Here is a 202,810-nt window from a genome sequence, read left to right as displayed (position 1 = left end):
GGGGATAGATCACTATGAGAGCACTGCATGAGCTCTGCAGAGCACCCACTGAGGTGCGTGTGTCTACACAGTATTTGGCAGATAGCTAGCGATTAAAAGCACAACTACAGTAGTTTCGTAAATAGGTACTTCATAGACAGACCTGTTGGCTTTATATGTCTCCGTCTGATGCACAGCAGCTTTGTTGTTCAAATAAGCTGCAATCTTTAGGCAATGATGCAGTAACTGTCAGTCATACAAAAATGTCAATGTGGGTCACAACAATCCATGATTGTGTTCCCTGAAATTATTTGTTGGTATGGGTTATATTTACAGCTGTTGGTTTATTTTTATCCACAAACTATTATAGCTTAAGTACATTTTCTCTTCCATTACGGAACATGTCTTCAGGCCAACAAGTTAATGTTACTGCATGATGTTGCTATGATCACATTACAAGTTTATATTGTACCTTCAGTAAATCAAGAGTTTTTGACGGGTCTCAAAATTAACGTTCTGAACAGCTGCTATATGCTAGCCTCAGTAAATTAGCAATAACGTTTCTTGCATAGATGCTTGTTTATGATAAATATAGGTTTGTAAATTAAGCCTGTTCCCATACATTTTAACAAGTGCTTTCCCCCCCTGCTTCACCAGATATTAAATTCCTTCCAACCTCGGAGGCATGACAGAAATTTGGAGCCCATTGGCTCCTGAAAGTTGATGAGAAACACTTCTCATTCAGTGTCAATACAAAGTGGTTCCTGTGTATACAGAAAAGGACCAGTCCAACTGTTGGTGAGAGGCTGCCTCTCTGGTTCAATCATGTAGAGTTAATGCACTTAAAAGGTGCAATACCACATGTGAGAGTTTAAGGTTAATATGATCAGGTGTCTTCATTTTCCAATAGTATGGGAGATAGATCTAAAGAGAACTTAAGTGTTAGTGATGTACATTTGTACAAGTCACCCTAAAAGATCAGGTGGTTTTCTCAAATACACTAAAATAAGGCCTTTAAAGACATGTAACTAGTACCAAATCCATCACAATCATGGAAAAGCAATAACTGGAATTATACCTTCTGCATTATGCTGAAGTACCTCATATTTTATATGCATTATGTCATGATTTTAACAGCTGTGTCAAATTAGATTTAAACTACATTTGGGGTGAGCTTTGAGGGATTGGTTAATTGAGAGGATAAACATGTGTTGAGTCACTTCAAGGCAGCTGTGTTGTCATTTCACAAGAAACTGAATTTGAGCAGTAGTTTGGTATTGTGAAATATATTTGTATAGAACAGTTTAACATTAAATTCATGCAATGTCATGGCTGTGGTCTTTGTACGATGGGAGGGCTACAAACTCTTGAGTTATGTCTTGTACTGTAACTGACAGAATTTTAGAACGTTGATCAATTTGGAGAGCAGTCAGTTTCAACTAGCTCAAATCTCAAGTAGCAGGCCAAATTGGCCAGAGCCTCAAATTCATTCCCCCTGGTTCCTGAATAATTCAAGTCAGACAGGCAGTATCAGTTTTACATTTATTTGAACAAAAAATGGCATAGAGAACCCATTCAGCCAAAATGTCTACTTCAGCTTCTTCTTGGGGCGAAGATTGTTGGTGTGTCCACACTTCTTCTTGCGGCAGTTAACCGCACGGGGGTGCAGACGGGCATAGCACCTGCAAAACAAGAGGTCGAGGGACTCTAGATTAACCAACATCTAGTCATTGAAATAGAGCCTATGCTGAACTCAAGGCTGCCGTGTTCAGCTATTTCAGCCTTACATTATTTAATACATTTAACCAAGAACTAGTTAATCAGCACAATTCGATTTAACTTTATTAATAGCCATTTAATATCACTTTACCACCTTCTGGTTCCATTACTTCCCAGTTAAGCACAGCAGTAATGCACTTTTGAATGAGAGCACCCTGGGACTTAAGACTTACTTGCGACAGATCATCTTGTCACAGTTGTATTTCTGGGCCAGCTGTCTGAGGGAAGGCTCAATGATGCCACCACGCAGACGCAGAACCAGGTGCAGAGTAGATTCTGATTGGCAATTAAAACAATATGTTAATCTCAATTATTAATAAATTAATTGACACCTACAAAAAGGCAAGAACATACAAGATCATATGACATTAACCAGATGCATTGCAAAGTTTACTGTGACTAAGCAGCTTAAGCACAGCTGGCCTTGATTTAAATAAACTGGTACCTTTCTGGATGTTGTAGTCAGACAGTGTCCGTCCATCCTCAAGCTGTTTGCCAGCGAAGATCAGACGCTGCTGATCAGGGGGAATGCCTGCAAACACAACACGGATCAATCGAGCTACATGCAACACTTGGTCAACAGCATTTGACAAAGACTGACCAGCCCTCACACGGGTCAAACGGATCAAATACGTTTGTTTCTGAAATACAGCAACACCAAGTATACAGGCTTCGAATAAACCACTACTGTGGTTATATAAAAACTGTTCTACAATACGGTGTTAGCCAAAAGATCACCACGTCCGACACGGCAACTGACGTTGAATGTGACTGCTCACCTTCCTTGTCCTGGATCTTTGCCTTGACATTTTCGATCGTGTCGCTGGGCTCGACCTCAAGAGTGATGGTCTTCCCCGTCAACGTCTTCACGAAGATCTGCATGTTTGCTGGCTGGGAAGAGGACAAACTGTCGTTAGCTACGAGTTGGCACGTTGACTTAAACGTTAGCCAACTTGCGGACCACGAAACGGCCGGCATCATTCCCTACGAGTCAGCGACACGCAGACCGGGCATTCACATTCGGTACCCATCAAAATGGTTATACTACTTTCCATAACTATTTACGCTATAAGAATCGCGAGAGATTGCGCTAGCTTTAGATTAGCAGCTACCGCCGTGTTAGCAACGATTAGCAGCAGAAGGGATTCGGTGCGAGGCCTCGCCACATGCGGACAGTTAGCGTGGCGCTCACTTCGTTTTTACGTCTTTCTGACCTTCGAAGTCGGCCCACAATACAACACAACACATCCAATGTCAATACACGGCGAACAATGTGCGGTCCCAATCGCATAAAACCACTCAACTTTCACCATAAATTAATAAATATGTGCTGGACAAATCGTGTACCCACCCGGCCGCTAGCTGAGCCTCGACGAAAAGAGAGCGGATAAGGCTGACGCTGAAATACGTCACTTCCTCCAGAGTTTCCATGGGAATAAAATCCCAGGGTTGAATTTGAAAAATAGATTTTAAATATGTATATAAGTCACAACTCATGTAGACAAAATATGTAACATGGACAGCCATTATCAATTCAAACGAAATGTATGGAACAAACCGAACAGCAACCACATAGTTAAGCGTATGGTACATCATGTTTTTGTCATTTAGCTGCCAAAGCGACTTACAATAAGTGCATTTCGTTTCGTTTTAAAAATTATAGTAGTATTATTGTTGCTAGCATTATCATAACTATGTCATCACAAAACTATTGCATTTATATATTACACATTTGATTCTACAAAAATAGAGCGAGGACGGCGTAATTGAGAAATATTATTTCCTTTAAAAGCTGACTTGAAACAACATATTTGTGGATCTTTAAATAGCTTAACGATCCAAGTAGTTAAACGTTATTAAGTTGAGTTTTGAGGACGTAAACTCATTGCTATCTTGGTTTTTAAAAGCATTTTATTTTGTCGGGGATTCGCTACAGTGGGCCTATGTGTACCTGGCTGGACGCGACTGCTCAAAGGCTGAGTTTGACTGACACCTACTGTCGTGTTGTGAAAGTATATTGTGAATGGGAACGGACGTACAGCACGATGTGTGTTTTCCTATTATAAGGCACTGCTTTGAATCCATATGCGTTTTACACTCAAGTGCATGAATAATCATGCTGCAAATGGATATATTCAGTTTATACGAGGTAATGTAAAATCTTGACAATGGGAAGCTTGTATATACAAATACTTCTGTATTTATTTATATCAAACTGCTGTTAAGTAACAAAAGCCAAACCAGATGGTGTCATTATAAAGCCTCATTGGCCGTCTGCAAAACAGGAAAGCTGTTTTACTTTCTGGCAATTTATTACGTATGTCATAATACTTATGAGGATCTATTTTTGTGATCTTGTTGTGGAATAAAATGATCATTTTGAGTTCCCTGTCTATTCATTGGACCTGGGCAGGTAATAGGACACCATGGCACGCATTAATGTCTCTGCAGGAGCAGCAACAGTATCGACATCATCGGGTTCCACAGCATCGAGGTTGTTATGGTGAAGCATTGTAGCATTTTTCATCTGCTGCATCATTACTTGACCAAAGAGTTACAGTAATGTAATGTAGATGCTGGCGGTATCCAATATGTTTGCACTAGTAAACATTTTTTTATTGTAGCTCGTCTTGTAGGCAAAGAAGTCCTCCAGATGATTTTTTAACGTTACCAGGAGAACTTCCAGCCCTTGTCTTTCAAGAAGTCTTTTCGAGGGCTCAGAACTTGATACACACCAAGTACTTCACAGTTTTTTCTCCCACTACAACAACACCTACAGGGAGCCGGGAGACTAGCTACACCTGTGGAGAAGGTAAAACAGTAGTAGATGTTGGGTATGTGCTGTCATGATCAAAGTCTTTTATTTTATATCTAACAAACACGGCAATGCTTGATTGAAAATCAGCAGAATCTCAAGGGAATTGAAAATTCATAGTGAAAAAAACGAATTCTCACAATGTCCACTCCACGTAGCACTGGAAGCCATTTCAACCTCACCCCGAGATGAGATTTAACATAAAGAAGAATCCTGCCTTTTAACTTCATTCATCAAATGAGCCGCTGATCAATTAGCAAATCATTAACTAAAACTGTATCACCTTCAAAGTTAAAAAAAACAGGTCCAAAAGGTCTCGATTTACTCAAGCTCTGTATTTAACTATGTACTTGAGAACAATTCTACCATTAACTCTGCTTCTCTGCATTTACGGGTGGATGTTGTCTTTTATACTCTTCTAAAACTATAGTGATTTGTCATTCATATTAATCATATCAATTCATTTTGATAGCAGGACTTGAAATGATTGTTGTACTGCTTTCACTGGAGTGAAAGATGTGAGTTGGTCTTCAATTAAAGTGCTTTAATTGAACTACAGCATTTTTTCTCAGACAAAGCAAAGTTTCAACAGAAAATACAGAGTGGCCATCGTCTCTGACTTCAGAGACAGATTGAAGTCAAACCAAGGGTAGATACGCTATGACCCGGAGGACGAGCACTGTCAGCCTGGAGTCGACATTGATATGAACCTTCCATGTGGTTGTTATTTTAAACCATGACATTGTCGTTCTTCAGCACTCCTCGGTGGTTCTGTCGTATCCTGTGAGGATTGTAGAGTGAGAGACAACCTATGCTGCAACATTCAGCCGCCCCGATGCCTGCAGGTCTGCTTTTTTTCTGCGTCACGTAGCTCCGTTCACATCCTACATCCTATGCAAACGTCAAGCCGGAGAAGAAACAATGGCTATAGGGCCAGGTGTCATCTTTGTTCAGACCTCTCTTGGTTTCACTCCATGCTTTGATGTGTGCCAGCCAGAGATTTGAAGCCTCTTGCATGCTCAAATTGATATTTGATGGACTCAAAAGTTTTAAAAACCACATTTGAATTTACATTGTCACTCTTGGTGCTGACTGATTAATAGGATTTTTTCAAGTGTTTGATAGGTTGAAGGACTGTTTCAAGCTCAACTGTGAATTTTTTGTCCACATCCAGAAAAAACTTCTGCCACCAACAGCTTGGTGAGTGATTTCTGTCCAGACAGGTTTTTTTATTCCTGCAAACTGACAATTCCGATGTATTATTTTAATCTGCCCTGGTGAAGATGCCGTCATTGCCTTAAGTAACAACACATGCTGCATGGAAACTAAGCAGCAGCTTAGGGTCTTCAAATACTCCAAAAGTTTTGTGCTGTCTCTAATGAACATTGTGCATTAGGTGAAAAATGTGTGTGACTTTAGAAATACCTTTCATTTTTTATTGGAAAATTTTGTAAATGTGTCTTACATTACATTCATAACCAATCAAACTTAGATAACACAAAGTCAAAATACATTTGAAATGCTTCTCTAATGCTTCTCAGTGTTCCTGCTAGGATTTCAAATCCCGTCAGATTCGTTTGTTTTGTTAGGTGAACCAATATTCCAGGTCATTACCCAAGGGCAACAAAGAGGGAATGTCTGTCACCACCCCCAAAACCTCCTTCTCTGATGTGAGAATGCATAATTCGTTTTCTGTATTTCTATAATTTGCTTTATCAACATTGAACAGTTATAGTTTCAACTTGTGATCTTCCCTGTAGCTGAAGGCCAGGGCCGACCGGATAACCAAGAGCCATGTACAGTTCGGCCAACCCCGTCTGTCCAGCTTGTACTACACAACCACAGCCAAGGATCACTACAGGAACCCGGATGGTGAGCAGGCCACATGTCGTTCTACATACGGAGTAGACCAAGTGATGGATCGGTTGTGTTTGTGTGTTTAAAGCGAGGTACCTGTACACATTAACTACGTTTAGTCTGTTTTTTAGACTACAGGTTCAGCACCAGCACCACCAACACAGATGACCTACCTTTAACCCCCAGAGGAACACCTTATCTGTCCAGGCAGAAGGTGAGAGATAAATTAAGTCAAAAAGGCCCCCAGTCACTGGTGTCATTTGAATTTTAACAGTAGCAGCAGTAGTAGTCGTTGTCATAGTACTAGCCAAGTAGTAGTTGAAAATAATAATATGGTAGTGGCATAAGGTGCTCCAGAACTGACTGTTATTCTCATTGTCTTTCTGCAGGCCTCCTCTGTGGTTTTTGGTGATCCTTTGAATATCGTAGAGAGAGAATCGACCTACGCTGCGTCATTCAGATGGACCGATGATCACAAGTTGAGAGCTAGCAATACAAAGACTTACGATGTGCCTTTGAAGACACGATGATGTCCACCACAGCAGATGGTGAGAGATCTTAAAATAAATGTTGGTAATCAAGGGTTTAATTGCCATAGTAAAAGTAGTAACAGTTTTTTGATCATAATATGATCCAAATAGGAGTTGGAAATAAGAATCATCCCTCATCTCAAAAGGAATTGGTTTGGAAGTGGGGTTTTTTGTTCAATGCCTGAAATTTAATCTGTGGTTTACGCCAGTTTATTTAAACGTTTTTTATTACTATATGAAAGACAGCAATAATGATCCCACACACAATTTTGAAGCTTTTACAAAAAAATGTGGTTGCCTACAAGTAGCTATGAGACTTCAAAACATAATCACGCCAAACACTAGTCAACCTTCAGCTTCAGGAAGTAGATTGTTTTCACCCAACGATAGCTTTTTACTTCTGGCGAGTGCAGCAATTATAAAGATCTATAAATATCTTGTAAGAATCATACACTTGTGATTGCCACAGAGCTTATTTTTGTCTTGTTGTCATGGGAATGAGTGCGATGCTTGCTTCTGGTTGGGCAACCAAAAAAACGTAATCCCTGCAGCTCTATTGGAAGCACGTCAAAACAAGTATACTTGTGGTCAGTAGTTTAATAATGCTACTTATACATGTCTCTTTGCTTATGGGTTTCTATATTTATCATAACACAGCATTACCTTTATACGACATTGTCTGTCACTTTCTGTTGATCATGATAGAGCAACATCAGGTTTCCTCTGGCTCATCACTCCTTCAGCACCACCTACAGGGAAGAATACACACCCAAACCTTCCAACAATCAGCTGAGCTTTTTTATAAAGGGACTGTGAAAAAAAAACTTGTCCACTTGCTCTTGTGTTATTACTCCTAATAAAAAAACCCCCGTAAAATACTGTTTGAATATGCAATTTCCCCACATATTTCCCACATATTCTTTTCCTCTGAGTTTCTTGTTTCTGACTACGAAGTTAACTTTTGTCAATGAGTCGTAGTAAGCTCTTTGAAATGGGCACATATCTAAAAACGGCTGCTGTTGCTACAAACTATAACACACAAATAAATAATTTGCGATTTAACTTCAAATGTACTCTAACTCTACAAAACCAAGCATTTCTCTGCTCATATTCATGTGTACAAAATATACAGTTTTTTGTCAACAGGAAAGTTTAATAATAATGTTCAAATACATCATAGTAATGGTTACATTAGGCTTCATTATGTGAGTTGTGAGTGTTAAAGCAAATGATAAATTACAATGAAAAACAAGGAGTAACCGAGCTGTGACAATTAGTGAGCTTAAGTATTGTTTCTAAATTTCCCAAAACTCTTTTCAAGAACTTTAACCTTGACCTTAATCCAGATCATTAGAGCAATAACTCCTAATTCAAGCATGCATCAACTAAAGCATACTCTCTCATATCATCCCTCAGTTTCGTGTTTTTCCCTTAACTGCCTACGAATGACAATCTTAATGAGCTGATAAATGATTTAACGTTTACCAAGAACAGTTCAGGGGCCATCATAGTGTGAAATATTCAAGCAGTGTGCAAGTTCATGTCATCCCTCAGTTCTGTGTTTTTCACTTAACTGCATACGAATGACAATCTTAATGAGCTGATAAATTATTTACTGTTTACCAAGAACACTTCAGGGGCCATCATAGTGTGAAATATTCAAGCAGTGCGCAAGTTCAGCTTTGGCAGTTAGGTGGCTTAAACATAAACCTCAGCCTCGCCTGTCGTGTTAAGGTCAGGAAGTAGCCTCCAACTTGACTGTTCTGCTTCCACCATGTTTACACTGTCAATGCAAACCACTACAAAGGTTAGTGTCTGTGGCACAGAAAGATTCTCATTCCCTCCTTCAAGCATGGTTGATCACAAAAACTCTTTAAAAACAGTTGACACTGTTGTAGGAATAACACAGGCTTGATCCTAAGATGCAGGCTATGCAGATTTAAAAGAAAAGTTGGCAGGCAAACCAAATCTGGAGTTCATCAACCTGGTGAGACACAGCAGTCCGGTTATGGCCTGGGATGGGAACTGGACAACAAGCTCAGGTCCAACGGTTACAGCCCAAGGACATTAAACTCCAGAATAGACTGGATTGCTTGTTTGATTTGGCTTGTTCTACTAAGAATCATGCCAAATACAGATTCATTTACTGTCAGAAATGTTCATTTGACTCTGGTATGTATGAAAAAATGTTTAATAATTTACACATTTCATCACACATTGAGAGCACCTGGTTGTTTAAAAACGTATAGACATTAGACCATAATTTCTACAAATTTCTAATTATAATTATCAAGGTAGTATATTAGAGTGAGCCAATCAGACGAGAAGAGCCTCATAGTTACAATAACTGTCGTATAAGTGATACCATGTCATAAACATTTTTTGTATAGATCTGTGAAATTTTGTTCCACAGAGACATTATGCTAAAATCTTAACAAATACTTCTATTATGTGTTTTTTTACAAAAGAGAAGTTGCAAATATACGATTTGAACGGTTTCGTTGATACAATTTCTAAATAAAAGCCTTCATTCGACAACAAAAATCGAGTCAACAGTCGAATTCTACTTTAAGCGTATTTACATCGACACTTTTGATGAAACATTCCTTCAATGTTGCACTTTGATTGATTTTCTGTTCGGATCTTGAGCTGTCCAGAAGGGTACGGTAAACATGCTTTAAATGTGAAAGGTAGACCCGGAAAATATCCTTGTCCCCAGCCTTAAAGTGGGCGGACGTGTCTCCTTCCTGGGCGGTGAAACTTGTCTCGCTTATGGAGCCCGCGCATTAATTGCAGAGGCAGACGGAGTGAACCCTCGCAGGCGGCTGTCTTCCTCCGCGCACGTCCGTCTCTACAGAGGACCGCTACGTCCGTGCAGACCGGCCGGTGAGACATTCAAAACGACGTTCACGACTCTTTAAACGGAGACAATGACGTAAAATGTAGTTATAACGGATCTATATTATAATATTATTAGCATAACATTATTATTGTTAACAACGTATTGTTCAGTGAAAGTAGAATTGTCTCTATAGTTATTTGCCCTCATAGCGAGTGTATTGTATGTATCCATTTTACAAAGGTTATATAGAGCCGTTCTCTATTAACCATTTTGTTTAGTTAGTTAATGAATTTAGTTAGTTCATGATCACAAAAAATGGTTTAGTGGCACATATAAAATCAGTAACAAAATATTACAAACAATTCTTAGAAAAGTGAATACAGGACCGCACAGGTGTAATGTTCTGGGTCTGTGGTCCCCTGGTGTCCGAGCCTTAAAAGCTTAAATCACTGGTGTCTGTAGCTGGTTACGGTTATTTGCAGTGGGAGTTTTACAGCACCTGCACTAACATTTCTGCCCACCGTGAGTATTTGTTAGTGTAAACCTTCATTATGGTTGTAATTATTCCATTGCTACCCTGATTCATTTTCTGCTGCATTTTCCTGTCAAAACAATCACTTAATTGTAGATATCTGAAGTGGTCTTGGTTATTTAGTGTGCATTTATCTTCCTGGAAGCTTACCACACTTCCATCTTTGATAACTGTGCATATTGCTGTTATTCCATATGAGACCCATTGTTTAAACCTCTGATCAAGAATACCTGGAATAAAATGTGCATCATAGGCTATCCACCGTAGGGGCCCCAGCTCCTCCTCTAATCGTTTTTTCCTTGTTACTTTTAAACCACATCTTTAGTGTAAATCGGGTGACAACGTCCATCTTTTCGAGTAGATGTTTTGCCATAATTCTATCTCCAATAAGACTTTGTATTTCCCTTCCTTCTACATAAAGTTCTAGATTTTTCCACTTTGCTTGGTAATCGTTGGTCCACCTGTATATTATTGGTCTAATTTGAGCTGCCAGTAAGTATGCCCTGAGGTTTGGTGACATTCCCCCTTCGTTTTTTCCAATCTGTAATGTTTCATATTTGATTCTTGGTTTTTGGCCATTCCATATAAACTATTATAATAATAGAAAATTCCAGTTTACCCTGTTGAATGCCTACTCCGCATCAAGGCTTATTAAGGCTGCATTAATGTTTTTACTATTTATGTGTTCAATTATATGTAGTGTTCTCCATATGTTATCCTGGATTTGGCGCCCCTTGATGAAGCCTGTCTGGTCTTCATCTATAATGCCCTTCATAAAGTGCTCATATCTTTTTGCAATAATCGAGGTAAATCATTTATAGTCTATATTAAGTATTGATATAGGTCTGTATCCAGAGCAGCTATCACTGTTCTTTCCTTTAGGGATCACTGTTATTATGGCTTCCTTCCAGGATGGTGGCAGTTCACCATTGGTAAGCGTATATTAAAACGGTGCCTCGAGTATCGGTAGAAGTAATTCACTAAATGATTTGTTCCACTCTGCTGGGAAACCGTCAGTGCCGGGGGATCTATTTGTTTTTAATCTACCCACAGCTTTCTCTATTTCTATTTTTGTGATAGGGGAAGTCAAAAGGTCATTCCGATTACTGGTCTAGTGTCTCTAGAAAGGTTCTAATTTGGTCTTTATCAGCAGCTGGGGGTTGACTATACAAGTTTAGGTAATAGTTCCTAAGAGTGTTTTCAATCTCTTTGGGTTCATAAAATATTACATTTATTGCTGTATCCTTTATCTTATGAATTGTCCTATCTGCCTGTTGTTTATGCAATCTCTTCAACAACTGAAATATACTTAAGTATTCCAACATTTAACCTCCGTAACGTTTTTTTTCTCCTGTGTTTTTAACTTAACGTTGAGATGAACTGAGCAGTGGTCGTTTCTTCACTTTTAGAAATGGCGTTGAACTCCATTAAGTCCTTCAGGCTGGAGCTGGATGGACCAGCTGATGCAGCATTCACCGGAGGGGAGGTGGTGTCCGGCCTGGTGGTCGTTGAGCTCCGCAGGGACACCAGGGTGCAGTCGATGAAGGTGCAGGGGAGAGGGACGGCCACGGCCCAATGGCTTGAGAACCATGGAATGAACTCTGTCTACAACGACTACACCTCCAAGATCACATACTTCAGGAAGCGACAGCATCTGATCCGAGGTCAGTGGTTAATCTGCATATGGGGTAAATATTCTGTGGGTTTAGCTAAATTTCCCATGTGCTCATTCATCAGAATACAGCTGCTGCTGAGGTTACTTCTAACATGTTTTGCACTAAGTTGTTAATTCTTCAACACAAACCAAGTTAGTTAAACATACTTTAGCAGAATGGTTTGTGGAAGAGAGATAATCCAAAATGTCAGAAATGTTGTGGGTTAGCCAAACACAGATGCATCTTTTTAAGTATTTAAGCAGTTTGATTTATCATATGTATATAAAAAGCTAATAAACCATGCATGACATATAATAAAACCAGTGCATAAAATTGTATTTTTTGTGCTCTGTCGATGCTCATCCTGAATATCTGCCAAATCCATGCAAAAGATTCGTAAATGCTCCTCGCTCCTTCTGGATTGTGGACGTTTACCACCAGTAGAGAGGCTCTCTTTCAGGAATGTAATCTGTGTCAGCGACATTGGTGTGTTTGCATGTGCAAGCACATTGGGCAACAGAGCTGTGCTCGATACTGTTTACTTGAGACAAGAAGTGCGGAGAAGGTTAAAGACAGGGGAAGGAGGAAGGGGTGGGAGCTGTTCAGGATGCATCGTCATGGCAACCACGAAAACAACACGAGGCTCCCCTTGACCCCGTTCTCCTCCCGCACACAGCCTGCTGCTGTTCCCCATACATTTTACACTATGGTGTCATCAGCTCATTTATCTTTTTAGTTTTTTCATTTTTATGTTTCTGAGAGTTTAGTCGTCAGTGAAGAATCAAATATCCTCAAGCCCGTCTTTGCTCTTAAGTGCTCAATGTTGCTAGGTGCTACAAAGTTTATATTTGATTTACACTTTTGTGCGATCAGCAGCACTTTTGGTAACCAAAGAAACTCCTGGGGATGCGCATGTTTACTTTAGCCTGTAGCCATGGTAACCTGCTTACAGTGCGACTGTGGTGATCATATTGAGTGAACATTTAACAGGCTCATCATAATGTGCAAAAACCCAAATAATGCTTATTGACGGAGGCAGAGTTTGACTTCTGCTCCTAGTCACCAGCAGATGGCATGCTGGGATATATTTCACTCCAGGTCATAACATTGTGTACTTTTCACTTTTAAATGAACCACAAGGAGTAAATAAACAGTGAGGGGATATTCACTTTGTTAAGCTTCCAGAGGCTTAGCTTTTTGTGAGCTTTATCTGTAACTTTTCCCCAGATTGACACACATCTCTGGGACAGCTCAGGCGCTGTAGACACATGCCGGGCGCCGGCTTCCACTTCGCCGGTTGGTGGCACTGAGGAGCTAACCTCTTACTACCAGGAAACAAAGGAGTAAACAACTTTGTTTTTCTGAGACCAGACTTGATTCTTGTTCTGTTTTAAACTGAATCAAAGGAGTAACCCAGTCCAAAAAAGTGAAATCAAATTGACTGCAGCAGAATTTGAGGAAAAAGTGCATTCCGCTACAATTTGCATTTGTTTGCAAATTTTGGAAGTTCATTTGATCTGTTATGAAAAGGCTGCACGTATGATTCATGCAAGCAGCCTAGTTTTCTTTTTTGGGGACTTCTCTGTGTGGTGGTATACTATTATTATTACTAATATTGGAGCTAATATAACTGCAGTTGTTTTTCAAAAGGGGATTAGGTGGCATAAGTTGCATGCTTTCATAACTGTGGTTTCCACGTGTGCAGAAGCTGTGAAACAGTATGTTAAAAGCAACATGGGATAACTACAGTAAACAGTTTTGGGACAGAGTGTAACTATTCCCCTCTGAGCCGTGCCGGGCGGATCTCTGCTAGACGGAGGCATGTTCTGTAAGTTTGTTTTCTTCTTAGAACCTGTAACCATCAATCATCAGCAGGCCCTGTTTTCGTCTACTGCCTCCACACCCAGTCTACATGTTTATCATGCTGCATTCACTCTTAGTCCGGAAATATGAAGATCTGTTTTGATGAATTTCGGTCTGAGAAAGTAGAAACCTTACTTTACACCAGGTGTTGAGATTTGAGTCTCACGTGGCTATTTGTCATGCAACCCTGAGGCTTTAAGCATGTCTGTTCTGTCATTATAGTTGTCCTTTAGGTACTAATTGCTTCACAACATTGTTTAGTTTTTTGCCCATGTCTGATTTGATCTAATGCTTTGTTTCCTACACTATGTTTAAAAGGTAGTTTCACGATTGAAAACGCCTGCTGCAGTGTATGATCAAAAGTCTTCTTATTTCCTCGCGAGTTTTGGGGGGGATTTTGACCGAATAAAGTGGCTAAATGCAGCCAAATGTCTCGTTGAACACTGACAAGTCGGAGGAGCACTTGAAGGCAGCATCAGCAGTCAACCTTCTCGTTCGGCCTTACATAATGCGTTGTGAAACCCCGCCCACTTTCTTAGCCTGCAAATAAGGCTGCAGGCAGGAGTCGCTTCACAGTTTGAGTGAACGAGAGCGTCAGCAGTTTGCAGTTTCACTCTGATAAAGAAAGAAAAACGTTTTTGTCCAAGTGCAACACCTCGCGGAACGATACTAAAAGAACCCCTCACTTTCCGTCCGGAGACGACTAGCACGAGCCGCGAAAATGATCTTTGACAAGTTGAAAAACTTTGTCATTGTCTTCGACTCTGCGGAGGTGGACTGTCCTCCGGTGTTCAGTAGCGGGGACGTGGTGTCCGGCCGGGTGGTGGTGGACCTGTCCCAGGAGAGTCGGGTGGACTCCCTGAAGCTCCACGCCGAGGGGTTCGCTAAAGTGCACTGGACCGAGTCCCGGTCCGCCGGCTCCAGCACCGCGTACACCCAGAACTACAGCGACGAAGTGGAGTACTTGAACCGCAGAGAGGTGCTGCTGCAGGCAGGTCAGTCCGCTCTGCAGGCGCTGCGATGGGGGAGCATCCTGGCTGTAAACATGAGGCAGACTTATTGGGTCAGAACGGAGCGTCCTCCAGCCATAGGGACATTTTGGATGGGGACACTGGGGGGCTTGTTTGTCTGCAAACTGGGAATAGTATTCGAGACTCAAAGGCATCATGAGCAGAGTCCTTCCCTTGCTTGTTTTACAAAAAAAGAAAAAGGTCTTTTGTCTTGACTTTGTTCATTAAAAAAGGCTGGATCACCTAATACTCTTTGACTTAAGTCAAACTTCACTTGGAAAAACAGCATTTTATTAGCGGTGATTTAAATGAGAAATGTCTTTGTTTGCCACTTCCTTGAAGTAAAACTGCAAACGGATTCAGAAAATGCACCAAACAACAGCACTCGGACACACAGTTATTCATTGACAAAGGCAGTTTTTAGAGGACTTTTAGTTATTTCTTAATATCTAACGTTTTGAAACTGGGATATTAACTATGTGCACTATGGCACAATATTATTCAACAGCTGTCTTTGCACTCATTTGTGAAAACATCTGTTGAAAAAAGTTCTTCTGACATATGACTTTTCCTCATTCGAAGAAACTCCAGGGTTGTTTTTCTCTCCAGCAATGTGGGACAGCCTCATCTCTCTGCCTTCATTCATCAAGCACACAGTTGTTTTGCTCTGAAGTGAAGACCGAAAACTGCCAGACGTAGCTTTGTCAGTTTAACATTGTTTCATTTTTATAGGGTTTAGTTTCGCTGGTGATGTCTTGTTTATTTTATTTTTAAAAGCTCCTTACAAACAGGGGACATAAAATCCCAAAGTTTAGGATTTTGGTTAGGTTGATTTGAAGGTGTGTTTTTTTTGTGCACATAAAGTAACAAGAGAGAGCCCATAACCTTTGACTTGACTCTGGTTTACACAGGGACACTATTGTTATTTCTAATCAAGAGGGAGCTTCCAGCTAACAAAGGCCCACTGAACACGGAGAGTCTGTTAAACGCAAACACGTGTTGCTGGACCTGTGCAACAGGAGTGAGAGAAAAAAAAACTGAACAGTTGAGACAGGCTGTATAATACAGCTCGAGGAAAACATGTTCTCAGTCAGCACAGTGGAGGAGGAACCGCCCCTCTGAGCAAGCAAAGAAGCCATGTGATTATTTTTCAACCGGAGTCGTGCTTTAGATATATCTTTTCTCTTACAAAATCAACTCTATTTACGTGGATTTCTAGAGAAATGGATTTTTTTTTAAATGTCTTTTACTAGTTGTGGATCAGCACTTTTCTGTTATCAGATGAATTACGTTGCTGCCATGCATACGTGCAGAATGTGAATCAACTTCGCCCAAAATCTGATAAATGATCCCATGAAGATGCTTTTATTATTTAATGGCACTGTATTGGTTATTTATCAGTGTAGTGATACCGTATGTACACTTTATGACACAAACCAGGAGAAACAAGTTATCTTGTAATTAGAAGTTGCACTCACTGCTGTTTACTCTATCAAATGACAAACCACAGCCAAAAGAACAAGTCAACGAACTTTAACTATTTTTTATTTTTTTTCTCCTTCAGATAATGGTGAAGTAACCGTCCTCTCTGCGGGCAGACATGAATTTCCATTTAGCTTCCAGCTGCCTGAGGAGACCCTGGTCACCTCCTTCGAGGGAAAACACGGCAGCATCCGTTACTGGGTCAAGGTCAAGCTGCACAGGCCCTGGGCCACCGTCAGGAAGATCAAAAAGGAGTTTACAGTTATTGAGCCCATTGACATCAACACACCGACCTTACTGGTGAGCATCTCCGCCCTCGCGTCACAAAACACTCTTCTGGGTGTCTAGAAGCACTTGTTGAACTTGGTTTTGTCATTCCTAGGCACCACAGGCTGGAACCAAGGACAAGATGGCGCGGGCATGGTACCGCAACTTCGGACAGGTGTCTGTAACCGCAAAGATTGACCGCAAAGGCTACACACCAGGTGAGGCGCGAGCACCTAAAACAACCCTCTAAAATTGCGGATTTTTTTTTTTTTAAGTTCCATTTTCTAACGTACTTTCCTTCCCCCAAGGTGAGGTGATACCTGTCTTTGCGGAGTTCGACAACTCCACCTCCAGATCGGTTGTGCCCAAAGCCTACATCACTCAGACGCAGACGTTCATCGCCCGCGGCACCATGAAGCAGAAGCGCGCAGTGGTGGGCACCCTGAGCGGTGATATTGTAGGGGCCAGATGCAGGGAGACGTGGCACGGTCGCGCCATCAAGATCCCGCCCGTGGGTCCCTCCATTCTGCAGTGCCGCATCATCAAAGTGGAGTACATGCTCAAGGTGAGCTCAGTCAAAAGCTGCTTTTTGTTTCTTAGAAATTAAAATGCTACACCGCGTCCTTTCGTGCACTTTGCTCGGTTTTCACTGAATGTTTTTTGTGTTTTCCTTCAACCAGATTTGTGTTGATGTTCCTGGGACATCAAAGCTGTGTCTGGAGCTGCCACTGGTAATCGGCACAATCCCCCTCCATCCCTTTGGCAGCCGGACCTCCAGCGTCAGCAGCCAATACAGCGTTGAAATGGAATGGCTGCGCATGTCCATCCCTGAGCAGCCCGAGCGTAAGTGTCCTTTAATTCTGCAGTGATGCGATGAGTAGTTCACTATGTACGTAGGGACCCAGTTTTCAAACATGCATCCTTTTTTAATGACACAAGCAAATTGGGAGCCATAGTGTTTTTCAGATTCACACATGACCTTCAGAGGGAGCAAAGCAGTACAGACTCATTACTGTCTTTTTAGTCAGACCAGAGGACTCATCCTCCCTCTTTCCCCGCAGCTCCTCCAGATTACTGCTCCGTGGTGACCGAGGAGGAGGCCGAGCAGCGCAACAACACGGGTGTCCCGCAGCCCGCCGAAGATTTGAGTGGGATCCTGGAGCGCCCCCTCATGGAATTTGTTCAAGAATTTCGCTTCCGACCTCCGCCAGTGTACAGCGAGGTGAGTCACCAAGTGCTGAAAACACCACCTACCTTTTCTTTTTATTTATAGTTTTATGCAGATGAATAGAACATCCCGACTTCTGGTCTTTCATGGGCATTTGCGATCACAGCTAGATCGTATAAATGTACAAAGGCCGAATAACCCGCTTCCTTCATCTAATGTGACTTTTCTTTGCCTTACAGGTTGACCCCAACCCTCAGCCCTTAAACATGAGACGTCGCTGCATGACATGTTGAACCATGAGCCCGAGCCTGAGCGTCAAGCAACTTAACTTAAAGAAGCAAATCAAGAGATTTGTCTTCTCTTGGATTCCTTCTCTCCAACAAATGGCACCTGGTTCCACAGAGTGTCGCAGATAGGCACTGGGGCTCCACGGACAGATCAGGAGAAGGAGCCCACAGGAACTGGATGTCAGTGGAGAAGCCGCCATTTATTTCCCGTCCAAAAAAGAAAAGTGGACTGTTCTGTTAAGAGGAAAGTAGCTTCTCCCTATCAGTTCCTGTCCTCTACAAGTGATTTTTTTGTGCTTCTTCTGGAAGTACAAATGTCTTTCAATGACTGGATCCCTTATGTGAAATGAATATTGAGAGTTTAGGACACATTGGGGATGAAAGGTCACTTGATATTTGTTAGGTGGAGAGTTGGAGCAATAACTGGTGTTAAAAGCACTGTGGAGGAGTAAACATGTGTTTAGAAGCACGTTGCTATGAATGATTAGCGTAAAAAGGTGCAATCTTACTTTACAAGTCGTCTTGTCACGGCAACAGAGTAGATTCTAACAACCTACACCGCTAGGACTGCAATGTGAATGAGCAGCAGTGAGCCTGCAATGATGTCTACTGTTAGTTAAGAACATACCGTATCTGAAGGTGTGACGTTTGAGCAGACGAATCAAGTGAGGAGATGTAGATCTATTTTAGGCGTGCCGGTCACAATATCTGAAAGGGAAAAATACGTATGCCATAATTATCTGCAGTTAATGATTCCATGATAGTGTAATGGAGTCGTTCTCTCAGAGCGATTTAAATGGAGCCAAATTAATTCTACCAGAACAAAAATGGTGCCTTGTCTGTGGACAAATACAGTGAGGTCAAATGCAGTGAGGTATGTCAATGCAAGGCTTGAGGCACTGAAGCTGCACAGCAGATTGTTTGTCGGTCAGCTGGCTGTGATGGTTGGTTCCCGCACAGTGGGGAGACAGGATCAGCATTTTTGTGTGTAAAGCTGCACGTGGCTCTTGGATTAGGTCTCTCCGTTGCTAAACAAAAGGTGATGGAGACCTCTGAGCCTCGTGGTCTGGAGCTTTTGATGGGAGCCAGATGCCTCGGCGCTTTGCACCAGAACGCAGCGCTCCGTAGTCAAGATGCCACTGAAGTGTACGGACAAAGAACATTCCAAATACTTGAGCATTATGTTTTCTTTCTCCTCAACTTTTAAAAAGACTAAAGAGTGTGACAGAAGACTTCAGGGTCAGCTGTGCAACTCGAGTGGTGCGCACTGAAAAAGACAAATATATTTTTATACATTGTAGACTCACAATCTTGCCAAAGTTTTGTTATCTTTTTTTTGCAAATAAAATGAATTTGTCTTCAATGTTTCCCTCCAACGTTGACTTATTTTGCTCACTGTCGACTTTGTAAGGACCTCTGTTTATCGTGTTGGTACATCATGTCCGACAATGCGATATCAACACGATATCACTCACAAGAGCAGGGTGAGCAAGCTATGATTACCATGAACATAATTAATGGAGGACGTTTTGTACTCGACGGCTCTGAATATTGAGCAACTGCGCAACCTTGCTTGAACTCAACACTCAATATGTCAAAATAAGTTCACCGTGGTTCACAATTAGTGTACAATTTGTTTATAGGAATAGTCACCAAAGAAACCAGTTATTCTTGTAAACACGTAAAACATGACCAAACATGCAGCTGAGTAGAGTGTTACACAAAACTATAAACATGGCTGAAGGTCAAGCTAAAGAAATTCTCTGAGTTTTCTCGGAACCGTCTTAAAGTAGAAGGCCAGAGAGATGCTCCGTATTTGTGGAGAAGTTTCAGTCAAAAGGTTTTCAGCTTTGTATTTGACCAATTTTCCGTGTGTGTCATTGTAAACTAAACATCTTGATCCACAAACCGTTAATCAAGCCAAAACAAGAACTTTGGTAGATGAAATAATGAAGTGAAAAAATGCAGGATTTCTTCCTGACTCTCACCAAAGGCCTCGGAGCTCAGTCAGAGCAGCAGATGCAGTGCTGTTAATGTTTGTGTGTCGAGCCTCAGCTAACCTGCACATGCAGACACATTGAGCACCGACAGGAGTCTTTCACTTGGATCAAAGCAAGGACAAGAGAGATGAACTGATAACAATCCAGACCAACTGGTATATTTACATCTGTCATTTTGAATGGTACATGTAAACAGGTTGTATTTTCTAACAATTGGATTGTGCTGTGCTGTTAGCTTTCCTTTTAGATCTTTTAATCTTTTAGAACATTTGTCTATTTAAATGTACCCTGTATCTCTTAATCTGACGAAAGTGATAGTGAACACCCAGGAGCCTGAGGCCTTCCAGGTGTTCACAGCCTCGACCTTACAGCGACCCCTCATTTGGTTTATATAGAGAGACTTCTCCCCCGAAGTGACGACAGCAGTGTCCGGGAAGTTTCATTTGCAGGCCATCAAGTGATCCTCATGTGACGCTTTAATCAAAAATAAATAATGCTATAAACCTTTTAAAGTTCTTTGCAACTCTAACTGTTTTTTTAAGATCGGCTATTTTTTCTCTAGTCCAGTCCATCAGCTCCGCCCCCCTCTCTCCCTTCTTTTAATCTTTGTGTAATAATGTGCTGTATAGGTACATTGTTCTAAAACACTGGTTGATCAACAACTCTTCTACTTCTTCTAGCTGAGCTGTCTACCTGTGTAATCCTTCATATCATCAGTTAGCGTACATTTAGCCCCATTCTTACCATATTCCTTTGTCAATATAGCTGAAAAAATAATAATAATAAAAAATAAACCCAATTAGATCACTTCTAAGAAAGCAAAGACAGTCTGCCCTGAGGAGGTCAGACACTCAATTTTCTTTTTCGGCTCACATTCCTAACCGATCACAACAAGACCAGAAGGGAACGGAGGCAGACAAACCAAAACAAGCCAAAGCTTCTTTTCCCTCCAGGTTGGAAGGCATCTGCAAAGGAGGACATATCACTGGGTTGTCTTGGAGGACATGGCACGGCTTTGTTATGGTCTGGCTTGGAGGGGAGTGTAGGGAGTTTCGATGGCTGTTTTCGTTGTGCGGATTTGAGTGTGGTATATTATATATTTTGTCTGCAGATCCGAGGAGATGACTGCAGCCTCTGCTCTGTCTTTGCTTTCACTGCAAACACCTGTAAAGAATAAGCAGATTTTGCAGTCAAAGAGAGAGAGAGAAAATGTATTTCCTTTTTTATGCAATATCCAACATACATTTTCTCACTTATAAACACAAACCAACTGGAGTCTCTAATGGCCGTGTGGCACCAGCATGGCGCTAAGTCCTGCTTGTACGTACAGAGGCTGTGCCATCTTGTTGATGGTGGGGAGCGTAGATCGGCTTGCACCTCCCCTCCCTTTTCAAGGCTTCATGGAAACCAGTGTAACTTCAGAGGGGTCACAGAGCAGACAGCAGGGAACTGCACGCCATGCTACTCCCCAGAATATTCTGGAAGGGGAAAAATACCAAGTGGGAACAATCCACATCCCAAAACAACATGCAAAAAGAGCAGCTTTGTTTATATCCGCTGCTCGTACACTTGTAATTCAGGGTTCCACCAAATGTAGTTGTTGCTTTGTGTTATGATCTGTCTCTCTTTGTCTCTGGGCACTGAGCCCCTCTTTGTCTGTGATTCTTCCTCAATACAATGGAGGCGCCACAGAGAGCCCAAAATGCATCTGATGGATTCTTACAACCAAATCAATCTTATTGTATATCTGTCGTTGCCATCACCACACCTTGATTCATTAGGGCAGGAAGGGGACAATCTCTGTGCCTAAAATCTTCACCTGCAAAAAATCAGACACTTCAAAAATCAAAAATCAAACACTTTTTGTCATGATGTCATTTTGTGCCCATTTTGTTTCCCAGTTGAGCACCTGTTGAGCCAGATGCTATTTTAGAGTCTGTCAACGGGTTTTTGACAGTGACTCATTAGTATCTGTGCAATCCACTTTAGATATTTTAGTAGCAACAATCACTAGCAAAGTGCTTCAAGCCATCAAGAAGTAGGAACTTTTTATCAATCCACGAGGGAACGCATTATCATTCAGTTTGGCTACAGAATTCTAAATCGCCTACTTTGAATGCTGCCGAAGACCCTTGGTTTAAACTGGACAGCAATATAAACGGAAAAGTGTGACATAGGCAAAATCACGACACACTTGAAATACTTGGCTTTGTGTCTTGCTCTTGTCAGCAGTATCAACAACTCAACTCTGCTGACCCGCTCAAACACACAGTAAACCGGCCGGATGATTCAAGCGTGTTCCTTCTGTGATCAACTCGTAGAAGGAACGATATGTAAGTTATTTCCCTTCCAATGCGAAGCTGCACGTGGCTCGGCTATTTTGTTGGAGGAGCTGGCTGCCTGCCAGTGCTGCAGGGAGAAAGTCCTCCATAATGTGACAAACATGAAAGGAGCCTTCAGGAATGTATTTTTCTTGGAAGGTGTGCAAGATTAGCACATAGCTCTCTCTCAGGGCTGCAGAGCAGTAAAACAATAGCAGGGTAAGCTGATGAGACGAGTACGTTTTCACTTGAATGACTTGTTGCGCAATCGGCATGCTTCTGCAGAGCGAAAAGAACGCTATGTTCCATGGGCGCAAAACAAGTCAGATGTAAATACTGAAGCAGTATGAAGCAGTAGCCTCGTGTCAGGTTACCCAGATAATGTTGAAATATACATGAGAAATAGGAGACTTCAGATAAACTCAAGCCAAGCAGCGTCTTGTCCCAGTCAACACGTTTCACAGATATAAGAAAAAGTTAATTAGCTTTTAGCTATTTCTAATCCCATCAGAGCTGGTGATAGTCTTTTGATAGCAAACAGCTAAAAGACTATAAATAATCACATTTAAACTTCTGTTGCTGGCCTCCATCTTTTGGGTAGAGGTTATTATACACCCTGACAGTCATGTGGAGAAAGATAATTAACTGAAATCAGCCCGACTATTATATTGTCATCCTCTATGTTTCTGTGCCAGCTGCTGTTGTTGTTAAGACTTCTCTGGTTCTTTTGAATGTTACCTTTAAACTATCGTGCAGATCAAGCATTGGACATTGGATCTGCAGTGCAATGCAAAATACATTCAAAGATCACAAAGATAATGAGTAAAGTTGTGATGATGTTGGCCTCATGTTAACAGAAGCTGCTGGTTTTGGGAGTATTTATATTGTCCAGTATGGCTGCATTTATGTCAAGGTAGAGTAGGAGAAGTCCAGAGAAAGATGCTTGATATTTGAAATCAATACCCCCTCCATATATATAGTTCTGTCCCTCTCCCACTGCCTCTCTTTTTAAATGCATGGCCTTTTCCTTGACCTGGTGCAAATAGTGTTTGTGGGACTCGGTTTAGGGCACTTGGTTGTTTTTCATTTACAGAGCCATAAGCAATGCAGAACACAGGACCTTTTATTCAGAAGACCATAAACACAAATTCACAGAATTTGACAAAAGTGTCTTTTCTTGGGATTCCTGCTTGTCTTATTTTGGAAGGATGTCTTGCCTCAGGGTGCTTTGTGTCCCAGATGTTGACGGAAACATCTTCAACAGGTCAATAAGATAAGATTGTTTGACTTTATTGGCAGGGAAATTTGTCTTGAGCTCCAAGCCGCTGCGTAACACAACACACTCACCACCGATGATTAAACATATACTCATACTGATAAACATGGCTTTCATTTACTGATGATCTGAATACTTACTGATTCTTCACATATTTAATGACATTTTGTTTGTACTTAAAGTCATTTCATTTGTTTAAGGTATTTTCCCTTTGTTTTAGTCACTATGTCCTGTATAAAGCACGTTTACCCTGTGTATGAAAAGTCATCTACAAATGAAGCCTCTCTCTCTCCGACCTTTGACCCCCATACTTCTACTTTCCCGTAATTGTGATTTACTGTTGGAACTGAGGCTTTACTCCTGGACTCTTTGCCAACGGCTCTAGAGTAGAGTGTCAGCCGAAGGCCTGAAATGTAAATGTTATTATGAACGTAATGTGATTCGACGTGTGTAGGTCTGGTTGTTGCCCCACTATGAGAGGCTCCTTGTTTGGAGTGATCTGATCTAGTGAGGGGCGCTTTAACTGCCTGCAGGGAACGACAGTGGGCTTGGGTTGGTTGAGACATTGGGACTGACACTGGCCGGTGTGAAGACAACAAGCGCTGATGGAGAACAGCAGAAAGGAAATGTAAGCATTTTTAAGTTTACAAGTGGAAAAGACGGATTTGCTTTTGTTTGTTGTTAACTTTCTCAAATGTATAATGAGCAGCTACGGGTTTATTCTGATATTCTTGTTAACATGTCTTAGTAGGTCAGCAAGGGGAATCATTTTAGCTTTTTTTTGGTCCACAAAGCTTCTATTCATTCTTGAAGTTTGCACATTAGTTACAATACCTCTATATGACTGGAGGTTACATACTTTAAGATATTCATTTTATTTAATTTATTTAATCTCCCAAACTATATTTTGTCACAAGCACACTTGAAGAGGGTCATGGGCGTAGTCGTGCTTGTTGAGCTTGTTATTGGCATGTTCATACAATAGCCTGTTTTCACACCTCTTTACTATTTACCTTACATAAAGTCCCTTTGTTATGCGTCATGCAAATATCTAACACCCTAGATGCAGAAACAACAATAACAACAACAACTGGGAATGCAACAGTTTCCACGCGCAGGTAGAGGCCACAGGCCTCTCCTCAACATTTACCTTGTGCTCTCATTGGCTAAAGAGTCTAGATATTTAGCATCCTAAATGAAAAAGTACAAGCCTGAAATGAGCCCTTTAAATCCCCCTCATTATTAGTCTTCCATTTTAAATAAACATGTAAATAAACAGTTTAAAAGCCACAATTATGTAGTTGTTAGCAGATATGTTTATTTGCAGACAACTGTAAGTCTTCCTGTGGGCTCCCATTAATGCAGCCTAGTGTGTAAACTGATAATCAATGACAATGTTACATTCTCATTTTGAACTATTTAGTAATAATGTAATTATTGAATCATAGTGATATAAATATTCCCTCTATATAGGTGACGTTTTAGTTTCACTCTCAGCATTTACTACAAATCTTTTTTAGCTGGCAAACAGATCATTCTGTTCAATATGGCATCCCATAAACAATGTTCAACTTGATTTTGTTCTCATCCCAACTCTAAAGGCTACAAATCCAGTATTTCTCTGCCTTCCAGCTCTTTCACTTATTGTTGTCCGCCGGGAGGAACAGCTATCCTTGGTTCTGACGTCAAAGTGTATTGTTAAGTAAAACAACCCCCGTATAAACAAAGTTGTTGTTGCAGTCAAAAAGGTTTGGATAAAGAGAGTCACACATGGGATTAGATCCCGTTTGGAAGTTTTCTAAAAGAAAAAAGAGAGGGTTTGGTTTAGTTTTGCATTTATTTGTTTTCTGATAAAGTATAGAAAATAGAAACCTTTTTTTTAGTTTAAATGCTTAAGTCATTTTAAATGCATTTGTCATGTTATGATGGGGTAGTGGGATGAATTGTAAGAAGTTCTTTGTCTGACCCATTTTAGTTCCTGAAGCATCTAAAATAAACTCTAAAAATCAGGTCCCGGCCTGCATTTGGATTTCTACAGACTGCTCTTTTAAAGGACTAAAAGATGCTAGTTAATAGATAAATAAGGTAAATAAGCTTTTCAAAGATTGTCAATGTCATGCACGCCCAGTAATTAAGCTATCCATTGCTGATTACATGAACAAATTATAGAACCTAAATAACTACATACTAATAAATAATAACACAAACTGGAAATGTTAAAAAAAATGCAAGCAATTAAAGGTTTGTGATTGTGGTGACTGAACAGACCGACAGAAAAGAAGACAGTGTTGAAGATACATTGCTTGGAGACATGGTTGAAGTATCAAAACAAGGCATGAGAAATGTTGGTCCAAGAGTCATTCTGCAATTGACCTTCAAGTGAGGGGAGGTCCTGTAATGCAGGAGTGTGACTAATCATAGCACCAACATTTCCAGGGTGTAACAAAGGTTGCATACCCCGGACTCACTTTGGGATCATTTATGATTTAAATATTGCAGTGTTAGATGCTTTAAAATCCACTACTTTTCATAGAACCCATATATTTAACTGCAGTTTGATAATACAGTAATACAATGCTTTTCACGGTGGCTTGCCCTTTGCACTGTTTCAATGTTTGCTTAATGTTACTGTTGCGTAACTGTATTACTGTACGCTAACTAGAATCCATTAGGCCATTTTCACTCAATCTCAATCTGCCATCTCAATTGCGTTCTACTTTGTAGGAGGCATGCGGGTTATACACTCATCTTTGCAGAGCAATTAAATTTACTGGTGTGTGAAATTTAAACAGCCTGTGGAAGACAGAGATAAAGAAAGGGAAGATAAAGGATGATGGCGGCTGTATCACTGTTCCTGCCCTGAAGTAAAATATTACATTTGATTACATGTCATTTAGCTGACGCTTTGATCCAAAGCAACTTACATTGCTTTTATAATGCATGTTTTTTCACATTTTTCCCAGGGAGCAGTTATTTTTTAGTTTTTTTCCACTTCCAAACCTAAACTAATTACCACTTATGTAATCACTTACTAGGGGTGACTGTGGGTGAGTGGGGAGCCCGGTCGTCCACCAATCAGAAGGTTGGCAGTTCAATCCCAGGCCCGGATAGCCTGCATGTTGATGGGTCCTTGAGCAAGACCATTAACCGCAGTATACAGTTTGTGAAGCGCTCCGAGCGAAATGTGGAATTTGTGAATTTTGAGCGTTACTAAATAAATAGAAAAACCTGAAACACTTTTTCTATTCTTCGAGCAGAGAAGGCGCAGGCTGTGACCAGACTGTCATCAGCTGCTTCAAAGTGTGAGTCGAAGAGGATGAACCCCTTGTTTGCTGTACATGTTGTACTTTTCTGTAACCACAGGTTGTCTTGACAAGAGGAAGTTAACACCTGCTTTACAAACTTTCCCATATCCTCCTTAAATGACGGTGTCATGCGGGGGTTTGACAGACAGGAGTTAGCTCTTCTTAGTAGCAAATATTAGCCTGCAGATTAAACTAAGATGGACAGTATTTTACTAGCTAAACAGCAGCATCTTAACACACACATGCCATGGTAATAATCTTGGCTCCACCATACACTGAATTAATGAATATAAAAATACATATGATAAATCTACTTATTAATCTACTCCATGTCTCAATTTAAAGTGGGACTGTAGACACTTTGCTTTTACTCACTACCTCAGACATCTACTTCAAACTTTACTGCTGCTGTGTCTTCTATTTCTTCTCCCACATGAAGCCTCAGTACCGAGAAATAACAAGTGGCTGCAGTGAGTGAGTTGTTTTTGTTCTGCACACCCCCCTGGAGAGGATACAGTGACTGTGGTTTGTACAGGCAAACCGGATTGTTTTTGAAAAAACAGTGCAGCAACCTCTGCCTGGGAAAGAGTGCGTGAGGTTGTTTTGATCTCTGAACCAAAATGTTGTCTGATTCAAATCCCTGTTTGGACACGGGAGAAGTGGCTTGATTTCATCTGTATACAAAGCTTACATTAGTCAAAAAGAGAACTCACAGGAAACAAGCATTGCTGATTAAGGAAAGAGACAACACAGAAACAAATATATTTGTCTTAATGTTAAACAAATGGCTGTGTTTCATGTCAATATAAATAAGTTAAAACGCGTCACACTAATCATCTGTTGCGTCTTGCAAAATGCATGGAATACATATGTATTTATTATTGTTCTCCAGAAATCTCCGCTTGTCATGTCCAGAAAAAGATGTTAGTTAGGTTGTCTCGTGTCCGTCTCGTGAGTTCCTGTTTTATTTTGGAAAATGAACCTTCCCCTTGTTTCAGGCAACTTTCCCCTTCCTCTTGTGTCGGTGTGATTGCCGCCCCTCCCCTGATTGTCTCCACCTGTGCACTTCCCCTATGTGTGTGTATATATTGTCTGAGTCCCCCTCTGTCCTGTGCCAGTTCGTCTTGTCCCAAGCCACCGTGCCAGCGTTACGTATGTCCACAGTCTTGCCTCGTTTTTTGCCGACACCTTAATTGAGCCTGCTTTCAGTTTTTGTCTCTAGATCGGTTTTTCCTCGCCCACGAGTGATTTTTATTTCAGCGGCCATGCCCTGCCCTTTTGTTAATAAACTTTGATTCTTTTTCCGCACCACGTTGTGTGAGTCGTGCATTTGGGTTCCCGTCCACCGTCACCGTCACCGGTCGTGACAGAACGAACTGGCCAGCATGAACCCAGCAGACTCGGATAACCTAAAGGCAGCCATTGGCGCTCAAGGTAACCGCCTCAAGCAGCAGGAGGATCAATTGTCCGCCCTGCAACATGGAGTGGAAGGGCTGGCAAGCGGGCAGGAGGACTTCAAGGCCGCCATGACGACCCAGGTGAATCTCCTATCTAACCAGATTCATCAGACGCTCACCCATCTGAACCAAGCACCATCAGCCTCGCCCGTGCTGGCGGCTGCCGACGCACCACCAGCTCCAGCTCCCCACAGTCAGGCAATTCGCCTTGCCCCACCCGAGAAGTTCTCCGGTGAGTCTGGGGAATGCAAGTCCTTCATAGTTAACTGTGAAATGCACTATGAACAATTGCCCTCAGCCTTCCCCACAGAAAGGTCCAAGGTGGCATTTATGATTTCCCATCTCACGGGGAGAGCGAAAGTATGGGCAACCACGGAATGGTCCAGAGCTTCACCAAGCTGCCAATCACTCGCTCGGTTCACCGAGACATTGAGGAGGGTGTTTGACCCCACGACATCCGGCAGAGAGACAGCCCGGGAGCTGAACGCTATCCGCCAAGGTATGGACTCTGTCTCAGACTATGCCATCCGCTTCCGCACACTAGCAGCAGATAGCGGATGGAATGCCACGGCATTGTATGATGCATTCATCTCAGGACTCTCGGATCCCATCCAAGACCTGTTAGTTCCCCTTGATTTGCCTGAGGACCTCGACGCAGTCATCGCATTGGCTGTTAGGACAGACCATCGTTTGAAGACACGAATGCAGGACCGAGGTCTCCCTTCAACAAACTCAAGGGTCGTTTCCCCCCTACCGTCGCCGGTCCAGTGGAGAGCGGTCTCTTCGCGTGATCCAGAGGAGCCCATGCAGCTGGGACAGGCTCGTTTGTCCGCTGAGGAACGACGACGCCGCCTGCAGGAAGGCAGGTGTTTCTACTGCGGGGAACAAGGACATCTAGTGGTAGGGTGTCCGGCGAGGAGGACAACCCACCAGGGGAAGAAGAGTCCCCTGTCGAACCGCTTCGCCTCATCGGGCAGTTCCTCCCGCTCCCTGATGAAGATCCAGGTAAGCCACCATGACACCACAGTTTCAATGGGAGTACTGGTTGACTCTGGGGCTGATGAAAGCCTCATGGACTGGGGTTTTGCCAACCAAATGGGAGTTAGGTCAGCTCCCTTGAACCAGCCGTTGAAAGCCAGCGCCTTAGATGGCAGCTTTATTTTTAATGTAACACATGTGACTGAACCTGTGGCTATACGCATCGGGGACCACCACGAACTAGTGACGTTTCATCTGTTCCACTCGGCCCAACACCCCCTGATTTTGGGGTTCCCCTGGCTCAAAAAACACAACCCCCACATTGACTGGTGCTCTGGGAGGATCATAAGCTGGGGAGGGAAGCGGGGGGGGCTAGACAGGGTTCCTGGCCAAGAAGTGGAGATTGGAGTCATTGGGGACCTTGTATCGGCTTCAGCTCCGACCCACACACACAACTTGCGTGATGTGACCTCCGTTCCCAGTTGTTATCACGATCTTGAGGAGGTGTTCAGCAAGAGTAAGGCCACTTCCCTACCACCCCATCGTCCTTATGACTGTCCCATTGACCTTATCCCGGGTGCGCCCATTCCGAAGGGGAGACTTTATTCCATCTCCGGCCCTGAGAAAGTAGCCATGACTGAATACATCGAGGCTTCATTAAAAGCAGGACTCATACGTCCCTCTTCGTCTCCAGCAGGAGCAGGATTCTTTTTTGTGGGGAAGAAGGATGGTTCCCTGAGACCCTGCATTGACTATGGACCATTAAATGACATTACTATCAAGAATCGATACCCCCTGCCCCTCATGTCATCGGCCTTTGAACAATTGCAACAAGCCAGAATCTTCACCAAACTAGACTTGCGCAATGCTTATTATCTCGTCCGTATTAGAGAGGGCGATGAGTGGAAGACCGGCTTTAACACCCCCTCGGGCCATTACGAATACCTCGTGATGCCATTTGGCCTGACCAATGCCCCGGCCGTATTTCAGGCGTTGATAAACGATGTTCTTAGGGAGTTCCTTAATCAGTTTGTATTTGTCTACTTAGATGACATTTTGATTTTCTCCCCTGACCGAGACACTCATGTTCGCCATGTTCGGCAGGTTCTCCAGCGTCTGCTGGAGAACCATCTTTATGTCAAAGCAGAAAAGAGTGAATTCCATGCCAACGTTGTGTCCTTCCTGGGCTTTGTCATAGCCCCTGGAAAGATACAAATGGATCCGGCTAAAGTCAGCGCTGTGGCCCAGTGGCCTACACCTGATAACCGTAAGAAGGTTCAGCAATTCCTGGGTTTTGCGAACTTTTACAGACGGTTTATCAGAAACTTCAGCGCCATAGCATCTCCCCTCCATGTTCTCACCTCTCCCCAAGCCCCGTTTCTATGGTCTCCCCAAGCAGAGGTGGCTTTCACCCGACTCAAGGAGATGTTCACCACGGCCCCCATCCTCACGGTTCCAGATCCCAGCCGACAGTTTGTGGTGGAGGTGGATGCCTCCAACGACGGTGTGGGGGCGGTCCTATCTCAACGATCGACAGGAGACCACAAACTACATCCATGCGCCTTCCTGTCCAGAAAACTTTCACCGGCGGAGCGGAATTACGATGTTGGTAATCGTGAGTTGCTCGCGGTAAAGCTGGCATTAGAGGAGTGGAGACATTGGCTGGAGGGGGCCCAACACCCGTTTATTGTCTGGACTGACCATAAAAATCTTGAGTACATCCGCAAGGCTAAGCGTTTGAACTCTCGCCAAGCCAGATGGACTCTGTTCTTTAACCGCTTTAACTTTGTTTTATCCTACAGGCCGGGGTCCCAGAACACCAAGCCGGACGCCCTGTCTCGTCTGTTCAACCCCGAGCCCACTGCCAAGAAACCAGAACCAATGCTGCCACCGCACCGTGTGGTAGGAGCGGTAACATGGCAGATAGAATCAGAGGTGAAGCGGGCTAATGGTGAGAACCCTACACCTAGTGGTTGTCCAGTTAATCGCCTGTTTGTTCCGGCAACTATGCGCCCACAGGTGATTCATTGGGCTCACACCTCAAAGCTCACCTGCCATCCAGGGATCAGGAGAACCATATATGCCATCAGACAAAGGTTCTGGTGGCCCGCCATGGAACGCGAGGTCCGGGAGTATGTTGGTGCGTGCCCCGTCTGTGCTAGGAACAAGACCTCCTCCCAGGCACGCACAGGGCTGCTGCAACCACTCCCGGTGCCCAGTCGACCCTGGGCTGAGATTTCGCTGGACTTCGTCACTGGTCTCCCGCTCTCTCAAGGTAACACCACTGTCCTCACAGTGGTGGATCGATTCTCAAAGATGGTTCATTTCATAGCCCTACCTAAACTTCCGTCAGCCAAGGAGACTGCCGAAACCATGCTCAACCACGTTTTTCGCATTCATGGGTTTCCGAGGGACGTGGTGTCAGACCGGGGGCCCCAATTCGTATCCCGTTTTTGGACTGAATTCTGCAAACTGATCGGGGCCACGGTCAGTCTCACGTCCGGATACCACCCAGAGGCCAATGGACAGGCTGAGCGCCTTAACCAAGCATTGGAAACGAGTCTTCGTTGCCTGGTATCCCAGAAGCCGTCATCCTGGAGCAAACACCTAACCTGGGTTGAATACGCCCATAACACGCTCCCCACAGCAGCCACGGGGCTGACCCCCTTCCAGTGCGCCTTCGGCTACCAACCGCCTCTGTTTCTAGATACTGAGAAGGAGGTCGTCGTCCCTTCCGCCCATGCCATGGTCCGGCGTTGCCGCCGAATCTGGGCAGCTGCCCGCAGCATCCTCCTTCGCAGCGCGGCGCGCATGAAGAAGGTCGCTGATCGGAGGCGCCAGCCAGCTCCGACATACCAGCCGGGCCAGAAAGTCTGGCTCTCCACACGGGACCTGCCACTCCATGTTGCCTCCCGGAAGCTAGCTCCTAGGTTTGTGGGTCCGTTTCCCGTGTCAAAAGTGATTAACCCTGTCTCTGTTCGTCTGCGCCTTCCCAGATCCCTGAGGGTGCACCCTACTTTTCACGTGGGGAAGCTGAAACCAGTTAGAGAGAGCCCTATGGTGCCCGGAGCCGCAACTCCGCCACTTCCCCGGATGGTTGATGGGGGACCGGTCTACCCAGTGAAGCGACTCTTGGGCGTACGCAAACGCGGAAGGGGACACCAATACTTGGTGGACTGGAAGGGCTATGGTCCGGAGCACCGTTCCTGGGTCCGGTCCAGCTTTATCATGGATCCGGCACTCATCAGGGACTTCAACAACCGCAAAAGTCCGTCAGGAGCCGTCCCTAAAGGGGGGGGTACTGTCATGTCCAGAAAAAGATGTTAGTTAGGTTGTCTCGTGTCCGTCTCGTGAGTTCCTGTTTTATTTTGGAAAATGAACCTTCCCCTTGTTTCAGGCAACTTTCCCCTTCCTCTTGTGTCGGTGTGATTGCCGCCCCTCCCCTGATTGTCTCCACCTGTGCACTTTCCCTATGTGTGTGTATATATTGTCTGAGTCCCCCTCTGTCCTGTGCCAGTTCGTCTTGTCCCAAGCCACCGTGCCAGCGTTACGTATGTCCACAGTCTTGCCTCGTTTTTTGCCGACACCTTAATTGAGCCTGCTTTCAGTTTTTGTCTCTAGATCGGTTTTTCCTCGCCCACGAGTGATTTTTATTTCAGCGGCCATGCCCTGCCCTTTTGTTAATAAACTTTGATTCTTTTTCCGCACCACGTTGTGTGAGTCGTGCATTTGGGTTCCCGTCCACCGTCCGGTCGTGACACCGCTTCAGCATCACCTACATTCACCAAAACCTCCAGCTATATTCTTAAGTGTTATCAAAGTTTTATACCAAAGGGTTTGTTAATATTTTATTAATTCATAGAATAAATTTTTTTATGGCAGTATTCTCTGAAAAAAAATGAAGAAAAAAAATAGAAAGGGGTCTAAAAGGGAAAAACCTCTCTTCTCCCCTCCTGATGACAACACACTCTTCCATTTTGCACCCCCGCTCCCCCCCCACCACCCACTGACCAACAGCAAACGGCTACTTCAGAGGAGGCCCTGCGGTCCCGGGTCAAAGGGCACAACTCTCTGCTAGTGAGTGTGCCAAGAAGCTCTCTCCTCTGTCTCCTCTCTATATTCCTCCATCCCTCCTTCTCAACTCTCCCCGTTTTTGTTTTTCATTGAAGGGAAAGCCGAAACCTGTTGGCTTTGTTTTCTCCGTCTCTTGGCCAAGTATCTGCTTTTAAAGCCCAGCTGTTGGCGTACAAAGGCTTCATCTTTGAGAAAAACATGAGGTGGATTCCTGGCTCAGGTTTGTAGGAGGGGAGGATAGCACGGCTGGATTTTTATCTCTTTCATAATTGCACGTTTTTTGTCTTTCAAACTGGTTGGACAGTGTCTCAGCTGACTGTCAAAGCAGTCAATCTCGGCGGCTTGTTTGTCACAACTTAAATTATAAGACAGGAACATTTCTCGCCCACTGAGTCATCTGAAAGGAACACACGTAAGACACACTTTGCCATGGCTCAGACGTGGGGCGGGCTGTCTTATGATTGGAGGATCAGTGGCCTGATCCCCAGCTCCTCCAATCCTCATATTGAGGTGTGACTGAACCCCGAGTTGCTTCTGAAAGCTGTACCAGTAGTGTGTGAATGTGTGTCATTATTTTGGGTCCTACCTTGCATGGTAGCCCCTCCCACCCATATATGAACATGTTTGAATGGATGAAGTGTAGTGTATAGCGCTGTGAGGTATGGGCCAGAAACGTCTATTTCAACTATCTGAAATATGACAACTTTAGATATCATGGAAATCCTCACATCAGGGCAACTAGAACCGAAATGTTTGATATATTTTTTTAATTATTTCTTATTTCTTAACTATTGGCTATCATTAATCAACTCACCATATTGCTCAAAATGTGACACGGTTACTGTCTATCAAAATGTTATTTAACATTCATTCATGTCTGGTGACATTTTAAGTGGATCATACAACGGTCATTCCCTGTAGTAATAGCTCCAAAATGTAAAATTAAAAAAACACCTTTTTCAAAGTTTATGTACAGAAACAACAAAACATACTGTTCTTTCAGTTGAGGACTCACACTGCTGTCACGGCACATCTGCGGCAGCACATCTGTTTCCTTAGCAGTCTGGATTTTCTCCTTTTGGAAAGAAGAAAGTCACTAGGGAATATTTTGGGTAAATGGATCTGAGAAAAAAGATTCAACCCCTAAAGTCACCCCTGACACCCATCCGCCAGAACCCCATGGGAAACCCCAGAGCCCGCCTCCTCCCTGCTCCTCCAGCTGGAGGATGAAAAGGTCACTCAGCTGATTTAATCCCCGGACCAGGTCACGTAAACACACAACTCTGGGAAAGCCACCAAGTTGACGTACAGTAGGTGGTATGAGGGTTGTTATGAAGCTGAACTAACTACAGAGATGCTGGGTGTAAACTTTTGCTGCGACTGAGATTATCTGTAAAAGTGTGAAGCTCATACATTTTAATGAGTGTGTTTCTATGTTTGTCGCTACTGTTGTTTCTCTTCTGAGCACCAATAATCCCGCGACTTTACTTCGGTTAAATGCCTCGGTTTCATAGGGGTTTAGCATTGCATCTGTCCTGCATTAGACTGTGACGCACCCGCTTGTTATCTTTCCCGTCAAACGAACAGCAGCACTTACCATGCGCAGACCTCTGCAAAACAACTGCGAGGGATTATGTAAGACGTCTCTGGTCACGCAAGGCTATAACCCAAGACAGAAGGATGATTGACTAAAGGTTGAAGGTAAATCGAGGTAAAAGCAGAAGCAAGGACCAAAGAGAAACAAATTAATCAATTTATTATTCATTTTTTGAGAAAGGTTAGAGAAATAGAGCTATTACGAGTAAGAAAACTTTAAGTATTAATGAGGAGAAGAAAATAGAAAACGGAAACGGAAAGCTTGTTTTATACAAAGTTGATACAATTTTTTCTTCTTTCTTCTTGTCACATGTTCTGTCAATTTCATGACGTTGGTCATATTGAAGGCAAGACTAGGTGTTGCCATCCATGGCATTGAAACATGAGAGGACTCTCTGTACCTGGAACATGTAAAATCACATCTGGAAGAACTTCCTGTGAACAAAACCACTAAGCTATGGGTGATGAACACTTGAATCCTGCAGAGCAACATTATATAAAAAGAAACAGCAAAGGCTAAACACGATAAATGCATGACAAACACAACTCCAACAAACACACATCGTCAAAGCCAATAACAAAAACGCTACGTCGAATCCTTGGTGCTTTCCTCCCTGAATATGCCGATATCCATAATACTCCTCTCTGTTTTTCCTAAAGTTATGGAAAAACAAATATCATGCACTCGAATGATATTAATCAAAACTGTTCCTTACTTTTGCTGTATTCAAACAAAAATATTAATTTAATCTGGTGTTTTTTGACTGTAGAATTTTATACAGCCGTCATGTGCGTCTCCCAAACAATCTCACTGCCTTTCACGCGGTCCTGATTTGTGGTAAATCGACCAATCACGGCCCAGGCTTTCCTTATGACATAAATAAATGTATAAAAGTATATAGCCTCTTTAGTAGGTGCATACAAGTTTCGAGCAGAACCCGAAAAACAGGTCGCAGAACGTTGAATCACACGTCGTAAATTGTATGAACATTTTCTGTGCTGCAGGCACAGACCTGAACCCCCACAACAATTGAGATGAATCAAAACCTAAAACCTAGGTTGCAACAACGAAAAACATTCCACTGGAAACCGTATTACATTACATTAAATGACATGTCCAAAGCGACTTACAATGAGTGCATTTCAACCATAATGATACAAACTCAAAAGAACAAGAAACACAAGTGCAATTTCATTAAATAAGCAAATTTACAACTTGCTATAGATAAGATTATGAGTGCTACAATTTATTAGTGTTTTTAGTCAAGGTATAGTCTGCAGAGGTGTATCAGTATGAAGCACTTATGGTTCACACTGGTTCTCACCTCTGTCTTTCACTTTTTGCACCACTAATCTCAGTGGTAATTCCACAAAGTTTATGAGGAATTAATGAGGAAGTCACAGACAAAGATTTCATATTGAAGTCTGATTTGAACCTGCTGTAAGTCAATTTTGTATTATTCCACAATAAATACTACAAAAACAGAATCCTGCACACTGACACATGTAATGTGCAAAGGTTCTAGTGCTGAAATGCTTGCATGAACAGGCACCGTAAAACATGTACACATGGCAGCGTGTGTACAGTAGAACGAGAAGAAATGCAGCAGACAGAGTGCCAACTGCTCTTTAAAAACCAGGCATATATAGATCTACACACACACACACACACACACACAGACACAGACATCCTTTGTGCAGCACCAGCTGTGTTGAGGCTCTGAACAGGGAGAACATGTGGAGGATGTGTTTGCCTCGCTGTGTGCGTGTGTAGGCAACCTGCGTGCTTTTCTTGTTTGGACTAGTGGGTGTCTGTATTCATTTATGTGTCTGCTCGCTGTTTTTGGCCTGTATGCACACAAGCTATTGTTGTTCAGTCTGCTGGTCAGTGTGTGTGGAAAGGGGCCAGTTTGAATCCCAGGACAGTATGAGCAGTACACACGGATTGATTGTTGTTGTTAAAAGTGTGAGGGAGGAATGTATTAAAAAACGTATGAAACAATGTTAAACAGAAATGAGAAAATAAAATACATACAGCACATACTGTATATAAAAAGATTGCTTCACTCTCAAGCCCTCATAGTCACGTTCACTCTTTTTTTCATCTTATCGTATGAATTAGCTTACACTGCTCACGAGTTTGAGAACGAGTGTTTCCAAAAGTTGCAAAACTCTGCAAAGACTGGGCAGATGTGCTTTCAGCATTGTCTCAATAACAAATGAGGAAGTGAAACTAAAAACTGTGCTGGTGTGTTGTGTTGTGTGAAGACACCGACAGCTGGGAACATTGGGCCCCGCCCACCACTCTACCCTCATTGGCTGCGCTGTTGCCAAGCACATTTAATAAGAAAACAAGTTGCTTTTCGGCCAATCAAGACGAAGCTAGAATTCCCCTGACAAGCCACCGTGTGTCTTCTTATCTGTGGTGACATCACATGGCCCTTTAAAAGAAGGAGCAGAGTTTAAATGACTTGATGAGTCAGAACACACATAGAAAAGGTTTTTGTTTTGGTTGTACTTACAGGCTATTAGAACAGCTTATGAGACTGGAAACTGTTGCACTAATGTGAAGTTACTTAATATATTAGGACAACAATTTAATAATTTGGTTTTTGTTGTGCTTGTTGAATAGTTGTTTTGGAATCCATTGTAAAGAAACTTTGGTCAAACTATTTGTAGCATTTGGATAAGTTTAGCAAGTCCCTTTTTTGCCAACTTTTCTGTTAAGTCAAAATAAGACACAGCCTCTATTCCACTCTTTGTATTTTTTACCATAATAACAAAGCCGGCATCTTAACAATCCTAATTTATTTAGTGGCAGTTCGCGTTTGCGTTTTGCCATTGTGTAGTTTCTCAGGGACAAATAAAATGTTCCAAACGCCCAACATGCTTTTGGTGAAGATGCAGAGAACATGCAAAAGGGTGGAATCCAGGTTAGAGAGCAGACAGTTATTTTAAGGCCGTGCCCAGGGGAAACCCTGCCACTGGGTAAGCGGTAACAGGAGGGGGGTGACTGACCAGCAGGACAAGCTCTGCTTTTTATACATTTACATTATACATTTTCTATAAAAAGCTGATTAGTGGAATTCATTGGAATTCATTGATCTCTTTGTCAAAAGTATATGTCACTGTTTTAGGAAAGTTTGCATGATGTCTAAATTTAACGTTATAGTTATATTATATTATGTATTATATTAAATCAAGAAAATTAGGTCAAATCATGTTTGTTATGTGTGTTATCTTTTGTTATCCTTACATGTTAATGTCTGCCAAATACTCACACATGTTTTCAGCAATAATATAGTCTGCTTGAGTGAAAAAACACAGAGTAAAGCTTTTAGTGGCATTAAGAGTTATCAAAAAACGTGTTAATTAGAATTAACATGGCCTTGCGATTAAATCAATTCTGAAAATGTTGATCCAGCTAAATGCAAAATAAGTACAATGCAACACCCTGAACTGACCGTTGCACGTTATCTCGACAAACCACCCACCAACCCGCATGCTGCTGGCAGACACACACTCCAAGACAAACAAATCCACTGTGTTGTGATGCACATTGCACAGGCAGAGAGGAGAAGTGTTTCTTGTTTCCTGTGCAAGTGACTGATCACTCACCACCGCCTCCACACTGTAGACGTCTTTACTGTACCTGAAAGGTGCCGCCATCCGCACATTGTTTTTCTCTGTTACTTTGCACTTGACTGAGAGAGGTTTGATTACAGCATGATAGAAATGAATGGGAATTGGGAATGGGGAAAAACATAGTGAACCAAAAGCTAAAGTTACACATACAGGTCAGGAAACATGTCTTTGCTTTATTTGTATATGCTTTGCAAAAATGTTGCTTTGGGAAAATAAAATAAAAGCAGTCCTGCTGAAAATTTTATTGTTGTCCATTAAATTGAAATCTCAGGCAAAATCCCTTTGTATTTTGTACTGTGCAAATGCAAGCGAATCCACCAAATGTGGCCTTCTGCTTTCAATGACTTTCAATCAGTTTTCTCATAAAACAGACCAAAGCCTTGACTGTTAAGTAGCGACCAAACATACTGGCCAAATTATCACCGTGCAAAAGCAGATACCTAGTTTGGATAGTGCAACTTGGTATCCACATTTTTATTCTGAATGAAGAAGACTGCAGAGAAACATTTTAGTTTCAACATTGGTACTTTGGACGTTATAGAAATCTGCAGCAAACCTTTCAATACCACGTAAACATATGGCAACAATATCAATAGCAGCCAATTTGCTGACACTGTGAACTAAATATTTTCTTGAGTTCAAAAGAATTTGGTGATTACAAATATTCTTTTAGTACATCTCAATATAATTAGCTGAAAACAGGGGTGAAATTGACCTGCGGCATTCTCACTTACAGTCAAAGCTGCATTAACAAAAGGTAAAAGAGAAAAGTACACAAACATGTTGATTAACCTTGAATAAATAGAGTAGTTTACCTTCACAGTCAGGGAATACTGCGACACAATCTGTGCTCATTTGAGGAAGTTTCTTACTTTTCCCTTTTTAACTCCAGAAATGGAGTCTTGCTAAAAGAGGGTTCTTAAACAAGTGGGAACTTACTGGGAAGTTGTCAAACTGAAATACCTCGCAGCTCGCAAACAACAGGAAAAGGCCTTGTAAACTTCAACCAGTCGGGCCAAGCTTTGAATTTTGCTCCAGCGAAAAAACATGTGGGTTAAATCAGTTTGATAGATGTGGTTGCATTCAGTGTACTTATACCTAAAGGATTTTTGGTTCATTTAACAGTAGATAAATGATACCACTATAACTTTGTGGCAATGTTTGATTATTTTCTAGTCATAATCCATTTTCTGGGTCATAACAAAGAGAAATCCAATTTTCGTTTTCTTCTTCAAAACATATTGTACAACCTGTACAAACTGTATGCAGCTATCGATAGTCAGAAATATGAATGAATTTTTGAACCTCAAGACTGAAGATTGTGAACTGATCTTTATTTTTACTTTTCCCTTGACAAAGGTCAGTTATAACAACTTGGATCGCCTAAACATATGTTTAGAAATAGTTTACGAGATTAGAATGAGAATTAAAATAGGATTTAGGAGTGATTCCAAAATTCTGATATTTAGGTAAGTTGGAACCATTATTAAAAGCTATTTTTATAATGTTAAGTGCTTTAAAATAACAATGATCCATCAAAGCATCTGCCATGAATGAATCAAACTAAAATAAAAACTAACTCAAAAACAATCCGTAGTCCATCACATGTCAAGGAATGAGGTGAAGTTCAGGGTCAGATACAAGAGGCAAACGGACAATAGCAGGCCACCCTTACTAACGCCTCGGTGTGTGTGCGTTTGTGTGTGTGTGTGCACACAGAGGAAGAAGAAGGCAGAGGAAGGAGGAGGCGGGGGTCGATGGAGCTCTCAGCACCGGCTCACGCCGGTTTGCGCTGCCTCTCACTGGCCCTGCCCCGCGGCGAGGTTGGGAGGTTAGCTAAGAGGCGGTTGGCTTCATGGTGGGGAAGTAGTGCAGATAGGTGGGTCAGCTGACTCCTCGAATGGCTTTTAGAGCTTACATCTACATGGACAAGCATGCCGCTTTTGCATCAAACGTACAGACACACAAGCACTGCACGGTTATTTTCACCATGGGATCATTTTATATGGATTTCCCCTTTTTTGTTTATATTTGAACTTAGAAACAAAGAAGCAAAAGCTAATGGCTAATAAGTTAAATGATTGTGAGGTCTGATGAGTCAAAATGAGTAACAGCAAACATTTTCACAATACGACACATCTTCATAGATAAGATAAATTAAAATACTTTGTTCCTTTTTTTGGCACTTCTTTAAGAAAATTTAGATTTTCCCAAATTACTCAACTTACTCAAGAACAGACCTTTTCACACAGCAGCAGATCTAAAAGTATCTAATGAATAAACAATGGAACGAGACAGTGATTATTCCTTCCAGTAGAAGCTCTTAAAGTCTCATGCACACTTGTTGCAGTGAGACGGGTCATTTGCACAGCTGTTTAACTCAGACACCAGCCCCAGAGGTAATGCTGTGCTTAGAGGAATAAGCCCATGAGCTCTATGAGGGCTTTGCCATAACTTAACCATGTTTGTTTACACTGTTCTTTGGCACTGGAGAACTATATTGTGTTTTTCCGATTGTTTATTCACACCAGGGAAAATCAGGAGAGGTTCATTTAATGTCTGAGCTGTTGACTTGTTCAGGTCACTCGTCGTTCTGAGTCAGAGGAAGGATTTGAATTTTGTGTCTATGTAAATCACATTTTAAGTCCTTTTCTTTATATAAAGTGCACATAGATAACTTTCCTTATGATTTAATACAATAACACGAAGATGTGAAATCGTGCCGTCAGTTCCGCTGATTAACAGCATTTGTTTTTACTTCCTTCTCATGAATATTAGTCGCTTTCTTGGCGGGATGGTGGGATTTTTGTCTAACAAACAGGCTGCTTGTAAATTCTTTGGGGTTTGGTTTACAAGCTGTTTCACTTGTAATTCTGCAGGTAAAAAAATGAAAAAGAAAAAGATATTTGTACAATTGCTGAGGCCAAAAAAACCATCAGGAGGCATAGAACCTCAAAGCCTAATTTAAATCTGGTTGTAGGTCGTCCTCTTAGGCTCAGAAGACAAGACAATCGACTCTTTTGTACTTTTTACGACTGTTTTATAAGGAGATGTTTTTTTTGTCTCTTACTGTTAAAAACGTACTTACACATTCTATAAGCCTTCTTCCCGTAGCTTTTCATCGAAATAAACACACTCCGACCAACCGTTGTTGAAAACTTCATTTTAATGTCAAGGCAGCTGAAAATAGAGAAACTGGATTCTTGATTTCAACTGGCAGAATACAGCACGCAAGAAAATTGCTTTTAATTGGGAGATTTGTGTAGATATTAACCGTGAAGGGAATGGCTATTTCTCATGCCAGATGTTTTTACTTTCAGGAAAACAAAATAAATGCAGAGTTGTGTCATGGAAAAACTAAGTAGTAGCCCATTGACTCGCCCGGGTCCAGGTGGAATTGATTTTCAGCTGTGGCAGATGGAGGCATTTGCCCAACTAAGCTTCACTTGGGTCACAACGCATGTTCTTCCAATAAATTAGCAGGTGAGTGTTTCGACATTTTTCAGGATTCCTGCTGTTGTGTTTTTTTTAACCACTAGTTATCACCCACTGAAAGTTCCATTTTCCACTACTGAGCTTCACTCCAACAAACCTCAGTGTCTTCATCAAGGGCAGGTTGACTGTCATATCTCAGGAATGTGAGGCAGACTTCATTTTATTTTTCACCATTGCACTGTAAGCCTGTTAGTGAGTTTAAAACTAAGAACAACACAAACCTTTCAGGTTAGTCTGAGCTTTGTAATTATCTATTAAAGGAGCCATAATTCAATTAATCTTATTGAGACCTTTACCATGTACACCAAAAACATTGTAAAATGTTTTTATGCCATTCGTGTGTTTGGTGAGTCAGCAACCTGGCCAGAGAAGGCTTTAATATGCATGCCCAATATGGGCCCAAAAACGCAGAAGCTAAAGAAATCCCTAAAGACAACCTATTCTACATATGGAAACAGTAAGCATATTGTGCTGGAATGATCTCCGTGTCCATTCATCTTTACACAACCTTGAGGCTTGGGGTGATTGTAAATAGTGGAAATAGTAGAAGATTAATAATATAATGACCAGTGTTCCTTCTCTCCGAGAGGAACACAGTGTGACAAAGAAAATCACGGCTAATGGGAAATGTGCTTTTAAACTTGCAAAATATTAGAGTTATCGATATATGGGGTGATATAGAGGTGAACAGTGATTTGCAACTTTATCTTGTTTCTTTTTTCAATAAATGTAAAACAAGGACACGTTACCTTTTGCACAGCAGCTCCGGACTGCAGCAGTACAGCTGCATATGGTCAAGCTTTGCAAAACCTTTGAGTCAGCCCAGAGCAGGTGGTACCTCGCAGAGCAGTGGATTGATGAGTGCTCCGCATGTAGTGGGTCTCCTGGCAGAGTTATGGGATGAGGTCAGAGATCAGGAGTCTGACCTCTGGTCCCGCCTCCTTAAGGGCTTCCACCCCACTGGGCTGCCGATCCACTGGTTGGGGCCTCTTGTCACGCTCCGGGCCCATTGATGTAAAATCAAGCATCCCCCCAAACAGCAGATATTTTACCAAAGAGAAATAAAGGACATTGGGGTCGATTTTTGTCTTTCCCACTCAATCAATCATTTTAATACGGTAAATTCTGTTTTTCTTTGATGTTTTTCTTTGCTAAAAAAGCCTGTGAAGCATCACAAGACACTTTAACCATTTTTTTCAGCTTTTGAATGAATTCATTACATAACAGTTCTAAGAAAAGTCATCTATTAGTTTAGTGCCACAAAATTGTCTATTTTTTTATCTTTTTCTGTCAGTCGGAACAACATCATGCTACAAAAGATAGGATTAGGCAACAAATCCACTTTTTAAAAACCTTGAATGCGTGATCTTGGAACAACACTTTGTAACACGCAGTGGCCAACCCCACTCTCTCTGTTTTTTGCACAGTATCTGTCTGAAACAGAACAGGGTGAAAGTTTAGGACTTGGCAGCTGGCTGAGTCCTGGACTGGGATCAGTTCGGATGAGTCCTGTGATCGTAGTGAGTCTCATCCCAAAGATGAAGACGTCACTGCCTCTGACTTTGCTGCCACTCTCTTATCAAGGTTACCTTACAACTCTGAAATAAAAGAAACAACAATTGTGAGGTCACTCACACACGTCTAATATTTCTTTACAGCCATTTTTACATCCCTGACTTACTGGAGTTCCTGCAGGAACCATACATTTACTTCTAAACAAGCATGTTTTATCTATTTTTTCCTCCCAAAATAAATACCTGCCGCATACACACGTTATTTACAAAATGATCATTACCTTCATCAGATTCTTCAGATTCTTCTCAAAACATTCGATGTTATGAAAGTAGAATAAGTAGAGCCGTAAATCACTTATGTTACTGAAAGAAGACACATGTTCCACTAAGAGTCACCGCTCTATTTCACCTTTATAGATTCCACACACAGATCTTCAACTTGCAGACACAAATAGCTGGTGTTCATAACCACTGTGGCATGGAAACAAAGTGTTCCTCCAGAAGTGTGGGTGCATGTTTACTAACGTCAAGCATGTCCGCCTGACAATCAATACACAACCCGCCCGCCAAGTATTTCTGCCTCTTTCCGACCTTACTGCCTCGGCCCTTACTCCTGCCTGTGGGTCCTGTTACACTTCTGGCGAATGTCAATCCAAATTGTTCCTGTGGACAAGTGCATGACAGAGCGCTTAAAGTTCAGCCAGCCTGAGTCAGAGGAAAGACGAGGAGGGAGGCACGTCAGGAGTGGTATAAAAACCAGAGTCAGCCTACGCTGGTTCAGACCGGTTCCTCAACCCCTTCCCCTTCTTGTTTCTTGCTTCAACCCCCCCCCCCGCGCTTTCCTTTCGTCTAGTCTACTCATCTCATTGCCAGTCCCGTCTCTTTTCCTCTCCTATTTTAGTCTCATTCACTTTTCTCCTTCACTTATTCTCTTCTTTGCCCTTTCAATCCCGTCTTCTTCCCTCTATTGCTTTCTTCACTTGCAACGCATTTCCATTTTTACAGATTATGCTCGAGCAAAAGAATTGAAGAATTCATTCAAATGGTTTGAAATGAGTGACATCGACTTTTTTGTAAACACTTTTAGCAGCCCTGGCAGCCTATTTTTAAGATAACCTTCCGTCTTTACAGGAAATCAGGTTTAGGTGACAAAACTACTTTGTCAAGTTCAGCAAAAGAGAGAGCGTGTTGTAACCGACTGAGGACTCACAGGAAGTTAGGTCTAGGAAACAGCGACACAAACAACTTGACTGACTAATGACAGACGTACCAACTGTTGTTTAGTTTTGCGCAGGAAACTAAACTAAAATGCTGTTTTGTTTGCTTGTTGTTCAGAGAAACCCGCGCAGCATAAAGGGTGAGACAGTCCAGGTAAAACTAAAAGTGAACGTTGACATCTTTCACCAGAGCTTTTTGCCTGACGTCTTGTGAGGATAGAAGTTTATTTTGAAAATACATTATTTAGGGCTTCCTAGGGCGTCAGAGTTGGAAGTTTATGGCCACTGACCAAACAACGGTATTTGATTAGTTTGGAGTCAGAATGTGTAGCGAATTGAGGAAAAACAACTTTGTGTAGAACAGAAAGGAAACCGCAATGTCGGCCTATTCACGACGTGGTTTGGTACTCGCTTTTCCTTTGTTCAGCCTGAGCAAACTGGAGATGTAAACACAGGAGGTTTCCTCCTCTAGGATACCGGCCAGACGGATTAGAGGCTGTCAGCAGATATCTGACACAAAGCAAGAGCTCGGGCCGCTGAGATGAAAGAATGACGGGAGATTGTTGAACCAGATATGTACTTTGTATCTTCTGTTTTCAGTACAGCGAGTTCAAGTATCAAAACAAAGCGCACTATGACATCACAAGTCTATTCATTTCCTGAAAGCATGTTCACAAGTTCACTCATAATGTCAGCTACAGTCTGAAAACCTTTCATTCCAAAAGCGTTTTATAAAAGAATTGTTGTTTATGGAAGGATTCTTCAAATTGCTGAACACAAGGTGTCTGCTACTTGACTCAAGAAGAGCATTTTCCGTATATTCGTGCCAGAGGCTTCAAGTGTATGTTGGACCATGATCGGCTTCTAAAGTAGCTTTGACATCACAAGATTTTGCTTGTATACACACCACTAAAACTGGGATTTTAAGTGAGGCAAGAGAAACTTTCCTCTTCAGCAAATTCATGTGACCACAGCCCTCCAGTGTCAAGTGCATCATTCTGCCCAGTGGGAGGAAGGGGAGACATTAAGACCTGAGATATTTGCATGAATACGACACGCATTCAGGAGAAAATGTGATGGTGAGGTTGAGACATTTCAAAAACATGACCCAACTTAAAGATCTATTTGGGCCAAACAAGGTGATCGATTGAACACAGACACCAGATATTTCTTTGTTGATTTCTGTGTGACAAAGTGGGTGACAACTCCCCTTTGTCCCCATGTTAGTCTGTGTTTTACGTACTTAGCATTCTCAGCAGGTATGCTGGAGGCTAAATGCAGTGAGGCCTCGCGTTTATACAAGGGATGATGTCAGCAGTGACATCACCTGTGTCACCTGTACACATGTTGCTACCTGGAGCAGGTTGATTGACGGCGCAACAAAAGTTAGAGGACATTGACTGTTGGGGGGCGACATCTGTGTAGTTAAGTGCACGTAATTGATTAGCTTATGTTGAGTTTATTAATTTACATTAAAGTTTATTTGTCTTGTTTGTATGTTTGTTCAATGAAACGTATACCAGGAACCTTCTGATATAGGGACCAAGTGTTATTGTCTGCCTCTAGAAGTCACTCGGTCTTGGCTTATTTAAGGATGTAATGAGAATTTCAGCAAAAATGACAAAACGTTTTTGCAAAAAGATACCCAATCCTATATTTATTTATTCAAAAACTCTTCACATGGACTTCAAGATAGGGGGTTCAATATCTATTGTGGAAAGAATATCTGCATCACCAGAAATTGTCTTTGGTCCGAGGTGATCTCCAAACCTTCTTGTTTTATTGCAAACAAGACCTAAACGTGCTCACATCAAAAGTAGAAGGGATCGCTTGCTTTGCATTTCTACATTTTCTCCGTTACACAAGCTATTCTCAGCCACATAAACCCCAGTCAGCGTGACACGTTACTGTAATAGATGAATGCTTTGGTCCCGTTCAGCTCTACTAGACAAACAGTGATCTTCTTTGCCACAGCAATCTGTATATATCAGAATATATTTTTGTCCTTTGTGGGCGACATTAGGTATTGACTATAATGACACACTGCGTGTTTCAAGGTGAGTCACAGCCAAGCACATGCTCCTGATGTCTTAAACATCAATAACCGTCCCATCGTACCCATCATTATAGTTTTGTACTTACATTTGAATGATACTTTCTGAAATGAACCACGTAGTGTAAAAACGAAACAAACCTCCATCCATTATTAATCCATCGTCTTCCACCTACCGGGGCCCTGGGTCACAAGTACAGCAAGCTTAGCCGGGTATTGCAGACGTCCCTCTGCTCAGCGACCTTTTCACCTCTTCATGAGAAACCCCGAGGCGAAATAAAACATGCAGCAAGTCAAACACACGTTCACGCTTGTACATGCAGTGCCCCTCAGGGACAGTTTACCTCTTCGCCCATCATTCTTAGAAAGTGCCTTAAATAAACATGAAATATGGACAGCTTCACAGCGCACATGATGTTAGGAAATGCTGAATAAACCTTACCTCACAAAGTCATGAATGTACTTTTCTTTTGATTTGCCTCTAACATTACCTTACAAAGAGGTACATATATTTCATAGAAGCTTTGCTCAAAGGCATAGTGGTAGTTTAAAAAGAAGAACAAGAGATGATGCAGCTCTTTATTGCCCCCAGTTACCTTCCAACGTTCTTTTTGATTCAAAAAGAACATTCTCATCATATCACATGACTTCCACACAAAGCTCTAGCCACTCTCCATTCAAATGAACATATTGGACGGCTCACGTTACACTTGTGTGTAGTCCCTTTACATGGCTGCACTGTACACTGTGAATATGATCAGAGGCTGTCCTTACATCATGTCCTGTCCACCCTGTTGACAGTTTGAGTTTAGCAGAAAAAGAATAGAAAGACCAAAGTAGATGTATGAAACAAAAACAACGAAAAGACCATCCGTCATCTTTGATCATCTGCACGGGACAAGTAAACACGTATTTACTGTCGTGTATCACATCCAAATCCTTCTACCATGATCAATATGCCACAGTCATGCATATCCGATGCAAAAAATACTTTTTACGTTTTAATTTACATTGAAGCAATTCTAGTATTAAAAAAGTAAAAAAGGAGAAAATGTAGACATTATCATTTAAATATTATAACATACCTCTTAAAATATAGGCCTGTTGACTTGCCTCAATAGTTGCACTGGTTTGCTCAGTGGGACGGACAAAGTCCATATTTACAATTCACCAAGACGTTTCCTCATTTTGGTTCTTTGTTCACAACAGAGAGAAAATAAAAGTTTTCTTCACAAATTCATTGTAACATGGAATGAGTAATTGAAGTATTTCTTTAATTTATTCATTAAAGGGGAAAGGCATTAGTAAGCCAGACAATCATATTAAATAGGCATAAAATCGTCAAATAACATTAAACTTAAACATTCATTTCATCCTCCAGCACAGAGTTGTCGGAATTTCATCGATGCGAAAATCAATATCTGACTTTCACATCAACTGCAAAAGAAAACAGCATCCAATGTGTTTTTCCAGTTGGAGTTGTCCCTTGACCTCTCTTCAACTCGGACCTGCAGTGCTTTCATTTCAAGCCTGGGTGCCCGTCGCTAAAGGTTTGCCAGCTGAGAGGGGGGCAGACTTGGTGTGTCACACAGTGTGGATGCATGAGAGCGGTGGTAGTGGTGTGGGTGTTTTCTGTGAAGCGGATCGCTGTGTCACACGGCTGCATAACTCCATATTTAGACGGCGCATGTTTCTCCTCCAGTCTGCACCGCTCTGCTTCACTAACATCAGCTGGAGCTGCTGAGTCAGAGGGGGGTCTGTCTGAACCTTCTGAACTCACACACTCAGATTATGTTGACGGGGAGGAAGAGCTGTTGCAAAGGTGTTAACGATCAATTAATCATAACTTGTCTACATAACTTAAAGATCACCTCAGCTGAGGGGACAGTAAGCTTGTGCACATGCTGCTGCTTCTATTTTGAAATCAAAAACTGCAGCAAGATTCTGTGGTATATTTGACCCGATATGATTGTGTCTATTGTTGTCTAGTTTACGTAATTATTAAATAAAAGTGCCTGCTGTCTTCACTTCAATGCCTGAGTGTATGTTAGAATTAAGCATATGTCAGAGAATGATTGCATTGAATTACCATAATACACTGCACTGCAAAAAAAAGTGTCACTTGCAGGGCACATGACACAGCCACATAAAGGCTAGCTACAACCAGGATCATTCTGGAAAAGTAATTTTAGTACATTACACATATTTATAAATGCAATTTTCCAGTTTCTGGTCACAGAGCAGTTAAATCCCGATGTGTTTTGCACGCTGTGTTTTGTTTTTTGCAGGGCAGCATCTTCCATCTACAGATAACAGCCTCTAGATAGTGTTTACTGTGAAGCCACCAACACTACAATCACTTTTAATGACACCCGGTCATGACCTCGAGGCCGCAGGAAGTTTTATTTTTAAATTGGGTTTGTAGTAACAGATAACAAGAAGCCCCAAATGATCTGTCAGGCTTCTTGAACGGGGCATTTTTTCAATTTTAATGGTCAACTTAATCTGCTTCATCTTCATTGTTTTTTACAATGAAAAGGCCCAGTCGAGCATTAGCAAAACGTGACAGAAGTTATGGTGCTGAGGCCCAGAAGCCAAGCATTTAAAGCTGTTGACGGCAGACAAACATATTCTGACAAACTTTACATGGTATAACCTAAAAAGTGTACGCAATATTTAGAATATTTTTCACAGCTTTAGCTTAGCCAGCCTTTTCAGACAGGGAACTGAAGCCTTTTAGGCCACAGGACTCCTTTAGCAAAAACTCATTTTACTAATTTGATTAGTTAGCTTGTTTGTGTTATTGTGAGACTTTTGGAACGTGGTGTGCATCGATTAGCTTTATTGCCAGTATTCCCCACTGCTTCTCTAAACTGAGCGTGCAGACTGCCATGTAAGTTCGGCTATGGATTTGTACCCTGTTCAATTAGCGTAAAGGTAAATTCATCAATTAGAACTCTACGTCAGGTTGAGTGGAAATACTTTTTTTTAGAAGTGCTTCGGAAAATAGCCATTTGATGGTAAAATTAGATAAATATATTCCTTACTTAAATGCATTAGAAACACTACTGAGAAACCACAGAAAAATGTTAGAATCCCAAAACAAATGAATAATAATGGATCTACTTTGTTATTGCTTGTTTAGGATCTTCTAACTTAACCATCCCAGTCTTTCTAAATAGGGCTCCGGAAATAGAAAATATTTAGCTGTCGCAGCAAAAGCTTGGCATGGCCACGAGGTCATAACAGATAGCCGTGTCTTGTTGTGCGCTGCTATTACGCCTGATCAGTCGCGGGCTGCTAGCCAAAATATAAAGCTGAATGATAGACTATTCACCTGAAAGAGCCTGCTAACATTTATAGGTTTATTCATCCTCAAGGAGGGTTAGGGTTAGGGTCATCATATTTATGGTATTTTAACACATGAAGAGAGATGTGACCACTGGCAGGATTCCTGAAGGGATCGCTGGAGATGAATCACAAACTGAGGCTAATTTGAAGAACACTATGTCAAATAGCAACAATATGTTCAATTAAAGGAGAATAATACTGATTGAAGTGAAAACAACCAAAGTCTAGTGACAGTGCTGAAAACATTGTATTTATGCATGAATATAAAGAATTGTGTATGAAAGCTAGTCTTCCCAAGCGAACTTTGGATATGTTCCATTTTCTTTGTATTCAGAGTATACGCTGCAAAACAAATCCTCTCTAAAATAAGCCAAGAAACACACACACACACACACACACAGCACGTTTTCTTATCCAAGCAATACCATTCCCCACCATAAATTACAGAGTAATATTCCGATTAAAACATTCAGTTATGAAAAGCTCCTGAGTGATGCCTCTGACTTTGTGCAAGGACGTGTGTGGGTTCTCCCTGTGGAGGAAAGAGAATGAAGGGTGGCCTCAGGTGGACCCCTGCTGTCAGCTAGTGGGCCGCCATCAAGCTTCAAACACGAGACTAGAGCTCCCACTAGTGGATAAGACAAACCCACTCGGCCTCCCAGCTCATCAAGCCCAAAATAAGTTATAAGGTACGTCAGAAACATTGTGATGTCACTCTGTCACCTACTGTGCCTTTAAGATGAATCAACACCTGATATTTGCTCTTTCCCTTGGCAAGTTTAAATCCTCCCTTGCATGTCTCGGATGGGATGTCCTCATCCGATTGACCACCACCGTCAGTCCACCTTCACATGTTCCCTCTCCATGAGCAGCCTGTTGTCCTTCTATGAAGACTGCTCCATATCTGGCCATGTATAAACTCTCGTCTCCTCCTGAAGTGTAAATGTCTTATGAAAGGACATAATGTTGGTTTCATGTAATCTAACATTTCACAACATCTTTTTTTCCCAGAATGTGAGGATGTTACTTATTCCTTTGTTGAAACTGACCTTAATAGACAATAAGCAACCATTCTTAGAAAGGAAAGGTGCTTCCTGCTGAGGAATCTGCACAGTTAAAGATTCACGAGAACGAGTTGTTAATCATTTAATCAAGCACCCCATGTGTTAATTGTTACATAGCCTAAATGAATTTAGCTTAGTAGCACAAGTATCCCAGAACCACCTGTGAGGTGTTGGTGTTTGTTGTTTGGGGAGAGAGACGAGCCACTGCGCACACAACGTCCTGCAGTGCTCTTTGGAAGACGTGTCATGCGCCACGTTAGGTTTCACTTTCTTTTCCTCGGAAGAGGGAGTCGCTTCTCCCTCTTTGTGTGTCTGCTGTCCGCCGTGGGTCTGCGTGGAGCGGCATCATGACGAAACAACTCAAAAGGTACGTTACTGTACGTTTTGTGCATGCAAAATAACCCATCTTATATAAAGCAGCTACACGCAGAGTCTCCTCGGGGAAGAGGGCAGACTCGCAGCGTTACTGGAGCATTACTGGAGTAATGAAGCATAGCAAATGTTATGCTTCATTACTAGTGTCAAAAGCCGCGCACAGACAACCAATGCCCCTTCAAAGAAACGTGTTGCTCTCTTTCAAAATATAAAACTCTTAAATATTCAATTGGATGTGATACAGAAAAAAAAAGCTTTGTGTGTTATTGGTCTTTTTTTCCTTGACAAGGCACTCAAGAGTAAACTTAATAAGTAAACATTAAATATGTTCTCTCAGTTGACTTAATGGATAAATAAATAATAAATAAATAAAGGCAGTTTGAAGTAAAGTCAGTGGTGGAGAGACATCACATGACTTCCTGAACCATCATTCCCCCTAAAGGCAGTTGAATGAGGAGTTTTGTATTACAGGCACCAGAGAGCAAATGCAAAATAGATTTAGTATTAGTATTATCTCAGTTTGATTCTTATAAAAGTGCGTAAACTGACCTTTGTGATTTCAAATTTAAATGGTGTGACATAGTGATCTAGTAGAAGAGGGCAAAAGAGGGCAAATCACCTGTTTTGTAAATAGGTCATTTTGTAGAATTTTCGACATGTGAATGCATTTCTCAACATGGTTGTATCACTTATTCTACAATGTTGTTGTTGCTGACATGCCAGAATCCTTAAAATGTAATTCTTCTCATGGTTCATTTAGTAGTTCATGTAGTAGTAATTACAATAAAAGATGTAGAAATAGTTTGCGTACGGATGCTTAGTAATTGCAAAGCATTGGTTTACACACAGAACATTTCTGCCTCACAGATATTGCCGTGTATTTCCATCCTTAGTGCTCAACTCAAAGTCCCTCATAAAGCTTTTGGGGATTTCTCCGTCCATCCCAACAGCAGCTATTATATAAGGTCACATTTTAGGTCCCATAAATAGTATTTTAGGTGTAAGGCATTTAACCAAGAACATATACCTTCATTTCTGTTTTTTTGCATGTTGTCTGCTCTGAATCTGATGCATATTGTTGTTTCCTCAACAGCGGCTTTACATTTGAAACAACCCCTGTTAGGGTTGTCCCTATTTCCTCTGCTTCAGCTACATTTGCTAGCCCACAAGTAGCAAGTACCCAAGATTCTTCCAGCACTGTTACAGATGTCAGTTCAACAGAGAAGAGGGAGAACAATTTTCTGTTTACATTCCCAGGTAAGCTGCTTAACAGTTCCACACCAAGAAATCCTTCCCCCATTGGATATATAAACCACTCTTATCGTTCATTGTTTGGATGCATTTTTAATGAAAAAGACAAGAGAAACAGCCTGTTGGATTTAACCTCGTCATCTTCTCCGAAGGAGCTCGAACAAAATTGGAATCTCCATGGCGAGACATGGAGTGGACAGAAGAGTGAGTAAAAAGAAAATGACTGTCAGGTCATGTTTGCTACTATTTAAGTAGAAAACTTGATATTTTATATTTATTATTTATATTTATTGAAATTATACTGAGCAGCAAGATTCTTTTATTTGAATCTAGGCAAAAGCTGAGCTTGAAGGCGACCATCAGCTCCTACATTCCAAGCAGTGAGGATGTGTCTCATGCTAAGGTTCTCCTCCTGGGTCCCATGGGTTCTGGAAAGTCCAGCTTCATCAGCTCAGTCCAGTCAGTGTTTAAAGGAAGAGTCACCAACCGGGCCATGGTGGGCTCCTCCTCCACCAGCTTTACCAAGAAGGTACACGTCGAGCAGTAACCTATAACTGAGAGAATTCACCAAAATAAATGAGATTTATTTAGAGGGAGTAGGGAACCAAATGAGCTGAAAATCAATTTCAACAATGTGGAGATACTGAAAAGAAGTTGGGCCTCATTTAGGCTTTCAGTGAGACATTGAATCCTTACTGGACTCAAGATCCTATCTTAGTAATTGGCCCTTAAAAAGGAAAAACACGTCATGAATGCACTTTCTTGCTAAAATCAAAGTTAAATTAACAAAAACTACACTTTAAATATGTTAATATATGTGTACCGACTGACTAGACAAACACATAAAAAACAGCATTGAGGCAACGCTGAGCCTGAATGTAGCAGTGTAAACCTCCAATCAGCACGTCTGTTGCCATGGTTTTGCCATCTATCCTTTTAAATTTTGTGTGTGTGTGTGTGTCAGCTGCAGTCCTTCAACATCCATGCTGAGGATGGAAAGGCTCCTACTGGGCTGGTGCTGTGCGATATGGTGGGCCTGGGAGGTGGAGATATGACCGGACTGACCCTCCATGACATCCTGTCCGTCATTAAAGGTCATGTACCTGAAGGGCACAAGGTAAGCAGGGTGGGCGTTGCTAAAGACAGAACTACAGGTGTATTGGTTGGTTGTTTGGTTCAGACTGAACCTGTATACTGACTTTCTTTCTGGCTATGAGGTTAATATTTGTGGGTTTGGGTGAAATGCCTCGACCCTCATTGGATGGTTTGCCATGAAATGTGGTACATTCATTCATGTTCCCCTGGGGACATATTGACTTTTTTGATCCAGGTTCTTTTTTCTCGCACCGGCATTAGGTCAGAATTAAAATGTTGCTAATTGCTGAACACGCAACATGCGCTATGTTGCTCTTCTTTTCTCTCTCAGTTCAGCCCAGATCAGCCAGTGAGGTCGGAGACTTTGGGCTACGTGAAGAGGCCAAGCCTCAAAGACAAGATCCATTGTGTGGCCTTTGTGGTGGACGCCTCTAAAGTCCTGACCTACCCTAAAGGCCTCAGTAACACCTTCCAGAAGTTCCGGGAGCACATCAGTGAACTGGGTAAGAAAAGGAAAAGCAAACAGTTAAACATTAAGACATTTTCCCCAACAGATGTTGTCCCCTGTCAAACCAAATGGACTTTTGAAAACAAGGTGGTCAGTGTTTACCTTAATTCTGTTGTCATAGTTTAAAATGTGTCCATGAATCAAATATTTGCTCCATATTGCACAAAGATTCCACTGACCTGTTTAGTTGGTGGGATTTGGCGGGGGTCAGAACAGCACAGAGGCGTGACGACTTTGACTTTAAAACCTTTAAAATCAACTGAAGATCAACTCTGTTCAGATCTTAACTGTTGGTAATGTGTTCCTCTGGAATCTAACACTTAAAAGCTGTTTTATTGCAATGAAACCTTAATAGCAGCCATGTATTCTGTCTGTTAGGAGTTCACCAGGTGGCTCTGCTGACCCACATTGACAAAATTTGTGTTGAAACGGAAAAAGACGTCACAGAGGTTTACAAGAGCAACGCCATTCGGGACATGGTAGGCTGGAATAAATGCATAAATGATGACTGAATGGTAATTTTGTTATTATTTTTTTGTCAATGCTTACATTTTTGTGTATTTGCAGATGGGTAAAGCCGGAGCTCTGTTGGGTATGTCCACCTCCTACATCGTCCCAGTGAGGAACTACTCATCAGAGCTGGACCTGGATGTGCACACTGATGTGCTCCTTCTTAGTGCCGTCGACCACATCCTTCAATATGCTAACCTGTATTTCCAGGACAATTCAGCCCAACACACAGGGCCAAAAATGGAATAAAAAATGTACTTCTTTCAAAAATATTGAAAACGGTCATCCTTCGCATTCATATAATCTTTTGTACTTAAAGTTACAAAGCGGCTCAGGGATAAAGGTGTTTGTGTACAGGAATCAATCATTTTTAGATGTGAAAGCTACAGTACAATCAGGTAAAATCTTATTGGCCATGGCTTAAAACTACCATTTCAACCTTTCCTCTTGTTATGTTTTTTACTAAATTATAGTGAAAACATTGTCTGAATAAATCTGAACATTGTGATATCTTATTTGTAAGCATCAACTTTTCTCTTTGTCTCAAGGGCAATAAACCTCATTAACCATCCAGTCATACAGAGGGGTTTCTGAGTGCAACTTTTCTCACACTTTATTTTGCTTTATGCATAAATTAAATCTAGAGAATGTTTATACAAGTGGTCTGGACCTGTCACATCATGACAGTCTTAAAAAGCGAGGTTGCCTTAAAAAAATGTAATTTATTCAATATAATTTTGCAAATTTCATGTTTTTTCAAACATGTGGGTAGAGCCAAAGAGAACCAACGTCTTCTGAGCATGTCTCCTTAAGTTTGGAAAGTTCTCCTCCTTGAGAGAAGAGTAAAAATCCAGCAGTGATCCTGACTTGAAATGCTCTGCCAGTACTGCATTCAGACAGCAGGTCAATGAGTTCCAGCTGAACATCACTGAGTGCATTATTCCACACTACAGGTGAAGGGAGAGGAAATCATGTGCATTTCATCCTCGATCATTTTGACATCTTCTAATTGAAAACTCACTATGCAGTGCTCCTAGCATGGATGAGTACCTGCAGAGGTGATCAGCTGATGGTATGACTTCTTTCGGGGTTTGCATGTGAGTGAGATTGTTGCTCTCCAGTTGGCTTGAAAGAAACTGCAACATTCTCATTGAAAACCTTCAGCAGGCTGTGCATTTCATGAACAAAGAGGACCCTTTGCCTTGCAGTTTGGTGTTCAGTTCATTCATCAGTGCAGTCACATCAACAGAAAATGCAAGAACTGCCATCCAGTCCTCATCTGAGAGCTCTGGGATGTCCTTGCCTTTTTTTTTGCAGAACTCTTGAATCTCTGCTTTCAGCCCCCATTCTCTTTTTGACATTTTTCCCAGGATAAACCACCTGACAGCTGTGTGGTAGCCCATGTCACCATGTTCAGTCTCATGCTCCTACAAAAATGAAACAAACTGTCTACTCAATGCTTGTGCAATGATGAAGTTAACTATTTTAATGACAACATCAGTCATTTTTACATGGTTTGTTATGTAATGCAAAAATACCAATTTCTATGAGGGGCCGTTTAGGACTTAACTACTGAGACACTCTCACACACACTACTGAGACACTCTCACACACTCTACTGAGACACTCTCACACACTCTACTGAGACACTCAACACTCACACACACTACTGAGACACACTCACACACACTACTGAGACACTCTCACACACACTACTGAGACACTCTCACACACTCTACTGAGACACTCAACACTCACACACACTACTGAGACACACTCACACACACTACTGAGACACTCTCACACACACTATTGAGACACTCTCACACACACTATTGAGACACTCTCACACACACTATTGAGACACTCTCATACACACTATTGAGACACTCTCACACACACTATTGAGACACTCTCACACACACTACTGAGACACTCTCACACACACTATTGAGACACTCTCATACACACTATTGAGACACTCTCACACACACTACTGAGACACTCTCATACACACTATTGAGACACTCAGACAGCATCTCACTATACAACATGAGAGCATCTCACTATACAATGTGAGAGCATCTCAGTATACAGTGTGAGAGAATCTCAGTATACAATGTGAGAGCATCTCAGTATACAGTGTGAGAGAATCTCAGTATACAGTGTGAGAGAATCTCAGTTACACCGGAAGGCTGAAGCAAAGAGCGCTGGCCGGGAACAGGCTGCTGTCTGCGGCGTGAGATGAGGCTGACCGCCCGGTGCTGGGGGCATCAGATGGTCCCGTTAACTACGCCTCACGTCTCCGACATCCTCCATGGAATTTTTTACGATGGCTGAATGTTAACAAACCGACCGCAGAAATGTTGCTTAAACACCTAATTTCTCGCCTGAAAACGTCCTAAAATGACATTCCGTCCCTTGAATATGGTAGTATTTATAAACTTGGACGGGCGACCGCAGACTTCAAGGCATATGAAGGAAGGGCGTATGATTGGCGCATTGCGCTGTTCAAAATCAGCGCTCTTTGCTTCCGCCTTCCGGTGTAACTGAGATGAGATGAGAGGATGAAGTGCATTCCCTAGAGTCTAGGGAATGCACTTCATCCTATACAACACATTACTGCCACCTGCAGGCATATGTCAGGACGTCAGGTTCAGCAAGTCGTTTGCGCCAGAGACCCGCACCCCCCCCCCCCCCCTCCCCGTTCTCGCGCAGCAGAACAGAGAAAAAAAGCTCCGCCCAGCAGAGCTTGGCTAAGAGCAGCGCTGAGGTAGAGGACCATCGGAGAGACCCGTAATACTGTTCTGAAACATGCGGAGGAAGGGAAGCCAATGCGATCTAAATCCTCCCAGGTATGGGAATATTTCACACTGAAATGGGGGTGGTAGCGGATTTCTTTGCAGCGCCAGTCGTTCTAATCGCCGCGCTCGACTTCAAGGTGTAACCTTTATTATTGTTCGGTCTGAAACGGCGCGCCCAGTGACGGGTGGTGCAGCAATATTGTTGTTCGGGTGGAAATCGGGAGAAAGGTCGGTCCGGGAGATTTTCGGGAGGGGCTTTGAAACATCGGGAGGGTTGACATGTCTGGTCATGTCTGGTCATCGCAGCCCTGAACCATCAGGAGCACAAACTCACAGCAGAGTGGGATAAACTGCAGAGGCTCGAGACCCTTCTAGAGCCATGCAGGGAAATCAGTCTGTGACTTATCAAATAACATTGCTTTGATTATTTTCTGAAATGAATTTCTGAAAAATCAAATATCAATAACATGTATTTATGTAAAAAATAATAATGATGATAATAATGATAATTATGTATCTGTGTCCTGTTATTTATCTTTATTATGCATTTCAGAAAGAAAAAATGGTTAGGATTCAGGTGTGATTAATCATGATTAATCCACTGAAAATTCTGATTAATTTGATTAAAATTTTTAATCATTTGACAGCCCTAGTAAAAATACTATGAAACATAAATATAGTTAGAAGTGACTTACGATTGATACGTTTTAGAAGAAAAAGGCGATAGTGTGGTCAGGGTCTAAAATCCCCCCTGGTTAGATTTAAAAGATACCTAAATCTATGTTTAAAAATCAATTATGAAAGTTAAAATGAGATCAAATGCCGTAAAGTATTATGTACAATTTGTGATGTCCTGTTAAACATCTAAATTGCAACAAGATAAATCACACCAATTAAGATTCTTAAAAAAAAACTCTCTTATGTTGAAGGTAACAACTCAGAACTTCCGGTCTTTCTCATGCTGCGTGTGTCTGCTCCACTATTGACAGCTGCTTGGTAAAGCACATACGGGCTGAGTCCAGTGAGCCTTTTGTCTTCGTAGAAGGTAATGGTTTTTAATCTCTTACCTTGTCTTTGGTTCATTGTAAAACTAAAATATATTTTACCTTGTAAATACTGTAGATGACGATTGTCCATCTCTCAAGTTTTCTTGTTTAATCTTTAATTTGGGCGCTGTTTAACAAATGATTCAACTGAACATACTACCAAAAGAATAACCCTTCTCTAAAAAAACATTTTCATATCAACGACATGGGTTTTGTTAAGATGTTAAGGGTGAGAAGTCCTTTTGAATTAAAATTGTATTGACAATATGCCAAGTATTTCAGCAAGCTACATGCCCCAACACATCCTTAAACTATACTTATGAACCCAGAAGTGTACAAAAATGGTTTGCTATATTTCCACCACTCTAAGCTCAATAGGGTGTTCTTCTAAATCAATATAGAGTCAGTTATTTTACAGGATTTTGTATGTGTAGGTAAATTGAACTTTTTAAGCGTCTTGAATCATGCCAAATGAATCCAGTTTACCCCGGGGTTCATTTCCAATTAGATACATGCTTCAGACCTGCAGCTGTGCCACTGTTTCTGTTCTGTGTCTCTTTTTCTGATCATCAGCAGAAATAACGTCCAACATGAACTCCAAACTAACCAGCAGCCAGCAGAAAACTATCTGCTCACAGCTGGGAAGATTCAAACTGCGCCTGCTGTACAAGGCCAGCATCCATGGTTTCAACGGCACTGGCTTCCACCAGCAATGTGACAACCACAGTCCCACAGTGTCTGTGGGCTTTAATGCGTCCGGTTATGTGTTTGGAGGCTACACCAAACAACCCTTCAGTCAGACTGGGCAGTACTCGCCTGATGACCAGGCCTTTCTTTTCACCTTTAATGGAGAAAAGCTCCTCAAATATCCAGTCTCTAATCAAGTTTATGCATTAAAAATGAGTGGTAACTGTGGTCCATATTTTGGAGAAGATTTGGTTCTTGCCTACGGAGGCAGAGCACAAGTCCATTCCGCTCCAGGGAATTATTACAACTTCAATGCTGCAGAGATGCATGGAAACGACATCCAGCTGACTGAGTGTGAAGTCTATGAGGTGGAGAGTAAGTGAACTACAAACAACAATATATTGATGCTTACCATGTTTTAAGGAAACATTGAGTCTTACAGGAAAAGTGTGATTATATCACATATATCTCATATTTTTGTTGCATTTAAAATAACTCCATTCAAAACTTCTTATTTAGTCTAAATTCTGCCAGGATACACACCATCAATGTGGTTACCAGAAACCAAGCTTCCTTATAAAAGAACACCTGGACACATCTGCATATTTGTTGCTACAATACAGAAGGTTCGATCAGGCTAGTTTTTTAAGGTAGTTTTTCTTTTCACCAGTGACTCACAAATAATAACTAGCAGTGAAAAGTGATTCGATTCCAGTTCAGCGTGAATATTTATGTTTTGGGGAAAGGGAAAAAAAAATGGGAGTGGTTGTTATTTGATCACATTAATTCATGTTTCATAACTTCAAAAGACAGCTAATACATTTATTGTATCAGTGTTTAAATTAAAATCGAATGTCCGGATGATTGAAATCATATATATATATATTAAGCTGTTTTTTGCTTTTCAACAGCAATCTCAGAATTTGAGAAGCCGTGGAGGACGGTCATCTGGGAAAACGAGTAAGCTTGACGTGACAGCACTAACAAAATATATTACAATTACTATACTATTGTTTTTACATTGTCACAGGATACTGCACCATGTCATAAAGTGTTGAAGATGTTTAGAGCTGATCTTGTTTGGTCAGGAAGCGAGTCGAGATGATGGAGAGCATCAGGCTCTACTGCCCCCCGTCCAAGTCTGTGACGCGGGTTCGGGTCCTGCTTATCGGACCTGTTGGAGCTGGAAAGTCCAGCTTCTTCAATTCTATCAACTCCGTATTCAAAGGCCACGTCAGCAACCAGGCCATCGCCGGCTGCTCCACCAACAGCCTCACCAAGCAGGTCAGGCTGCTTTCATTCACTGCATCAACATGTACATGGTTGATTTCATTAAATGGATGCCTGCTAATTATCCCGGTTCAGTCACATACAGGCATAAGAGACATTCATAATATTTTTAACAATGCCAGTGGCGCATGGGGTTTACATTTGTTTTTAATGAAGTATCTCAACATCTTTTGGATGGAGAGTGTGTGAATTCTAAAAGGACATTCGTGTTCAGTTGCCACCAATGAGTAAGAGTTTATTAATAACAATTAGTGCTGTTAGTTAAATGCAAACCCATTTTAACAATGTCATTTTTTTAGGGGGGGGGGTGAATGACTGTTGTCAACAGGCTTGTTGTCACGAGGGGACCCTGGACGGAGACTCGGACTCAGGATCAGAGCTTCCAACCTTTCTTTATTCAAGGACAGATATTAGTTATATTTAGGGACAAATCTAAATGGGAATTCCGAAGACAGGCAGTAGGTCGGCAACACGGGAGGCAAAAGATGGTTCTGGTCCAGGGGAATAGGCAGGTTCGTGGTCAGATGCAGGCGGAAGGTCGAGTCACGGGTTCTAATGGGGTTTCAGGCAGATAAGCAAAGCGGTTCAGCAGAGAAATGTACATTCAATACCTCACAACCTGCCCGCTGCGTCGGGCTGTTTTTATAGGTATCTCTCCCTCGCAGGTGTTCAGCGTTCCGGTGATTGGCTCCGGGGTTCGCGTCCTCTCTCGCAGGTGTCTAGTATTCCGGTGATTGACTCCGGAGGACGCGTTCTTTGGCTCCCCCTCGTGGCCTCCTGCCGTCACGCTGGGGTTGAGACCTCACAGAGCCCCCTCCTCCACGGCCGGCTCCTGACGGTCGAGCCACTGTAGACGGCGGGCGGCCCCGCGGGCGAGGTGCAGGGCGATCCGGGCGCATCCGATGAAACTCCTCTATTAGCTCTTGGGAGAGGACATCCCGGGCCGGGACCCATGATCGTTTTTCAGGGCCGTATCCTTCCCAGTCCACCAGGTAATGGAGACCGTCCCGCAGACGTTTGGAATCCAGCACGGCCGTGATAGCGTATGCCGGACCCCCATCTATCTCCAGTGGGGCAGGTGGCGTTGGTGTCGGTAGAGATGGATGGAGAGGGCTAACATGGACAGGCTTCAGAAGAGACACGTGAAAAGCTGACGAGATTCGGTAATGTTTAGGTAGAAGCAGTCGGTAGGTTACCGGGTTGATGCGATGGGTGATCTTAAATGGTCCGATGTATCGTGGCCACAGCTTCCGGCAAGGCAGACGCAGCTTCAAGTTTCTCGTGGATAGCCACACCCTCTGACCCGTTTGGTAGTTGGGAGCGGGCCGGCGTCGTCGGTCTGCGAACTTCTTTTGCGTGCTGGCGGCTTGACGGAGGTGACGATGGGCGGTCTCCCAGACTTCGCCACTGCGCTGGAACCAGTCCTCTACGGCCAGTACGGGACCGGGCCTAGTATCCCAGGGAAACAATGGGGGCTGGTATCCCAGCACACACTGAAAAGGGGTTAGTCGTACTGATGAGTGGAACGTAGAGTTCTGTGCGTATTCTGCCCAGGCCACGTACCGGGACCAATCATGTGGATGTTGTGCGCAATAACCACGAAGGTACTTCCCCAGTTCCTGGTTGAGTCTTTCGGTTTGGCCGTTGGTCTCTGGATGGTATCCGGACGTCAGCTTCACCCTTATTCCCAGCCGGTTGCAGAACGCCCTCCAGACCTGAGACGTGAACTGAGGACCTCTGTCTGAGAGGATTTCTTCTGGAAGGCCGAACGGGCGAAACACCTGGAGGAACAGACATTCTGCCATCTCGATGGCTGAGGGAAGGTTACACAGGGGTATAAAGCGACACATTTTAGAGAATCTGTCGATTAATACTAAAATAGTAGTAAACCCCTCTGACGCCGGTAGGTCGGTGAGGAAGTCCACTGCCACATGGGACCACGGTCTCTGGGGAGTGGGCAGCGGTACTAACTCCCCGGCGGGGAGTTGACGGGGTGTTTTAGTTTGTGCGCAGACTGGACAGGATAGCACGTAGTCCCGCACGTCGGAGGCCAACGAATTCCACCAGTATTTCTGGGACAAGAGCTGAGTGGTTCGGGTAATGCCTGGATGTCCTGATCCCAACGAGGTGTGACTCCACTGGACGAGTTGAGGTCGCACTGATGCAGGGACATAGACTCGGTTGGCAGGGGTGTCAGGTGGTGCTGGGTCCGTGCGGAGCGCGTCCTGGATGACGGACTCGATCTCCCAGCGAATGGGACCGACGAAATATGAGTCCGGTAGGATGGGTTCGGGGTCGGCCATAGACGCGTACAGTCGTGAGAGTGCGTCCGCCTTTGCGTTCTTCTCTCCGGGCTGGTACGACACGGTAAACTGGAAGCGCGTGAAAAACAAGGCCCACCGGGCCTGCCGCGGGTTTAGCCGTCTTGCCCCTTTCAGGTACTCCAGGTTGCGGTGATCAGTCAGGACAATGAAGGGATGCCGAGCTCCCTCTAGCCAATGTCTCCATTCTTCAAGGGCGAGTTTGATGGCTAGTAGTTCCCGGTTGCCCACGTCGTAGTTTCTTTCCGCCGGGGACAGTTTCTTTGAAAAGAACGCACATGGGTGCACCTTGGGGGGACTCCCCGTGCGTTGGGATAGAACACCCCCGACCCCTTCTTCGGAAGCGTCCACCTCGACAATAAACTGGCGGTCGGGGTCCGGTTGGGTCAGCACGGGAGCCGAGGTGAACGCCAGCTTAAGGGCGTCGAACGCCTTCTGGGCTGCGTCAGACCATGTGAGTTTGCCTTTCTTCTGGCTCGTAAGGGCGGTAAGTGGAGCAGCCATTGCTCCGAAGTTCCGGATGAATCTCCGGTAGTAATTGGAGAACCCCAGGAACCGCTGGAGGTCCTTTACGGTGTTGGGTGTAGGCCAGTTGTGCACCGCGTCTACCTTGTCTTGGTCCATGGCGACCCCTCCTGGCGACAGCACGTATCCAAGGAAAGTGAGCGTCGAGACGTGGAACAGGCTTTTTTCCGCATTCACGTAGAGTTGGTTGGCCTGCAGACGCTGTAGCACTAGACGCACCTGCTGGACGTGCTCCTCCATACTGTGGGAGTAAATGAGCAGGTCGTCAATGTACACAATGAGAAACCGATTTATCATGTCATGGAAGAGTTCGTTCATAAAAGCTTGGAATACTGCGGGGGCGTTTGTGAGCCCGTAGGGCATCACCAGGTACTCGTAATGCCCCCTTGCCGTCAGGAACGCCGTTTTCCATTCATCGCCCTCCCGGATGCGCACCAAGTTGTAAGCGCTCCGGAGGTCAAGCTTTGTGTATATGCTTGCCCCTCCTACCTGTTCCAAGGCCGCAGGGATGAGGGGCAGAGGGAACCGGTTCTTCACTGTGATCGCATTCAGTGCCCGGTAATCGATGCAAGGACGTAGCCCTCCATCCTTCTTTCCCACGAAGAAGAAGCTGGAAGCGGCCGGGGACGTGGAGGGGCGGATGATGCCCTGCTGCAGGGATTCCTCGACGTACCGGTTCATGGCCTCCTCCTCTGGTAGGGACAGCGCGTATATCCGACCCCTCGGCAGCGGTCCCTCTGGCAGCAGCTCGATAGCACAATCGCATGGTCGATGGGGAGCCAGCTCTGCGGCCTTTTGTTTGCTGAATACCTCCTGGAGTGTCTCGTAGCAGGAGGGTACCGCCTGGGTCTTTGTAGCCGTGGCTGCCTCCACCGAGGTGGCTCGGCAGGTGACGTTCAGGCATCTGGACATACATTCAGGAGACCAGGTCAGTAACTCACCTTGTCTCCACGAAATCACAGGGTCATGGAGCACAAGCCACGGGTGTCCTAGGATCAGTGGTTCCCGGGGAGAGGACACTATGAAGAAACTTATGTCCTCCTCGTGCAGTGCTCCGACCCGCAGAGTGATGTTAGCCGTCTGGTGAATAATCCTTCCGGTGCCCAGGGGCTGCCCATCCAAGGCGTTGATTCGGAGTGGAGGACACACCGGGATGAGGGGCACAGATAAACGGTGAGCCAAGTATTGGTCCATAAAATTCCCTGCCGCCCCCGAGTCCACCAACCCACGTACCTCCTGCTTCATTTTCCCCACAGATAAAACAGTAGGTAGGGTTAGTTGTTGACGTGACATGTTTAACACTGGAGACATTCCTACCTTGGCAGAGGTGTAGGTCCAGCCTTCCTTCTGACGGGGAGGTCGGAGTCGGCAGTTCCGAAGGAGATGTCCCGCCTCGCCACAATACAAGCACAACTGCTCCCTGATCCTCCTCATCCTCTCCGCTGGAGACAGGGGCAGGCGACCTAACTGCATCGGCTCCGGTCCCTCGTCGGCCAGAGGAGGTGTTACCGGAAAGGTGGGCTCTGATGGAAAGTTGGCTCGCGGGGATAGTCGGGACTCGAGGAGGTGTCCCACGCTAATGGACACCCTGATGTAATCGCCCAGCTCGGTCACATCCCCTCGGCACGCCAGTTCTGCCTGGAGTTCAGGACGGAGACCGCGACGGTAGATGGTCAGGAGTGCAGTCTCGCTCCACCCACTGCCAGCGGCGAGGGTCCGGAACCTCAGGGCGTAGTCTGACACCGTTTGCGAGCCCTGCCGGATTTCGCACAGCAAATCCCCCGTGGTCTTCCCGGTAATGGGGTGGTCAAACACCTCCTTAAACTGTGCTTGAAAGTGTCGCTCAGACAGAAGTTCTGGGGCTCCCGCTGACCAGAGGGCCGTTGCCCAATCGAGGGCTCTTCCTGTTAGCAGGGAGATGACGAAGTCGACTCTGTCCTTCTCCGTCTGGTAGTTTGCAGAGTGGTGGGCGATATACATCCCGCACTGCATGAGGAATCCCAGGCATTTGCCAGGAGAGCCATCATACTTTCCCGGCATAGCCATCGGGGCGGGTCCGGTGGAGGCCAAAGAAATGGCGGGTTGAACCGCCGGTGTGGCGGACTGGCGTAGGAGCTGGCATAGCTCCTCAACCCGTTCCTCCTGCTGGGCGAGCCGACGTTGGAGCTCTGATGGTTCCATTTGAATACTGGTGAGGTATTCTGTCACGAGGGGACCCTGGACGGAGACTCGGACTCAGGATCAGAGCTTCCAACCTTTCTTTATTCAAGGACAGATATTAGTTATATTTAGGGACAAATCTAAATGGGAATTCCGAAGACAGGCAGTAGGTCGGCAACACGGGAGGCAAAAGATGGTTCTGGTCCAGGGGAATAGGCAGGTTCGTGGTCAGATGCAGGCGGAAGGTCGAGTCACGGGTTCTAATGGGGTTTCAGGCAGATAAGCAAAGCGGTTCAGCAGAGAAATGTACATTCAATACCTCACAACCTGCCCGCTGCGTCGGGCTGTTTTTATAGGTATCTCTCCCTCGCAGGTGTTCAGCGTTCCGGTGATTGGCTCCGGGGTTCGCGTCCTCTCTCGCAGGTGTCTAGTATTCCGGTGATTGACTCCGGAGGACGCGTTCTTTGGCTCCCCCTCGTGGCCTCCTGCCGTCACGCTGGGGTTGAGACCTCACACTTGTCTGGTTGAGTAGCTGAAAGCAAAGAAGTAGTAGGCTTACCGGTTATTGGTAACCTAACTTGAACGGTTCATTGTTTCTGAAATAAGAGGCCTGACTGCTTTGTTCACAGCCAACTTGAAAAAAAGAAAATATTAAGCCATGGTTTAACTGCAGCATGGGCTGAGTTCTTGTTTACCGGAAATGTGCACTTTATACATTTATTTTGCAATGTTTGGCAATTTTGTCTTTCAGTGAAATAAAACATTTGCGTAAAGCAAGTCATTCCACTTTTCCACGTTGATAAGAGCATTAAAATAAAAAATAAAGGGACATTAAGAATAGATAAAAATTGCGATTGTTATTCATTTAACTCAGACATAAATGCGATTAATTCGTGATTCAATCTTTCAATTGTTTGACCGCACTAATGACAATAAGTCATACATTTCAGCATAACTAATGGCCTCCCCATCAGATGAGGATGTACATGGAACACGCTGTCCCGAAATGATGACCGTTAGCTTTGTACTCGTAAGCACGTCAGCACGCGAGATTCCAGCATTAGGCTGAAAGCATCTTAGAGCCTCCCAAAAGCCATCAGCATAGCCACTAGACTTAATGTGGCCTGAGATCTGCACTAAAGAAAGAAAAAGGAAAAATGTGTATACTTTTTTGTTTTCACCAACATAAAGTACAAGTACGGTCGTTAGTGCTTTTGACAAAGTAAAGAGTGCTTTTTCAGTCCTGTTTATGAGTCTTTGTACCAAATCCTTTTCACCATCCATAATCTCTTGTAATAAACTCCATTACGTAATTTCCCTCACAGTTTCGCACATATTCAATAAAAGATGGAAAAGGGGGAAACCCCCTGCCAATCATCTTGTGTGATACCATGGGATTGGAGGAAAGCACAGGTGCGGGCCTTGATATCGATGACATAACCAGCATCCTGGAAGGTCATCTGCCAGACTCCTATCAGGTTGGGCTTCATAGTATTAGTAGGATCATTAACAGCATGAGGTTTTGTTCTGCATCTCAAACGGCCCTTTTCTCTCACTTCTTTGACTCAGTTCAACCCGACGGCTCCTCTGCTTTCCAATGCCAGCGGCTACCAAACGTCTCCAGGCCTGAGTGACAAGATCCACTGCGTGGCCTACGTCGTTGATGCCTGCAAGGTCTCCATCATGCCTGCAAAACTGGAGCAGAAGCTGGAAGCTATCCGCAATTCAATTCAATTCAATTCATTTTATTTTGTATAGCCCAAAATCGCAAATTACAAATTTGCCTCAGAGGGCTTTACAGTCTGTACACATGCAACATCCTCTGTCCCGAAACCCTCACATCGGCACAGGAAAAACTCCCCAAAATATGAAAAAACCCTTCAATGGGGAAAAAAGGGAAGAAACCTTAGGGAGAACGTCAGAGGAGGGATCGCTCTCCCGGGATGGACAGACTGCAATGGATGTCATGTGTACAGAATCAACAATGTAAAAGATGTACAATACATTCAATTTCTCTAACTGAAATGATACAAGTAATTGCAAGTAGCAGAAGAGGTGTACGGCAGGACCACTGCAGGGACAACCTCCATCAGATCGAACCACCATCCACAGAGGCTTCTGTGGGGAGGGAGAGCAGAAAGGTCAACTTGATGGGTCAGTGAAAGTGACATTTTATTTTCACTTTAAGTGGCATCACTCCATCCCCAGACCTCAGGGAGTTAAATGGTATCCGAGGAGTCATAAACTATACACAATAGAATTCTTTATAATTATATTTTGTACCTATATTGTGTGATATTCACTAACCATTGAAATATGTCAAAACCACTAACAAAGTACTGCAGGTCATATCAATATCCACAAAATAATAGAAAGCTTAAATTAAACTTTTGAATCTCTCCAGGTATTCCTCAGCTGGTCCTGCTGACGAAGGTGGATGAAGCCTGCTCTTTGGTTTCCAAGGACATCAGGAACATTTATAAGAGCAGCTACATTCAGGAAATTGTGAGATCCACTTTAAATTAAGAAAATGTGAATCAAATTGTGTGTGGATTAATTTTGGTTTCCTGCGTCTAAACCATGCGAGAACATGAAATCATAATCTAAATCTAAATGAACCTTTTGTTAAATTATTCAGTTCACATGTGTAAAGTAGCGGCTCAAATGTACAGTAATAACATTTTGGATGGGTTGGTATTGATGGTAATACGAACCAATGTCTCTTCTGTGATAGTATAAATACAAACACAACTTGGCAGTTTTCTTAAATTAATGCAATTATTGTTATATATATATATATATATATATATATATATATATATATATATATATATATATATTTAAACTACTCTCATTGGCATATTTTGTGTTGCTATTGTGATTCAGATGCAGGAGGTTGGTGTTCGGGTCGGTGTGCCAATGTCTTGTGTTGTTCCGGTGAAGAACTACAGCAAAGAATTTGAGTTGGATCAAAACTGTGACATCCTTCTTCTCACCGCCATCATCCAGATGTTTCGTTCCACTGATGGTTACTTTGATGATATCACTGACAGACTCAGCAATGTTAAAACCAAATAATGAATAAAAGAAGCACAGCAGATGTTTATATCTTGTCCAACTGTTTTGAAAAGTTACTGGATTGTCAGGTCCAGTCTGATTAATACCATTCATAACCAATGAATACGTCTGATAACAATAAACTATTGTTATGGAAAAAAACAAGTGGTTCCTAACTTTCCAACAGTGCTAATGCTAAACTATCAACTCCTTCTTTTTGTGTCCCCATCAAGCTGTAGTAATTCATTTTTATTCTTTTTAGAATATTTTATAATAATAGTATAATATTAATAGGTTGTCATATAGAACTTGCTATTTTGTTGTTTAATAGAAGCTCAAAGTGCGTGAATGAACAGAAAAACAGAAATTTATTGATGTCAGAGTGTTATTGTACAGCTGTTGGAGTCGGACCAGCTGAGTACAGTCCCTCTCTGCGTTACAAGACCGCCACACAGCACACATCTTCTTATCAGAGTCACACATGCCTTTGTAATTGATGAAAACAATTGAATTAAAGTGAAATGGCAGCCGTTCTCTCTGTGACAATAAGTTTAAAAAAACTGCTCAGGCCAGCTTTTAAAATGGAGAAATAAAAAATAAAGCTTTTGTGTTAGTGCGCATTAAAAGACAAGGAGCTTTCTCCGGCTTGGCAACATCTTACATTAAAATGTTTGTACGGCGACTGTCACGACCAACAAGAGTTATGAACAAAAGGGAAGCAGGAATGTCCTGGAGATGCCAAACACACACGTAATATTCAATGGTTCCTTCCAGGTGCTCAGGGCCCCGTCGAGGGAGTGGAGGTCATACTGGGAGCCCCCTGGTGGAGAAGATCATGAGCACATCTGTCGATATGATCACGACCAGTGGGGACGGAGAGAGGGGGGCTTTGGGGGGGGGCTCTTATGGCACTCGCCGACATTTCAAAGTGTCAGACGGCTTTCCTCTCATCAGCCAGCGGCTACGCTCGTCAACGGGAAGGAAAGGCAGCAACGGGAAGAAGAAACCATTTCAACTTCAAGCAGTGGAATAACAGTGCTGAACACACTTGTACATACACACATCAACAACACACTCACACAAAGTACACACAGGGCAGAGTCCAAAGCCTGATTTGAGTGACAACCAGAAGGGAAAGTAAAGTGGGACATTTGGCACTGTGTAATGGTAAAATATGTTATAACATAATCTTATGCTAAAAGAGTGATTATTGTCTGTAATGAAGCAATGTGAGAAGAAAAGGGAGACCCAAAAGTTGTCTTTTGCAGCTGTGTGAAGGAGGACAGTCAAACTGGCCTTCACCCGAATGCTCGAACAAAGGAACCCTGTTACTCCCATCTTTGCCTTGATTCGTTACCTGCTTGATTTATAACTTTTCATTTGTGTTATCTCACAGGTGGTTTAGAGTTTCAGGCTTCAGTAGCTCTCGTGTCTGCATACCACCAGAAATGACCTTCATGTGTGTGTATAAGAACTCAGCATTTTCACTGCTCGGAGACGCCATCTCCACAGAGCACCGTGATACGTGCCTGTGTAGTTGACCTCCTGCTTGCAAGCAATAAATGGACTTTCTGCAACTTTGATCATTCATCAAGACTCCGTTTTATTAGACAAATCATTCTCTTCTACCGAGCTTATTGAAATATTCCACAACAATTGTCCCTGCAGCACTGCCTGCTAGTACAGCATGTGAAGACAAAAACACAGACTTCCTGAATTTAGGCAGCAAACTGACCCCTGTGCCCTCTTTCACTGGATGTGGTCCTCAGTTACTGAAGATTTTAGCAACCAGCAATGTAACAATCACCTGTCATTTTTAAATGTAACTATAGTCTTATTGGTTTAGCATGCGCAATTCAATTGACTTCTTAAAAGATTAGCAGGCTGTAATGACTCAATACAGAATGTGCTCAAGTGTTCTTCGTGTCCGTCCTGAGGCTCGTCTTTTATTCAATCGTGTCGCCCCAGTTGTTGCGCTTGCTCACTTCTCAAAGGTTACCTGACCGAGAGTCACGACACAGCCACTTTGATGTTTGTGTGAACAGTTTGTGGTGTGTCTGACTGTTAATGGGGTGAACTGTGTTTTGACTAAAAACACCTTCAAAGCTGAACATTTACAACTACGGTTCATTTGTAGTAATTCCAAATGAATTATTAGTTCAAAATTCAACCGCGAAAAATTCAACCACAACATCCGGGACCTCAAGGAAGAGCAATCGATTCTAGATTCAATATCAGGAGCGTGCATCAAGCAAAGGAGCGAGCACCCAATAAACCTTCAGCTTGTCGGCAGCATGGTGACCGATGGTGATCTGATTGTAGCCATGTCCAATAATAACGGGGCTTTAACTCGTCTTTATGCCATCAGTGTGGTTTGGGTCTGTAAGATTCTGTAAGACCGCTGACATTTGTACATTAACAGACTGTATTGGACATGAACTAAGCGGAAGTTAAAAGAGCGTACAGCCAGTCAGAGCACTTATGAGCCGCTGCAGCGCAGTGGGGTGGGGGGCAGCGTCTTTAATAAAGTGAAGTACGTCTTAATGCGATGCTTTAGAAATGAACACAAAAGGATTCTGTATTTGCTCATAAAGTCTGAAACAAGTCATTTGGCCAATGTTTTGAAAGGCAGCGGACAGAGCACCAGCGGACCGACTACTACCACCCCACCTGCAAGCCTGCAAAATGGTTTTATATTTTATCTTGACCCGTTGCCGGGATCTTTTCCAGTCTTGTTTGTTCTGTGCACATTATTTAAGAAAGATATTTAGAATTAGACAGCTTATGTTGTATGTAGTATCTTGGATACTTCCGGTTGGGTTGGCCGTCATGTGTTGATGATGTCACGGAGGTGCGCGGTTGTGTGGAATTATAAAAAATGGACGCATACAGCACCAACGAATAATTTATTACTGCATGTTTTACTTGGACAATTAAATGTCAGTGGACACACACAAATACTACATTGTAAAACAAATTCTCACATTGTGAATAAGGGTTTACAATTAGGCCTAGTCTTTAAGGTACATTTCCAGAGGAACAGTAATTCCCTCTGCTCACTTTTAAGGCTAAATAATAATACATTTTATTTATATGGTGCTTTTACGGTGGCCCTGAAGTGCAAAGCAACATTACAAAGAATGAAACACTTTTAAAAAGCCCGAGACAAATTAACATTTTGGAAAACAAATTAACATTTTAGAAAAAACATTTACATTGTTGAAAACACATTTACATTTTATAAAACAAATTAACATTTTATAAAACAAATTAATATTTTATAAAACAAATTAACATTTTAGAAAACACATTTACATTTTATGAAACAAATTTACATCTTCATTAATTTGTTCTTTTTTTTCTTAACACTACAATATGATGCTTTCATCCGTGGACGTAATGTATTAACGCTTACGCTGTTTGCGTAGGCGCTCTTCTTCGCCCTCCATTGTCTAGCACGCACGATCAGACAATGTGAAACAGCGCCCTCTGCGGTCACAGTTTCTGATGGGTCACAGATTTCGGTGTAACACCTGTTCCCGCCATCCTTCTTCCTCGTCGCTCTTCGTCTGTCCCACGTCCCGCCCCCTCTGCTCGCCTGCGCACCAACTTCCTGGTGAATGATTGGCCAAACTATGGCCAAATTCAGGGGTGCTATTGGGTGTGGAACTTGAGATTGACATCCAAAAGCAAGAGTGCTTACCGCCAGCACCCCCCACCCCCTTTGCCGTTGCTTCAGTGAGCAGAGCAGGGACAGTGTATAGAGATCGCAGAGTAAACTTGTTCACATCTCAAGCCGTATGTGGCAGAATACTTGTATTGAAACCATAGATGTAAATTATATTGAACTGTCCGTGTTATTTGTCTAGGTTACATATGTCGAATTGCGACGTGCGTAACGCCAGCTCCCCCCCCTCTCGCTACCCCAGTCAGCTGTTTGTTTCAGTTCGAATCTGAACCTGAAATGAGTTTGACACCCCTGCTCCAGAGTGTAAAAATGTAACTCAATAACCTCAACAAGGAGAGTAATCTGGATCCATTTGTTTGTTGTATCAGCCGGACACGCGTTTAAAAAGAGAAGGAAAAAAAGTATACTCGGGACGGGAATCAAACTCACGCCTCCAGCATCGGGGAGCCGACAGCTTAGCAGGAGAGCTCAGCATATAGCCAATCCTATTTAAGTGACCAAGGTCAATTAAATAGGATTTGTCACTCTCCTGCAAAAATACAGGGAATATTCACACTAAAGAAATTATTACTGACTTCCTGTTGGGTTTAGAGCATAGTCCTCAGAGACTTTTTTAAGTCTCCCTGTAATACATTTGTTAAAAAATCACCATACTTCTAGTTCAAACAGATTGCCGGTGCTTCTTCGTCAAAATCTTCCAGGGGGCGCTATGAAGGCAATTTTTCACTTTTGATCCAAAACTCCACATCAGGTCTGTAAAGGTCATCACGTAGGAAACTCACAGAGGTTTTCAAGAGTTTTGGAGTTTGCCATGGCTCAGAAGACGTGCTTGAACTTTCATGCGAAGATGGTGTCGTCACGGCAACAAAATTGGTCCAAAACTCCCAATAGTCTTATATTCCCAGATTTGAAGTGGATCAGATTAAAGGGCTAGAAGATGGACATCTAACTGTAGAAATTTTCATTGACCTAAGCCAATAGGTGGCGCTATACTTTTTCGAAAATCACTGCATGGCAATACTTATAGGCCTACACAAGCATCACGAATAAATATTTCTAGCTAGAAATATCAATGTTCCTTGGAGTTATAACATTTTACATTTTGAAGAAAATCGTCCAAACTGGACGCAAGATCACGCCCAGGTAGTTTTATGAAAACTCTGGATTTTAATAACTTTTGACCCCACGGTTTTCAGAATCAACTTGCCTGATTTTGAAATGGATCGGATTTAAACTCTCGAAGGAGTTTGTTCGTTTGTAAATGCAAAAAATGAAGGAAAGTGCAAAAAATACAGAGAATCACTATAGCGCCCCCTAATGTTCAAATTTTCTGAAAATATTTGGGGATGTTCTAGGACTCAATGTGAATATGTCCTAAAGATTTGGTGAGGATCGACGTTTATAACTTTTGAAGTTACAGGTCTTTCCTTTTCAGGCCACACCCCTTACAAACTTCATTGGTCCATAACTTTAATGAAAAATTAGATATCAGTAAGATATCATAAGAATCGGACCAAGCGTCTGGGAGGAGTTAGCAAAAACGTGTTTTTCACAAAATTCAAAATGGCAGAAAAAAACGGTAGGTGCATTTTCATACCATGAAAAGTGGTAAAAAATGTCCCCATAGGGAGCACTTTTTGAGGGTTCTAGAGAGCGCTTTTTTATCCCTTAATTGCGGGACCCAAAGAATATATACAGTTTTCGCACTTCTGAGCGTGCAAAAATTCAAGAGTTTTTGAACATGATAAAGTCCCCAAAAGTGCGATTGAAGTGTCAGAAAAAATTCTTGCAATACCAATAGGGCTTTTGCCCGACTTTCAGTCGGCTCAGGCCCTAAAAAGCAATTAAAACAGAGTGTACAACTTTCTGTCACAAACACAGACTCCGTAACCTCCCTCTCCGGCCATCAGTGAGCACCTTCGCCCGAATATTATCTTTGCTAGAGATGAGCCGGATACTCGGCTGAAACGAGTATCCGTTACGGATAAAGCACTTTTGCCGAGTACGAGTATTATACGAGTAATACGAGTCAATATCTGTGCTCGGATTGAATAAAAGTCCTCATTGGGTAGCTGTCTGTGTCTGCGTTCTGTGATTGGCTGGTAGTCACAGCGCCCCTCCCCTACACACACACTGTTTGTGTTGCTGTGTCCCGCTCGGCCCACACATACACATAACTCCTCTCTCCCTTCCTCAGTCACCAGGTTCGCGGGTCTTTCCCGATAAATTTAAACGATTTCTTCGCCTTTATTTTTTTTTACTTCGGTTTGTTGTTCTTAACTAGTAGAGTTCAGGTAAACGTGGGGCTTGTTGAGACGTGGTGCTTAAGAATGCGACTCGCGTTGCGTCTCTGCCTGTCGGAGTATTTTTTCAGTCGGCTCTAACCAGTTTTTTTTCTTTTACTTCACGCACTGACCTCTCTCTCCCTCTGTCTCTGTCTCTCTCCCTCTCCCTCTCTCTCTCTCTCTCTCTCTCATCAGTTTTTTTTACCGTCTGCTGGCTCTCTTCACGCACTCAGTGTCTGACGTTGACTAGTTGTGTTGAATAACTAAATATTGATATTACAAATTAAGCCACACACACACTTCCCATCTCTCTCTCATGATCAGCAGTGATAAGAATTAAGAAGGAATGCTGTTTTAACCGCAGGTGGGCTTAACCCGACAATTTACGGGGTAAATCCTTCCCACTTCCGGGTTAGGCCCCGCCCATTTTCGGGTTAGGCCCCGCCCAGTCCGAGTACGGATACGGATACAGATAATTCATATGGTTCAACAGATACAGATACAGATACAGATAATGCTGTACTCGCTCATCTCTAATCTTTGCACTACATTGCCCATCATGCATCTCCCTGGACCGCTTACGCCACACACCTGCACTGCGTGCTCAAACACCCATTTAAGCCACACTCACGGGAAACGGGATCTGTTAGCAGCAACTAAATGTTGATGTATTTTCATTCATGGACACAGCGATACTCATCGTTCCCTTTTAAATGGAATGTAGTTGATTATACAGGTAACAATAGGGCTAATAATATAACGTTAGTTACTCATAATGTGCTTCAGTGAACGCACAGCCGAAACAGTTTAAAGAAACGCAGAGTAAACGTGTTCACATCTCCATCACTAGGTGGCAGAATATGTGCATTTAAACCATAGATTTAAATATATGTTATGTTTAAGTTATTGATCTGTTATTAGATTAGACTAGACTCAACTTTATTGTTATTACACCTGTACAAGTACAGAGCAACAAAATACAGTTTAGCATCCAACCAAAAGTGCAATAGTAGAAGGTACTATACAAATAATAATAAATATCTTACAGATATAAGTTATATAATATGGGATATGCAGATTGATTGTGGTGATATGTACACATTATACAGGTTGAATTTAAATGTAGGTAGACAATAAGCAGGAACTATAAACATAATTTACAAAAGGCAAATGGGCATATGATAAATTAGGTAATACAGATTGAGTGAGCGTTCAGTGCATAGTTTTTAGTGAAAACAGATTCCAAAGTGTTTGAGTGCAGGAAGGTCCAGTAGTGATGGTTGATGGTGATGAGCTTGTGGGTGGTGGGTGGGGAGTGAGGGCGGAGGTTTGCATGTGGAAGAGTTCAATGAGGACACAGCTCTGGGGAAGAAACTGTTCCTCAGTCTGCTGGTCCTTGTCCAGAAGCACCTGAAGCGCCTGCTTGAGGGCAGGAGGAAAAACAGTCTGTGTGCAGGGTGGGAGAATGCTGCGAGCTCAACGCAGACAGCGTTTCCTCTGGACTTCCTCAATATCTGGAAGTTGAGTTCCTGTGATGCATTGAGCAGTTTTCACCACCCGCTGCAATCCCTTGCGCTCCGCAACAGAGCAGCACCTGTACCAGACTGTGACGCAGTTGGTTAGGATGATCACGCAGCGGTAAAAGTTCACCAGTATGGCTGAAGACAGATGGTTTTTCTTCAGTGTCCTCAGGAAGAAGAGGCGTTGGTGAGCTTTTTTCACAAGGCTAGAGGTGTCGGTGGTCCAGGACAGGTCTTCCGAGATGTGGGTCTATTATAGATGTATTTAATAATGTTTATTTCATGTGGTTTTTAGGGTTCATTTGCATCCATTGAGGTACAACATACCTCTAATGAAGATACTTTTGGTTTCTTTATATTAAACCTTAAGAATAATGAACCTACATAATAATTTGTCACACTTCAATCCTGAATTGAATGTTTAAGCGGAAAAGGTCAAAGTATGAGAAGATCTAATGTTGGACTGTGTTCCAAAAAATATTACTTCAGTTTTTTTGAAAAAAAAAAAGTCTTAAGTTATCACTGATTGCGTCCATGTTAGTTCCACCTCAAAGCCAGATTTTAGGGAAGCTTCTCGATTGCACAGATACATAATATTTCCATAGAAAATCATTTTAAAACATTCAATTCTTATTTCAAGGAAGCGTTTCCCCAGTTACAGCAAGGCCGAATGCATGTACCAACAAGAGGTGGACTCACTAATGGCGCGTTTCCACCGAGCAGTACGGTACGGGTCGGGTCGGTACCCTTTTTTTTGTGTCTCCACTGCCAAAAGTTGAGAAAAGTACAAAAAATCCGAACCGTACCGTACCACTATTTGGGTACCCTTCCGTTGGGGTACCTGGCACAGTTGTTTGGTACTAAATGGTGAAGCTAGACTCACTGCAGAACGTTGATTGGTTGAAAGAGTGTCATCATTTGCGCGTGCCGCAAGGGGAAAGACAACACACGATGCGCCATTTTTAAACTACAACACCGTCGCAACAATGTTGCCGCGCGGCATTACTTTAACAGCCACATATCAAAACGCAAGAACAGGATCGGCTGTATGTCCTCCATTGTTGTTTGCGGTTAGCTTTCAGTTTTCGCGCGATCGAATGACGTCAATCTACTTTCTGTCCAATACCACGCCTATCAAGTGACGTTACGACTACTTTCTGGAATACACCACGCCTATCAAGTAAGGGTACTGTTGGCGGTGGAAACGCTCGCCAAATCATGGTTAACAGACCCGACCCGTACCGACCTGACCCGCACCGTACCGCTCGGTGGAAACGCGCCATAACACACTTTGGCACCAACAAAGCGCTCAGGACCAGGAAGCTGCACAGTTTGAACACAGCATTTGGCAATGAGGCCAAAAAGTTCAGTTTTGGTCTCATCTGACAAGCGCACCTTCTTCGACGTGTTTGCTGTGTCTCTCCGTGGCTTGTGGAAAACTCCTAACAGGATTTCTTATGGTTCTTTCAATAGCAGCTTTTTTCTTGTCACTCTTAAGGCCAGAATCATGGAGTACACGGTTATTTGTTGTCCCATCCACAGATTCTGTCCACCTTCAAAGTCAAATGTACAACTAGAGGATGAAAAGAGGATGTTAATTTCAAAAGGTGTCTCTCTGCCCCAGGAGACAACCTGTCCAAACATTCCTTTCTTCTACTAAATTACATTCCAGTGTCACTAAACTGCAAACCTATAACTTGAAACCAAAAAATAAAGAGGAGAGAAAGAGAAAGAAAAGAGGGGGTCCAGTTGAGAATGGCTGGTTAATGATCCAGCCCAAAAAATAATGCATTGCACCGATTGTAGGACGCTAAGAGGTCTCTTTTGTTGGGACAAGCAATTTCACATTGGAAACAATAAAGGACCATAACGTTTCCGTTGGTCGTGTCGAAAGCATCGCGAGTAAACAGACAGAGACAACTAAGTGTTGCGTTTATGTCCCTTGTCCACATGACGTCGGCGGAGCTTTACACTCTTGCAAATTTGTGAAATATCCTAGCAAATAAATGCTTTGCTACTTGTGAAAAGCCAAAGCCTTTTATGTGATGATTTTTCACGTCATTTATATTAGCTCACACAAACGCTTCATCCATTTGTCCCTCCGTCAAATTTTAGAACCCGCTGTGGCCCGCGAGTCAAAAGGTTTGCCACCCCCTGCTATTGACCTGTCCTAGGAGGGATATCTAATGCACAACCTAAGTACTGTAAGCTAGACTATTATGCAGCTGTAGACCCTGGGCCTGAGAATGGCAGAAAAGGAGTTTAATATGGCTGTTAAATGTGACTAAACCTAGACTAAAATGTAATTAGTTTTTGTCGACAAAAAAAACTAGACTAAAACTAAGAAGGATTAAAATGACTAAAACTAACCAGCATTTTCGTCTAAAAGACTAAGACTAAATCAAAAATAGCTACAAAAATTAACACTGTTCCACATATTAAAATACATTTTTTTTCTCGTTATGTAATCTTTTTCTTTTCTACTTGTATTTATTAGATATATTATACAATAATCTTTTTGTTTAATTTTTTAGACATACTACCCTTGTGTGAAAGTGTTTGCCCCCTTCCTGATTTTTTTTTCAATCATCAAACAAATTTAATTATTAGACAAAGATAACACATGTAAACACAAAATGCAGTTTTTAAATGAAGGTTTTTATTATTGAGGGGGGACAAATCCAAACCTACATGACCCTGTGTAAAAAAGTGATTGCCACCCCTTGTTTAAACATAAATTAACTGTGGTTCATCACATCAGCTGAGTTTAATTCTTCTAGCCACACCCAGGCCTGATTACTGCCACACCTGTTCTCAATCAAGTCTGTCTTACGGTGGAGAATGGAACGTCTGCATATGGCGGCCATCTTGGTAGGGAGAGCGCACTTACCCATAACATTGTGTTGGTAGTGACTCATCACTCCGTTGGCAGGCAACGCGGACGAGACATTTAGTCTTTATATATGTCTATTAGTACAACAGCAAATAAACTTAAAGGAAGAGCTATGGAGGCAAATTCAGGTCAAAAGTTTTGTTAATGTTCACAATGTGAACCGTAAAGTTAAAGTTTTGTTGTTGAACATTGAAAAATACAACACTGTATTCAAAATAAAAATAAGTGGATGAAAAATTGTTGTGTTTACAACAACGTTGTGTTCATGTTTCGCTGACCAGCTATTCAACCAGGAAGCCTGAATCTGTGAATATCTTTCCAACTCTACCAAACTCAGACGCCATCGCTGTGTCCACACTTGTTTGTGGAAGTGGGAAACTTCAGAGATTCATATGTGGTTGATGAATGGTACTGAGATAGTTAATTGGACTTATTCTGCGATTCATGGCAAGTAGGATCAAAAGCCGCTCGCTAAACAGAACTTAGTCTGTGGCGTCAATCGGTTTACATCCAATCTTAAATATAGTGGAAAGAAAGGGTTGATTCTTAAGTCTCGCGCGCCCACATCTCCAGAAGGTAATACAGTTGATGAAACTGTCACTCATGATGACACGCCCCTCTCAGTCGACGCCCCGCCCCCTACGCCACATCAAGGTCAAAAGTCTGAATGTGAAAAAGATCCGAATGCAAAAAAAAGTTTCAATTTTTTAAAAAAAGGTTTTGAATCTGAAAATATAAGATCTGCAACCGAAAAAATATAATACAGTGAATATCAAAAATACAAGTGAAGAATGAAATAAAATATTTTATTCAAAAAAATGAGTTAACTCTTTTCAGGTTCGAATGAACAAAACATTTGACCTGGATTTGGCTCCATAAAGAGCGTCTTAATTTGAGCAGGAAAGGATGAACGCATATGAGGAGATAATATGTGTATTTAAATCATTTCTATCGGATTAATTGAATGTATTGTACATAGTTTACGTTGTTCATTCTGTACGTCCATCGGAGTCCGTCCATCCCGGGGGAGGATCCTCCTGTCTCTCTAAAGGTTTCTTACCTTTATTCTCCCCATTGAAGGCTTTTTTTCTATTGAGAAGTAAAAAAGAGATTACATGAGCAATTCTCCGCAGATATATCTGGAGACTCTAAAGCTAGTGCGCCCTAAGCTGTCCCTAAACAGTCTGACTCTCCACAGGAAAGTCTGTTGTAATAATGCCGAGTTACTTTCCCCTAAAACCCGGTTCAGATTGGTTCTAAGTTACACAAGATGTTTTTGTCATTAGGCTGCCGTGGTGCAATCAAGGGATTCAGTATCTGTTTTCGCAACTCAGCTTGTCACCCTATCAACTTCTCCTTTTGGCAAAGCAGTAGTCAACACATCCTGTTTTGCACTTTCATAATCAGACATTTGTTCAATTGGAGCAGTGAAACCTGGAACATCCAGAAGTTTATTAAGCGACAAATAAACCAACAGATCTTTACGAAGGCAACGGCTTTCCAGATATTATCTGCACCGCAACACTGTAAATATGTACAGTATGAGAGACAGTGTGCCCAAGAACTGCAGGCCTCACTTGCCTCATTTGAGGTCAGTGTTCATGACTCCACCATAAGAAAGAGACTAGGCAAAAATGGTTCCAAGACGAAAACCACTGCTGAGCAAAAAGAACATAAAGACTCGTCTCAGTTTTGCCAGAAAACATTTTGATGATCACCAAGACTTTTGGGAAAATACTGTGTGGACTGACGAGACAAAAGTGGAACTTTTTGGAAGGTGTATGTCCCATTACATCTGGCCTAAATGTAATACGGCATTCCAGGGGACAAACACTTTTTCACTCAATTGTATATTATTGACAATTTTCCAATATTTTCAAATTACTATACTGGGAGTTATGCTGAAATGTATTACTCATTATTAATAATAAAACGCTAACTCAATCGTGGCACCTGAGAAGGACATGAATGTATTTTCAGAATTCAACCCATATCCATCTAAAAGATGTTGAGACACTTTATGTAAACCCCATGCACCACATCAGCTGGCGATGGCCTGGTTGCTGATGCAGCATTTGAACACAGTTGATAGAACAGGAAAGTCCAGCTTCTTCAATTCTAACAGGAACCATACTTTCTTTCTTTCTATTTGAGACAGACTTTTTTTTCTTTCCCTTTCTTCCTTGTCTGACATGTTCAGGCACTGACTTTTTTCAAATTACTGACTCTTTTTAAAATTATTTTTTATCAACTTATGGCCTGCACACACACAACATGCACATATTTAACAAATTGTAGGATGTTTTCTTTCTGTAGACTGAACCAAACATCACGTGTTTAGAATTATTATGGGAAAATGACTTAAGTTGTTTCCGCCAATTCAGCTGTAATGTCTTTCACTTCCAGTATTCACCTTCAAAATACATTGATACATTGATCTATTTATCTATTAATCTATCTATTAACAATTTTTATGTTATTTTCATTAAATTTACATTTTGGTCAAACATTATCACAAACATAAATATAGTTACGATTGAGAATTTAAAAAAAAAACACTGTGGCCAGGGTCAACCTGGAAACAAAAATTGGGCCCTGGTCAGATTGAAAATGTACTTTCGTAACTTTGATTATGAAAGTTAAAATGAAATAAAATATTGTTAAGTCTTGTGTACAATTCGTGATAAAGATAAATGACACTTTCTTTTGAGCTCTTATGTTGAAAGTAACAACTCAGTGCTTCCGGTCTTTCTCATGCTGCGTGTCTGCTCCACCATGGACATCTGCTCACATCCAATCTGTCCGTCTTCGTGGAAGGTAATTGTTTTTTGGATTACTTTGTCTAAAACTAAAATATCTTTGTATCTTGTTAATACTTTATATGTTTAGTATAGTGAATTTGAAAATAAATGCCGCAGGGCTGGATCTTTTATTATAAATTATGATTGTCCGTTTCTCAAGTTTGATCTTGTTTTTATCCTTAATTTGGGGATTGTTTAACAAATGTTTTAACTAAACATAATATCAATAGAATAGCCACTCTTTAAAACATTTGCATAAAAATTACAGTGTTTTGTCAAGATTTTAGGCAAGAGTGAAATGTCCATTTGAATTAAAAGTATTTCAGTAAGCTGCATGCTCCAACAAATCCTTAACTTGGGTAACCTTTTTAAGTGTCTCAACTTGGACCTTGAATCACGCTAAATGAATCCAGTTTACCCCGGGGGTCATTTCCAATTAGATACATGATTCAGACCTGCAGCTGTGCCACTGTTTCTATTCTGTGTCTCTTTTTCTGAACGTCATCAGAAATAACGTCCAACATGAACTCCAAACTAACCAGCAGCCAGCAGAAAACTATCTGCTCACAGCTGGGAAGATTCAAACTGCGTCTGCTGTACAAGGCCAGCATCCATGGTTTCAACGGCACTGGCTTTCACCAGCAATGTGACTACCACAGTCCCACAGTGTCTGTGGGCTTTAATGCGTCCGGTTATGTGTTTGGAGGCTACACCAAACAACCCTTCAGTCAGACTGGGCAGTACTCGCATGATGACCAGGCCTTTCTTTTCACCTTTAATGGAGAAAAGCTCCTCAAATATCCCGTCTCTAATCCAGTTAATGCAGTAAGAATGATTGGTAACTGTGGTCCATATTTTGGAGAAGATTTGGTTCTTGCCTATGGAGGTGAAGCACAAGTCCATTCCGCTCCAGGGAGTTATTACAACTTCAATGCTGCAGAGATGCATGGCAAAAACCTTCAGCTGACTGAGTGTGAAGTCTATGAGGTGGAGAGTAAGTGAACTTCAAACAATATATTGATGCTTACCATGTTTGAAGAAAACATTGTGTCTATCAGTAAAAGTGTGATTATATCAGATCATATTTTTGTTGCATTTAAACAATTCCATTCAATACTTCTGCCAGGATACACACCAACAATGTGGTTACCAGAACCCAAGCTTCCTAATAAAAGAACACCTGGACACATCTGCATAGTTGTTGCTACAATACAGAAGGTTTGATCAGGCTTGATCTAGTTAAATAGAAGGTAGCTTTTCTTTTCACCAGTGACTCACAAATAATAACTACCAGTGAAAAGTGATTCGATTCCAGTTCAGCGTGAATATTTATGTTTTGGGGAAAGGGAAACAAAAATGGGAGTGGTTGTTATTTGATCACATTAATTCATGTTTCATAACTTCAAAAGACAACTAATAAATGTATTGTGTTGGTGTTTAAACTAAATTAAAATAAAATGTTAAAAACATATATATATATATATATATATATTTTTTTTTAAGCTGTTTTTTGCTTTTCAACAGCAATCTCAGAATTTGAGAAGCCGTGGAGGACGGTCGTCTGGGAAAACGAGTAAGCTTGACGTGACAGCACTGTAACAAAATATATTACAATTACTATACTATTGTTTTTACATTGTCACAGGATACTGCACCATGTCATAAAGTGTTGAAGATGTTTAGAGCTGATCTTGTTTGGTCAGGAAGCGAGCCGAGATGATGGAGAGCATCAGGCTCTACTGCCCCCCGTCCAATTGTGTGACGCAGCTTCGGGTCCTGCTTATTGGACCTGTTGGAGCTGGAAAGTCCAGCTTCTTCAATTCTATCAACTCCATATTCAAAGGCTACGTCAGCAACCAGGCCATCGCCGGCTGCTCCACCCACAGCCTCACCAAGCAGGTCAGGCTGCTTTCATTCACTGCATCAACATGTACATGGTTGATTTCATTAAATGGATGCCTGCTAATTATCCCGGTTCAGTCACATACAGGCATAATATTTTTAACAATGCCAGTGGTGCATGGGGTTTGTGCATTTGTTTTTAATGAAGTATCTCAACATCTTTTGGATGGAGAGGGTGTGAAATCTAAAAGGACATTCGTGTCCTGTTCATTTGCCACCATTGAGTAAGAGTTTATTAATAACAATTAGAAAATGCATTTCCGGCTGAAAATGCGTTGGAATGCAAAAAGTTTTAATGAATTTCAAAACATTGCTTAAAATACAGAAATGAAAAAAAGCTGTAATTAATTCTAAACATTGCTGAAAGAATAAAAATAGGAGAAGCTGAAATAAATTTAAAATATGCTGAAAATACAGAAATGAGAAAAGCTGAAATGAACTTGAAAGAATTGCAAAAAAAACAGAAATGGGAGAAGCTTCTATAAATTTGAAAAAATACGGAAGTAATAAAAGCTTAAATTACTTCTAAACATTGCTGAAAGAATAGAAATAGGAAAAGCTGACAATTAAAAAATACTTTTTTGTAGTAATATAAAGTTTAGTACTAGTTATAGTTGTAATTGTGGTACTAGCAGTAGAGTAAGTAAGTACTAGTTTCACTTGTATTTGAAAGCCTTTATGGTGTACCTATGGTTGAGGTACAGATAATCATTGAGGTTTTTATTTTGAAATAATGGAATTGGGTGGGGAGACAGAATGTTTTTCATTTAAAATAAATGGACTTGGTAAAATAGATTTGTACAGCACTCTTCTAGTCTTCTGTCCACTCAAAGCGCTTTAAGACTACATGACATCACACATCCATTCATACACTGATGACAGGACCTACCATACACAGTGGCACCTGCCCATCAGTAACTAACATTCACACATTGTAGTCACAGTTAGAGGAGCAATGCTGGGGTTAAGTGTCTTGCCCAAGGACACATTGACATGCAGCTTAGCCAGGCCTGGGATCATACCGCCAACCCTCTGATTGGAGGACGAGTTACCCTAAGCTAAGAAAACTAAGAAGTTATTAATTGATGGGTCTCATTAAACATTCCAGTAAGAATTCCCTCCTTGGGGGTTGAAATACTAGTAGTACTAGGAATATTAGTAGTAGTAAAAGTCATTTTAGTAATAATACCAGTTGAAATACTAGAAGTACTAGAAATATTAGCAGTGGTTGTAGTTCCATTTGAAAGAGCCATAAGTATTCAACGAAACAGCTTTATCCTAAGCTTCATGGTGAAATTACAGATAATCATTGCAGCTTTTATTTTGAAATGATGGTATTGGGTGAGCGGGTGGAGGGGTTGAGAGACAGAATATTTGTTATTCAAACTAAGAAGCTATAAATTAATATGCCTCAAACATTACAGTAAGAATTCCCTCCATGGGGGTTGAAATACTAGTAATATTAGTAGTAGTAAAAGTCATTTTAGTAATAATACCAGTTGAAATACTAGAAGTACTAGAAATATTACCAGTGGTTGTAGTACTATTTGAAAGAGCAATAAGTATTCAACGAAACAGCTTTATCCTAAGCTTCATGGTTAAATTACAGATAATCATTGCAGCTTTTATTTTGAAATGATGGTATTGGGTGAGTGGGTGGAGGGGTTGAGAGACAGAATATTTGTTATTCAAACTAAGAAGCTATTAATTGATAAGCCTCATCAAACATTACAGTAAGAATTCTCTCCATGGGGGGTTGTTTTGAAATGATGAGAGAAGGTGGAGAGAAGGAGGTCATGTCAGGCTGCACTATTCAGCTAATTATCAGCTGTGGGTCACAGAAAGAGCCCCAGCTAGTTGCCGTGACAACGGAGCAGGTGCAGTTAGTAATGAGCTCACAGACAGTGAGTTACGGAGAATCCACACCTCAAACAAATGCTTTCTGGTGCAAAACTATTTTGGGTAGCCAAAAAATAATGTGATTTTGAGAGACCCAAGACTCTACGGAACGCATGAGTGTAGTTTTCATGTGTCTCTGTGTTTTAAAACTGCTCAATAAGCAGTTTACAAAACATGTACCTTCTGTTGTTTTCTTTCTTTTTCCGCACTCTACCACACTCTTCGAAAAGGACCCAAAAAAAGGACCCAAAAACTAATGAAACATAATTAGTGATTATGAAAAAAGTACAATAGATATCAACAAAATGTTTTTCATGAAATTTTTTAAGACTTGTCAACATTTTAAAGTTTAAATGGTGTCTCTAGCTGAAAGATTGGAAAAGCTGAAAAAGTTGAAAGTTAAAGAAGTTTTGAGAGGATTTGAAAATTGAATCCAATAGAAACCATGTTAAAAAGGTTGATGACTTTAATTTATATTAATTAAATTATAAGAGCTAAAAAGCTGAAAAGTCATAGCACACCTCTCCTGAAGGAGCTGAACATTTACTTGAACAATACTTGGAATGCAGAAATGCATTCCAACAATTAGTGCTATCAGTTAAACGTGTTATTTTTTTGGGGGGGAGGGGGGGGTGATTCATTGTTATTCATTTTGAGTTAACTATGACATAAATGCGATTAATCACGATTAAATATTTAAATTGTTTGACAGCACTAATAACAATAAGTCATACATTTCAGCATAACTAATGGCCTCCCCATCAGATGATGATGTACATGGAACACGCTGTCCCGAAATGATGACTGTTAGCTTTGTACTCGTAAGCACGTCAGCACGCGAGATTTCAGCATTAGGCTCAAAGCACCTTAGAGCCTCCCAAAAGTTCTTTTTCAGTCCTGTTTATGAGTCTTTGTACCAAATCTTTTTCACCATTCACGATCTCTTGTAATAAACTCCATTACGTAATTTACCTGACAGTTTCGCACATACTCGATAAAAGATGGAAAAGGGGGAAACCCCCTGCCAATCATCTTGTGTGATACCATGGGATTGGAGGAAAGCACAGGTGCGGGCCTTGATATCGATGACATCACCAGCATCCTCAAAGGTCATCTGCCAGACTCCTATCAGGTTGGGCTTCATAGTATCAGTAGGATCATTAACAGCATGAGGTTTTGTTCTGCATCTCAAACGGCCCTTTTCTCTCACTTCTTTGACTCAGTTCAACCCGACGGCTCCTCTGCTTTCCAATGCCAGCGGCTACCAAACGTCTCCAGGCCTGAGTGACAAGATCCACTGCGTGGCCTACGTCGTTGATGCCGGCATGGTCTCCATCATGCCTGCAAAACTGGAGCAGAAGCTGGAAGCTATCCGCAGAAAGGTCAACTTGATGGGTCAGTGAAAGTGACATTTTATTTTCACTTTAAGTGGCATCACTCCATCCCCAGACTTCAGGGAGTTAAATGGTATCCGAGGAGTCAAACTATACACAATAGAATTCTTTATAATTATATTTTGTACCTTTATTGTGTGATATTCACTAACCATTGAAATATGTCAGAACCACTAACAAAGTACTGCAGGTCATATCAATATCCACAAAATAATAGAAAGCTTAAATTAAACTTTTGAATCTCTCCAGGTATTCCTCAGCTGGTCCTGCTGACGAAGGTGGATGAAGCCTGCTCTTTTGTTTCCCAGGACATCAGGAATATTTATAAGAGCAGCTACATTCAGGAAATTGTGAGATCCACTTTAAATTAAGAAAATGTGAATCAAATTGTGTGTGGATTAATTTTGGCTTTCCTGCATCTAAACCAGTGGTTCTCAACTTGTCTGGCTCCGGGACCCACCTTTACCCCTTAATGACAAGCCGCGACCCAATTCGATCGGTTGCTTCCGCATTCTAATTGCCGCGCTGACGGAAAACATGGACGGACGAGCCCGAAAAAAAGACGAAGCTCCGCTGCATTACAAAAAGTCCCTTCAAAATAAAATCGCGGGATAAATTTATTTTTTATTATTTTTTTAATTTTCCCATACAAAGGCCCGCGACCCACTACAAACGGGTCCGCGACCCACTAGTTGAGAAACACTGATCTAAACCATGCGAGAACATGAAATCATAATCTAGATTTAAATGAACCTTTTGTTAAATTATTCAGTTCACATGTGTAAAGTAGCGGCTCAAATGTACAGTAATAACATTTTGGATGGGTTGTTATTGATGGTAATACGAGCCAATGTCTCTTCTGTGAAAGTGTTAATACAAACACAACTTGCCACTTTTCTTAAATGAATGCAATTATTGTTATTATATATATATTTAAACTACTCTCATTGGCATATTTTGTGTTGCTATTGTGATTCAGATGCAGGAGGTTGGTGTTCGGGTCGGTGTGCCAATGTCCTGTGTTGTTCCGGTGAAGAACTACAGCAAAGAATTTGAGTTGGATCAAAACTGTGACATCCTTCTTCTCACCGCCATCATCCAGATGTTTCGTTCCACTGAATGTTACTTTGATGATCTCAGTGACAGACTCAGCAGCAAAGTTAAAACCAAATAATGAATAAAAGAAGCACAGAGGATGTTTATATCTTGTCCAACTGTTTTGAAAAGTTACTGGATTGTCAGGTCCAGTCTGATTAATACCATTCATAACCAATGAATACGTCTGATAACAATAAACTATTGTTATGGAAAAAAACAAGTGGTTCCTAACTTTCCATCAGTGCTAATGCTAAACTATCAACTTATTCCTTTTGTGTCCCCATCAAGCTGTAGTAATTCATTTTTATTCTTTTTAGAATATTTTATAATAGTATAAAATTAATAGGTTGTCATATAGAACTTGCTATTTTGTTGTTTAATAGAAGCTCAAAGTGCGTGAATGAACAGAAAAACAGAAATTTATTGATGTCAGAGTGTTATTGTACAGCTGTTGGAGTCGGACCAGCTGAGTACAGTCCCTCTCTGCGTTACAAGACCGCCACACAGCACACATCTTCTTATCAGAGTCACACATGCCTTTGTAATTGATGAAAACAATTGAATTAAAGTGAAATGGCAGCCGTTCTCTCTGTGACAATAAGTTTTAAAAAAACTGCTCAGGCCAGCTTTTAAAATGGAGAAATAAAAAATAAAGCTTTTCTGTTAGTGCGCATTAAAAGACAAGGAGCTTTCTCCGGCTTGGCAACATATTACATTAAAATGGTTGTACGACTTTGTACGGCGACTGTCACGACCAACAAGAGTTATGAACAAAAGGGAAGCAGGAATGTCCTGGAGATGCCAAACACACACGTAATATTCAATGGTTCCTTCCAGGTGCTCAGGGCCCCGTCGAGGGAGTGGAGGTCATACTGGGAGCCCCCTGGTGGAGAAGATCATGAGCACATCTGTCGATATGATCACGACCAGTGGGGACGGAGAGAGGAGGGGTTTGGGGGGGGGCTCTTATGGCACTCGCCGACATTTCAAAGTGTCAGACGGCTTTCCTCTCATCAGCCAGCGGCTACGCTCGTCAACGGGAAGGAAAGGCAGCAACGGGAAGAAGAAACCATTTCAACTTCAAGCAGTGGAATAACAGTGCTGAACACACTTGTACATACACACATCAACAACACACTCACACAAAGTACACACAGGGCAGAGTCCAAAGCCTGATTTGAGTGACAACCAGAAGGGAAAGTAAAGTGGGACATTTGGCACCGTCCCTGCAGCACTGCCTGCTAGTACAGCATGTGAAGGCAAAAACACAGACTTCCTGAATTTAGGCAGCAAACTGACCCCTGTGCCCTCTTTCACTGGATGGAAAGCTGTGCAAATGGTTATTGGACTCTTTGAATATTGCAACATAATCTTGCTTAACGTTCTATACATCTTATGCAACGGATACTTCAGAGCACACATTGTACTATAGAAGGACTCAAATTAATCAAAAAAACTTGAAGACGGAAAGAAGGTTTTGTGTGCGTCACACAGGAGATGGATGCTCTCAGTTTCTCTACCTGGCTCTTTGGAAGAACATTTTCTTCTCCACGTCTGTCCCGACGCTCGTCTCGTATTCTGCTGCAGAAGAACGCATTCAATTGTGTCGCTCCAGTTGTGGCCGCTTGCTCACTTCTCACTCACTACCCTCACACGGCACCTGACCGGGAGTCTTACACAGCCACTCTGATGAACAGTTTGTAACGGAACCAGACTGCTTTACCTCGTCACAACTCGACAGCTGCTGCTGCTGCTTCCTGCGTTTTACTGCGCTTTAGAGGGGGGTCAGCTAATTGTTGTGGTCAATGCAGTGAGATCTGCACTCTGAGGACACCTCCGGTTTCCTGTTTGTTAAAAACAAATGGGAGAAAACTCACTAGTCCCGATACCTCCAACTACACCTTAAAACAACTGGATTAAAAAACACCTTCAAAGCTGAACATTTACAACTACGGTTCATTTGTAGTAATTCCAAATGAATCATTATTAAAATATCAAAGGACGGAACGGTTACAGAAAGGGAAATGAGACCATTTCTGTTGTGATCATAACAAAACGATCACTGGATGTTGGACATCTGCATGTAGTGAAACACAGGAGAAGGCAATCAAAAACATTTGACTCAATGGATTTCAGTGTGATACAGCACACTGAGAGTTATTTCAACTGGTGATGAACAAACAGAGTGGGCACATTAAGCACATTAGGATCTCTGCTGGTTGTCACTTTGGTTCTTCAGCATTTGGAGTCGACCAACTTGATCACACACTGTGCTTACGTCAACATGTAGCATTCAAAATCCAAACAGTAAAACAAAAAGATTAACAAAAGAACTTTTTTCTTCTCAAAGAACTGTACAAGATTATTACAAAAATCAATAATTAGTTATACATATTTATATGACAACATTGTTTACGTTATATTACTGAAATGAAATACAACTTATTGTGTCAACCTGTTCTAAGACTGACTGCAGTAGATCTGCAGACTGAAGTATTCCTTTTCCCTTGTTCTGTGGCTTTGCTCGATGAAGATCACTAAATTTCTATGCGGCATACTTTTAGCATCTCTTATAATGAACCTCCCTATAGCTTTTATTTAAATATTGTCCCACTTGTGGGACTGGATGTTATGCTACCTAAAACATAATCTCATACAGATAAATGTATTATGACTGCAGAAGCATTATCTTGTCACAAGGTGGAGCTAAATCATTCACCCGTATGAGCGATGCCATTGTATAGGTTCATTCAGTTCACCTGTGACGAGAACCACAAAACAGGGTCAGCAACGACTGAAAATAAAAAGTTAAAAAACAACATTAAGTTCAGTGGTCATTACAGATAATGCAGAGAGGATCATTGGTGGACATTTTCTTTGTTCACTCCAACGTAAACGCTTGGTGGAAGACAGGTGGCTGGTCCAGTGTCTCGCCTCTATCCTCCTCGCGGTGTTGTGTTCTGTCTGGAGTCCAAGAGGCTGGTGAGCTCTGCTTTGCAAGTGGCTGGAAAAGGAATACTACATATCTCGGCTGCTTGTTTCCTTCAACCTGTGTTCCTCAGCTGTAATGTGCGTCCTGCAGGGGAATGACAGATGGAGGCAGGGTCCTCTAGGCAGGGCCCTCCTTTGGAGAGGAGGGGGTCTGGGATGTGGAGCTGGAGGAAGAGGAGGTAGAGCTCTTCAGGGAGCCCAGAGTCTTGCTGAACCACGAGTTCTTTGCCGCCTGCACCTCGTTCATCAGTACTCCCCGCTGGTGCTCGAGCTCCTGCAAAGACACAAGAGGACCAAATAGGACTCAGTGGGAGATTATCGAAAACACATTGTCACGTGGCTGTGTATTCCTGCACTTTATCCAGCCCGTCCAGCTACAAAACACATCTCCAATCACATACGAGCAAAATGAACAGTCTTTTAAATCAATGTTCTTTGTGTGTCAACATTTGGTTTGTCACCAAACTTCAGCAGAACTGATGAAGAAGCCTCAGCGGTGCTTTGTGCTAATGAGACAATGTTTGCTGTTTGTCGGATGCGTTAAAAACCAGCACGTTAGCATCTGTGCGGCCGTTATTATTGTTCTTGACATGGCTGAGCCTCCCGGTGCTGCTGACCTGGATGCGACACTTGGCCTCCACCAGCTGCAGTTTGGTCTGTGCCAGCTCCAGCTCCAGGTGCCTAAGCTGCTCCTTCAGTCCGTCCTTCTCCTCGTCGGACGGCTCGCTGTACGTCTTGTCTCGGCCAGGGGACGACGCCTGAAGGGATCCCAGGGTTGTGAAAAGGTCCCTACAGTTGTCACAGCCTAATACTTTACTCTGCATGGGAACACAATGGAGGATGCACATTAGCAAGGTTTGGTGAGATGAACGCTGCAGAGACATGTGGGCTCAGGTAAAAGCACATGGCTGTCCACCTAGAATCACTTGTCACAATCTATTGTAAGTCCTCATTTGTTTCTCACAATGACGTGTATGTAAAATGGCTAAAGTGTTGTGTTACCGTGGGCAGAGTCCTGTGGTGAACCAACCATCACCAACCACCGTGACATAAGAGTTACTACAGTGTTAGTGTCCTAAATGCTTTTAAATATTCCCTTTCCTGGTAAAACATTACATTAAGAAGAATGCCCTGAGTCTCTATCACACTCGAGAATATCACATGCTTTACGATGGCTAAAAAATGGTGGATAGGTTCTTTATAGTTGGAACCCGGGTTTGTCTTAGGCAAACTGAAAGTCACAACAGTCTCTGTAAGGAATTTGTTCGTTTGATACAACCTTCTAGTTTTGATTAAAAGTTTGCATCTCCTAACTCGCATCTGCCTCCTGCTACAGTAGCCGTGGATTGACAGCTCACCCTGACGAAGTCCAGCTCCTCTTTTGTTGCCGCTTGTTGTTTTTCTAGCCTGGTGCTCAGCTGGGAGCAGATCTGTAACAAGTTTAGGACGCTGGTTTATGTATGAGACGACACAATGCAACTACAAGGTCAAATCAATTAGGATCTTTTCAATCAAAACAGTGTTGTCTCACACGCACATCTCCTCCCTTTTAAGAAAGAAACAAACATTGTTCTTTGGGCTCCGGCCGGTTCAAACTTAACATCACCCTGTCTGTGTGCAAATTGTTTTTAAAGCAGTAAAGGATATTGAACTTTTTGGATATGAGCAGTGGGAATGACTGATAGAGTTTTTTAAGAAGAGTAAAAAGTAATTACTGTTTGTACCAATAATACGTATCAACAAATTATAAAAACAGTTAGAGAAACAGTGGGACTAGAAACAAAAGGTTTAACCTTTGCAGTTAACTTGTAATATGCTGTAAATACTGTACAGAGCAAATGAGATGTTTATTCATTTATTTTCATATAAATATGGATGGAAAACCAACCTGTTTGTATTCAGTTATGATCGCTGTGGTTTTCTTGATCTCCAGCTCTGCTTTTTCTAGCTCCCTCCTGAACACTTCTTTCAGCTGGGAGAAACAAAACAACGTGACAAAAACACAAAGTTGTAACGCAGGGAAAGCTGACACAACACTTTAACAAATGTTTGTACATGTTTGTACATAATAGTGACAAATGATCCTTGACAATGATTAACAATCAAACATCCACTTTGCAGACACTGGCTTTAAAAAGCACACTGCATCAGTCTCTCTATATTGGCCACTTTGGTGATCAATAGTAACCACACTTACAGGTTGTGGAGGGAAATATTGTGTTAGTGAAATATGGTATATCATGCAGCGTTCCTTTAAAAATATGTAGAAATGATCCTTCATAATCATCAGATCCACCGGATGTGTGTGTGGGCATCTGTCTGCCGAGTCCTGCACTCTGCTGGTATATTTTGGTATCTTCTTAATTTATTGTAATTAGGACATTTTTCTGTAAACCAGCACCGACAATTTGGGCCTCACGCGGGTGTGTAACCTGGAATCAACAACAAGAGTGTGCATCCCGCTCACATGCCCGTTTACTAAGTTGGACGTCACTATGCTGGCGCTTTGTTGCGCCATCAAAAGTAGTTAAAGCAATTGTTTAAAAAAAAAAGAAATACAATGAGGTAATTGAGAAATAAGGATGGCAGTAAGTTAAGGAGCCTAACGAGGGGTGTTACCTGAGCCGTCTCCTCCTCCTGTCGTCTCTTCTCCTCCTCCGTCTCCACCAGATGTTGCTTGGTGCTCAGCAGCTCTTTGTTCAGAACATCAGCCTTGTCTTCTGCCTGAGCGCACAGGCACAAACAAACAATCCCTCCAATTGATACCAAATCGGCAACCTTAACACAGAGTCGGTCTCACACAACCCTCTGAGTGCACATTTGATACAATTCCAGCTTTATAACCTTTACTATTAATCCATAAATACAGTTCTACACGGAGGACTTCCCACCACAGTCCTCCAGCAGTGAGATGGGTTTACAAGTCAAAAGCTCACAACCACCTCAACAATTGCTGTTAAAGGTGTGCGTTTGATATCAGGAAAGGCGAGGAACCGCTTTTACAGGTACAGCTATATTTGGTGATCTTTCGGAAATGACCAAAGGAATCACTGGGCGCAGTGAATTTCAAATTCCCATCCACAGCATGTTATCCTTCTCCTTCATAATATTCAGCTCTATTTATAAATCATTGAATGCAGTTAATAAAGTCATTCAGCTTTAACATGAGACGAGAAGTCAGGAAACTACACTGTGGGGAGGACGTGCCGTGTTACCTGGTCGAGGTCGTTCCGAAGGGCGATCTTGCTGGTGACCAGTTCATGGGCCAAGTCGTCGTTCTCCTGTTCCAGCCGCATACTGGCCTCCTGAAGACGACGGTTCTCCCTCTGGACAAACATACACACAGTTGGACATAGTATGAGTGCGGGAAACTGAAAGCATTTTCTATGCACTCTAGAGCACGAAACACTTTTTAACGAGGTTTTAGTTCAAGTCTTAGTACACAATGTGATGTTTTGTTTTTACCTGAATGCTGTGAATTAAAAAAACATTCAGCAAGTATTCTGATAGCAAAACTAAAAAACAACAGCATTAAACACTTTTTGTTTTACAGGGCGTGTATTTAAACAGGTTCATAAGAACAATTTCAAAACTCTGTTCTGGGAACTAAAGATGCTTTAATTGAAAAGCAAAAGCCATTGTAATAATCTCAATTTATTGTTGCAGCCTTGTAACACACACACACACACGCACGCACGCACGCACACAACCCCTTAATCTTAAAGCCTGCATTGTAACCATTAGTGGAGTCTCATGACTACTGGTCCGCCTGTAAACAGTCTCACATGACGGTCATGTCACCTGACCCTGACATCCTGTCCCCCTAACGATGACCTCTTCTGCCCCAACTAACTTCTCACACACACATCTACATAATATTAGTTAATGTATAGAATGACGACGGTATAACCAAGCAGATCAAAAAGTGCAAATGTACATTTCCCCCAAACAGCTGTGCACAGAAGACACTCAGTCACATGTTTCTGGGACAGTTTGTATGCTGCTCTTTAGATGTAATTAATACCCTCCTGTGGGTTTCATTTGGGAAAACCAGGGAAAGACTTACACTGCTTCATGCTTGCTGCTACAGCTGTCTTTACATCATGTTTTAAAGTGATTTAACATCTGAGCCCTTACACTCAAATATTCCACACTTCCTCTGAAAATCTTGCAAAAAAGTCTATATCATGGCCATTTAGAAAAATAAATGACTGGCATGTATAACATTTTAATTTCCTGTACAATATAGCTAACCGTGCTGCTGTCCATAGTCACACAACAACAACAACAACGTGTGTGTCGAGCCTCCAGCAGCTCGGACTGAACTCCAACTCAGGATCCCACCCTCGCAACCCCTCTTCTTAAATTCCTCTTTCCAATGCTTTTATTTTGTACTGAGATGAATACAGCTGAAGAAAAGTACCACTGGCCTAAAAATTCACAAATCTACTTTAAAGGAAACGAGGCACAAAGCTCAAACAATACAGCAAGTACATACCTGAACCAAGAGTATAAACCATACAGAAATGTTCTGTGACTATCCCTCAAAGAACAATTCCTTCAGTAAAAGTGTTATTTAATTCGCTCATTTAGACGCAGCAACATTCCTGTTTCGTCTTCTCGCTCTGTAAGAAAGTCTTTCCGATATGGCTGATAGTCATTTTACCAACGAAAAAAGTCCTTCCTTCCTTTCCTCCAGAACCAGCAGCCTTTTCAGCTCTGAACGAATCACTTGTGTTTAGCAACAAGAATGTTGCTTTCTACCCGACCGTTTTGACTCATCTCAGGACACAATGATTGCTGCAAAAACGTTATCTAGTTTTCAGCTAGACAGGCGAGCATTTTGAAATCCATTCAGTTCAAGCCAAATGCAGTTATATGTGCTTGCATAAGACATGTGGCTGACAATGCGCTGATCCACTACATTGCAGTGTTGTGAAAGAAGGGCGACTGCTGAGTAACCCGGAACAAACATTATATCCTCTGCATATCCAGATAAACACTATTTTAAGTCAAATAACTTGGGTCTAAAAACAACATTTCAGCATTAGCAGTTGAATATGCTGAAAGTCATAAAGTAAAATGATCTTACTTTGCCAGGACCTGGCAAAGTAAGATCAGGAACAAGATGCTTAACTAAGAATCGTCCACTACTTAAAATGTATGCTTTCCACATTAAATGATCAGTGCTTATGGAAAGAGATTAACTTAGTTCTCTTAACTATTGCAATACAAATGATTATCTGAACCGTTCAGTTTGGTTTAAATGCTTGACAAATTTGGGGAAGATAACTAATCTGTTTCCTGACCTGATATTGGAAAAAACAATATTGGAAAAACCCAACATTAATTTTTAAAGAGGATCAAGAGGAAATGACAGATATTCTGATACAACAAAGCAAATGAAACGAAAAGATGTCGTCTGCTGCCTTTGTCTGAATGTCTAAAAAAAGTGCCTCACCTCTCCTGTCATTGCACTCTGAAGATAAAATGACTTTCAGCAGCCAAAAAAACCTCCTGCAACTTCGCCCAAAAATAAACGTCAGATGTTTAATAGTGAAAATGTGTGATGTGTTTTCAGCCAGAACCATGTCCCAAACATCGGCCGACGACATCGTATTCACAGGAGACGTCTAATTTTAGAAACATGGCGCTAATTTTAGCAAAAAATTACTACAACAGAAACTCTTAAAATATATATCAAAGAGCCAAGCGTTTTCTTACCATCTGAACACGATCTGAGAAGCAATTCAATAAAATAATCAAGTAAGATTCAGGTATGTGCTTCTGGAACAAATAATGTCAGAAAAGTAAGACATCTTGCATCCTAACGTACGAGTGTGTTTGCGTCCTACCTGGAATCGGTCGATGGGGTCTTCTTGTTGCAGCTGACTCTCTCTCAGTGTCTGATATTCCTTTTCAAACTTCTTCAGCTTTTTCGTTGGAACCTAAAAAAATTAATTTAAAAAAGCGTGAGATTAAAGTCAACAGGATGAGCGATGTCACCCACTGCTACAAAACCAATGCTGTTTATCTCAGTAAACAATATGCAACCCTTCCTATAAAGTGTAAAATAAGAGCGCAGAGTCAATGGTATAAATGCTTAAAATATAAGGCATAAGTAGTCATTCAAATATCCAAATACAACAAAAGGCCTACTATACTTTTAAATATGTCCGGTTCGGAAAAACAAATGTTGCTATCATTCTCCTATATTCTCTCATGTCTTTCTTTATTGATATGTACATATTTAGTCATATATTTTGGTCAAAACTACTGATTGAACGTGTGACCTTTAGTTAAGGCAGGATGGATACTGAAAAGCTACAGACCATTAAAATGTCAAGCAATACTAATGGAAAATCTAAATCTCCATCTATAAAGTAAAATTCACACAAAGATACCACATAATGCATCTATCTTCACACAGGAAATTGTCAGTGTTGTAACTGTCTGTGAAAGTAATTCAAAACAATTGGGGCTTATGTGGCATGAACTCTGTCAGGTCACACGTTTCTAAAGAAAGGTCACACACCGAGTTCCTGAGAGACTCACAATATGGAGCTCAACAATTCTCCCCCAACAGCTAGTTTTTAACAGAACAACAGTGACATATGAGACAGCAACGATGATGCTGAACTGCATCTGTGTGTGAGATTCAGGTGGGTGGTAACATTATCTCCCCGGTGTGGAAACGGCCTTACCATAGCAACCACCAGTAGTGCTGGGGATTCTGAGTCAGTCCCAGTCACATGACCCCACTCCTCTGAGACTGCCATGGGTTCGTGTCTGTCGAGTCAAGTACTTAATGTACCACCCTCGTATGCAATTTACCTCTTGCATGCTTGATGTTGTGTATGAAATGAATCCCGTCTTCCATGGCAGAAAGATCCCATCTGGCCCAATAATAATCTATTAAAAATAATTTTAGATCTAACACTTCTAGTATGTTTATGTTATTCTTGATGGAACAGTTTTTTTCTGCTATATGTTCATAATTTACTAGTATAATAGTAAAAAAAAGAAAGACATGTCAGTCAGTCAGTCGAGTAGTATTAAAAAGAGGCTTGAAATTTACTCTGTGGAATGACCATGAAAGGGAATCTCATTTATAAAATGTAAATGTATGTGTCCTGAAAGTTGAAAATGAGTAATTAAAATGCCTGCAATAATCAAGTTAATCAGGGGAAATTGATGACAGAGAGTGACATGTGATGTGTGTGTTTCATGAGATGCTCAAATTCATCAATTTGTGCTTTCACCTCCTCTCACACACTCATTCATGGCCTTTAAGCGTCGCTCCGCAAAAATCTACCCCACCATTTAAAGACTCTGGCTGTGTCATATTTTCCAAGCTTCCAGTATGTGATGAAGTTTACAAACTCACATAGCCAGTAAGTATGATCCGTTCTCTCGCTCCAGTTAGATTTTCCAATTTAACACATGGAGTTTAAAGAAACTCAATTGCTACATTGTAAATTACTGCCTGGGGAAGTGTGTCTTGAATAGACAATAGACTTATTTTGATTGTGGAGAAAATAAAAAAAAACTACACTTCATGAATCGTTACATTTTACATGTACAATACCAGTCAACAGTATGGACACACTTTCTCATTCATTTCATTGAATTAAATGTGGAAATTAATCCAAACTTTGTACATTTGCACTTAAGTGTTAAGTTCTCTCCTGACTTACACATTAAAACCAGAATCATCTAATTGACAAGCTGAAGTCCAGCTACTGATTATGCAACTCTCCAACACCCGTAAAACACACACTCTAGCGCTCCTGATAGAGGTAAGGCTTTTATCAAACACACAGAACCACAACAGCTTTCATCACACAGGATCTGCCCCTTTCAAGAAAAACTGCCTCAGTGCTTCCTGGTCCGGTAGCCATTTTTGTTGAAAACCATCTGATGCAATGACGTGTTGAAAAGTAAATTCCACAAACTGACACAATTTCTACCAAAAAGTACCCGACTTTAGCCTGGAGACGGACTGATATTTATATAATTCTTCATTGTGTGGCTGATATATTCAATGACTTAGTAAGTAGCGGTTCTAAGTTCATCAACCTTACAAGTTATCAGCTATCAGTTTCACACTAGCTATTGAACAGACAAGCCCCCAACAAAGGGTTTGTACCTTCTACGGCATCCTCATGCGTGCTATTCTTTCAGTGTATACATATTGAAAGTCTAGTTGGAGGACGAAGGCCACTTGGATTGAGGTAATGCGATTAAAGCGGCTGGTGCCACAGGAAATGGTACCAGGCCCACATATAGATTCCTGACCTGAATCCCTGCTGCAGAAAATGAAATTGGTCCCAAACCTCCAACCGGAGATCACGCACTGTACAGTTATATTTGGCGTGTATGTGTGTGTGTATGAGAATTGAAACGGCGATACGCTATTATATAAACTGCTAGTCCATGGGTTTGAATTTCAAAACAAGGACAAAACAAACTCAACATCTCATTAAGAACGTGGCCATGGATTTCAGTTACTCACAGGATGGAAATTAGGTATAGGAAAAATGTGGTTCAATAAAAGTGCTTCATTGTATGAATGAAATAAAGGCAATAAAAAACTTGTATGTTTCTGTTTGGTAATGTGGGTTCATACATCTCTGCATTACACACATTCAAACACACACACGCCCACAAATAAAGGATTCGATTGATTCCAAGATTGATTCCAAAATTGTATCCGTAATTGAAGACAACTGGCAGCCACAAACGAGTGACTGACAAAACTCTGTCTCAAACATCGGACACACTTTCAGTAGCACAACACACAGCAGTAACTAAATTGGGTTTTAGTTGGTATTCCCAACGCCTATGAAGCAGATCATCATACATGAGTTAACCTCATTGACCACATGAAGAGAAACATGTAGTTAGTTTTTTTGGAATCGAACTTTCGCCTGCTTTTTATAAAACAAATACCAAAATGAAAAGAACTATAAATTGAGAAAATGAGATTACATTAGAATGGAATGCATTCCTCTTTCCCTTATCTAAAAACTGCTCAAGATGAAGGTGAGAAGGAAAATTTGGGAATGTCTCCCATCAGAGCTAAAATAGAAATACACCCGATTCATAGAGAGGGATGTAAGGAGGAACTAAGCGAACAGATAGAGATGACAATAAAAGAAAGACAACTGGAAGGACCAAAGAAACAGACCTACCACCGGTCTGAGAGGTCTCAGAGGTCTGGAGTGGGCGACCAAGCGAGTCAATGTGTCCTCCTCACCCGGTCGGTCGACTACATGAGCGTCGTATGCAACCATTATGGACACCTCCTGCATCATGTTGACTCCTCTAGCTCCAAACAACGACAACGACGTGCAGGATGAACAAGAGGAAAGAGGAAAAGTGGCAGAGAAGGGAGGCGCGGAATGCAGCTGATAGATTTGGGTTTCTCTCCGAGAGTGAAGACTACGACTGGCTGCTTTCAAGAGTGCCCCAGGAGCCGAGCCCCGCCCACTGAGAGCAGGAGGGTGTGTGTGTGGGTGGGGGGGGGGGGGAGCATAGTACAACACACCTGTTTGTTTTCTCCCTCTCCCTCTCTGTAACGCTAGAAGTGTGTGACAGGATGATGAGGTGACTTTCTTTCTTTCCACTGAGTGAGTCCATCCCCCTCCTCTCTCTCTCTCTCTCCCTCTACGTCTCCCTCGCTCCCTCCCGCTGTTACGCACAGGACATTTTGTTTTCTTTCTGTTTCCTGTTGCAGATAAAGATAAAAGCTGTGCTTGCGCATGTGTGTTTGAGCTAAAGAGAGATCGGAAGGAAGTTGTCAGATCAACCACAGTGACTAATCGTTCATAGTTCCACATCCTTCCAACAGAAGAAACCCAGCAAGCGAAGTGAAAGCGACATCAAGGCTGTCCTTGACAGTGCCAGAATGCTGCAGTATCCTCTCCCACAAGACCCCGTGGCTAAAAACTACCTGCCAATGGATGTCAACAGAGATGCATTAACAACCGTCTGTATTTCTCTCATCATGTGCCTTTTGGTGCCCGCTATCCACCTGCCCCAATCCTATCTCGCTGCACCATAGACGGCCATTTTGTTGATGAATGTGAATGTGAGTAGAGTCTAGTTTTTAGCTCAATAGTTGTCAGGGTTTCAAGAGATAATGCATTTATAAAGAGAGGGGATACAATAACTGATTTGTGAAAGCCAGCACTGTGTGGAATATTAAATCCAATCCATCAATATTTTGTGTTGTAAAATAATAAATTGGGCTTCATATTCAGTCAAATATTTCTATAAAAAACAGATTCTCTCTTCCTTTTTTCTCAAAGTCCTTAAAAGTTATCACTCCAACTGCGGTAGGGCGGATGTTTAAGGAGGCTGAAAAATTCAAATTCTTCCCATAATCCCCTGCAAGGCTAAGCCATTCTACTGCCCGTTGTGTTAATCAAGCCAAGGTGCCAGTGAATTCTTTCGATGTTTTAAGCAGCTTACAGAGTTCTCTGGATCCGATTTAGACGTTGACAGTGAAAAATATGCAAAAGGGGGGTGAAGAGAGAGAAAAAAGGTCTTGAACGGGCTGGTTTCCCCCCGTTCTCTCTGATGGTGTTTGACGATGAGTCTTAGTGGGAGAGAATTGTATCTGCGGTACTCGTGTGTGATCTGTTGGTGTATTAGAATGTCGTTGGTCGTCAGTGGAGAAAAAAACTGGATGAATAGTAAAAGTTTTTATCCACACGGAATATGTATTTGTATTAAGATGTATTTCAGGATAAATTGTTAAAAATCTCACACTCCAACAGAGTTCAGTATTTTCTCTCCAGTGAGAAGAACGCTGAAGGTAGTGCTAAGGGAAGAGTTACCGGGCTCCTCTAGGAAATGATAGAACGGAAAGAAAAGGGGGAAAGTATGTACGCCGAACACAAGAGGAAATTGAGGAACAGCAGGGGAATGAAACATCGGCCGTAGATTACTAAGACAAAAGCAAAGGCAAACAAAGTGTTCCTTTCTGACCCGAGGCATCCCACAAGACGGACTGACCATGTTAGTTCAGTTCTACCGCCTGAGCACAGTCGCTATTCATCTTTTCATTTGCGTTTTAATGATACTTTAGTCAGTGGCTTCTGGTGTGTGTGTCTCTATAATTATGTTGATGTGCTCACCCATTACTATAAGTGAAAAATACAAGGGAATACATTAATAAAAGTGTGACTTATGATAACCTATGAACACGAGGAAGGAGGGTTCAATGGAAAGTTCAATGCACATGACCCTCAGTGAAGACTATCAATAGTTCCATTATAAAAATAACAATAATAATAAAGAAAACAGGAATATGTTTAGGAAGAATGCGGGGGATGTAGGTTTATGAATTGATGAATGAATCTGTAATGTGTGTGAAGTTCAGTGAGCAGGTACATGTTCAAGTGTGTGTGTGTACTTTTTCACAACACAAGGCCTGTCGCGATGCTTTGCATTTCAGCAGAATTGTGCACGAGTAACAAAATGCCGCCAAACCATTAGAGATAAACAGCGATCAGCAGTGGGGGAAATCCTGTATGCAGAAAAACACAAAAACACACCAAACATAGGCCATGTCAAGCACCAAGGCTTCTGGCTAATGTGGCATTGCACAGAACACACAACATCACAACCTGCTCACTCACTGAAGCTTTTTCATGAGAAAGATCTATAGATGAAAAGTTCTCGGTCAACTCTTGCCTTCCTCCACCACAACACCCTCTGAGGGCACACAGAACGCAGACCGGCAGGTAGCCCGGTTTTCCTCGATCACAACACCCTGTACCGGCAGGCGTATGACGGCAAATCACTGTCAAAATTCGACAGCGCAAATGAGGTTCATGCGCGCACGTAAATTAAACATCCGGGAGGCAAAAATCCGCCCCGAGAGAGAAAGTCGGTTTCGGGCGAGATATTTGCTCGCTCGCGGAATGTGAACCTCCTTTCTCGCGAGGCTAATTTCTCCTCGCGCTCCCTGTTGATCTTATTGACAGTAAGGGGGCGGAGCTAGTAATTGGTTACAAACCCCCTCTTTGGATTGGCTGAAGTTATGCATTCACAGAACCATAGAAGCCCATTTCCGCACAACTTTCAATACAGATCGAGTTTTGGAAAATTTAAATTATGAGGTAAGATATGCGCAGGCTCCTTCATAGTTCGGTAAAGTTGGCAAGATATTTACACATTCAGACAACATTTTACCAATACGGACCGGTCTGCGAGCTGGACGCATTGGTCTTAATGTGCGGCCGGAGGAGTGCCGGTAATAATGGTAAATTAGGGTTGCAGCTGGTTGTCATCTACGGTCCACTACAGTTACAGAGAGGACGTTTGTGTTTTGACAACGTTTAATCTCATAATTCCGACTTTCCATCCCCTTTCTTTAGTGCGAAAATGGGCTTCTATGGTTCTGTGAATGCGTAACTTCAGCCAATCCAAAGACGGGGTTTGTAACCAATTAGATGTAGAGATACCATGGTAACTGGCTCCGCCCCCTTACTGTCAAAAAGAACAACAGCGATCGAGCAGAAAACACCTTCGAGCGTGAGGAGAGATTAGCCTGCGAGCGAGAAATATCTCACACGAGACGGACTTTCGGTCGCGGGTGTTTAAATTACGCGCGCGCATGAACCTTATTTGCGCAATTTGGAACACACACACACACACACACACACACACACACACACACACACACACACACACACACACACACACACACACACACACACACACACACACACACACACACACACACACACACACACACACACACAGCTGCTTTTGGTCTCTGGTGACATCAGCAGATTCCTGAAATGCCAGCAGCCTCATTAAGGTCAAAATGAGAATGATAATGGGATGTGTGTGTATTATGTGTGCGTGCGTGGGGGTGTATGCAACCTGGTAACCTTTGGAGAAAACTATGGAAGCCATCTTGTATCTGCTGTTTTCAGTCCGTATCCAATGACCAAGAGTAAGGGTGTTTAATAAAAGGTACAAAACTAAACTACAGATAAAATGGCAAAACTACTGGGCAGGTAGTGTGCAAGAAGCTTTTAAGATCAGGTTTGGTAAAACAGCTGCATTCTGCTGCCAAATACACCGCTATGAGAGCAGTGAGAGATTTAAACAACACAGTAGATATACAAAGAATAAGATATTATAGATTAACATCTCCATACAGTAATAAATAAATCACTTCAAAGTTCAATAAATATAACAATGAAGATGGCACGGCTCCTTTTAACTGACAGCTACTCTATATAAAAAAACTGAAATTTAAGACTATAATCCAAATTCACAGACCGAAAAGAGAGATATTTTGTAAAGGATACCAATTAAAAACTCAACCATTATTCCTGAGATGTAGTGTTTCATGGACAAATCAATAAAATCCAGGATCGCCTTTACCTTGATGTTGCAGGCCTGCTCCATAAGCCTGCGTGCGTTTTCTGCAGCTCTGTAGCGTTTTGGAAGCTGAACTCTGAAGAACTTGAGAGCACCTTCAAAGTCCGCCTGCAAGAGGTCCTCTTTAGATGTCTGGAGCAAGACAGGAGGAATTGAAAGGAGAGAAGAAGTGGGTGTGAAGACCGATATACATCTCTTATCATCATTCTAATTTTGACTTAAATCAAACAGGTTCAAATACAAAAAAAGTCACTTAGAAGTATTGAATTGCAGAGCTTACAGCAGAAAAATGTGGCATGAAAAAAAAAAAAACTCAAAATGCCTGAGAAAATGCCAAAATAATTTCAGCAGGGCAGCTTCAACATAAATCACAGTCAATAACAAGCAATACCACCGTCTTGTGGTGTAAGGATGAATTGTAAAATCCAACCAGAAATACTATGAAATGTGCATGGCTGATCAATTGTTACTCAAAGACCAAGTATGTATGGATGTTATTAAAAGCGAAAAGGGTAGATCATGTTTTTGTTTGGAAAATGAGCAAGCATATCAATAATTATAAAATGTAACACTTCTTGGCATTATCAATTAGGAGATAGTGAGGAAGTGTCCTTTTATCAGGCATGAGATTCACATCCATGTAAGGCAAGTTTTTATCGCAAAAATACCACGCCAGCCATCTCTATTTAAGATAAACTTTAGCCAATTGGCTGGCACATTCAACCTGTGTAACATTCAGAAAAGTTCCTCCGATGATCAAACCAACCACAAGGCCTTTGTCTCTAAACCCGGCCATTCCTTGCATGCTCTGTTTCTTTCATCCAGTGTGTTTCCAAGTCCCCTTCTCTCACCGCCAGCAGCTTGGGGACAAAGAGCCGGTGTCCCATGCCAAGGAGACCCATCACCCTGCAGTACGAGTCAGCTGACGCCTGACTGCCGTGGGCACTCTCCTCCGACTTCTCCTCTCCATCTTCCGCCGCCGTGCGTACTGCTGGTAGGGGCAGGTGGGTGGTCAAGGCAGGTATGAGGGGACGGAAGGGCGGAGGGGAGAGGGGAGGGGATGGGCGTGGAGTGGGGCAGGGTGAGGCAGAGGGGCGGTCCCGCTCCGGGGCCAGGGTGACCGGTGACTCCAGCGTGTCGTCCTAACGTCCCGATGGATTTTCGGGTGTTTTGAGGACAGGTGGGCCGTGTTCAACTTAAAGGAGCAGAGATCTGTCCCGAGGTCAGTCCTGGGCGAACCAAGGGACCAGCCTTTCTTAGAGGAGTTGCTGATAAGGTCAGTGACTGAGCCACAGACTGATGTTCAGGACGCCAGTTCGGAAAGAAGAGACAAGACGACAACAGGAACCTGCGGCAACTCAGCAGACACAGCCCAGGAGTCCAAGGTGCGCATCGTCAACATGAATCCAGTTCAGAGGTGCAACACAGAACGTAGGAAAGTGGGGTGTAGGCCACCCAGCTTGCACCACTGTCAGAGCCCAGGAACACGGTGCCACGAAATGACGGTCAGAAAATGATGTGTGGACGCTGGGTTCGGCATAATGCTGAGTCTTCCAGCTACCTGATGCCAGATTCACTTTGAAACCCAGTCACACTACCCACTCTCAGTCTCCCTCAACCAATTCCAATCCAGTACACTGTTGCCAAGCAACAAAGCTGCTAAACACGTGGACGGCTGCTCAGGCAAACGGCAGCAATGGATGAGTACTGCACCTTTTTTTGTTTTTTGTTAGACTTCAAAGGCAGAGAGAAAAAAACCCTCTGTGCGCAACTGAGTGGCCTTAATGCTGAAGGCTCGGTGTGTGTGTGTGAGACGACACATCAAAAACTTGATGCGCGTTGTCCCCGGTTTCCAAACATGAGGCCACACCTGGTAGGAAGCAGACAGGATTTGGGCTTTCTTTGAAATGTAAAAAAGGAGCGAAATAACAGAATGAATCCTTTTATCTGAAGAGCCTCAGCCCAAGTCTGAGCCGGCGGTTCTGATGACGACGTAGAAGCAGACGAGATGTGGGCAGTTTGCATTGGAGGATGGAGCTTTCTGCTTCCAGGAGATGATGATGCATTTGTGTTTGTTTATGGCTCAGTGGACGCTGCACTCATTGAGTCAGATTTAAGCCAATGATGCATGAAAGTGTATTTTACGATTGCCTCTCTGTGTCTTCACAGTCCCTCTTCACTAAAATAACCCTCTGATCTGAAGTCGGACCACATCCCAACCACATTGATCAGTAAAACCAAAGCGCAGCCATCAGCTCTGGACTGGACTCCAGTGTGCCTGCGGAAGATTCCCATAAGCAGCGGCCAGGCATCCGGTCTGTATCGGTCAGTAAATCCTTTAGATTGGAGTCAGCTTCTTCAAATGGCAGGCAGTGAGTACACAAGTGTGTATGTTGGGCAAACAAGTGGGATTTTCCTGGTCCGCGGCCTGGGGGATCCAATGCAACGAAACCGCACGGTGTTCTCAGTCCGCAGCTCCTTTGTTTTTCACTCTTTCAGCCTTCCTTGCTTTTTCTAACCCTTTCTCTAACACTTTTTCTTTGTTATGCTAACAGCTAATGGCTAACAGCTAACAGGGGCGGCTCCATTGCAGAGGTCTGGATGGTGGACAGAGGCAGCGTGTTGAAGAAATGCATAGCCAGCCAACCGAGAAGAAGAGGAGGCAGAGGTAATGCAATCAGAGGTAAAGAAGACAGAGAATGAAGTACTCGAAGCTCGAAGCAAACATCCATGGGAGGTTCAGATAGAGGAAAAAAATGTGAAAAAAAACTGAACGCTGTTTTCTTTCCCCTCCAGGTCCAGATTGCTAACGCTAAAGCTTATGCTCCTGTTGTGATGGGGATAGCGACTGCTAAGCAAGAGAGAGGGAGGGAGGTGAACACAGATGGAGGGAGGGGGATGAGAGCAGAGGAGAACAGGATGGATGGAGGAGGGAGGAGGGAATCTCGGGGGAGAATGCCGTCATGCCTGACCAATGACAGGCATGCAGTGGAAGCCCCTTCCACCCTCCTCATTTGTTCTCCATTCCCGACCATCGCAGCACCACATCTTTCTGTCTGGCTCACAGAGTACATTATCGCCAAGATGCAGAGCAGGGAGATCTTCTAAAAACTAACCATGTAGGATTCATTTAGAGGGAAAAGCCTGAGTGTGGCTGCATTACTGCGTAAAAAAGCAAATCTTTCATTATCTTTTATTTGAACCTGTAAATATACCATTGTTAGAAATCTTATGTCTTAATCTGTCTCTTGATTTGTTCTATTTGTCCATCTGCATCTTCTAGAGGTAATGTCACAATGTGTATCACATATATTAATAATAAAAATATTACATAAATTGACTGGACATTTTTTTGCCTATGAGCTGATTGGGGACCAAGACATATACATCGAATTATGGTTAAAAACATTTCCCATTTCCATTTAAACTAGCTGATAATTGGCTGGTATATTGGAAGCTGCATGTTCATGTATTTATTAATACATTTGGTTTGCTTAAGGATTTAAAAGTGGAAATGGTTTTGGGGAAATCATGCAGAAGCAGTAATATCTACTACTAATTTACTCTATCTGGGAATTGATAAATTACATTTCAATTTGATATTGCCCACCTTTGTTTTACCGGGTATCCATGGCTACATGTACTAAGAAAATATATTTTTTAATATTGTTGATGTCAAACTTATTGTTAAAATTGTTATAATGCTAAATTATTTTTATATTTTATTTAAGTAAATAGACTACAAAACAGGTTCAGAATGACGAGCACTGTCTAATGAAGCAGAGACCAATCCATGCCACCTCTAATTTAAAGTGAAACTAAAATCACGAGTGATTTGAAATAAAGCGGCTTTTCCTATCTTTTAAAATGTAGTTTGTCTATTACTTGATTAGTGTGTGTGTCACTTGTGAGTCTGAGTCTTCCTTTCCATTTAAATACATTTCAAATGTTACATTACTCTATCAACCTCTGAGGGAAACTGTATTTACAGTAGGGCATGTATCCATAACTGTTTTTAATGGAACAAATGTACTACAATGCTACAGATATATTAATATGTGTAAACTAGGTCAAGGCGGTATGGGTGTGACATGGTGCATCAGATTCAACATGATGTTTAACATAATGAGCCTTCTAACTTCAGGATACAGTCTGATTTAAACACTAGGGGGCAAGAAACGCCAACAAACAACCTCCATCACTTCTTTTCAATGCCCCTCCTCGTGTCTGCACAATCATGCTTCACCACTCATATTTTGAGCAGTGCTTTGAGGTAATATTCCCACGAATAACAACTCTAATAAACTGATTATGAAATGTGTGCATAACTACCATTTGAATTTATTTATTTTTACTAGCAATTCATGTAAATATTTGTCTTTAAAGCAACATTGGTTCACCTTTTGGACACAAAACTAAATTAATATATGATTTTTTTCAGCAAAGAGAATCAATTAAACACTATTGGCAGTATGATTTGGAGATGAAAACTGATTTGATAGAATTTAAGCAGATGGTTACATACATGTAAGTGAATACTAACCTTGAGGAGGGCTAGGGCTACATTGAAGATGATGCTCAGACCCTGAAAGAGAACAATTAGACAAATTAGGATACAAGGGGCAAAACTATCACGTCTATATGCATCAAAGGTTTAAGCAAATTGATTTCTGAAACTGTAGATATTCTTCCAGAACTGAAATTTGCATGCAGTCCAGTATATTGAGTTTACTGTACCTATACCCAGCCATTCATTTTAAAAGATAAAGCTAAATTGTACTTTCTTTTGTACATTAAATCTATAGTGTTTCTATATGAGTGACTGATTCAGTCAGACGTTTGGTTTTCTTTCACATGCACAATAATGGTTTAACGACTTGTCTTTTCCTTCCTCCCCTTTCAACACAATTCTTTGGATTCTGACACAGAAAGAAGGAAAATTTAAAACTGATGTCATCTCTGCATGGGTTCACCCGTCTCCTTGGTCTCCGTGACAACCAGTTCACATGGCAACACAGAGCTAAAAATATCTGGACAGCTCTAAAAATAACTGGAGGAATAGAAAGGAGAGGGGGAGCCCTGCCCTTCCACAGCTATGTTTGCAGGCCTCAAGATGGTGCTACAGCGCTGAGGCAGAATAGACGCATGTACGAGAGAAAGAAAGATAACCTCAGTGTGTACAGTACCAGTCAAAAGTTTGGTCACATTTTCTTATTTGATTCAATAAGAAAGTGCGTCCAAACCTTTGACTGGTATTGTATATCCCACAAGGATTTATGGGGAGAAAGAGGTATAAATGCAGGGAGGGGAGACATCGTGGACTGGGGAAGGTGACAGGGCAACGCTGCAATGGAGAAGTGAAGGTTGAGTATTACATCACGAGAACAAACAAATATTAAAATGCATGACGAGCACAGTTAAATAATTCAATATAGTGGTGGGGAGGTAAGATTCTTCCTAAAAAAATAATGCTGGACATTACCGTCTAGTTATTGGTTACTAAAGTGATGATGACCAACGACTCTACCGCAACTCACATTTAACCTCTAAAACACCACATGACATCAAGTTGGAGCCTGGGACTCCCCACCTATCAGTAGAAGAACGTGAGTAACTTGGATCTGCAGGAGCAGCTATATACTATTACTGCTATTGCTAATTATGATTCATAGAAATGTTGAATGAGATAATACATAATACGATTAATTACATAAGACACTACTGTTTAAACTATTAGTTAATAAACAGGGAATAAAAGACAGCAGAAGAATGGAAACAAAGCAAATGGCTGTTAAAAAATGGTAGGAAAGAGAAAGATGCAATGAAGGAGTGGGACAAGATGATGGAAAGACTGGGGAAGAGGACAGTAGACAGAGAGATTGAGAAGATGAAAACTGTGGTTTAACAAGCAGATTCTCATCATGCGGCTCATTGGGTAAGACAGACCTGGGAAACTTTTAATTGTTCTGCCCGGGGCCAAAAGGAAGACAGAGGGATGGAGGGAGGGGGGGGGTATGGAAACAATAGGGCATTTGACTTTTGATGTTTCAAGTAAATTAAACTTCCAGAACACGTGAAAAAATGTCCAACGATATATAAAAACACTAACAATCCATTTCCAACACAGAAAAATAACATGCATAATGGCGTAATGCAGGTGGGTAACAAGCTCTTTTGCTATACACTTAAGATCGGCATTTGATATAGTGCATCATACTATGTTGCTGCTTCACTTGGAAAAAAATGTGCCGACCACCTGATCTAGCTCACCAGCCGGTGGTGATAATCTAAAAGCTCTGTTACCTGAGTGGGCGAACAATACGTCCGCAGATCAGGTGATGTGACCAGATTATATTATTATTCTGTATTATTATAGTAAATCAGTGGCAACTAGAGTAAAATGCAGGGGGATAGATTCGAAATGTCTCTCTAGATTGCTCCAATGTTAAAATGAGGATGCAATTGCATCAAAATCAGGACCTGCCTGTTAATACGGTGGCCGAGAAGGTTCAGACAAATACAAAAGCAACAACACAAACGCAAACGCCACAACACAACACGAACGGCAAAACACAAAATACAAAAGCCACATCACAACCGCAAATGCCACAACGCAACACGAACGCCGCAACGCAACACGAACGGCGCAACACAACACGAAAGCGAAAACGGAAGTAGCTGCCCACGGGAGCGAGCGTATTTTGGAGGAACGGAGCTGGAGGATGCCAGATCGTTTAAGAAGTAAGTGAAACATGATTCCTTGCGGCTACAGTTAAAGTAAGGAATCATGTTTCACTTACTTCTTAAACGATCTGGCATCCTCCAGCTCCGTTGTTACGTGCCGACTGGTTTTTGAACCTACTGGTTTGGCTACGCGTGCGTGTTTGTTTTGCCCCGACAGCGGCAGATGTTGTCTGCCTCGGCCACCTGATCCGTCACACATTCGCAAACATATTGCTGAAAATGTTCAAAATGCATCCCATATCCAATGCAGCGATTATGATTGTATAAGTGAGCACTACATCACTGCCACGTATAAAGAAATAAATAAAAGAACATACGTTTATTAAAAGATCGCCACAACCTGGATTCGAACCCGCAGTCGAGCAAAATAGCAAAACTTTATAAGACGGCGGCGCTACGCCGTCGGCCAACCGAGCTGTCAAATGCCGCCGCTGATTTCACTACTTATCATGAAATTGCAAATCGTCAGTGGCAAGAACATCTTTTGGTCCAGGGTGAGCCAAGACAACTGGTTTTTGGTGGCGTAGCGTGAAATACATAGTTCTGTCAGGTTTTCTAGCACATTGCCCAAGTAGGATTACTCTCTTAATAACATCTAAACGCGTAGCCAAACCAGTAGGTTCAAAAACCAGTCGGCACGTAACAACGGAGCTGGAGGATGCCAGATCGTTTAAGAAGTAAGTGAAACATGATTCCTTACTTTAACTGTAGCCGCAAGGAATCATGTTTCACTTAAACGATCTGGCATCCTCCAGCTCCGTTCCTCCAAAATATGCTCGCTCCCGTGGGCGTTCCTCCAAAATACGCTCGCTCCCGTGGGCAGCTACTTCCGTTTTCGCTTTCGTGTTGCGTTGCGGCGTTCGTGTTGCGTTGTGGCATTTGCGGTTGTGATGTGGCTTTTGTATTTTCGTGTTGCGGCGTTCGTGTTGTGTTGTGGCATTTGCGGTTGTGATGTGGCTTTTGTATTTTGTGTTGTGGCGTTCGTGTTGCGTTGTGGCGTTTGCGGTTGTGTTGTTGCTTTTGTATTTGTCTGAACCTTCTCGGCCACCGTACGTTAAAGACTCGAAAGCTACTGTTGCTAACAGTAATAATACTACAGCAGCAGTGCTAAAAGGGCTAACCGTGTTAACACAGGAGGAGGCCATTGGATGGGTCACATGCACTCAAAAGCACAAAAAGCATGCGCAACCTGCCAACAATGTAAATAAAGTAGGAAGAAGCCTGGATTACAACACGCACAGTGGGAGAGAAACTTCATTCCACCATGACCACAGAGAAGGGGTTGGATGTGTTGGATGTGTTTTCTTCTACGAATTGGCTCAAAACCTCCCCTGAGATCTCAAAATAGTGGTACCAGCAGCCAAGAAAATCCTTCAGATTATCAAAAATAAATCCATCAATTGAATGTATTGAGCGCCATAAAGGAAGTAAACAGTGGGAGCGAACAGGAGCTTTCTGTAAAAATGTTCACATGAAGCAGTAATTGCTATCGGGTCATGTCGTCCTAATGACCTTAAATTAATGATTGTATCTGCCCTTAAAAGCCCGATCAGCGTCTCCCTATTGATTTAATTTGTATGATTTTAGATCAAAACAAAGCTAGTCAGTAGAATGCAGAGAGTAAACTGTGCAGTTGGACCAACTCCTTTTCTGTTCACGTCTCCATCCTCCTGCCTTACAGTCGCCATACACCCTCCGCATAGAAGTAACCTCGGCCCCTCTTTCTCTTTCTTCCCCGACCTTTTGTCCTACCTCCTTCCTACTACTCTCGTCTTCATGGCCCGTTGGCCCCTGTCCTCATTGACAATGTAGTACAAATCCCTTTCCATTTACTACCAGTACAGAGTAATGCAGTGAGCAAAGTTATACCTCACAGAGCAGCAGGTCAGTGATGTGGAAAACCATACACAGGGGGAATTTGGCAGTGAAGAGGGTGAGGAACCACTGGGAGGCGTACATGTGAGCCTCCAGGTTGAGCTCCTGGAAGTGGGACCACAGGTCTGGAAGCTGATCCTGTGGAAGCAGATAGAAGACAAGGAGGAGGAGAAGCTTATGAGATGAAACAGAATTTACAAGAATAGAAGGACATGGCTCTGTTTGTCATTTTAATTTTACATTATTTAATTTCTACTCATCCTTTATTAAATCATATTGTCTCAGATGGTAATCTCTTTCAAGAGCCCCGAGAACAAAAGAAAATTCTGAAAAAGACAACTAACAAAATTCAGTATCAAATCCCAGCTGTCCAAGAGTGGGCTATATTATTCATTGATTGCACACTTTTTCAAATAAAAACACACTATATTATATAAAGTAAGAGCGATGTCAAAAATCTGTAAGAATAAGTGATTGTACCTTTGTTGAGCTGATACATATATGCAACAGAACCCATAAAACAACGGGTTCCTACATTGGTTCTCTTCTTTGACAACTGATTCTCTTCTCTTTCGATTTCTTTGTTCTAGTTCATCTGTTTTTATGTTAGAACATAACATCACATTTCCAGTATAAAGTGCGTCTTAGAGATGCAATCGGTCGGATAGCGATCCGCTTTGGCAGACAACACTCATCCTGCCACCTGACTGGATCAGATTGCGAGCTCCCACCGGTACGCTAATAATTAGCAGTCAATGCTAACATCCTTACCATGACCGCATTGCTAAATTAGTTGATCTTGATGCTTTGAGACAACTACTCGCAGGGAGCAGATGGATTTCAGGGCTAAATTAAGCTCTAATCAGTGAGTGGATTTCAGCTGTTAAAGCCAAGTGGGCATCAACAAAAACATCAGGATCAACAGACCCACAGAATGCTGTTCAGCCAACCGAGATCAGAAGTCACAGAAACAGACTTATAAGTACTTCTCGTTATATTCTATCATATTTCGAGAAACCGAATGGGGTCACACCAAGGCAACAACAAACATGTCGCACCCCAGAGATCATACAATCACTGGTAACATGCTCTATGTACTTTAATATATTTTGTAAGTAATGCTAGTTGCTCTGTCTACTAGTCTTTTCTTTGTAGTGGCAACCAATATGAGTAATGGCACGAATATGGCGGACATTACTGCTCCTTTAGACCAGACTATGCAAAAAGGATGGCTGGATATGAAAACTAAACGAGCCACGTTTTCAAAATGTCTGTCATTAATTGGTGAGATTTTTACTTTCGTCAACTACAACCAGGAATTGATTTGTAAAATACCATATATCTCATAATATATATATAAAAATATACAATATATATATATAAATACACACACACCGTATAACTATTTTAAGTCCCGAAACTAGAAACGCAAAATAAAATGCCCATAGTTTGAGTTGAAAACACCTTTAATTATGAGAAGAATTGTTAATCTTTTTTAACAATTGCGGGTTAGGAAGGTAAAGGTCAACTGTGAGTCCAAAAGATGATTTTAACAATAGACATCTAATTACTAAGTATAAAATGGGGTCAGAATTTCTCTTAAATACGCAGTTGCGAAAACCCAAAACACAATCTGTTGAAATTGATTCAGTCAATTTAGGATTATCCGGAAACTTGAGGTTCCTAGTGTTTCAATGACCACACAAACCAAAGGGGTCAATTATCCCAAAGTCAATAAGTATATTGTTTGGAGAAGAGATTTCAATGGGAATACAGTAGGGGGAAAGAAATCTTCCAGAACCAGCAGCCCCTCCAACTTCCCAACCCATTTTCAGCCATCGTACTTCCATCCAGTCCGGGTCGTCTTCTCGGTATTGTGTTACACTGCGTTACAATTCTTATAATTCATTGCATCACTAACCTGCATTAGCCTCTCCAGCTGGTAAAACTTGCAGTGAAGATCCTCAAAGTTGTTTTTGTAGAGATCTCTCAGGCGATAGTAATACATGATTTTTACCAATACACAGAAAGCCTGTTCCTCTGGCATCTGAAACAACATTGATAACCATTGAATACAAGAACATGGACTTAAACATTTGAATCTTCTCATGAACACAAGAACACATTTTATTATCCAACATTATGTGACTGGCTCTGTGTAATGAAACCTGAAGGACAGAAAAAAAGACTGTGTGAATGATATTAAGGGACTCATTTCAGTGTTTACATGTGAAGCATGTGTGCAAATTTTGGTTTAATGTGAGTGCTCCATAGTGTGTTGCTTGGATGAATGAAGATAACAGGGAGTTTGAAACTGTAGATGTTTGTGTGTGAGTATATCAGTTTATACAGACGCACACACACAGCGAGGTGAAATTTAATCAGAGTGACAGTATGTGTTTGGGGCTGAATGGGCTCCTGCAGGTAAACCTGAACCACTATTAATATTCCTGACATCTCCTCTATAACCTGTCCCTTCTTCCTCTTCTTCTTCTATACAACCGCTGCATAACCTCTATATCTTTTACTGCTGCTGCTATCTCTCCCACTCCTCCTTTTTACAGCCTCCACCTCAATAACTTTTCCTGTTTTCCTTCTCTACATTTCTATCTTTTCCTCTAAAGTCCATTTTCCTCTGTACATCATGATGTGTCCTAACCAGATGTATTCGTTGCCCATGACTCTCCCACCATCCCTCCTCCCACCCACCTCCTCCTGACTTGCACTCCACCGTCTTCTCTCTCTTTAACCTTTGCCGCCCTTGTAAATTGGACTTCCTCCTGCACTTAGGGCTCCATCTCACCTCTATCTGTTTTTTAACAACATCCCTAAATACAAATTTCACATGTGTGTGCTACATGATGCAACATATTAAAAAAAACAAACAGATCAAAGTATTGAAGATAAATTATGTACTTAACTGAACGTGTATGGGCAAAGGTTTATAGATTTTATTATTTAAGATATTTCTTACTTTAAGAAATATCTGTCTCTCAATGACCTTGTAATTAAATCTGTTAGAGAGAGAATAAGTGTCTTGTCCACCTCTTCTGCTAATGCAGCATTATGCTTTCAGCTTTACCCTTCCTCTCCCTCTGTCTATTCATCCACATCATTCTGCTATGAAGTGTGTTCATTCCTGCGTTCAGCCGAAGACGTTCTTTATGTCTCCCTCTCAGCCTCCATTTAATCACTTATATTGTCTAAGCTCTGTTTTTTTTACAACCAGCACAGTACTTGGTCTATAGATGCATAGAGGTGTAGCGGCACAATGCGGACATACTATCTCTCTTAAAAGGGAGAATCTTGTAATATTCTGTTTGACTGCCGTCCTCAAACACAGTTTGTAGCATCAAGGTCACATCCCAGAATTTCACTCAATGTTGATGGGACAAACGAAAATAGCCAGGAGCAGGTTCTTCTGTTAATGTCTATGCGGTATAGTGAATTTTAGTGTAAGGCTTTACTCACGTTGTTGATATGAATGTGCACGTAAAGAAAGTAGAAAAATAAAGATGTTACGTGATATTGTAATCTTTTATGTTGTTCTGTTCAACACAGGTTGGTGTGCATTGGTTTATGTGTTGAGCTCAGTGGCTGGTTGGATGACAAGTTTACTCACATGCAGCAGGAGAACAGCAGCGAGGAATGATTGACCCTGGCAATAACCAATTTCTTCATCATAGACAGAGTAGGCCTTTGAGGGACAAAGAAAAAACAATTCAGTTTGGTTATTCCAACAGTTTTGACAATTTTTAAAGGCTCAATATTGGAGGCTAATGTTATTAGTGTTAATGTTAATTTTTTTATTATATTATATAATTAAAATTTTGGAATTGAGCCTCCACCAATGCGCCAGGATGAACAGGTATGCTATTTAAAAAGTTTCCATGGATCAATTAATATCCATTCATTTCCTGAATCAACTTCAACTCTAACACTTGTTAGATCAATTTGGTTTAAACCAATCGGACCACACCTAATCAAGTTGCAAGAGAAAACCCTGAAGAAGCAATGATGTGTTACTGATCACCAGTGGAAAGAAAAAATACCAAAGAAAAATGAAAATAAATAACTCAACGAAGTTCAGGTCCTGAACCTCAAAGTCGAGAACTTGACATTGAATTTAAGACCATGAAACTTATTTCTGACTTGCACAACAATAACAATGGCAACCAGAATAATTTTCTGCCACACACTTAAAATGATTTTAATTTTATCAATCAGATGCCTATATCTATTGTGACACCAATACAACATTAAAAATACAGCATTAAAAAAAGGTCCCTCAACACAGAGATTTGATGTCATTGACAAATAATGATGAGCTTGAGGTACGAAGGTCAAATCCATTGCCACGGATTGATCATGAGCAGAACGGCAGAGACACTCATGTCAGGCCCAAACAAATGCCGTCTCACTGCTGCTGAACTAATAGAAGAGAAAGCCTGTCAAATATTAGCAACCTGGCTGGTCCTTTATTAAGTATGGAGGACCGGCGAGAGTAACCTTCAGATGACCGCCCTGTGAGGTGCCATCTTTTGGGGTTTCATCACGCTGATGAGCAAACATCGTGTGAATAAAGATCGGTAGAGAGACGTGAATAATCTGTTCAACCTACACTTTTTTTCCATTTTTTTTCCTGCACAACATCCGTGCAAAGCCATACTGTTCAGGATTTAAGAAACATACATCATCACTGAACAGTAAGTTTCTCCAAAGCCGGCGCACTAAACGGGAGATGACAGAGGGCACAAAGGGCAGGTAAACCCCCTCACCTGACTTCCACTTAACATATAACATATGTGGGCCAAACCAGGTGGCAGCAGTACCTGAACTGAGCCTAGGACCCAGAGAACCTAGAACAGCAACGGGGGAGTTGTACAGCACAGAAGAGTTGAATGAAACACACACTGCCCCCTTTAAATAGTTCCGCTCTCTTACAGAGCCACTCAAAATGATTCAGCTGGTGACAGTTCAATATCTTCCCCTACAGATATTTTTCCAGGATGCCCACTCTGATGGACAGTCCCTCCAACAGCAGCCAAACCTCCCCACATTGGGTTAAAAGATTCTGTCCTCCTTAGCATGCAGGAAAAATGAGTGTGGACATCCAGAGCTCCACTGCTGATCTGTTCAGCTAATTTGGAGTTTAATGTGGAGGTAATGAAGAAGTCTTGTGGACCTGTCTAGAGTGTAATCTACAAGCTGACGTGCTTGATGGAGTGTGGCATTCACATGTCCCTAACTCGGCTGGGAGAAGTGCATGCTGACAGATGGATGGGAGAGTTCCTGGTGGGTGAAATCTAAATGTGTTAGCCTGAGTTGATAATAGGCACAGAGGGATGGATTATTACCAGCTATATGTCTGGTTTTTCATAACCATAAGCACAGGATTGATTAACTTAACATGATTAACTATGCGTGTAAAGCTTTAGAGAAAATGTTGTCGACAAATGTGTGAGGTAAATATTACTGCAAAAGTAATTGTATTTAAAGAAGAAAGGTCATGGGAAAAGTGTTTCACCTATTCTTTAAAAAAAGAAAAACAGCACATGAAACTAACTGAGAGGGAAACCGTGCAAGTGGTAAAGGAGAGCCAAGATCCATTGCCATATTAAGAGGTCTGTAAGGCTTGAGTGTGCTTTTGCACATGGCCATTTTCTCATGTTATCATGTATTGCTGTATTTTACAGTATATATTACTTTTAAAAATGTCTTTTCAACCTTTGCATGCTTTTGTTACAGACAACAGTGTAGAGATAACAGGAGGGCAGAATTAAATAGGGATCACGTGCAGCAAAGGACCACAGCTGGATGGCGGAGGCGTTATGGTTTACGGAGCAAATCCTTATTCTAACCAACCCAGCTGGTATTGTCTTTACAAGCATAGACAATTTGATTTGGTTTGCGGTCATTATGATATCAACTACTATCCTGAAATATGTGTGCATGAAAGCACTCGGTGATCACTTCCATTGCAACATTAGCTGGGTTGATGAGGCGTTATTATGTTATAGATATGTTTGCTTTTTCTGCCCCGCTTTGAAATACAGCAGAAATTCTCTTTATCTGAAAGTCACAGGCTTTAAATTTCCAAACCAGCTGTAAGGACAATACTCCCGTCTCCCGGAAAAGCCACTGTCAAAGGTGGTCAACCCCGAACTGCTTCGGCACGCCTTCTGAGAGACCACCAGTACACGTGTGAGGCCGCACAGGATAACTGGAAGTGTGACAGTGTGGAGCATTGAAAGAATTAAGCTTGTTATCAACAAAAAAAGAAGCATGGAGCTCAGGTGACCTTCCCTGGAGAATAAAGGTTAAAAAAAATTAAAGAGTCTATGCTTATTAGTGAGCAGGCTATGAAGATGAATATAAACTTTGCCCTGGATTCTCTGTGCTTGTGACCCACTCATGCCTCAAGATCCAACCAACCTTATCAGCAGCAAATCTACATGGATTTGCATACAAATGAAGGCCGGCTCGCCACTGACCTAGTTGGGTCCGGAGTGGATGCTAACCCCGCCTGACAGGTTCTCCCAGAGCGCTGACCCTCAATACTTCAGCGGTACAAGGAAAAATCAAAAGGAGCAAAAGTTCTATTCATCATTCTAGAAAACTACTTTGATTTTAATAAACAATACAATACACTTCTGGGATCCCCGTTGGTGTGCAGGAGCACATTTGCACTAACAATGCCTCATTAAGACCATCACGAAAAGATGAATTATTTCTATATAGTTATTCCTAGATGTTGTAGATGAAAGAGCGGTCGCATTACCGCAAGATCCCTCCCAAAAAAATCACGCTAGTTCTCATGCAGGGAACTCCTTCAGCTCAGCCTCCAATGAGCAGTGAAGCGGTCCGCCTCAGACGGACCCACATCTGACTTGGCTGGTGCCTCCGCCCCGCCGTTGGGGCCTCGGCATGGGGTGGAGAGTTTACGGCCGGCAGCCACCGCTCCTCCTGCACAGTGCTCCACCGGTACCTGCTGGGAGCCCATAAGGCGAGGCCATATTGCTTGGCCCGCTGGAAGGAAGGAACACGCGGGAGAACCAGAGCCGGAGCTGAGCGGGTCAGACTGTCAGAGCGTGCTGCAAATTAGTCGTTTCCCGAAAGGACTTCAGGGGCCAGAAACAACAACCATTCTGTCAACAGGCCAACATCAGTCAGAACAAGATGAAGGTTCCTCACAGTTACTTGGAGTATCTTCTATACATCAAATCACCTCCTTTGTGTTGTAGTATCCGTGCGATAGTAGAGACCTTAGCAAAACAAAACCGTTACTAACCCAAAGAGCAGCAATTGTCAAACTCTATTTTAGTTAAGAAATATTAAATCAGTGGATAAATTGCCCAACGACCCTCATCTCCCTAAATCAAATATGTAAGACTATGCATATGCTGTGCACATTTCCTCAGAAATATTTGGCTGCCACCATTACTGACATCCTAGAAATAATAACGACCAATGCATTGACATGGCAATCTTCAGATGGCAGTGAATTGGGTCATATGAGTGATGCCTTTAAAACTGTCCAAAACTAAAGCCTGTAAACTGGGCTTTTGAGATCTGCAAAAGCACAAACGATTCGCAAACTGAATGGTATTTTACTTTGTATGTGTTTGGTGGAGAATTTGAGAGAAATATGCCACCTACAAAACACTGTGTTTTTCCATTTTCAAATAGGAAGAAAAGATCAATCTCTTTCCACTGAGTGGTGTGTTTGTCCAGTATATCATGTGAAGGAAGAGTTCCTGTTGATGTCTCAGTGAAAGTGGGCACTGTCAGTCATACATGTATATCGTAGAGCCAAATGCGAAACAAATTCCTATTGAGCCTAGCCAGGCCAAATAGAGAAAAAAAAGAATCCAATATTTCTTGTTTAATGGCTGCCTTCATAGGAAATGGCACAAATTGGACAAAATCAAGCACACATCTCAGAATCAGCTCTTCAACTCACAGCGCTTCTGTTCCATGATGCCATGGAGAAAGTGAGTGAACTGTACTGTACATAGACAGTGTTGGGGAGTAACAGAATACATGTACCAGAGTTACGTCTTCTAAATACAAATCATGAGTAACTGTATTCCGTTACATTTACAATCTAAATAGATGGTATTGTTACAGAAAAAGAAGGGAGAACGGAATAGAACTGTGTAGTGCAGCCTCTGCTTGCCAGCAACCAACCCAACCTGAAGAAGCGTCATAAAGTAAGTTTATTTTTTATTTAGCCAAGGGTAGTCATCTGCTATAGTTTACTGGTCACCTTGCTATTTTATAATTGTATTGTGCGACTTGACATTCTCCTACGTGCTGATTTATTAGCCCTGTTTGACATGCTAGCTAACGGTAGCTAACAATACATTAGTTAATTTATCCAAATACGTTACAGATTACATTTTTGGGCATGTATTTCCTTTCCAACACATTGAATATCTTGATGTACAGTATATCTCAATGTAAATCCCCCCACACACTGCTGCAACTCAGTTGTTGACAACTAGAACGATCTGCTGAAAACGCAACTTCTGAAGACACATTATACTCAGTGTGTTTACACCGCACCGTTTGTTCATATTACTTTAGTGGAGGGGCATCCTACGTTACTAAAGTAACGTTACCACAACTTCAACGTCACATCCCAGGATTACCTTGCAAATCTTGTACAGTGAATCTTGTCCATCTCCGTCAGAATCCTTGAAGTAGTCGTGTGCAGGGAAGGTGCGGTGAATGTCCCGGGTGATGACACCTTCCTGAGGCGAATCCTGCAACACACATGGATTATACGCTTTAGAAGGGTGACAAGACGAAAGGCAAATTTAGATACACCATGTGCATTGGAGATTGCTCAAGTTAGGATGCGGCAAATGGTGATTTCTGACATTTACTCTGAGACGTCTTATCTCTTTCTGGATTTGTTTTCTACTCAGTAGAAAAGACGGTAATGTTTTCAATTGTGTCAGTCTGCCACTATGATACAAAGCATTGCAATGACACTGTTTTTTTTGTGTGTATTCGTGTTTGTCCCTTAGCACCCCGCAGGCCTCAGTCTCTTAGTCCGTAATGTCTAATCCACTGCAGTGTTCTCACACGTACCAAACACGCCTGCTTGTTTTCTTATGCGCTTCTCACAAACACAAACTGTTCACACACAGCTATTTTCCCCTCACTTTCTCTTCCAACGCATATTGAAACTGTCAGTCGACACACACACACACACACACACACACACACACACACACACACACACACACACACACACACACACACACACACACACACACACACACACACACACACACACACACACACACGAGAGAGAGAGAGAGAGAGAGAGAGAAAAGACTGGCAGCCCCAGCATTCTCCAACAACTCACTGTAAGCTGTAGATAAACCAAGCCTGCCTGGCCTTGATGTGTGTAAATGGTTGTGCGAGAGAGAGATTTCAACTTTCTAGCCTCTTTCTTCTCCCTGTTCCCGGACAGTAGAGAGAGAAGAAGGGAATGAAACACTGCTACATATAATGCTCGTATACGGTCTTGGTCAGGGGTCCTTGGGATTTTGTGCAGTGTAACGCTCAAAGATAAAAGCTCAGCAATGCTCGCTGAACGGATGGAAGTGGCTCAGGCCACGACAGCGCTTGTACATTAATCAAAGTTTTGGGGGCGTTGTTTATTTACTGCCATTTATTGTGAGGAAGCCCAAGGTACACTATCTATTTATATACAAGTATTTAAAATACAACCTTTCTAATTACCCTAAATACACATTATCTGTTCATATTGTGGTTTTAGAAGTACAGCGTCCAAGGTTGTCTGTTTTAGGTTGTGTTTTTTTTTTATTCCATAATCCCTTACCCGAAGCATTCCATCTAAGTGCCAGACAGCCACTTCATATAGCTAACTTAAACCTTATTCCAAGACCTTAAACCAAGTCTGAACTAAAAATAAACCCTAAAACTGGCCTTTCCCGGTATGTCACTGAGTGAGGCCAACCTAAATCTAATCTTTTACAGGTCCAAGTGTTACCTGTAAAATCTAATCTTTTACAGGTCCAAGTGTTACCTGTAAAATCTAATCTTTTACAGGTCCAAGTGTTACCTGTAAAATCTAATCTTTTACAGGTACAGGTTTTACCTGTAAAATCGTATCTTTTACAGGTCCAAGTTTTACCTGTAAAATCTAATCTTTTACAGGTCGAAGTTTTACCTGTAAAATCTAATCTTTTACATTGGGGCGATGTGCATTTTGACCCCAAGAGGAAGGTTATTCCTCACACTGTGACTGTGGGTAGAGGTTACCCCACAAGACCGGTAAAACCCGTCTACATACACGCGCACGCAAACACACCACAAAAGGGTTTGAAGCTCCTGGCACAACTGTATGTAATGCTTTAATGAGATTTGTAGTGTGGAGGTGGTGTGTCGCTCTGTGTATTATGTGTTAGAAATGGAACCATCAGCTTTATATTGTGTTTCTTCTGCAGAATAAAAAAGGAAAGAAATTGATGCAGCTCTTCAGGGATGAAAGTAGCGTGCTGTGATTTTCTTCTTCTCATATTCAAGGGTGTCTTAACCGACAAAACTACTTTCCTAAATGGTACACAATGCATATTCAAATGTCATATTTAAATGTAGAAGATGCTACGGATAAAATATCTGGATATGTTAGCTTTTGTGGTCATTTAATTTCTAAAATAATTAGTCATTAACCAATTAGTTTATTATTATCAAAAAATGAATCGCCAACTATTTTGATAACTGATCCATTGTAAAAGTAATATTTTGCTGTGTTGTCTTATGCTAAAAATTAAGCTTACCTTGTTTTTTAAACTGTTGGATAAAATCTATTTGATGTCACAATAGGCTTTAATAAATTGTAATAAATGTTTGATTTTTAACATAATAGATCAAAAGATTAATCACATAGCAGGAAAATAACTCCCTATGTATTTCAAATAAATATAGTACTGCATTAAAGATTGCACTTTAGGTGAGAAACAAAGAAGAGAAGGTAGTAGAGGGCAGTTTAATCGATTACTCCACGAGTAAAAACATTGCTCTTAAAATAGTTATAGACTACTAGTTCATTAACTACATTTGAGTAAGCTCATCAACAACAAACACATTCATAACTCTGCAATTACCATGGTAACATCAGCTTAGAATGAGGTTGAGAGGGAAAGTTGTTAACACTTTGATTTAATAAACCATGCTTGCCTCTACTAATTAACTGCCTCATTACTCAAAAAACAAAACCACAAAAAAAAATGAACAGCGGACGTCCTCTGCTTAGCTTCTCCCTTCCTCGGCTTGAAAGTATTTTTTCTCTATTCATTTCTGCCTGCATTTCTCTATATATTTGAATTCTTTACTCCCATCTACTTGAAATTCATTCTCTTCCCGAGTATATTCTTCTTTTTACTGTTCAGCGTCATTTCTTTGCCTGCTCCCCTAACACCTACTGTGCCATCCTAAAAATTACCCACTTTTCTTCCCATTTTTAATGCAGAAAGAAACCCCCCAAAGAAATTCAGACCCATGTTACAAGTCTGTCTTCAACAGCAGCCTATTCTCTGACAGTGATGTTTGACATATTTCATTTACCATTGTTTTCTTCCCTCATTTAATTGTTGTTGAGTGTTTTACCTAAAAAGGATCAAATGATCATGATGTTATCTTAAAGTCAGCAGTCAGCACTGCACGTAGCACTGTTTCATCCAGCTGGCATTGTGTTCACTTTGAAAAAATACCATTTTAAGTTGGCTCAGTGAATAACAACGACGCAGTTGCTGTTGAGTCTTACCCATCAGTGTCTTCCAGGTAAAACATGTTTATTGGTATGCCTGAATGAATGAATATCTGCTCTTGCTATGTATGCACTGGAACAAGAGTTATATACCGTGTGTGGATACGGCACGTGAACGTATGCGGATGCTGAAGCGCTTTGATCTCTGCGGGGAGGCTGAGGTGTTCAAGAGGAACTGCAGCCTCATCAGCAGTGCCCCAGTTCAACCCCCCTGCGGTGGACTGCCAGAACAAACACAAAACAAACTGAGTATACCCTACACCCTATAACCCCAGGTCTGTGAGCAGATGTAGAGTGCCCTCTGATAGCCGCCGTAGGTCTGCCCACTCACTCCTGTCCGGAACATTTGCATACTAGTTTAGCTAATAGGGAGCGACCCACTGATTCCTCACAGTACCAGCTGTCAAACCCTGAACTTGCTTTAGAATGCCGGCAACTTAACAAATGCTGGCTACGTGGAGAACCAGGTCAGGGAGCCTGTCAGCGCTCAGACGCTAACAAGCTCTCGGGCCAATACAGATGTTTACCCTTCCTGCCATGGCTTGGACAGCGTGTCCAACACCGTAAGGCCCCACCAGGTCATCATCCTCTGAAGCAGGAGAGAGAGACAGAGCGAGAGAGAGATGGTTGCTCAGAAGGATCTTCAGCCTGAATATCTTTCCACTGCCGCAATCAATGGAATAGGCCGTGGGGGGGATCAAGAAGGTTGTTAAGCAGAGGGTTTGTTCCATTTCCAGACAGAAAGGAAGGAAAGGACAGAGGAATTGTGGCTGCGATAGAAACATGTTGAGAGGCAGCGTCATATTTCAAGAGAAGACAAGGCTTTTGTTGACTGCAGGTAATCCTCTTAAATGTCATGTTGCTCTTCTAGGTGGTGAAAAAAAGTGGATGGTGGTTTGCAATGGGATGATTTATACAACACAGAAGGATGGCTTCTGGATGGGCAAAACTAGTACATGCTCATTTCAGTAAGCTGCTCCACAGGATGAGAAGGAAATCCTACAGAGTGTAAATCAGAGCTATATAGAAATATGTGTGTGTGTGATACTTTAGTGCCAAGACAACTGGTTTTTGGTGGCGTAGCGCGAAATACATAGTTCTGTCAGGTTTTCTAGCACATTGCCCAAGTAGGATTACTCTATTAATAACATCTAGATGTATACGACAAAAAAACTCGTGCACTTTGCGAAGGTTCATCCGTGCTCTTTTTTTCTAAAGCTTGATTAAATATATTTCTACTGAGCAGAGGTAAAAACTTTGCATAAACTATGCAATTCTCCCTTCATACTGATGTTGCTAATTACGTGATTGCTTAATCCCCGGTGTATTCTAGGACTTCACGTCTGTAAAGCACTTTTTAACCATGTGGATGTAATGTTTAAATAACTAACAAGCATCGCGAAAAAGCACCGATAAATATGTATGAAGTGTTTCGCGCTACGCCACCAAAAACAAGTTGTCTTGGCTCACCGTGAACCAAAAGGTTTTCTTGCCACTGACGATGTGCAATTTTATTACAAGTATTGAAATCAACAGCATCACTTGACAGCTCGGTTGGCCGATGGCGTAGCGCCGCCGTTTTATAAAGTTTTGCTGTTTAGCTCGACTGCATGGGTTCGAATCCAGGTTGTGGCGATCTTTTAATAAACGTATTTTCTTTTATTTATTTCTTTATACGTGGCAGTGATGTAGTGCTCACTTATACAATCATAATCGCTGCATTGGATATGGGATACATTTTGAACATTTTCAGCAATATGTTTGCGAATGTGTGACGGATCAGGTGACCGAGGCAGACAACATCTGCCGCTGTCGGAGCAAAACAAACACGCACGCGTAGCCAAACCAGTGGTTCAAAAACCAGTAGGCACGTAACACCTGTTTGGTCTTGTGTAGCTTGAGCTGCTCTGCATGTACTTGACTTGTGAGTTGCCCCCTGGTCTGAAAAGTTGTCTCGTTTCACTTTCTGCCGTGCTGTGAACAACGTTAGGTGCAGATGAGCATGCCCTTTGTTGCTCAATAGAAAAAATTCTGTCAGAGGATGTTAAAATAGTTCTCAAAACTCCAATGGCTTGCTGCAAAGCGATCTCATCTCTATCCATGCTAAACGCGACCTGAACATGACCCGCCTCGAGTCTCAGCCAATCACAGGGTAGGTTGACAGCCAATCACAGCGCGAGAAATGTTCTGCCTTCCGTTTCCACTATACGCCTTCCGTTTCCACTATACTTTCGCTCATACATTCTCCTCATACACACATACATTCTCCTCATACACACATACATTCTCCTCATACACACATACATTCTCCTCTTACAGACATATATTTTCTTTACACATACATACATTTGTTTGTGAGAGTGAGAATATATGTATGTGAAAGGAGAATATATGTATATAAGAGTGAGAATGTATGTATATAAGAGTGAGAATATATGTATGTGAAAGGAGAATGTATGTAAATAAGAGTGAGAATATACTCACCGGCCACTTTATTAGGTACCCCATGCTAGTAACGGGTTGGACCCCCTTTTGCCTTCAGAACTGCCTCAATTCTTCGTGGCATAGATTCAACAAGGTGCTGGAAGCATTCCTCAGGGAGTTTGGTCCATATTGACATGATGGCATCACACAGTTGCCGCAGATTTGTCGGCTGCACATCCATGATGCGAATCTCCCGTTCCACCACATCCCAAAGATGCTCTATTGGATTGAGATCTGGTGATTGTGGAGGCCATTTGAGTACAGCGAACTCATTGTCATGTTCAAGAAACCAGTCTGAGATGATTCCAGCTTTATGACATGGCGCATTATCCTGCTGAAAGTAGCCATCAGAAGTTGGGTACATTGTGGTCATAAAGGGATGGACATGGTCAGCAACAATACTCAGGTAGGCTGTGGCGTTGCAACGATGCTCAATTGGTACCAAGGGGCCCAAAGAGTGCCAAGAAAATATTCCCCACACCATGACACCACCACCACCACCAGCCTGAACCGTTGGTACAAGGCAGGATGGATCCATGCTTTCATGTTGTAGACGCCAAATTCTGACCCTACCATCCGAATGTCGCAGCAGAAATCGAGACTCATCAGACCAGGCAACGTTTTTCCAATCTTCTATTGTCCAATTTCGATGAGCTTGTGCAAATTGTAGCCTCAGTTTCCTGTTCTAAGCTGAAAGGAGTGGCACCCGGTGTGGTCTTCTGCTGCTGTAGCCCATCTGCCTCAAAGTTCGACGTACTGTGCGTTCAGAGATGCTCTTATGCCCACCTTGGTTGTAACGGGTGGTTATTTGAGTCACTGTTGCCCTTCTATCAGCTCGAACCAGTCTGGCCATTCTCCTCTGACCTCTGGCATCAACAAGGCATTTCCGCCCACAGAACTGCCGCTCACTGGATGTTTTTTCTTTTTCGGACCATTCTCTGTAAACCCTAGAGATGGTTGTGCGTGAAAATCCCAGTAGATTAGCAGTTTCTGAAATACTCAGACCAGCCCTTCTGGCACCAACAATCATGCCACGTTCAAAGTCACTCAAATCACCTTTCTTCCCCATACTGATGCTCGGTTTGAACTGCAGGAGATTGTCTTGACAATGTCTACATGCCTAAATGCACTGAGTTGCCGCCATGTGATTGGCTGCTTAGAAATTAAGTGTTAACGAGCAGTTGGACAGGTGTACCTAATAAAGTGGCCGGTGAGTGTATAGAAGCAACAGTACAAGGCTCCTCACAGCCTGCTGTGGTAAAACCGCTGCCCGAGGCCTCTGGCGACAGCCATCGAAACGATGGAGGGAGAAATGCTGACCTCCGTTAACACACGGGCTGCGCCGTGAGTCAGTGTTAACGAGCAGTTGGACAGGTGTACCTAATAAAGTGGCCGGTGAGTATGTATGTAGAAGGAGAATGTATGTATATAAGAGTGAGAATATATGTATGTGAGAGTGAGAATATATGTATGTGAGAGTAAGAATATACAGTATGTATGTGAGAGTAAGAATATGTATGTGAGAGTACCAGAATGAATAATGTCTTGAACGGCCCCTCATACAAATGACAATGCAATAAAGCTCATTCTAACATATACCATCAGCTTTTGCTGATCAACAAACATACATTTTCGCTTTCACCTCCAGACAAAATAGCCACAGGAGCAGTGTGACACATCAGCACGCACAGGAGTTTGCAGATGACATTGAGAATATGGAGGTATTCTAAAAAAGCATTGGCACAGGCCGGGGATTCCACAAACACCGTCCCCCGTCAGTCTGAATCCAACATAGTGTGTGGGTATTTGTCAGCATCTTTATTCTGCAGCCTTTCTGCACCTGTCAGATTTATCCCCTGGTGGCTTTTAAACTAACCGACTCAAGGCGGAAAACCAGACAGAAAAGAAGACGGAAATGCGAAGCGAAGGAGTGGGGAAAATCAAAGAGCAAGGAGGGAAGAGACAGATGGAGACCGATAACAGAAGGAGGGAGACAGAGGTTGAGAAAGAGAGAGATAAAGTGGGAGGGATAAGTGTACAAAGAGGGGAATGAGAGGCTTCCTCTAATTGTAGCCTGGGGGCTTGTTGGGCAGACAGTCTATTACTCAGACCTCACCAACAGGTAACCTACTTAACACGCGCCACTAAAAATAAAAGCTGCTGAGTTTACCAAAACTGCACTTCACTTCTACATCCCTCAACATCCGACAGCAATTCATTTAACGGCTCTGGCCAGCTGGGGAAAGCTGACACAGGTTCACAGAGTCAAAAGGGCTCAAGAAACACCACAGAGCTCCTGTGCCCATTTGGTCAAAGCAGGTTTGCTCATGAATCAGTCTCTGGTGGGCTTTATAGAGATGATTGGGAGAGCATGTTATGGTTGTTGAAGGGAACGTTACAGTGTAAATTGTTTGCTGGGCTTGAGGTCGTTCAGAAACAGGAGCAGTGCAGTTAATCAACAATTTTGCAGACAACGTTTTAAATTAAAAATACCTTATAATTGCTGATTGAGGCCTTTTGATTTTGAGAATTGGCTGCTTTTTCTGTTTTAAAACTGTACGATCAATAGCGTTTGTGTTGATTTGTGTTGGAAAATAAGCGATTGATAACAATTGTTAACAAAAATAAGGATAAGATAAATCCATAACTTTACAAGGAGGCTGAATTAAATGCTGGTTATAAATGGAACCAGTGTTGCTTGCAGATCAACAAATATTTGTGATAATATTGTATTATAATTTCATAATACTTATATCTTAATATCTTACTAATCACAACATGAGAGGAAGAATAAGCTCTAATAGCTGTAACGAAAATTATTTTGCTGCAATCTCAAAAGAGGAAAGCAATAAAAGGGCAGATGCTTGATGGGGACTTTTAAATGTTAATCAGTTAATCAGTGCCTTGGGAACTGTCATTTTATCTGAATTAAGCTTGAAGGCAATAAAATAAAACGCCTGTCATTTTATGATCAAAACAATTCATTCAGAAGCAAAAATGGACCGGAGTTGTCCCCCGTCAAGTGTCCTCTGATAGCCCACAAGTCCTCCGTCCAGGGCTCCAAACAGTTTTGAGGCTGAGACTTGTAACACACATTGGTCATTTTTTAAACATGAGACGTTTGAAGCACAATGTAGAAAAGCGTCAGAAAAACGCTGATAACATTTCTTTGTGCTTCACCACACTGCGACAACTTGCTTTAAAAGCATGAGTCAGTCCGTCCATCATCAGCACCGAATTGTGTCAACATGTCCTTGAGAAAAATGAATGAGCCACCTACCTGCTTTCACATTATTTCTCTATTTCACATAGAGTCTCTCTGAATACAAGTGGTGGTAAATTGCTCAAAATATAAAATTGCAAATGTAGAATCTTAGAAGCCGCTCCATCTTACCCCTCTTTAAGAGAGAGAGAGAAGCGAGCAGCGAGCTCTCAAGTTGCCCTTCTCTTCTGACGGTGTTGTGTAATTCCCGGGTGTGGAAAGGGCCCAAGGGTGCTGGCTGGTGAGCCCCTCGACAGAGGAGCAGCCATGCTTTGCTAAACCGATGAGGTGGCAGCAGAATACGCTGGGTTCAGACAGCTGAACACTCAGAGCCCACTAAGTCCTAAAGTGACAGCCCGGCCAATCAGAGAGGAGGCTGCTAGCGTTAAACCGCTGGAGGCAAACATGAAGACAGATTGCTGGGTACAAAGTCAAACTGTGTTCACAGAATAATTACAGAGGGAGCAAAGCTAAAGAACCAAACCTAAATGTTTTACTTCAGCAACTGCCATTATAAGGCAAACAGCCATGACTGGCAAAGATAACACGGTCAGTAGCCGGAAAGATTTGTCCGCTTTGTCAATAATTCATCTAAACAGTGAGATTGTTCACAGAACAGATGACGACAACACACAACGTGCAAGTTTTGACCGATACGACAATACATTATCATGATGTGGGAGATTCTGCCACGCTGTACACACCACGGTACCTATTCTACAACAACAACAAAGCTGATAGCTCACCACCCAAGTGATACAACAAAGTGAATTTGAACATACAGTACGATTCAAAAGTTTGGACACATTGTTGAAGGAGAAAATGTGTCCACACAAGTGACTGGTGCTGTGCATCAGAAGAATATAAAAGCAAGGTTAGGCTTTTTGAGTTACAAATTATTGAACCACCAAAATGACATCCCTGCATTGTTGACTGTGTCTATATGAAGACTATATTTAGTACACTGAATCCAACAATGAGAGGGTGCAGGCTCCTGCTGTTACTTGAAGTGTTGGAGCTGGAGGAGGATGGAAGGGCGGCTCACAACTGTGTTAAACCAGAACTGGTTTTTGGACTATAGACACTGAGCGACAATGTTTTTAGCAAACATTCCTAATTTCAGATTTTTATCCCACTGAACTTTTGTGTTTTTTTTCCCTAAATTGTACCTTTGTCTGGGAAATAAACTAGTATTTTTTTAAACATGAATAAGCATCGTGTCCCTAAACCTCAAGGATTCATTTCATTGTCTTAGGTCAGAAGGTTAACAGCTCCTCTGGGCAGGTTTCACAGCAGATTTCCAGTAAAACACACTCCTGGAGCGTGCTGTTGATGTGTTACTCATCCCCATATTCTGTCAAACCTAATTATTGATTTCTCACATGGTAGAGAGGTGGATTAATTAATTAAATTCAATGCACAATTCTCTGATGGGATTGCAAAAACAGGGGCAAGTGCTGTGTCATCTGAGTGGGTAGTGGTGCATGATTGGATGTGTTAGACAACAGAGGCAGAGATAAACCAGCAGAATGGTATGTCAAAGAGCATGTCTGTTGCAGAGCTGCGCCCTGGAGCGTATCCAGGCAAGAGTGCACATAAACCAGTTCACTAACTGGTAGAAAGTTGTATCTGCTCCAGTGTAAAGCAACATAATTTGTTACATAATGCATGTCAGACACATTCAAATTGAAGACAGATGATAGTATAGAATCTATTAAGTAGAGAATGTTAAGTCCAGAAAGGACGGAGAAATCACTTGAAAATACAGAGTGAGGATGCAGAGTAGATAGGGAGAGGAAGAGGAAAGAGGTAGCGGAATGACAGAATCCTGCGATGGATGGCAGCTGCTTCAATGGAAGGCCAGTACTGAAAGTGACAAACTGGTTCATAAAAACCGTAATATACCGCCAGAAAACAGTCTCAAGAGAGAAGGACTAAAAGACGATTGGTGTAAAAAGCGTGTTTCTTTTCAACGGCATGGTTAAAAAAGCAATATGTAAAACTCAGTGGCAAATCAAGACCCCTCTCCACCTGCCTCTATAAACATATATGCATTATATATATATGCATTATATTTATATTTATTTATATATATATATTATATATATATATACTCTAACCTGAGACCTTAAACAAAGGGGAAAACACTGCTAATTGAGAAGAAACTACCCTGCTGCAGCAAGCCTCTGAGGAAGAGACCTTAGCACCATGTGATACAGTTTAGCTGATTAGCTGCTAAAAAGACTGCTTACGCTGACATAAGAATGTCAGGCAAAAAGCTGGGTGGGAAATGGATGCCGCCCTGCTGCCACACCTAGCTGCCACAAACACTATTCATTCCTTGTCATTTGAGAGGGACACGGTAAAATAATCTATTGGTGTCATATTCAGGACGGACACCCGGTAATTACCAACCAGCTCCCAGTGAGACCTTTGTCCTTGGTTTCTGGCGAGGAAGTTTATAGAGGTTTCCCTGGAGGGTTTTTTGGGAAGGGGAGGGGGGACAGCTGGCCCGCCTGGCAGATTGCAAATTCATCTGACTCTGTATCGCTGCCGTGGCATTTTAACGATTTGGCTGGTTCTGCATTTCAATAAGCTTGGATGGCGGTGAACTCGGTGTTCAGACAGGAAGCACAAAAGCAAAACTTCTTATTTTGTGAACACAGCAGAGAGCTCAAGGATAACAGAGCTGGATTAACTGTTTTGGTGAACATCTTTATTTACTTTTTAACTTCCTGGTTCTGCTCCTAAAATGTGGGTATTTGCTTCGTTTGTTTCATCTAATAGCATATGTCTTCTTTTGGTTCTGAGAAAACATGATGGCTATTTTTCACAATTGTTGTAGTCAATAAAAAAAAAATTAATAGAGAGTGAATAATGGTGAAATGATTCCTAAAATAAAATAGTTTTACAATCAACCCGATGCAATGGATTTGGAGCACAATGAGATTCTTTCTAACGTGCACGCGCACACTTCATAGAGAGGTCAGTGGATAAAGTGCATCCCCCCAGATGTGTGACATTTTCTGTGTGTTGTGGTTTTACTGGAGGAAATGTGTTGAGTGTCTGTTATGTGGGGACAGAATATCCCAGAGGATGCTGGAGTGAGTGGAGGATCAGACACTCATCAGGTTGGCCCACAAAAGAACACTTGGGTATGGATATGAAAAAAGTTAAGTGAATTCCTCTATGTGAAGATGGCTCTTTGTGCCTTACATTCTACTTGTTACACGTGTGAAAGAAACAGACAGTAGGCCAAGATACAGACACGACCCCCCCCCCCCCCCCCCCCCCACACACACACACACACACACACACACACCCACACACACCAGGGATCACAACAGGACCATTTAGTAACAAAGTCCTAACAATCTCGGAGACAGTGTAACGTTGTATAATGAGGAGCAGCAGAGCTACTTGCAAATATGTCAGATTGATCTTAACATTGCAACTTACGGTGGACACGAGGACCGTCACAAGCGGTCCCAAAACAATTATAGTCCATGGATAGTTGCAAGTTTGCGGTGCATAGGATGCACCAGAGACAAAAAGTCTTATGAACAGTCATTCATTTCAAAATTAGGCAGCAATTGATGAGGAAGGAGATATGAGACAAACTGGCTGCCCACCAATCATGAGATAGCTGAAAATTGTCCATTATAATTTTTTTTGCTGTTTGAATCAGTGCATCTGTTGATTAAAACCCTGAAAACACAGGTATTAGACGACCCCTCCTATTAGACTATCCCCTCTGCCTGAATTTTTCTTCCCCTGCATCTTCAAAATAAAGTGCATGTGAATGAATAAGGAAGAGGTTGTTTATTTGAAGCCACCGATTTCAAGAACCACAGAAAACAAGAGACATTCGACTGCAACTAGATATGGTGCTGGTATCCACCAATACACACACAGGTTGTTAGGGAGAGTACAGCTAACCAGAAATCAATTAGAGAATGCACTCCTAAATAACATTCATGGCCACACACTGCAATAATGAAAACTATCCCCAAAATAATATTTTTAAAGGCATTAATTTAGACCTTACCTGACATGACCTTGAATATAATAAATGCAACACAGACGTATTTACAGTTGTTTTTAAGGTCACAGAACACGCCTGGATTGCAAACACATCAGTTCACAAAGAATCCACTGTAAATACAAGTAACAAACCTTTATTTTATAACGGATAAATTAATTGTATACCTTGAATTTATATATTTTAAAATTGAAGGTATATTTACAAAGACGTATTGAGGCTTGAAACCTGCACTGCAACCTCAAAACTCAATCACTTGAGTGACCACCATCCTCTTACCGTGGTACCAGCAGCAAGGCTAAATGCCAGAGAGGGAGAACTACTGTACCCATGTGCTCGATGGCCTGAGGCGAGCCGCCGGACCATCACTACTGAATAACTGCCCGGCACGGACAGGCCTGCTGTGCTACTCTGGGACACGTCGCTTCAGGATAGAGAGAGGGAATAAGAAGAGCCAGAGAGAGGGTTGTAAAAGGTGCTATGCTAAGGAGCCAAGGGGTTAATTCTACTCTCTTGTGGTATTTAATTCAGCTAAAATGCCCTGCGAGTGCAGTAGACATGCTGGCTGTACATCTGCTGGCAGAGCTCCAGTACCTGAGGTCTGCCGGGAGGTTAACAGTAAAAAGCAGGTTTGTCCTCAAAGGTTTGTCAAGGTTGCTTGTCTTTGTCCTTTAAGTATTAAAAACTAGAGCAAGATTATTGGTGTGAATTATACTATATCAAATTTGTAAGTATGAATTTAGCTTTACTAAAGCAGTGAAGTGGTGGATTGAAGCAGTTCCAAAGACAATACTTTAATGAGCTCCTATGTTTCACAATCAAATCCTTCTCCAACAGGAGAGAATATGTGCAGTTCAACCGCCTGTGGCCACTCGTCTGACGATGTTGACCACGGAAGAGAGGACAATCCATTACAGTCTGAAACAGACTTTAGTTTTTACATAAAAACACACTGGAAAAAAAAGAAAAGTTAAGTTTATACATTCATTTGGAATGTAAACGATTTTGTGTAAAGCAATGGTTAAAATGTAAAATGTTAAAATATTAGGTGCTTCTGACCATGAGGCATGGAGAGATAGGAAAAGTGGAGGAGTGGTGCTGTAGAACACTTCTGGCAGTTTAACAATCACAGGCTGAAGGATATTTACAGTGGTTCAAGCCAATCAATAAGAAGCTGCTCATTTCCATCCTGTCAGGCTCCCATCAAATTCGTCAAGTGTCAAATACTCAATATCATTTTAGCTCCTTCCAATGTATAACATTGGGGTCTTGGCAGACGTAGAAGTATGTTGTCTTTAGGTTAATATCGGCTGAAAAACGCCCGAGTCCTGTTTTCGTCACTACAGAATGAGCCGTTTAAATCTGCACAGAGAGCAGATCGTCTTCACAAAGCCAGGTGCCCCGTTTGTAGCCGTTTTTGACGACCTTTTTTTTTTATTTGTGATGTGACGCAAGCCCTATCCGACACCGTCAACACGATAGTTTGGATCATTTGAAGTGAGATTGTATGACTGCCCACTTTGAAGCCGATGCAGGAGTTATCAGCACATAATTGCAATAATAGCATGATACACATAAGCCACTTCAAGTAAAAAAAAATAGTCTAAATCTGTAATCTGACCAAAAACAATACAGATAAACCAAAGTATTACTTTCAGTTTAGTTTCCTGGTGTAAATAAAAATATCACAAATATAACTTCAACTAAAACTGTATTTTCTTAAGAAGTGCATTTCTTTTAGGTGGCTGAATACATTTTTCTGCCGAACCCCTCCACAGCAGTTCATTACTTTGCCCTTGAGATGGTACTCCTGCTTCTCCAAATTGGGGATGTGCAATAGGTAATGATGTTGGATAAGTACCACACATGACCTAACATAGTAATCCAAACTGTCAGTTTAAAAATCGTAGCAACACGGCTACCTTTAACGTTTACCCAAATTTGAAAAATTATATTAACCATAAAACTACGCCACAGATCTCCATGGAAGTGAAGCCCCCTCTAAGATGTTCTAACCTTGCCAAATGAATGTAGTAAATATGGAATCTTTTAGCCAATGTTTTTGTATCTGACGCACTGGGACAACAAATTCAGAAATTATTACAATACTGAGTGAGAGCAGCAGACACAATTCACTCAGACTGCAATTAATTTATATTGCGGCCAGTTGGCACCGTCAATGAACGTCCACTTAGGGACTTATGACAAACTCAACTTTATTGTTCCAATACATCTTATATTTTCAGCGATTTAGACGCAGTTAAAAGCAAAGCCATCAGAGGGCACACCATTCCAAAAAAAATGGAAACAGATGCAGCTTGCATCTCATGTGATGAGGATCCACCATAAATATTGGTTTACGGAACAATAGCGTGATTTTACTAATTGTAACGCACGTTAAGAGATAACTATCTTTCCCATGGACTATACTATTTGTGCCCCCCTTTCCTCATCACATGCTCAGCCGAAGTGACAAAGACTAAATGGAGCCGTAAAGCTACCATCAACGATTTCCAGTGTTGGAAATCCATTTATTTTTGTTACCAACCTATGACAATAATCAGGTCCAAAGGTGAAATGAAAGCACTGATCTCTGAAATGCAGCTGATGGGACCTCTGTGATTCCAAATTTCAGGCATTTTCCAATGTTCCCATCAAGGGCACCCTGCAATCAGTGGACAGGTAATTGTCCCTTGTGTTGCTCTTGGGGACTTGGACAGGATTCAGCACCACTTTGGGGATTTGACCTGGGAGCAGTTCGTCCCATCTATTTAACAACAATGGCTATTAGAGAAACGCTAACATTTAGAAAATAAAATGAATGACATGCACTTAAAATGTCATGTTCCTATAGTACGCCCTGCTAAGAGCTTCTCACAGTAGTATCATTTAACTGCAGGTCATTTTTGCAGCATGAGATTCATTGACCTATTACTACGTTCAATATGGCTTAAACTACAAACGTTCTGTTCACAAACATGCTACGGGCTGAATCCCATGCAATAATTAGTTTACACTACATTTTGATTGCACAAAGCTCGAAATTCTTGTTTGTGATTATGTTAGTTAAGTTAGTGAAATGCCATAATGGAGGTCATTTAAGTTATGTTTCAAGGTAATCAACACATCACCCCATAAAAACATTTTAAATGTCAAATTTGACAATGCTCCACAAAGCACTGTGCAAAAGTATGTTTGTTATTTTTGTATATGGTTGATTGAACTTGTGGCACGTATTAAACTAGAGCAAAGATTTCATCAACCACTGAGCCATGGGATTCTCCAGAGGTTCATGCTGAAATCCCAGAGAAGCAGTACCAGACTTGAACCAGAAAGCCAGGTAAAGATGAGAAAATTAATTTTCTTCTCACAGCAAGTACTTTGTGTTTTTAATCAATACATTTGCCAAACATACCCAGTAGGAGATTTGGGTTATAAGTTGAAAGTGTGAGTGTTTTTACTGAAGCAAAGCAGTTTGAGCCATGCTGGAGGCTCTGAGGATGTCAATGATGGCCTGAATTGGTCCTTGCCATGAATTTGTATGCAGCTATAGAGATGCGTAGTCCTCAGAGGAAGAACCGTACTAGAACTAAGCTCATCCATCCACTGTCCACTGAATTCATTCAGCTCAAAGCCAGCTGTGCCAAACTAGAGCTTCACAGAGCCACTGTAGTCTTAGCTTCAATCATTGGATGAATAAATGTTTACATTACATTTCAGTGAGACCTGTCAGCTGCGCCCTGATCAACACCGACCGCTATGGGATCACAGTCACAGCCCACGTTTTTAGTTTTTTTTCAAAGACTTAATGGAGGCCATGCAAGATGCATGAGGGAGTGTTGGTGTGTGAATGCATGTGTGCGTCCTCCTTGTGTCATCAAAGGCTTTTGGTGGGAGCCACGAGTCTCCATATTTAGAACAAAGTGGCAGGAACTGGCTTCCCCTCCAATTATGATTCCCCCCCCCCCCCCTCTTCAAAAGATGGTCAGGTGCTCCTTTCTCAATCAGGACGGAAGGAGAGGAAAGTGGCAGGATGCAAATGGAAAGAGGAAATGATTCGAGTGCAGCCATTTGTAGAAATAAAAGGGAATTCCTGATATGTTGGCGGCCATGAATACTGAGCAGGCTTGGACTGGGAAGCTATTCTTGATTTGGATGAATAGTTGCACGTGATTTTGTGAACAACTACAGATTTTTGTTTGAAAACTATAATTTGACAAAAAACTAGGAAAGCTGCCTACTCTTAAACATGGTCACTTGAATGAACATTTGAGACAAACATATTAAAAAGGACTCAATAGGTTATGAAATAACTATTGAGCTTTGGGCAGCTTGATAAAAATTGTTTATGGTGCTATAATAAAGACTTGTGGAAATGAGGAAATGTATGAAGAATTCCATTTATTTTTTGTATAACAAAACATTTGTGTATACAAAACATTTGTGTATTAAATAAAACCACGCTACGAAAACGTACTTTCAATAATTAAAAAAACATTTGACTGGTTTAAATTTGCGTCAATCTGCATTATTTGATCTAGTTTTCATCCTTTCTTTTGATCCCTTCTAAAATACCCCACCTCTACTTCACTATATACCTCCCTCTCATCTTCAACATTCAGGCATAAACACTTAGTAACAACAAAGTACCTCTCCAACCAAATCCTCTACACGATCCGCTGTTACATTCAATATTCTTTCAGTATACATTTCTTATTAAATCTGCTCATTGTACTTATGTTGGCATCATCATAGACGCTTGCTTCTGTGATTATAACAAAAGTAACTGATGCTGTGAATCAAAACCGTTTTCTCATGTGTACCTCAATAATGCTTTAGCAGGCGTTAGCTAACGGCACTCCTCCCATCGGGTCCTGAGATTCTACTGGTATTCCACATAGTAACAAGCCCAAATCTTCATTTTCCTCGTAACATCTTCAGAATGATGCAAAGTGGAGGAAATATGATGTGTGTAGAGTTCTACAGGCAATGACGATAGCTGGCTAACTGGCATTTGTTGCTACAGAAACAGACATTTCACAAAAGCAACTACACAGGTGCAAATGTCTACTATTTTCACCTTTATTGGGTAGGCAGCAACGACAAAACCATAGTCTTTGACACAATTTAAAAATAAAAAAATATATACTATGTAATCTAACACACACACTTCTTCCTATTTAAAACATCAGCAGCCTAGTTGACTTAACACAAATGGGTGTGCCATACCTTTGTCAGAATATCACTGATTTCTTTTGGCTGTACGGCAGGTAAAAATAGATACACACACTTTACATACAGTATACTAATATACCGTATATTGTGTAAAGGTTTTAACATTTTTTATAAATAAATACATATTATCCCGCAATTACTAAAAGCCTTGATCAACGCACTTAAAAGATTATTTGTTTGAACAAGTTAAGTTTCAATTTTCTCCCGCATAAATTTGGTCGGCGTAATACAAACACATAAAAACAACTTACTTTTTAAATATTCCTTCAGTGGCTCTTCTGATTTTTGAAATCTTAAACCACTACCCGCTACAAAAAGTCCACCATAGCTATGAATGTTTGTGCAAATTTAGATCAAATACTAAAATCTCAATTGAACGGTATATTCCAACTTCTACATTAGATGGTAACAATTGAGCTATTTTGTTTGCTTTCGCCCTGTTTTCTATGTGGCTGTGTTGTTGTTGATCAACACATAAAGAAGATAATAAAGCACTAATCCGGACCATATACATTTCTTCTACTACCCCACTGCACTTTGCTCCAAAGGAGCACCAAAAAATACAAGCTATTTAAAATGAAAGTCTAGTATTTGACACGGCTATGCTGTGGTTTACTACTGCTATTTCTCATATATGCCAGGGCATATGGCTGAAGAAGGGAATTCACAAGACTTGGATATCTGCAGTCTCCTCTTATCATAATATAATGTAGATGTCAGATAGTAGAACAAGTACTCACTTAAAAAAGTTCAAATCTGATTGACTGAGAAAAAAAGTGGAAACCCATCTGAAAGATTAAAGTGAAAGTGGATTTCTAAATCCAACCACGTTGTGACTTCAGATGTGTACACGGTCACATGGTATGTTAATGTAGGTTTTGCTTTTTTTTGTTAAAGTGCAGCATATTGATGTAAAATAACTTATTTGCTTCTTATAAAATACATCTTTAGGCACATACAGAAGAATCTGAAATGTGTTAAAGCTGCATAAAGCAATATTCTTCACCCCGACTCACTCTTAAATATGTTAAAGGTGACGAATGCTGATGATCCCGGGCCGGAAACATAAGCGCAGAGCCACTGTCAGCGCCTTAGTCTTTTAAGTTGACTCTATGCTGCTCACCTTGTGCACAACTATATAGAGAGCCGGGAAAGAGAGTAATATTTACTTTTTTCTTTTCAGTGGTATTTTTTTACCAGACCGTGACCAAACATGATATGGAACGTACATTCAATCACAAAGGCCAGAAAGACTCTTGAATGCCATGATCAGGTAGCTCCGTTTTAGCTGGATGTGAAGCGGCACATGTCTAATAAGCTAAAGGCTCAGAGTCTCTCTGCCCCAATGGTCAGAAATCACCACCTCTACAGGCTACTGTTTAGCAGAATTGAAAGCATTTACAATATCAAGGGACTGGGTTTGCTGTGCATGGACAAACATACACTAAAAGCAAGGCCTACACCACAGGTAACACCACTCAATGAGCAAAGAGGGAGATCAGTAACTTATTGGCTCCATTATGTGGCTGTATTCTTTTGAAATGAATTATGCTCTGACCCTGATTCAACGATCAAGGGAATGTACAAGGGAAATGAACTGGAGTGACTGGTCTACTGTTTAAAACGTAAGATTCATAACCAAAGACAATTTGTAGGATCTGCACTTTTATCAAATGCAAATATTACGTATCAAATATCGTTTTTTTTCTTCTTTCTAGCAGAGTGGGACATTCCAGGACTTTATAACACCTATAGTCTGCCATTCCCCGAACAGCCATCTGTTGTGCACAGACATCTTGAAAAAGGATAAAGAAAATTTCTAAAGCCAAAATGAGAGTGGGATTCCTGTGTGAGAAGTGCACACTAGATGCCAGGGTCGTTCACAAAAGCATGAAGACAAATGTGAGACATTCAGGCCTGTAGTTTGACATTTTTTTTCAATCACCAAATTGGTTCAACTGAAAGACAGTGGGGTAAAACTAACAAGGATTGTCCGTCCAAAAGTTTTCCGAAACATCCAGAAAATAAGCTACTGCTGGCCTTAAACATAACTGATGTGAAATTACATGCTTAGTTTTCATTCAAGATTTCAGCCTCACAGCGACCTCCAGACAGATCGGATGACATTAACCACTGCTGCTGGGAAATAAAGACATCACTTGATCTGAGGATAACTATCACTCATTCATACCACCTAAAACATCCTATGTGCATCTAAAAAAGATATTCTGAAGTCACCTCAGATCTATGGCTCAGAAACCAAATTCTGTTTCAGAACTAAACCTGCTGTTTAGGTTTTTTAAATTCTGTTTGTTCACTATTTAATATTGGTATATTGACCTGTACAGGGGGGGTGTCATATTTAGTTGTTGTTGATGAGCGCTCATGCATCAAACTGTTAGCAGAATACTCATAACAAAGCCACATCAGGAATGCCACACCACAGGCCCAGATGGGCCATTTAAAAAAAAACAACAACTATACTGCGTAGTTATCTGCTGCATCAGTTCACTGCCTTCAATATAAAGTGTCAAACCCATCCATCATTGAATCTGTCTGAATTCTTGACATACTGTGCTTTTTAATAGAATCGGTCAACAATAATAAGCTAATTTTTAAAATTGATGAACAATAAAAGCATTTCATCCTTAAAGAACACGCTTCAACATTGGTCAATGTCAGCATGTTGTGTCCAGGCAAACCTCTCATTTTACAGTTTACATATTTTAACAGTCCTTGGTCTAATGTTTTAAAGAATGGGGTATTTTCTGCACAAACCATGTTAAATTGGAGTTTTACAATTTAAGATGACAGATAATATCTACATTATGTATTACATTTTGCAGAGGATCTCAGTAAACAGCTTTCATCAAATGTGAACCAAATGTCAGATCAGAGCTTGGCCCATCACTACATTTTCTGCATCTCTCCTTTTCACCGGCACACGAATCAACACAAAATATTTCAGCAGATACTGAGCTCCCTTTCCTATAGAAAACAGTTAGAGAATTACGCAGTCTGTTATTTATCATCAGCATAATCCTTGCCATCACTGTCACTGTGTGTTGTATAGTACCCATTTATAATCTTGAAACAGGTTTATTAGCACACGTAGGTGAAGGTGATTTAGTGTCTCTAAAAACAAAGTATGGAGACATCGAATCAAGGGTCGATCCACTTCACAACTACAAAAATATATAACGGCATGAAATAGTATGGCCACATTTTATGTCTAAAAAGTTGTTTGTAAATCTTTTGGTGTTTACAGTTTACTATTCTCACGATCTACAACCGGGTTGGTATGCAGTGAGATGTAGAGGCTAAGACATGGGGAGACGACTTTCTATTTGATCCAAAGCCAAATCACATTGCAAAGAATAAAAGCCATCACAGAGTGACCATTTCATTAACATTTACTTCGTCTCTGTTTAGACACAGCACCCATCTCCTTAAAAAGCTTATAATGCAATAAACCACGATTTACTGAGACCAAGGCAACGTCACTGGTGTCAGCTGACCTGTGTCGGCTGAAACAACAGAATCCATTTCCTGTTCAGTTAAGCCCTCCCAATGTTACTGAAAGCTAACTAGCTCCTAGGCTTGTTAAGATTTTTTGTTCCCCATTTTTTGATTCCAGCGGTAATCCTCATGCTGTAAAAGTCATCCCATCAGATAGAGCATGAATTTGCCCTCTTCCTGGGCTTAGGCTCCCCAAAGTCCCTGTCATCGGCTGCGCAGTGGCTGAAGGAGCAAATTGTCTGCGAGAGCCTCCGCATGCCCAGGCGGAACACACTATTAGACAGGCTGTAGATGACACAGTTGCAAAAGCTGTTGCTAATAGCCAGCCAGGTGGTGATGAAGGAGAGGGCAGGGCTATCCAGCACATGGGAGCTCTCTAGCAGGAAGTAGATTATGTAGGGCAGCCAAAGCATATAGAAAACACTGGTGATGCGGAACAGCACCATCGCGTAGCGCCGATCTGGGCCGTGCCCCCCGTGATGCCCATTGCCGCCCCCCTCACCAGCCTCCATCTCCTGGCTGGGGAAACGTGCGCGCCGTTCGCTGATCTCCCTGTTGTGCTGCTGACAGATGCGAAAGATATGGTAATACGTAAAACAAACCACAAGTGCCGCGGGCGCATAAAGCAAACACACCACGAAGCTTGTGAAGAGGGCAGAGGTGGGCCAAGAGTGAGCACACCACTCGAAGATGTCCCCGTGATAGCCTGGTTTTCCCCACCCGAAGAAGGACGGCAAGAAAACCAGGCTTGAGTACACCCAAATTAGAGTGATGCAGCCTCGTAGTCGGCATGGCGTCACCAGCTGGTTGTAAGACAATGGCTTGGTTATGGCCAGGTAGCGATCCACACTGATACAAGCCAAGCAGGCCATTGAAACACTCTTCAGAACAGAGATGACGTAGCTGAAAACCTGGCATGTGATGGGCTCTTGAACACCCGCGGGGTAGTGGAGCAGAGACAGGGTGGGAACCAGGCAGCTAAGACCCACCAGCAGGTCGGCATAGGCCATTGTCTGGATGAAGTAGCTGGTGGTGTAGTGGTGAAGCAGAGGGGCACAGTGGAACACGAAGATAACAGTCAGGTTTCCTGCAATAATGAGCACCGTCAGTAGAACGATGACAGCAGTCTCCAGGACGCACGCCTCCAGGCCTTCGTTCAGCCCCCAGCCCAGGGGACAAGAGTGGTTGGCGGGCCTGTAAGGGACGAAGTCTCCATGACTGCTGTTGGCAGTGAGCGGCGGGTCCGTTGTCAGTCCAGACTGGTTCATTGTTTTGGGTGCTGTCCAGGTGGGTCAGGTTTGTGGTGTGTCACCCATGAGGCAGCTGGCCTGCAACTGGAGTGCCTGCCCCCCACCCCATCTACATAGAGTGTCTGCAGCCTTCTTCAGTTCACCAAGCTCAATATTCTTTGTAACACACACACACACACACACTTTCTCTCTCTCTCTCTCTTTAACCGGACTCTCACATAGCTGGGTCTCAATTCAACACGGACTGGAGGAAAATCAATACAGCCTCTGGGAGGGTAGGACAACTCGCTTAGCTCTCCTTTTCCAATCACTCATGGCTAGTAAAAGTAGAGGGTAGGTTAAAGTCAGTAGAGTGAAGAAAAGCTGTATAGCCTCAGTAAACCGCTGTGGCCAGCATCTATTCCCGAAGGCGGGTGGCCCTGCTGCTTTGCCTGCAGGTCTGTGGCCTCGTCTCCTGATGCTAATGAGGGTTGCCACCGGGATGCTGAGGGCATACGATGTCCAAACAAGGGCAGATGACACCATACGAAGAGGTTAAAGCATGACGGCGAGCACAATGCGCTGCACTATTGACAGTTCCTCACAGGAGATCAAATAGGTAAGCAACACATGGCTCCTATTTTACACCTAGATCAGATTAAATGCACTGAATGCAGTTATAATTCAATACAAACTTTAAAAGTCTCTCTAAGTAAATCAAAGTATGGAAAAAAATGACATCCTTCTCCGAAAAAAGACCATTTAATTAAATCCGCTTTGTTCCGCTGTGCCATGGGTGATAGTGTGTTTACAATGTAACAACAGGCTTCCTTTATTTGGTGGTCCTCTGGTCAGTGTCTGGAGCCCATGTATGCCCAGCTATTGTCCGAATCAAAACACAGACACGGGCTAGAACAACATGGGGATCTCCGCATGAGATAACGTCACAGCTCTCTCGACACACACGGCGCTTGGGGCAAAATGTGTTTACGAGGCATCCCTAGGCAGAATGAGCTATAAACCAAATCGGCGAAAAATGTCCAGATGAGTTTTGCTACTGAAGTGATTTAAAGTCGGAGTCCAAAAGTGCAAACACGCCTCTCAGTGTTCTGGACTGCAAGTCGCAAAAGACAAACAAATGTAAACGTCCAGTAGAGGGTGAAAGTGCTGAATGTAGAATGTCCCATGCAGGCAGGTGGAAGGACTCTCCTGGAGCAATGAGAGGCCAGCTGAATAACTCAGCGCTCCTCTCGCTTCGACTCCTCAGCAATCCTGTGGCAGAGAGCGGTGTGTGGCGATCAATCTGCAATCCATCTATTTATCCCATAGACGTGTGTTGTTGTTGTTGCTGCTGCTGTGACAGTCTGAAGCATTGGCAGGGGGGGGGCATCATCACCTTCCCCTCAAGTGATTAATGCAACCATAGATGTTCTAACTTGCTTTAGTCCTTTGATGTATGCGCCCGGTTTAGTTGTAGAGGCACCGGGCTCCTACAACTCCTCTCTCAGTAGGTCTATCGTCCTCAACAAAACACTCGCAGGGAATCCACTCTATCGCCATAGAAGAAAGTCCCAGTCGGAGTCCCAGTTTCAAGCACCGTCCTCTGCAAACGTTCCCCTAATTCTGTTAGTGTACAACCAGCGTCTTTAATCAAGAAATCCTTAGCTCCTGGGATACAGATAGGGATGAATGGAATGCATCTGTCAAAAGCAGCAAGTGAAAAGCCAGAAAAAAAAAGATGACTGCGTTGATGGAAATGAGTTAAATCTGCAACGAGGGAAGCGAGGGGACGAATAGTCCCTCAGCCCTGGTGCAGTGAGAAGGAGAGATGCTGTGACTGGCTTACACTTCCCACCCTCCCTCTACAGACAATCTCTCTAGCTTGCTCTCTCTCTCTCTCTCTCTCTTTCCATACACACACACACACACACACACACACACACCCTCCCTTTTTCCTGCTCTCTCTGAGCTTCTCACTCATTGCCCCGCCTCCTCCCATCCCAGCTGCACCTGAGGCTCCCTTCCACATTATTCTGTCTCGCACTCTGGCTTTCTCCCGGGGGTAAATTTGGATACATTTCGTATTTACATATTACTTATCTTTCCCAGTCTGTTTTCTATTAACTAAAGTCCCCCCCAGCTCCCTGATTTTCTTTCCTTCCCACTAAAAATACCTACTCCATATATCTACCTAGCCAAGTAGGTTTAAAAAAAAAAAAAAACAGTTCTATTTAATTGCTAAATATAAATAGCATTGAACACAGCATTGAATAAATAAATATCAGAGAAGAGGTAGTATATATACATCTCATGATATTTTTAGGAGTCCCTCATCATACTATCTTTACTTTGGTGGAAGGAGGGAAGACAATGCTTTTCAGTGTAAGTAGTCATATAAGAATACAATGATCATTCATACGGGTTGACCCTCCCCTTCTATAATTCCATTAAACATGGGACAGGTATTATTCTTGTAAAATGAGTCCATTCTCCTCGTCTAGCAGGGCTGCAGGTTCTTCTCGACACTTTATATAACCAACTGCTTTTCACAGGTATGCCTGCCCCTTAGTTACAGTTGCCTGGCATTTCAGCCAGTTGGGTGCATCCTATAGCGGGAGATGATAAAGAGGATCAAGTGACAGCAAACTAAGCAGAAGGGAGGATGGAAAGAAACTGCAGAGCATTGTGACAGGGAAGGAGAATCTTGCAAAGAGAAAATTTAGAGCAACTTTGCTGTTTTTTTCCCCCCAAAAAATATTAAAGGGAATGAGAAGTAGTGAGGAATGGCTGCCCGGTGGATGGAAAAGAGCTACTCTGGAAAACAACACAGCACCTGGCTGCTTTGAGTAGGAGTGTAGTGGTTTGAGTATTTGTAACAAACACAAGAAAAGGTTAGAAAGGAGCAAATAGAACTAAAATCCTTCATGGAAGACAACATGCACCGAGTCAACCAAACAAACATAGGATTGCATGGTGCTATTGATCAATGTAAAAAAAAAACACCCATTAGTTCAGGTTCATTAAAAATTAATTAAATATAATAATTCAGAAATTGGTCCTTAGGCGTAAGCCTGTCATTATTTGACGTTATTAGCTACTTTGGAAAAGTACTTTCCAGTACATCCACTCAATGTTTAACGCGAGTGCAGCTACGATTGTTTGCCAGATGATGGACTTTCCTTTAACATCATCAATGTAACCTACAATCCAGTTTCTATATTGCTTTGTTTGGATTGTTTAGGGGATTGTCACAGGCCTGTCTGCTAAGATAAAATGAGAGACTATTAAACTTCAGTGAAGTGTGATATGCCGGTTTGAATCAGTGTATTTGTGAACTGGAGTGCGAGATAGTCCACCACACAGAAGGACGGCTCTATAATTGTCATGGAGAGCAGATATTCTTCTGCATCTGCATTGGTTAATTTGGTCATTCAAGAGAAACAGTGTGATGGAAAACTGGGGAGAAGGGTCAGAAAGGAAGGAAAGCTTTTTGACAGTTCTGCTGTCAATGGAGAAGGAGCCAGTCAATGGAGATCACTCAGCACAGGGCTCTTACCTGTGGCGGTGGACACGGATGAAAAACACGACCAGAAGGCCACCGTTAATAATTCATTCTGCTCCAAAACAAAGCCAGCGGGGCCACTTGGAAACCAAGGTGGAGTCTGATTCACCTTTCCCTGCTTCCCACCCTCCTCCAGCTGAAACCAGCCTAATGTGATGGCATAAGAAGAGAGTTCAAATCAACAGAATGCATGGAAACCTACACTACACCGAGTAAGGATGAAGGCAGTTCACCCCTCTGCCTAAAGGACATTTTACCAGAATACAGTAATTCAAATGAGTGAAGTTCACACTTTCAAGAGCAGCCAACGCATTCAGTTCACTCAATCAATAAAACAAAAGACCAACTTCACACAAATATCAAAGACGTCAGAGGACTTTCTATAGAATCAAGCAAAAATCTAGAAAGGGTCATTACGACCCTGGCGGCCACGTAAGCGCTTATAGCAGTCAGTGTTGTAAGCCCTGGTCAGTGTCTGTACAAGATCTGCACGCATCAGCTGGATTAAAACTTACAGAAAAGCAGGTCAATAGGAAAAGAGAATAACAGATGATTGTTACATCATGAGCAATTGCTCAAGGATCTAAATGACCAGCGAATGTATACAGTCACAACAATGGTCATTTGTATGGAAAGACTGGAGGGCCGTTTGAACTTCAAACTATGAAAAGAGTTTTAAGAAAGAACTGGTAATGAAACCACATTCTACAATTCAACAATAAAACTGACAAAATATATGAAGCAAACAGTGTGATGGGGAACAGGTCCAATGTAAATATAAGCTTGCTCATAGCAAGTGGAAAACAAAAGTACCCATTATCATACGCCACATTATGTGGAACACCCTTAATATCTATGTCCATATTCCTCTCCAGTACAATGTCACCATTTCTATTGCGTACACCGGGTTTGCTGCAGTTAATGCTAAAGAGAAGACAGACATAAATCCCCATCTATCATCTTCATCTTACCTCACACCACAAGGCAGTGCAGAACTGTCTATGATACTTATATTGATTATTGTGTAGCAGCTATTGTTCTTGCACCATGTAGGTCAGGATGTAACATGCATTTCTAAATGAAGGCCAAATGTAAACAATTAGAAGCAGAGATCTACTGTAGCTCTGAGTCTACAAACAGTATGAGGACTGAGACAGAAGTGTTGTGACCAGAGAAGACACCGCAGGCTGCATCTCCTAAACCCGAGCTGTTGAATCAGTGTCAGCATGGCTAGGAGGCTATGCTAACACGAGCACAGCGGATACACTTTGAATCACATCTTTGATATTAAATGGGAATTTCTATCCACCAAATATTTTATGAAAAGCTTACATGCCTAAATGGCAAAAAATCAATGATTTATTATTTTAACTCAATATTAGGTTGAGAAAAACTGGTTTTTTGCCATGCTTATGTGAACAGTAGCTGGAGGGCTGCATTATAGAGAGGAGGATAGGAGGGGTGCTGTGAATAGACCTATATTGGCCATCCAATGCAGCTGTTCCCTACCGATACTGTAATGCAGGATGGGATAGTGGGGAGGGAGTGTGTGTGTGTGTGTGTGTGTGTGTGTGTGTGTGTGTGTGTGTGTGTGTGTGTGTGTGTGTGTGTGTGTATGTGTGGCTTTGATTGACAAGACTTTCCTCAGAGTTTTTTTTTTTTCACCCATGAATGGTGGGAGACCTCAAACTAGTGGCACGGCACGCAACCAAGCCAGAGGAATTAAGTTTATATATTTGCATGACGGGTCTCTGTTCACGCATGCATTCATACTATAGTTTCAGCAACGGGTAAAACCATTGACATGTTAATGTTAAAGATATAAGAAACAACTGTGTTTTATTTTCTATCAGACATCAGCATTGTGAAAAAACTATCACAGTGACTGCAGTAGTCAAAGGAAGGTTGAAAAAGCATATTCGTAATCAGCTGGCCACCTACTCAGTTTCCAATTATCTAAATATCAAGTACTTACTGAACTACGGCAGAGGTTAAAAGACAAAGGTGAAAGAAGTACTCAGAATTGTCATGGAAACAACTTCAACCTGACAGAACTCCATAGACCCCTGCAGTTACCATGGTAGCCCACGTTATGTACATTGTACTCGGCGTATCTGTATGTGGATTATCAGGCGTGGGTGTAGTATTATTCCAGCCTGGTTGCGTGGCTGATGCTTCCTTTGATTGTACACCGGCGTTAAATGTCATTGCTAAGCTGGCGCCTGACTTCAATATGATTCAACATCAAAATGCAAAGCACCTCAGAGCCCCGGTCTACCTTTCGCCTCTATTTCATTATATGCTGTGTAAAGAATTAAGCTGAGCTGGCTCCAGTCACATTCCAGCAAAGTTCAGGAAGGAAATAAAAAAACGACAGACACGTAAAATATTTGCAGGTAAAATAAGTTAACCTTTAAAAATGAGATAGTATTTCTCTATCAAAATAAATCGTACGGTCATAATGTGTCCAAATAACCATCAAGATGGAGTACAGGGGTTGGGGTCTTTGCAGAGAGACAACACAGTCTCTAAGAAAAAGACGGTGAGGCCACAATATGATATCAGGGTATCTGTAGACTTAACAATAATAAATAACATCAAGGATTTATGTAGAAATATGTTTTTCGGGCCCATCCATCTATTCCTGAAAGTGACATTTTACCCCTTAGCATCTTAACCATGTACATCCATCAACATCAATGGTGCCGTACCAGAATTCAAATCAGTATATATAGAAGCAACAGTACAAGGCTCCTCACAGCCTGCTGTGGTAAAACCGCTGCCCGAGGCCTCTGGCGACAGCCATCGAAACGATGGAGGGAGAAATGCTGACCTCCGTTAACACACTGGCTGCGCCGTGAGTCAGATCGGGCTTCAGGAACGGCAGCCCTGCATACTGCTGGCTGAGGTTCTCTAAGCTGTCGGTCCCAGCGAGGCAGCACACCTTGGGCTTGTCTGGCTCCAGGGAGACGGAAAGGTTGTTCAAATGTCACTAGCGACCACCCCAACCTTGAGCCCAAACACAGCCAGCCGAGAAAAAAGTCATTTGTGAATGTCTCCGATGCCTTAAGGCCATAGCGTGTGGGGGGAGAGTGTATTTGTGACTCTGTGTGATGACTGTAAGTGAGAGCAGTACAACAGTGAACATGACACTTGCTTTCTATGATAGCTTTCCAGCCACGGGCCACACGCTGCTAAATGCGCAGTGAGTTAGTCTGACCCAGTGGAATTCACCTTGTGAAAGAGTTCAATACAGGAGGCCAACAACGTGATTCAGAGTAGTTGTTGACCCCGAGGTCTCCACTTCCACGTAGTCTAAATCTAAATGATTCGGAGTCTAAATTTAATGGTAAAGTATAATTTGGCTGCTAAATTAGTATAAGTGGCATTTAACTTGTGGCATTCTATGTATACTAGATAAATCCACCTAATCAATATTACTTCAAGGGTGTCTGTACATCTGTGAATCTTTAGTGACTCCTTTTTTTCCTGTTCAGGCTGCACAAAGAAAAGTACATGTCTCCACACCGTGTTTTAAAAAGGGACCAGATCCCATCAAAGTTACGGCACAGTCATGAATACACTAAGTTAACAAGATTTATTAATTCAATTATTAATATGAATGTTTCCCCATTTTGCCTTCATATATTTACAGGATTCACATTTTCTCAAGGGCATGTATTTTCTGTCGAAGACTCAATATTCTAATACTGTAACATTTTTAACTATCCTGACAATCTGTTGAACGTAAAAATCCTGTCACATGGGGTGATATGAATGAATATGAGTGACATTTTAAAACACATTCAGTCAGAAATTTGACCAACCACCCAAAAGCTTGCCATTTGCTAGCACATGCTGCATTTGTTTCCCTATTTTCAGTGAGCTGGCTTGATTAATTATATTGGAGAAAAAGTGCTTAAGATTCATCCCTAAAAATAAAATATATGGGGCGGTAGGACATTCATTCAAGGTGTCTGATACCGCAGTCTCCTTGAGCTAAAGCCTAGAGTTCTAAAGACTTTACAACGACAGAGTGAGCGGCTGTAAGAAAAGATATTTATTAAAATCATGTAAAATGAATAGAGGTGCAGGATCTCTATGCTATAAATTATTTATAGAAATGAACCATATTAAACTGATGATCAGTGGTTTGCTTTTATGAATAACTCATAATGAAGACTAACAAAAGTCACCTAGTAAAATACAAGCAAGAGAACTGTTTCGGTGATGTAGGTTTAAGACTAAACACTACACATGGTTAAACACTGCTGATTTATGACACCGATACCCCTTCCATAAAGACGACGGGCCAATAACTTCAAATTCAATCAGCATTAACGTCGTCACTGAGCCCGTACAACAGACATTAATAAGCTCCACATCGCCCTCAACGCTGCAGTCTCTCTTCCCGCTTTCCCACCCTCCTCCATCTTCCCTCAGTTCCATTCGGCACAGCTATTAATAGCCCGGCCACCCGCCTATCAATACCATCACAACTCCAGCAAGACAGAGGCTGCGGGCACAGCCCAGCAAACAGAACGAGAATGAATGCGCCGAACTACCAAAGCTTGGCTTTAGGTAGGGAGAGCAAAGGAGAGAGGGGTCCGTGGGGGGGCAGAAGGACAGAGAGACCCAATCCGAGTACCGCAACATGAAGAGCAGAGAGAAAAACGGTTCCAATTTAACAGACAAAGATGGTGACAGAACGTGAAAGAGAAACTCACTCAGTAGGCTGAAAAACTGAAGGTATGTGACTCAGGAAAGATTAAAATCTGCCGGCACTCCTGATGTTTACACACATTCCTTTTCTCCAATTCTACCCCAGTGACTACGACCTCATATTTATGGGTCCACACTCCACTTTCCTCTACCCATTTCTCTTCTTTCAATCTACCGCCCCCTCTTTCTCTATTCTTATTGATCGCAGCAGGTGCCTGCTTCCATGAGTCAAAAAAAAGAAGAAAAAGACTATTGCATTAACCATAAAAGCATAGATCTATGTCTGCTTTGTGTGTTTCCATCACCTCCTATTACTTCTGCTGGTGCTTTATCACACCACCCACTTGTCCAAACCGTCTTGCTACACATCCAAAGATGGGTCACGGAACTGGTTCACACAACTGCCTGATAACAAGTGGAATACTTTGCTTTACTTGGATTAATAACCATAAAAAAAATAGTAAAGCAATGCCTTAGATGAAAAAAACATGAATACAGATTGCATAAAACTAAGGCAATATTACTTTGTTTGACAATAAAACAGAAGGACCATAAAAAGGTTTGTAACTGGTAGTTTGCTACACAGTTAGAATTCAATATAAATCCAATTGTCCTCCCAGGTACATTTCAGTGAACATATTCAGTTACGTTGTTCTAGCCATATGCAATTCAAAGAGTAATACAATGTTTAAAAACATTTTATTCTTTGATAGAATGTAGCATCTATAATGCCAATAATGACCACTGTCAGTTAATCTGACTTAATTTCTTTGTTTCTTCAAAGTAAACAAACTGTCCCGTATTTTAAAAAGAAAACAATGATTATTTTTGATCCATTTGTCACCCGACAAAAAGTCAGACTGCACCCCCTTAAAAAAAGCCTAAATAGTCCAAAAAACAGTAGAATAGTAAATGTTCTGAATTAAATTTGAAGTTTGGCAAGCTCCCTTGGAGGCTGAAGGGGGAACCTGATCTGTAATAGTTCTGAGTCCGCACTACGGCCATTTAAATGTCACCTCTTTTTGCTAAAGATTTATATCTCAAAAGGAAACAAGTTAATCTAATGGAATATGAACAGTGTCTTCCATATTTTAAGCATATATCACGTCTGGAAAACAGGACAGAAGAGAAGACAACAGATCAACCTGTTAAGTTAAAGTAACTCTAGACTTTGTTAGGCCTTTTTCTATGCAGCATTAGACATAGAGACATAGAATCCAGTGGAAACCAATAAGCGCCTGTTGGCGTGTCAGCACATCAGTTTGGGAAGCGGAAGCCGTGTGTTCCATCAGTCGACAAATGTCACCTCGCCAACAAAAAATATGAATGTCATTTTTTTTATTAGCATTGTCCCTCCTTGATGTGTGTGTGTGTGTGTGTGTGTGTGTGTGTGTGTGTGTGTGTGCGTGTTTGTGTGTGGGTGCGCGTGCGTGTTTACCTTGGTGATGAGGATGCGGTAGTGCTCAAGCAGGTCGTAGTTGTCGTGGCAACCGGCCAGCAGCTGCCAGACTTCAGCTCTGAGTGGCTCGGGAATGCCGCTGCGAACCAACGAGGGCAAACCCTTCGGTCGAGTGGACAGGTTCCCATGCCTGATACACACCACACAGAGGTACCATCATTAATCTCACTTCATTCAATACAGACACTTCAAAAATTAATCTAAAGTGCAGCTCGACAGATTTGATCACTATTTTGCATTTGTACTCGGTTAGCAGTTAGAAGCCCAACCAAGTCAATCAAGTGCAGATATTATACGCCTGTTACAATTAAGTATTTATGTTGCACTCACATGAATACTGCTTTGTCTTATTATATATTATTTTATACTTATTCAGTAAAGTATATTTAGACCAGAATGCAGTTACGTTTTTGATTCTTACTTCTGGAGCCAGGTTGCGCTGATTGAACACCTGCTTAATTATTCATACTGGTATACACGTTTAGAATTAAATCTGCCAAGTACATCAAGAGATTCCTGCTGTGCTTCATGTTCACTGAAGCAGCTCCGGGTTCACTGCCTCACTCAAACACCCACAAGTGTTACCTTCGGGATGAAGCAAAGTGTTCCGTTAAGTACAGGTAATTGATATTATTAACTACACTTATATCATGGTACCACACTCTCTGGTTTAATTTACTGGTTTAAAAACAAATGTGAACCTGAAAGTTTAAGAAATTAAGTAAACAGAAAGGATTTTGGGGTTGAATATAGCTTTGACTTAGTTCAGTTCTGGCTCAGTTTTTTCATTCTTCAGGATTTCATATTCCCGATATTATATTTTTCAGTTGCAGATTTTATATTTTCAGATTCAAGTCTTAAGTTTGTTATTTTTTTCACTTTTGTTTGGTATTTTCAGACTTTAGGCCTTGATCTGGCGTAGGCGGCATGGCATCAATTGAGTAATCATTCAATAATCATGAATTTGACGATATATTCAGACTCAAAGTAATCCCACATTCCCTGCATCTAGGTTCTTTCAAATCCACCAATCACCTCTAAACTCCCTATGTGTATGTGTACCATTCGTACATTTAGACCGTCGAGCTGTATGCAAATCCATCATTTAAATTTTCCTCTACCGTATCTCCTCCTGTCCATCAAACTGAGAGATGTACATTTTAATCACTCTTTTTCCAAATTGCTTAGTCTCTTTGTCCGTTTTGAAGCCTTACCATCTGTTTAGGAGTCCTCCCCAGGACTCCAGGATTTTTTCAGGACAGTCTTTGGAAACGTCTCCTGTCCCACTTGAGATTTCACTGTCGCTATCTGTGGGCAACAAAAACACAGATATTAAAATACATTTCAAGCACAGGTGGCTCATTGCAGGTATCTGTAACCTCTGCCCACATCAAAACAGTGCTTACACCAACAAAAACGTGACCTTCAACATTGTCTGCATGAATGTAGACAACAGGACGCATCAGAGTCCCAAGGAGGAGTCTTTGAGAGCAGCGGCTATCTGAGAGCAGTCACTCTGTAATGGGATGTATACTCATTTTTTATATATATATATATATATATATATATATATATATTTTTTTTTAAATGTATCCAGGCACTCTGTATTGCAAATTTAAAAACATGTTAATATTGATGCCACAGTGGAGGAAGGAGTAGCACCCATTATTGCTGTTCTTCGTTCTGGTGGTTGGTGAGGCAGACGAGAGGCAATCAGCACAGCCGACCACTTGTGTTTAGATGCAGAAGCACTAATCGACCATCTGGCTTAGTCTGCAGCTAGAGAGCAGAACTTATACCCATACATATCCACGATGCAGACAGATTCAAAGAGTCATTCCAGCACATAGTGCACAGTAAGAATGAACAGGGGGAGAAAACCGTTGTGTCAATGAACTTTTCTGGGTAAGGCCTTAGGTTTCACTGATATCTCAACAATAAATTGAAAAAACTAACAGCCCCCAAAAGCCTTCAGTAAAGCCTTGGCATTAAATAAAGAGTTAAGACATTTTCTTGTGGAACATGCAGCTGCTTTGCTCCTATTCCTTAGAGCTTCAGCAGGAGCTTTTGGGGTCTTTATAAATGCTTGATGAGCCCTTTCAAATGGTTCAGGCCCGGCACAAAGCTGCTGCGTCTGTCCTCAGATTGGCTGAGGCCACGTGGCGAGGAAGCGTGAGTCCAATGCTACTGCCAACTCACCAGGTGATGAAACAAACTGAAGGCGAGGACAATTACGGTTACCTTTTAATCTAGAGAAGGGCTTTGAATTCACTCTAGGATTACTCTCAAATAGGATCTCTCTGATGTTGAAGCCACTAGTTGGATTGGTTTTGTCTACATTAAAGTCAGCAGAAATGACCTACCGGTGCCATGAAGATGTTATACCTTTAATATTTTAATCTATCTATGTCCTTCATCTGGTTGTATTTTTTCAAAACTTTGCCTCTTATTAATGCAGTGAAATACGCTGTATGTAGGATTTATTGAATGTATTTTAGTAATTGTTTTTTCCTTAAATAGAATGGGAGGCCGTTGCATAAGCTTGTGGCTTCTTGACGTCTCCTGTCATATTCATTTTCATTGATTCATTCTTTTTTAATTATTAGTCTCCATGTACAGTATGTGCAAAGAAATATATTATATATGCATTTTGCATGAACGTTTGCATATTTGGGCAAACAAAAAAAACATGCACATCACAAAAAGTCTGCAGGAAAATAATATAAAACCCCAAAACAAAGTCTGCTTCAGGGCAATTTTCCCCATTGCAGATTTTAAGAAGAGGTAAAAAGCATCCAAATGAATTGAATGTGTGTGTGTGAATGCTCACTACAATGGGACCTATGCTAGAAGTGTGTTAATTTCTAAACATTTGAACAAGGCTGACCTTCAGCTGCACACAGCTGAGCGCCTACAATTTTCAGCTCTGGGGAAGGCGTGCATTATAGAAAGTGCACTCTTAAAAGCTTCCCACGGTGCAGTTTGAAAGCTGTTGGCTCCGGCCTTGGCGGCTGACTCGTGACGACAATCTTTTCATAGGAGTAAAGGAGTGGTGCAAAGATGTGAGAAAGGCGACTAAATACTACAACGATTTTTTAAACTTGGGAAAAAACAACAACCATGGACACCTTTCCCATCGCCACCAGAGGAGTATACTCTTCTGTTTCTATTAAGTAAACAACATAAAGTGGAATTGAAGAAAGTGTAAATGTAACGGTGGATACTCATTTTTTACAAAGTTAGTTATTTAATGTTCAAACTCTGCTTGCCGTGTGACAGGTGGGATTTGGGGCTAAGACGATCAAATGGTGCAGTATTACAAGCTTTGCCAGTGGTTTGAAATGGTGTACAATATAGAAATGTGAACCTTTATTCTAACAGACATCATTAAGCCGAGCTGCAGCCAGGTCTGATATGCGACAGCTGCGTAGCGGAGCCAGTAGTCAGGTGTAAATGTTTGTATTAGTGGGCTTAAACTGGGTCGTTCGGGGGTCTAACAGACAGTTTGGTGGTTTTCAATATTTTGCGGATTTGTTTCCATCCCCGTGGAATACATGCCGTTATATTGAGTGGAAAATATAGCTATAGTTTATGTATAATATAGTTTATAAAAATTTAACTTGTTGACACTGTTGATTCATGTCAGCCAAATCAATATCACACGTGATTGTCACATAAGAACTGAAAAACATGCACTATTCTAAACTGAATATCTCAACATTAAATCTGCTTTAGAAAAAGGTGTTCATGCCACAAAGAAAACGTAAAGGAATGTAAAGTAAATGTAAAGTAAATGTTCTCTCTGCCAAGCTATTTGTGGTAGAGAAATTATTTTCTTTGTTGTGCTTATGAAGGTTTCCAGAAGTGTCTTGTTTTTCTCTGCTATTAAAGACATTTTTACAGCACAATACAATGTTTAAAACGTGGATGATTTGGAGGAAAACTTATGTTGCGATCTGCCTACATATTTCTACATTTACGGCAAGGCTTTCTGATGAAGTATTCTGGTTTTATGGCATCTTATTTACAGACAGCGAAAAGCCTCTTTTCAAAGATTTATGGAATCTGCAGGATTGGTGCTTATGTCATTGGGATAGCTATTATATCTTGTATATGATTAACTCAACAAAGAGTCAGAGGGGTAGAAACTGAGCAAACGAGGAAAGAGACAGAGACAGAAAAAAAGACATCCATACCTTCATCAGCCTCCTCTTCCTCAGTGGGTGAGGCCAGTTGTCCTTCATTGCTTCTCTCTGCCTCCCTCTGAAGACTCACCACCTCATAAACAGCATCGCTCTGACCCGACCTCTCTGGTGTCTGCTGTACAGACACACACACACACAAATACAGGCCTCATCTTGAGTGGAAATAATTACATTATGTGTAATATGTTGCCAATTTTAAAGTATTAGAATGATTTGATAAATATGATATCTGATGCTACTAGTTAACATAGAGATGGCTTCTTTCTGCAAAGTCCCAATCCATTACACTGTATACATGCTGCATGTGAGCTGCCAACTAAGTACAGTAATTTAAAAACAAATGGTCTCATAGCCTTGATGCACCAGACCTGCTTGTGTCTATCAGAGGATATAAAGGCTTGAGAGCTCTGAGAATTTAACATGTAAGACTACGAACTCCATGGTACCATGACAAAGGTTTCAGCTAACAACATTTTATATCAATGGTCGTAACATTTTAAGGGAAAATCTGCGGCGCCTTAGGTATGATGTCGGCTTTGTTACAGCTTGGGGGCGGGAGTTGTTAACCCTAGAGGGAGAATTATTAAGACTAATAAGATTGTTGTGACAGTTGGACACAAACATTGTTGAAGAACAGCTTCACCAGCAGGATTTCTAATGAGATAAAGGCAATTATCCAAAATTGTTTATTCACACCTAGTTCTCCTAAATGTTAGTTTAACATTACCATTGAATTTCCTTAAATAACTGGACAGTTAGTGTATTTCTCTTGTAACATCACCAAATTTGTTTTAGCCTTTTTTATTAATGCAATATAAAGTCAGTACATTAGCGCGCCCACCTGCAAAGCAGACAATTAATTATTTAAAAAAATAATAATAATAATAATTTTCACATATCTGTTTTTAACAACTAATTAAATGTAAATTTGAATATAGAATATTCGTTGACAGCCCTAGACACGATTCATTCTGAAAATTGCCTTGGATTCTACACATGTGATGTAGCATTCAGTCTTCATCCCTGTAAAGCAGACACCCAATTTTCCAGTTATACACACACAAAATAGGAGGAGTTGGCACGGATAACGTTTCCCTGGTACTTGACAGTTTTTGGCCAAATTAAGACTGAATATATATAATAATATAATGGAGCAACATATTTTGTGTGTGTATCACCTCTGAATACCATCCTACACAAAAACTTCCATACAATATTATCTTTTAATTAACTCTTAACCACAGCACTAGTCCAACATTCTTCCATTCACTGAGGAGATAACTAGAGAGGCAATCAGGCCGCCGCTGTTAATTACCCACATGCCAATAATGAGATGGAGCCTCTTATTAGCTCCCTACAATCCAAAGCTTCCCCACACCACTGATTTTCCAGCTCCCCACAGCCTACAAAAGGAGATGTGCTTTTTAACAACAAAGAAACTGTAATTTTGAAGCACCTGCAGAAGATCAGGGTGCTTTTGTTGCTGGGAGGTAAGTAGATGTGGCTTCTTCACTCCCGCTCTCAGCACTTCTTATTCAGACAAGTTGCAAGGAAACTCAAAAGGGCTTTGCGGTTATACACTAGCGGGAGTTTCTAGGATTTGTTTTTTCGGTGCCATCAACTTAACTCACATCAGGGGATTGTGGTGACTACTATTCGGCGGCCGGGCATCGGCTCAAAAGAAAAATGTGATAACCGGGTTGGAGTTTATCACAGAGTTTAGGGAATAACATGTTGCGCATCAACGCACCAGCTTGATGAAGAGAGGCAGGCAGACTGTGGGAGATACACAGATGGAAAGAAAGGAATGGATATCTGATGAGGAGCCATTTCCATCTTTGAGAGCATATCTGTAGCTCTCAATACCATCAAGTGCTTCAGCTCTCTGGGGTACAGCATTTGACTGGTTGCTGACACACCACCATGCCTCCGGATGCCAGCTCTGACCTCCTCCTCCTCCTCCTCCTCTCCACACTTCCTCAAAGCTGCACCACATTCCCCTGGTCTTTGTGGAGAGCTTAGACCAGGTTATGAAGTTAAGCTAGTGTGGGCTGTGAAGCCCTTTGAGACATATGTGATGTCAATAAACTTAAATTAAATGTTTGAATCATTCTGCATTGTAATAAGAGCAGTCAAAGGCAATGCTTCATACACTGACAAAGAATATTATGTTTATTTTTTCTTTGCATAAATTTAACTCAGGTGAAGCAATCCCTCATTTATTTTATATTAATCCTAATGACAACTATCTCTCTGAACAAATCAGATGAAACTCAAAAGCAAACAGTTTTTCTTGAAAAATCAACAATTGGTAGATAATAGCCACTATCAGAAAAAGTGTATTTTTTATATCAAAATACATATTGGGAGATAGGATCATAATAAAAGATATTTCATTCCAGATGCAAAAATTTAATTAAAAAATGTAATATAAGCTGTGCTGCTCAGTGTTTTCCAACGCTTTGACACCCCCCCACCCCCCACCGGGAGCATAGTATACACAGTCATGAACAGTTGAAACAGCTCCCTGGAAACAAACTACAGACAAAACCTTTCACAGTTCACTGTCACCGTTGGTAGATACCTGTCTGAGTTTCAGGTAGAAGGCCTCGCTGAAGGTCTTGCGGCTGAAGTACCAGAAGCGTTCGTTTGACGGGTAAACCCTGACCAGCGTTTCCAGCAGGAAGCGAACCGGCTCCACCACCTCCGTGACGACCAGGTCCACCGCCACGGTCATGTAGACCTGCTTATCTGGAGCGAAGCAGAGAGACGAAGCCAGGCAACGTCATTGTGGAGGTACTTTACTCGATGTCAGGCTGTGAAGCACTTTTACCTACTCTATGGTACTGATTAAATGACATAGTCAAACTTTATTCCATATGGTACTCAGATCTAGAATAACAACTTAAAAATCCCTAAATGCAACTGTGAGCTGAAGAGATTTGACTTTTCATCTGACTGGCCTCCACTGGGAGGCAGAAAATCGCTCCATGTATCCTACGGGGAAGCCACGCCCCCTAGTGGATAACAACATAATATATGTGTCTTCTACATACACGTTTATAAATGCATTTGTGTAAAAAAGTGTTATCAACAGTCAACCTGAGGAGGACAGAAATTAACTACCAGCATCTTAATATAGATTCTGATTAGCAATTCCATAATATCAGGCACTTGTTTAGAGAGAAGACTTTGAAGATTTGGATGATGAAATACATCTTTTGTTTGTTCGGGCTCTGTGTTGGTAAAAAAGTAGCTGCATATCATATACCAGATGCAGTTATGTTTAAGCAACCATTATTTTCAGCTAACTAGTAAAACAAAATTGAGCCACTGCATGACGTGTTGAAATTAAGAATTATCAAGAGCATCACGGAAAAACTACTTGATTCACTTCATTTGTCTTGCGAGTTACTCATTAATCCATTAACTGATCATTTCTCAGACGGGAAATAATAAAGAATCAATTTAATTCTACACAGAACTTCCGAAGGGAAGTCGGCTAAAAGAACATATAATGTTCACCCTCTCCTCCCACAATCATCCATGTTTTATTAATGTACATCACTAATTAAGCTTCTTTCCGGGAGTTTTTTGTGCTTTCTCGCCTAGCAGGTCTCCGTGGATCATAGTTTCGTGCGGACCCCGGTTCTGACTCCTGGCTCATGGCTCTGCTGACACCTGCTGCTGCCATCACCATTACTTTAAATATGATTCATATTACTGTCATCATAAACCAACATCTTTCTGCTCTCCCTCCCCACAGAAGCCTCTGTGGATGGTGGTTCGACCTGATGGTGGTTGTCCCTGCAGTGGTCCTGCCGTACACCTCTTCTGCTACTTGCAATTACTTGTATCATTTCTGTTAGAGAAATTGAATGTATTGTACATCTTTTACATTGTTGATTCTGTACACATGACATCCATTGCAGTCTGTCCATCCCGGGAGAGGGATCCCTCCTCTGACGTTCTCCCTAAGGTTTCTTCCCTTTTTTTCCCATTGAAGGGTTTTTTCATATTTTGGGGAGTTTTTCCTGTGCCGATGTGAGGGTTTCGGGACAGAGGATGTTGCATGTGTACAGACTGTAAAGCCCTCTGAGGCAAATTTGTAATTTGCGATTTTGGGCTATACAAAATAAAATGAATTGAATTGAATTGAATTGAACCCTGAACCAAAATGTTTTCTTGCCACTGACGATGTACAATTTTGTAAGTATACAAATCAGCAGATTAACCTATGAGCTCGGTCGTGCAGCCGTCCTACAACGTAATGTTATTTTGCTCGACACGGTTCGAATCCAGGTTGTGGCGAACTTTTAATAAATGTTCTTTTATGTATTTCTTCATAAGTGGCAGTGATGTAGTGCTCAATTTTGCAGTTGAATATTTTAAAGTCGAATTATTTGCGTTTGAATTTTCTGCAATATTTTAACGTGGAAAAACATTCAGATACATAATTTTAATGCATAAATATTCAGTGCTAGAAATTAAATCACCTTTTTCTTTCAAAACCCGATGACCCAGATTTACTTCCATAGTGCATTCACGCATTTGACCAACATGCCGTTATGCATTGTTGCAATTTACTTTTTAAGTATTAAAAGGTTATTCTGAAGTCGAATGGTTGCTGACTTTGCTCGGTGACAAATGACTGCAACAATTATTTCCTAGCAATATATTGCAATCTGTGTTACATAGAATTTAGGGAGAAAACACGTCCCCTCACCTTTAGGCGTGTCTTCGTTGAGCAGTTGAAAGGCTGCCATGTTGGGATTCCATGTTCCAGTAATCACATAGGCCTTCCCATCGGAGCTCTTCCCCATTGAGGTCTGTGTAGATAATAATGCATGGATTATGTCCTCTGCTGTTGTAAAAATGATGAAATGTTAAATATAGATACAGGTAAATGTAACATTTTAAACAGGCAGCCAATATCGGTTTTACAAATATAAATTGGTAGAAAAAAAATGCAGGTTAAAAGGAAGACTTCTGACTTCAAATGACCATATGATGACCATCAATTACTCACCAGGATTTCTAAAAGAAAACCTGAAGCATTAGACAGTAGTGAACTAAGTATTTTTGATAGAATTAATTTGGGGGAAGATGCTTGTATTTAAGATAAACGTAGCAGTCATTAGTGTAAACGAAACTTGGTTTATCCTGCAGGAGTTAGATGACTAAACAGATTGTTATTGTTTGCCAGCGTCCCCCCCACATTCATCTAAATTCATCAAGGATTCACTTCATTTTTGTCCGTTTCAAATTCTCCATTCCCCATGGAGGTATGTGTGAGAATTCAAAGTAGATCATATCTACAAGTGGTCATTTTAATGATGAAGGATTCCTTTAGCTGGAGTGCGTAAATAGATTATTTATTTTCAGATCCATTACTCTGGATATGCTAGTTTAGGTGTGAATACAGAAAATAAAAGGCAGGTTAAATTAGCCGAGGCGAGTTCTGCCAACCATGTCTAGTAGATGCATGCCGCTGTTGCAGACTTTCTGTCCTGGACTCAGCAGCATCCCAAAACACCTAGAGGGAAGACACAGGAGGTACAATCACAAATCAATAACCACTAATTCCACTGCAGAATTACACTCTGCAGTCCCCAGCAGAGTGAATCAAAGTACTTCATTGGTAGAGAAAAGAAAGGGACGAAGCCTAAAGCATCTGAACTTCAGGGCAATAAAAGACCCCAATACTGCAGCCCTAAAAAAATGGAGGCAAACAGGAAGTTACAAAAATATATAAACAGGAAAGCTTCTGTTCTTAATACATTTACGCACAACACTGAAGCAGCAAGTTAACATTGCCTCCAGGACATCACACCAACCAACATAATCCCATAGTAAAGTCCCTTCAGTTTTGGGCCATAGGTGCCCTCAAGTGATCAGGATGGCAGTTTCAGAAAGGTATTGCACAAAAATATATTCATAATGAACCCGGCTATAACCCGGGACTTAAGAGGAATCATTCTGAGTTTAAAGACATAGCTCAAGTCTATTTACAGGAATAAATGAATGGAAAGACATCTGTACAACAGCCATTGAACACATAATGCAGAACCACACTGAGCCGCAAAGAAAAAATAGGAACCATAGTAATTGTTTTACATAAATAAAAATGAATAAAACGCTGTTGAACATGGGCTGTGGCGCCACAGAAAGGAGCAGCTTTCAACACAACGGGGGTTTCGACGGAGGCTAAAAATAAAAGGAGAGGGCAGGTGTCTGTCTCCATCTGATAGCGATAGGTGGTGCGAGAAGGAAGAAGAAAGGAGGGGAGTGATGAAGATGTCCTAGTTCTTTGGGGTTGCTAAAGCATGTAAACACAAAAAAAGAAGGGATGGCAGAAAATGATTCCTCTTTTAGGCCGTTATTTCTTTTATGCTCTATTTGGCTTGACTCATTTGACTTTTTTCTTTTGTTGTTCTTATTGTTTCCCCTCTGCAATATTTTACCGCTAAGTAGGTCTCCGTGTGAAACCTGTTGCTCCATCTGGAATCATTGTTTAAATTTGTCAGAATTAAGTTTATGACAAGACCATAGATTCGTAACACTGTGTGAATACCCGGCCTGTTTAGAGCAGTGTTTTTTTAGCTCTGCATAATTAACGCCTTCAGTTAAGCTTATTTGTCTCGCTGAGCGAGCTGCCTTACGGTCTCTGGTGGTTAGGGCGACAGCATAGATGAAACAGCAAGTCTCTTTGTAAAGTATAGTAAGTTAGGCCAACCATGTACAACACACAAGTAAAGCCTTAGTGGAAGTATAGATCAACTTCCTCACAAAAGGCATGTGCAAGATTTCCCGGGGAAAACCTAAACTATACAGTGAATAAGATTAATGCGCTTGTGAAAATTTGGTGACAAATAAACACCTTCCCAAACACACGCCCCGCCCCCCGTCATGCATCATCTCACAGAAATCCTCACCTCTCGATTCCCAGCTCCTTGTTGCACATTTGCTGAACTGAAACAACGACCTTCTTCTGAACACCCTGTCGCAGCTTGAAGTACAATTTATCTCTGTCCTTCGGCACCGGACTGTAGAGGGGAGAACGGGGGGTTTAAACCTTAGGACATTGCTGTGATTCAATTACGATCTTGTATATTATTGTGCTGTGATGTATAATGTCATTTTTAGTGTATTTTCACTTAATGATTGTATAATTTATCATTTAATATTATTTGTTTAATCTGTGCGAATATATTTCTTTTGTCAAATCTTAATATGACTGGCCGAGTGCTCTCAAAACAGCAATTGGGCCACTTTATTGCACAGAAAATGGAAATCAGTCATTAAAATACTCAAAATACAATGGCTAGGGAAAATAGAAAAATACTTTTACAGTGTCGATAAGCTTTACAATCTTCACAGATAAACAATAACTAAATTGGCTAAATCTTTCCAACCATCAAAATATCTGTGATACCAATCCTGAGCCGATAATCCCATAGTATGTTTATTTCAGGTGTAATTTATGTATTTTAGAACACTTTTCTAACCAAATTATATAAATGCACCACATAATGGAATTATAACGTACCATAATTGCATTTTCATAAAAATGTATTTCATTCTCATGCAACATTTGCATTTAATGTGGTATGAATATTGTGATAGGAATATGGCTACACCTTTTGTAATCCTATAGAAGGATTGCGCTTGGCCATAGTGTGTATCCGCGTGTCTGGTGTGTGGACAAAGCACCTGTAGTTGCCTTTGCCATCGTCCTCCTTCACTTCCAAGGAGACAGTGAAGGTGTAGAGGTCGCCATCGGGCAGACTGGACAGCGCCGTGTCCCTCGTGTCCACCGGCCTGGAGGAACGCCGAAAGGCTGTGGAGAAACTGTACAGGATACGACTGACCTGGATGGAAAAGGAAAACAAAAAACTTTACAGGCTGAACAACGAGGGAGTAACATGATGAAAGAAATAAGCAAACATAAGTAATACATGTAAATAGGAATGAACAGAACATGAGAATTTAAAGGGCAGTAACAATAAAAGTGAAATAGAAATAGACATAGTTAGGAAACACAGTAGAAGACAACAGTGCCCTCCGCTGGTTGACCAGCCTCAGTGGTTTGATGACTAGAGTAAATCTCCACCTGCTGAAATATCAGTTAATTATGTTACAGCAGAAGTGGGCTTTACTGTATCTTTATGCATTATTATTATTATTGAATCCAAAGGCAGCTTCACATATCTGACACTTAAGAAACACTTCACTATTGACCCGTACACACTGATCACAGAGGTGCACTTTATTCACTTTGGCAGGATAATCTTGTAAAATAACTTTAAATCATAACGTTGCAACGTTACTTAATGTGACATTTTACATTTTTAAAACGGGATTAGAGGCAGATGATATGGTGTCTGTGGAATACTACATTTTAATAAGCTACTCAAGATCTTACTTTGTCTCAAAACTGTTCTATTCATATATATTTGTACTAGGCAAAACTACCAAGGTCTCACATTTGATGTCACTGAAAACAGCGCTGTCCTGGTTCACACTAACATGATGACAAAGTAACTCACATTTAAAGCCAACTGGCGTCTAATGTTGTGCAATTGTGCTTTATGAAGGTCTATGTGTCTTTACACAAACCAAAAAAACTTTGAGAACAAATTTCTTGCATTTTGGAAGTAAAAATATCTAAAATGGGAATAAATGATTTGTTAGTTTTGCTTGTGAAACTAGAATGTTTGACTGTGAAACAAAATCTTTAGCTCTATAAAAAAAATTGCTCTCAAAACAAAAACCTTTGCAAGTTGAGCTTGGACGTAGTGAGAGGGGCAAACACTGCAGAGTTTCTGTTGGTTGGGTAAACTTGACAATCAGTATCTGCTTCTACCATCATAACAGGACGAACGACATGGAGGAGAGTTGACCTTCTGTTTTGTCCAAAGTATTTTAAATGTAGCAGCACTTTACTTTTTGTTCATGTTGTTGGTGTCGTGGAGTCTTTTAATAGAACAACATGGAGGGCTGCTGTGTTGACATGAAGCCCTACTTTCTGCGTGCTTGTAACACCAACGGCTTCATAACAACATGAAAACAAAGTAAAGTGCTGCTACATTTAGAACTAGAAGGTCAACTCCCCTCTGAGTCGCTCCTAACAGTAAGGATGGTAGAAGCAGATACTGAGTGCCGAGTTGAACCCTGCAAAAGAAACTCCGGGCTCATTCGGATGCGTATGCCCCGCCCACTACGTCCAAACTCAACTCAGAAGAGGTTTTAGCTTTGAGAGCAAAAGATTTTTGTTATATTCTAGTTATATGAGCAAAAATTATTAAAAAATATTTGTTCTCAGTTTAGATATATTTTACTTACAAATTAAGATTTCTGATTGCAATGCAATAAAGACACAAAAATACCGCCATCAGTGAAAGCCATGTTGGGCTATAGATCGTAATGTGGAATACTAGGATGTAACTCACGGCCTCTATGATGTGGCAGGAGAAGACGTGAATTTGGAAGTCCTCGGAGCTCCGGTAACTCTCAGTGAAGGAGAAGCAGTCGCTTTCCACCGAACCCTCCCTTCCACGAGCACAGAACAGCACCTTGTAGATGGGAAATGAAGCAATCTCTGTACCAGAGGCCTGGTCCGCAATCCTGGAAAGGTCATTTGATTTCACAGGTGAAAATGGAGTTTTGGTCCGGACATAAAATTGATTCAACAGATTAAAGATACCAAATTTAAAAATAGGCCCCCTTTCCACCCACAATACTCAACATTCAGGTTGACTACTTTTTACACGAGTATAAAATATGTAAAACCAGTATTTAAAATGGGGCCATGGACCCCCAGGGATGTACGTATCGTGTTTCTTTCCAAAAGGGTTCTGTGTGGTACCTCAATGAACGGTATTGAACTTTTAATTCAACCAAGCCTCCAGACAGTCAAAGGGTATCTTTCTCGTCTAGCAGAGCGGAAATCTGAATATTTTGAGAGTGTTCATAAAAGACCTCGTCTCATTTCCCCCCCCCCCCTCTAATGACCCAAAAAGGTCAAAAGGTTTCTCTCAACTTATGTAAAATCCACTTCTTCCTTCACTTTCACTTTTAGTTTTTCTGCAAGCATCACGGGCCATTTGATTTGACCCGGTCTCAACATGCAGTGTCTGTCTGACTGACCTGACGGAGCCGTCTGGCCCACAGGGGACATGCAGGGTGACGGGGATGGGAAAGGCACTTTCGGCCCGTAGGGTGGCCATGGCCCTCTGTGCCTCGGCCTCGTTGCGGGGGGCTTTGACCCAAGTGCAGCCAAGGTAGGACAGCTTGTTGAACTGGACGCTGTCCTCCTCCAGCACTGTGGGGTTGGATGGTGCTGGACACGAGTCTGTGGACAGCCGGAGAAGTTGTGATTTTTTTTGTTTTCCTTAGAAGAATGTTTGAGTGAAGCTATAAACTTACAACACAAAGAAACTCAACGGAGAAGTGAAGATAAGCCAAAGGCGAATAGAGAGCTACACAGGAAGTTTAGGGGTCTTCTCGAAGATTACCTTTGACCCTGTACTTTTACACTTTGCAAACAGGAAGCAGAACAATGAGAGCAGCGATTGGATTTCCACTGCTGACTAGCTATTATTTGACACAATAGCTAACCACTTCCTCTTAGTTAACTCAGCAGTAATGCACCACAAAACACTGGCTCCACGGCAAAGACGTGAGTAACTGAAAGTAAATATGTGAAGATGTGTATGTGGAGGAGTTTTTTGTTGTTTCTTAGGTGGAGGGTTGTACGCACAGGTATGTAGACCATACAGAAGTGTTTATAAGATGATAAAACAGACCAGTCTCTCTTCTTTCCCTTTTTGTCCAAAACTCTTCAACGTGCAACCTTTAACCAACTCTCCTCCCATTTCCACCGTAATAACCTCCTTGACCCCCACCAATCAGGCTTCAAGGTGGGTTATTCCACAGAGACTGCTCCCCTGGCTGTCTCAGAGCAACTCCACGCTGCTAGAGCCGCCTCTCCCTCATCTCCCTCCTCTGTCCTCATCCTTCTGGACCTTACTGACATCTCTCAGTCGATGTCCAATCTTGTCGGGGTTGATTTTCAGATGGTGAGCGGACTAGTTCCCTTTCTGGGAAAAGATTCTCCTACACAGGACCTGACTGTTAACTCTGTGTTAACACCCACTTTGACTGGCAGGAACCTCGGCGTGACACTCCAACTCTCCCTGACTCTCAACATCACAGCGAAAACACGATCCTGTAGATACACACTCTACAACATCAGGAGAATACGTCCCCTTCTCATTTAAAAGCCGGCGCAGGTACTGATTCAGGCTCTTGTCATCTCCCGCCTTGACTACTGTAACTCTCTCCTGGCAGGTCTCCCTGCTACCGCCATTCAACCTCTGCAGATCATCCAGAATGCAGCAGATCCACTGGTCTTTAACCTTCCGAAATTCTCCCCCACTACCCCACTGGCTACCAGTGGCTCTAATATATATATATATATATATATATATATCACTCACCGGCCACTTTATTAGGTACACCTGTCCAACTGCTCGTTAACACTTAATTTCTAAGCAGCCAATCACATGGCGGCAACTCAGTGCATTTAGGCATGTAGACATTGTCAAGACAATCTCCTGCAGTTCAAACCGAGCATCAGTATGGGGAAGAAAGGTGATTTGAGTGACTTTGAACGTGGCATGATTGTTGGTGCCAGAAGGGCTGGTCTGAGTATTTCAGAAACTGCTAATCTACTGGGATTTTCACGCACAACCATCTCTAGGGTTTACAGAGAATGGTCCGAAAAAGAAAAAACATCCAGTGAGCGGGAGTTCTGTGGGCGGAAATGCCTTGTTGATGCCAGAGGTCAGAGGAGAATGGCCAGACTGGTTCGAGCTGATAGAAGGGCAACAGTGACTCAAATAACCACCTGTTACAACCAAGGTGGGCATAAGAGCATCTCTGAACGCACAGTACGTCGAACTTTGAGGCAGATGGGCTACAGCAGCAGAAGACCACACCGGGTGCCACTCCTTTCAGCTAAGAACAGGAAACTGAGGCTACAATTTGCACAAGCTCATCGAAATTGGACAATAGAAGATTGGAAAAACGTTGCCTGGTCTGATGAGTCTCGATTTCTGCAGCGACATTCGGATGGTAGGGTCAGAATTTGGCGTCTACAACATGAAAGCATGGATCCATCCTGCCTTGTATCAACGGTTCAGGCTGGTGGTGGTGGTGTCATGGTGTGGGGAATATTTTCTTGGCACTCTTTGGGCCCCTTGGTACCAATTGAGCATCGTTGCAACGCCACAGCCTACCTGAGTATTGTTGCTGACCATGTCCATCCCTTTATGACCACAATGTACCCAACTTCTGATGGCTACTTTCAGCAGGATAAAGCGCCATGTCATAAAGCTGGAATCATCTCAGACTGGTTTCTTGAACATGACAATGAGTTCGCTGTACTCAAATGGCCTCCACAATCACCAGATCTCAATCCAATAGAGCATCTTTGGGATGTGGTGGAACGGGAGATTCGCATCATGGATGTGCAGCCGACAAATCTGCGGCAACTGTGTGATGCCATCATGTCAATATGGACCAAACTCCCTGAGGAATGCTTCCAGCACCTTGTTGAATCTATGCCACGAAGAATTGAGGCAGTTCTGAAGGCAAAAGGGGGTCCAACCCGTTACTAGCATGGGGTACCTAATAAAGTGGAGTAGAGTGAAGTAGAGTGTATATATAGCAAGTTGTAACTCGGCTGATTTAATGATCAGTATTTGGGATTTAAGGCCACAACCAGGACTGAAACAAAGACAAGGATGCATATTGTAACCCTGGCAACGCCTTTCACCCGCCACTGAGCTTCAGACTGCAGTACGTCGTTGACGACGGTCGGTATGTTTGTTGAGCTGTCAGTGCCAACTGTTAACGTTGCTGATTTACAGAACAGTCAAGCCAATGTCAGAGAGTTTAGATAATAGCCTTGATAGGCTGCATATTTTGGTATGTCGATGCCATGCATACTACTACATTCTTCGTTGTTGTTAAAAAAATACCTCACAAAAACTTGGAAGAAATACAAACAAAAGAAAACATTTTTACATTACACCCTGAGCTTATAGTTTTGACTGAACTGATCTGTTGAATATAATGTTTATTATTATTCATTGTCCCACACATTTTATGATTACACTCACTGATACACTAGGAACAATATATATAATATTTCATATTGCCAAATTGACACATCCTGCATTAAGAAACAACGAAAATAAATGGACCTTGATCTGCAGATCGCTGATCCAGGACTCTGCTCTTTGGGTCCCTTTCCTTCTCCATCTTTTCCACATTGCTCTTCTCCACCTTCACCTCATCGTCATCATCGAACACTTCCTCCATAGCTTTCTCCAGCTGCTCACTCCCATTACAAGACATCTGAGTGAGACGAAAACAGAGAAGAACTGGGAGATAAGGGCGAAGGAAAAACAAGGATGACAACAAGGAAACAAGTGGATAAAGTGGGGAACCTCTGAGTCAACATTGTGGGAAAAGGATGTATTCCTATTTACTCTACTCTGACCTCTAAATACTCTTCACCACTATAATGGCTTTGGGCGTGTTCTTCGGGGTAATGAAATTGACGTTTTGGAGCGTTGAAGACAAGTGTAAAAGTGTGTATTCCCGTCTGGCCCTGACCTTGAGCCTCGGTTTGCCCTCGGAGCCTTGAGGTGAACTGGCGGCACTCGGCTGAACCAGAACAAACTCCTCACTGGTGACGGTGGCAACAGACTCGGTGGAGCTGCTGACTTTTCGAAGTGAGGAGCGGTTATCCATGGCTGGCTGGTTTACTCGGGGTTAGCTGGGGACACCAGGGTTAAAGCTGTCCCATTCCCTGTCTCGTTCACTCAGCTGTGTGGGAGGACAAACATATTGAATCACTACACATGGAGGTATTTTTTTGCCTTTTCAGTGCACATTTTAGGCATCAACCTGAGAGAGTTATAGAACATTCGTAGTGATGAGAGAGCTACACGACATAGGCGGCGGCTCATTTGTGCAGGATCAGTCAACATTGCCTTATAAAAGAAGGGTTATTACATCAAGGCTGATGCGGCGTGTGCAGTGTTGTCTCTGTAATGTGTAATGCCAAACCGAAACACATCCATCCAGCAGAGCAAGGAAAGGCCTGGCACGGGCCAAACAACTCCCTAGCCTGCTCCTTCAGTACCATATTTTTTCATTACGAGTCCCACCCAACGTTATTCTGAGCCCCCTGTCATCTTTGAGTTGATACCAGCCTAGAAGTGAGCACTTTATGTAAACGTTAACACAATTCTGCAATTCTTGAAATTGTTTCCAGTGCTTATGGTGCGATTACGCCCTGTCAGTGTCTAACAAGCCCCGGCTGGTAGCCACATTTCTTTATGATCCTATTTTCCACATTCAAGGATTTGATGGTAACCTTTGTAAGCTTAGAGATGTGGCATTTAGTATTCTGCCACCAGCCGTTGGCTTCAGTTGAACGTTATGTTGCTACTAGCAACGGCTAAACATATGATATTCTTTTTGATGCATTTCTGAAGACCAACCTAGAAGTTTGCCTCGCACTGGTCCACTCCACATTAAGACAGCGAGATTTTTACATTAGGATTTTAAATAATTGCCGGAAAAAAGCTTTGTGGAAAACAGTTTTAATACATGAAAAGTGATATGTGTCATTATAAAAACAGTTCTAAGTGGTATATAAACACTATAAAAAGTATTGAAATTTATAATCCTTGTAGAAATGCAGAAACTGATCCTTTAGACAAACTGTCTCAGTTAATTTGCAGAATCAGCTGATAGGAACTAGAATTTCTATGAGTGAAAACAATGGACTTTTACATTTGATTTTTGGTGTAACTACACAAATCTGTCAATACGTTCAAGCAGAACCCCTGAATATATATGAGCCTGGAAATGAGCATCATGTGTCTCACATTATAGTATTTTACTACTCTTCTCGTGGACTGTTTGGCACCAAGGGACCATCAAAGCCTGTCCGCACATCTTTGTGAGGTCATTGACTCTACACGTTTCGTCTTGTTGGCTGTCTTTAAGCACAACTAGTTCAAACCTGGCTCTAAAAACATTGAGTGATCGTAAATAAATAAAACGCCTGTATAATTAAAGACGCGTTTCTGTGGTGTTTAATAATAGACAACAAGCAACAATTACGTGAACCTATTGGCTTACAAACACTGATCTCGGGCTAAACACATTCACAAATGTACTAAATCCAGACATCAGTTAAGAAAATCATACATATTATTTTAGTAATCACTTAATCATTTGGGCTCGTATGTAATTGCTTAATATTTTAAGTTGCAGGTATATGCTGCTTTTCTGAGTATATCTAGGTTTGAACTGCTGAACACATATCTTTGGACTTAAGAAATTGTGCTGAGCATTTTCACCTTTTTTGGACATTTCATATTTCATTATTTAAGTGTTGATGATGCTCACACACAGATATATATTTGAGAGCAAAAGCATGACTGGGGCATTCATTACACACACACCCTGTGACATGATTGCATGCATACAGAAGCCATTCATACACCAGTAGCCCAGGCCAATCATACACAAATCGACACACCCACATTTATGAGGAAAGCAGGCGGGTCATGTGCTCAAATCACACTTATTCAATTACACGGCAGCATTTCCTTCCCTGCAATGAGAAGGAACATCATAACATAATAAACAAAAGACTGTTGGATTATCAAACATTTTCTTCTTTATAAAATCATCCTGCCTCTGAAGCATGTGAAAAACATACTCTAGCAACAACACACTTGATATTAATAATCATTTCTTCTGGCCATGTAAACACAGATTATCCCATTATCTCCCTTTTTGCTCTCACACACACTTACGCATTGGTACAGAAAGATACACTTGCATGTGATAAAAATTAATGCAAGTAAATAAACAGACTGCAATTAAGGCCTTTGAATTGTTATATCATAACAAGATGAGTCAGACCTTAAAGATTGTACTGCCAACTGGTCTTCTCAAACCTGTTTATGTGAACATAAAAGCTGTATTTATCCAGATTACACTGCTTCCAATCTTCCTCTCAGTCTTGTTGCTGCCCATGTGATGGAGAACTGTTGCATCCTTGCTGGCTGTAAACCAAACTGGAAATCGTCTGCACCCAGTCATTACTAGCCTGCTCCTTCAGTACCGCCTTAGATTCCCAACCACTATCTGGAAATTGTGAGTGGCCCTGTGGTGTTTACAGGCTGAACAACACCCACAGGCACCGGGCTAACAGGACACATCACTTCCGTGAGGGTGTGTGTCAGTTTCTATGGGGCTCACTGTAAGGTTACAGGAAACAAGTGTCAACAGACACCGATGAATACAGAAACATGAAGGCATATTGTGTTTGTGACCCATGATAAACATTTCACTGGAGGGTTGGGGCAAACCTTTCTCTTGACTACCATCTCGTCAGTAGTATGTAGACAATCATTGCTATATGTCTGACTTGTGCCTCAATCTCAGTCAATTCATTTATGAATGCGGACCTTTTAGGTGAAGCACAAATCCAAGACTGTACGACCTGCTGACTGCATTTTTGGTGTTGTCGGTTTTCAGGCCCAGGTCTTTGTTGTCTCTGCAATTACTAGTCATCTGCTTAACTATGAGTCTGGATGAGTAACTTCATACCGTGCCGAGTTACACAATCCGGGTTGGGAGTTTATTTGCTAGTGCATATTAAGTTTCATTGAACTTTTCTGTGCAAAAGCATCACTACTTGTTACAAGTAACCTCAGTCAGTGCCTGACATAAACAAGATTGAGCCAAGAGGCTTCAGAGAGAAGCGTTCCTTCTCCTTATTGAAACTGGCAATGACATCTGCTTTGAGGTTTGTTAGTGAATATGAATACAGCTTTGAGACCCCTCGTAGCTGTCATAGAGTCACTTCCTGTTGAAGTAGCCCGTTTGGAACTCAAGTTACGATGCCCTAACAACCTGTATTGGTGCTTTCAAATAAATGAAATCAAATGTTAGCTAAACCCTACCTGCTTTACAGGTTAGTTCTCTAGCTGGCCGTTGAATGCAACAAGTGAATAAACTAGCTCCTTCATGACAAAGAAATACCATCCATCAGGAAACACAACAAAAGGCTACTTTGGCTTAGTGCCAATGCTAAAAAGCCGAGTACTTGCCGAGTATCAGACGAGTACCTGATTATTCCAGTTTGTTCAAACAGTACATTCTACTGCTGGTCAAGCAATTTCTTTAGCCTAAACTTTGATTCATTCAATATGTGTTAGGTTTACACATATTTTAGCTTTACAGCCTTAAAAGACTTGCTTGTATCAACAGAAGCAGATTTAGCGATTCAAAAGCAAGTTAAACTGCAAGTTAGTTTCAAAGTTTCACTCGCACAAGGGTCAAAAGGGCAAGTCAAGTTATCAGGGAGACACTCAAAATATTTTATGTAACCCTATGAACAATTTGGGACTTTATTATCACAATACAATAATATTGTTCTCACTGTTGAGGACAATTGGGTATCCTTATTTAGAGTAACTTGGCTCTTTTGGCTCAATTTAAATTAATCATTTTTTATTGTCCTTTAAGGTTAGAATTAAACATATTGACATTCTCTCCTGGTTCTGCTTAATTTCTTCACGTGGATGTTTAGGTCACAGCTTTGACATGTCACCCAGGAGATAAATCCTGGAGCTGATCCACGTACAGCAGAACAAATGATGTCACAACATAACAGCACATTCCAGTGAGTATCATGTGGTACTGACATGACACATTATACTGCCAACCTGTAAAGCCCACCTGTCCGACTAAACCTCAATTGAGTGCAACGTGTCAAACAGAAGCCATGCGAGCAATTTAGGAATCAAACTTTAAAGAATTTGTGTAAATGGCTCTCATCCAAAAAGAGTCAGCTCGTCAGCTGACTCTTTAGGAATACCTTCAATTGTTCGGTGTCTTTTTACCGTGTGGTTCCCCTTCTATAAAACAGTGTGACAGCTATCTGTGCTGGGTGAGATTTGCACTCATTGTGCTCTTGTTGGTTTCTGCAGGCCCAGCCGGAGCACATCACAGTCTCTCACAGCTTCAGCAGCAGGCAAACGATGAGAGCTTTTCTCTTTCAACACGGACAACAAGGAAGGCTAAATAAAAAAGACACGGTACTTGTTCAAATGACCGACTCGTCTCACGGCAGCTCGTTTAATACAAACAACACACATTATAACGTTACATTGACAAGAGAATAAACGTTAGCTACCTGGCAAGCTAGCTAACTTATCCGTACAGTCAACACAGGAAACAGCAAAATAACATAACAACGGTAATAACATTTGAGACAGGAGCCACGGAGCTAGCTACCAGAAAAACAGAGGAGGTATACCTATGTGTATCAGGCTAGACCTGCGAGCTAAAGCTAAGTTTTGCTAACGCTAACAGCTCGAAGTCCAAAACAGTTGGACCACTATTTTCGGAGGAGCGAGCTCACTCAGCGACACGCCGCCCGTATCCGGAGGAATATTACGAGGAAAGTAGAAGGAAAACAACGTTTCTACTCTCGCACCCTGTAAATGTGACATCGACACCAACACTTAGGTAGAGAAAAGGAGCTGTCAACTTACTTGTTGAGAGCGTAGAGGAGTTGCTTGTACTCGCTAGCTGTCAGTGGAGTTACAGCGAAGATCGTGTGTGTTGACACGATGAATCACTTGGGAGTTCAGCGAAACACCTTCCGGTTTGGAATGCTCGCGTAATTACACGCATGCGCTGTACGTCTGCAAGGCGTCTGGCTCGCACGCCCCCTTCATTTACACAATCCTTTATAGTTCAGAATTATAATTGTTGCAGTTCTGCGCCGCCATGTGACGTTAGGTGTATTTTTAGTGCTTAATCATTTATTTGGGCGTGTGTTGAGTTCGAACGTTCTATACCTATAACTTTCGTATATATCTCGGTATATCAAACTGGTGCTGCTGGTAATGCTTTGTTCTACAAAAATCTGACAATTACAAGTTGGAGGTCAAAGTTCATGCTGCCGTCAGAATGTATGGTCTTATTTCCTTTCCCTCTAATATTTATAAACAAAAACAATGGTGAAATATTACTATCATGCCGTTTTAGCTTTGTGAGAAACTGTGTGTGTGTGTGTGTGTGTGTGTGTGTGTGTGTGTGTGTGTGTGTGCGTGTAATTGTATGTTATTCTGTCAATTCTGTCAATTCTGTCAATCATCACACAAATAGGCATTTCAAGCAGTTACAAATCTTTATTTCAAAAGTTAACACTGCCAAATATTACTGTTTTACCATATTTGTCAGCTACAATATCTGTTTTAAACCACTTTTCTAAAAAAAAAAATCTCTGTTTTCAAAGATAAGGTTATAGTTAATACATTGACTGAAGGAATGGATGATGATTATTTATCTATATTTGTGGTTGTTGGATGACAACATGAAGAAACAATGTTTTTATTTCACCAAATCCTTTGTCAAAGATTCAAGACATTTCTGAACAAGTTTTCCAAAAAGAAAAATCAGTGAGAGATCGGTGAGGTAGCTGCAGATCAATGAATCCTAATTATGCAATATGCACTGTTGTATCATTTGTAAATGATAACACTAGGCCTGTCCGAAAAACTAAAATCACCCAATTTGATCACACCATGCAAGTCCTCAAGGTCTCTTGCATTGCTTTTTCAGCCTCACTGACCCTTGCAGCACACGTACATATAAATACAAATATCACAACAAATATTATGGTGTTTGACACGCAATGCTGGGTAAGTGTTATGTAGAAAATGAGCACTATTAAGTGATTGTGTAGTAAAACACTGTTTCAATCACATACATGTGTATTCTAACTTCCTCATAATATGAAAACAAATACATGAAAATAAATAACTTGAATATTTGCATTTCAAAGATTCAACATGAGAGTAGTACAGGACTATAAGAGAAGTGTTTAGACAAAATAGCACAAACTAGTAAATCACACTTCCTCAATCAAATTACATCATGTTGAGATCCCAGGGTGAATACATTTTTCTTAAAAAACAATGGAATCAAGAGGTGGGCGTTCATTGCTTTCTAGATCATAATTACATTACTTTTTGCATCACTATCTAAAGAGAAATTCACTCAGTTTCAACATTGCTTCTGCTCATTCCCAGGCTTACACTTTAGGGGTGAAATTGGGAGCTGAGTGTGGATCTGGCCACCCCAAGACACCTGGATTACCCATGATCTAGTTTGATATACTTGTAACTACATGTGCATCATCGTCATCACTTGACGTGTGCACCATGCTTCCAATAGCCTTCCAATAAAGAGAAAAACAGCTGAAAGGAGAAAAGTGGAGATGAAGACCTGCAGTAGTTTGCCCCCCGACCGCTTGCATAGAGAAAGCTCCAGTCGTCTACCATCCTCCCGCTTTCCTGTAACTCCAGCATGCTTCTACAATACATACTTCATAATTTTATTCTTTTTTCTCTTTTTGTCATTCGGAAGATGGGTAGCTGGGGAAAAAACATAAATGGTCTAAGACAGCCCTCAGTCATTAAATACGCATTAACAGTCTACAGTTTACAGGTTTACAACCATCCCCTTCATGTGGTAGCACAAAGAGACATTTTCTTACAGGAAACCTACAGTTTCATCTACCGTAAATTACTATCTTAGTGAACATAAAAAATGAAAATGTAAGGGTATAAATGTGGTAAGATATAAGATCCTCACTGGCAGCTGCAGCAGTCGCCTAAAGTATGTCTGTGGGTCTTTTAGTGGTCTGTGTATGTGTGTGTGTGTGTTGGAGTTATTTGCTTCTTTAGGATGGTCACACCTCGGTGCTGATGGCTCGTGTGTTGGTGTAGAAATCCGGATGCCGGCCTCGATGGGTCTCCCTCAGCAGGGATCCTCGGACAACGGGCAGCGGTATCGCCAGCGCCTGGTTCTCATAGTGTGTAGGCATGTAGGTGATGCGCTCTCCACCGTTGCGCATCTCATCCGTGGTACGAATGTAAAAGGGCGAGTCATAGGGTGAGCAGGTGGGGCAGTAGCTGCGTTTCCCCCCCGCGAGTTTGGTGGGGTCGAAGTATTCGGTTGCTTCGGGCGGTGTAGCGACGATCGACCCCTCCAGGCCAGAGACACTGCAGGCGTTGCACGCAAAGTGCTGCTGAGAGACGGAGCCGCTGTCAGACCCATTCTTCTTACAGCAGTAGTACTGCGGGCAGAGTGAAGCGGATTGCCTTTTCAATACCGATTTGTAACATATACTGGCTGCACTTCAGTCTTTAAGTCTAAAACTTTGAGTTTATTATGATGTGTATATTTCCAAAGAAATTCAGAGATGCAAATATAATGAGATGCACTGCACAATATCCAAAATGATTGAAGGCAAAATGTGTTTTTTCAAGACTTATCAAGGCAGAGGTTTTTAGCTTAATAAACAGTCTAAAAACGGCCACTGAATATTCAAAATACAATTTCTATGAATATGAAATAAGTAAAAAAGAATTGCTGCCAGCATTAATCAATTATTTTCATATAATTTGTTGACAATTTGAAATGGTCCCAGTCTCCGGTAAGGTGAAGTAACAATACAATAGAAGGTTTTATATCGAAGTGAGATTTAGACATGTTTAAAACACACGCATACCTGGAGTCTACAGTAACAGAGCACAGCTATGATACACAGAAGTATCACTGTGGCCAGTATTCCTCCGGTTATGACAACAGTTCCAGCTGTCATCCGACCAGCTCTCCATCAAACTCTGACACAGGCACAGGAAGAAATATCATTAACAAAAGCTTCCCTCTGCACAGAAAATGTGTCTTGGAATATATTTGAAATGACATTGTTATAACTGAAAACCAGAAACGTGAATCAAATCATATTCTAAATGCATATACAAACAAATTCTGCTTCAGAAAACACAGTATGCAAATTCAAATGAAATTTAGCATGATTAGCCCCAGGGCATAAGTTGCATAGAGTAATCCTGATTGTGTTTATTGTTCATTGTACTCACGTTCAGCAAAGTTGCTTAACACCTGAAAGCAGAGAAATACAGTAACAGTGGTAGTAAAGTAAATGTCATAGATTGGGCTGACAGGCCTGACTGAGTGAATGAAGAACTTACATCAGAAGAGTGTTTGAAGGTTATAAGGGTGTAGAGAGGTCAAATCAGAGGTCCAAGGAGACAGGTCAAACTGCTGGATAGCCCCACTGTATGAACATCTGGGCAGCGTAAACATGGGAAACCCTTTAATGGAAGAAGCCTTATGCATTTTTTTCTCCACAAGGTGGCACAAAGACTACAGTAAAATATCTCTCACAGAGACACAAACATACAGTGCACCTTGTGGTACTGGGTATTGCCTTGGGATGACTGAGAGGACAGGGGGTGAAGAAGGAGGGAAGAAAGGGAGTAATGATAAAGAAGTAAAAAGAGCATCATTAAATGAGGAAAGACGGACAATAGGATGCAAGGAATTAAATAATTGTGATACATAAATAAACATAGAGCCTTAACAAGCACCATTGGACCCACAAACAAACTAACTTTTGTTAGCAAAACCTCCCGTAATGCAATTTAAATCAGTATTTTGTCAACTTGCAAATACCAAAAACATCTCACTATACTGCCAGACCACCTTGAAAGAATATCATTGAGTTGAAAAAACGTTTCTCCGACATGGTTTCGGTTTTCTCTTTTCATTGTTTACTTTGACATGGTAGTTCCAGATCTTGTCAAATATACATCTTTTTTCAGTAGGCTACAAGTATTCAGTGAAACTGAATGAATATGTCACATCAGTGCTGTCAGACAAAGAGCAAATACACTAAGAATCACTAATGAAGTGAAATGAAGACCTCCAATCATCAGATGTGCATATTCTTGAGCAATCTCACTCAATATGAATATCATTTAAATTCACACAAACCCATGCATGGATCATTGCAGGGATTTAGCAACGAGTGGCTTTGTTGTTAAGCAGTTTTATTCTGCACGGGGAGGCTTGTGCGTAATGGAAGTGAAATTCATTACTGCTGATAAGGACACGCTAAACCCATGATTTGGGGTGGAGGGCAATTAAATATAAGGAAATGAAGAATGAGGGTAAAAACAATAGAGAAAGTAAGAATGTATGCATTCAATAAAGGAGTGAATTAAGGAAGCAGCACCACGTGGTACAGATGTGTATGAATGTTGACAAATGCATTAACATTTTCTGCATGAGCATACAGAGCTAATCATGCAGCCTGTCACGTATGATTCCTGCTGTTTGATGGCTGGATTGACCAAAGTGTGCTTGTGTTTGTGCGTGCTATGTTTTCATTTCAGCAGTTTGTCCTGATTTTGTGATGCAATGGAAGGACTCGGGATGTCGGTCCACTATTGTGCAAAGTGTCAACAAGGATTTACGTTAGGTACATTTATATTAACACATGTTGACAACATTTCTCAAAAAATATTACTGGACTTACTTAAATGAGAAAGTACTTTAATTTGTCTTGTATTTGTGCTTCAGTAGGATATACAAAACAATTTGGTTATTTATTGAATATATTGTGATATAAAAGAATCATTCAGAGCACTTAACTCTGCACTGACCTTTTCTGGATTTGCAGTTTAAATGAGACAGAAAAAACCCTCTTCACATCTGTGCCAAGCTTGCAATTACAACATGGAGTCCAATTGCATTTATTAAAAAATCATATTAGGACTGTATCAACATCTCTACAACAGAACCAGAGAAGTCCTTAGTCTCTCTTCTTCATAGTCAAAACCTGGTGCCACATTACCCACAATGCCTATTGATCACTGACAGAGCAGTTTGATACTTTTGTGTGTCATGCTATTAACGGATAATATAGCCACAAACCAATACCAAACATATGAGGAGAAGGCAACAGAGACCCAGTGCACTAACTTCATTTCAAATCCGTTTATAATTGTGCATTTGGGATAATAGGGGTATCACATGACTCGTCTAAAACAAAAGAGTGGAGCCATTCCAGTAAATCTGAATGACAAAAAAAAGCCACCCAATCTCCCTGTTTTTGGACTTGTACGTGTTTCCAAAAACATTTCACTTAAAACTTAACTTAAGTTTAAAATAGAAGATTGATGGCATTTCTATTCTATGTTCCCGGGCTTATCGCGCTGACAGCGGCTAAAGTGCTGGCAGACTTAACCAAGTTCACTTGAGGGGGAAACCGCGGTGTGAGTGCGCCGCTTCTGCGACAGCGACATCGGTCGTGATGGTCTTATCAGCTGCAACCATATGAGAGCAATGCAGAGCAGCACCCGAGCCAGACAGTGGGGCACGCCGACATGCACAAACATGCACTAAAAGCATGCACGGCCCGCCCGTCGATTTCAAGTGAGGGAAAACTCGGATTATAACAAACGTGGAGGGGGAGAATCCCCAGGGTCTACTGGGGTTACTCCACTGTATCTGCACATCGCCTACTGTTGCCTGCTGTTATATCACGCTTTGAATAACACATATTGCTTTGTCATGTTATGATTGTTCAGCTGATCGTCTTTTCCCTCTTTGCAATGATCATGTCCATCGTCGAGAACATAAATGACTTTGTTACATTGTACTCTCTATAAAACATGGATACATGGTTTGCCAGCAGCAGAAGCAGATGAGGTACTTAGGTGAAAAATTAAAAGACCAAACTGCATCTCACAATAGCTCTGGGGACACGTTGAGCATATTATATTGTGCTTCTCATGATATCTCCCAGTCTTCTCAATGGATTCTTAATGGGTTTATTCATTAAAAAGAACCTGTGCTGGAAGTGCTGTCAGCCTCTGAGGAAAGAGAAAATAATGCGGTGCTGCTCACAGAGGCCAAGCTCATAAACCTTGTTTCTGTCAAAAAGTACACTAGCATTCAATTCTGGAGAAAACAGGATGGCAGCTGACAGACTCCTCTGAACACCGTTCTTTATAACTCTCTCTAATGTGTGCAATCTCAGACTCAGTACACCAAATTATTTTTCATAATTAAAGCTAGCACCATGACTTGAACCCCATGGAGGTGAGGGAATGGAGTCACTGCTGTCACCACGCCAATCCTCCACTCAGACACGAAGTAACAGATTTATGTTTCTCGGTGTTTACATGTTGCTCTTCAAGCATTTTCAGACAAACTTGTTGGTTGGATTAATGGAGTTCACTTTGTCTGAAAAACTACTGAGAGAAATGAGATATCTGTATCAGCACACACAGACACACACACACACACACACACACACACACACACACACACATGCAGTCGTGCATGCTAAGCACAAACAGAAAGAAAGCTGGATCAGTCACCCTTGGGTCAAGATTAGTAGCCTTCAATCCACAATACTGCCTGATGAGCCCTGTGTACTGATAAGAAACTTTCACACACACACACACACACACACACACACACACACACACACACACACACACATACTGCAGGCAATCATATACTCAGTCATTAGCGAATAAATCAGGACCTCCTAATTAAACATATATTAGAACAGACACCAATAGGAGCTTTTAGCCGTTTCATTGTGATTATTTGAGCTCCCAGGAGTCCGACACAACTTACAAAAGAGCGATGAGTCCATTGATCTTTGAGAGCGTAACAATATGAAAACTATATGTCTGTTGAATTGTACCCCGTGAATGACAAATTCCTCACAGAATCACTTCGCTGTGTCTTTTTTTGTGAGCTGGAGCTGAACCGGTTAAAAAAATCGGTTGTTCAGCACAATTTAGTTTTGTGAAAGCCGTTATTTTTCTATGGAGCTTGAATGTGCCACATTTTAGCCTGAAGCAGAAATAAATTGTATCCCACCTTCAATGTTCAGATTCCCATTTTGAGACTTGTCACTCTTAGTTGGTTTATGTGTATCCTGCGGCTGTCAATAATGCTAGTGTCTGTTAATGGTTATACCTGATATTACAGCCTGCTTCCATGACATACAGGTGACAGAGAGTTAGCTGGTCGGTAGGGTTGGGTATCGTTTGAATTTGAGCGATTCCGATTCCGATACCGATTCCTTGTTTCAATTCCGGTTCCCAGCGATTCTCGATTCCGATTCTTTTAAGAGGCAGGGTCAAAAAAGTTTAAGTTTAAGATATTTTAAATAAGCTAGCTAACCAAGGGTCTTTCTGAAGGAAATAGTCTGACCTTCTCCATCAATGTTAATTCTATGAACTTTTTATTAACTTTACTATGAATTTCTAACAGGGCTGTTTTCACCTACAATATGAATATCAAACTATGAACTTGAATATTGTATAAACATTATAAATAACAGGGGTACACTTTCCTCCAGAGAGCTTTATTTTTGAAACCTCACAAAAACACATTTACACGTGAGTGTATGATACTGCAGGTACTTAAACGTTACCTTGCTCCCACTGATGGACGAACCCTTGGAATCAGAGGAGGAGGCAGCGCGTCAAACACGGGGCACACGGAGGGGGGGGGGCGCGCAAGTCTCCCAACCTCAAATCAGGGACACTTTCGCTGACGGGGGGCTGCTGACGGTCGACGCGGGGAGGGCTAGTACAACCTTTTTTTTTCTTTGCAGCGCCAGCCTCACTGCTCATTTTAACAGAGAGGACCGCTCCGCTCGGGCCACCCGGCACCCGCGCGCGCACTGGTCTGATGCGTCACAACTTCACAACAACCGGGAGTTTTTTGCAGAGTTTTCGGTTTGTTTCGAAAAGTGTAACCACACTTTGGACCGCCGACGCACGCTATACATGTTCGATCGCGCTGTTACGCCAACACTTCCGGTGGACGCTTCTTCGTTGGTGTTCAGCGGTTTCTATTTCCGGTCGGCGCCGGCAGACTGAGAATCGAAACAAGGAATCGAATTTTAAACTTTTGAACGATACCGGGTAAATCGCAAAGCTAGTTCCGATTCCATTCGATTCTCGATTCTCGATACCCAACCCTACTGGTCGGTCACTTATCTGGCGATATACGGTAATAGCAGTTTCCTATAATGTGACAGAGTGCATGTAACATAAAGCTAATTCGTCTCCTTTACGTTTAAATGGGGGTTGGAAATCCAAGTTGCATCACTCCCACTAGTGGACTCAATTGTGGAGCTAGATCCAAAAGTCTATTATTGCTGTTCCCCTTACATTCAATATGAGGGATTTTTAACTGGCTATGCAACTCTAGATGTAATACTGATGCCTCTATACGACCTACATAATCAAAAGAGCAAGAAAGGAGATCAGCTTTTTCTTAATGCTTGTAATATGTGAAACTGGGTCGGATTCAGCACAAGTCATGAATGTTTTTTACACTTGCAATTATCGGTCTTTTATTTTGTGGGGTTTATCAGCATGTTGGCGCGACATTGCTTCCACTTACATTATTGCTTTACTGTGTCTTGTAAATTATTCTGTTTGTAGAATGGTAAATAGGTTTATGATTAAAAATGTAAAAATGTCAGGTTTCCCATATGCTGTTTCTGAAAAATCTGGGTAATGGGAGTATTCTGTGAGCGACCCCCCTCCTCCTCAGACGGAGTGCTCCCTATGGAGTCCCACTGCCATCAGTCTTCAGGAGCAACTGAATGACCTTGATTGCCCTGGAGGATTGTTACTAGATTGATTCTTTGGATTTAACATTGCTCAGACCAGCAGACGGCAAGTGTCAGTCTCTCCTCCCCCAGATACACTAAAGACATAATCCTTGCATCATATAAAGGACACCGGTTCGATTCCTTCAGGTTGTCCCAGATACCAGCCTGCTCAATATGTGGCATCATCAAAAAAAACTTACACCTGATTTTTAGTAGTAGAGTTTAATAGTTTAAAGAACTATTGCTGAACTACTATCAAATGAGAGGCAATGACTGAAGCAGCTCAGTTATCAGGTTGGTAAGTTTGCTGGCTGTACTTTCGTCGTCAGGCTCGTCACACCACAATGACAAATGGAGAAATTGTGGGCTTCCTATGCAAGGCTAATTCCACATCAGAAGAAAACAAAAATGTGTCTGAGGAAAGTGGAAGATTGACCATCTTCCCTCCATCAATGTCAATGCGAGCCTCAGAACCTTTGTTGAGAATCTGCATCGTAAAACTTCAGCTTCAGTTTCTGTCAGCGGCAGCAGCTCAAAGCCAACTAACCAGGCATCAATACAAACAGGATTTTGGTTCTTGTTATTTTGTCATCGCAGCTCTATGGCTGCTGTTGTAAACGGAGAGAAAATGAGTCCCACATCCAGATGGGATTCATGGTCACAGATGAAATGTAATTTGTGTAATCCTGTTATCTGACGTTCCGAAGGCTTTCCTTCTGTTTCCTCTCTCTGTCATCTCTGCTGCTGCCCACAGTGACCGTGTGCACATGTCTGCATGTGTGAGTGCACATCTGTTTGTTTGCATCCGTGAGTTTTAAGTGAACACAATGTGGGGAGGGGGATTTGTTATTAATGAAGATTTTATTTTATTTTAGTGGCTGTTGCCTGGTGATCGTACACAGCTCATGTTTGTTAGTTGCAGTGCAGCTCAAACTGTAAAAGCACTGCTGTCGAACCACTAAACAAAAAACATGGCCGCGGAAAAATATCAGTTACTTTACTGTAATAAAGGTGAGCTGTCCTTGGTGCTGAAGTGATGTTACTGGAACACACACTATGCGACTGTTTTTGGTGTAAAACGTTGGGACATACCGGTGTGGAAACATGATCTGTGCGGATTCCCCTTCACATTCACACAGTGTGATGTTACCTATCACAGAGTGAAAAACAGTTTCACTACTCATTTACTACTCATCGTTTTTCAGATATTCAGGAAACTGTGCGATCAGGACTTGATCAGAAGCAACAGAGACATCAGTACAAATTATGACCTATTTACACTAGATCCTAGTAGCTAATATTAAATTATTAAAACTGTGAACAACAAGATTTAATTTAATCAAGAAAAATGAAATCTTTTATTTCCATATCCTTGCAATTGTATGTATTTTTAGGCAAAATGGCACTTTTTTGATTTACATCATCATTTTGATCATCCGATGGAGCCTTGAAGATCAGGTGAAAGGACCTAAACCCTGGTCTGCTCCCTTTCTTCTTCCGTGCGCATTCGATCTGTGATCAGATCCGTGATCCGATTTGCGAGTTTTATGATCCGTTGCACCAGCAATAAGTACATTGACTTCACACAAACACGACAGCTCTCTTCATGTACTAAAGGACCCACAGGAGCTCAACCAACCGATACCCCATCTTCCCTCTTCAGCTGTCGCAGCAGTTACGATCCAGTAGTCCAAGATTGATGACAGTGAACATTTTAGTTCCATTACTTGATTTTGCTCAAGGTCATTTGGGGCAAAGAACGCTATGAATGTGAAGAACCACTCTTGGCCCTGCACATGATCAATACAGGCGGTAAAAACGACTTTGTCCCCGTAAAGACAGGAACGTCAGAGGGTTGGAACACAGTTTCAGTCTCTTTCTCCTTCCAATCTGGAACATGTTGTGATGGCATGTACCCTGCTGGCAGATTTATAGCTGGTGTACATTATGCCGCGATGCAGCCCTCTAGGCTACTGTACTCTGGCGTGCCAGCTCCTGATTCAGCCTTTCTACACACTCACTGTGACTCAAGATGTGGTGAATACCTTCACTTGCATAGCAAGCGGAAGATGCATTACTCATAGCCCTTTAAAATTCAAATCTTCAATATTGGCGTGTGATTTGTCTTTTTGACATTGCTGTTGGGTTTGTTTACAGATGCAACACAGCATGTTTCCACCAGAGAGGGCAGTGAAACCCAGCCATTCAGCCCGGTATAAGGTTACTCTTTTAAAAAGATGAGCCACTGACTCTTTTGAACGTCCAACCAGAAGCATCATATATATATATATATATATATATATATATATATATATATTAGGGTGCATCAAATTTGAATGGGAAATTTTAATTTCAAAATGTCAATTTGGCTGGCATTGCATTTTGTTCCAATTAACATAAAAATGACTTTTGGGGTGCCACCTAACACATGAACTTTGGCGAAATTACCAAAATGTGCAATTTTTAGTCTAATTGCTAAAAGTTTGACCTGGAAATGCTGAGTACTGTGAACTTTTATACAGTAACATGTTCTATAGGGTTATTAAATTGAAAGTTGTTTGCATGCCCTTTGGGCAACTTGGGAATTTCTCAGAATTCAACTTTCAAGATTCTCCAATCATTTGTCCTAGAGAAAACATGAATGAGGTCAATGGGACATGTTCACGTGGCCTTACCTTGAATTTAGTGCAGCAGTGATGGATGTCAGACACACATATAAAGTTAAATTGACTTTATTGTTAAATACAAGGGTACTTACATACTGAAAAAAAGAACAAACTGAGAATCATCACCAGGGAAAAAGAGAGAGGAAATGGAACTTGAACTCTGAACCTAGCCAGTGCGTTCCCCCCAGATATGTCTACCCTCCCGCCACCCAAGAGTAACCATCCTATTCAGGGATTAGCTTGAGTTTGCAGCGGTGAAGGTTTGGCTGTTGGTTGCGGTCATGTTCAACTGCCTGCAGCACATTCTGCAGGTGCTGCTCCTTCCTTGCCACCGCGACAAAGTCGGATGTGAGCTTGACGCCACGCTCGGCACAGTCATTGACCACGTTCATTGCACGTGACTTCACTTTTTTTGAAAGCAGCATTGGTCGCCTGGTGACCGTGATGACTCCACCTTCAGGTCTGCAAAAACCTGGTTCAGGAGGACCTCACCAATGTGGTGCCGGCACCCAGACCAAAGCAGTGGTCGGCCCAGTGAGAGCTGTATGGCAATGCAGGCTGCGGTGAGATGGCCAGTGTTTGACGCAGTGGTGTCAAATGCCATGTTGACAACCTGGTCAGCACAGCACAAGTCCTGCAGCAACTTGCATGTCAACCGGGCAATGATCTCCTCCACATGCCTCATTGGTCTGTTTCTTATAAGCCGGGACACCAAGCAGTTTCAGCCGCTCTGCATCTCCAACAACCACTGTAAGACACTCCTCCAACTAGCAGAGAGATGTGTACATTCACCGCCCAACTCTGCAACAAGACCACGCGTGAAGGCAGCCTGTTGCATTGGTGACATCTTCAACCTTATAGCCAGTGACACAACACTTGGTCGGCTAAGGATGTCATGTGGAATGAAGACGTTTGTTCCAGTCTTCTGGAATGGTTCACCCTAAGATGGTGGATAGACTGTTTTAGTATCCTCCTCTGACTCCTCCTCACTCTCCGACTCCATGCTGGACATTGCTGTCATCTCCTCCAGCTCCTTTTCACAATGGTACTGCCTGGCTGCTGCGGCAGCTTGATGCTCCTCTCGCCGCTTCACCTTGAGCTGCAGCTTTTTGTCCAATACACCAAATGTGGCCACTCTGTCAGTCTTCATGCTGGCCAGGAAAGCTCGGTCTTCTGGGTTATCAATCAGCTTTTCAACATTTGGAGGCCACAGCGGAAATGTGGCATCAAGTCTGCACTCCATTTTCTTCAATTGTTTCTCTGTAGTCTCACTGGAGCGCTTGGCCTGGGAGATTTTCCGCAGCTTGTTGTTAGCATTGACTAAGTCTACCATCTTGTGGCACGCACGCTTGTCGCTCACCATTGGGATGTTGGATTTCTTGTAAAATGGGCGCACCTGCTCCATACATGATAGTAATATGTAATAATACATACCCAACACAGAAAGATCACCTCAAACCGAAATATCACCTCAGTTTTCTTGAGCTGTAGTATTGTTTACCTCAGAGCTCCATGGATGAGCGGTGGTACCCCTAAATCATCATGTACTGGAAAAATATTTTGCATGTGTTGTTTCTACATATATTCGAACATTTTTAGCACCCAGCCATATCAAAATTCAAGAATTGTGTTTTTTGATGCACCCTAATATATATATATATAAATAAAGGGAACTAACGATACTGCGATGTGTCCGTCCGCTTTGCAGAGGTGTCATTGTAGCTGCTCAGCTCCATCTCTGCTGCCCTACGATATGCCAGCTTCTCTTTCACACCTGGCAACAGAGCAGCATCATTGAACGCACAGCCAATATAGGGCAGCCGAGGAACCGGTAATTGCCGTAGCTCCATTCCGCTGGTCAGCACAGCGGTCTCATAAAAGGAAAAGAAATGGTCCAGCTTCTACCTTTGAGGGAGTAATACACCACGGATATTACATTAGCATACATTCAGATGGGCCTTTTTATCTGTGACAGTTACCAAATTGCGGGAGCACAGCCGCAGATGGCAGAGCCAGCAGGCTGGAGGCTTGGCTGCTCAGGTGCCTCGCTCAGGAGCAGGAGAGTACAGGTGAAAGTTAGGATTCATTGAAATACAAGTTTTTCTCTGGGGACCTGTAGACATCCCTGTTTAGCCATGAGAAATTCAACCATCAACATTACAATTTCATGTTGAGCCATGCATGAGGCCACAGGTGGAATTTCACAGTTCCTTCCTCCTTTAAAATATAGATTACCGATGAGAGTTAGCTTTAAAGCATTATACAAAATGTATGATGAAGCAGCTTCTAGTGGTCCTGCTCTAAAGGTCTTGGAATCTAAAAACATTACTTTTTTTCTACTTTTACATTTCCAATCCTTCCCTGAATGAGCATGGGGTTGAACCTTAAACACAAAACATGGTCAGTCCGTCAAAAGGAAGCCAGTCAACAGTCAAGTATTCTTCAAATGTATAGCCTTTCCCACACACTGTCAAAATAGGGAGATTTAAAAAACTCTGCCCTGCACACCACCCACTGTGAATGTGAGAGTGCTCCTCATGCTCAAGGCCATTTCAACACATGGCTGTGCAAATTACACTGAACCTTTGACCTTGAGCTGACACGGCAGTAACTGAATCCACGCAGCCATCCTGCTAACAGAAGGAGAAACCAGGACTAACAGCGACTCAGATCTCCTCTCATCTCTTTGCATCAGTTGGGTTTTTGTTTTCATACTTGTTAGTGCGATGACCCACTGTTAAGTTAAAAAATAAATAAACATGAGCAAAACTCAAGCGGTAATTCAGGAAATTTCACAGTGGTGTGAGTGAGAAAGTACATATCGTTTTCACATTCAAGCCTTGTTTGATTAAGAAACAAAAGCCACAAATAATGTAAACGGGAGGGAGACACCCATCACATCTGGAGAACATCAGTTCCTTCACATGCACATCAGTGGCACATTATTCAAATAAAAGTTTGACACAGTTTGACTTAATGGGATTTTCCCTTTTCATTGTTTATGGATTCATAAAGAAATCATTTTTGGAGATAAGTGCTGGCTTCACAGCGTGTGTTCTGAATTACAGATCTCAAGTTTAATTCAAAAGTGCAACAAAATGAAAACATTTATAGCCACATTATGTTCAACATTGTCACACGATTACGGTGTTCAACTTTGATGTTGATGTCTTTTTTAAGTTTTATTCCTACTGAATATATCTTTGAGCACATATTTCCTCCATCTTCACAACAGGCCAAAGGAATATCATTTGGGTCCAGTAACCTCCAACTTTTCTTTTCTTCTTATTTGTCATTTCAATTAATTCTAAGGACTGTAGTCCAGCTTGATCCTGACTTTATTTATTTCTTTTATTTTAAGTTATTCCACACTATTTTAAGTAACTGATGTCACTCTTTCACGAAGTCCAAAGAGCGTTTGCATATGCTATGCGTTTGTGTTGTCAATGCGTGTCTGTGTAAGAATTTGGATGACGCCTCAAGCTGCATGTCTCGCTCTGTGAGAGCGTGTGTATGTCACAGAATATTGTGTCATTTTCGGGGCGTGCACACGGCAGTCTGATTAAGTCGGGAAGTGTCTGTATAAGCGCGTCTGTCTGCATGTGTGCTTTTCATGAGTCACCGCAGATACAGCAGCCAGCAACCAGCAGCCGTAGAGCAGCGTTAGCAGATAACAGCATTTGGTCCTGCAGCAACTTGCATGTCAACTAGCCTTCCTCCCCCCCCCGGCCTCATCCGCACGCCACATGGTGAGAGTCACAAGCCGCGATCCAACCGGACAATAAATAACACCTGCTCGGGCCCACCTGATGCCTGTGCTGTGGCCTAGTACAGTTTTATAGTTATACAATTAATTCATCAACTACTCGTAAACTCAACAGCAAACCCAGTTTGACGTAAACCATTATATCTAAGTTTCCCATCCCTCGTATGCTGCACTGCAGTTTGGGCTCAGCTCGTGTCACCTTTAAAGTGTAACTACAGTACTGGCAACTTGCAACTGCGTGGCGAGAAATACCAATCCAGCAGCACGAAAAACCTTGAGGGATTTAAAATATTTAACCACCACTCCTGAAACATGGAAACACTTTCCCCGGGTAGCCACCGCAACCTTAAAACAAACACATAAACCACATCTTAAAAACACTTTTTTAGGCATGTTGTTTCAGAAAGTACATTGGCTGGTGTCAGCAGGAGCCTGAAGGTAGGCCTGAGCACCGTATTCCATCTCCAGAAAGCAAGACGAGAAGAAGCTATGACTTTGAAACAACAGCATCTCTAGTTTGATTACAAAATGCTAGGAACAGATGATGTTGGGACCTTTATTTTGATTATAGTGTGATTTCTGTCAAAGACAAGGTGCACAAATCTTTATATGTTCATGCTAATTTTTGGTGGACCTGATGCAACACTGTGGGTCTCGCTCAACAGGCCGCAGTAAACTAGTCGTCTTCTTGGCTGAAGTCACACCTGCAGGCAGTGAGTTTATAACTGTCTTTCAAGAGGTTTTTCCAAGTTCACAAAAAAGTCAAGTTATCAAAGTATTCCTCCTGTAGCCATGAGGATTTTTGGGGTTATGGGTTACTTAAATTAACTTTGGTCTATCAAATATTTAGTTTTCCCAGCCAAAGCAGCTATTACAAAACCACTCTTCACTGGCTGAGGAAATGTTGCTCACAGTTTTGTAATTGGTAACTTGGCATTGCAAACCATTATACAACCTCTGTATCAGATACGTCCCGTCGGTTGCTGCTGTGTTGGCTTCGACGAGCCCCGATTGCAGGCTCCACTGGGAAATCAGCCCACTTCCTGCTGAATCACAGCCACTGGTGGAACCAGAGGTGGAGGAATTATCAAGTGTGTGCATGCAAGTGTGTGTGTGTGTGTGTGTGTGTGTGTGTGTGTCTGTGGAGACAGAGGGAACGAAGACAGGCTGCTCCAGCGTTATTTAGTCAAGCTGTATTTACTGTGAGAAATGGGTCAGCTGATGTGGAAGATCAATACTCTTCACATATAGCTCCCATGTGCACGGAGCGAGGCACCATGGTAGCCCACTAGGATGTCTGTGTATTTATTCTTAACGTATCTGAGACACAAACAAGAAGATGCGGAAACACTGATTCCACACAAGATTCCAACAAGGGTTTTAGCCATGTTTTTAAAAAATGATCAGGATTTAGAGCTTTTTGTTCTTCAGTGTATTGCAGGATGTCTACTGTGCATATAAAATAGCATCCAGTTAACAGTCAACTAGTAAGTAGTCACAGCATTTGTATAATACAAATAGTAACATCTGGGTGATTTATATAATAAAGTGGGACTGGATATTTCAAATGATACAAATATATCAAATGTAGAGTTTGATAGCTGACTGAAATGATCTTTTTTAGCCTCACTAGGGATTGAACCCCCATGTGTGCTGTATGTGCTGTGCTCGTCTCAGAAACCTTCACCTGTGCCCCATTGCTGTCCAAAATGCCTCATGATTGATTAGCATTTTACTACAGGTGACCTAAGTCAATTCCTCCCATTGGCATTCAGTGCCCGTCCTCCTTTCATCTAGAAATAATGCAGTCTTTTCATACTAAATGCCAGCAGCAGCAGCAGCAGCAGCAGGCCATCCAGACCAGACTGGACCAGAGAGACAGAATATCACACAGCAGCAAAATGGCAAAACACCACGACTCCAGTTCCGCTGTCACTTCCTCTCTTCTGGCACATTGCACCCTGAATTGAATGGAAGTAACAAAGCCAATGTGAGCCTTTTACATATCCACCGATGCAACTTATTGCTTCAAAGGTCTGAAAGAGAAAAGTCAAATCAAGTCACGTCTGGCATTTGAGCCCACAGCCGATTCACCACATAAGCTTCCAAACACGCGACCGTGATTCTCCGTCTGCGCTTTTCATCACTGCACATACCTGACGTGGTGACATGGTCCGGCGGTTCAACTCGTGCTAATCCCGAGGAGTGAAGCCACCAGCATCCTCATCGCAGGCGGAGGAGGAGGAGAGCGAGAGGACGCGCTGTGTGGCGACTGCGGCGGAACTTCTCCAAGGATGCGCCGGAGTCCGGAGCGCACAAACGCCACCAGGAGACCCCCCACACCCCTCCCTCCCACCCACAATCCAGCTGTGGGACCAGCAGACTAAAGGTCAGAGGGACGGCCGCAGAGACATCCACGACCAGCGGCCAGCGAAACACGCTGCATAGTCCCCACGGGAGAAGAGCGGGCGAGCGGGTGGAAGGGCGCGGACGCTGCTTCGATCCGCACTTTTTACGCGCGAGAAACGCGTGACAACGATGTCACGGTGTTACTCAGCAGCGGCCCCCTGCGCACTCCGAGGAGGTGAGACAACCATCGGGAGGACAAACGGACACATCCAACAAGTGAGGGACGAGAAGGCGAAATGATGGAGTTTGCTGTTACGAGCACTGGGGGGGGGGAGGCATCACACTATCGCCCCCGGACTAGGATCCGATTTCAGCGACATGCTACACAGTGGCGTATCCAGAACATTTTTACTGGGGTGGCCAAGATGGGACACAAAGCTAGTGTGGGGTGGCCATGGTAGACGGCGCTGTCCCCATTTAAGCAGCAATTTAACAGAACCTATATACAATCCGTTGCATATATATAAACAATTGTAACAAAAACCAAACAAATCTTAACTCCAAACTAAGTATATACTATGAAGTAATGTTATGTAAACCTTTAAACCCTTATGAACAATAGAGGATTCTAATAATAGTAACACAGTGCAATAGAGGTAGCTAGTTCTTGCTTTTGCTCATTCTGCTGCTACAAAATGCTTTCACATAGGGCCAAGACCACAAGACAAGACTTAAAGTCCAATACAATGCCACCAGACCAAATATAACTAAAGGGTTAAGGTGCTTCTTCATAATGTAACTTGTGAAAATTGTACATAAACAGTTGTAACATAAACCAAGCAAACCTTAACAACACAAAAACAAGACCATTAGACCAATTCTGGGTTCATCCATCTTATCAGATGAATTTGCCTGTTTTGGTGATTGGTAGCAAAAAGTTTAATAAATTTGTCCATGTCAAGTGACTTTGCTCTTCTAGCCTCAATGCTGAGAACACCCAGGTTGCTCAGTCTGTCACCTGTCATTGTTGTGCGCAAATGGGTCTTGATGAGTTTAAGAGCTGGGAAGCTGCGCTCACGGGGAGGGCTATGGCTATCTTTCACAGACGAAAAAGCTTGTGAAAAACATCCTTATGAGGTTCAAGGAACACTGCAAGTTCAACAATACCGGACAAGTTCGGCATTCCACTTTGCTGTTTCCTTTGCAAAAGCCTCCTTGTCTGGTGGAGTTCATGACTGAGATCTTCAGAGTCACTTTCATAAATTTCTCCCAGGCGAAAGACTGCTTCCTCTTGAAGGAAACATCTGCTTTTGGGGTCCAAAGCTTGTATTCCTCATTATTTCACAATTGTCTTTGGAGAAGCGCCTGTCTAACTCTCTAAGTATGGTGTCCACAATGGGGTAGAAGATTTTCCTTCTAAAGGAATCCTTGTCACCATCGTTACATTTGTGCTGACCCAATGTAGAGGTTATGACAGACCCACCAAGTCAGGAATTTGAAAACAAACACCCTCATTCTTCAGTCCAGAAAACAGCGTTTCATATTTCATGGCGGTATCCTAATAATTTAAAAAAATAAAATGCTAACGTTCAACGCTTAACTTGGTTTGCAGGCTGTAAGCTAGCCAGCTAGTGCAGTGTAGCTTGACTTTTAGCTGCTACTTAGTGCTACATAAAGTTTTCCTACACATTCAGAGGGAACCACGATATAACTAAACATTAAATTACGTCGCTGTTGTAAACTGTGACCGTCCTCCTGTTTCACGGACCAGCGGCAGGTGCAGCCCACTCATCTCATGGGTCACCTGACCTGCATGCCCAAACGTCCGCTGAACAGAAATCAGCTCTCACAGCCTCAGTACGACCATTACTGTGTTAGTTAAAAATGTAAAACTGGCCCTAAATCAGTTGTTCAGCTGTCATCATTGATTGACAGCATTTCTCTTGTTTCTTGTGTTGACGAACTTGACCAACTACCTATCAGATCTGGGGTGGCCAATGAGCCACGGCCACCCCAGGCCACCCCCCAGAATCGCCATTGATGCTACAATAAAAAACATGTATGCAAACAGTTGCTATTTGAGGAGATACCATGTAACTATAAGGACCTACTGGGTACCAGTATTATGAATACCTACGGCTCATAACCTGAATATGGTGGTTAGTTCAGGATATTCCAATTGGAAAATATGGCTCGGTAATGTGGTAGTGTCCTGTAACTAACTGTTACAGTTTCCTCCTTACCCCCCCAAACAAGGAACACTGAGCTGCAGTAATTGATTTGCCCTCAATCATTTGGCCCTTAATCTACTTACTTTTGCAACCAAGTCAAGGCAAATATCTACAGGGGGGAGGCCTGGTGGGTCTGATAGGATTGTGCTGCACCACAAAACTAATCAACTCTAAAAAATAAATTAGAAAAAGCTAAAACACTAATATTACAACACATCTCAAAATGAAGGAGATAAGACTTTCCCTGAAACAGCAGCTTCTGCTCCTGATCGTCTACAGCCACACAGCAGAGATGAAGCTGCAGGGAACGTTCTTCATCTGTGTCCATTCGGCTACAAAACACCAAAATACAGACAAAGATTGAGAGGATCAGACATTTGTGGCATTGTTATCTTGAAAATGGGTCAGTGTTACAACTGTTAAAGCGGCTGGATATACATCTCGGTAAAAAAAAGACTAGAAACAGGGGGAAGTCCAAAAATAAAATGTGAATAAAATGGCCAGAACCTGAAGAAGTTGAAGTGCGGTTATGGTACGTTCTGGTGGTTATCAATGTTGCAACATCATATTGATAATGAAGCTTATAGCTTGTGATTGGAATTAATGAGACTGACTTTAAGCATTAATCTTAATGAGAGCCCCAGCTGATGAGCTAAACATTGGCGATTGTTCGATTGGTTCCCTCAGACAAGCGATCCATTACACCGACGAGCTCCAACCACTGGTTTGGTCTCAGTGTCCAGTTCAACACAGAGAAGAAAAGACTAGAAACAAGAAACTCTGTTGGAGTGTTTTTCTGGGCAGGACAACATATTTGACATATGCATTGTTTTAATTAAACAGAAGAAGAATAAGTGGATGGCGATTGTTGTTGAACTCACAAAAAAATATATATTGTCTGTTTATGACATATCAAATGAACATACAATTATTGCACACGGACGAGCCTTCACAGCTGTTTGGGAGTGTGTAAAGAGGAAGCTGCATCTCTATGGCAACCTGGGGAGTAAGAGGTCACTGTGTGTGACAACAAAGCTAATGCTATTTGCCGACTTGATGCCTATCTGCCCTTCCATCTGCCTATCCCCTGATGTTTTAGTACTCCGTGCCCACATCTGGATTAGGATCAGTTTCATGTCAAAATGTTCTATTTAAATTTAATTTAAATATCCCTATTCTGACTGAAGAAAAAACAGAAATGCTTGAATCGTTGCTGTTATGGGTGTGCAGGTCCCTCCTTTGCTTGCTTTACTCCTAATTCTTTCAACCTTTTTGAATCTGGCTTCCTCAACGCTGATGCAAGACGGTGCGACCGAGTGCAATGGAGAACTAAAGACAAGTTTCTACCAAACCCAAATAAATATTCACACAAAGTTAAAACTGACCTCGCTTGACTTCTCTTTTAAGACCCTGCATGGGTTACCGACTATAATTCTCCTCTTAAACATGAAGCTGGGGAATCTAACAATGGTCACGTCTTAACAGCAATTCATTTCTTTCCGACATGCATTTGCCTGAAAGATTGTTTGGCAAGAAAAAAAAAATTGGGAAAATAACTGGGAGACGATGACAAAGTCACACTGTAAATTATTTCCCCGTTAAATAACAGGAATTTACTGGCAGCAGGGTTACCATTATTTTCATGTTATTTTAACAGTTTATTCCTGTTAATGTTTTTTTACAGTGCACACCCGTAATGTTTTGTAACAGGAATTTACTGGCAGCAGGGTTACCATTATTTTCATGTTATTTTAACGGTTTATTCCTGTTAATGTTTTTTTACAGTGCACACCCGTAATGTTTTTTAACAGGACTTTACTGGCAGCAGGGTTACCATTATTTTCATGTTAAATCACCATTTATTTAGTTTCCTTTAAATATTGCTTTTAAAATGTATTGATTATTATTTTAGCATAGTAATGTGTACCATTGATTGTAATATACATATTTCTAGCTTGAGTTATTATAAGAATAGGCATAATACATCACATAACACTTAAGTGAAAGAAAACGAATAGTTCCATGTTCAAATTAACTTTTTTATTGTAATAGAAACACTGAAAGTTAAATACTTACAAATGTAGGCACATATAGATCGGATCAATCACAGAAAAATACACTACATTGCCCAGAACGCACCTGAACACACCTCCACTGAAAGAGAGAGAGAGAGAGAGAGAGAGACATAAATAATAGAAAGTCTGAAAAGTAAAATTTATTGAAACAATGGCAATGAATGTATGTATCTATCTCACCTTTTTGAAATGAAATCCCACTGGAAGTCCATCAGTCTGCGCAAGAGGCTGGCGATGTGTGAATTTACCGTTCTTTTTTTCCCCTTTGCAGCCTTTGTCCCCTTTTCTGGGTTTATACCCACAAAGCGTCTGAAAAATTATACACGGGTTGGAAATCTAGTAATTCACACAGACTAACACTACAACAAGACAACAAATGTCCATGAACTATCCTCAACATACTATCCTATGCATCTATGAATATTGTAAGTTGCACTAAAACTTTCTAAAGCAAAGTTAATTGCTAAATCCCATCACCAGACCTGCTGAAACCATGCTTGAGCCACAGCTAGGCCAGAACAAATGCAGGTGTTAACAGACAATGTCTTACCTCTGGATGAATTCAAGTGTGCACGCTGCCTCCTCTTGGTACTGTAGGTTGAAGATATAAAAACCGGAGAAAAAAGACGCCAGCCCTGTCACAAAGGTGGACTGGATCCCTTCGCCCACAATCTGGCCCTCAATGCTGAGCATCCAGCTTTGGAAGTGGTTTCCTGTTTCTCCTGAAACAGAAATGTTTTAACTGTCAAATTTCTGTTTAGTTTTAGTTTAGTTTGATACCATTTAATTCACTACATACAACACTAAAACCAACTTACCAAGAAGTATCAGACGAGGCGTTGCAGGTAAAGCTAGTGAACTCTCAAGGTCAGCTGCACTGGCATATCAAGTCCTGAGACATCTTCGGAAAAGTGAGACAGAAGAAGATGGATGACTTGATAGGACAGCTCGACATCATCATCAAGCTGACGAAGAACTTCCTTCATCCTTTCATTTGTCGGTTTAGTCTTGAACAACACAAGACTTATTGATAGATTATAAGACACCATTCAAATTTCCACCTGGTTCTGAGGGATACATGCAGTGAGATCTTCTTGATCAGCAGTGTGATCAGGGATAGTGCCCTGCATCTGCATCTGTAATTAAAAACAAAAACAAATGTAATGTAAAATAGACACACCCAGGGTGGGAAATTAGCACCTGCCACAAGCCAATGGCGGGTGACTTTGCCTCGCATACAAGCCACAGTGGCGGGTGGAGTGGTTTTCAGCGCTCTAGTCTGTGACACATATAGCTTATCTGAAGTACAGACTAGAGGGCTACATTGGGATTGTGTGCCGCCGGGTCCCGCGAGACCCAACGCAAATCTCGCAGGAGCGCCAGCGGGCGGTTTAAAAAAAAACACAGCGGAATCAGAACCATCCCACACCAACCCTCCCGTATTACCCGGAACATCCCGAATTATGGGCAATTTAGATTTGTCCCGACCGGGACAGCTCCAGTCCCGATTTCCAATCACAGCCTGCTAAGTCAATGACGCGCGAATAACTCCCGGTTGTTGTGAAGTTGTGTCGCATCAGAGCAGTGTGCGCGCGGGTGCCGGGTGACCAGAGCGGAGCATGTAAGGATGTGCAAGCCCGGCCGCCGACGCTAGCCCCCCCGCCCCCGTTGAGACCGCCCGCTAGCCCCCCCGCCCCCGTTGAGACCGCTAGCACTAGCATTATTTATAGATTTAGATCGTATACATGAACGGACATTAAAATAAGCGCATTGTTTTGTAAGATTAATGGACAAACTATCGAAACTTTGCTAGCTTGAATCACCTCGGCTCATTAGCAGCTAGCTAAATTAAACTTCATAGTGCAAGTCCGTGGCGTTTAGTATACCTCAACATCACTGATAAATGTTAACTATGCATGACTTTAAAGAAATTCTAGTTAATCTCACCGGATTGTTGTGGTTTTCCTCGATGTAACCAGAGCGATCCTCCGACATGGAATGGCCGTGTGTCCGTTGCGTTGCAGGTTCAAATGCCTTCTTACTCGCTCTTTGCCAGAATGCAAAAAATACTGTATGAACCTGTTATTTCAGAAAGTGGCGCGAACGTGATCAGAAAGACACACACACACACACACACACACACGCACACACACATCTACACACACATATACACACACAGATTTGGAGCGCAGTTAGTCAATTAAATGTTAGGTGTCTCGTTTAAAATCGGGAGGTATGATTATGGTAATAAAAGCAAGATGATTCTTTATAACATTTGCAGTACAGAAATCACGTGGTGTTCTGTCTAACCTTCATTCAGTGAATGCATACAATATTTAATTTCTTAGTATGCAACATCGACAATATTGAATTAGTCATTGTTTTGCAACTTACAAAAACGAAAAATTGCTAACTTCTCCAATGATAAATAATATATTTTTTATAATCTAAGCATAAAATTGCGTTTATCGGCACTTATCCCCAAAACATGACCATACCAGACCATCTAACTCTGGCCGCCATCTTTGAATGTTCGGTTGTGCTGTTAAATAACAAAAATGAATGTTATTTAGCAATGAGGTGTTAAATAACATACATGAGGCGTTATTTAACATGTATTCCCTAAAAATTTACAGTAAGCTGCAGTTATTACAAATAACAGGTAAATCATGTTGAAATTTGGGTGTAAATTAACGGAAACATTTAACAGTGCAGGTTTTATCGAGCTACAATGGTAGAATAAGTACGAGTTACGTTACGTTCCAGTGATATCTACCGGTTACCATGTTGGAAGAAATATATGAGAGAAGATGATGAAATAGAAGCAAGAACAGGAGTGAGGAAGAGGAGCGTGGAGTCAAGGCATGAAGGTGATGAGAGATCATGAAGAAGCATCGCGCTGCTTTCAGCAAGTGAACCCATTCATCAGGTTACCTGCTGCTCTTCATCACAAACACACTTTCATCACTAAAGTGCAGACAGAGCGTATCGGGTGAAGATTGAATAGACAAAGACAAAGG

The 202,810-nt window shown here is 41.8% G+C and overlaps 8 protein-coding genes and 1 long non-coding RNA gene across 18 annotated transcripts; 4 read left to right on the top strand and 5 right to left on the bottom strand.

Moving 5' to 3' along the window:
- Positions 1–1,507: 1,507 nt before the first annotated feature.
- Positions 1,508–3,131, bottom strand: uba52 (ubiquitin A-52 residue ribosomal protein fusion product 1). 2 transcript variants are annotated; one of them, XM_037469426.2, is made up of 5 exons: positions 3,110–3,131; positions 2,538–2,645; positions 2,204–2,290; positions 1,932–2,034; positions 1,508–1,661 (listed from the first exon to the last, which is right to left on the bottom strand). In XM_037469426.2, exons 2-5 carry the CDS (start codon positions 2,638–2,640, stop codon positions 1,568–1,570), a joined length of 387 nt encoding a protein of 128 aa, XP_037325323.1. In that variant the 5' UTR covers positions 2,641–2,645; positions 3,110–3,131; the 3' UTR covers positions 1,508–1,567. The 2 variants fall into 2 exon arrangements, with proteins under 2 accessions (XP_037325323.1, XP_037325324.1); XM_037469427.2 differs by having other exon boundaries at positions 2,538–2,649; positions 3,110–3,125.
- A 6,572-nt stretch (positions 3,132–9,703) lies between these two features.
- On the top strand, positions 9,704–19,429 carry arrdc2 (arrestin domain containing 2). 2 transcript variants are annotated; one of them, XM_037469805.2, is made up of 8 exons: positions 9,704–9,846; positions 11,744–11,998; positions 16,427–16,644; positions 16,727–16,829; positions 16,920–17,176; positions 17,292–17,454; positions 17,673–17,833; positions 18,019–19,429. In XM_037469805.2, exons 2-8 carry the CDS (start codon positions 11,746–11,748, stop codon positions 18,070–18,072), a joined length of 1,209 nt encoding a protein of 402 aa, XP_037325702.2. In that variant the 5' UTR covers positions 9,704–9,846; positions 11,744–11,745; the 3' UTR covers positions 18,073–19,429. The 2 variants fall into 2 exon arrangements, with proteins under 2 accessions (XP_037325702.2, XP_037325701.2); XM_037469804.2 differs by lacking the exons at positions 9,704–9,846; positions 11,744–11,998 and adding an exon at positions 14,168–14,847.
- A 32,199-nt stretch (positions 19,430–51,628) lies between these two features.
- Positions 51,629–55,724, top strand: ifi44g (interferon induced protein 44g). The gene is made up of 8 exons (XM_037470323.2): positions 51,629–51,779; positions 52,881–53,044; positions 53,191–53,242; positions 53,372–53,567; positions 54,003–54,155; positions 54,465–54,636; positions 55,020–55,120; positions 55,209–55,724. Exons 1-8 carry the CDS (start codon positions 51,760–51,762, stop codon positions 55,398–55,400), a joined length of 1,050 nt encoding a protein of 349 aa, XP_037326220.2. The 5' UTR covers positions 51,629–51,759; the 3' UTR covers positions 55,401–55,724.
- Positions 55,725–58,880: 3,156 nt separating this feature from the next.
- On the top strand, positions 58,881–70,624 carry LOC119216445 (interferon-induced protein 44-like). Of its 2 annotated transcripts, none has more exons than XM_037469303.2 (9): positions 58,881–59,000; positions 59,575–60,063; positions 60,600–60,648; positions 60,777–60,972; positions 67,310–67,462; positions 67,554–67,707; positions 68,121–68,138; positions 68,389–68,489; positions 68,871–70,624. In XM_037469303.2, exons 2-9 carry the CDS (start codon positions 59,592–59,594, stop codon positions 69,060–69,062), a joined length of 1,335 nt encoding a protein of 444 aa, XP_037325200.2. In that variant the 5' UTR covers positions 58,881–59,000; positions 59,575–59,591; the 3' UTR covers positions 69,063–70,624. The 2 variants fall into 2 exon arrangements, with proteins under 2 accessions (XP_037325200.2, XP_062419703.1); XM_062563719.1 differs by having other exon boundaries at positions 58,929–59,000; positions 59,578–60,063.
- Positions 58,953–89,094, top strand: LOC134102862 (interferon-induced protein 44-like). 2 transcript variants are annotated; one of them, XM_062563718.1, is made up of 8 exons: positions 58,953–59,000; positions 82,737–83,222; positions 83,753–83,801; positions 83,932–84,127; positions 87,009–87,161; positions 87,253–87,424; positions 87,673–87,773; positions 88,403–89,094. In XM_062563718.1, the coding sequence occupies exons 2-8, from the start codon at positions 82,751–82,753 to the stop codon at positions 88,595–88,597; spliced, it is 1,338 nt and encodes a 445-aa protein (XP_062419702.1). In that variant the 5' UTR covers positions 58,953–59,000; positions 82,737–82,750; the 3' UTR covers positions 88,598–89,094. The 2 variants fall into 2 exon arrangements, with proteins under 2 accessions (XP_062419702.1, XP_037325197.1); XM_037469300.2 differs by lacking the exon at positions 58,953–59,000 and adding an exon at positions 82,160–82,244.
- Positions 89,095–90,973: 1,879 nt separating this feature from the next.
- Positions 90,974–177,871, bottom strand: rabgap1l (RAB GTPase activating protein 1-like). Of its 4 annotated transcripts, none has more exons than XM_037469294.2 (26): positions 177,726–177,871; positions 172,753–172,965; positions 172,338–172,491; positions 169,216–169,420; positions 168,519–168,693; positions 166,780–166,937; positions 166,002–166,112; positions 164,536–164,602; positions 163,793–163,895; positions 161,651–161,817; positions 159,058–159,181; positions 156,076–156,169; positions 154,841–154,991; positions 122,193–122,306; positions 117,161–117,235; positions 115,460–115,585; positions 113,533–113,676; positions 109,463–109,504; positions 104,923–105,051; positions 97,368–97,460; positions 94,728–94,838; positions 94,132–94,236; positions 93,401–93,484; positions 92,871–92,942; positions 92,130–92,330; positions 90,974–91,786 (listed from the first exon to the last, which is right to left on the bottom strand). In XM_037469294.2, exons 2-26 carry the CDS (start codon positions 172,888–172,890, stop codon positions 91,631–91,633), a joined length of 3,099 nt encoding a protein of 1,032 aa, XP_037325191.1. In that variant the 5' UTR covers positions 172,891–172,965; positions 177,726–177,871; the 3' UTR covers positions 90,974–91,630. The 4 variants fall into 4 exon arrangements, with proteins under 4 accessions (XP_037325191.1, XP_037325193.1, XP_037325194.1 ...); XM_037469296.2 differs by having other exon boundaries at positions 159,058–159,178; XM_037469297.2 differs by lacking the exons at positions 109,463–109,504; positions 113,533–113,676; positions 115,460–115,585; ... (13 more) ...; positions 172,753–172,965; positions 177,726–177,871 and adding an exon at positions 105,771–106,338.
- Positions 139,601–146,995, bottom strand: gpr52 (G protein-coupled receptor 52). Its single transcript, XM_037469304.2, has one exon. The coding sequence runs from the start codon at positions 145,155–145,157 to the stop codon at positions 144,039–144,041; it is 1,119 nt and encodes a 372-aa protein (XP_037325201.1). The 5' UTR covers positions 145,158–146,995; the 3' UTR covers positions 139,601–144,038.
- Positions 177,872–178,399: 528 nt separating the features above from the next.
- On the bottom strand, positions 178,400–195,822 carry fam163ab (family with sequence similarity 163 member Ab). Of its 2 annotated transcripts, XM_037470205.2 has the most exons (5): positions 195,292–195,822; positions 181,239–181,336; positions 181,128–181,149; positions 180,755–180,869; positions 178,400–180,319 (listed from the first exon to the last, which is right to left on the bottom strand). In XM_037470205.2, the coding sequence occupies exons 4-5, from the start codon at positions 180,845–180,847 to the stop codon at positions 179,933–179,935; spliced, it is 480 nt and encodes a 159-aa protein (XP_037326102.2). In that variant the 5' UTR covers positions 180,848–180,869; positions 181,128–181,149; positions 181,239–181,336; positions 195,292–195,822; the 3' UTR covers positions 178,400–179,932. The 2 variants fall into 2 exon arrangements, with proteins under 2 accessions (XP_037326102.2, XP_037326104.2); XM_037470207.2 differs by lacking the exon at positions 195,292–195,822 and having other exon boundaries at positions 181,239–188,996.
- A 3,606-nt stretch (positions 195,823–199,428) lies between these two features.
- Positions 199,429–202,499, bottom strand: LOC134132213 (uncharacterized). 2 transcript variants are annotated; one of them, XR_009956749.1, is made up of 5 exons: positions 201,738–202,499; positions 200,609–200,926; positions 200,341–200,512; positions 199,971–200,099; positions 199,429–199,869 (listed from the first exon to the last, which is right to left on the bottom strand). It is a non-coding gene; the product is annotated as an uncharacterized LOC134132213 (long non-coding RNA). The 2 variants fall into 2 exon arrangements; XR_009956750.1 differs by having other exon boundaries at positions 199,971–200,512.
- Between the last annotated feature and the right edge of the window lie 311 nt (positions 202,500–202,810).

Source organism: Pungitius pungitius, chromosome 7, assembly GCF_949316345.1.
Source record: "Pungitius pungitius chromosome 7, fPunPun2.1, whole genome shotgun sequence".
NCBI classification, from domain to species: domain Eukaryota; kingdom Metazoa; phylum Chordata; class Actinopteri; order Perciformes; family Gasterosteidae; genus Pungitius; species Pungitius pungitius.
Note: the sequence above shows the minus strand (reverse complement) of the source record. Positions and strands in the feature narration are given on the sequence as shown.

Excerpts from the sequence above, each read along its gene's own strand:
- uba52 (XM_037469426.2), bottom strand. The coding sequence starts at position 2,640 with ATGCAGATCTTCGTGAAGACGTTGACGGGGAAGACCATCACTCTTGAG. Across the intron at positions 2,291-2,537 it reads AAAGATCCAGGACAAGGAAG|GCATTCCCCCTGATCAGCAG; the intron begins GTGAGCAGTCAC and ends TTGTGTTTGCAG. Across the intron at positions 1,662-1,931 it reads GACAAGATGATCTGTCGCAA|GTGCTATGCCCGTCTGCACC; the intron begins GTAAGTCTTAAG and ends CTTGTTTTGCAG.
- arrdc2 (XM_037469804.2), top strand. The coding sequence starts at position 14,574 with ATGATCTTTGACAAGTTGAAAAACTTTGTCATTGTCTTCGACTCTGCG. Across the intron at positions 16,645-16,726 it reads TCAACACACCGACCTTACTG|GCACCACAGGCTGGAACCAA; the intron begins GTGAGCATCTCC and ends TGTCATTCCTAG. Across the intron at positions 17,177-17,291 it reads AAGTGGAGTACATGCTCAAG|ATTTGTGTTGATGTTCCTGG; the intron begins GTGAGCTCAGTC and ends TCCTTCAACCAG.
- ifi44g (XM_037470323.2), top strand. The coding sequence starts at position 51,760 with ATGACGAAACAACTCAAAAG. Across the intron at positions 53,045-53,190 it reads TTTTCTGTTTACATTCCCAG|GAGCTCGAACAAAATTGGAA; the intron begins GTAAGCTGCTTA and ends TCTTCTCCGAAG. Across the intron at positions 54,637-55,019 it reads GGAGCACATCAGTGAACTGG|GAGTTCACCAGGTGGCTCTG; the intron begins GTAAGAAAAGGA and ends TCTGTCTGTTAG.
- LOC119216445 (XM_037469303.2), top strand. The coding sequence starts at position 59,592 with ATGAACTCCAAACTAACCAGCAGCCAGCAGAAAACTATCTGCTCACAG. Across the intron at positions 60,649-60,776 it reads ACGGTCATCTGGGAAAACGA|GAAGCGAGTCGAGATGATGG; the intron begins GTAAGCTTGACG and ends TTGTTTGGTCAG. Across the intron at positions 60,973-67,309 it reads CCAACAGCCTCACCAAGCAG|TTTCGCACATATTCAATAAA; the intron begins GTCAGGCTGCTT and ends TTTCCCTCACAG.
- LOC134102862 (XM_062563718.1), top strand. The coding sequence starts at position 82,751 with ATGAACTCCAAACTAACCAGCAGCCAGCAGAAAACTATCTGCTCACAG. Across the intron at positions 84,128-87,008 it reads CCCACAGCCTCACCAAGCAG|TTTCGCACATACTCGATAAA; the intron begins GTCAGGCTGCTT and ends TTTACCTGACAG. Across the intron at positions 87,425-87,672 it reads CAGAAAGGTCAACTTGATGG|GTATTCCTCAGCTGGTCCTG; the intron begins GTCAGTGAAAGT and ends GAATCTCTCCAG.
- gpr52 (XM_037469304.2), bottom strand. The coding sequence starts at position 145,157 with ATGAACCAGTCTGGACTGACAACGGACCCGCCGCTCACTGCCAACAGC.
- rabgap1l (XM_037469294.2), bottom strand. The coding sequence starts at position 172,890 with ATGGATAACCGCTCCTCACTTCGAAAAGTCAGCAGCTCCACCGAGTCT. Across the intron at positions 115,586-117,160 it reads CTGCTGTTCTCCTGCTGCAT|ATGCCAGAGGAACAGGCTTT; the intron begins GTGAGTAAACTT and ends ATGTTGTTTCAG. Across the intron at positions 105,052-109,462 it reads TAGCCCTAGCCCTCCTCAAG|ACATCTAAAGAGGACCTCTT; the intron begins GTTAGTATTCAC and ends GTCTTGCTCCAG.
- fam163ab (XM_037470205.2), bottom strand. The coding sequence starts at position 180,847 with ATGACAGCTGGAACTGTTGTCATAACCGGAGGAATACTGGCCACAGTG. Across the intron at positions 180,320-180,754 it reads TCTGTTACTGTAGACTCCAG|TACTACTGCTGTAAGAAGAA; the intron begins GTATGCGTGTGT and ends CTCTGCCCGCAG.